The following is a 219,808-nucleotide window of genomic DNA, read 5'->3' on the forward strand; positions in this document are numbered from 1 at the left end:
GTCCATCTACAACTAAAAAATAATGTTTAGAAAAAAAAGATTGGTGCAAAGATATGGATGCACACGTGTAGGATAAATTAACTAGTACATATATTAACTCTAATAAAGAATAAATGCTTTTTCTGGAGTGAGAAATAAAAACTAGTACTGTAAGGTCCTTGCTTAGCATCTGGACAGCCATCTTAAGTGACAGCCACCATTTTAAGAAAAATTTTGCTTTCTCGCCCAAGGCCTTTCTAAGAAAGGCTCACCACTCCCTCATACCAACTCCACCCTTAACCGCCCACATTAGGACCCACAGGGCTCTAATCCCTGAGCCTGCCCCATAAAAGTCTCAGAACTCAAACCTGTATTGTTTTCTCTCCATCTAAGGAGAGATGTGCCTTTATTTGTCAGCTCGGACAAACTCTCACGTGTATCTCTGTCTGGTCTCCGCCTTTCAGTTCTCACTTGCCCATCTCCCGGTTCCTCGCTTTTCTTTCAAGTACCACTTAAAAGTGGTTGAGAAAACTTGAGAGAAGAGTTTTGTGCATTTCATACTATACATCCATATACTTCCCCACAAGTAGTAGGCACTTTATAAACATTTCCAAATTTTAGGAAGCAACTGAGAAGTACTAATCTACATTTTCCAAGTACTGACAGTGAAAAGTTGGAAACTAGACTGCAAGTTTGTTCAGGGCAGGGACCATGTCTTAGAAATCCTTGTACTTCATGTGGGGCCTGCTGCATCATAGTTGAATAATATGTGTTAACTTGGCTAGAGCTGGGGCTCAGTTGTGGAGTGCTCACCAAGTATGTGTGAGGCACTGCATTCAGTCCTCAGCACCACATAAAAATAAATAAATAAATAAAGGTATTGTATCCATCTACAACTAAAAATATATTTTAAAAAATATGTGTTAACTTGAGTTGCTATGTCAAAATTTAATATTTATACACTGACACTACTAAAGCAAAAAAATAGAATATGAAAATGTTTACTGAAGGGAGCAATGCGAATAATTATCAAGCAGATTTCTCTCAATCTAAGATATGAATTAGTGGTCTACAAAAGAAAAAAAAAAAAAAGCTTCACAAAAGTTTTTACATTTAAACTTAAAAGGCAGGCATGATGGCACACACCAGTTGACCAAAGTACTGGGGAGGCTGAGGCAGGAGGATTGTTTGAGCCCAGGAGTACAAGGTCAACCTGGAGAACACAACATCAAAACAGGAAGGAAAAAAAAAAAAACATAGTCAATAAAAAAATTCAGATGGCAAGTCAGAGCAACAGAGAAATGAATTTTTTTAAATGTCAGGTAGAAGCCGGCAGCAGTGGTGAATGCTATAATTCCAGCAATTCAGGAGGGTAAGGAAAGAGGATCTTGAGTCCAAGGCCAACTTCAGCAATTAGCAAGGCCCTAAGCAAGTCAGCAAAACCTTGCTCTAAATAAAATATTAAAAAGGGATGGGAATGTGGTGTGGTTCAATGGTTAAGCCCCCTGGATTCAATCACTGGTACCAAAAAAAAAGAAGAAGAAGAAGAAGGGGCTGGGATTGTGGCTCAGCGGTAGAGTGCTCACCTACCACAAGTGGGATCCAGGTTCGATCCTCAGCACCACATGGTGTTGTGTTCATCTACACCTAAAAAAATAAATATTAAAAAAGGAAGAAGAAAAAAGAAAAAAAAGTCAGAAACTATGTAATAGTATAAAATAATTATAATTATGTTAGAAAGTATAAAGGTGACTAAAAATACTGCCGATAACTGAATTTCGATATGAAGAATCTAGAGAGGATGACTTTGGGAACCATGATTATAACAGAAATTTGCAGCAATGTGTATTGTCTAGAGAGAGGTAAATTAAAAGAATAAGAATGACATGTAAGTCCTATGTGGACTTGTGGTACCACACTTTTCTCAGTAGTGAGATATCTGCTTCCAACATCTTCTACTATGAACCTCATTTTGTCTTAATTTTTTAATGATTAAACACAATTTAATTTTGATCTCAACTAATTAGAACAAATAAAAAATATTTTTTTAAAAATTTGAGTACATAAGCAAAGCTCTTAACTGTATCATCTTTGTATTTGATTCTTACATTTGATATTTGTTTCAAAAGAGTTTATAGAGTGCTAGGGCTGTTGCTCAATGGCAGAGCGCTTGCCTAGAATGCTCGAGCCACTGGGTTCGATTCTCAGCACCATATAAAAATACAAATAAAATAAAGGCATTCTGTCCACTTACAACACACACAAAAAAAGAGTTTATAGAGAAGACAATAATTAGCACCAAAATAATATTTTCTAGCCTTTCTTGGAGATTCAAGGTGATAGTAATTCTAGATTTCAGAACCAAAGAATTCTAGACCCTAGAAAATAAAAACAACTGTGCTTGACCTCCTTTTCACAAACTTGAAGTATATTCAATTTATTATAATTTATTAGGCAGACAATGCCTATTTAAGAATAACATAATTTATGCAGTGGAGAAACACATGATTTGAAATTACATGAATATTATTACCGGGTTCCTCCACTTATTTTCCATGTTAAGTTAAGCAAAGAGTTTAACTCTTCTGAGTTTCAGGTTTTCACACATGTGTAGGATAATACCTACCTCATAGGAAGGATCTAATGAGGTAAGATAGATGAAACTTCTTTTTTACTCTAAACTGAAATTATTTAATTTACCTGAAGTATATATGTAAGTGAAAGTAATTCTATTTTATGTTTGCCTAATCACTTAATAATCATAATAGTGTTTTCCCTTTTTTGATGTTGTTGCTGTTTAAAGTAATCTGCAAGAACTTGACATAGCACATACACATACACACACAACACTTATTTGCATAGAAATATATAAAATTTATTGAGTGTACAAAGGCCTCTGAACACAGTTTGTGGAGAGAAGCACCCAACCATCTCTGAAGAAGAACTAGAAATACATGTTCCAGAATTGATAAATCACTTTCCGAAGAAAATCTTTTGGTGGCAAATAAGGGAAAGTCACCACTCCATAGTGGAGTTCCTTTGTCTACTATTAAATTAAACCCTATGCCCAAGCACCTATCCCCTATGCCGATCTTTAAAATTTGTATGTCAAAGAACATATCAAAAGGGTTTTTTAGGGCTGGGGTTGTAGCTCAGTGGTAAAGTGCTTGTCTAGCATGTGTGAGGCACTGAATTTGATCCTCAGCACCACATGAAAATAAATAAAATAAAAGTCTATCAACAAATAAAAAAGAATTTTTTAAAATGGGCTTTTTAAAGCCAGGTGCACTGGTCCACATCTGTAATCCCACCACTCAGGAGGCTAAGGCAGGAAGATCATAAGTTCAAGTCCAGCCTCAGCAATTTAGTGAGGCTAAATTCAGCAACTTAGCAAAACCCTGTCTCAAAAATTAAAAGGACGGGGCTGGGGTTGTGGCTCAGTGGTAGCGCACTTGCCTAGCAAGGTGGGAGGCCCTGAGTTTGATCCTCAGCACCAAATAAAAATAAATAAAATAAAAGTATTGTGTCCAACTACAACTAAAAAATATAATTAAAAAAATTAAAAGGGCTAGGGATATAGGTTAGTGGTAAAAAGCCTCTGGATCCACACCCCCCCAGTACCAAAAGGAAGGTACTTTTAAAAAATATGAATGCATGCAGTGAATTCTTTTGACTTTTATAATATAATCTTAGCAATGACAATAATAGATATCAATGAAAAGTCTAATTTTGCCATTTTTTAAAATATTTAATTTAGTCATAGGTGGACACAATACCTTTATTTTGTTTATTTATTTTTATGTGATGCTGAGGATCAAACCCAGTGCCTCGCATGTGCTAGGCAAGTGCTTTACCCCTGAGCTACAATCACAGCACATAATTTCGCCATTTTCAATCCCTAGATTATCAATTTGTTTTTAAACTTGTTTTTAAATTTTTTTTTAGTTGGAGATAGCCACAATCCCTTCATCTTATTTATTTATTTTTATGTGGTGCTGAGGATTGAACCCAGGCCTCACACATGCTAGGCAAGCTCTTTACCACTGAGCCACATCCCTGGCCCTAGATTATCAATCTTTTCTGTCATTTGTCATATAAGGTTATATTTAGATTTTTTTCTGAAATTTCCTAAATGATGTTACTTTTTTTTAAATTATATTTTTGTAGTTGTGGACAGCATACCTTTATTTTATTTATTTATTTTTATGCGGTACTGAGGACTGAACCCAACTCCTCACATATGCTAGGCAAGTGCTCTACCACTGAGCCACATCCCTGGCCCTCAATTATCAATCTTTTCTGTCACTTCTCATATAAGATTATATTTAGATTTTTTTCTGAAATTTCCTAAATGATGTTACATTTTTAAAAGTATATTTTTGTAGTTGTGTATGGACAGCATACCTTTATTCTATTTGTTTATTTTTATGCGGTGCTGAGGATCGAACCCTGCGCCTCACATATGCTAGGCAAGCACTCTGCTGCCATAGTCCAGTTGAACACAATAACCGGGAGGTGACAAGCAACTTGAAGGTCGAAGCGGGAACTCTTTATTGCGGGAGAAAACTCAACAGGAACTGAGCGGGCACCCAAGGTAGTGGGAGCCGCTTTATTGCAGGACAGCAGAGGTATATATACCTAACTGATTACACACAGCTTGACTCAATTAGCATCATCTAGATACAGCAGTCAGCCAGTAAGAAATCCCACCATCTTAATGGCTCAGTGGCATTGCCTCACAAATCACTCCTCCTGGCAAACTGCCAGGCGCCATCTTGACTTGGTTGCAGCCCTCAACACTCTGCCACAAAGCTACAGCCCCATCCCTGATGTTCCATTCTTTTTTACTTTCCCAATATTTTCTTTAGTTGTAGGTAGACACAATACCTTTATTTTATTTATTTGTATGTGGTGCTGAGGATCCAATGAAGTGCCTCACATATGCTAGAAGACTACTCCCCACTGCTGAGCCACAACCCCAGCCCATGCATGATGTTCCATTGTTAAATGTATTCATTTTATGCTTTAGATTTTCTTTCTGGAATCCAAATGACTGTTACTATCACTTGAATTAATGCTTATAAATGAATTGGTCATGTGTTATTTGGATAGGTACAATATATAACTTTGATTTTTTTTAAGATGCCCAGAATCATTTCATGCTACGTTTTTTTTGTTGTTGTTGTTGTTTTGTTTTGTTTTGTTGTTGTTGTTTTGCTATTTGTTTTGGTACTGAGGATTGAACCCAGGGGCACTTTATCACTCAGCTACATTTCCAGGCCTTTTTATTTTTTATTTTGAAACAGGGTCTTACTGAGTTGCTGAGGCTGTTCTGAAATTTATAACCCTCCTGCAGTCATTATGCCCAAAAGATTTGGGGGAGTTTTAAATAAACAGAAATTACAAACCTTGTCCTCATGAACTTGTATTCTAGTTCAGCTAGATCAGATATATACATATGATACACTGAAATAATGATAATAGATAACTAAGATGAATGCTCTCCTTCATAAATTCTGAAGGCATTCAGGTGAGGCTAAGACCAACATAAGTAGGTATTTTTAGAATAGTATTGAGTAAATAAGAATTTAAGCAATGTTTCAATGGAAAAGGCTTTTTTTTTTTTTAATTTTTTTGGCACTGGGTATTGAAGCAGAGGTACTTTTGCACTGAGCTGCATGCCCAGCCCTTTTTGTTTTTATTTTCAGACAATGTCTTAGGGCCTTGCTAAATTGCTGAGGCTGTCTTTGAACTTGTGATCCTCCTATCTCAGTCTCCCAAGTCATACTCCATCATGCCCAGCCAGAAAATCCAGTAAGGGAGAACTGTGGGCCACAATACAGACTGCAACGCTAATCAAGTAAGCAAGTGGAGAAACGTGAGTATTACAAAAGATGAAGAGGGTCTCAAGACAAAAAAGACCTTCTGAAATCACAGCAGTTGGTATCAACTAATTTTGAAAACAGGTAACCCACCAGGCACAGTAGTACAGCCATTAATCCCAGCTGTTTGGGTGGCTGAGGCAAAAGGATCAAGGGTTCCAGAAGAGCCTGGGCAACTTAGCAAAACCTTGTTTCAAAATAAAAAATGGAGTGTGGATGTAGGTCAGTGGTTAGAGTGTCACTGGGTTCAATCTGGTTTTCATGACAACTTCTTGTCCCGACATTTTTTCAGCTCTGGAGGGTAAGCTTTACTCATGTAGTCTACTCAGCAGGCTCAGAGATGCTTTCAAACGCAGTTGGTGGCCTCCTTCTGGATATCTTTTCTTTCTTTTTTTTTTTTTTTTTTTTTGATGCTGGGGATTGAACCCAGGACCTTGTGTATGCAAGGCAAACCCTCTACCAAGTGAGCTACATCCCTAGCCCTGAATATCATTTTTTAATGAAGCACCTAATCAAGATTATTTTAAATATATTTTTTAAATATATTTTTTTAGTTGTAGTTGGACATTTATTTATTTATTTTTATATGGTGCTGAGGATCGAACCCAGTGCCTTGCACATGCTAGATGAGCGCTCTACTGCTGAGCCACAACCCCAGCACCAGAAGTACCTAATCAAGATTTTGACCTATTTTTGAGTAGTCTGCATTTTCATATTGACATATAGGAGTCTTTTAAATATTCTAAATGTAAATCTTTTATTGGATACTACACTATGACTTCCCTTGTCACACTTTTAGCAGTGTCTTTAAAAAAGTTTTTTTTAGTTGCAGATGGACACAATAACTTTATTTTATTTATTTCTTTTTATGTAGCACTGAGGATTGAACCCAGTGTCTCACACATGCTAGGCAAGCTCTCTACCACTGAGCTATAACCTCGGCCCTAGCAGCATCTTTTGATGAATAAAATTTTCTTATTTTATTGTAGTATAATAGTATCATCTATATTCTTTATGGTTGATTATTATGTACATTATTAAAGAAATATTTGCTTACCACAATGTCATATCTTCTTTAGTTTTCTTCTAAACCTTTATTATTTGTTCACCTTTATAGTTATTATCCATTTGGAATTAATTTTTACATTAGATAAAGATATAAAGAGGCATGGATAAAATTTTTCTTATGGTTATCTAATTGCTCTAACACATTTTATTGTATCTCTTTAAAAATAGGTTCATTAACCATATTTTAGGTCATTCTTAATTTCTCCCAGTAATGTTTTATAGTTTCTATTGTAGAGTCTTGTGTGATTTTTGTTAGACCTATTTGGATTTTTATGCTATTAAAATGATTTATTTTATTTTATATTATTTTTGATACTGGGGATTGAACCCAGGGTACTTTACCACTGAGCTATGTCCCCAGCCCTTTATATATTTTTAAATATATAAAGGGCTGGGGACTTTATATATATATATATATATTTATTTATTTATTTTTATGTGGTGCTGAAGATCAAACCCAGAGCCTCGCACATGTGAGGTGAGTGCTCTACCACTGAGCCACAACCCCAGTCCTGCCTTTAAATATACTTTTTAACATTTATTTTTTAGCTGTAGTTGGGCACAATATCTTTATTTTATTTATTTATTTTTATGTGGTGCTGAGGATCAAACCCAGGGTCTCACATGTGCTAGATGAGTGCTCTACCACTGAGCCATAACCCCAGCCCCGCCTTTATATTTTTATTTTGAGGCAGGGTTGCCCAAGCTGGCCTTAAACTTGCAATCTTCCTGCCCCAGCCTTCCAAGTAGCTGATATTGTAGGCGTGTGCCATGAGTCCAGCTATTTTATTTTTTAACGTATCTTTAACTGACACCTAAAAATTACATATATTTATGGGGTGCCATGGGATGTTTCAATGAATGTATACATGCTATTATAATATTCAAATCATCTTTTTGAAAATTTATAATTTTTGTGTTGAAAACATTCAAAATCCTTTCTTCTGGCTCTTTTGAAATATATAGTTATGTTATCTATAGTCACTCTACTGTGCAATAGAATAACAGAATTTATTTCTTCTAACTAACTAACTTAGAACCCATTATCTATCTTTCCCCCACCTTTCCCTTTCCCTCCTCTACTTTTCACATAGAGTATATATTCTCTGTCCACCATAAGTATAGAAATATAAGATCAGATTTATATTCCCAAATATCTTATTTAGAGTATTCACTGTATATATCCTCTGACAATCCACTCTGCCATTCTAGATTAAAACTCTGTATTTCTGGGCATGGTGGTACAAGCCTGTAATCCCAGCTATTACCTGAGTAGCGGAGATAGGAAGATTCCAAGTTCAATGCCAGTCTGGGCAACTTAGTGAGACCCTGGTCTCTTAAAAAAAAAAAAAAAAATTAAAAGGACTGGGAATGTAGCTCATTTGTGGAGTCCTTGCATAAAAGGAAAAAAGTCTGTGTTAACTGAATCTGCTATGCTTGCACAAGGTTATTCACTTTCACTGAAATACCAAATACTGTGCAGTGAATCTCAAACTGTAACTCACAGTTTTGTTTTGGGTTGGTTGATTTTTAAATTTTGAGCCAATATCGTATAGCATAAAAATTTTGAGCCAATATCGTGTAGCAATTTTTCACATAAAAATTGAGAATTTTGGTTTCTTGACGATTTTAACACTTTTTTTTTTTTATCTGCTGCTTTTGTGTTGACAAGGATCAAACCCAGGGCCTCATACATGCCAGGCATGTGCTCTACTACTGAGCCACATCCTCAGCCATTTTTATATTTTATTTGTTTAGAGACAGGGTTTCACGAAATTGCTTAGGGCCTTACGAAATTGCTGAGGCTGGCTTTGAACAATCCTCCTGAGTCAGCCTCCCAAGCCGCTGAGATTACAGGTGTGTGCCACCATGCCCCACTCTTTTTTTTTTTTTTTTTTTTTTTCATTTTTAAAGACAGGGATCTGCTATATTTTCCAGGCTGGTCTCAAACTCTAGGGTTCAAGCAATGCTCCTGCCTCTTTCCTACAAATTTTTGAACTACAGATATACACCATCACGCCCAGCCTGGAAATTTTTTAAATGTGACATTAGGCCCCACATTTGTGAAAAGCAATGATTAGCTAGAGCTAAGTAACAGCTCTTTTGTTTAATTAGGGGATGCTACTCTTTAGTTTGTCAGTTGCAATCATGCACATAATATATGCTGTTTTGGTACAGAGGATTGAAGAACACACTCTACCACTAAATTATACCCCTGGCCCACAATTTTTTTTTGGTACTGGAGATTGAACCCAGGGGAGGTTAAGGACTGAGCCACATCCCCAGCCCTTTCTTTTTCTTTATTCATTAATCTCTCTCTCTCTCTCTCTCTCTCTCTCTCTCTCTCTCTCTCTCTCTCTCTAACCTCCGTTCCTGGCATACCTATTTTTGTTTGTTTTCTTAGTTATTGATACAACAAGTTCCTTTGAACCCAGTTCATATTCCCAGCTCAGCCAGCTGCTGATAAGGGTCTTGCTGAGTTACTTATGGCCTCAATATGAGGCTGAGGCTGGCTTTGTACTTGCAATCCTCCTAGCTCAGCCTCCTGAGCCACCAGGATAACAGGGATGTGCCACTGTGTCTAGTTCACATTTACATTTTTTTCTAAATAGTTGGACATAATACCTTATTTTGTTTATTTATTTTTATGTGGTGCTTAGGATCGTACCCAGAGCCTGGCAAGTGCTAGATGAGGGCTCTACCGCTGAGCCACATTCCCAGCCCCACATTTACATTTTTGAATGTCTCAACACCCATATATGGAACTCAAATACATAATATGTCACTTTACTTTTGCTTTTTGAGATTTTGATGACTGTATTAGATCAATGGATCCGCTCGTGTAATCCTGGCATCGTACTCATTGTCTAGTATATGCCTATGCTTAATATGTTGAATGAATAAATGAGTAATGTGGACTAAATTCAAGGAAATGATTAGTTGTTCACAATTAAGTTTTTGTTCATTAACATACCTATTGGGTAATAATCTCTCAATTGTCACTATCCTCCTTTCAATCCTCACCTCCAGTCATGTCATTCAATTTGCCTCTCATAGGCTTTCTGCCTTTTTCAAAATCAGTTATATTCTTGGCTCTAAGTGTGCCCTTTTACTTTTCTTTTTTGATTGAAAAGAGGTCTTTAATAGCTGGTATTGGTCTCTACTTCAAATAGTCTAGTAACTCTAAACCTGAGGTTTGTGAGTTCCTTAAAAGGCAAATAGGGCTGAAATATCAAAAATCTATTTGCTGGTAGGCATTCTGGTAAATAAATTAAGAGGATAAAGTGACAAAGGGCTGGCTGTCCTTAGTTACTATAATGCTTGGCTCCTTTTTTTTTTTTTACCTGGTGAAACTGTTCCAGATCCCATCCAAGATAAAGTGTCCTGAAAGTTCTTACAATCTGGAAACTAGGAGACAGTCACACTGTAAACTATGTATCCAAGAAAGTTAGCTTCTTCAATTCTGAAGGTTATAAGGCCAACGTAATATCAAGGCACAAACTTTCTTGAGACAAATTTAGGAAGATGTTAACGCACAAAATGATTTTAACACTGAGATACAATTCCAATGAACAGAAGATAAGAATTGGAAGTACTAAATAATGAGATCCCAATAGAGTCAGAAATTTGGAATGGCCCCGCAGGTGGAAAAGACAAAAACAAAATATACTGAGCCCTGTTATGTTGCAAACATTATGTTGGGGGTTTTACATGTATTCTTTCATCTTGTAATTTAATTCTTACTACACTCATTTTACAGATCACTAGTTAAATAACTTTCTCCATATTATACAACTAATAAGTGGTGAGCCAGGTGTGACATGTCTGTAATCCCAGCTACTCAAGAGGATAAGGCACGAGGATCACAAGTTTGAGGCTATCCTCAGCAATTTAGCGAGGCCGTAAGCAACTTAGTGAGACTCTCTCTGTCAAAACAAATGGTATACTGGGAATGTAGCTCAGTGGTAAAGTGCCTCTGGCTTCAATCCCCAGTACTCAAGTACCAAAAACCAAATTTAAAAACCCTAATAAGTGGTAAAACCAGAAACTCAGTCTGGTATATGAGTCTTGCTGACACTCAATCCTGTCAAAATTAAGTATAGTTGAGTCTGGCACAATGGCACACACCTATAATCCCAGCAGTTTGGGAGGCTAAGGAGAAGGATCATGAATTTAAAGCCAGCCTCAGCAATTTAGTGAGGCTCTAAGCAACTTAGCAAGAACCTCTCTCTAAATAAATTTCTTTTTTATTTTTATTTTTATTTATTTATTTATTTATTTATTTATTTGTGGTCCTGCCAAGAGGAGCAGAATTTTTATTCTCTAAGCAAATGACAAATCTTGTGAAACAAAGAAAATGTGTGGGTAGAATTAAAGCACCTTCAGTAGGTACTCTACCAGGACCACTGGTCTTAGGAATGTTTTGCTTGGCAACCCCTAAAAGGAACTTTAAAAGACCGTGTGGCCTCTTATGCAATTTTACATCGAAAATATTCTTCATGCTATAGAAGCAAAGGTTTCAAAATTTCTTTTTTAAATATTTATTTTTTAGTTGTAATTGGACACGATACCTTTATTTTATTTATTTTTATGTGGTGCTAAGGATTGAACCCAGGGCCTCACATGTGCTAGGCGAGCGCTCTACCGCTGAGCCACAACCTCAGCCACTAAATAAAAAATTTTTTTAAAAATGGCTGGGGATATGGCTTAGTAATTGAGTGCCCATAGGTACAATCCTGGTACCAAATAAATAAATAAATACAATTTTAAAGATCAAGAACAATTGAAATAAATAAATAAATAAGAACAACTGAATAACAACAGTAATAACCTTTGGAAGGTCAAAGGCCAGAAACCCAACATTTGTATTATCAAGAATGAAGGATCACTCCTGCCCCAGGAGCTAAAGATATGTTTATTTTATAATTTATAAAACATAAAGGACCATGTAAAAATGTTATTTTAGAAAACTGAAGTATTACCTTAAATCACGGAAGCAGTTTGTGTAACTAACTAATATGTGTGTAACTAACAGACTCTGAGAGCCTCAAATTCCTAATTAAAAAAAAAATAAAGAGAATAATGCTTAACTCAAGTAGTGATGATTGAATTAGACAGTAAAGTTAATCGGCTTAGATGAATATGGTTCAATAAACATTAGAAGTTGTAATAATCATCAGCAAGGTTATTGTTGTCCCCTTAAACTTAAGAATGCAAATTTACCCTGTGACAAAAACTAAAGTCTTTATGATTCAGAAAAATACTTGGGAATGCTTTTTTAGATGGGAAGATATGCTAAACCTCTGATTTGAACGTGAGGTAAGAGGAAATTGTACATATAATCTTTGTGCTAGGTTATTTGCAAAGATGGCCACAACAATTCCATCTCACTATACATATATCTATATATAAAGAATACATATATGGGGCTGGAGTTGTGGCTCAGCGGTAGAGTGCTTGTCTAGCACGTGTGAGACCCTGGGTTCAATCCTCAGCACCACATAAAAATAAAAATAAAGGTATTTGTCCAACTACAACTAAAAAATAAAAAAATATTTTAAAAAAAGAATACATATATATGAATCTTAGGCTTTCATGTTATACCTAAGAAAGTGATATTGCAAAGGGATATATATATATATATATATATATATATATATATATATATACATACGTATATATATATGTGTGTGTGTGTGTGTGTGTATGTGTATAGATGTATAGATATATACATATGTGTGTGTTTGGAGAGAGGTGGGGGAAAACTATAGAGGTAAAAGGAAAACCAAGAGGGATGGAGATCTAGCTCAGTGGTAGAACGCTTGCATAGCATGTGTGAGGCACTGGGTTCAATCCTCAGCACCACATTAAAATAAAGGTGTTGTGTCCATCTGTAACTAGAAATATTTGGGGGAAAAAAGACCAAGAAAGTATGGTCTCCTGGAAGCAAAGAGAGGAGAGTGGAGTTAAAGACACTGAAACAAGTAATCAGTTTCAACAATAGGGAAGTTATTGGTGCCCTTATTGAAAACAGTCTAAGTGGAGTTTAGATGGCAAATCCCATAGTAAGTTGAGTGGAGAAACACTGGATGGAAAGCAAAGGTGGATGGTGAAGATGAAAACTTACTTAAAATGTCCAGTTACAATAAATTCACTGTGAAGTTTAATGATATCATGAATGTAAGGCAATCAGCATAATGTTTGGCACATATCAATAATTCAATAAATGCTAGCTATTATTATATTAACAGATACATTTCAAGGAAGAAAGACAATGCAAATTTAGGGAGGATTTTTCAGCCCCGCCCCAATATACACATACCTCTTTGCAATATGACTTTGCTGCTCAACTATCAAGCTATATTTATTTTCTCATCTCTTACATTGCAGTTGGCAATGTGAGTTGCTTTGACAGTAGAATGCAGCAGAAATGATAATGTGAAATTTGAAGTTCATGCTTCAAGAGGCCTTATAGATTCCACTAGTGCTCTCTTGGAAGCCAGACACTGTGTAAAGGAGTCTAAACTCTCCAGCTAGAAACATGTATCCCATCCAATAGCCACAACCAACCTCTGAACATGTGAGTGAGCCTAGCTAAGCCATCTTGCTACTTAATCAAGCCATCAGGTGACTGCATTCACATAAATCACTCCAAGGGAGGCTATCAATAGAACCACCCAGCTGAACCTATCCCAAGTTGCTGACTCACAGAATTATGAGTGAATAAATAGCTGTTATTTTAAGTCAGTGAGTTTGGAGTGGTTTATTACAAGGCTACAAATATCTAGTACAATTATCATGTTTGAATTGTTTTTCAAATTACTCATATTTATTAAAAGTACTATAAGTGAGGCATCAAGTCAGATGAAGAAAGTGAAGCAATACATATGAAATGTGACCAGAAAGTTTACAGTCTATATGAGGAGAAGATCAAGTGTTTAAATAACTATCACACAAGGCAATATAAGAGCCCTAGTGTAACACAACCATAATATCATGAAAATTTAAAAACAGGATAATTTTTAGCTGGGTATGGTGGTGCATACCTGTAATCCCAGCTACTAGGGAGCCTGAGGCAAGAGGATTGTAAGCTCAATGCCAGTTTGGGCAATTTAGTGAGACCCTATCTCAAAAAAATAAAAAGGACTAGGGATATAGCTCAGTTGTAGAGTGCTTACCTAGCATGTGTGAAGCACTGGGTTCAATTATCAATACCACCAAAAAAAAAAAAAAAAAAAACAGGAAGATGATAACCAAAGGATTTATCAAGAAAATAACTTCTGAAAAGGCTTGGAGGATTGGAGGATGTTGACAGCTGGGGTAGGAGAGAGCATTCTAAGGGAAAGAAAAATGACCTAAGGATTAATAGTGGTCCTGGAAAAGGGAAAAAAAAAATATCAGACACATTTGCCAATAGTCCACTTTAGTTAGATTACAGTATATGTGTAGAGATACTATTCTTCATTCAACAAATATCAAGCACCAAATTGAGTGGAAGCACTGTCTGCTACACTAGTTAATATGTATCAGATCTGGAAGCAGAGTCACTACCCCAAAATTACAGAAAGTGATAGAACAGGGATTTGAATGCAATCAGTCTACTCCAGAACCACTCAACCACTCTATTTTGGGGTGATATTATGGAAAACTTAAAAATAAAGGTCCAGCCGGGCATGGTAACACATGCCTGTAATTCCAGAAGCTCAGGAAGCTGAGGCAGGAGGATTCAGAGTTCAAAGCCAGCCTCAGCAACAGGGAGGCGCTAAGCAACTCAGTGAGACCCTGTCTCTAAATAAAATACAAAATAGGGTTGGGGTTGTGGTCAAGTTCTCCTGAGTTCAATCCCGGGTACAAAAAAAAAAGGCTATCAACAACTAAAAAAAGTTAGTTACAGGACTGGAATTAACTCAGTTGTCTATCATGAGCACTTGTGTACCATGCATAAGTACCTGGATTTGAGCCCCAGTATCTCAAAAAAAAAAAAAAAAAGCAGGGGCTGGGGATGTGGCTCAAGTGGTAGCACGCTAGCCTGGCATGCATGCAGCCCAGGTTCGATCCTCAGCACCACATACAAACAAAGGTGTTGTGTCCGCTGAAAACTAAAAAATAAACATTAAAAAATTCTCTCTCTCTCTCTCTCGCTCTAAAAAAAAAGGGGGGGGGGACAGAATTAATTACTTAAGGAAAATAGCACCAAAACAAATGTCAGTCAAAAGTTAACAGGGCTGGGGTTGTGGCTCAACAGTAGAGCACTCGTCTAGCATGTGCGAGGTCCTGGGATTGATCCTCAGCACCACACTAAAAATAAATAAATAAATAAAATAAAGGTATTGTGTCTGACTATAACTAAAAAAAATAAATATTTAGAAAATAAAAGTTGACAAATATTTAACAATTGAGCAGAAAAGCAATTCAAGAATATAAGAATTATACAGTCAAGATCAGACAAAACTGTTTCAACATATTCTTTTATGAATACATTGTGAAACTAAAATGAAAAGGGAAAGAATGATTAATAAAAAATTCAGAATAGTGGCTTCCTCCAGAGTGAGAGAAAAGAGATTGAGATTGGAGGGGCTCACAGCATGCTGCAAGCATATTCTTTTTTTTTGGTACCGAGGATTGAACTCAGGCACTCAACCACTGAGCCACCTCCTCTCTAGTCCTATTTTGTATTTTATTTAGAAACAGGGTCTCACTGAGTTGCATAGTGCCTCATTGTTGCTGAGGCTGGCGAGCATAACAGGCCTGCACCACCATTCCTGGCTTAATATTCATTTTTATTAAATTTGATGCTGTTTATTATTTTTTTGGAATTGTACATTTAAGTTGTATACATCTCATTTACATAATATATATTACATTTATATGTAATAAATTTCACACAACCACAATTACTAGAAAGTTTAAAAGAGAAACCAGGTTTATTGGAAGGAGATCAGGAACTGAAATAAGTCAGATTTGAGAGAAGAAGGCATTTCAAAATGATGAGATAAGCACAGAGATAGAAAAGAGGAAACAGTAAGAGGAAAATCTAGTATAAGTCTCTTTTGCAGCAGCCTATGATGTTTGTAGGGATCGGTGGGGTCTAATTTAGATAAAGTTGGGGCAGCATGTGGAGCTCCCCTGACCACTTGAGTGCTGGGAATCAAACCCAGGACTTCATGAATGCCAGCCAAGCACTCTGTGAAGATTGTTGAAAGTTTTCATGAGACATTTGTAAACCTCAGTCTGTAAACAATAGGAACTTTGTATTAGTTAGCATTCCTTAGAAATTAGTTAGCATTCCAAGAAACAACTGTGGCTAACTCAAGTAAAAAGAGAAAACATTTTTTTTAAGAGGGAGATAGATAAGATAGAAAAAGGGAAAGGAACAAGGGAGAGAGAAATAGAAAAAGACTGAGCAATTAATTGGCTAGGTTATGTAATCAAGTGACCAGTCCAAGAAGGACCCCAGCAGATCTGGGATTTTCAATGGGATGAAATGAGCAACCAAATTGTGGAGCTCTCATTTCCGACTACCTTCTGTTTCAGTGTGTCTCCATCCAAGATGCCATTTCCCAGGAGAATCTGATTGACCTGGGTGTATGTTTTCACCTCTGTGATCTGGATTCTGTGCCTGCAGCTCATTAGAATAGAGGAACAGCTGGGCATGGTGCTGTTACTGTTGGGATGTCCAGTAGAAGTCCAGGTACTTGGTGTCCCAAACAAAGAACTGAGTGAGACACAGGAAAGTAATAGGGTACAGATTTATTGAGGGTGAAGATAGCACTCCATTAGTTAGAATAGAGTAGGCCAATTGGGGCTCAATGCCCCAATGTTTGGAAATTAGTGTTTTATATCCTGAACGGTGGGGTGTTCTCTACCCTATATGGACTTGGTTGAAGACTTTACTCAATTTTCTCCTATTGGTTATTTTATGATACCTGATTAGAATATTTTCCAATCCCCTTCCATTGGTTGTTTTAGTAAACCTAATTAGAATACTGCCCATTTTACTTCCATTGATCAATTTAAAATTTCAATCTCTGGTGGGAGTTGTCATGGTAATGATTTATTGTAAACAGGGACAGGACTGTCTCCTTGTCCTCTAGCTGCTTCTTTTAAGTACCCTGTCTCTGCCATCTTGGTGTCCCTGTACTCCTATCCAATAGTTGCAAATGCCTGCAATACCAGTGACTCAGGAGGCTGAGGCAGGAGGATGGCAAATTCAAAGCAAATTCAGCAACTTAGCAAGGCCCTAAGCAACTTAGTGAGACTCTATAACAAAATAAAATATAAAAAGAGCCGGGGATATGGCTCAATGATTAAGTGCCCCTGGGTTCAATCCTTGGCACAAAAACAACACAACAACAACAAAAAAACGAGGAACAGAGATGATAGGTAATTCCCCCAAAAGAAAGAAAAGAACACCTATACACACAAAGAAACAGCACAGATTCCTTAGTAAAACTATGGGATGGTTATTGTACAAAACCTAAGAATTACCTTATTCAAATAATTAATTTTTCAGTTTAGATATATAAGCATGTACTAATTTAGTTAAACCTTTAGAATCATTAAACTTATCACACTGAGTTAACATTTTTCATTTTTTAATTTCTTCTTTATTTTTTCTTTCTAGTACTGGGTATTGAACCCAGGGGTGCTTTATCACTGAGCCACACCCTCAGCCCTTTTTATTTTTTGAGAGATCCTCACTAAATTGCTGAGGCTGGCTTTGAATTTGCAATCCTGCTTCCTCAGCCTCCAGAGTAGCTGCGAGTATAGGTGTTATGGAAAGCTCAGTCCTTGTCCCTCATGACAATGTAATAAGGAGAACACAGATTTGAGAAAAAGGAAAAATAATTGCTATTGCTGTGCTCAAGGACATATAACTCTGCCTAGGATGAGGAAGAAAGGTAATCCTATTTCCCCTGAGATTAGGGAGGGGGGAGAGATTAGGGAAGAGGAAGAAAAAGAAACATGTCAAAGCATAAAGTGGACCACTGTTTTGTCTCCCCACTGTCCATTTCTACATTCCATTTCTATGGAAAAAATGGGTGGCAACATCTCCAAACTGCTTCCTGCTGAAAGAGGGCAAAGTTGGGGGAAATGACCCAAAGTCCTTGTTCTCTATCATGTGGGGCATGGACAATTAAGGGTATTCAGCATCAGGGCAGTCCAGAGGTCTACAGTGGCAGATGCAGGTGACTGGATAAGGCATACATAAGGCAGAGATCATGCTTGGACAACAATAAACAAGACAGCAAAGGATTACTTTTTTGTAAACAATTAGCACAAAAGCAATCAGTATTTCAGCCAGTCTCTGAAAACAGTAATTTATAATCATACCAATAAAAAAAGCAAATCTTGGGGCTGGGGATGTGGCTCAAGCGGTAGCATGCTCGCCTGGCATGCGTGCGGCCCGGGTTCGATCCTCAGCACCATATACAAAGATGTTGTGCCCGCCGAAAACTAAAAAATAAATATTAAAAAATTAAAAAAAAATAAAAATAAAAAAAGAAAATCAAGTTTATATATATATGAGATTAGGAAGATTTGTAGTTCTATGAGACTAGGCTCAAATTGATCAGGTCAAACTTGTGACTCTGGAGTCCTTGGTGATCATTATTATTAGGCACTCCCAACTAAGAACCCTTCCTTTATAACCTCCAGTTTTATTTCCTTTTGGTAGGGCTGACACAAGTATATGTCTTAAGTTATATTTTTTTTAAAAATTGTTTTTCCTTATAAATGTCCGTGTAGAACTGTGCTTTGGCTATACTCTCCTGCCAGGTGTTTAAGACAAGTTAGTCGAAACTGACCTTGTTCCTATCTACCCTTAAAAAGCCAGCTGAAATTCTTCCAAGATCACTCTTGGAAACATGTGAGAAGCCTCTTGGCTCCTTTATCTTTCCTCTACTGGTGGTGCCAGGATGGGTCAGGGTCTTGTGGGACTATACATGACTACTCTTGGATGCATCAGGGACATTCCCTCTCTAGATTCTCCACTTTGCAGAGTGTGTAGTGGTTGACTTCCTCTTCTCTACGGTCCTCTCTGATCAGCATATCAGGTAAACTCACTGTAGTTGATGGGCTCTTAGAAGGTTCCTGTCATTCTCTGGGTCCTGGTTGAACTTAGAGGGCAATGGCTAAATATTGGCTGCTTTTTCCTTGGCCCTTTTATTTCCTTGATTTTGTTCTCCCAAGTTTTTTGGTTTTAAATATCCAGAAGGCCAGTTTCTCATCCTGACCTTAGGACTAACTCTTACCCTATGACCAGTAATTGGCTCAAATCAGCATCTGGGAGGATTTTGGGATTGGATGTACCTTTTGAAAACCTTAAACCTTACTTGTCAACTCCTAAAACAATCACATCCTGGATTGGCTCAGGACTGTTGGCTGTGCCTGTCATCAAACTCTATAGAAAACACTGCTATTCCTGTCTCTGCCCCAATAGGTGCTACTAGCAAAATGAGTCTCCATCATAAATACGAAGGTGGTCCTGCATTCCAGCTAATGACCTTAGATGCTTTTTACAACTTCCAAATTGAGAAATGGGGAAAACTAGGATAGCAGTCCTCTGGGAAAGTAGCCCCATGTTAAAGAGACAGCAAAGGGCCTTATCCTTGAGAATAGAGTCTTAGAAGTAGCAGAATCCCAAACACAAGAAACCCACAGAGGAAGATAATTCCCAGAATTGGAGCCCACCTCAGGTGGGGTATAAGATCAGGAGACATTCACATATCTTTTGGTGGTTGCTTCTTGAAAATGAACTTGAGGTCTTCAACTGGCTCACTGGTCCAAGTTTCCTCAAGAGGGGTGTAATGGTCAGGCAATGCTTGCTTCACCTTTGGCAGGTGAATCCAGTTGTTGATCTCCACTGATTTTATAGTTGTGGGTGTAGCCAGAATTCCTGATATGTACCTTTCCATTTTGGCTTCCACTGATCCTCTGAGGATCCTTCCTTCCATGTTTATATTAACATCTGTTCTCCAGGTAAACACCTGATCTTCAGGTAAAACCTGAAAGGTTTCTCCCTCTTTAGGAGTTGAAAGGACTTGGTTTCCTATGGCTTGAATATCTAGTTGGAATTTCCCAAATTGTTAGGTATTTAATGAGTTCAACAGATTCTGATCTGGCACAAATTCTTTTGATAGAAATGGCCGCCCATATGGCATCTCATAAGGGCTGATATTTAGCTGGGTCCTATATGCATTTCAAAGTCTCATGAGGGTTATGGGTAGTAAGGTCACCCTATTTCAGAGATTTCCTGACAGAGTTTAATTTAACTAAGGTCTGTTTTAGGGTCTGGTTAGTTCTTTCTACCTTCCCTATGATTGGGGTTTCCAAGCTGAATGTAGATGCTATGTAATTCCCTAGGCTTTGGCAACCCCTTGTGTGACCTGGGATACAAAGTCCACTGTTACTCTGTAAGCTTTAGGGAAGCCCAAATCTAGGAATTATTTCTGTTAGTAGGGCTTTCACTACTTCTATACCCTTTTCTGTCCTTGTGGGGTAGGCTTCAACCCACCCAGTAAAAGTGTCTACTAGGACAAGCAGATATTTAAATCGTCAGCAAGCAGGCATATGGGTAAAATCCATCTGTCAGTCTTCTCCTGGATATGTTACCCTGTGTTGTATAGGTTCAACCAGTGGGGGGAGTCCGGGCCCAGGATTATTATAGGAGCAAAAGAGCAATCCCTGAAGATGTCTGTCAGCATCTGTTTAGGCCAGCATCCAGAAAAAGTCCGATAGCCATTCCACAGGTGACCTCTCACCCTGGGTGGAAAGAGTCAAGTAACATTTTAATGGTGTTCCATTGAATTGACATGGCAGATAAAGTTTTCCATCCCTTTCCCACCATTTTCCTTCTTTAGTGACTTCTGCCCTGAGAGCAACCTATTCCTTCTCTGGAGTATAGATTGGGTGTAATTTGTCTTCCTGGAATGGGAATAAAGCCATAACCAGGGTTGGACCTACAATCATGGCTGCCTCATTGGCTATTTGATCAGCTCTTTTGTTGACTTGGGATGCTATTGATATGTCCTTTAGATGTCCCCAGAAGTGTATGACAGCCACTCTTTTGGGGAGAGTCACAGCTTCCAACAGCTGCAATATTTATTCTGTATTCTTAATGGGGGACTGTCAAGTGGCCAAGAGGCCTCTTCCTTTCCAAATGGTTGCGTGGGCACAAAACACCAAAACCACATATTTGGAGTCATGCATATATAGTGAGCATTTTATCTTGTCCTTTTATTAAGGCTCTAGTTAGGGCAATTGGCTCAGCCTTTTGAGTGAAGTCCCTGAGGGCAAGAGGTGAGCTCCTATTAATTTTTCTGTTCTTACTATTGCATATCCAGCCTTCCCTTGACCATTTCAGACAAAACTACTACCATCCATGAACCATTCTTCCTCTGGGTTAGACAGAGGTTGGTCAGATAGGTCTGGGTGACTGGCATAGGACTGGAGCATTACTTCCTCACATGAATGTTCAGCTAGGAGGTCAGTGGAAATTAGAGAGGCTGAATTGAGAGTATTATATGTTCTGATATTATCCTCAGCATTATCCAAGACAACTGTCTAATATTTTGTAAGTCTTTATCCTATTATCCATAAATGCCTTTCTGTTTCCAAGGTGGTTTTAACCTGGTGTGGGGTGAAGAACTTAAGAGGTTGCCCTAAAGTAATCTTAGTAGCCTCTATTATCAGAAGGGTTGTGGCTACCACCACTCACAAACATCCTGGTCACCTTGTAGTTACCCACCTCTAATTTCTTAGAGAAATAAGCTACTGGCCTGTGTTGGACCCCCAGGTCTTGTGTTAGTACCTTTGTAGCTATTCCCTTTCTTTCTGCCACATAAAGGGTAAACGGCTCAGTTAGGTTAGGTATTCCTAGGACTGGAACCTGGCTAAGTACCTGCTTCAATGCCCCCAAAGTCAGTTTCATTTTCTGCATTCCATTCTAGGGGCTCTGAGTCTGGCCCTTTTATGCTTTTATAGAGGAGATTTGCAATAAGGTCAAAGTTTGGGATCCAGATTCTATAGAACCCTTCCATGCCCAAAAGGAGCACAGCTGTTGTTTATTAACTGGTGGACCCAACTGACAAATGACCCTTATCATATCTGGGGAAATTTGTCTGGTCCCTGGAGTTAGTATATATTCCAAAGATTGCACCTTATTTTGAGAGATTTGGACTTTCTTTTTAGATACTTTGAATACTCCTTGTGCCAAGAAATTGAGTGTTTGTATGGTGTTTTGGTAGAGATATCCTTAGTTGGATTACATATTAGTAGGTCATCTACCTATTGAAGGATTCCTCTCCGATTGAGTTTGAGATCCCTTATGTCCCTTGCCAGGACCCAGACAAAACCCTATTCCTAAACCCCTAGGGGAGGATTGTCCATGAATGTTGTTGTCTTTCCTTATTAAAAGGATTTTCATTCAAAAGCAAAAAGATATTGGGATGAAAAATGCCATAGGATTGAGAAGAATGCATTCTTGAGATCCAGTACTGTAAACCAAGTAGTATCTCCTGGTGTTTGGGAGTGCAAGGTATAAAGGTCTGCAACTAAGGGGTATACAGCTTCATTAACAAGTCTCAGGTCTTGTACTAGCCAGTATTACCTGTTAGGTTTTAGAATGGTTAAAATTGGAGTGTTATTGGGGGATTGCAGGTTTAAGAAGTCTATATTGAACTAGCTCATGTAAAATAGGTTGTAATCCCCTTTTCCCCTTTTCTTTTAAAGGTTATTGTTTTTATTTGGGTAATGGCTAGCATCTTTTAGGGTTACATATACTGGAAAAGTATAAATAACTTTTCCTGGCCTTCCTGCTTACAAGCTAAAGTATTTACTTAAGAATTAATCTTTTGAGGTACAGGATCACAAATGGCCACGAGGAGTGTTTGGGGTTTGTATCCCCAGTGGAGGAATACCCCCAGTATGGCCATTTTATCTTATCCTAGCAGTGGAAGAGAAGAGCTGGGGATTGTTAGAAATTCATGAATAAAAAACAGATTATCAAACTGGCAAGGTATGAGATGGGTAAAGTTTTTTTTTTCTACCTTCAAGGCCTACCAAAAAAATGGACCTTGAAGAAGGCTTTCCTGTATAAGCAGTCAGAGCAGAGCAGCTCGCCCCTATATGGACAAAGAATTGGATTTCCTTACCCATAACATCCAAGATTACCTGACGTTCCTCAAGAGAGATGGTAATGTCACATAGGAGCTTCTGTGGCCACCTCCGGTATCCTCAGTCAACATTTTCTCCATCCAGGAGGGTCTGTGCTGCTATGGTCTTGACTGACCTAGTCCATCTTCTGGAATGGGGACACTCAATTCCCCAGTGCCTGGGGTCTTCTGAGGTGTTTTTACACCATTTGCAAGGACCCAGTGGTGGCCTTTGGCAATCTTTTTCCCAATGACCTGTGCTTTTACACTTAAAGCAGGAAATATTTTCTTGAGGTCCTCTTATATTTCTTCTGGACAGTTTATAGGTTTCAAGGACATTACCAATTATACTAGCCATAAGCCTGACTTGCCATCTGGCTTTGCTCTGATTCTTTCTACTTTCCTCCAAATCCCTATTGCAGAATTGGCTTCTGTTTTTCTGTGACCATATATGGAGATTTTGTAATTTTCTCCTAATGTCTGGAGCTGACTGGTAAATGAAATGTTGGCCCAATAGGGCAATGCCTTCTATAGAGGAGGGTTTATATTAGTATATTTCTGGAAGGCCTCTTCTACCTTGTAATAGAATGCTGCAGGGCTTTCATCCTTTTCTTAGGTAATACTTCTTAATTTATCATAATTTTGATTTTTGCATACCCTTTTTCATCTCTGCCTAGAAGGCTCATATCATCTGAGTTATCCTTGTCATTACTATAGGACTACTATAATCTCAGTTGGAGTCATTTGTTGGAACTGTCTCTGCCCCAGGGTGCTTTCCCTCTGGACTATGGGCAAAGATTTCACCAGCTTCCCTGTGGGTTGCCTCAGTGATTTGTTTCTTCTTCATTGGAGTGCTGCATACTATTAAGATAAACTGAATGTCTCTCCTAGACAAATCAAAGGCCATGGTTAGGGTCTGAAGCCCGCTGGCAAATTTGTCTGGGTCTTCTGAACATTTACCTAGTCTTGATTTACACTGCTGAATGTCTGTAACAGAGAAGGGGACTTGAATCCTCACGTTCCCCTGCTCCAGCCACATCTCTGAGGGGTAGCATGAGGTAGTGGGGTCATAGGGACCATAATGAATCCCACTTCTGGTATGTTGGAGGCTTAGAAGCTATGGAGAAGAGGGTGGCTTGTGGGGTTCCTTCCTGGAAGGATCATATGGAAGGTGTTGCCATAGCTGTTCCCCCTAAGAGAAAGGAGGGCAGGTTAACAATGGGTCATCTAGGGTATTGGGATTTGGGGCAGTTTCCCTGGGGTCCCTCATGGAATCTTGTCATGACATAGTAGTGGATTTTGATGTAGGACCATGAAGGCTTGGATATAGGGGACTTCTAACCACTTGCCTTGTCTCCTGCAATAATGGTCTAGTGGCAGAATGGTATTATAATTTTGGCTTCCATTCAGAGGTCATTGTTCTAAATCCCATAGCTCATATTGGGGCCAAGCATTATTACAATAAAAAAAATCAGTCATTTTTCCTCAAATTGTCAAAATGTTTCCAGTGATGGAGGATACATTCAACTGGGGAGTCCTATGAAATGGAGGTGGTCCCTACCATGTTGACTATTCTGTAAGTGAGGAGAATTTTTAGGTCCTATAACTAGGAACCTGAATTCCACCTGAGGCATCCCTCTGGGGAATTAGGGACCTTGGGATTGGATATTTCCTGGGTGTTCTCATAGAAATTTCACAATGAGCTTTCTATCCAGACATCTCTGGTCCCTATGTTGAGTGCATGCCACTTTCTTTTGAGTTCCTATGACCAAGACCATGAACTCTGTCCACTAATTTTGGGACACAATTTTCCTCTTTCCATTTTGAATATAGACTGTCCTTTTGGTCTGGCCCTTGGCCATGTAACTCTCTGGTGTTTTCTTTTGCTCCTAACAACTTGGTAACAACTCCTTCCTTTTCCTCTTCCTCTTCTTCCTCATTCTCATAGCAGTGTTTAGCCTCTCTATTCACAGACCAAAAAGAACCCATGTAGTCCTATTTATGAGCAGTTGCTAAATGGTATCCCAACTTGTCCCTATCCTACCTTATGTAATCTTAGTAAGCCCAGAAAATGGGGGGGGGGTGACCCAGTTTTATTCTGGCCTGCTTTCTTTTGACCAATGGCTAAAGATATGTGTAATAACCACAGCTAATAGGTCCCAACTTTCATAGGGAGTTTCAGGAAAATGTTTAAAGAAAAGACAACAGGTGTTTTGGAGGTGATGCCCACAATCACTTGCCTACAAGTGATTGACAGAGAAGGAGCAACTTTCCACATGAGGTAGGAAAAGGCTGGAAACTGAGCATAAGTGGAGACAGAGCCATGTTGAGCTTGATTCAGCTAATTTCCTTTTAGTGAAGCCACAGGGTTGGAGTAACAGGATTATTGTACAATGTGCCTGTGTTAGTGAGCTTTGTCTTGTGTCCAGCATAGATTAAATCTAACTGCAGCTCACTACCAGATTATCCTGTCATAGGAGTCTTCAAGTGGCAGGTGTCTAGTGGCTTTCAGCTGCCCGACCTGTGCCCACTGAGAGTGTGGCAAAGAACCAGGAGCTCTGACTTGACATTATAAGCAAGTAAAGTAGTTGAGAAGTGGAGAAAGGGTCATGAGGAGATAAAAAACACAAATAATGAAAAATCCCAACAAGCTAGGTCAAGCACATGGTGGGGACACTAAGCAGTACCTTCGAGTTTCATAAGGTCTCAGGATATCCACCCTTTCTGGCTAACAGAGTTTCCAACATTCTGAATAGAGGTAACTTCTGATCACTCTGGGGATGACCCAGATGACTGTCAGTTGCTTGTCAGTCTGAATGTGGTACTATTGGAAAGCCTGATGAAAAGAGAGTTGGATTTATGCAGGTGCAATGGGGTGCCCTTGGAAAGGGGCTCACCTTCTGGCTGGCTCATCAAAATGTTACCATTATGATATCCAATCAAATTCCATGTCTTTGGTGTCCTGAACAAAGAATTGAGTGAGACACACAGAAGTAACAGAGTATAGATTTATTGGAGGTGAAGATGGTACTCCATTAGGTAGAATGGAGTGGGCTGGAAGAGAGAGAGAAAGGTTTGGGGGGACAGAAGGAGGGGTGGAGGACTCAAAGTCCCAGTGTCTGGAAATTAGGGTTTTATATCCTCAACTATGGGGGTGTCTCTTCCTTATATGGATCTGATTGAAGACTTTACCCCATTTTTTCCCATTGGTTATCTCATGGCACCTAATCAGAATATTTACCAATTTTGTTCATTTATGAATACCCCACTAGTGAAACTCCACATCATGTACGACCATAAGAATGGGATCCTAGGGGGTGTGGTTGTGGCTCAGTGGTAGAGCGCTTGCCTAGCATGCGTGAGGCACTGGGTTGGATCCTCGGCACCACATGAAAAAATAACAAATAAAATAAAGGTATTGTTTCCATCTACAACTAAAAAATAAATTAAAAAAAGAATTGGATCCTAATTAGAATAACTTATATTCCATGTATGTATAATATGTGAAAATATACTCTACTTTCATGTATATCTAAAAAGAACAACAAAAAAGAATATTTTCCAACTTCCCCCCCATTAATTACTTTAGAAAACCTAATTAGAATACTTCCCACTTTACTTTCATTGGTCATTTTAAAATTTGAACCTGTGGTGGGAGTTGTCATGGTAATAGGATTTATTGTAAACAGGGACTGGACTGTCTCCTTATCCTCCAGCTGCTTCATTTTAATATTTTGTCTCCACCATTTTGGTGTCCCTGAACTCCTACCCAACAGTAGCAAACGCCTGGACTCAGAAGGCTGAGGCAGGAGGATGGCAAGTTGAAAGCCAGCTTTAGCAACTTAGTGAGGCCCTGAGAAACTTATAGATACCTCTCACAATAAAATATTTAAAGAGCTTAGTGGTTAAGTGACCCCTGTGTTCAATAATACAAGGAAAGAGATGAAAGGTAGTTCCCCCAAAGGAAAGGAAAGAACACAAAACACACACACATACACACACCCACACACACACACAGAGAAACAGCACAGATTCCTTAGTAAAACTATGGGATGGTTATTGTACAAAACCTAATAATTACCTTATTCAAATAATTAATTTTTCAGGTTAAGATATATAAGCATGTACTAATTTAAGTCTTTGGAATCACTGAACTTATCACATTGAGTTAACATTTTTCATTTTTTCTTTCTGGTACTGGGGATTGAATCCATGGGAGTTCTATCCATGAGCTCTATCACTGAGCTACACCCCCCAGCCCTTTTTATTTTTTGAGAGAGCCCTTTTCGGTTTTTTTTTTTTTTTTAAGTTTTATTCATTTATCGGTATAGGGGATTGAACCCAGGGGCGCCTTACCACTGAGCAACATCTCCAGCCCTTTTTATTTTATGAGAGGGCCTCGGTAAATTGCTGAGGCTGGGCCTCTGGAGTAGTTGGGAGTACAGACGTGCGCCAACTCGCCTGAGCTAACAATTTTTATATGTGGTGACCCGAAATGTGTCGGCTTTCTCTCCAGATAATTCCCAGATTGATATGCACGTCCTCTGAAATGGAACTCAGATCAACCACCCTTTGTATAAGAGTTAGGTCAACTGGTAGAAAATTACGAAAGAAAAATTGAAAACAATGACACTGTGAGCTAGGAGTCCTGCGAGCGAGTTGGGCGAGTCACCACCACAAGTCGCAAATCCTGCTTTGCGCGTGTATTACCAGGGTTCCTTATTCTCATCCCACAGCAGCAGCGAAGTTGGACAAGCCTCTGGGGCTCAAGACCAATGCGGGCGGAACTACAAGTCGTGGACTGTAGTTCCCCGGGGAAGAAGTAGAGAAGAGGAAACTACACATGCGCATAAAACCCCAGGTCAACAAAGACGGCGGCGTGAGCGCGCGCCGAAGAAAGACACTGGAGGACGTGCGCGTGCGCGGCCGCCACTAGCAGCTACTAGGAGGCAGAGGACAGAGAGAGGGAGGGGCTGGAGTCACCGACCGCTGGAAGAACAGAAGGGGTTGTGCTCCAGGCCGGGGAAGGAGAAAGGGGCGGGGCCAGCGGGCAGAGCGTGGAGGTGTCGAGCTCCTGGGACCCGCGGGTGCGCGGGGGTCCGTGGCCCTCGCTGACGCCTTGGCCGCTGCTGCCGCCGCTTGGTCGCCGTCGGTCTGCGGGAGGCGGGTTATGGCGGCCGCGGCAGTGGGCGCTGTGAATGAGTTCTCCGGGTGGACAAGGGAAGAAGAAAGGCTCCGGCGGCCCCAGCAGCCCGGTGCCTCCGAGGCCTCCGCCCTCCTGCCAGGCCCCCGCCCCTCACGCTGCCGGGCCGGCCCCTCCGCCCCGGTCGCCGCATAAGCGGAACCTGTATTACTTCTCCTACCCGCTCATCGTAGGCTTCGCGCTGCTGCGTCTGGTGGCCTTCCACCTGGGGCTCCTCTTCGTGTGGCTCTGCCAGCGCTTCTCCCGCGCCCTCATGGCCGCCAAGAGGAGCTCCCGGGCCGCGCCGACGCCAGCCTCTGCCTCGCCCCCTGCACCCGAGCCGGGTGGCGAGGCCGAGCACGTCCGGGCCTTCCACAAACAGGCCTTCGAGTACATCTCCATTGCCCTGCGCATCGATGAGGACGAGAAAGGTAACTGGGGGTTGGGGACCGTGGTCCAGGGAGGGCACACCTGCGTTCCTTTCCTGCGGGAGGGGCGGTGCATCCCCAGAATTGATCAGCTCCGGGATTCTTTGAGTCCCTGCGAATCAGTTTCACAATTCCCAATTAAATCTCTCCCCTTTTAGGGCACCTCAGCTATCGACTTTGTTGCAGACACCATCCTTCTCCCTATACTTTTTCATGACCCAAGTCCTTATAAGACACCCAGACAAGCTGGTGATAGTGACAGTTGTCCTAGAGTGACCACACGGATTCTTTCTAGCATTGTAAACCATGACTTCTCTGAGCCAGGTTTCCAAAAGTTTTTTTTTTTTTTTTTTGTACCAGAGATTGAATCAAGAGGCGCTTAACCATCGAACCACATCCTCAACCCTTTTCATTTTTATTTTTTTTGAGACAGGGTCTCACTAAGTTGCTTAGGGCCTTGCTAAGTTGCTGAGGCTGGCCTTGAACTTGGAATCCTCTCGCCTCAGCCTCCAGAGTCGCTGGGATGACAGGCGTGCGCCACCATGCCCGGCTTCCAAAACATTTTTGCTATTGGAGAAGCTGGGTCTTGTTACAGATTTTATATATTTGTTGTATATGGACACAGTGCCTTTATATATTTTTATGTGGTACTGAGGATAGAATCCAGTGCCTCACACATGCTAGGCAAGCACTCTACCACTGAGCTACAACTGCAGCCCCATTGTTACAGGTTTTTAATGAAAGCAAATACTGTAATGTCAGAATAAAAAGAACAGATGATTTAAGTTTTAAAGGAATACATAAGTGTGATTACAGCTGAATTTGCTTTCTGTTTCATGACAGTCATCAATATAGTTGTATTTTAGCATAATACTATTGCCTTGGTTGCTTTGATTTTAATTAAATCAGTATTCCAAGGTAGCCTCTAAGTTTCTAAGTTGAAATGTTAAGTGAGTGAGTTGGATAAATTAATACATATTTTACAACAAAACCAAAAGCAGAGGTTTATGTTTCTATTACGTATTGTACCAGGGATTGAACCCAGTGGTCCTTTACCTGTTAGCTACATCTCAGGTCCTTTCTAGTTTTTATTTATTTATTTATGAACCTTTATTTTTTATTTATTTATATTTGGTGCTGAGAATCTAACCCAGTGGCTCACACATGCTAGGCAAGTGTTCTACCACTGAGCCACAACCCCAGCCACTCTAGTTTTTATTTTGAGACAGAGTTTTGCTAAATTCATGAGGATGGCCTCAAACTTGTGATCCTCCTACATCAGCCTCCTCAGTTGCTGGGATTACAGGTGTGGGCCTGGAAGATTTTTGTTTCTTTTTTCCTTTTTTTGTGTGTGTGTTTACCTTTTTAAAATTTATTTTTATGTGGTGCTGAGGATCAAACCCAGGGCCTCATAGGTGCCAGGCAAGCGCTCTACCACTGAGCCACAACCCCAGCCCCAATTTATTTTATTTTTAAAATTTATTATTTGGTACTGGGAATGAACCCAGGGGTGCTTTTTCCCTCTGAGCTACACCTCAGCCTTTAAAATTTTTTTAGTTTGAGATGGGTTCTTAATAAGTTGCTGAGGTTGGCCTTGAATTTGCACAGATGTATGTTTTCTAAATGAAAGCAAGAATACTACCTTCTTCAGGTTTCATAAGTTTTTTTTTTTGTTGTTGTTTAAATTCTGTGTGTCAGGCATTATGCTGTCAACTTTGCTTGTGTTATTTAATCCTCACAATTAACCCTGTTAGGTGAAGGCAATATTGATATCAGCATTTTAGAGATGAGGGGACTGAAACTCAAAAGATTAAAGTGGGGGTACTGGGTGTACTCATTGGTAGAGCACATGTATAGCATAAGTCAGGCACTGGGTTCAATTCCTAGTAGCAGGAAAAAAAAGGCGGGGGGAGGGGCTGGGGATGTGGCTTGTTGGTTCAATCCCCAGTACCAAAAAAAAAAAAAAAAGAAAAGAAATTATCTAAATAAAATTCTGTTTATTCCTAGTCTGTTTTAAGATACACATATTTAAGACAGCAGACTTTAAAAAATTACTTGCCATAATTTAAAAATTTTGTATCCAACTTTGTGGATAAACATAAAATGTGGATAATATAAAATGCTTGTTAATATCTGTTTTCCCACGTTGAGGATAGTGAGTAGAAATCAAAGGTATCTTGGTAACTTTTACTCCTGAAAATTGCTATATATTAACCATTTTGAAAGGATTGATTTCAGACCTAATTTTCTTGGGCTTAATGATTCTGCTTTAATGTTTCCATGATTAGAATAAGGAAAGAATTAATCTAATAAGTGGAAATTGAAATGATAACATTTTTAAGAAAAAGGACTTTTTTTTTTTTTTTTTTTTTTTTGGTGGAGGGGTATTGGGGATTGAACTCAGGGGGACTCAACCACTGAGCTATATCCCAGTCCTATTTTGTATTTTTATTTAGAGACAGAGAGGGTCTCACTGAGTTGCTTAGCATCTCACTGTTGCTGAATCTGGCTTTGAACTCTCGATCCTCCTGTCCTCAGCCTCCCAAGCTGTTGGTATTACAGTCATGCGCCTTTGTGTCCTGCTGACATTACTTTTTATTAAATACATTTCACATTTCTCATCAAAAATATTTAGTAATGGGCTGGGGCTGTAGCTCAGTAGTAGAGCACTTGCCTTACAGGTGTGAGGCCCTGGGTTCTATCCTCAGCGCCACATAAAAACAAATATTGTGTTCATCTACAACTAAAAAAAATTTTTAAAAATATTTAGTAGCATTTTCACTAAAGAGAGAAAAAGCCACTCTTAGGGACTTTGTACCTTATTCTGTTTCAAGCTGTTCTTTTTTAAATTGTAGTTTATAGTTTCCTCAATGTTAAGTACAGTTAAACCTTATAAACTCATCTGGTATCTGGAGTCACAAGATTATTGTTAGTTGTCTTGATGATAATTAAGGGATAATCAGTAAATGGATATTAAGTTATTGAAGAATGGCCTTCCCTAATCCTTCCTGCATCTTTTCCACAAACTTACTCTCTCTGTTCTACCTAATAGTGGTTCGGATTTCTGGCAAAGTATAGATTATCTATTTTTCTATACTAGTTTTCTTTATTTTTGACCTATAGTAGCCCTGCCAAGCCAGTGAAGATATTAATATGCAGATGCAGCATTTTTTCCTCATTGTGAATTATTAATTACTTACACCAGCTGTAGAACAAAAAGTCTTTAAGCACAATCACATTCAGCAATTGTTCATTCTGATAAATGAGGAAACTAAAACTTCAAAATCTATAGTTTTCTTAGAGACTGTTAGATATTTTGCAGTTATATAAGTTTAGCATAGACATGCTATACTTATTCACATATTTTCTGCTCTTATATAATTTTTTGTTTTAGAAATTATGTTTTGTTTTTTGTTTTTAATGGTATTGAGTATTAAACACAGAGCCTTGGTCATGGTAGGCAAGCACTCTGCCTCTGAAATTTATTTCTAGCCCTTAACTCTTGTTGTTAAATGGACTTTGTCAGTATTCTCCAGTTAGTGATTGCCAAGATCACACCTGTGATTGAACAAGTGGGACTTGTTCAAGCCAGGGAGAACACACACCATATGGAACTGGGGTACTAGGAAGATCTATGGGATTTGGGATGGTATTAGGTGATATCAAGGAGCAATTAAAGGAAGCAAGGTTTTGCTCTGGAGTTGGTGCTGTCAGGAATTAGTAATAATTCTATACTTGAGTTTTTAAATTCTGTCTACAAGGAAAAAAGACTAATGTGAGGGCTAAAGGTGTAATTGGTTAAGAAGCAAGGGTCCCTCAGCTGTAAGAGGGACAACAAGTTCAGTATTTCATGGATTGGACAATGTTCATATTTTTAAAAAATATTTTTTTAGTTGTAGATGGACACAATACCTTCATTCTATTTGGTTTTATTTGTATGTAGTGCTGGGGACCAAACTCAGTGCCTCTTGCATACTAGGCAAGCACTCTACCACTGAGCCACAACCCCAGCCCCACCTCCCCCGACAATGTTCATATTTTGTCTGTGTTTAAGTGTTATTATAAAGTGATATAGAGTTCCATCACCATTATACAGTGGCCTTATCTGATGTTGATATTCTGTGAAATTGTTCAGTAATTACTGGCTGTAAATGGCAGATCAGTTCCTACTTTAACCAAGGCCTAGCTAATTACTAGGCCAGCTCCTGGATGTTGGAAGCTGCTTTTTATTTCTCAGCTCCAAAGTCTAATTTTACCCCTTTTCAGTTGCAGTACCTATCCAAATTGACATTTGAATCCTGACTATATAGCATTGGGCAAGTTACTGTGTGAGATAACGTTTGTAAAGTGCTTAGTGCCCATGCATAGTAGGTCCTCAGTAAATAGGAACTACTATTATTTATTCAGCAGTCCTTTTACGATTAGAGCCTCTTGAGGTTATATTAGAATATTGATTGGGCTGAGGTTGTGGCTCAATGGTAAAGCGCTCGTCTAACATGTGCGATGCCCTGGTTCGATCCTCAGCGCCACATAAAAATAAATAAATAAAGGTATTGTGTTCAACTACAACTAAAAATATAAAATAAAATATTAAAAAAAAAGAATATTGATGAATCTTGAAACTAGTTTTTCTTTTTTCTTTTTTGTACTGGATTGAACTCAGGGACAGTCAACCACTGAGCCACATCCCCAGCCCTATTTTGTATTTCATTTAAAGACGGGGTCTCACTGAGTTGCTTAGGGTCTCCCTTTTGCAGACTGGCTTTGAACTCATTTTCCTCCTACCTCAGCCTCCCAAGCTGCTGGGATTACAGGCGTGTGCCCCCATGCTTGGCTTGCAATTAGTTTCTGTTACTCTTTTTAGAATGCAATAGCAGCATAAAATGGGTTTGGAGAAGTATCTAAAGTAACAAAATACTTGTGCTATTTGTGGTCCTTAGACATTAAAAAAAAAAAAAAAAGGAATTCTTCTATCCTCACATCTCAATTAGTATCCATGTTTATGTATTATAAAAAATTAGAAGTGGATTTTTTGTGCTCATACATAAATATAAGCTCTTGGTATAGAAAATACAACTTCATTTGTGTAATGTGTCAAAATGTATTTTATTGTCATTTATAACTAACTAGAACAAATAAAAAATAAAATAAAGAATTTGGAAAATACACAGAATATTAAAATTGTCCAATACCCATAATAAATACACAGGTTGGGGGAGTGGCTTATTTGTTTTGGTTTTTATTTTTCTCTTTTTTTCCCTCTTGCTATTGGGGATTAAAACTAGAAGCATTCCCACCAGTGAGTTAAGTCCCCAGACTTTAAAATTTATTTTTACAGTATTGGGGTTAACCCACAGTGCTCTACCAGTGAACTGTATCGCAGTGCTTTTTTATTTTATTTTTTTATGGTACTGGGTATTGAACTCATGGTGCTTAATTGAGCCACATTCCCGCCCTTTTTATTTATTTACTTTTTAAAATTTTGAGACAGGTTCTCAATAAATTGCTTAGGATCTTGTTAATTTGCTGAGGCTGGCCTTGAACTTGCATTCCTCTTACCTTAGCCTCCTAAATTGCTGAGAATTCAGGTGTGTGCCTGGCTTAATTTTGCTGTTCTTGAGCTTTACAAATGAAATCATCTGGTATGTGTTCTTTTTTTTTTTTTTTTAATATTTATTTTTTTTAGTTTTCGGAGGACACAACATCTTTTGTTTGTATGTGGTGCTGAGGATCGAACCCAGTGCCTCACACATGCCAGGCCAGTGCGCTACCACTTGAGCCACATCCTCAGCCCCAGGGTATGTGTTCTTCATGTGCTGAACATTATCCTTGTCAGACTAATCAATGATGTTACATGAGGCAGTGGATCATTTTCATCGCTTTATGCCAGGGATTGGCCAACTGCCTGTGAAGGGTCATTTGCCTTTTTAAAAAAATTATTATTATAGTAGTACAATATACGTAACATAAAGTTCATCATTTTAAGTGTACATTCACTGGTATTAAGTACATTCACAGTGTTGTGCAGCTATCACCACTGTCCATTTCTACAACTTTTTCATCATCCAAACAGAAACTCTGTACCCTTTAAACAGTAATTTCCCAATAGGTGCTCCCTTTTCTCCCTTTCCCAGTTCCTGGTAACCTCTCTTCTATTTTCTGTCTCTGAATTTGCCTAGTCTGGGTATCTCATTGGTGGAGTCATACAATATTTACCATTTTGTGTCTGGTTTATTTCATATAATGTCTTTTTTTTTTTTGTGGAGCTGGGTGGAGGCTTTACCACTATGTCACATCCCTAGCCCTTTTTCATATTGGCACTGGGGATTGAACCCAGAGGTGTTCAACCACTGAACCACATTCCCAGCCCTTTTTCATATTTTTATTTAGAGGTAGGTCTCATTAAGATGCTTAGGGCCTTGCTAAGGTGCTGAGGCTGGCTTTGATCCTCTTGCCTCAGCCTCCCGAGCCACTAAGATTACAGGTGTGTGCCATCACACCCAGTTTATTTTCTATTTTGAGACAAGAGTCTTGCTAAGTTGGTTAGGGACTTGCTCAGTTGCTGAGGCTGCCTTGAACTTGTGATCCTCTTGGCTCAGCCTCCTGAGTTGCTGGGATTATAGGCATGTGTCATTTTGCCTAGCAGCATGTTTTCAAGATTTATCCTTATTGTAGCAATTATCAGATTTTCCTTCTTTTTTTTTTTTTTAAGTCTGAATAATGTTCTGTCATCTGTATATATAAACATTTTGTTTATCCATTTTTGGACATTTGGGCTGTTCCCATGTAATGAGGATAATTCTGATATGAATATCAGTATATTACCAGTGTATAAGTATTAGTTTGAGTGCCTGCTTTTAGTTTTTTGGGTGTGAAAACTAGGAGTGGGATTACTGGATCATATGGCAACTCTGTGTTAACTTTTCAAACTTTCAAATTTTTCCATAAAGGCTATACTATTTTCTCTTCCCACTGGCAGCATACAAAGGTTCCATTTTCTCCACATTTGTTATATTCTGTTTTATCAGATTTTTCTTGATTCTTGAGATTGAATCCAGGGGCACTTTACCACTGAACTATATCCCCAGTCCTTTTTATTTTTTGTTTTGATACAGGGTATTGCTAAGTTTGATTATCTCCCTAAATTGCCCAGGCTGACCTCATACTACTTGTGATCATCCTGCCTCAGCCTCCCAAATTGCTGGGATTATAGGCATGTACTACCACACTTGGCCTTTCTTTTTTTTTCTTTCTTTCTTTCTCTCTCTTTTTTTTAATAGCCACCCTACTACATAGAGTGGTATCATTTGACTTGTAGGTTGGACATCTTTTCATGTGATTAATGGCTATTTGTGTATTTCATTTTGAGAAATGTCTATTCAGGTCATGTGTGTTTGTGTGTATGTATGTATATGTTTTTCTGGTGTGGGAGATCAAATCCAGGGCTTTGTGTGTGCTAAGGAAGAGCTGCTACTGAGCCATACAGCTTTTTTTGTCCATTTTTTTAACATATTAATTTAATTTATTTATGTTTATGTGGTGCTGAGGATCGAACCCAGAGCCTTGCATGTTCGAGGCAAGCACTGTATCGCTGAGCCACAACCCCAGCCCCCTTTGTCCAACTTTAAATTTAATTGTTCTTATGTTGTTGAGCAATTAGTACATATTTTAAACAACTACTCAATTCTGCCATGTATAGAGGCGTTATGTGACTGGATTTGAAATTTGGACCATAGTTTGCTAACTCCTGCCTTAGATAATGTAGTTTATTTATACTTCATATTATTGGTTAATAATTTTAAACTACAACAAGAAGTAGTTGTAAGTTCCTGCCACCCCAATTCTTTCTTTTTCTTTTTTAAAAAATATTTTTAGTTGTAGATGGAAACAAAATTTAATTAATTAATTTATGTGGCGCTGAAGATCGAACCCAGTGCCTCACGCATGCAAGGCAAGTGCTCAACCACTGAGCAACAACCCCAGCCCTGCAATTCTTTCTTGATTTGATGTAGTTTGGTTATTTGAGTATGAGTTATTTGGCATTGTTGGGTAAGAGGGAAATGTGTATGGAAATTTAGGAACTGTTGGGAACTATATTAAAGTAACTTTGAGACCTTTGTGCACTGGAGACCATTGGAAGGTTTGATTTTCCTACCTTAAATTCACCAAAGGATGCGCAGTGGAGGTTATGGTCTGTAGTTTGCCAACCCCTAACATAAGAGACTGAAGTAATTCAATTTGAATGTGGACTTCAGTCATTTACAGGCTAGAACTAGTTCTTCACATTCAGTGATGCAGGGTCTCAACCATGTTCCTTTGCCATAACTGCTTCTCTTTAGCATCTCTGGAATTATTATTATTATTTTTTTTTTTTGTCAACTTAGTTATATGAGTTTGTGGGAAGTTCTGCTTAGTTGTTGGCCAATTCTGGTTTCAGAATTCCCGATGAGTTCAAGTAGGAAAGTAAAGTGCCCTGGGGGTGGGAATAGGAAAGATAGTAGAATGAATCAGACGTAACTTTCCTGTGTTCTTATATGAATACATGACCAATGGAACTCGACATCGTGTACAACTACAAAAATGCCAAGTTATACTCTATGTATGTATGATATATCAAAGTATATTCCCTACTGTCATATATAACTAAAAAGAACAAATTTAAAAATTCAGATCTTTTAATGGAAACATAAAAAAAAAAAAAGTGCCCAAAGTGCCATATTTGATTCTGTTGGCTTCTTTTTTCCCCCATAGTTTGGCATTTTTTAAAATGATAACCACTATAAGAATAGAATAATAGCCATTCTAATGGATGTGAAGTGGTCCCTCTTTTCCAAATTTGGTAATTTTCATTGTTTTGGGATCTCTCCCATTCTTTCTTGAAGATGTTTTTAAAACAGAGCTCTTCTAGTTTTTCTCTTCTTACGATTATAATAAAAAATTTAGTTCTGGGATCATAATCCAAGCTAATCTTTATATACAAATCTTGGAATATTGTACTTTTTAAAAAATCAGATTTATTGAGGTAGTTATGCACAGTAACATTTACCTGGTGTAAGAGTATAGTTCAGTGAGTTTTGATAAATAGTTGGGTAACCAACACCACATATTCAATATGTTGAATGTTTCATCACAGCAAAAGTTTCCTTGTATCCTTTCTAGTAATTCCCCTCAGCTCCTGGCAATCACTGATATGATCTGTCCCTATAGTTTTGGGCATCTTTTTATGAGTTTATTGGTCGTTTATGTCTGTTTTTTGGCAAATGTGTAATTCATTCTTCTGCCTATTCTTCTTTATTTATTCTTTTTTGTGGTAGTGGGGATTACCCAGGTGCGGTCTACCTCTGAGCCATGTTCTCTCCCTTTTTAAATTTTATTTTTGAGACAGGGTCTCTCCAGTAGCCCGAAATGGCCTTGAACATGTATGGATCCTTCTGCCTCAGCTTCAGGTAGCTGGGATTACAGGCATGTGCCTCCATGCCTAGGTCACTTTTGTTTTTAAAATTTTAAGCAAATATGATATTGTTACAAATATTCTCACCACTTACATTGCAAATGCTATTATACTATTTTCTCCTTTTTTTCAAATTAAGAATCCCAAAATACATGTAAACAGATATTTTCTTTATTGAAAACAGGAAGATGAGCATCCAAACGTTTTGAGTTGATTTATAACAAACTCTTAATAATTTCTTCATGTGTCATTATTGAGTATGTATTGAACACTTATTCTCTACCAGGCACAGTAAAAAATACTATTGATAGTGTAAGAAGAAATTGGAACTGAGAGAATAGCTTAGCAGTAAAGCACCTGCTAATCACGCACAAGGCCCTGGGTCCAATCCCCAGCACTGCACCCCCCCCTACCCCCCAAAAAAGAAATTACATACAAGAAACTGGTTAGTGATTTATTTTCAAGATAAAGAAATGAAGGGTTAAGATGTACACACTCATGAGACAATATTTTTTTGGTTGCTGTATGTGGTGTTTATTAAAAAAATCTTTATGTTATCAAAACACTCATGATATTTATTTTTGAATTTCAAATTATAAAGAACTACGTGGAGATGGGGTGCTTAACCACTAAACTACATCCCCAGCCCTTTTTTTGTTTGTTTTTTTATTTAGAGATAGGGTCTTGCTGAGTTGCTGAGTCTGGTTATGAACTTGTGGTCCTCCTGCTTCAGCCTCCTAAGCCATTGGGATTACAGGCTTGCACCCAGCTTTGTTTTGATTTAATGGCATCATGAGATGAGAAAAATGAAAAAGGTGGTTTTTGTTTTGTTTTGTTTTTGTACTGAGGGTTGAACTGAGGGACACTGGACCACTGAGCCACATCCCCAGCCCTATTTTGTATTTTATTTAGAGACAGGGTCTCACTGAGTTGCTTAGCGCTCGAAGTTGCTGGGGCTGGCTTTAACTCGTGATCCTTCTGCCTCAGCCTCCTGAGCTGCTGGGATTATAGGTGTGCGCCATCACGTTCAGCAAAAAGGCGGTTTTAATCAGTGATTTCTACCTTTGCTTTACTGTATTCCGTTACTAGCCACTCATGAAGCTTGCAGATTCCACAGACTAAGAAATTAATTTTCAAAATGAGATTTGCACGTAATTATTACTTTGTAGATGCATGCTAAACATACTGACTATGCTGAATTTTTAAGTTCTTTTTAGGTTTAACTTGGAACAAGAATTAATGTTTTAAATCAGTCACTTGATTCAAACAAAGTAGATTTATGCTTCTAAATAATACACTTGTAATCTTATATACCATTTTTTATGATGTAATCATATGTTAAGTAGAAATTTGCTTTAGAAAGGAGGCATCTAGGGGCTGGGGATGTGGCTCAAGCGGTAGCTCGCTCGCCTGGCATGCGTGCGGCCCGGGTTCGAGCCTCAGCACCATATACAAACAAAGATGTTGTGTCCGCTGAAAAACTGAAAAATAAATATTAAAAAAAAAAAAAGAAAGGAGGCATCTAACAATGAACACATTATGTAAGATTTGGATATAAACTGTGCTTTTTTCCCTCATTTACTGAAATCATGTTTATATTTTACAACATTATATGTTATGAACTATTTATTTAAAATAAGTTTCCCCTAAATGAAATTGATTTCACTAGTATAACCTTGCAGTGGTTATAAGCATTACTGCAATGAGACAGTAAGTAAAATGGATTCTCAGTCCTAAAATTTTGAAGAACTTGTGACTATATCATTTCCCCCCCCTTGAAGACTCACATACATATTAAGATGTCAAAAGGACTCAGAAGTAGCCAGGCACGGTGGCACACACCTGTAACCCAGCATCTCGGGAGGCCAAGACAGGAGAATTGTAAGTTTAAAGCCAGCCTCAGCAAAGTCGAGGTGCTAAGCAGCAATTTGGAGACAGGGTCTCCTGTCTCCAAATAAAGTACAAAAATAGGAAAATAGGGCTGGGAATATTGCTCAGTGGTCAAGTGCCACTGAGTTCAATCCCTGGTACCAAAAAAAAAAAAAAGACTCAGAAGTCATAGTAATGTTTTTCAAACTTATTTGATCACAACCTACTTTTCTTGTAGTGTCCGTCAATGGTATGCTTTGGGAAATAAATGGCATACTCTTCATGTTTGTGATACATACAAATAATGATTTCTATTTTGAAGCAGGACAGAAGGAGCAAGCTGTGGAATGGTATAAGAAAGGTATTGAAGAACTAGAAAAAGGAATAGCTGTTATAGTTACAGGACAAGGTAAGGTTATGTTTATATTTATTTACAGACATCCCAAATATACAGCCATCCCTTCTTATCCACCAGGCCCCTAGTGGATGCCTGAAACTGCAGACATTACCAAGCCACATATACTATGCTAATAGCCAGCATGACTTCTTAATGTGCAGTTTAGCATGTGCAGTGTGGATATGGTGAATTAAGGCATGATTCCTGTCCTGGGTGGGACAGACAGGACAGGGTGAGATTTTATCTTAGTACTCTGAACAGGGAGCAGTTTAATACTTATTACCTGTATGTTTTTGAAATTTTCTATTTAATATTTTTGGGCTGCAATTGACCACAGGTAACTGAAACTGCTGAGAACAAAACCATGGTTGGGGGCAAGGGCATATGATTTCCCTGGTTTTAAATCTATTTATCTTAATAAAGGCATTTCTAACCTTTTTGTGTGTGGTAGGGAGAAGGTCCTCGAGATTGAACCCCATTGGTACTCTACCACTGAGCTATATCCTAACCCAAAATTTTAGGATCCTCAAACTTGTGATCCTCCTGCTTTAGAATCCTGAGTTGCTGCAAATACAGGCATGCACTACTGCACCTGGCTAAATATTTTTAGATGTTAATATTAACATTGGTAGACATACAGTTTATTACCTATTCTAAAAATGAAGTTGTAACCAATATACACAAACTTGTTTACCCATAGTAGTCAGGCAACAGCTACTATATTACTTGTGTCCTTCTTGGAGTTTTCTATTGGTTATCAGACATATATTTTTGCCCTGTTTTTGAAACCCAGTCCTTTCTTTATTGTCAAGGAGAAAAGGAACAGTTAATCCACAAATGCCCTTTGCACTTGTGTGTAATGCTCCCCCAGCCCCGTACTGGGATTGACCCCAGGACCTTGCACCATGCTAGCCAAGTGCTCTACCTTTTAGCTACATCCCCCAGCCTGATAATACATCTTAACTGTATGATACTTAGTAAATGTCTTATTTTGATTTATGTTTGGCTTTTGAAAACAAAACCAGCCAGGCACAGTGGTACACACCTGTCATCTCAGCAACTTGAGAGACTGAGGCAAGAGGATCGATCTCAAGTGTGAGGCCAGCCTGGTCAATTTAATGAGACCCTGTCTCAAAACAAAAAATTTTAAAAAGGATTAGGGATATAGCTCAGTGGTAGGGTACCCTCAATATCAACAAAACAAACCCAAACCAGTTATTTCTCATCTTTTCTATTACCTCAAATTAAAATTAGAGTTCTGGCCAGGCATGGTGGCATGCACCTGTAATCCCAGCAGTTCAGGAGGCTGAAGCAGGAGGATTACAAGTTCAGAGCCAGTCTCAGGAACTTAGTGAGACTGTAAGCAACCTAGTGAGACCCTGTCTGATAAAGGGCTGCAAATATGGCTAAGTGGTTAAGTGCCCTTGGGTTCAACCCTGGTACGTACGTACGTACGTACATACATAAAATTAGAGTCTAATATCTTTAAATACATTTATTGCATACTTTACCACATGCCCAAGCATCATTTTTTAAGTGCTTCATATGTAGTATCTTTTTTTTTTTTTGGTAGTTGTAGATGGACATAATGCCTTTATTTTATGTGTTTTATTTTTATGTAGTGCTGAGGATCAAACCCAGTGTCTCATGCACGCTAGGCAAGTGTTGTGCCACTGAGCTACAGCCCCAGCCCTGTAGTATCTCTTAACTTTTCTTTACAATTCAATGCTCTGTAGCTGTTAGTATCCTTATTTTTCAGATGAATAACCTGAAGTATAGAGAAGTACATTACTTAAGGTCTCTTGGCTAGCAAGTGATAAAGTCATGATGTGAACCCAAGCAGTAATTGATAGTTATATATGTCAAAGCCTGAATTCTTAAATAACATGTAATGAGTGTAGTGTAGTATGTGAGTGACACTGTTAAATAGAGACATGTTACTTAATAGCAGGAATACATTCCAATAAATGTGTCATTACACAGTTTTCTCATTGTGTGAACATCTCTGAGCATATTTACACAAACCTGGATGATAGAGATCAATCATTCTATATGTTTTTTGATGCAATCAAAGGATAATGGTAAACATGAGTTATGTGAGATTGCTACCTGTATAGTAGTAAATTTTTTTAATATATATTTTTTAGTTGGAGATGGACACAATACCTTCATTTTATTTATTTTTATGTGGTGCTGAGAATTGAACCCAGTGCCTCATGTGCGAAGGCAAGTGCTCTGCTACTGAGCCACAATCCCAGCCTCAGTAAATTTTTTATAACTAAAAAAAGTATAATATAGAAGTGTGGTAAATAAAACAATAGCATAGTCTTTTGTTATTAACAAGTATTATTTGTACTGTATGAACTATATTTATATACTACTGATAGCAGAGTAGGTTTGTTTACACCAGCTTCTTTGGAACTTTTGTCATGTGTTTAGCTATTGTTAATCAAACTGACATTATGCAGCACATGACTGTACTTCAGTTTATCATAGCTAAAATAAATTCAGAAGCAAAAAGTATAATATTAAGTTACAAAAAAATTCAGTATTTCAGTTAAGAATCAGTAGATGTTTTTGGGTAACTAGATGACTCTACTATCTAATATTAGTTAAACTCTAGTAATTGTAATATGTCCAGTATCTACCCTGTTTTCTTCCTTTCCCTTTTATATTTTGACTACTTCTGTAGCTATTGGTCTCCTGTATAAGAGAAAGCAGAATAAAACATAAATATGGGTGTGTAGGCCTTTGAGAGACTTTAAAGAACATGACTATGAATTATGTGAAAAATATATTTGCAGCTGTCAACTACATGGAGAATATGAGAAGAAAATTAATTTGTTATAAGAAAACCAGTATTTCATCAATAAAAAATGCCTTCTGTTGCATCACAAAGAGAAAAAGCTGTTAATTGAACTATGATACAGTTTCTATTTAGGGATTAGAATTTTGATTTCAATTTTATTGAGTAGAATGTATTAGTCTTAATTTGCTATAGTAATAGTGTTGATGTCTGTGACAGATGTGTGCATGGACAGGCAATGACAAACTATGTTCTGACTGCAGCCAGGTTGATAGCATTAGTAAGTTGGCAGTGATGATAAAATGAATCCCAATTTGAAATGTGGGTAAAAAATATCATAGGTTTCATTAAAAAAAAAAAAAGTGATAGGTTTCATGAATTGTGTATGAAATACATAACCACAGTAGGTCAGAACCATGATTACATGGCTTCAATAGTATTATTTGAAAATATCAATATTTATTAGCTATTATTTGAGCACATTAATTTCTTTGTAAAGACTTTGACTCTTTTTGATTAATTGGGTTGATCTATTATCTGGAAACAATATTAGTAGAGAAAGGTAGATATTTTAATTCATCTTTTTTTTTTGTTTTCTTTCTTAGGTGAACAGTGTGAAAGAGCTAGACGCCTTCAAGCTAAAATGATGACTAATTTGGTTATGGCCAAGGATCGTTTACAACTTCTAGGTATCAGTTAATGTGTAATTGGATATGAGATGTATTTGAAATGTATGATTAATGAATGTCTTAATTGTAGATAGAAGCAGATTAGTGATTGAAATGTGGCCTAAGCTTTTTTTTTTTTTAATATGCTCAGCGTTTCCAAACATAAACTAAATCAGAAAGAAGAATATTTCTAAGTGTCCATTAGCTTTGATAATAATCAGTTCATGACCATTCTTGATTTATTCATATCAGGGGCAGGCAAACTGCAGTCATTGGACAAACCCAGCTTGCTCCCTATTATTATGATATCTTTATCAATCACACAGGCACTTCTGTTTCTTTTTCTTTTCTTTTTTTTTTTTAATGTTTATTTTTTAGTTTTCGGCAGTCACAACATCTTTGTTTGTATGTGGTGCTGAGGATCGAACTCGGGCCGCACGCATTCCAGGCAAGCGCGCTACTGCTTGAGCCACATCCCCAGCCCAACATTTCTGTTTCTTTATGTATTAGCTGTGACTTTCATGCTACAGTGTCAGAATGGAATAATCCATACAGAGATCATACAACCCTCAAAACCTAAAATATATAATACCTGGTCTTTTATAGAAAAAGTTTAATATATAGGACTACCTGCTTTGCTTTTCTTCTTGCATTTTGTGTGTTGAAACCAGGTCTTTGTCATATAGTTTTTCCTACATTCTGACTGATGTTGCATACATCTGTATGGTGTTATTTATTTATTTATTTATTTATTTAAAGAGAGAGAGAGAGAATTTTAAAGTTTATTTTTTCTGTTTTCGGCGGACACAACATCTTTGTTTGTATGTGGTGCTGAGGATCGAACCTGGGCTGCATGCCAGGCGAGCGCTCTACCGCTTGAGCCACATCCCCAGCCCTGTATGGTGTTTTTTAACATGCTTTTCTGTCTTTCCTGTAAATTGATTGTTGAATATAGAACATTGATTAGATTGAAAGTTGATTTTAATTTTTTAATGACAGGACTTCTTCATAGATGGCTATATATGTGTTCATCAGTAGTTCTTCCATCTTCTTATAAGATGAGCAGAAGTTAACTAAGGCCTGATGACGTTTTAATTCTATCATTCTATCAGCATTCATTAACTGAAATGGAAACTTTCCTTTCTATTTGATGGTATAAGGGTTTTTTGTTTGTTTGTTTGTTTTTTGTTTTTTTGGGAGGGGGTACCTGGGATTGAACCCAGAGTCATATCTGCAGCCCTTTTTTTGGGGGGGGGGTACTAGGGATTGAATTCAGGGATACTCGACCACTAAGCCACATCCCCAGCCATATTTTTTATTTTATTTTGAGACAGGGTCTCACTGAAATGCTTAGCACATCTCTGTTGCTGAGGCTGGCTTTGAATTTGCAATCCTCCTGTCAGCCTCCCAAGCTGTTGAGATTACAGGCATGCACCACCACATTTGCACCCAGCTGCAGCAGTCCTTTTTTTATATTTTATATAGAGACGGGGCCTTGCTGAATTGCTTAGGGCCTCAATGAGTTGCTGAGGCTGGGTTTGAACTGACAATCCTTCTGCCTCAGCCTCCTGAACCACTGGGATTATAGAGGTGTGCTACTATACCTGGCTTGATGGTATAAGTTTAAAATATATGTGTGTGTGTGTGTGTGTATGTACCAGCGATTGAACTTGGGGTCACTCACCACTGAGCCACATCCCCAGCCATATTTTGTATTTTATTTAGAGACAGGGTCTCCCTGAGTTGCTAAGCATATTGCCATTGCTGAGGCTGGCTTTGAACTCTCGATCCTCCTGTCTCAGCTCCTGAGCTGCTGGGATTACAGGCATGTGCCACCATGCCTGGCTTAAAAATATATTTTAAGGGGAAATCTATGCCTTAAAACAAAGTGGAACAAACATCTACCACATCTGAATCATTCTACTATACCTTGGTATGATGGAAATAGTAGATATTTATTTGGTAAGAAGGCAGACCTTATATATTTGTACCTCTGTGAGTTGGAGTAAGTTATTTAGCATATTTGAGTCTTTTTTTTAATCTAATTTTTAAATAAGGCTAATAGATAATATTTACCTCCTATTTGTGACTATTGTGTTATTGAAGGAACCTAACCTATAGTAAGTACTTTTAAAATGTTGAGGATTTTTCAGCTGTGCTGGTGATCAAACCCAGGGCCTTTCATAAGGTCAGCAAGCATTCTACCACTGAGCTAACCTCCAACCCCATAATATTGGTTTTTATTCTTTTTTTTTTTTTTTTAATCTGTCCCCCTCCCCTGCTTTAGTAGAAAAATATTTACATGTCTATTTATTTATTTACTTATTTTGTAGTTTTTTTTTTTTTTTTTCCCTGTGTAGTTAAAAAACCAACCTTCACTACAGAGGGCTAACAAGATAATGTTCCCTGACTTCTGTGGCTGAAAGGGTTTTCCTTTTTACTTCCTTTATAAAGGCTATTATATATCAAATATAATTAAAAGTTAGGGCTGGAGAATGGTACAGTGCTTGCCTAGCATGTGTGAGGCCCTGTGTTTGATCCCCTGCAATACACATATGTCATGTGTGTGTGTTTATATATAATAAAATATTATATCAAAGGTTGTTATAGTAAAATAGTTAATTGTTCTAGTAGGTAATTTATATGTGTTTTAGCTATGAAGCCTTTCAAAGTATATTTAAAGTGTTCATATATGATGCAGAATAAATATGATTATGGAACAGTTTGTAACATGTTTCAAATTTAATGAGTTGACTTTTATCTTTTATTTAAAGTTCTGATACAGTAAAATATTAAAAGTATATTGTCAATTATAGACCTCTTTTTCCCCTTCTTGTTTTGGTGGATTAAACCCAGACCTTTACATATACTAAGCAAGTTCTCTACCTCTGAGCTATATCCCCAGCCATTTTTATTTTGAGATAGTATCTTGCTAAGTTGTCCAGGTTGCTCTTGAGCTTGAGATCTTTCTGCCTCAACTTTGTGAATAACTAGTATTACAAGCATGAACCACCACACCCAGCTGTATATATGCTTATTTTTCAATGTGACTTTGTAATTTATTTACATTATTAGAAGATAGGACAAAAAGAATACAACATAAAGCTAGCTATTAAAATAATACTTTTTATGTTTTGAAATGGGTATCTGTTTTCATTCTCAAAAAAATATTTATAAAAGATATTACTTGCATATTGCAGTGTTAGGGATCAACCCCACAGCCTTATACATATTAGGTAATGAGAGAGATGTTACTTTAAAAATAGAGAGGAGATACCAGGTGTGGTGGCACGTGCCTGTAATCCCAGAAACTCTAGAGGCTGAGGCAGGAGGATCACTGTTGAAATAGCAACAGTGTTATTCAGTGTTAATCAGGAGTATCACAAGTTGGAGGACAGCCTCAGCAACTCAGCTAGACCCTGTCTCAAAATTTTAAAAATAGGCTGGGGATGTAGCTCAGTGATAAAGCACCTCTGGGTTCAAACCCCAGTACAAAAACAAAAATAACAACAACAACAAAAAAAAAAAAACCTGCAGAGGGTGGCAAAAAGCAGACATTAACATATTCCTGTCTTCCAAGAACTGACAAGGTGTGGGAGTGGTGATACAAAAGTAGTAAAATAAACAAAAAACTGTACAGTTGCGTAGTAAAGCATATTTGTGTTAAAATTTATGCTGGTTAAAAATCATTTTCCTAGAGGTGTGGTACCAGATGAATGGGGAGAATGATCCTGTGAGTTCCCCAAACAAACTGGTTTGAGAGGGAACAGCCTCTCTGATAAAGGTGGGGAGACTTTATTTATCTTGGGGTTAGTGATAATGAAAGCTAGAGTAAAGCTTAACTGCATAAAAAAGATAATTTGGCATTAGCATTTTGATATTCCTGGTGGTTACACTTCATTAAACATCAGTTTTCTTATGTCTCTCTGTTCTATGCTAGCTATAGTGCCAAGGGATATAAACTGAATTTACTTGTTAACTCAGCAAATACTTGATGATGACTATGTGGTAAGCTCTGTTTTAGGCATTTGGGATATAGACAAGGATCCAACCTCCATAGAGTTTGTATTCCATCCAAGAGAAGACAGTATATGATAACCATAAATGATAAGTTAAGCAGTATTATAGAGGAAAAGTAAAACAGGAGGAGTGGATTGGGAGGTGCTTTGAGTTTTTAGTTTTGAACAGGATAGTCAGGGTATTCTTTTTTTGTGAAGGTGATATGAGTTACCCAGAAAGATATGTAGGAGAAGAATGGTTACAAAGAAATAAGAGCCTGTGCCATTCCTTGAAGGAACATACCTGGTATGTTTGTGAAGCAGTAAAGAGACCACTGTACAAGTGTTAAAATAGATGAGGTCAGAGAACTAATGGGGGCAGAGGCTGTCATAACATATGGGGCTTGGATAGGTCACCATGAGGATTTGAACTTTTACGATCTGTGAAAAGAAGAGCAGCTATAAGGAATTGGGAGAAAGAAATGGCATAAGCTGGCATAAGACTTAAGTTTTAGGAATATTGCTCTGATTGTCAGGTTGCATGTAGACTCTGAGGGATGAACCAGGGAGATCAGGTAGGACACTGTTACGACAATCTGAGAAAAATGATGGAGGCTTGGGCCAGCATGTAGTAAGAAAAAATGGCAATAGGTAGTTGAATTATAATATTTGAAGGTTGAACAATTTACTGATAGATTGGTTGCAATTCTTCTGTTTAAGGGTCTTATAATGGGAGAAACAGACACAAAAGTCATCATCACTGTATGTAGCATGAGCATATGTACATATTTTATAGGGGTAGAAAACAGATATCTGAGAAAGCAACCTAGAAGAAGTAAAATCTAAAATGCAGATATTAAAAGATAAATAAAAATTATTAAATAACTCAAGAAAAGACATCTCTGGAAGAAACAGCAGCTTGAACAAAGTCTGAAGGGCAGGGTTGGGGATATAGCTCAGTTGGTCGAGTGCTTGCCTCACATGCACAAGGCCATGGGTTCAATCCCCAGTAACACACACACACACACACAAAGAAAAAAACTGGTTGGGCTGGAGTTGTGGCTCAGTGGCAGAGCGCTTGCCTAGCATGTGTGAAGCTATGGGTTCGATTCTCAGCACTGCATATAAATAAATAAAATAAAGGTCCATCAATGACTAAAATATATATATATATATATATATATATATATATATATATATATATATATTAAAAAAAAAGACTCAAGGGCAAGAAATAGCATGATGAGTAGGGAAATATAGGTGCTGGTAGAGCATGAGTAGAGATTACTCAGCATAGGAGATGGAGACAGATCATGGATGACCTGGATTATCATTTGAAGGAGATTGAGGTGCAGTCTGGGCATTTGGAAGTCATTAAGGGTTTTAAGAAGAAGGGTTACATGTTAATATTCTCCCTCAGAGTATATCAAATAGATTATTATATGGGGATTGGGTATGGGGAGGTCATGAATCACTGTTTTAATTAATTAATTATTTTTTAAAAATTATTTTGTGGTACTCGGGATAGAACCCAGGATTCATGCATGCTAGGCAGGCACTTCACCATTGAGCTACATCCCCAGCCCATCACTGTTTTAATTTAAATAATCAAATAGTCTATAAAACCTATTCATTCTAAAAAGAAACAGTTTTTTGGGGGACTGGGGGGTGCTGGGGATTGAACCCAGAGTCTTGCTCTGTTAAGCAAATGCTCTACCACTGGGCTACATCCCCAGTTGTTTACCTTTTTTTTTTTTAAACAGAAATGAATTGGAGTAGAATCATATTAGCAGTATACTGCTATAGTGTATGTGTATGGGTCCACACAAAAAAATATAAACTCTTTGTACAAGTTCTGTGACCTTTTGTTCCCAATTAATGTGAAAAGAAACTGTTTAATTACTGTTTACTGTTTACTGTATCATGAATGTCTGTGAACTTTTTGTTACATTTAATTGAAGTATTAACTGATAAAGATGACTTATACAGATCAGTATTTTTTTCTAATTTATGCTCTTAACACAAGTGGACTGTGTCTCATTATGGCAATTTAAAGAGTATTATTGAGAAAAATCAAATGACCTACCTGTTAGCTAAGCAAAAAAAACAAAAAAAGTCTCCGAGGTATATTGTATCAGCCAGTTCTAGAATACAAAAGGTGTGCAGTACTTTGTGCTTTGTGTAGAAAGGGTAGCTGCTATTTAACCTGTCCCAGAGGCATGTGTTGTTAAACCAAGCATGGCGCCTGCTTGTCTGACCTTAGAAATAAAAGTTTGAGTTAGTATGTATGAGCTACTCCCCTGCCCCCTTTTATATTCTGGGGATCAAATCCAGGGTTTTGTGCATGGTAGGTAAGTCCTCTATCACTGAACTAAACCTCTACCCTCTGTGCTGCAATTTTAAATGTTTTCAATGACTTGCTAGTAAAGAAAATAAACTGTTATGGGAACTTGGACTATTCAGCAAAATAAACATGATAAAAACAGCCTCTATTACAGGTGAAGCAGAGTACCTACTTTATTATGTACATTATTTAATCTTTGAGAATTCTTAGAAAACTGAGGTTAAGCATGGTCGTATCATCAGTAAGTGGTGGAGCAAAGTATGCATTAGCTATCATATTAGACTGACTGATGAGAAAGAAAGAGAGTGTAACAGTGGTGGAGAATACCAAAAATCAAACTGTTACCTTCTTGGGCTTTTGGTGCCAGATTTAGAGACTCAAGACAGTTGCAGGGTTTTTGCTGTTTGCGGTAGAGGTAGGATTGAAATAATCCTGAATTGATTTATTTAATAAGTATACCATATACCCACATGCCACAAAATTTAAAAAATTCAAGTATGAATGGCATCCATTTTGTACTCTGCCCCAGCCACCCATTCCCCCTCCTAAGAGGCAGCTGCATTACCAGTTTCTTTGGGTCCTTTTTAGAGTCAATCTTCCTATACACAACTGCACATGTATGTTTAAACAAATGATTGGGTACTAAACACAAACTTCTGCAGCATGCTCATTTCACTCTGCTTTATTGCCTTTGTTTTTTTGGCTGACTTAATGTTAGTTCATGTAACCAAATGTAGCATTTCTTACTCATTCCTTTTGTGTCATTTTAAGTGCTTTTCTCTCCTGAAATGTCCCTTCTTTTTATCTTTTCAAATCTTAGCCAACTTATTGTTGACTTCCTCTGTGACACCTTTTCAATGATGTCTTCTATACTACTTAGTCCTTTTTAAAAAATATTGTTATTTGCCAATTATATGTAGTAAGTTTATGGATGGTAGAGACCATATTCATTTTTTTATCTGATACTTTCCCAACACAGTTGATTTGAATGTATGTGATAATTCAGTAAATATTTGCTGGGAGTAATGCTGGTATGTAACTGTTCAGGTTGCCAAATCTGAATAAGTCATATTTTGAACATAACCTTTCACCTGTTGATTTCTGTTGCTATTTTCATGTCTTGAGTTTTTACTAATTACGTTTTTGAAGAGTATTTATATAAATGGAAAAACTCTTCATCATAAAACAACCTTGTAACGCCTTGAATAATATTTCATTTTCACATGCAAATTTTATTTCATTATTTTTTTCTTTTTGTTTATTTTGTCCTTTTTTAACCCCCTCTATTGCATAGAGAAGCTGCAACCAGTTTTGCAATTTTCCAAGTCACAAACGGACGTCTATAATGACAATACTAACTTGACATGCCGAAATGGACATCTTCAGTCAGGTAGGTTTAGGTTAACTAACATAAAATAATAAAAGCTTGTGTACAAACTAGAGTCTTGCTTAACCTGATAACATTGATTTGCTTTTATATTGGAAGATTGAATTGTTTTTTGTTTTCATAGGGATGTGTTGAAAACATATATATCTGTCATTGATAGTGTATTTGAACACGTAAAAATAAAATACAGCCTTTCTAAACATTTTTTGCACGTTTTGCGAATCCCAATTTTTGAGATTATAAAATGAGTATACATTCTCTTAAAATATTCTTGTTTCTATTGTCTTTTAAGTTTTTGTATTTTTTTCATGAAGAGCTATACCAATTTTTAGTGAAAGTTTAAGACAGATTTTAATTTTTCTTTATCAATTTTCATTGCATTTCAGAATTTCTGTATTTTATACATGAACATTTTAGAAAAAATTTGAAACATCACATTGAGGAGAAACATAATAATATTGTTACTATGGAGTAATCTTTTTTCCATGAACTTTTAGATATCAGTTCCTGTAGAAGATTAAATGTTTTTTTTTGTTTGGTTGGGTTTGATTGGGAGAAACTCCATTTTCTAGACACTCTAATATTTCAGCTCGGTTTTTCTTTTTCTTTTTGTTGTTTGTTTGTTTGTAGTGCTGGGGATGGAACCCAGAGCTTCATGCTTGCTAAACATGCAGTCTACCACTCAGCTACTCCCCCAGCCTTCTCAGTTAGTTATTTTGGTGACTTTTTCAGCAATAGTTTAATGTCCAGGGCTTAAATTTTACTAAAGTAAATATTACTTTGATCAAATTATAGTACAAAAAACTTAGGTTAGGCTGTAAGACAATTGCATTTTTTTTTATTTATATGTAATTAACAACTTTTAAGGTTTTAATAGAGAAGAGGTAGAATAAATGGATTTCTGTGGAGAGAAGAAATAGCTGGTCATCAGCTCTTTTTCCTTGTGACTTCACCTCTGCCTTTAAGGAGTTCTCACTGTGGTTTAGTCTTCCAGTACAGAGTCAATGACTGTATTCCTCTGCCCATTCTTTCCTTTGTCTGATTTAAAATGCCATTTCAAGAATAGATGTTAGTATTTTGTGTGTTCTCTTAGCATGGCTGTGAAGGCATGACATTTTCATAAAGAACTTTAAAACAAAGAAATGTAAGAATGTACCACATACAGACAGTTAAATTTCCAAAGTACATATTTGAGATCTTAATACTTTTATCAGGATAAACAGTAAAAATTTTCTATCCTTGAAAAACTAGTATGCTTTTCCCTTGTTATCATAATTGTCTTCTACTTCATTGAACATGTTAGATCCCATTACATTTTTATGTCATCCAAAAAAGTAAAGAAAAGGCAATATATTTTCTTCCTGGCACTCATTTTAAAAACATCAAACTTTGTCTTATTTCAAATCCCAATAATCTGTCCCATTAATTCTGTATTCTTATTGGAGGGACGTTAACTTCACAACTAATTTATATAGTGTTGCTATTTGATATGCAGTAATCCCTAGTGAATGAACTGTCTCACTGAGGCCTAATTTATTAATATCACTCACTTCTGGAATATTATATACTTGAATGATTTATTTCACCTCTTTTTGAAAGAAATCATACCTGTCTACTCAGTACTATAATGTGTTATTTATAGTATCCAATTTTCAATTCAAATTACTAGACATGTAAAGAAATCAGGAAGTGCCAGGCTTGGTGGTCCACGCTTGTAATCCCAATGACTCCTGAGTCAGAAGGATAACAAGGTCAAGGCCAGCCTGGGCAACTTAGTGAGACCCTATCTCAGAATAAAAAGGGATGGGGATGTAGCTCAGTGGTACAGCACCTCTGGGTTCAATCCCTAGCCCAGGAAAAAGGGAGGGAGGGAAGAAGAGAGACGGAAGGAAGGAACGAAGACTCTTAACTTGAAATAGATAGTTAATAGAAATTGAGTAGACTCAGATGTTGGGTTTAGCACTGTAAAGCACTTATTATCAATACAAAGAGTTAAAAGAAAATGTGACATTTAACAAGCAAGTATTCTCAGCAGATGATATAAACTAAGCAATAACAATAATGAGAAGCTGGGCATGGGGGTGCATGCCTGTAATCCCAGCAGCTTGGGAGGCTGAGGCAGGAGGATCGAGTGTTCAAAGCCAATAAAATATAAAATAGGGCTGGGGAGGTGGCTCGGGTCAAGTGCCCCTGCATTCAAATCCCAGTACAACGCCCCCCCACCAAAAAAAAAAAAAACAATATAAGAAATCTTGGGGTTGGGAGTGTAGTTGTAGGTCAGTGGTAGCAGTGGTAGAGCACTTGATTAGTATGCATGAGGCTCTGGGTTCTATCCCTGCACTGTAAGAGGAATTGAAAATAATGAATAGTCTAAAGTTGGAAAGTATGGTTACTAAAATGAAAATTGAAAATGTGCTATTTAATCCCAACAGATTGAGACTGTCTACAGAATGATTCAGTGATATTGACCCTAAGTCAACAGAAATTACTAAATCAGTTGACTCCTGTAGTGTCAGAAAGCAAATTAATGGTTGCCTTGGGCCAGCAGATAAAGTGACAGGAATAGCGTACCAGTGAACATGAGGAAATTTTCTGCTGGGATGGAAACATTTTATTTCATGATTTTTAGTGACTATTTCACTAATATATCTTAATAATATATATCTTTTTTAACTCTAAGTTGTTACTTTAATGGATGCGGTTCATTATTTGTAAACGATTATACTTCATAGTTGATTCAAAAATATTGAAAGGCTTATGCTGAAAAATAATAATCCTCTTATCTCTTTCTAGTTTTGCAGTACAAGGGATTGAACTCAGAGCCTTGCACACACTAAGCAAGCACTTAACCACAGACCTACATCCCCAACCCTTTTTTATTTTGAGATGGGGTCTCATGTAGTTATCTGGGCTGGCCTTGAACTTGTGATCCTCCTTTCTCAGCCTCCTGAGTGTCTGGCATTACATGTGTGCACCACCACACCCAGCAACTCTGTTAGTCTTTCTATCTGAAAAAAATGCCTTCATTCTTACAACACAAGTGGCTTTTCTTTTTCCCTGGACATTTTGAACATACTTATTGTCTAATGATATTTGGTATGTTTGATGAAAAGTGTGTTGTCATTCTCATAGGTGTTCCTTGAGAAACAATAATGAGAAGTCTTGGGGCCGGGGGTATAATGCTAGAGCACTTGACTAGTATGCATGAGGCTCTGGGTTTGATCCCCAGCACTGCAAGAGGAATGGAAAATAATGGATAGTCTAAAGTTGGAAAGTATGGTTACTAAAATTAAAATTAAAAATTTGCTGTTTAGCTATGAAATTTTTATTCATAGTCCAACTATGAAATTTCTATTTATAGTCCCAGGACTATATATTTTCTGTCTGAAGAAATTCTTCATTTTCCTTTTTTTCCCCCTATGAAATAAATACTGTTTAGTACTACTCCAAAGAGGTCTTGCCCTTCCCCCCCAACATCTTGGCTTTTATTTAAGTTGTTCCCTTTTCTGGAATGCTGTCCTGCTTCTTTGCAAGAGTCAATATCTAATTAGCTCCTTGAATGTACCTTTCAGAATGTTACATTTATGTACTGTAAAAACCTTTTGATAAACTTTGTTCTCAAACTCCCTAATTTTTGAGTTGTCTTATCATTTGAATATATATTTTCTGATTATTATAAATTGTCCTCTGTTTCTTTTCTGTAGATTGAATCTGTTTTTGTAGATACAAACTATATTTCCATTTTTTGTTTTTTCTACATTTAGTATACTATACTTATTGGCCATTCGATACATTTGTTCTTGTTTTTGTGGTACTGGAGATTGAACTCAGGGGCACTTTATCTCTGAGCTACATCCCCAGCTCTTTTTATTTTTAAATTTGAGACATGGTCTCATTAAGTTGCTGAGGCTAATCTCAAACTTGAGATCCTCCTGTTTCATCGCCTCCACCTCAAATTGCTTGGCTTACAGAGGTATGCCACTGTGCCCAACTACTTGTTAGTTTAATTAAATCTTGAGTTAGGAATGGTTTTACTTCTTGTGGTGACTAATATAATTCCAAAAGTCATGAACGTTTATGTCTTAGAAAAACAATTCAAGATAATAAAGTGGGTATATAATGATCCTCAGGATTTTCACAAATTTGATTATCATAATATAAATGAATGACTCAAAGTTGATGTAATATTATAATATTTGTGTACATGCTATATATATATTCTACTTGTCTTAGAGGTCCTGATTTTAGTCCTATAGTGCCAATTAAAAATTCAGTCTTAAGGTTCAGATCCTCATTTGAAGGTATCCTGAAGGTAAGGTTTTTTAAAAATTTGAATTTTATTTAGTCTTTTTGATTTTATAACAGTTTACCTGAGATAAACTACTTGGTTCTCTAAATAAATAAGCTAATTTCTGGGGTTGGGGTTATGGCTCAGTCGTAGAGCGCTCGCCTAGCAAGTACAAGGCCCTGGGTTTGATCCTCAGCACCACATAAAAATAAATAAATAAAGTAAAGGTATTGTGTCCAACTATAACTACAAAATAAATAAATAAATTTAAATAAGCTAATTCCTTATACTAGTTTAGAGTGCTTTGTTTCTTTAAACCATATTAAGGGATTTGATGACATAAAACAGGCTTTGTCTTTTCTCTTGGCCAGTCTAATTTGCTCATTGATTTAATGTTTATCTTTATAGTAAACATTGCTATTAATAAACACTGACAGTTGCTATGTAAATCTATAAAAATATTATTTAGAAGCAGTAAAATTTTAACACTATATCATAATTCATATAGGGAGTATCAAAGAACTGGTAGCCTTCTGACTTAATCAGAGGCTTTCTATAAATGTACTTCACATAAAATACTTGGTGTGTTAAAAGTCACAACTTGATACTCTTTCTTTTTTTCTTCTTTTGGGTACTGTCCATTGAACCCAGGACCACATCCCCAGCCCTTTTTTTTATATTTTATTTAGAGACAGTGTCTCACTATGTTGCATAGGGCCTGTATAAGTTACTGAGGCAGGCTTTGAACTGGCGATTCTCCTGCCTCAGCATCCTGAGCCACTGGGATTGATACTTTTTCAATATCAGTTAATTCAGAAAATTCTTATAGTGGGCACAGGCTGAACTTTCATAGTAGTTTATAGTCATGAAAGTTTAGAACCAAAATAGTGAAGTATTATTATTTTTTAGTGTATATCATATTTCTAATGACTTTACTGCACTTGTTTCTTAAGTATTTGGGAAATTTATTTGCCTGATACCCTCTTTCTTTCCTCACAAATGAAGTTTTTTTCTTCATAGAAATATATTTTCTTACATTTTTTAGTTGTTGTGGACCTTTATTGATTTATATGTGGTGTTGAGAATTGAACCCAGTGCCTCACATATGCCAGGCAAGGGCTCTACCACTGAACTACAACCCCAGCCCCTTAGAAATACATTTCTTTATATATAAAAAAAAATTAGAATATGCATCAAAAAAAGAAAAAAACTGAGTAATTATATTCCCATTCACCTACTGAAAACCAGGACACCTTGGTATACGTTCTGATTGAAATCTTATTAAATATTTCTGAATGTAAAAAACAAATATTATTAGCTTTGTTTTGCAAATATTTACTTGTCCTTATTAATTTTTTAGCCACTATTTTCTAATGATGGCAGTTTTGCTTTTTCCTTGACAGAAAGTGGAGCTGTTCCAAAAAGAAAAGATCCCCTAACACATGCTAGTAATTCACTGCCTCGTTCAAAAACTGTTCTGAAAACTGGATCCACAGGTCTTTCCGGTCACCACAGAGCACCTAGTTGCAGTGGTTTATCCATGGTTTCTGGAGCAAGACAAGGATCTGGTCCTGCAGCTGCCACTCATAAGGTATTCTAGAACAGCAACTTTAATTGCTGTGTTTTTACAAGTAGAAACTTTAATGTTATACTTGCTTAAGTTTATTATAAGTACTTACTTTACAGAAATGATGTTTCCACAAAGTTAAACATATAATTTTTTAATCTGCAAAGGTATCTCGCTATGAAAAAACAAATCTTTTTTATCTCCCCTTTTGGACCTAATTGAACATTTTTTTTTTTAATTAAGTTCACTTATCCAGCCTATTGAATGAAATTAGTGATATATATATGTGTGTGTGTGTGTGTGTGTGTGTATACACACACACATATATAAAATATGTACATTATATATATCACTTAGTTTATTTTTAAAAATTATTTTAATTTATGTACATATTAACAAGGATCAAAATTATATGACTATGTTGTCCTAGGGCCTTTTTCTTTTATAATAATTAAATCTCTTGGGATAATTTCTTTGTAAACCCCCTTCATGCCAGTTGTTATTCAGTAGTGAATATATTTTAACCTTGGGTGAAATATATAATTTGGGGGAGTTTTATATAATTTTTCCTGTTTTAAACCTTGAATCCTGTGAATTTTAAGATTAATGATAGATTGTATTTTCACATTAAATTTTTATATCCTTTAAGGGTACTCCGAAAACAAATAGAACAAATAAGCCTTCTACCCCTACAACTGCTCCTCGTAAAAAGAAAGACTTAAAGAATTTTAGGAATGTGGACAGCAACCTTGCTAACCTTATTATGAATGAAATTGTGGACAAGTAAGTTTTATTTTCTATAGTATTTCATTTTACAGTTTCTATATTAAAGTTTTATGTATAAAATGTGTCATAAATGAAATGGTAAATACCTTATGTGATTTACATACTAAATGTTTATGCTGGCTTTCATTTATAAATGTAGAAAATAATTTTTGCTAATTAATTCAACTTTAGTTTCATAGTTAACATAAAAATGTCTTCATAGGGGCCCAGGTTGTGGTTCAGTGTTAGAGTGCTTGCTTCAAATGCACAAAGCACTAGGTTTGACCCTGGCACCGCATAAAAATAAACAAAAATAATTTTGGGGAGTTTTATATCATGTCCGTCTACAACTAAAAAAAATTTTAAAAAATGTCTTCATAGAGTTTATATTTCATAATTGTAATATTTATATTTCTGTTGTGAAATTAATTGAGTTATTGTTTCTTAGTGGAACAGCTGTTAAATTTGATGATATAGCTGGTCAAGAGTTGGCAAAACAAGCCTTGCAAGAAATTGTTATTCTTCCTTCTCTGAGACCTGAGGTAAGGGCTTTATTATATTGTCATTTTCTTGTAATACCATTCATTGCTAAATCTGTTGTTGTATTACATATTTGGGCTATGCTAGTGTTTTTAAAAAGACATCATTAGCAACTGATTTGGCAAGTTATTATTATAAGAGAATGAATGTGAGTGCCTAATTCCAAATCCTCCCCGCCACCCCCTGATTTTTTTGGTATTGGGGATTGAACCCAGGGCATTTTGTCATTGAGCTACATCCCCAGTCTTGATAAGTTGCTTCAGGCCTCACTAAGTTGCTAAGACTGGCCTCAAACATGGGATCCTCCTGCCTCAACCTCCCGAATTGCTGGGATTACAGGCATGCACCACTGCACTTGGCCTAAAGCCATTTGTAACTTTTATAGAAAAATGGATAGTATGGTATAATATTTATATGAAGGTGAAAGATTTAAAATTATGGTATAAAAATCATACTAAGAGAAGAAATTAAGATAAAAAATAATTCTTTAAGTTTGAAGAACAATCTTTAAAAAAAATTTTAGAGTATTAAATCATTAAATAGATGGGGAGAGTTAGCCAATGATGTATAAGGATCTAACCTCATTAGGAAGGTGAGTTATTGCAATTGTTTTTCCATACTTGTACTGTTTGGGGTTTTTGCGGTTCATAGATTGCATATTTAGTGCTCTTCCATTGGTATTACAGAAAATAAATCTGAGGATCAATTTTTGGGATGGTTTTTCTTTTTGAGCATGCTACTGTTATGGACTCAGTAACATCTAGTGGAAATATATAGGTACATTGTGAAGGATGCAGTTTTAAATGAATGTGCAAAGGTTGTACGGCCCTGTTTTTTTTTTTGTTTGTTTGTTTTTAATTTTGAAGATAGTGTCTCACTAAATAGCTTAGGGCCTCACTAAATTTCGATCTTCCTGTCTCAGCATCCCAAGCTATGGGATTACAGGCATGTACCACCACTTCCAACTTGTAAATGACCTTTGGATATGAATTTGTTCAACCATCTCTAAGAATTATATATTGCCTATGTGTTCACTAGAGTGAAGGTAGAGAGAAGGAAGTGAGGTGGGAAAGGTTCAAGACCAAAATGGTCATATTAGAAGAAACCTCAGTGGTACATATACACAATGGAATATTACTCAGCTGTAACGAAGAATGAAATTGAGGCATTTGCTGGTAAATGGATGGAACTGGAGACTATTATACTAAGTGAAATAGCCAATCTCAAAAAACCAAAGGCCATGTTCTCTCTGATATACAGATATTGACTCACAATAAGGGGTGGGGGTTCACTGGATTGGACAGGGTGGAGTCGGGGGGAAGTTCAAGACCTGTCTCAGCAATTTAGTGAGGCCCTAAGCTATTTAGCCAGACCCTCTCTTAAACACTGAAAAGGGCTAATGGTTCTAGTATTGCTTTGTTTCATATAAGTCTGACTTCATAACCTCAATCGTCCTCAGTAGCTGAGATTGTAGGTATGCATTAGTTTAGCAGGTTTTTGTTTTGTTTTGTTTTGGTAATTTCCAAAATTTGGAAACAACCAAAATCACTGTCAGTATGCAAATGGTTTACAGACTGTGGTATATCCATATAATGAAATATTCAACAATTAAATATTATTCAAATGAGCTACCAAGCCACAAAAGACATAGAACCTTATTTAATGCATATTAGTAAATGAAAGAAGTTAATATGAAAAGGCTACATTTTGTATGATTGCATCTATTTGATACTCTGTAAAAGGCAAAACTATGATCAAGGATTCATGGAGAAGTAAGGAAGAATAAATAAGTGAACCACCAGGGATTTTATAGCAGTAAAACTATTTTGTATGATTCTTTAATGATGGTGTATGTTTGTCAAAACCATAGAATGGAACTGGGGCTGTGGCTCAGCAGTAGAGCGCTTGCCTAGCATGTGTGAGGCCCTGGGTTTGATCCTCAGCACCACATAAAAATAAAGGCATTGTGTCCATCTACAACTACAAAAAGATAAGAATTAAAAAAAAAAAAAAAAAAAAACATAGAATGTACCACATTAAGAGTGAACACTTGGCCAGGTATGGTGGTGCACACCTATAATCCCAGGTCTCAGGAGGCTGAGGCAGGAGGATCAAGAGTTCAAAGCCAGCCTCAGCAAAGGTGAGGTGCTAAGCAACTCAGAGAAACCCTGTCTCTAAATGAAATACAAAATAGGGCTGGGGATGTGTCTCAAAGTGGTTGAGTGCCCCTGAGTTCAATCCCCATTACCAAAAAATAAAAAAGTGAACCCTAATGTAAACTGTAGTCTTTAGTTAATAATAATGTATCAAAGTTGTTTCATTAGTTGTAACAAATATACCACACTAATACAAGATCTTAATGTAGGAGAAATGGGGAATAAGGGAGTGTTATGTGAGAACCTTGTATTTTCTACTAACCTAAAACTACTGAAAAACTATTTTTTAAAAAACTGAATATCAGTCATTTCTTATGATTTAACTTAAAAGTACAGTTATCTGCCTTTGTGGGTGATTCGTTCCAGATACCAAAATCTATGGATATTCAAGTCCCTTGTATAAAATTTGTACCTAACGTACACATGTCCTCCTGTATGTTTTAAATCATGTCTAGATTACTTGTAATACCTAATATAATGTATATATTATGCAATTAATATTATACTTCATTGCTTAGGGAATAATGATGATGAAAACATCTGTACATGCTCCGTACAGATCCAGGTTTTTTAAAAAAATATTTAAGCAGGGCAAAGTGGCGCATGCCTGTAATCTCAGTGGTTAGGGAAGCTGAGGCAGGAGGATCATGAGTTCAAAATCAGCCTCAGCAACTTAGGGGGACCCTAAGCAACTCGGCAAGATCCTGTCTCTAAATAAAATATCAAAAAGGGCTGGGGGGCTGGCGTTGTGGCTCAGTGGTAGCACGCTGGCCTAGCAAGCATGAGGCCCTGGGTTCGATCCTCAGCACCACATTAAAAAAAAAAAAAAAGTATTGTGTCCAACTACAACTAAAAAATAAAATATTTTTTTTAAATAAAGGGCTGGGGATGTGCTCAGTGGTTAAGGACCCTGGGTTCAATTCCCAGTACCTAAAAAATAAATATTTTAAATTCACAGTTGGTTGAATCCGTGGATGCCAACATTTCATACACTCTCAGTATGAAGTGTTTTCAGTGTAATGTTTTGCCCTTGACTCCTGCCATCCCTAGTCTGGAGATGATTGATTTTTTTTTTTTTTTTGAACTGGAGATTGAACTGATGGGTGCTTTACCACTGAGCCACATCTCCAGTCCTTTTGATCTATTATTTTGAGACAGGGTCTTGCTAAGTTGCTGAAGGTCTTGCCAGGTTGCTGGCCTCTGACTTGCAATCCTCCTGTCTCAGCCTCCCACGTCACTGGGATTATATTATACACCCTGGTTGGAGATACTTGATTTAATTTAAAACTCCTGCTTCCTTTGATTGTTGTTGGTACTTGCCTGACTACCCTTGCTAGAAAGCAGGAACATGGGTTCAATTGCTCCTCTTACTAATTTTGACTCAGTTCTTCTGGTTTTGGCCATCTATCTTCCTTCCTACTGCTTTCTGTGGTCTGATGCCTCCAATTGCTGAACTTTAGGGTTTTGTGTTCACTTCAGCTTATATCTTGTTTCTAGGTGTCCTTTCATACACCAGTATTTAGGTTTTAGCTCATTAATCTCTGCTAAATAATATACCACACTTTATCCGTTCTCAGTCTTGCAAAAATTTGTTGTCTCCTATCTTTTAGTTTTATTTATTTATTTCCTTCCTTCATTCCTTGGAACACTGTACCATTGAGCTACATTCCCAGCCCACCTCCCCTTTTAATTTTGAGACAGTCTCTCTCACTCAATTGCTGAGGTTAGCCTTGAACTTGCAATCTTCCTGCCTCAGTCTCCAGAGTAGCTGTGGTTTTAGGTGTACACCACCATGCCTGTCTTTTCTTCTTTTTTCCCACAGAGCTAGGAATTGAACCCAAATTCCCACACATACTAGGTACATGGTTTACTACTGAGCCACACCCCCAGCTCTCTTTCCTGTTTCTGTTTGGAAGATTTATGACTTACTTATTATTTATTTATTTATTATTTGGTGGAATTTCTAAGTAAAGAGACATGCCATGTTCAGTTTCTTATTTAACTAGGCTGTTTTTATTTTGGTCACTGATGACTTTTTTTTTTTTTTTTTAATTTTTTCTAGTTGTTGATAGACTTTTTATTTCATTCATTTATATGCAGTGCCAAGAATTGAACCCAGTGCCTCACACTTGCCAGGCAAGTGCACTATTGCTGAACCACAGTCCCAGCCCCTGATGATTTGGTTTTATTTATTTATTTATTTCTGTTTTAAATTATACTAACTTAATGATTTTGTGTCCCTTTAAAGCCTTGGGTATTTCTGTTTAGGATACATTTTAGATGTTGTAAAAAATTGTCTTCAGAATCACAGTTGTGAACTAATACACATTTTTAAAGTTGTTCACAGGGCTTAGAGCTCCTGCCAGAGGATTGCTACTCTTTGGTCCACCTGGAAATGGGAAGACAATGCTGGTAAGAAAAATTTTCAAAGAACTGAGTAATCTATTGAAATATTAAGGATAATATAAGTTTATTATTTCTGAGTCTGTTATGAATTGCTTTTTGCTATGATATCTTCTCTTTAAATTTTTAAACTAGTTTTCAAAGCAGAAATAAATGGAAAACTATTTTATCCTCAGTAATGTTTGTGGTATTTTAGAATAGCTTAACTTAGTGTATTAAGTATCTCTCTAACCCTTTTTTTTTTGACTGTCTAAACAACTTAAATAATCAGTATGTTTTAGTTAGTGTGATTGTTTATTTCCATTTCGTTTACCAATAGTTTTTACCAGTATCTGGATACCTCTTTCTTCTGCATCACTTTTCTAGATGGAAAAGACAAATTAGGGAAACAGTAACTTTTCCCTTAGCTATTTGTGTTTTCACCAAAGAAGAGAATAGCATCCCCCACTACCACAACCATGCTATATATTCCCTCTTAGAAAAGAAGAGTGGGAAGAGACACAGTTCTTTCCAGAGCTTTTCCTTTTAGCTGAGAAGGAAGCATTTTTATTACCATATGTTGGAAATTGTGTCATACCCTATATTTTTAGAGAATCTGTTCTAGCACTTAAATTGATCAAATGTGGCTATGTTTTTAAAGTAAGATACTGAATTAATGTATTTGTTCTTCTGATTTTTTAAAGGCTAAAGCAGTAGCTGCAGAATCTAATGCAACCTTTTTTAATATAAGTGCTGCAAGTTTAACTTCAAAATATGTGAGTGTTCTTTTGCTGGTATTGTCATGTTTGTAAGTTAACATCCAAATGTTACTGTGTTAAGTATAAATTATAATATTTTACAGAATATTTTTCTATGAATCTTTTAATTTATATATGATGAATGGTAGTCTTCAAGGTAGAAAGTTGGTATGCAATGTTAGGGTTCTTTAAAATTAGAGTTGTGTTTCAAATACTGTAGTACTTTGCTAGGGCTGCATAACAAAGTACCATTAACTGGCTGGCTTAAACATCGGAAGTGTATTGCCTTATAGATTTAGATTTAGGAGGCTGGCAGTCTAAGATCGAAGTGTGGGCAGAGGTACTTTATTCTGAGGACTATGAGGGAGAATGTGCTAACATGTCTTTCTACTAGCTTCTGGTATGTTGCTGGCTATCTTTGGCATTTCTTGGCTTGTGGATTCATTACTTTTTGGCAGGAGAGAGGGAGAGTACTGGCAGTTGAATCCAGGGATGCTCTACCACTGAGCTATATATCCAACCATTTTTATTTTATATTTTTATGTATTAAAAAATTATTTTAGTTGTTAATAGACCTTTATTTATTTATGTGCGGTGTTGAATATTAAACCCAGGGCCTTACACATGCCAGGCAAGTGCACTACCGCTGAGCCACAGCCCCAGCCCCTTCAGTTTTTATTTTGATACAGGGTCTTGCTAAGTTGCCCAGACTACCCTCAAACTTGCAATCCTCTTGCCTCAGCCTCTTGATTCACTTGGAATATAGGCATGCCCCACCATGCCTGACTAGACGCATCCCTTTCTTTATTTTCTTTCTTTGTACTCAAATTTCTACTTTCTTCTTTTATTTTTTATTTTTTTTAGTTGTAGAAGGACACAATATCTTTTTTTTTTTTTTATTAATTTTTTTGTGTGGTGCTGAGGATCAAACCCAGGGCCTCATGCATGCAAGGCAAGCACTCTACCACTGAACTGCAACCCCAGCCATAAAATTGTAGATGGATACAATATCTTTTATATATATATATATATATATATATATATATATATATATTTTTTTTTTTTTTTTTTTTTTTTTTTTTTTTAAAGTGTGATGCTGAGGATCAAACCCAGTGCCTCAGGCATGTGAGGCATGTGCCCTACCACTGAGCCACAACCCCTTAAATTTCTACTTTGTATGAGGATACAGTCATTCAGAATTTGGTTCTGTTCCTAATGACCTCAACCCAACTTGGTCATCTAGAAAGACCCTGTTTCCAAATAAGGTCAACTTTTATAGGTACTGAGGATAGGACTTCAGCATGGTTTGGGAGAACATAGTTCAACCCATAACTTATACCATCACTTTATACTTAAACTTCAAGTGACGGTGTGAGAAGAGATGGGCTAATGACCTAAACTGAGTATTTCTAGTTTTCTGATTTTGAACTAAAATGTAACACAATATTTTCAAATCATTATTGTTTTACCTTATGATTTAGATTTCTTTTTCATTTCACTTTTTTAAAAAATCTTTTTGTTGTTGCTCTTTTTAGATATACTTGACATCCATTTACTGTCCACTGATCGTATAGTGACGTTCAAAGAAGAGCTCAGTTCATTTTTGGGGAGTGCAGTCATAACTACAGGGCATAGCAAGAATAATTTTTCTCGTGTATAGAACCAGTGTATTGCAAAACTGTGAAGTAGATAGTCTATCAAATCCTATACTGCTTTGTCTTTCTCTCCCCTTCCCTTCCTTTTCTGTTTGGTACCCAGTGACATATTAGTCTCTGATCCTCATCAAAATCTTTGTGGTTGAAAGTATTTTGACAAACTTACTTAAATATAAATCTTTGATGAAAAAACATTACCTATAAGATTCTGGGGGCTGGGGATGTGGCTCAAGCGGTAGCGCACTCGCCTGGCATGTGCGGGGCGCTGGTTTGATCCTCAGCACCACATAAAAATAAAATAAGATGTTGTGTCCACTGAAAACTAAAAAACAAATATTAAAAAATTCTCTCTCTCTCTCTCTCTCTCATATCTCTGGATGTTGCCATTTGATTATTCATATTTGTTTCAAGTCTGTTTTCTTTCATCTTCATGATTTGTGAAACAATGTAAAGTCCATGATCTTATCCCCTAACCTGATAATTATTCCATGGCAAGGTTGTTTTTAGGAAGGTTGAAATGTCTAGACCATAATTTGGCCAGTTATACCCAATACATTTTTTCTTATGTCCAACTGAAATATGTATTTTCTAATTTTTGTAAAGTGGATTATAGCAGTGGCACACACCTATAATCCCAGTGGCTCAGGAGGCTGAGGCAGGAACATCATGAGTTCAAAGCCAGCCTCAGCAACTTAGTGAGATCCTAAGCAACTCAGGGAGACCCTGTCTCTAAATAAAATACCGTAAACGGGCTGGGGTTGTAACTCAGTGGCAGAGCACTTGCCTTGCACATGTAAGGCACTGGGTTCAATCCTCAGCACCACATAAAAAAATAAATAAATAAAGGCATGCTGTTCATCTACAACTACAAAAAAAAAATTAAATTAAAAATACAATTACAAAGGGCTGAGGATGTGGCTTTGTGGTTAAATGGCTCTGGGTTCAATCCCCAGTAACCCCCCCAAAAAAAATTATTAAGTGGATGTAACAAAAATCTTTTCTTTTGTGAAACAGCCTTTTATACATAAAGGAATTTAGTGTTACATCTGCTTTTTTTTCCTCTCTTAGTTATCTTCTTATGGTCTCATACCAGTTTGTCAGTATGCTTAGGGTGTAAGAAAAGCTAAATATTTTACCTCAGACAGGATCTCAGATTTCAAGACTTAGATTCATTTCTTGTTGTGCACCTTCTGTTTCTTATGATATATCTTGAGAAAACTTTTTGCAGAAACTTCCTCATAATTGTGGGCATTTATGTTATTAAACTGGATGTTTTTCTACAAAAACCAGTTACGTATGTATCTTAATATGTTAAAGTTTTATTTAACCTTGTTTATTGAATACATGTAGTTAAGTGTTTTTATACCATAAATATACAGCTCAGTGAACTGTCACAAAGTGAACACTTTCGGAATCACTATGTTGGTCAAGAAGTAGAATGCTAGAGGCTGAGGCAGGAGATCACAAGTATGAAGCTAACCTAGGCAACTTAGTGAGATTTTATCTCAAAATAAAAAATAAAAATGGCTGGGGGTGTAATTCAGTGGCAAATCACCCCTGGATTCGATTACAATACAGAAATAAATAAATAAGGAAGGAAGGTATTTAAATAGGAAGGAGAGCTTAGCAATTAGGTAAATAGTCTCTTCTAAAATTATAAGGTACAGTTCAGTTACACACACTAGTACTCCCAGTTCCTTGTACCATATCTTTAGTTGTGAGGAAGAGAAATTAAAGTACTGAGTTCTAGATTGTCGATAATGAAATTTAAAGAACTGGAATAGTGTTGCTTTTTATTTGTTTAACAATACATATGCTTTTTTTTAGGTGGGGGAAGGTGAGAAATTGGTGAGAGCTCTTTTTGCGGTGGCTCGAGAACTTCAGCCTTCTATAATTTTCATAGGTGAGAATGTTTTCCAGCTAAATTATTTGAATACTTGTGATATTCCTCTTTCCAAATATGAGAGGTATGATAGAAAAGATTATTCAGAAGCAAAAAGTTTTAAAGAACGGTGACGTTGAAGACTACGTATTGAATTCAGTAGAACACACTATATTAATAACTTAAGTATGAACTAGATTTGTAAATGATCACATATATTGGCCTTTTATTAAAGTATTCTCCTTGTATTTCCCCTAGATGAAGTTGATAGCCTTTTATGTGAAAGAAGAGAAGGGGAGCATGATGCTAGTAGACGTCTAAAAACTGAATTTCTAATAGAATTTGATGGTGTAAGTATATATCATTGTTGTTGGTAACAGAGTTTGAACCCAGGGGTGCTTAACTACTGACCCACATCCCCAGTCCTTATTTTTTATTGGGAGAGAGGATCTTGCTAAGTTGCTAAGAGCCTTGGCCTCCCGAGCTGCTGGGATTATAGGGCACCACACATGGCTATGATTTTTTTTCTTTTTGATACTGGGGACTGAACTTAGGGATACTTGACCACTGAGCCCTGTTTTGTATTTTATTTAGAGATGGGGTCTCACTGAATTGCTTAGCTAGGCTGGCTTTGAGCTTGCAATCCTCCTGACTTAGTCTGCCAAGCCACTGGGATTACAGGCATGTGCCATTGTGCCAGGCAGCTATGATATTTTTAATGTGGCAGAGTTTTTTTGTGTGTGTGTATTCCTATTAAATTATCCCAATTAGAAATATTTATGTATTTTTCTTTTTCATTACTTTATTTAAAAGTACTGAAAAATTTTTTTTTGGTGTTGTAGGTACAGTCTGCTGGAGATGACAGAGTACTTGTAATGGGTGCCACTAACAGGCCACAAGAACTTGATGAGGCTGTTCTCAGGTAGAGATATTGATGTGGAAACACATATGTTTATGACATATATTTACTCATGTGTTTATCTCATATTTCTTATTTCATTACTCTTGGTTTTAAGACTAAATTATTTTCCTTCCTATGCTACCTCCTGGCCTCTTGTTATCAATTAAATAAGGAGTTTGTGGTCATGTATGGGATAATATGAGGAGAACTAGTCTTCACTTTATGGTTTAAGCAAATTGCTTAATTCTTTTGGATGTCATTAAATTTTCTTTAAATTCCAAAACTGATTCTTGCTGGGCTTCATGATTATAGCAGGATTCATGAGAACTGTCTAGTATGTTTGAACAAATTTATTCCCCTCCTACTGGAAAGATAGTTTGACTCAGCATAAAATTCTTAGACCTGCTTTTTGTTTTCCAAATAATTTATAACATTGCTCCATTGTTTTTAGGATTGGATGTCACAGTGTAAAAATCTACATAGATTCATTTCTTTCACACTTATAGATTAACTTGATTTTTTTTTTCTTTTTACTAGATAGAATTCTCAACCATTTAAGTTTAATTGGTCTCTGTTAATTATTTGTGGGATTCATTGTTTCTTTAAATTTATAGTTTGGAACTTCCCTTTTTTGAAATTTATTTTAAATACTATATTTAACTTTTTTTTTCCTAATAATTTTTTTCTGGGTGGTTTTTTTTTTTTTTTCTGTTTTTGCATGTAAATTATGTATTATGTTGCATCTCTTTGTCCCTGTATCTGTAATTTTTTTTTTGTTCCTTTTAAACTTTGTTTTGTTCTGTTTCCCCAAGTTTGTTGCCTTTATTTCTTACTGAGTTAGTATTTATTCTCCTTCCTGCTACTACTTTTATAACTTGTTATAACCTGTTCTGTGGTGATTTCTTTTTCTTTGCATTCCTGATCTACCCTATTTTGCATTTTGTTTTTTCTTACTTCTTTGAGCCTTTGTATCCATTTCCTTAAACTCTTGTTTAAAAAAAAAAAAACAACTTTTTTTCATTAAATTATTTCATTCTATGAAAATATATTTGGTCATAATTTTAATTTGCTGTGTGACAGAATCTTATGCATGTTCTTCATTTTAACTACTTTGTTTATTGTAGGATTTCTCCTCTTCTTTTTTAAGTGAACCCTGACTTTTCCATTTTGCTTATTATTTTTCTTTGGATAAGAGGAGTTTTCTTAGAAAACTTACTTTTGTAAGGATATTGTTGGGTGAGGGCTAGAGAAGTAAGAGTTATCTTGAGCTGTCCCATGTATACTCTGAGCTAACAGGCAGTCATAGTGAAGCCCTACCTGATGATGAAGGGTATGTGTGTATAAATAAGAGAGAGAGTTGATTTATTCTTCTTCAACTGAATAATATTGATGACAACAAAACAGCTTGTCATCCAGCCAGAGTGGTTAGTGCCTTCTTACAAAGGTAATGTGTCTTTCAATTTCTTTGTACAGTCTTTCCTTACATTCTTGTGTTATCAGTTCTCATGGTCTGCAGAGGTAGGCCGAACATGCTTACTTAAATAATAGGGAGTGGTTTTATTCCCTTCACGGTATGATGTCTCTGTTTTCATTGAAAACTTGATGTTTGGGGCTGGGATTGTGGCTCAGCGGTAGAGGGCTTGCCTAGCACGGGCGGGACCTGGGTTTGACCCTCAGCACCACATAAAAAAAAATAAAGGCAGTGTGTTGTGTGCATCTACACCTAAAAAATAAATATTAAAAAAAGAAAACTTGATGTTTGGACAGTTATGTCCATTATCTGCAATAGTAGATCCTCTGTGTATCTTCCTTTGTTAGTGTAATTTTTACCACTACAGTAGCACTTCATATTTTTTAATTCCATAACTGTTAACCTAGAATGATGATGATGAAGTTTCCATTCTTCCTGTAATCTTTTTTTTGTGTGTGTGTGTTTGTTTTGGTACCTGGGATTGAACTTGGGGGCACTCGACCACTGAGCCACATCCCCAGTTGCATTTTGTATTTTATTTAGAGACAGGGTCTCACTGAGTTGCTAAGTACCTCACTGTTGTGAACTTAAAATCCTCCTGCCTCAGCTCAGCCTCCTTGCCACTGGGATTACAGGCATGTGCCACCACTCCCAGCTGTTGTTTGTTGTTATTATTATTTTGCGTTATTACTATTAAAAACATACATCTAAATGAATGGCTGACTTAGCCATTTATTTTTAAAATTTTTTTTAGTTGTAGTTGGACACAATACTTTTATTTATTTATTTTTATGTGGTGCTGAGGATCAAACCCAGCGCCTCGCACGTACTATGCCAGTACTCTACCACTGAGCCACCACTCCAGTCCCTTAGCCATTTATTGATTAAAGATTTTTAAACATTAACCAGAGAATTTTTTAGGGATTGAACCCAGAGGCAGTCTACCCTTTTTATTTTTATTCCCATCCCTTTTTATTTTTATTCCCATCCCTTTTTATTTTTGAGTCAGGATCTTTCTGAGTTGCCAAGGCCAATTCTCATTTTTCAGCCTCCCAGGTTACTTTATTTATTTATAAGGCATGTGCCATTGAGCCTGGCTAACCAGAGTGATATGGTTTTTAAAAAAATAACTAAAAATATCTTTTTATGTTGATAACTACTATTATGTGTTCAGTTACTTTCACTATTAAAGCCTTTTCCTGTCATTTTTTTCCTGAACTGAGTTACCTTTAAATTCAAAATATTTGAATTTTTTTTTTTTTTTAGGCGTTTCATCAAACGGGTATATGTGTCTTTACCAAATGAAGAGGTATGTATCCGAACTTCTTTTTATTAGTATAAACAAAAACTACCATCTTGATAATATTGAGTTTTCCAGTCCATGGTATAGCTACTTTGTAACAGTTTGGTAGTTAATTCAGTTTCCTTTCCCATTACTTTTCCTGTTCCTTTGTTCTTCCTTCCTTCCTTCCTTTCTTCCTTCCACCTACCTACCTTTTTCTTTATTTTTTGTTTATTTATTTTTAGTTGTAGTTGGACACAATACCTTTATTTTATTTATTTATTTTCATTGTGGTGTTGAGGATCGAACCCAGCACCTTGCGTGTTCTAGGCAAGAACTCTACCACTTACCTAGTATGCCTGGGTTTGATCTCCAGTACTGCCCCTTCCCCCCCAAAAAAAATACCCAAGAGAAGTGGAAACATTCACACAAAGAAATGTGAACAGGAATTATTATAGCAGCTTTGCCATGTTAATGATAGTCAAAAACTGCTCATCAGTTGTTAAATGGATAAGCAAATGTAGCGTATACACACTAACAATAAAGGGAATTAGCCATATATGCTATATACAATAATGTGAATGAAACTCAAAAACATTATGTTAAATGAAAGAAACCACGTGCGAACAATTTCATATTATATGATTCCATTTATATGACACATCCAGAAAAGTAAAATTTCTAGACACATAAAAGCAAATCAGTGATTTACTAGGACAAGGGATAGATAGGAATGGGGATTAATTACAAACAGCCATGAGTGAACTTTTTGGAGTGATAGAAATGTTCTGGACTGTGTTATTGTGATGATTGCACAACCCTGTAAATTTCTTATGTCATTGATTATGATAAAATTTATGGTATATAAATTCATACTTACATAAAACCGTTTTTAAAAGATTATGGGCATGGGGCTGGGTTTGTATCTCAGCGGTAGAATGCTTGCCTAGCATGTGTGTTGCAATGGGTTTGATCCTCAGCACCACATAAAAGTAAATAAACAAAATAAAGGTGTTGTGTCCATCTACAACTGAAAAAAAAAATTTTTTTTTAAATTACGGTTGTAGGGCTGGGAATGTGGCTCAAGCGGTAGCACGCTCGCCTGGCATGCGTGCGACCCGGGTTTGATCCTCAGCACCACATACAAACAAAGATGTTGTGTCTGCCGAAAACTAAAAAATAAATATTAAAATTCTCTCTCTCTTTCTCTCTAAAAATAAATAAATAAATTACAGTTGTATAGCTCAGATACTTGTCATTCTTAGTGCTTTATTTGAATTGTCTCAAAAGACAGGTACCTTTTCTTTAAATAACGCATTGTGGGGGCTGGGGTTGTAGCTTAGTGGTAGAGCACTTGCCTTTCATCCATGAGGCACTGGGTTCAATCCTCAGCACCACATAAAAATAAATAAATAAAAATAAAGATATTGTGCCCATCTACAGCTAAAAAAAAAATTAAAAACAAACAATGTGGCCAGTGCAGTGGCTCACACCTGTAATCCTAGCATTTTAGGAGGCTGAGGCAGAAGGATCTTGAGTTCAAAGACAGCCTCAGCAAAAGCAAGGCTGTAAGCAACTCAGTGGTTAAATGCCCCTGAGTTCAATCCCTGGTACCAAAAAAAAAAAAAAAAAAAAAAAAAAAAAAAAATCACATTGTATTTTGTTTATTAGAGCATTGTGATTATATGTAGTAGTTATATTCATTTTGACAAAATCATAATGCAAGGAATTTTATTTCTCTCCCCATCCCTGCCCCCGTTTCCTTCCATCTTCATATTTTTCCTCTGTTCTACTGGTCTTTCTTTTTGCTCCTTTAAAAATAGTTTTAAATTCCAGCCAGGTGCCTTGGCACACAGGAAGATCAGAAGTTCAAAGCCAACCTCTGCAATGACAAGGCCTAGCAACTCAGTGAGACCCTGTCACTAAATGAAATACAAAATGGGGCTGTGAGGATGTGGCTCAGTTCTTGAGTGCCCCTGAATTCAATCCCTGGTACCAAAAAATAAATAAAATAAAAAAACTTAATTTTAACTATGTTTAACCGATAAGAATAAGGTTTCAATGTGACAGGATTTGAATCTGATTCCTGGACATTATATTGTTAATTCTTAGCTTATTGAGTAAGAATTATTAATTTTGACTGTAGTGATCATTCTTTATAATTTCATTTCAGACCAGACTACTTTTACTTAAGAATCTGTTATGTAAACAAGGAAGCCCACTGACGCAAAAAGAACTAGCACAACTTGCTAGGTGAGTAATTTGATTTGGTTTATCTTATTTAATTTTTTTAAGTTTACTGTTTTCATTGTTATTTTAATTTTTTTAACCTTTATTTTATTTATTTATTTTTATATGATGCTGAGGACCAAACCAAGTGCCTCATATACACTAGGCAAATGCTCTACCACTGAGCTACAACTCCAACGCCTATTTTTTTTTAATTTTTGAGGTTAAGAATTCTCTTTCTAGCAGGCCACAGTGGCGCATGCCTGTGATCCCAGCAGCTTGGGAGGCTGAGGCAAAAGGCTCATGAGTTCAAAGCCAGCCTCAGCAACTTAGCAAAATCCTGTCTATAAATAAAACATAAAAAAGGGCTAGGGATGTGGCTCAGTGGTAAAGCTCCTCTGGGTTCAATCCCCAGTACCAAAAGAGGAAAAAAAAAAAATTCTAGGGGATGGGTTGTGGCTCAGTGGCAGAGCACCCGCCTAGCAAGTGCAAGGCCCTGGGTTCAATCCTTAGCACCACATAAAAATAAAATAAAGATATTGTGTCCAACTACAACTCAAAAATAAAATTTAAAAAAAGTTAGAAAAAAAAGAGAAATTCTCTTTCTATATATAAGCTAAAATATAAAACAAGTAATTATCAGAAAAACTTCTCATCCTGTATCTCCTTACTATCTTAGCTTTTCTTCCTCTATATGTGGTATCTAAATTTCATATATGTGTATGTGTGTGTGTAATTAATATATATATATATATACATATATATTAATATTAGTTGTAGATGGACTCAACATGTATCTTTATTTGTTTGTTTGTTTATTTATTTATTTATTTTCATGTGCTGCTGCGGATTGATCGCAGCGCCTCACACATGCTAGGCAAGTACTCAACCACTGAGCTGCAGCCCCAGCCCCTGTGTCTATGTTTTACTCGACTTGGCCTAAATATGTAATGATGATGATATTTTTTTTTTTATAAATAAAACTTATAAATGGTACTAAAGTAATTTAAAAATTTTAAACATTTTGTAACTACTCAGACCAACATAAACTATAAACTGTTCTTTTGAATTATGTAGAATACTTTTTAAAACTTATACATGTTAAAAAAATTTTTAAGATGGTAAGAAGACTTTTTTATTTAGAAAGGGATTAACATTATTAATATTTAGATAATTTACTAATCATATTAAAGGAATATGGTTCCAGCTCAACTTTTTAAATATAATCTCCTTTAAAATTAATCAGGATTTATAATTCTAATGGGAATGTTTTTAGATAGCAAAGAGTTCAAATGTTAATGTTAAATGTTAAACTCAAGTTAATATCATAAAAATTGAGTCAGATTATATTACTGGGGCTTGGGTTGTAGCTCAATAGCAAAGTGCTTGCCTAACATTTGTGACACCCTGGGTTTGATCCTAAACACCACATAAAAAAATAGACAAGTAAAATAAAGTTCTTTTTGTTGTTGTTTTTAAGAGAGAAGAGAATTTTTTTTTAATATTTTTCAGTTTTTGACGGACACAACATCTTTATTTTTTTTTAATGTGGTGCTGAGGATTGAACCCAGCGCCCCGTGCATGCCAGACGAGCCCGTTACCGCTTGAGCCACATCCCCAGCCCCAAAAATAAAGTTTTAAAAAAAGTATTTAGGTCTGGGGTTTAGCTCAATTGGTATATGCTTATCTCACATGCACAAGGCCCTGGGTTCAATCCCCAGCACCAAAAAGATAAAGGAAAAAAAATTTTTTAAAATTATATTACTGCCTGAACATCAATCCATGTATAAAAATTCCTTTGCTGATTAAGTCTGAATAATGCTAGTGCTAAAGAACTATTTTTAAGGTTTTTTTCCAATTTTTTTTTGTAGTTGTAGATGGATAGAACGCCTTTATTTTATTTGTTTATTTTTATGTGGTGCTAAGGATTGAACCCAGTGCCTCACGCATGCTAGGCAAGTGTACTGCCACTGAGCTACAGCCTCATGCCTAAAGAACTATTTTCTATAATTTACTGTGACCAACAAAGGCCAAGAAGCAAGGTAGGGAGGTCAGTAGATGGAAAATTACTAACAGGAAACATCATGAGTAAAAGGAATTCTTGCTGAAGGCAGGCCAGGCTGATTAAGTATCAAGAGTAGTCAGATACGAAGGGTAAAGTATATTTTCAGAATTCACTTAGCAAGTTTCTTGCTCAGGTTTGTATAGCAAGTCGGAGGTTGGGCCCAGTTGAGGAGAGGGCTCACAAGAGCCTGATTACATTAAGTTATATCTTAACCTTTTTTGTTTGTTTGTTTTACAGTGGACTTAAGTAGAACTGGAGATAGGAAATTCACTCATTAACTTTAGTCCCTGAAAAATATCATGAAGTAATTTTAAAATTTTAACAAATATGTGAATAGTGAGTAATTTTTGTAAGAGCTCTGAGTTCCCAGATATCTATGAGAAGAGAATAAATTAAATACTTGAGAATATAGAGGTCCTCCTTTGTCATTTCATTGAAGAATTCTACTAATAATGTTTCATCTGTTAGTTGTTTTAACATAGTACCTGATGAGTAAATACTTTTCTCCTATTTTATTTTCCTTTTTGCCTTTGTTTCTTAATTCCCTAGTTTTAATTCCCTTCAACAATCTCTTGGTTGCCCAGCATCCTTACTGTATTGTGGCATCCTTTTCAGATGTGTCTCTTTTTGCCATTGTCTTTTTCTACATTTAATGAAATGTAGGAAATGTAGGTTTCATTAAATGTAGGAAAAGAAAAAGACAATGGCAAAAAGCTTGATACACATGATACACATGGAGATAAATAAGACTAATTAACTTACAGAAAAATAATTGTGGTTATGTGTCATTTGGCCACCAGTGGTTTTTACCTTTCCAGGTGATGTGTATGAAGTTTTCCACTGGACCTCCTGGAGAGTATGCCTTAATCTAAAGGAATGGTTTTAATGTTGCGTATTAGAAGTGTTATAAGGAACCAGTAGTAAATTGTTTTTTATTTAGCAGATTGGCCTTTTTCTTCCCTTAAAATCAAATCACCTAACTGTAAGCTTGCTGAAAAAGGCAGAATCATTTATATCCTCTTATTATATGGAGATTTTTAATCTTCAGAAATGAAAATGGTTTACTCTTTCTTCCTTCCATTTTTTTCAGAATGACTGATGGATACTCAGGAAGTGATCTAACAGCTCTGGCAAAAGATGCAGCACTGGGTCCTATCCGAGGTATGTGTACAGGAGCTTGAAACTTTTGAACTATTTACTATTCCATTTTAGAGATTTAAAAAATCTCTACCCAGAGATCCTTTTTATTATCAGTGTGAAAGCAATAAAGCTGTCTCAGTGGAAAACTTCATACCGATTAGTTTTTAGACTAGAGATCAACAGAGTTTTTCAGAAAAGACTTTATAGTAAAAATTTCAGGTTTTGTGGACCACATCTGGTCTCTGTTGCATAGTCATCATAATTGTCTTTTCTCTTACAACAACCTTTTAAAAATGTAAAACCATTCTTAGCTCACAGCTAATATATGAAAATAGTCCATGAGTCAGTAGAATATTACCCCTGTTTTAGACAAGAAGTTTTACTTCTTGATAATTTGTAGAGAGTGAGAAACTCAAAGGAAAAGAAAACTTTTTATTTTGCCGTGCAGAGGATATATTCCTGGGCCTTGTGCATGCTAGGCAAATGTCCTGCCACTGAGCTACACCCCCAGCCCAAGAAAACTTTTTTAAGCAAGCAAAAAGTAATAATAAAGGGGAAAACGTTCTTGTCTGTTTTTTTTTTTCATTTTAGTAATCTAATATCATTTGAAATTAATGTGTCTGAATTTTTACGTAATATATCATTCCTTGTTCTGTTTTGATTCAAGTAAATAATTTGTTATTTCTGAATACCACAACTGATTCTTTATAGTTTAGGTTAAACTCACTATGATTACACTTGAAAGTAGATGTTCTCAGCTGCTTTTCCACAGCCAGCTAGGCACTGAGTGGATGATGTACTCAGTTATGCACTCACATTGGCTATGATGATAACCAGCACAAAGAACACGAAACTTTCAGAGAACTAGATATATCTCTAGTCTTTTTCTTTTAAGAAAGTAAAACTGAAGGAAACTGAAGGAAAAAGATGTTATCTTTAGTCAAAATGTTTTGCTTTACAATAGTTCCCCATATCTATAGTTTCACTATCTTTGGTTTCAGTTACCCACAATCACCTGTGGTTTGAAAACTCTACAGAGCACAATAAGATATTTTGAGACAGAGAGTGACCACATGCATAGAATTTATTACACTATACTGTCATAATAATTGTTCTTTTTGATTATTATTATTAAAAATTTTATTGTGTCTAATTTATAATTGAAACTTTATCACAGATATTTATGTATAAGAAAAAGCATATATAGAGTTTGATATAATCCAAGATTTAAGGCATTTATGGAGCTCATGGAATGCATCCCCCATGCATAAAGGGAAACTATAGTATTTGATACAATTAATTATAGCACATCTTTCCCAGTGAATTGGAATAATACTGATTAAGAGAGGCTATTTTAAAAATAATAAATATAACTGTGTGTCTGTATACACATATATATAACCTTATATGTATATTTTGAAACTGAGTAAACAAACTTTCTTACTACAAGAGGTATGAAATCTTGTTCAAATAGTAGACTCAGAAATAGTAGCTAATGTATAAATCATTTAAGTTTTTTAGAACACTGTAGCTGTTATTCTAAAGCAGACAAAAATTTGAGGTTTAAGAAAACAGACTAATATCTTTTTGTGAAAAACAAGTTGAATTAAGTTAATTTTCAGATTTGTGAACTCTATTGTTCACGGGCAATTTGCAAGAAATCAAATGCCTCCTTCCTATTTACTTACCTCTAAGAGGGAATATTTCTAAGCATTTATAAATTGCATATGCTCTCAATGTTAATATGTCTCTCTTAATAAAATGATTTATTAAACATACTATTAAACCATTGTACTTGGCATTGCCCTTAAGCCATTTAAACTTAAAAATCTTTTATTTTTTTTAAGTATCTAACTTTTACATTTTACAGAACTGAAACCAGAACAGGTGAAGAATATGTCTGCCAGTGAGGTATCCTATTTTATGATTACTTTTCTTTGATTTTCCTCTAAAAGTCTTACTTTATTTGTTTAGGGTTTTTTCATTTATTTGATCAGAAAAAAATTAACTTTGCTTTATTTAAAAATATGGGGCCTGTGAAATTAGTATCTTATGGTTTTGTTTTTTTTTTGTAATGGTCAAAAATATACATAGTCATTAATTTTTTTATCAAATAATGTAATGTAAATATCGAACAAAAATTATAGAAAACTTGGTGCCATACATTATGAAAAGTACTCCATGATTTTAATTAACCTCTATATTAAAATGTTCCATTTTGTTAGTTTTACAATCTTTTCATCCTTCTTTAAAAAACAATACAGTCATTATTGTGCTGGGTATGGTGGCACAGGCCTGTAATCCTAGTAGCTCAGGAGGCTAAGGCAGGAGGATCACAAGTTCAAAGCCAGCCACAGGGCTGGGGTTGTGGCTCAGTTGTGGCTTAGCACAAGTGAGGCACTGGGCTTCAATCCTCAGCACCACAACTAAAAAAGCCAGTCTCAGCAACTTAGCAAGGCCCTAAGCAACTTATTAAGATCTTGATTCAAAATAAAAAGCAGAAAAGGGCTGGTTAAATGCCGCTGGGGTCAATCCCTGGTACCAAACAAAAAAAGTACTATTGTAATTTCTTGATATGGAAGCCTACCTCATTAAGACACTAAAGCATTTCTTTGGAAACACTTGCAAGCAAAATATAACATGAGATATGCAGGATGGTTATAGTTATATGAGCAAATTATTTATAGCAGGCTTGAAATATGTTTGTAACTCTTCTGCCAGAGATTTTTTTGTTTATTGCCCAAGTTTCAACAGCTTTTGAAGGGACAGTGAAGTGTTAACATAGAGAATGAGTATATTTGAGTGCATTTTGGCAGTCTTTTTTCATCAAGCTTAAGTAAAATTGAGGTTGCCTGATTAGGCAACTTGTACATTGTCAATTTAATCAACTACATTACTCAGAAAGCCCTCACTTGTCTTGTAGCCTCTCTTTATCCCCCACCTCCACAGTGCTGGAGCTCAAACCTAGGGCATTGTGCATGTTTAAGCACAGCTGCATCCCCAGCTCTCCACAGTATTATTTTTCTACTAAAAAAGTAAAGATTGTGTATGAATTGTTTCTTTACCACACATTACTCCCGCTGGTATTGATCAGGATAGGTACTCTAGCCCCTTAGACTGAAGATGAGGAAATAGCCATTTTATGCATGATTTTGGAACTCTGTCCTTTGGAAAAACCAGCAGAATAAAGGGAATTGTCACCATCTGGCATGTACATTTAAACAGGAAGCAGTCTAGAAATTCCCAGTGTATTTAAAAGGCAAAATGCTATGAGCTCCAGATCTGGATTTTGCCTTTTTAAAAATAGATTGGGAATTTATAGACTGCTTCTTGCAGTCTTGATGTGAAGATTATTGGGAAAACTACTTTTGGAGTGGAATATTTTAATATACATTTTTTAAAATATACTTTTGTTAATGTCTTATAATAATTTCATGGAAACAGATAGGTGGCTCCTTGGGAAATAGACTGTCTCAGGAATCTGCATGATTAGTTCATGAGAACGATAGATTAATAGTGGGCTCTTTTAGCCATTAAGTGTGTTTCTTTTCCAATCCTGAAAATATACATATAACCAAACTTTGAACATTTTCTTCTTCACCGAACAAAGTCAACCTAAATAAAATTACTGTTTTATCTGAGGGGTAAAGAACACTGCAGTCTATTTTCTTGTATTTTTGCAAGTGCTGGGGATAGAACTCAGGTCTTTGTACATACTAGGCAACAATGAACTATATCCCCAGCTCCTTTTTATTTTGAGACAAGATCTCGCTAAGTTGCCCAGGCTGGCCCCAAACTTGGCAATCTTCTTGATTCAGCTTCCCCTGTAGCTGGGATTATACCTGTGTGCCACCCCACCAAGATAATTATTTTCTTTTCTTAGAAGTAACTATTATGGATTCGTGACTCTAAAACAAGGTAATTCTGTTACATGAGGTAGTTATTGCTACATAACAAATCATTCCTAAATTTAGCAGTTTAAGACAATACACATCTATTAGCACAATTTTATAGAATTAAGAATCGAGGCACAGCTTAGACAAGTCTACTTCAGGCTGTTTTTATAGGACTGTATCCAAAATGATGACCCAGTGTCTTTTACAGTGCTGTGATCAAGTTGTTAAGTCACTGCAGGGCTAGAGAAAGCTCTGCTTCCAAACCCACTGAGATGGTCATTTGCCGGATTCATTATGAGTTGTTGGACTGAGTCTCAATTTTCACTGGCACCTAGCCAGAGGCTACTTTTAGTCCCTTGCTACTTAGGCCTCTCCGACAAAGCAGTTAGCTTCATTAAGGCTAAAAAGGCAAGAGAATGCAACAGGATGGAGGTAATAGTCCATATAATCCAATACTGGCAGTGCTATCCCATCACATTTGCTGTATTTGATTCTTTAAGTCCAGTTTGCATTCAAGGGGAGAGGAGTGCACACATGCATATGTAAAAGGTGAGGGTCATTTGGAGATCCTTAGAAGCTAGCCATCATATCTGTAAAACAATTTTTTAAAATTGTTGTTGTTCAAAGGGTTACAGTTGGCCAGTGAAAATGGCTTAATTGGGGTGAGCCCTCTCCACACTTCTAGAACTTTGAAAAGATAGGGATTCTGGTTCATTTTATTAGAGAAAAATTTGTCTCTGGATATTGAAATGTATTCTGGATTTTTTTGTTTTGTTTTGTTTTTTAAATCAATACTGTTGTTAGCCTACTAATAGTAACAAGACTTATTTATTTATTTACTTACTTTGTTTTTGGTACTGGGGATTGAACCCAGGGGTGCTTATCCACTGACCCACATCCCCAGCCCTTTTTATTTTTTATTTTGAGACACAGTCTCACAAATTTACCTAGGGCCTTACTAAGTTCCTGAGGCTGGCTTTGAACTTGCAATTTTCCTGCCCCAGCCTCTCAAGTCACTGGGATTACAGGTGTGTGCCACCATACCAGCAAGACATTTTTTTAAAATGTCATGAGTTCCTCTCATTCTAATAGAGTACATCTATTTCGGAATTACTATACAACATATCTAAAAATATAATCATATTTGCCATTTTCAAAATGTCATAAAATTATATTTTACCAAAAAATTAAATAGCAAAACTAAAAATTAATGAATTATGAGAAGTAACATCAGTGGTACTTTTTGTGATCACCTTATTAACTATGTGAACCCAGGTCACATTCTTTTTTTTTTAAATATTGTTTTTCAGTTGTCAATGGACCTTTGTTTGTTTGTTTATATGCTGTTCTGACAATTGAACCCAGGGTCTCACATGTGCTAGGGAAGTTCTCTACCACTGAGCTACAACTCCAGCCCCAAGGTCACATTCTTATAATCTTTGGTTCTGCTGTATACTTTATTCTTTTGGTGGTGGTTACTAGGATTGAACTCGGGGGCATTCAACCACTGAGTCATATCCCCAGCCCTATTTTGTATTTTATTTAGAGACAGAGTCTCACTGAGTTGCTTAGCGCCTCACTGTTGCTGAAGCTGGCTTTGAACTTGCAATCCTCCTGCCTCAGCCTCCCAAAATGCTGAGATTATAGGCATATGCCATTGTACCTGGTGGTTCTGCTGTATACTTTCATCCAGATGTGTTAAATTTATTTTTAATCTAGTGATTTTGGTATTATTAATTTGTCAGTAACCTTCTGAATGATTTAACTTTCATAAAACACTTAAAATAGTCTGGAACACAGTACTACATAGGGTCTATTAAATAGTTTAAAAATATATAAATACTTAGTAGTGGTATTTGATTTCTCCTCCTCATGTTCCTCCTCCTTGATGCCAAGTATCAAACCTACGGCCTCATGCATGATAGCAAGCCCTCTATCAGTGAGCTATACTCCTGGCCTCAATAAGGGGGATTTTGAAAAGAATATAGATAAAAGTTGTTAAAGTTTTATCTAAATTTGTTTAACTTATTTTTTGTTCAAATACACAGGTGCCAATTTTTAACACAGATTATTTTGTGCCATCCTCTCTTTTGCCTTTTAAAAATACCTGGATAGGGCAGGGGGGGAATAGCTTAGTAACAGAACATGTGCTTAACATATATGAGGCCTTGAGTTCAATCCCCAGCACCAAAATAAATAAAAATACTTAGGTTAACCCGAGTGCAGTGGCCGTGCCTGTTAGCCCAGCTATTCAGGAGACTGAGGTAGGAGGACTGCTTGAGCCCAGTATTTCAAGCCAACCTGGACAAAATAGCAAGACCTCCATCTCCAAAAAAAACTTAGATACATATATTCATTAACTCAGCATATATTCATTAACTCAGCATCTGTGTTTCCAAAGGCAATGTAAAAATTGGAAAATAAGACCAAATTAAAGTAATACTAATATTAGAAAATTGCATATACAAGCATCCTATATGTTACAGTTAAAGAGCAATATTTAAATTCCCATTTGTTTCTTGTAACACCCCATTCTCCCTGAGCATAAATTTAGCTGGAGTGTAATGGTGGTAAGACTTGACAATACATAATTCCATGAAACAACATAGAAAAAAACTGAAAATCTAAGTGGTGGAATTGTGAGTGATTCCTTTTTCTGCTTGTATGTATTTTGTCAAGTCTTCTATTTTTCTTTACTTTACAGTATTGGGGATCTATCCTAGGGCCTTGCACGTGGTAGGTGACCACTCTATAATTGAGCTATATCCCCAGCCTGTGTCAAATTTTCTATAATGAGTGTGTGTTATAATGAGAAAACATTATGCTGCAAAATGTTAATACCTATGAAATTAAACACAAGTAATAAAAGATATTAGTAGTCAAGCATGGTCGTACTTTCCCATAATTCTAGTGGCTTGGGAGCCTGAGGCAGGAGGATCACAAGTTCAAGACTAGCTTGGGCAACTTAGCAAGACCTCAAAGTAAAGAATAAAAAGAGCTGGGGATGTCGCTCATTGGTAAAATTACCTAGGTTCCATTCCCAGTACTGTAAAAGGGGGGAAGTATATTTAGTGTAGCATTTTTGTCAGGTATGTTATATGTCAAACATGCTTATATATAGTAAAGAAAATATGTTAAATTGATTGGCATGATTTTCTAGGAATACATGTCTCTATAATTATAATGTTAATTAACAGCAGTGCCATTATTTTAATCCATAATTGTGTTAACTACTGTGTGTCATATGCTTTTTAAAAATCTAGATGAGAAATATTCGATTGTCTGACTTCACGGAATCCTTGAAAAAGATAAAACGCAGTGTGAGTCCTCAAACCTTAGAAGCGTACATACGGTGGAACAAGGACTTTGGAGATACCACTGTTTAAAGAAATGCATTTGTAAGCCTGCAGAACATTTTACTTACAAGAAAGAAACACATGATCTTCAGTGAACAATTATCAGTTACAGAAACTCAACCTAAGTTTACAAACTTTTCAAAGTCTTAAAATTATTTGTGCACCAAACTTGAAGATGAATGCGATAACAAAGTACACAACATAAATGGAATATTTTGTTGTTTAAGGCCTTCTTGCCTTGATGTTCATGGTTATTTCAATGGGCACTGTAAGGTAGAGCACAAGAAAAGCTGATTCTGGTCTTCTTTACCAATGTAGTTGTAATGTAAATAATAATTTGTATATTGTGTTGCAGATGAAAGTATTCTAGAGACAGTGAATGGTAGAAGACACAGAACCTTTGGTTATTTGTCTTATGTTTTTTTCTTAAAATAGTAATTTTTCCTATTTTTCTTTCCTAATGTCTTAACTACCAGTGACTGGAAGATCAAGCATTCTTAGTTTCTTTTCTTGTTTTTCCTCATTGTTCTCTTTTTTACAAATCCAGTGTGCCAAATGAAACTTTCCCTAATAGCAATAGGGAAAAGCTAGTTTGAGGCTTTTTTCCTTCATAAATCTACAAACATTAAACAGTTGTTTTATTCATTTTAATTTTTATTTTTCTATTACCTTACTGCCAAACAATTTAGAAAGCAATATCGAAACAAGGTAAAACAGAGGTTTGGGTTACTCTGTCATGTAACATGTAGATTAGTCTTCATATATCCTACAGGTTTTTTTTTTCTGAAATGTCAAAAATTTACTGTAGACTGTTACGTTATTCCAGATGGAATTTATTTTCTGATAGAATTATTCTGATATTTAAGAGAGCCAATTTTAACTGCTATAAAAGTGGCTCCAGTGAGACAGAAGGGAAATACTGGGAGCTAAGATGTTTCTAATTTATTGCTTATTACTTTCTTACTATTTACAGAATAATTATAAGCCTATAGAACTACCATCTTTTATCTTAATAATTATGAATCCCTTCAATGAACTTACAATACTGAATTTTTATACACTGCATACATTTTATAGGTTTCTTGTGCTTGCTTTATTAAAAAGTTCTAGTCTGTTGGTTAACTTTTTGTTTCCCCAAAATGTACAATAATTCTGTTTCTTGTTTGTATAAATATGCCTGGAGTTTTATTATAAAAATGTCATTGTAGGAAGTAGAGATTCATATCATGGCCTTTTAAATATTATAATAAAGGCAAATGGATGTTTGCCCTAGGTTTACTGGTTAAAAGTTTGTTTACAGAATTTTTCTTTGGTGCTTAAATGTAAAATGTCGTAGTGAAAAAGAATAATTTGTAGTAGTAATAAAGACTTTTCACTTAGGAAAAACGTTTTGAAAGAATACATTAAAATACAACAACTGCCCCTCCTGGACAAGAATTTTACAATGAAGATAATACATTCTCCTTAATTGTATTCTTGGATAGAAGGTGTATGATTTCTTAGGATCAAATGCTGTTTGTACTCATAACTTAAATCGTGTCTCTCAATCATGACTTTAGAACTCCCTGGCTGATAAAATTAGAGTTGAGATAAATACCAAAAGAAAAAACAATTAAGCCAAACTGTGCTCTTTTAGGTCATGGGTAGAGTGTATCTTTTTAAGGTCTCAAATGTTAAAGCACCAATATAAAATACTGATAATGAAAAGTAGTGATAAACATATATATGAGAAGAATTGGAAAATCTCAAAACCTTTTCAATGAAGCTCACAAAATTCTTTTTTATTTAGAAAGGGATTAACATCAATATTTAGATAACTTACCAATCATATTAAAGGACTGTGGTTCTAGCCCAAATTTTTAAATATGATCTCCTTTAAAATTATGATTTATAATTCTATTGGGAAAGTTTTTAGATAGCAAAGATTTCATAAAAGTCAAGTTAATATCATAAAATTGAGTCAATTATATTACTGTCTAAATATCTACGTACAAAAATTCCTTTGCTGATTGTGAATAATGCTAGTACTAAAGAAATATTTTCTGTGATGTACTACAACCAAGTTTTAAGTTGTGTTTCTTTTATAGAAGGGCCATGAAAGTAGAATAATTACATAGTAGGAGGTAAGGGAATGGTTTGGTCATTTTCAATAAAAATAGAAGCTGTGGATGTTTTCTGAATTAATATTAGCCATAGATTGTAACCTTTTATATTTCATGTTGAGCTGTTATATTATTTTTTAAAACTGTTATATTCAGTGCTTGAATATGAAGCATTGGTGTGCTCTTCATGTTAATATGGCAGAGTTTTGTGAACTAAATTGAAACTTATTGATGTTCTGAACTTTGAGCCAAAAGAAAAAAATCAGTACTATATTTCCAAAATGTATTGGGAGTGAAAGCTTATTCTGAAACAGTCTGCCCATTGAGGTTATTAGGTTTCTGGCTTGCATATGTATGCTTTGTGCTTGAGAAGAATTGGAGAAAAAGCAAGTAGAATTCTTATTTAAATACATATACAGCAGTCTTTGTTTATAGTGTAAAGTTCTTTATATTTTGTACAAAAACTAATTCTTTTGGTAAAATGAACCATTTACAGTTTTTTTGGACTCTTGAGTCAAAGGATTTTCCTTTAAATGCTTGTCTCAATTTTAGTCTGGTCTTTTGTACTTATTTCAGAAAAAAATGAATTAAAGGGTATAGCTGCATAAAATGGGTATTTATCCTAATGGATTGTAAATAAATGATAAACTTTATTTTGCCTTTATTTTATTTAAAATGTTTTTTAGATTTCAGAGTTTGCAGCCCCATATTGGGGCATTTTATAACTCTTTTGACAATAACATTTATAAACTCTGACCAAATATAAAAAGCAATGAGTAGAACGCCCCAATACAGCAATGAAAATCAGAGAGAAACTCTACAAAATGCTACATTAGGAGAAATTTACAATAAACAGCTTTTACCTACAGTGCAATTTATCTGGGAATAGAATTCAAGCCAAATGTGTCAGTCTTGCTGTGCTGAGTAGTCATGTGATACTTCTAGAACAGCTTGAAATTAGAAGGGATGTATTGGAAAGGCCTTAGAGAAGTAAGCCCCCAAATCCGCCTGTACGTTCCTTTCAAATTCTTATTGAATTCCAAAATTGTACCTGTGTAGGGGGATAGTCAAAGGAAGCCAGCACAAAGCAATAGTCTGAAGAACACAGCAGGAGATATCAAATGCTTGAGGATAGTTTTGAAACTCAAGTTCTAATAGGGGGTTGAGTAAAACACTTTGTGTTTATCATTTTAAATCAAAAGGAGCTGGGCTATAGGAATAATGACAATATACTAGTGGCTGTCCTTTACAACTAAGGGCAAAATAGAAAGAAATTCACTATAACAAAACTTACTTCAACAGCATCAGGGTTATCCATTAGTAGATTAAAGCCAGAACAAAACGGCATTTTTTATCCTTGTCTTGTTATCTTTGCACTCTTTGCAATTACTTTGCAGTTATTGAGCATGCAAAGAAAAGTTATATAACCCATAATTAGTATATAAAATATATAAGCTGAATGTCAGTGATGCATGCCTGTAGTCCCCACCTGCTCAGGTGGCTGAGGCAGGAGAGGATCACTTGAGTACATAAGTCCAAGGCCAGCCTAGGTAACACAGAACTTCATCTCAAAAAAAGGAACTGTTAGAGTAGACCCCTATAATAGCATCCTATTACAGAATGATTTTAAAATACGTTTCAAAGAATTTATAGGAAAAGAGAAAATGATGAACAGATTGGGATTTTTCAGCAGAGAAATAGAAATTAGCCCAATGGGAAGTCTTTTAATAAAAAGTGTGCTTTTTTTTGTGTGTGTGTGATCAGAAAAGTACAGTACCTGAAATAAAAAGTTTCATTAGATGGCCATAACTAAATTGGACAGAGAGGAATGACTGAAAGACAAGCCAATAAACTTAGCAAAGCACTGAGAAAGAAAAAAATGGAGATTTGAGACCTGTGGGACAGTACTAAAGTATCCATAATTAGGCACAGAGAGGAAAAGATTATCAAGCAATAAATATTTGAAGCAATAATAAGTGAAATTTCCCCAAAATTGTTGAAAGATTTCAATAGATTCAAGCAACGCAAGAACAGGTATGATGGTGGAATAACATTGCATAACCTCATGAGAAATGTTGAGATTCAGAAAATAATGAAATGACATTGATAAGTTACAAAATTAAGCAAAAGTTAAAATTCTGTAGTTATATTGTTCAAAATGTTAAAAGTAAACGCTTCTCCAGATAAACCTAAGCAAAACAATTTCTCACAGGTATACTGATGTAGAAAATGCTTAAGGAAATTTTTAGACTGAAAGAAAATTATCCTTAATGAGAACTTGTATCTCCAGAAAGGAACTAAAAACTTTGGAAATTATAAATAGGTTGACAAATTACTTTTTGCTGAATTTTTCTAAGTACTACCTATTTAAAACAAAAGAAATTATAGTATTGTTATTCATACTTGTAAAAGTAAAATACAGAACAAAAGCACAAAGAGCTGAAGAGAATAATAAATGGAATTTGATTTTTAAGGGTTATTTGTACACAAAGTGGTCTAGTATTAACATAAGATAGATTGTGGTAAATTGATGGTGCATACTATAATCTTTCACTGAAAAAACAGTGCAGTATATCTAAAAGCCATTAGAAAAAATAAGATAGCCTGCTAAGAATTATGATTCAAATGGAATCAAGAAAGGGGAAAAATAATAACAAGCAAATGAGGTGAATACAATGAGACAAAGTGGAAATGAAATACAACAACATTAACAAATTAAAAAGAATTGCCTTACTGACTTGCTTCCTGAACTACCGTTTTAAAGTCCTTAGGTGGTTGGACCCTCAAAAGACTATCAGAGATTTGATAATCTATTAGGAGCACTGAAGGGACTCAGCATATAATTATATTCATAACAAATGTTACAGCAAAAGGATATAAAGCAAATTTAGCAAAAAGTAGAAAGCACAAAGCCAAGCACCAGTTTCCATAACTCCTCACCCAGTGGAGTCAAAATACACTTAATTTCTTCAGCAACAGGTAACAATTTGTGTGCAATTGTAAGCCTGACTGTTGGGCATAGTGAGCCACTCTGTTAAGAGAATAAGGAGAACCCTCCAAATCCAGTTTTCCAGATGCCAGCCAAGAGCCAATCTTGCAAGCACGATTTTATAAAGATAACAGTCTCAGACCTATTTTTTTAAAAAGAGAGAGTGAGAGAGAGAATTTTTTAATATTTATTTTTTAGTTTTCGGCGGACACAACATCTTTGTATGTGGTGCTGAGGATCGAACCCGGGCCACATTGCATGCCAGGCGAGCGCGCTACCGCTTGGGCCACATCCCCAGCCTCCTAATTTTTTTTTAATAACACGTTTATTTTATTTATTTTTATGTGTGCTGAAGATCGAACCCATGGCCTCGCACAAGCTAGACACGCACTGAGCACAACCCCAGCCCTCAGGCCTAATTTTTAACTCTTGGTGGCACAGTGTTTTAGATCAAAGTTCAGTGAGGAGAGAGGTGGCTCAAATGGAATGAGGAGGTTATCTACAATGGACAACTTAATATGGGTGTCAGAGATAAAAAGGAAGGTAATCGGTGGGTAGGAGCATTCTGGAATAAGGTATATGAAAATAGAGAGGAGAGTCAATAACTGATCTTTCAATCTAAAGGGAACTTGCAATCAATCATTAGGTCTTATGGCTTGCTTATACTGAAGTTTCATTGGGTTTATATGTCTGTTTAGTATGGAATATTCCCTTATAAAAATGGTCCCTAACTTAAATGTCTTAATGATTTTTAGACTGCAATGGTGTAAAAAGCACATTCAGTAAAAAACATACTATAAATTTTTATCTTTGTGTGGGCTAGTATGTACTTTCAGATCTAAAAATACAGTCTCTTTCGACTAAGGATGTTTGCTCTACTTGTTTATAGTGTCTGGAAAAAACTTCAAAGATTTTACCCAATCAGAAGTTAAATTTCATCTCCATAGAGCTTTTGATGACCACTACTGTAAATTAACCATCCAGTTAATCTGTAATGGCACTGTCCTATTTCCTACCTGACGCTAGTTCCTACCTGACGCTAGTTAAGAATATCTTGTTTTTAAACTTTTCGCTCTCCCGCTGATTTTCTCTTATTACCATATAATTTTCAAGAAACCAGTACCTAACTCACACAGGTGCTCCATATTCAGTCTTCATCCAATATTAATGTATTTTTCAAGTTTTCTATAATTAATGTTATCTGCATAACACAATTAACTTTATAATGGTTTTAAATAATATTTTAGAGAGTCCACCACACAGTACTTGCTATTAGGCATTCCAAGTTTAACTTCTGCTACCACAGCAACCTAGACAAGTTTCTCAATCTTCCTCTTTGTACTCCTTTGTAGAACGGGAATACTATTCATTTAGTAAAAATTTAATCACACAACATAGATATAAGTGCTTCAGCAGTCAGCGACATTTTCCTCGTGTTAAAATAAACTTTAACTGCTCCTTGTCACTGGCCTAAACAGCTCAAGTCATTGGCAAGACAGGGAAGACAGCGCAAGGGACGGTCTAGCCGCCGCCTTCACCTCCACTAGATGCTCAGCAACCGGGAAGGGGCGGGACCCCGAGGCCTGGGCACGTACTTCCGCCCCCGCGTCTTTCGCAGCCAATAGGCCTCTGGTGCCCCTCCCCTTCCGCACTGGCCAAATTGAGCCCCCACAGCGTCTTCCGGCGGGAGCTGTGCAGCTCCTTATCATGGTGAGTTGGCCTAGGGGTAATGAGGGTTTCTGTCATAGGTGATTCCTGTTATCGTCTCTCGTCCGAAGCTAACTTGAAATGCCTCAGCCTCTCAGAGGAGGGGTCGTCGGAGTTGCTGTCGGGCCCCCGAGGAGAAGCGGCTGTCGCCCAAACGGTTCCCCCCACATCCCTGGTCCCTTTCTGTTCTTCACCCCGTTCCTTTGCTTCTCGGGATCCGAGTTCCGCTCCAGGCCAAGCTTTCAGCTCCTGGAGAATTTATGGCTTCCCCTGCCGAGATTTCCTCTCTATAAAAATAAAAGCCTTTTCCGGCGTCAGCGACTACATGACCAGCAAAAGATCTGAAAACAAATCCACAGCAACCACGACGATTATGTGATGCTTAGAGAAGTGACAGTAACGCCAGGGGAAACAAAGTTAGGAGGAGGGTTTTATGACAGACACCCGAGGTATGGCAGCATGTTCCGTAAGGAACAGTGATTACACAGAGCCGAGGTGTTAATAGAGCATTTTATTACTACTTTATTTCTGTTTTTGTAGAAATTAGTGAACGATCCCACTATTCGTTATAATTGTTGAGATATGATGTTTCATCACAATTTATTAGAAGAATTAGTCACTTTAGGCCTTTAAAAATCAATATGTAAGTGTTGCAATTTAATCTTGTAATGTCAGATGGCAAAGTGGTGTGTGTTTCTTGAAACAGAAAAATTTATTGACACTTATGGGTAGCCTATGTATGATAAAGGGATTACATTTCTTAACCTAAGCTGTTCTTCCTTAAGTGAATGTGGTCGAATTTCTGTAAATTTTCTAAGTCTTTGAACAGGGAAAGTGGGTTAAAGTTTACTTCTCTTTCTTTTTTCCTAATGACCAAATAGTTTCTAGTTATGCTTTACTTCAAAACATTCACTATTGGATAGCTGAAATTATATTTCTAAAATTTGACCATGTCATGTCCTTGCTTAAAGTTTTTCCTTTTTTTTTTTCTGTGCATGGTGGAACATGCCTGCCATTCTAGTTACTGGGGAGGCTGAACCAGGAGGATCACAAGTTTGAGGCCAGTCAGAGCAGCTTAGCTAGGATCCTGTCTCAAAATAAACAGGACTCGGGGTGCAGCTCAGTAGCTTGGTGGTAGAGCACTTGACTAGCATGTATGAGGCCGTGGGTTCAATCCCTAGTACTGAAGGGAAAAAAATTTTTTTCCTGTAGCCCTCAAGGCAGAGTTATTACTTTGGTTACTACAAAACCATCCATAGTCAAGCTTCTTACCTTTTTACCTTTACAGACCCTTTTATACACACACACACACACAAACACACACACACACACACACCCATCCTTATTTCAGCCACAGTGAAAAACATGGAAAGCCTACTTTGTGCCTAATTTATATGTGCTACTCCATTTCCTGCATTGTTCTCCATCCCCAGCTCTCTATCCTTACTAACCTAACCTTTAAATATCCTTAATGTTTTCATGAACCTTTCCTTTATGACCCAGTGTCCTGAGAGCAGATTTTCCTTTGTGCTCCTATAATTATAACTTATGCTTTTTTTCTGAAATGAATAAGCAGTTTTATTACATAAAGAAAACTTCACAAAATGCATATATATCTTAAAAACCTAACTTGCCTGAAACACTGATGAAGGGATTTGAGGATGAATTAAAAAGAAACTTAAAATTCAGAGGTTTTTCAGATTGTACACTTTGATTAACTTACAAATTTAAATTTGGATACCTTATGCTTTTTACCAATAGCATCTGTATCCCTTACCAGACTATATTAAAACTGTACATGTGGACTGGGTTTGTGGCTCAGTGGTAGAGCGCTTGTCTAGCATGTGTGAGGCATTGGGTTCAGTTCTCAGCACTACATATTAAAAAAAATTAAAGATCCATCGACATCTAAAAAAGTATTTTTTAAAAAAACCTGTGTACTTGATTGTTCTTACCTCAGACTGTGAGCTCATTGAGAGCAGGAACCATATGTGTCACTCTGGTATTCCCAGAACTGTGTACAGTGCCCGGTCCAGAGGAAGTTTTCAATAAATATCTGTTTTTAAGTAAACTATAGCACTAAATGTTTATGCTTGAAACTTTATTATTAGTAATACAGGAAAATAATGGCATTCAAGGTTTCTGTGTATGTGTGTACGAGAGAGAGAGTTGCTAGAGATTTAACTCAGGGCCTCTCTCGTATATATAAGGCAAGCGCTCTATCACTAAGCTACATCCCCAGTCCCTAGGTTTATCTTAAATGTTTTAGGGAAAACACTTTTATGAGTCATTCATGGATTCATAGGCTTTGTTAGAAAATATAGCCATTGTCTTTAGTGGTGTTACTAAAAATTTAACTTACAATGTACAATAACAAAATGAAAATGACCCCTTGGCTAACAATAAAAATAATAAAAGTACATAGAAAGCACTACAGTTTGGAATGAGCTAGGAAGAGTTCATGGAAGAAGTGAAACATTTGTTTCTTATTCACATACTTTTTTTCTCTTTTTTGTATCTAGGATTGAGTCTAGGAGCACTTAATCATAGAGCCACTTCCCAGTTACTATTTATTTTGAGACAGGGTCTTGCTAAGTTCTTCAGGCTGTCCTTGAACTTGTAATCCTCTTGCCTCAGTCTCCCCAGTCACTGGGATTATATGTATGCACCACCATACCCAGCCCTTATTCATATACTCTGAATCTAATATGTCTCTCATTTAGGTGAGGAAATAGGTGAACTGTGACAGGGTTAGTAGAGTTTGGATTACACAAGTCTCACCTTTTCACTTTGCAGTGATCAAGAGTAGGCCAGTTTAGCTAGAGTTGAGACTTTCTAACTGGAATAAGAAATAAGACTAGAAAGAAACAGGCTAAGTTATTGAAAACAAGTCAAGATTTCAGTTTGTGAAATTTGGAGTTTATCCTCATAGCAACGGAGAACCAATATAATTTTGGAAAGAATGATATGACTGTTAGAATTTTTGTTTCATTTTTAATGTGAGTATGGTATCAAAAGTGGACATCTGTCTTTTAAAAATCATGTTGATTTTCTTAACCTGAAACTTAAAGTAATAAGCAAAATGGATTGAAGTCAAACAGAAGATTTTCCAAGGAAAACAATATTAAGCAACATTTATTATCTTGGGACCAAAATATTCCACACATAATTCTTGCACAATGTATTTGTTAACATTAACATTTATTAACATCTCAAATGAAAATAGCATATTGTACCTATCAAACTGAATTAGCTTAGCAGGGCCTTTGATTTACAGATTCACTAGTCACTTTTTTTTTTTTTTTTTTAAATTTTGGTGGTTCTGGGGATTGAACACAGGGTCTTGTGCATGCTAGGGAAGCACTGTACCATTGAGTGACCACCACTGCCCCCACCTGTTTTTAAAATTTTGAGACAGGGTCTTATTAAGTTACTGAGGCTGGCCTTGAACTTACAATCCTCCTGCTTCAGCCTCCTAAATTGCTGGGATTATGTGCATGTGCCACTGCACCCTGCTAAATACTAGTTAATTTGGATAACAAAATTAGTAACACTTCTAGTGTTTATTTTTACTTTTCAAAATGTTTTACTTTATTATTCTACTGCTTTTTATTTTTTTAATTTTTTAAATATTTTATTCTACTTAGTTGTACATGACAGTAGGATGCATTTCAATTCATCATACACAAATCAAGTGTAACATTTCAATTCTCAGATTGTATTCTACTGCTTTTAATTATGACACATTTCAAACATACACAAAAGTAAAGAGACTGTTAATGAGCCCTATGTACCCATTGTCTTGGCATCAACAATTTTTTACTTCCTATTGATATTTTTCTTATACTACACTTTTATGCTTTGTCCATTCTCTGACAGGAAGTCTCAGCATAATGTAACTAATGCATGTCTAAGCTTTGAAGAATGGGGCACACCTTTTTTTTTTTTTAATCTACTTAGTTATACATGACAGTAGAATGCGTTTTGACACATTGTATACAAATAGAGCACAACTTCTGGCTGTACATGGTGCAGAGTCACACCAATAGTGTAATCATACATGTATATAGGGTAATAATGTCAGTCTCATTCCAAAGTCTTTCCCATCCCTGCACTCGCCCACACTCCCCTCTGCACAATCCAAAATTCCATCATTCTTCCCTACCTCTCCCCACATTATGGATCAGCATCTGCTTATCAGAGAAAACATTCGGCCTTTGGTTTTTTGGGATTGGCTTATTTCACTTAGCATGATATTTTCCAGCTCCATCCATTTACCCACAAATGCCATAATTTAAGGCAGAGTAATATTCCATTGTGTATGTACCACATTTTCTTTATCCATTCATCTGTTGAAGGGCACCTTCATAGTTTAGCTGTTGTGAATTGAGCTGCTATAAACATTGATGTGGCAGCATCACTGTAGTATGCTAATTTTAAGTCCTTTGGGTATAAACCAAGGAGTGGGATAACTGGGTCAAATGGAGATTCCATTCCAAATTTTCTGTGGAATGTACATACTGATTCCCACCAATTTGCAGTCCTACCAGCAATGAGGGGACATGCCTTCTATAACTATTGAGGTGTTTTCTTAACTATGTAAGAAAATCATTCCTGTGTTTGAATTGAATCTGAAAGTTTTTCAGTTTAAATCTGTTAATAACCCAGTTCCAGTGTTTTCTGGAGCTTAAATAGTTGAGTGAAACTGGCCAACTTAGTGAGGTTGAAGTGTCCTGTGGTTGTTAGAATGAGTGTGGCGTTTACCATCAAGGAAAGTATTTTTTTAAAAAATACAAATACTTAAGTTGTGACACATAGCAATCAAATTATTATAAATTGGGCTGTTGATATTGCTTAGTTGGTAGAGTGCTGGCCTCACATGAATAAAGCCTTGGATTCAATCCCAGCACCACACACAAAAAAATTATAAATTATGAAGGTCTTTGACTTAAAAGTAGCTGTAGAGTTTTGCTTTTGGAAACCTATGCTAGAAAAATTAACAGGGCCATGCCATATTTTCAGTATACAAAGGTTTAAGTATTTTTAATGGAATAGTTAATGATCACAGATCTTTTGGCATTATTCCCATTATTTCCATTAAATATTATAACTTCATTTAACTGTAGCACACAACTAAAATACCCCTTTTGGTCTTCCTCGGAGACATAAATTAGGTTTCTGCCTCTGTCCTATACCACATCCCCGCCTCCAAGATGATGAAATTATAATCCATATTTTCTTCAGGCATAGTTTTGTATTTTAATTTTTAAATAACAAATCAGAATAAAGAATAGTAAGGATGCAACATTTCCTTCATTGGAATACATTTATTGAATAGCTCATATTTTCTCTCACTGCTATTAGATACTGCCTTTATCATAAGTTATTTTCTCATCTGTGTTTGAACCCTCGGTATTGGAAATCAAGTGCCAGGGCACTCAACCACTGAACTATACCACCAGCCCTTTGCACTCTGTATTTTGCTAAGTTGCTGACACTGGCCTAGATTTGAAGTTCTTCTGCCTCGTCCTCCTAAATTGCTGGGATTACAGGTGTTCTCTACTATGCCTCACCTGAACGTTCCCTTAAAAGCTTTCCTGCATGGTTTCCTAAACTTGGGCCAAAAATCTCCTCAAATTGTCACTTGGTCTATCTCTCTGGTAACCCTACTGCCCACCCTTTTCAGTGCTAGCCTCATGCTGTATACTGGCAGAGATCATGGATACTAGCTAGGGTGTCAGATGCTTTTGACTGAATGCCTAAGGGGTTTTACTATAATAGCTGCCAGAACTTTCATATGTTTAGGTTTGATTAGGTTAATTGTAATATTTTCTTTCTAGTGGGGCTATTTGGAAATTTTCTTTTCCCCTTTCCTTTTCTAAGAGTGATCTAGAGCTAAAATGCCTAAATTTAAAACCCTACCAAGATACTAGCTTTGTGATTTTGGACAACTTACCAAATGTAAAAATTGTTTCTGCACACAGGATTGTTTTGAGTATTAAATTGATAAATACATGTAAAGGGTCTAGAATAAGTGCTTTGTCATGTAGAGTACTCAATAAATGTTAGTTGTTCTTATTAGTACTATAACATCACAGGAACTAGGAAGAACATTTGATGCTTAAGTGCTGATATTATTTTTGTTTGTTTTGTTTTAAAGGGGACAATTCATCTCTTTCGAAAACCGCAAAGATCTTTTTTTGGCAAGTTATTACAGGAATTTAGACTTGTAGCAGCTGACCGAAGGGTAAGTTATCTCTTAACCCCAACTTTACTGTAAAACAACATTACAACATCTAAAAATGGTAATTTTTAAGGCAAATAGAAATCACTTTTGGCCCCACCATATTGTTCTCATTTTTCCATGTTGGATAAGTATTTTTTTAATTACAGTTATTTTTTAAAATATTTTATTAGTTGTCAATGGATCTTTAATTTATTTGTTTACATGTGGTGTTGAGAATCAAACCCGGTGCCTCATATATGCTAGGCAAGCGCTCTACCACTGAGCTACGTACCCAGCCTGAGTTACATTAAAGCATTTTAAATAAATTTTGTTTTCTTTTATGGATTCCTTTTGTCTTTAATATTTTTAAAAAATTGAATGTAGTCTAAAGCCAAGTTTTCTCATTCATAACAGGAAAATTAATGAGGCAAGAAACTGTGTCATGCTTTGAGACTATAAATAAAAAGATAATTTCTCTCTTACTTGATCATATGTAGATCTTCTGGTTTTCATTCTTTTCAATATTAAATTATAAGCTCTTTGAGGGCAGTGACTATGTCTATTTTGCTCACCTTTTTATAGATACACAAACAAGCACTCAATAAATGTTAATGAGCTTTAAAGCCGGTTTCCATGGAACACAGTAATAAAGAGTACCAGGGATAGTGCCCTTGAATTGTGAACTAGACTAGAAGCTTCTTTTTTTGTTATTTATCATTATATCTCCTATTCCTAAAAATTTGAAATATAGTCAGAACTCAATAAATCTAGCATTTGGAAATATTATCATCCCCTGAATGTTAGATTTAAAGAGCCAATGATAGAGGATTTATCTGTTTGTTAGATATATATTTCATTTAGCATTATCTCTCAGAACAGATGGATGTAGCACTGTAATACTGATAGAAACCAGCTATATTATATAAGTAAAGAGACATTCTTTAACCATGCATTTTTAAAAAAAAATTTTTTTTGTAGTTGTAGATGGATAGAATGCCTTTATTTTATTTGTATATGATGCTAAGGATCGAACCCAGGGCCTCGCACATACTAGGCAAGTGCTCTGCCATTGAGCTACAGCCCCAGTCCTAACCATGCACTTTTTTGAAGTACAATAAACCATAGAACAGGTAATAGGAACAAAACCAAAAAATAATATTTCCCCCTTATATTCAGATTTAGTTGTCTGAGGTCAACTGTAAAAATATTAAATGGAAAATTCCAGAAATAAATAATCCATAAGTTTTCAATTGTGTGCCATTCTGAGTAGCATAGCAGAATCTTACACTCTCCTACTTTGTTCCTTGTGGGACATGAGTCATGGCTTTGTCCAGTTTATACTACCCACCTGTTAGTCACTTATTAGCTGCCTTGGTTATCAGATCAACTGTCACAACATTGCTATTATAATGCTTGTGTTGAAATAATGCTAAAGTAGAAGAACAGTGATGCTGGCAATTTGTATATGCCAAAGTATAGTACTTTCTTTAAATGGAAGTTGCTAACTTTCTTTAAATGGAATTTGCTAATTCTCATCTTTTTTTAAATATTTTTTTAGTTGCTGATGGACCTTTATTTTTTATTTATTCGTATGTGGTGCTAAGAATCGAACCCAGTGCCTCACGCATGCTAGGCAAGTGCGCTACTGCTGAGCCATGACCCCAGCCCTAATTCTCATCTTTTTTTTTTTTTTTTTTTTAAAGATCAGGTTGGGTCTATCATTGTAGCCGATATTTCTCTCAATTTATATTAAAGCTCTCTGATTTATTTTATTATTTTTTTTTTAAAGAGAGAGTGAAAGAGGGAGAGAGAGACAGAGAATTTTAATATTTATTTTTTAGTTATTGGCGGACACAACATCTTTGTTTTGTATGTGGTGCTGAGGATCGAACCCGGGCCGCACGCATGCCAGGCAAGTGCGCTACCGCTTGAGCCACATCCCCAGCCCATAATTCTCATCTTAATAAAGAAAAATTATATGCTGAGGCTGCTAAGATACACAGTACAATAAGATATTTTCACACTCAACATAATTTTTAGTATGGTATATTATGAAAATTGTTCATTTTAATATTATTGTTATTTTTATATTCTGCTTAATTTTTAAGTAAACTTGTAGGTATATACATATAGAACAAAACATAGTGTATAGTTTATACAGGGTTCTGTCCACAGTTTCAGTCATCTACTGGGATCTGGGAACATATCATCTACAGATAATAAGGGGACTATTACATAGGAACACTTGAACTGTACATATATTCTCTATAAAAATTTAAATCTTAAGAAATACCTTGGTTCATCTCTTCACTGCTCATAAATGTTGGTTCACGTTTTAAGATCCATCTCAGTTCCTTACCGCCTACCACTCTCTTTTGGTGGTACTAGGGATTGACCCCAAGGCCTGCACATGCTAAGCAAGTACTCTACCACTGAGCTACATATTCAGTCCTTTTTACTTTACTTTATTTTATTTTGTTCATTTTTTTCAGACACATGGACTTAAACTTTTGTTTCTTCTCTCTCAACCTCCCAAGTATCTGGAATTACAGACATGTGCCACCACATCTTGCTTCAGTTCCTTACTTCTTCATCATGAATAATCAGTCTCGCCCTTGGTCACTCCCAGGAGTCCACTGCTGTGGTCATGTAGAAACCTTATCACTCATAAAAACTGTATCCTATTGTCTCAATTTCAAGAATTTCACCCAGCAATCACCAGCACCTATCTTTCCAGTTTATTCTTATTACCCAAACTCCAGTCATTCTGCGATTTTACTATGACCTTTAATTTTGTGACTTCACCAAATCGTCACTGTTTTTCACCTCCCTTATCCTCATTCACTTCCTTATCCAGGGTATTCTGTGCTCCATCATTATCATATTCTGTGCCCCCATTCTATCATATTTCCTAGAAAATTCTAATGTGTACCTACATCTAAACTACTGAATCTAACCTGAGAGAAATGAAACTCTGCTTACTTGTGTCACTGTGAATTCGTGATCAAACAGGCTATTAGTGATGCTTATGCTAAAATTCCTTAGTTCATTCAGTTTCCCACTTTCCTAGGTGACTATTTCATACCATTTCTTTCTTTTCTAATCTGAAACTTTCAAAACCACCGTTATCTTCCTTTTGCCTGTTTATCTTGTGTTTTTTTAAATATATTTTTAGTTGTTGATGGATCTTTATTTTATTCACTTATTTATATGTGGTGCTGAGAATTGAACCCAGTCCCTCACAAACGAGAGGCAAGCGCTATACTACTGAGCCACAACTCCAGCTCCCTTGCTTCTCTTTTTTTAACTAAAGGAAAAGAAGTGATCTAGCTTGAGTGACAAACAATAAACAAATATATTAAGGTCAGATAGTGATAAGTACTAGGAAGAAAGAAAGTGCTGCGAATGGTGGCACACACCTGTAAACCAAGCCACTTAAGAGGTTGAGCAGAAAGAACACAAGTTCAAGGCCAGTCTGGGTGACTTAGAGAGACCCTGTTTCAAAAAAATAATAATAAGGGCTGGAGTTGTGGCTCAGTGGTAAAGCATTTGCCTAGCATGTGTAAGGCCCTGGATTCGATTCACAGCACCGCATATAAATAAATGAATAAAATAAAGGTCCATCAACATATAAAAATAATGCTACTAACAAAATGGGTTGGGGATGGAACTCAGTGTTAGAGTGTTAGCATGTGCAAAGACCTGGGTTCATAAAGTAGGATAAGAAGATAGTAATAGAAGATATGGAAAGATTTATCTTCCAGATAGAGTGGTCAGAAAAGACCCTTTTGGTAAACTGACATGTGGACAGAAATCTGAATAAGGCAAAGGCAATAAGCATGCAAATATCTGGAAGAGAAAATGGAAAATGCAATGCAAATATCCTGGAGCAGAAGAGGCCTGGATGAGGATAGCTAGAGCAGAGTGAGTGAGAGGGAGTCTGGAACGGCATCAAGTATGTATTTTTTTTTTTTACTGATCCATTCTTAGTTCCAAGAATAGTTGTGGCACAAAATAGATAATGAGGCCTGAGGCTGTAGCTCAGTGGCAGAGTGTTTGCCTAGCACGTGTGAGGTGCTGGGTTCAATCCTCAGCACCACATAAAAATAAATGAATAAATAAAGGCATGCTGTCCATCTTAAAAAAAAAAAAAAGATAATGAGATATTTGTTGGGTGGATAAATAGTTTGATCCAGCAACAGAGTACAGAGTGTCATTTTTCAAGGTACATTCTTTTTTAACTTTTTTTTCCCAAGACTGGGAATTGAGCTCAGGGGCATTCTACAACTAAACTACACCCCCAGCCCTTTAATTTTTTATTCGAGACAGGGTCATGCTGAGTTGTTGAGTGCCTTGCTGTGTTGCTAAGGCTGGCCTAAAACTTATTATCCTCTTCCCTTAAGTCTCCCAAGTGTCTGGAATTACAGGCATGTACCATCATGCCCAGCTTTAGTGTACATTATCCTCTTTTTCTGATTGTTCTTGAATCCCTATCTTGACTAGACTCCAGGTCTGATCATTTCATTAAAGTCTTTACTAGCTTTAGAGTCTTTTGCCTCATATCACTTCTTAAAATGCAAACATCCCTACCTCACCTGCATCCCTGCTTCTGTTCTTGGCTGTAGAAGTTACAGAATAGTGTCTACCAAAAATTCTTGCTGGGCCCAGTGTGGTATTGCACGCCTGTAATTCCAATTGCTCTGGAGGCTGAGCCAGGAAGATTGCAAGTTCAAAGCCAGCCTCAGCAAAAGTGAGGTGCTAAGCAACTCTGTGAGACCCTGAGACAAAATAGGGCTGGGGATGTGGCTCAGTAGTCAAGTGCCCCTGAGTTCAATCCCTGGTATCCCGCCTCCCCCCCAAAAAAAATTCATGCTTGTTTTTTTTTTAATTTTGTGTGTGTGTGTGTGTGTGTGTGTGCACGTGCACTTAGAATGAAACCCAGGGCCCTGCACATGCAAAGTACATGCTAAGCACATGATCTACCACTAAGCTGTACCCATAGTCATATACCTACGCAGGTAATTGTTGTTATCATCTTTGATGATTCAGTAGTGTGTTCATCAGAATAACTCTTTGGAAGATTTACTTCTGGATTTAAATTTCCAGTTCTGCTTTCCCATATCCCTTAATTTTGGAAAATTCTCTTGTATTGTATCTTTTCTAGAGATTTGTGGACTCCCAGCTCTGTGCTATTTCTTCATTCAGCCTCATAATTTCTCTGTCAGTCATCTCCTCACCTCAGAGGGATTGTTCTTTTCTAAACCTATACTTTTCCATCTGAGTTCTAAGACCATCCTGTCCCACAACACACTTGACCTTTACAGCTAAATCTCTTTAATTTCAATACCTCCAAACAAAGGGCTTTCTTTTAATTTCTTTGCCCTCTACTTGGAAATAAGCATTAGTTTCTCTTCTTTGTATGAAGTAGGGTAGGACAAAAGTTGAAAACACTTCACTTGATCTCTTCTTTCTTTACTTTTGGAATACAGTCCTCCTTCCCCTGAGTCCTGTTTTCAGGGCATAGTTCAGGGCCTCCCTGTTGTATGAACTTCTGAGCCATTGTAATTTTTCCTTTTTGCAGTCCTGTTTCACGTGAGTTATTTGGGAAATTATCAAGCATTGCCTTTTTTAAAAATTACTTCCCATTTTGCTATAATTTCCAAAGTATATAAAAGTTTCCAGATTAGTATAAGGAACGCCATTATTCCCTTTTTTTAGATTTACCAATCGTTTACATTGCCCCATTTGCTTTATCCTTGTCTGTATATATAGATTTATAGAGACAAAAATGATATACATATACATGCATAGTTTTCTCAACTATTTGAGAGTTTCTGTGCCAGAATATATTTTCTCTTAAAAAATTCCCCTTTAGGAATTATTCCTTTAGATTTGTATATGATAATAATATAACAACTTTGTTGATGATAATTTTTGTGTAGAAAATGTAACATGAACTTTTTGAAGGAAGTTATGCTTGTTCTTTTGAATATCAGAGTATGAATTACAGCAACATGAACAGACCCAGTGAAATTATTACCACTGTACAAATCAAAGATTTTCCTTTCCACAGTCCTGGAAGATACTACTCTTTGGTGCAGTTAACTTGATATGTACTGGCTTCCTGCTTATGTGGTGCAGTTCTACTAATAGTATAGGTATGTCATCGTCATTATTTTTACGGAGTTAGTTTAATTTTTATTTTTCTGATTTTAAGTAAAGGTGTATTTTCCTTTACATAGAATATGTTCTTCTGAAATGTATATAACTCAATGATTTAAATGAAAGAATACATTTTTCCTTTGTTTTTTAAAAAATTTATTTTTTAGTTTTAGGTGGACACGATATCTTTATTTTTATGTGGTGATGAGGATCAAACCTAGTGCCTCATGCATGCTAGGCGGGCACTCTACCACTGAGCCTCAACCCAACCCCAGCCCCCCCTTTTTTTTTTAATGGCTTTAAAAACAGACCTGTGAACCATAAAGTTTTGTTGACATATTAGGAAATTATATGTTTGTTTGTTTGTTTTTTATGGTACCAGGGATTGAATCCAGGAGCACTTAACCACTGAGTCACATCCCCAACTCTTTATTTTTCATTTTGAGACAGGGTCTTGCTAAATTGCTTAGGCTGGTTTTGAACTGCAATCCTCCTGCCTTAGCCTCCCAGTTGCTGGGATTACAGGCGTGCCCAACCATCCCCTGCTAGGACATTATCATTTTAAATGAGCTGTTAGTTTTAAAAACCACCTTTCAATCTGGACATTTGTGAAACAGAGTTCTTTTTAGGATAATACATTAAAACCTTACATAATTTATAAGTAAGATTTTGAGGTTTGTTGACATTTCCTTAAAAATGAAATTCTGTAATTTTTTCTTGTGTCTTGATCTCTGATGTTTTGATGCATCATTATTTTCTTCATGCTATTTTAAAAGATACATTTAAAATAGTACTGAAATGACAAAAGCAGGCAGAAAAATGGTGACGTGACTATGAGTATTTGGTGATTGATTTGTTCCAATGCAGAAATCTGGTTCTAAAATGAGCTTTTGTGCTCACCAACCTTGGTTACATGTATTAATCAGATTTACTACGTAATTTCCTATTGGAAATATATATATATATATATATATATATATATATATATATATATATATATATTTTTTTTTTTTTTTTTTAATATATGAGGGTTGCTAGTGACTCCAGGCTTTTTTTTTTTTTCATAGTAGATAATCACTGATAAACAATTTTGGTGATTTTCTGTATTTTCTTAAGCATTAATTAAATGTTAATTGGGTTTTTTTGTTGTTTTGCAGCTTTAACAGCCTATACTTACCTGACCATTTTTGATCTTTTTAGGTAAGTTTTTTAAAACATCTCCTTAATGTTTTATAGCCAAAAATTGCTGCATTGAATATATGAAGAAGTTTTCTTTGCTTAAAGGAAAGTAATTTACGAAATAAGTAAAATTATCAATGTAGACCATATGTACAAATTAATATTAAAGAATTATAACAGAAGAAAATATTTCATTGACTTACTAATTGAAAAGATAAATATCCAGGCATAAACATAAACTTACACATTCTATGTGAAGAAAACTTTAAAATGATTCTGCTTTCAAAAAAAAAAAAAGACCTGAAAAAATAAACCATATTCTTATAAAAATTCTCCCTAAATTAATTAAACCAGTCAAGCATATTCAAGTGATTATTATAGTCCCACCTTATTTATGGATTCTCTTTCTGCAGTTTCAGTTATCCATGACAACTGTAGTCCAGAAATATTAAATGGAAAATTCCAGAAATAAAAATTCATAAGTTTTAAATTGCTTATCTTTCTAGGTAGTGTGTTGAAATCTGGCACTATCCCATTGTATCCAACCCATGATATGAATCATCCCTTTCTCCAGTGTGTCCATATCTCAGCAACTTAGCAATTGAGTCATTTAGGAGTTGTCTCAGTTATCAGATCAACTATCTATTGCAGTATGCCAGTGCTGTGTTCAAGTAATACTTACATAGTAGCATAACCCTGTGTTACAATGCCTTTGTCATTCACCTCACTTTATTCATGATATAGGCATTGTATCATCTCACATCATCATCACAAGAAACAGAAGGGTACAGTACAGTAAGATATTTGCCACATTCACATAAATCTTATTATAGTACATTATTATGATTCTATTTTATTGTTATATCTCTTACTAGACTTAATTTATAAATTAAACTTTTAAAAAATAGATTTTTATTAGTTGTTGATGGACCTTTATTTTATTTCCTTATTTATATATGGTGCTGAGAATTGAACCCAGTGCTTCACACATGCTACACAGCAAGCACTCTACCACTGAGCCACAACCTCAGACCCTATAAATTAAACTTTATTATAGGTTTGTACCTATAGAAAAATCAGAGTATATGCAACACAGGGTTCAATGCTATTCACAGTTTGGGGCATGCACTAGGCATCAGATCAACTATCTATTGCAGTATGCCAGTGCTGTGTTCAAGTAATACTTACATAGTAGCATAACCCTGTGTTACAATGCCTTTGTCCCCTCTCCCCCCCTCCCTTTTTGAAATTCTAGGTAGCAAATATTACCGCAGAGAACAACCTGAGAAAATATTTCTCGGAAAAAAAACTAATGTTGCTGATATACTTAAAGGGCTTACCAGTTTAGTAGAATAAAGAAAACAAAACATTTAAACACAGAGTTCACAAAAGGAAAGAACTATAACTGGCTCTTATGAAAAGTTGCTCACTATATGGTGTATTGTACTCATTTATTTATATTTTTATAAATATTCATGGGAAGGGTAAACAAGAAACTGATACTTACTGATACCTACTAGGAGGAAGACTTAGTTGCAGAGGCACAAGTTTAGAATCTAAATAGCCAGGCATGGTGGCACATACTTCTAATTCTAGCAATTTAGCAAGATTGTATGTCAGAAAAAAAATTTTTTTTTTTTTTAGTAAGTTGCCTTTTTAAATTTTTTTTTTTTACTTGTAGATGGACACAATGGCTTTGTTTATTTATTTTTATGTGGTGCTGAGGATCGAACCCATTGCCTCACACATGCAAGGCAAGTGCTCTACCACTGAACTACAGCCCCAGCCCCCTTATGTCAAAAATTCTTAAAAGCTCTGGGAATGTAGCTCAGAGGTAGAAACACTCCTGGGTTCAATACCCAGTACCACTAAATAAATAAATAAAGCAAGCAAGCTAGGCATGGTGGCACATGCCTGTGATTGTAGTGACTTGGGAGGCTGAGGCAGGAGGATTCCTGAGTTTAAAGCCAGCCTCAGTAACTTAATGAGGTCCTAAGAAACTCAGTGAGATTCTGTCTCTAAATAAAATCTGAAAATGGGCTAGGATGTGGCTCAGTAGTTAATACCCCTAAGTTGAATCCTCAGTACAGAGATAATAAAAATAATAAAGTAAATAGAAAGGACTTGGGATGTAATCCAGCAGTAGAGTACTCTGTTAAATTCTCAGTACCACACACACACACACAAAATATATATATATATGGCTGGGGATATAGCTCAGTTGGTTGAGTGCTTGCCTAGCATATTACACAAGGCCCTGAGTTTAATCCCCAGTGCCACCAAAGGAAAAAAAAAAAAAAAAAAAAATATATATATATATAAAATAACACAGCTCAAAATATTACTTAGAATAATACTGTTACCAGGTATAGTGATAATAATAAGTAGTAAAGTCATAGTAATAAATAGTAAAATAAAATGATAACATCTCCTAACTCTTTGCATTTAATCTGTAGAGGTTTTTTTGTTGGGGGCAGTACTGGGTGTTGAACGCAGGGGCACTTTACCACTGAGCCACATCCCCAGGCTTTTTTTTTTTTCTTTTGAGACAGGGTCTCTCTTAAGTTGCTTAGGCTTTGCTAAGTTGCTGAAGCTGATCTTGAACTTGCAATCCTCCTGCCTCAGCATCCTAAATTGCAGGGATTACAGGCATGTGCCAGTGCATCCAGTGAGTTTTTTTTCTTTAGCAGTCTGTAATCTGCCATGTAATTCAATTATCAATATATAGTGTTTGAGACAAAAAGAGGTGTGATTTAGGTTTATTTAGATCTTCACAAGTCTCAGACACACACACACACACACACACACAAAAATGAATTTCTGATTTTAGAGTATTAAATGTAAATAAAAGTTATTGTTTTACATAGGAATATAGACATTTTAATGGAGCACATTAATACTATGATGATGTTATTAAACTATAGAGATTATTGAGAATTGATGTATACATATAAGTAAAATTAAACGTTGAATGATTTATCAATGAATAGGTATTGATATAGTAGATATTTATAGTAATGGGAAATAAAGTAGATCAGTATTGCTATATTTCATCAAATCTTAGATCTGAACAATTATGACACATAATTATGAGACATAATTATTTTATGTCATAATTATTTCCTTAAGAAAAAGAAAAAGGCTTCCAGTTCAACTGGGTGAGGTACCATAAATTCTAAAACTTATCCTGATTTCAGGATTATTAAAATTTTTAAATTGTTTCTTAAAATTACTGAATTATAGGAAAGGTGTCAGAGATTTTCATTCACTTTTTAAAGGTAAAATTTTCAAAAATCAATATTCAGAAACACACAATGAATTTTTTAGGTTTCTATTATTGAGGATTTTCATCTGCATTTACCAATAGCACAAAAACCATCTATCCATTCAAAATTAAACATTTTCATTATAACTTCAGTGTAAATACCAAATTCTTGTACTTAATTGAATTTGAAATGAAGTTAGCCTACTATAAAAACTTTGATGATGAATGTGAAGTACACTCGGGGAGTTAGCCAGGACCCTTTTAGTTGTAAGCATCAGATTCCCACGGAAGCTATCTCAGGAGTGTTAGAGGCATTGCATGGAATCTGAGGACAGAAGTTTTGCTGGGCTCAGAGAACAGAGGTCTGGATAATCTAACTTGTCCTCTCCATCTTTCATCTCTGGTTCTCTTTGCTGGACTCCCTTGAACTACTTTTTTCCTGTAGATCTTATTTCCCTGCTCCAAAATTCAGGAATAGAAATATAAATGTTAGCTTGGCATGGTGGCGCAAGACTGTAATCCCAGCAGCTCGGAGGCTGAGGCAGAAGTATTGTGAGTTCAAAGCCAGTCTCAGCAAAAAACAAGGCGCTAAGCAACTCAGAGAGACCCTGTCTCTAAATAAAATACAAAATTGGATTGGGGATGTGGCTCAGTGGTCGAGTGCCCCTGAGTTCAATCCAAAGTACCCCCCAAAAAAATAAAGAAAGAAAGAAATACAAATTTTGCTCCCAACTTTTACATTTGCATTTTGATTGTACAAGAAGCAGCCATATTAAGCCTAGAATGCTGCATTTCCAATTTCAGAGTTTTCTAGAGCAGGATTTTAATCGAACTTAGGTCTTTTGGAAGAGTCAGCTGTGGCCTGGGAGCAGGGTCATATAAGAACATACAAGTTCCCATTGTATGAGTGGGAAAAGAAATGAGAGACAGTTGATAACAGAGAAGTAAGGAATCATTATATTCCTTACAGAGATAGTCTGTTGACTATCTGCTTAATGAAACCTTTTATGTTTTCCGTATGAGGATTATAAAATACTTAGACATAGATGCTTTCAAGATCCATATGATAGAAGTGTTATTATGTCTTTATATTAATCAGGTAACTAAACCTGCTTAATTAGATATACAACAGATATTGGTGACCTGAATTTCACACTACAGAAAGTAGTTTTGTAGTGAATTTCCACTATACTTAGAAAAATAAATATAATTTTATTCCATCTAGATGTTATTAATATTTACTTTAAATTTTGATAAAAATTAAACAGAGCTTATCAATGTTAAAATGTATATGCTACAATGAAATATATTGTCGTTATTATTGTTGTATCTTTTTAAAATTGTTCTTGGCTTTGGAAACCATTTAGGGCAAATAACATTGTGTAAAGAAAACATGGGTTTAAGTTCTATTTAACTTAATGGTGAATTGAAACTTTATTCAGTTTTTTCACATGTTAAAACTCATCATTTAGGTATACCATGTACTAGGATTATAAATTATTAGATTATAGCAATTGTCATTACATTATAAATTATTAGAATAATTTATTATTAATTTAATCTATGCCAGAATTGATCACTTTCAGCAGCTTAGGAAAAAATTCATTTCTGTGTGTTCTCCTCCAGTGTTCTAATGCTAAATTTTGTCTTTTTATTTAGTTTAATAACATGTTTAATAAGTTACTGGGTAATGGTGAGGAAACCTAGCCCTGTCTATTCATTTGGGTAAGTTCAAATTATTCTATTTTCTGCTATAAAATAATAATGTACTAAAGAGCAAGCTCTTGTATTTATGGAAAATAAATGCTACCTATTTACTGATATGGTGACCAAATAGTGAAAGTAGATAGAAAAGTGTCCTCTAAGAGGATTCTAGGAAAGAAACATGAATATTTAAAATATAGATCTTATTAAAATAAAATGTTCATATTTAGATCTTTATATTTTATAAAAATATTAACATAAAATGATCACATTAAGTTTTCTAATAATTTGAGAATCTCTTATTTTAGAGAAAGTATGAAGGGAAAAAATGTATGAAGGATTTTAATGTAAATGTAACTTCTAGACGTTTAAGTAAATGTGATTATATATTAATATGCATTGGTGAAGATGGATTTTTATTTTATCAATCACATACTTGGAGTATTATCTGTATTTAATGACACCCTAAAATCTAGTTCTCCAGCCTTAAAACTCCCTGGAGTTGGTAGTTCTGACAGTTTCATATGGATGTCTAATTGGTGTCTTAAACTCAGCATAGAGCTGGGTGCAGTTGGGCACACCTGTATTCCCAGCAACTCGGGAGGCTGAGGCAAGAGGATCGCAAGTTCAAACCCAGCCTCAGCAACTTAGTGAGCCCCTAAGCAACTCAGCAAGACCCTGTTTCTAATAAAATATAAAAAGGGCTAAAGATGTGGCTCAGTAGTTAAGCACCCCTGGGTTGAATCCCTGGTATCAAAAAAAAAAAAGCAAAAGCAAAAAAAAAGAAAGAAACTTAGGATAGAATTCTCAGTTTCTTCCCAAAACATGCCACCAGCACTCATTTTCTCAAACAAAAACTTTTTAAGATTTTTTTCTTTCTTATTACCCACATCTGTCCCTCAGCAGATTATGTCAAGATAACCCACAAACATACCCAGAATTAACTCTCATAACCACTTCTGTGTCCACTGCTATCATCCCAGACCAAGCTACCTTCCTTTCGTTCCTTAACTAATGTCTGGCATCCTAACTGGTCCCCCATGCTTCTGAGCTTGCCTCAATAATATTTCATTCTCCATATAGCAATTAGAAGGTTTAAATCATACTCTCACTCTCCTACTTAGAACTATCTAATTCTTTTCCATCATACACAGAATTATATCTTGATTCTTTTCCCTAATTTACAAAAACCTTACATGAGCTGGCTTCTGCCTACTTCTCTTCAACTTACCATTCTGAAGCCCTGTACACCACACTGACTTACTTTGTGTTATTTGAACACAAGTAACTCATTCTTGTGTTAGACCTTGGTACAAGCTGTGGCAAGATGCTCTTTACCTAATCTTTGTAAGACTGGCTCCATCTTTTTTTTTTTTTTCTTTTGGTAGTAATGGGGATGCTGTACCTTAGCAGCCCAATGGTGCTCTACCACTGAGCTACATCCCCAGCCCTTTTTTAAAAAAATTATTTATTTATTTGTTCTAATTTGTTATACATGACAGCAGAATGCATTTCAATTCATTGTATACAAATGGTTGTACACATTTTCATTTTCTCTGGTTCTACACAAAGTAGAGTCATACCATTCGTGTCTTTTTACATCTACCTAGCGTCTTGATGTCCATGTCATTCCACCAACTTTCCTACCCCCGTGTACCCTTCCTTCCCCATCCTCTCCTTTGCCCTATCCAAAATTCCTCCATTTATTCCATGCTCTCCCCAACCCGCCATTATGGATCAGTATCCACTTATCAGAGAAAACATTCGGTGCTTGTTTTTTGGGGATTGGCTTACTTTACTTAGCATTATATTCTCCAACTCCATGCTTTACCTGCAAATGCCATGATTTTATTCTCTTTTAATGCTGAGTAATATTCCATTGTGTGTGTGTGTGTGTGTGTGTGTGTATTACAGTTTCCTTATCCATTCATCTATTGAGGGGTATCTAGGTTGCTTCCACAATTTAGCAATTTTAAATTGTGCTGCTATAAACATTGATGTGGATGCATCACTGTTATGCTGTTTTTAAGTTCTTTGGGTGTAAACTGAGGAGTGGGATAGCTGGGTCAAATGGTGGTTCCATTCCAAGTTTTCTGTGGAATCTCCATACTGCTTTCCAGATTGGTTACACTAGTTTGCAGTCCCACAAGCAATGTAAGAGTGTGCCTTTTCCCCCACATCCTTGCCAACACTTATTGTTGCTTACATTCTTTTTTTTTAATTGATTTTATTTTTTTTAAATACACGACAGTGGAATGCATTATAATTCTTATTACACATATAGAGCACAGTTTTTCATATCTTTGTATATAAAGTTTGTTCATGCCAATTCATGTCTTTATACATGTACTTTTTTTTCCATTACAATTCTTATTACACATATATACCACAATGTTTCATATCTCTGTTTGTATATAAACTAGGTTGACACCCTTATATTCTTAATAACTGCCATTCTGACTGGAGTGAGATGAAATCTTAGAGTAGTTTTGATTTGCACTTCTGTAATTGCTGGAGATGTTGAACATTTTTTCATATATTTGTTGATTGATTGTATATCTTCTGAGAAGTGTCCATTCAATTCCTTAGCCCATTTATTGATTGGGTTATATGGTTTTTTGGTATTAAGTTTTTTGATTTCTTTATAAATCTTGGAGATTTGTGCTTGATCTGATGTGCATGTGATAAAAACTTGCTCCTATTCTGTAGGCTTTCTATTCACGTTACTGATTGTTTCTTTTGCTGAGAAGAAGCTTTTCAGTTTGAATCCATCCCAAGCCCTTTTTCATTTTGATTTTGATACAGGATTGAATTTGTGATCCTCCTACCTCAGCTTCTTGAGTTGCTGAGATTACAGGGATGCACCAAAGCACAGAGAACTGTCTCCATCTTGTAATTCAGATCACAAATTATCATAAGTGATTGGATGACACAATCTCAAATAGCCACCTAGTTAGCCTTGTGTCACATCAGACTACTATAATTCTCAGTACAGAATTTATCAAATAAATTATTTGTTTTTCTTTCTCCCTCTTTAAATTATAAGTTTCATAGAAATAGGGACCCTATCTTGTTTCCTCATATCCTTGTGCACTTTGATGAATTTCAAAAAATAAATATAACTGTAAAGCTTCTATCTAAATCATTACATAAAATATTGCAAGTTCTCCCAAATTCTCTGAAAATCAGACCCTATCAAAATTATGCAAATTTTTTCTTTTTTTAACATTTTTTATTTATTCTTTTTAGTTGTACATGACAGTAGAATGTATTTTGACATATCACACATACATGGATTATAACTCCTCATTCTTATGGTTGTACATGATGTGGAGTTACCCTGAATATATTATGAACATAGGAAAGTTATGTCCAATTCATTCTGCTGTCATTCTCATTCCCATCCCCACTCACTTTCCCCCATTCCACACCCCCCAATCTGGTGAACCTCCACTCTCACCCCCATTGTGAGTCAGCATTCTCATATCAGAGAGAACATTTGGCCTTTGATTTTTTGGGATTGGCTTATCACACTTAACATGACGGCCTCCAGTTTCATCCATTTACTAGAAAATACCATAATTTCATTCGTATGCCAAAAGTATACAATTTTCTGATTTTTGTCAGTACAGATTAATTTTGCATATTGCTAAACATCATATAGATGGCATCTCACATAGTAGTAGTTCATTCTTATTCATTGCTCTAACATTTCATTGTATTAATATATGACAGGTTAACTATTGAAAGGCATTAGGATGATTTTCAGCTTTCAGCTATTATAAATAAAATTACAAACAAACATACTTGGACATTTCTTTTGGTAAACCTGTGTACTCGTTTTATGTTGAGTATGTATCTTTCAAATTAGTCAAGATTGCATATGCTCATTATTAAAAGATAATTTTCCAGAATAGTTTCACCAATTTTTACTCCCATTGGCTGTGTTTTAAGTGTTTCACTAACAGTTGTCATTTTGTTTAAGGCCACTTTGGCATATGCAATGGTATTGCATTGTGGTTTTAAATTATTTCCTGATGATAGAATATGTTTTAATATGTCTATTAATCATTCAGATTTCTTCTTCTGTGAAATGTTAGCTAAAGTCTTTTAACTGTTTTGCCTTTTTCTTATTGAACTATAAGAGTCCATCTACTTTATATATAAATATCTTCTTTTTCATAATAGTTTCTTATCATAAATGTAATTTTTTTAATCTCAATGATGAGTTCAATTTGTCGGTTTTTTTCTTTTCTTTTGTTCTTTTGTGGTTAGTACATTTCATGTACCTGTTCAGAAATCCTGACCTTCCTCAAGGTCAAAGATACTCTGCTCTGCTATCAGGTAGAGAAGTCTTATTGTTGTTGTTTTCAGTATTTTTTTTTTTTAGTTATCAATAGGCCTTCATTTTATTTACTAATATGCAGTGCTGAGAATCAAACCCAGTGCTTCACACATTGCTAGGCAAGCACTCTGCCACTAAACCACAACCCTAGCCAGAGAAGTCTTATTGTTTGACCTGTCATATTTAAGCTTATAGTCTAACTGGAGTTGATTTTTGAGTATGCTATGGGGCAGGGGTCAAGGCATGTTTGTTTTTATATAGATATTCAATTGATGCATCACTATTTAATAAAGGAAAACACCTTTACTTCTGTGTGCTTCTTTTTCATAAATCAGTTGACTGTATATGTATGGGTCTATTTCTGGATTCTCTTTCCCATACTATGTTAATTCTATAACTTTAAAGTAGGTCTTGATATGTGGTAGTATACATCTTGCAATTTTGTTCTTCAAGATTGTGTCTCTCTTGATATTAAAATGGTGATGTTAAAATTTTAAAATGCATTTCCATATGGATTTTAACATCAGCTTATCAATCTTTGCACATAACATTGTTGCATTTACTTATTTTTGTATTTTTTTATGACCTACTTTTTTCACTTTTACCTGACCATGTCAATAAATACACTTCTGAGTTTTGTTTTGTTTTGTTTTATTTTATTTTTTCTTCAGGCACTGGACATTGAACCTAGGGGAGCCTTATCACTGAGCTACATCCCAAGCCCTTTTCATTCTTTATTTTGAGACAGGGTCTCACCAAGATGCTGAGGGTCTCACTCAGTTGCTGAGGCTGGCCTCGAACTTGGGTTTCTCCTGCCTCAGCTTCATGAGTCACTGTGATTACAGGCATGTGCCACTGTGCCATGCTCTGTTATTTTTTTTTTTTTTTAAGATTTTTTTAAAAGATGGATGCAATAGGTGGCTGGGGTGTGGCTCAGCGGTAAAGCACTGGCCTCCCACGTATGAGGCACTGAGTTAGATCCCCAGGACCACGTAAAAGCAAATCAACAAAATAAAGATGCTGCGTCCATGCAACTAAAAAATATTTTTTAAAAAATGGATGCGATATCTTTATTTATTTATTTTTTTATGTGGTGCTGAGGATTGAACCCAGTGCCTCACGTGTCCAAGGCGAGCACTCTAATGCTGAGCTATAACCCCAGTCCCAAGCTCTGTTATGTTTTTAATAATGTATACTGTTATATTGTTGATTCCAACATTTTCCCCTTACAGACAGCAACATAATGAAGATCCTTAATTATATTATTCTTTTATGAACCTCCATGATTATTTCCTTACGAAATCTTAAGCATTTACTTACCACAATTATTGGGTATGATTAATCTTTGTGTTATGGAAGAATTAAGATGAATAAAACAATCACCCCTGACCTCCGATTTATAGTCCAGGGATATTATTTATATATATATATATATAAAGGATATTTATAGTGGATTATAATTATGTATAAAAATGAGAGATACTTAAAATCATGAACTCTGAAAGCAGAGTGCCTGAGTTTGAAAATCTTATTTTTCCACTTGCTAAGTATATAACTTTGAACAGTTATTTTCCCTTTTAAGTTCCAAGCTCCTATATTTTCAGGAAAAGAAGAAGGGGGTAGAGTAATTCTCATAATTACTTATAAGTTTAGGTGAAGAAATAGGTTAGACACTGATAAAGTCTAACATAAGATAGGTCAATTGAGTGTTGGCTATTATTATAATAATGGTTAATTCTAGAGAAATAAGGGCCATAAGTGGGGCCTGATAATATATGTTGTATTCTTTTTAAATTTTTATATTTAATTTTCATTGTTTGTTATCCTTCTGTTCTAACATTGTCTGACTAATAAGAGATTGCACATATGTATATTAATGAGTGAATAAATTAGTATAAATGTGTTCTACATAAACTGGTTTGTGAGTGGAAAATTTTAATTTTCTGATTTCAGGTTTGAAAGATTAGAAGTCCTTGCTGTATTTGCCTCCACAGTCTTGGCACAGTTGGGAGCCCTCTTTATTTTAAAAGAAAGGTACATTTGTATAATATGTTACTTTTTTTCCTGGTACTGAGGATTGAACCCAGGGGCACTCTACCACCAAACTGTACTCCTAGTTTTTTTATTTTTAAGACAGGATCTCACAAAGTTGTTGAGGCTGACCTTGAACTTGCAGTCCTCCTGCTTCAGCCTCTTGAGTTATTGGAATTATAAGCATGTACCACTGAGCTGGTTGTATGTTATTCTAAATCCTACCTATGTCACCTTTGAGAACATGAAAGAATCCATTGAGACACATTTAGTTTGAAGGATATGCAAATTAAGACAAGAAGTTCTAGAAGTGCTTAATACTACAATTTCTTCTTCTTTGAGACTTTTTTCCATTGTTTTTCCCTTAGTTTCTGTATTTCTTTATTGTTACTAAATTCAGTCATGGTGAGAAAGAGATTCAGTCAAACATTTCTTTTTTGAGGGGAAGGGATACTTGGGATTGAGCTCAGGGGCACTTGACCACTGAGCCACATCCCCAGCCCTATTTTTTTTTTTTTTTTTTTTAGAGATAGGGTCAGTTGCTTAGTTCCTTGCTTTTGCTGAGGGTGGCTTTGAACTCACACTCTTTCTGCCTCAGTCTTCCAAGCAACACCATGCTCAGCTAGTCAAACATTTCTTTCTTTCTTTTCTTTTTTTTTTTTTTAATGTGGTGCTGGGACCAAACTCAGTGTCTCATGAATGCTAGGCAAGCATTCTACCACTGAGCCACACCCCACCTTAGTTAAACATTTCTTGATGTTTATTACAAACCTATTGAATCAGGATTGGTAGAGAAAGATTGACATTACATATTAAGGATAATTTGTGAGTCTCTGTGCTACAACACTGCTCACAATAGTTGATGATAATGTTAAAAGATTGTGAAACTGGGCACGGTGGTGCACACCTATAATCCCCAGTCACTTGGGAGGCTGAGGCAGGAGGATTGCAAGTTCAAAGCCAGCCTCAGTAATTTAGCAAGGCCCTGAGACAAACATGATTCAAAATTTTAAAAAATGTTTTTAAAAAGGGCTGGAGATGTGGTTAAATGCCCCTAGGTACTACTACTAATACTGTTACTAATAATAATAATAATAATAAAAGATTCTGTGAACTTTAAGGTGTACTACTTATATATTCAATGTAGCTTTTTAGTTCTATAAGTTCTATAATTTATAGGACTTATTTAATAAATTTTTCTTTCTTTTAGTGCAGAACGCTTTTTGGAGCAGCCCGAGATCCACACGTGAGACTTTATTGTTTACATAATATATATAATCTACTACTAAGTTTCATTACAATGATGTATTATTCAATAACAGTTACATTATCTAGTATCAGTAGTTTAGAGTGTGACAATATACATTTTCACAGGCATTTCAAAAACAAAATCCCACGACTCTTACTTTTCACCCTTGACCTGTTCTTCCCAAGCCCTAGATGTTTTAATACTGCAGGAAGGTGTGTGTGTCTGTTTGGTTTCAAATCCTTTATTATTTACAGATTCAAGTCAGCACACTAAGCCAGTTCTCTCTAGTCTTCTGTAAGTTCAAATATGACCACCTAAATATTGTATCACCTATATAGTTGCCAACTGTATGGGCCTTACTTATTCTGATCAATTAATTCAAATGTTTGATTTGTCCATTGTATTGTAAACCAAATACCATTAGTATTTATATAAATTATAATACTTATATAAATATTAATTATATTTTAAAAATATATTGTTGGGCCAGGCATGATAGCACACGCCTGTAATTCCAGCAGCTTGGGAGGCTGAGGCAGAAGGATTGAGAGTTCAAAGCCAGCCTCAGTAACAGTGAGGTGCTAAGCAACTCAGTGAAACCCTGTCTCCAAATAAAATACAAAATAGGGCTGGTGATGGTGGCTCAGTGGTCGAGTGCCTCTGAATTCAATCCCCAGTACCAAAAAAATTTTAAAAATTAAAAAAAGATATTGTTACTTCTGATTCCTTTTATGTCCTAGGTAAGATAGTAGACAGGACATGGATTATGTAGGCATATTCAGATTTTGGCTCCAGAAATACCAAACCACTGAAGCAGACTATTCTTATCTTGCCTTCTCTTAGTCTTTCTACACTCTGAAATTGTAAATTAATATTTCCAAGAAAAATAAAGGTGAATATGTTACTGTTGTTCTTTTTAGGGGAAGATTATTAGTTGGTACTTTTGTGGCTCTTTCTTTCAACCTGTTCACCATGCTTTCTATTCGGAATAAACCATTTGCTTATGTCTCTGAAGGTATGTTTTTTATTTACTATTAATTTTAAAAATCCAAATAATTTCTCATTAAAACAGGTCTTTTCTTTGTTTCATTAACTCTTAAATCAACAAGAAAGTATATTCTGAAGAGAAGGGAGAATTACCTCAAAGGTTCTCAAGTCTTCTTCAAGGAGACAATCATCAAACAAAATCTTGGGCTGGGGTTGTGAATCAGTGGTAGAGCACTCGCCTCACATGTGTGAGGCACTGGGTTTGATTCTCAGCACCGCATATAAATAAATGAATAAAATAAAGGTCCATCAACAACTAAAAAAAAAATTAAAAAGAAAAACACAAAACCTCAGTAGCTTAAGCTTTAAAATAAAGTATATTTAAAAATAGAACTGATGTATGTATTAAATGTTATGTGATGAAAAATTACATTTACCAAATACTATGAGATTTTAGATGTGTAATCTACCTAAGAAAAATCTGTTGTATGCCTTTTTAGGAAGCATTATACTTAGAATAGTTGGTGTGCTAATTGGAAACAATTGTATTTTGTAAAGAAATAAGTTCTAAGAATTTTCCTTTGACTTATATTTCAAAGTAGCACAGAATTATTTCTTTTGAAATATTCTTTTATTTTGAAGTTTTTACAAGTTCAGATTGGTTTTTCACTTTAGTAGTGCTAATTATTGGCAATTTTCAAAATTTTGCAAGTCTTGAAATTCTACTAACCTGTAGTGTTAAACACTAAGTGATGTAGTGAGGTCAAAACAAAAACAGATATGTGGGTCTGGAGGTATAGCTCAGTGGTAGAGCACTTGTCTAACATGCACAAAATCCAGGGTTCCATGCCCAGCACGAGGGGGAAAAAAAGTGCTTTGGCATACACCTGTATGCTAGGGTCTCAGGAGGCTGAGACAGGAGGATCACAAGTTCCATGCCAGCCTCAGCAACTTTTTGAGGCCCTATGCAACTTAGTGAGACCCTGTCTCAAAATAAGAAGGTCTGGGGACCAAAAAAAAAAAAAAACCCACACTTTGAAGCATGCAGAAGTAGATATAGACAAGAGTTTTTTTAGGTCTTTCTAACTTAAACAATGGGACAATCAAGAAAAGAAAGCAGCAAGGGTTGTGGCTGTGGTAGAGCACTTGCCTAGCATGTGTGAGGCATTGAATTTGATTCTCAGTACCACATATAAATAAATTAAGCCAGATTATGCTTAGTGAAGCTAGCCAGTCCCTAAAAAACAAATACCAAATGTCTTCTTTGATATAATGAGAGCAACTAAGAACAGAGCAGGGAGGAAGAGCAGGAAGAAAAGATTAACATTAAACAGATACATGAGGTGGGAGGGAAAGGGAGAGAAAAGGGAAATTGCATGGTAATAGAGGGAGACCCTCATTGTTATACAAAATTACATATAAGAGGTTGTGAGGGGAATGGGAAAATAAACAAGGAGAGAAATGAATTACAGTAGATGGGGTAGAGAGAGAAGATGGGAGGGGAGGGGAGGGGGGATAGTAGAGGATAGGAAAGGTAGCAGAATACAACAGTTACTAATAGGGCATTATGTAAAAATGTGGATGTGTAACCGATGTGATTCTGCAATCTGTATTTGGGGTAAAATTGGGAGTTCATAACCAACTTGAATCTAATGTATGAAATATGATATGTCAAGAGCTTTGTAATGTTTTGAACAACCAATAAAAAAAAATAAATGTTAAAAAAATAATAATAAAATAAAAAAAAATTAAGCCCATTGGCAACTAAAAAAAATAATAATAAAAAACAAAGTTTTCTGAAAATGCCCATTCACGTTTAAACAGCCTCATGTTATGAAACTGTATTGTACACAATTTCATATTCAGAGATAACATCTGTTAACATTTCTATTTTATTCCTTTCACTTTTTCTCTTTGTACACATACAATTATTTTGCATACTTAGAATTGTACTCATTTGCAATATTATGCCTGGCTTTTTTATTAAAATTATATCTTAATATTGCGTAACTATGTCAGAACAGTATGTCTTCAGAATCTCATTAAATACTCTTTAAACAAGTGATTTTTGAGTACTTGCATAGTATTCTATCTCCTAATTTTCATTTTATAAATAATTCTGTAATCACCTTTCTATATCGTATTCCTGGACTGCATTTCTATTTTTTCCTTTAAGATAAATTCCCAAAGAAGTTGAACTAGATTAAAAATAAAAATTTTTTTAACAGTTCTGGAAATTGAACTCAGGGCCTTGTGCATGCCTCACAAGCACTCTATCACTAAGCTACACCCCTAGTTCATAATTTTTTTAAAAGGCTTTGATACATATAACCAAATTTACTTCTAAAAAGGTTATCTACGTTTTATTTTCACTAGGTGGAAATGCAGTTTCCCATAAATTTGGGGAGTAGGATTTTCTTTTGTAATTTTATGCAGTCACTGTTGAACTTACTTTTAAAAGGATAAAAAGTATTTCTAGAAGCAGTTTATTCTTCTATATAGATAACAAGTATTTTCTTCTTAAAGCTGCTAGTACAAGTTGGCTTCAAGAGCATGTTGCAGATCTTAGTCGAAGGTAAGATGGCATCAAGTTTCATGATATCCATAATTTTTTAAATATTCACAAGAAATGCATCTATCAGGGCTGGGGTTGTGGCTCAGTGGTAGAGTGCTTGCCTAGCATGTGTGAGGCACTAGGTTCCATCCTCAGCACGTCATAAATGTAAAATAAAGATATTGTGTCCACCTAAAACTAAAATAAATAAATAAATATATATATATATATATATATATATATATATATATATATATATATTAAAAAAAGAAATACATCTATCATGGGGACTTTATTTGTTGCTGAGATTAGAGCATGAATCTCACATATTTGATTCTTATTCTCCCTTTTCTTTTTATTTGATTATATACAAGTTTTGTTTCCAAATCCTTTGTGTTTTCTTTACGAGGTATATTATTTGAACTAAAATATAAGTTATCAATCTGGGTACAGTGGTGTATGCCTATAATCCCAGGGACTCAGGAGGGTGAGGCCAGAGGATCACAAGTTTGAGGCCAGCCTTAGCAACTTAGCAGAACCCTCAGCAACCTTGTAAAACTGTGTCTCAATAAAATAAAAAGGACTGGAGATGTAATGTAGTTCAGTGCTGAAGCACCCCAGTACCCTCCCTGAAGAAATATCATAAAATACAAGTTATTTTTTACAAGGTTTTCATCAGTATTATATGAATTTTGCTAATGAATACTCTGTTTTTTCATAGCTTGTGTGGAATTATTCCGGGACTTAGCAGTATCTTCCTTCCCCGAATGAATCCATTTGTTTTGATTGATCTTGCTGGAGCATTTGCTCTTTGTATTACATACATGCTAATTGAAATTAAGTAAGTATTTTTTTTTTATTGCCATCAAGTGTTTAGATTCCTAGGGCCTGGCATTTAAGAGCATCTGCAGGATGGATTGGAGTCAGGTTTCTAGCATTTTTGCTAATGACCTATGTAACTATGGTCAAGTCTTGTCATCAAGTGTCTTCATCTGAAAAATTAAGGGAATTGGGCTCAATAAGTATTTCTCACAACAATCTATAATGCAGACTGGAAAACGATTTAAATTCCCCACTGCTGACCTGATGAGTGAACAGAAGAGGACAGTAAGAGAGATCTAAGCTACAGCTGCTATTGCTGAGAGAGGGAGAAGAGGAAGTAGGTGTGAAGCAATTTTTTTTTAAAGCCTTTTAGGAAATAGATATTATGGCTCTTTTAACATTTTGACATAATTCTTTGATTCTTTTGCCCTTTAAATATTGGTGTTTATTAGAATCTTTCCTGAATTGTATTATTCTTGTTTTTATGCTCTCCTAAAGCTGATATACAATTACTTATTTTTATTTATTACCTCCAAGGATTTCAAGATCTTTATTTCTAGCCTCGATCACCATTGAATTCCAGTAGGCTTATCTTCCTGGCTTCTGTTCATGTCTGCCTCACTGGTTTCACCTGTTGCTGAAGCTGCTTTTTCTTTTATTTCCCACCCTCAGTGAATACTATTATCTTCTATTCCAATAGATTCTTTTTAAAAAATTGTGTTAAAAGATGCACAACATAATGCATAACAATTTTGACATATATGGTTCAGTGGCTTTAAGTACATTCATATTTTTCTGCAGTCATCACAACTGTCCATCTCCAGAACTTTTTCATCATCCCTTCACTGAAAGTGTGTCCATTAAATAATAACTTCAGTCTTCCCCTACCCACTGTCCCTGGCAACCACCATTCTAGTTTGTGTTTCTGATTTTGATTACTCTTAACTACCTCCCTCATATAGATAGAATCATTCAGTATTTGTCTTTTTGTAAATGGCATATTTTACACAGTATAATGTTTTTAAGGTTCATTCATGTTGTAGCATGTGTCAGAATTTCCTCCCTTTTAAGTCTGAATAACATTTTGATGTGCATACCACATTTTGTTTTCCTCATTCATCCATCAGTGGACATTTGGGTTATTTCTATTTTTTTTTTTTTTTTTTTTTTGGCTACTATAAATAATGCCACTATGAGCATAGGAATTCTTGGGAGTATATACTCAGAAATGGAATTGCTGGATCACATGGTATTTCTATATTTAATTTTTTCAAGGAAGTCCAATATATTGGGGGTTTTTTGTTTGTTTGTTTTATGTTTTTTTGTGGTACTAGGTGAATTCTCAGTACATCTTCTGCCCTTTTTATTTATTTATTATTTATTTTGTAAGACGGAGTCTTGCTTAATTGCCAAGGCTAACCTCAAACTTGTGATCCTCCTGCCTTAGCCTCCCAAGTAGCTGGGATTACAGGCATGTACCACTTCACCCAGTCCAATGCATTCTCAAATACCTGCTTTTCTTCCCTTCTCCCCTTTCCCTCTTCGCCAAATAAATTCTAATTGGTATCCAAGTCCTATTTAGTCTTTTCTTTATTTTTTACCATCTTCTCTTTCCTATTCCTGACCCAATTAAGGCCTTTGTCATCATTACCTTGACTTAATTAGAATACTCTTCTAAACTTCTTTTTTTTTAAATTTGTTCTTTTGAGTTATACATAACAATAGAATGTATTTTGACAAATCACACATACATGAAGTATAACTTTGCATTTTTGTGATTGTACATGATATGAAGTTACAGTCTTCTAGACTTCTAATTTTAATTCTCATCCATCACCTGTATTGTCTATTTTACTACTAACATGATTATTCAGAATTGCTAATCTAGACATAGTGTTTTTCCACCTTAAACCCCTCTCCTTTGTATATTGGTAAAAATTCAAAGTTGTTACCAGGAACAGTGCTACACACCTATAAACCCAACAACTCTGGGAATGAGGTAGGAGGATCATAAAAGCCAGCCTGGGTAACTTAGCAGAACCCTGTCTCAAAATAAAAAGAGGAAAAAGGGCTGGGGATGTAGCTCAATAGTAGAGTATGATTCCATCCCCAGCACCACCACAAGTTTTTTTTTTTTTTTTTAATTTTAAAGTTGTTAGCATGGAGTCCTATACAGGCAAGCCCCTGCCAACCTATCTAGCCACCCATCTGCCTATACCACATTGTTCGTGGTTTCATTGCTGTATCAGGGTTTTAATGCTCTTTCATATGCTGCTTTTACTGTTTTGAATGTCTTCCCCCTGCTTATTTTACTTGTCTTTGAAGACTTACCTCTTTTTTCATAATTAGACTTTCTGGATCATCCCCACCCAGTAGCTGCATCATTCACTCCTTTGAACATCCATGACACCATGTAGAAACTTTTATTTTACTACACAAAGTACTTCATGTTTTTCATATGTATATTCCTGCTCTTTCTAAGGTGGAGATGCCTTATTTGTGTTTCTAGTCCCAGCATATAGCAAAAAGTTAAAAGGACAAGACCATCTTGTAACCATTGACATTTCGTTTGTCTTCTTAATAGAATTTCAACAAAGTCTGAATTGTTCATAAGATGTTGTTCTTTATCCACAGCGTTGCTATAACAGACTCCCGAGAATTTTGAAAATTTTTTATCAAAACAATTATTATTTACAGGAAAATTAATAGAATCATTGATGAACTCCATTAGTCTCTCTGTATCAGAAATTACTAGTTGAAGTTTTTTATTTGTGTATCTCAAGCAAATATATTTGAAATCTTTCTAGTTGACAAGTAGATTGAAATATATGTAGTGAGTAAATGCTTACATTTTTTCTTATCCTTTCTCCGCATGAATTAGCACAATTATTAGTTGTTTTTCTGCTGTAATTTAACAGGAAGGGACTTTAGATAGAAACTTTTTTTCTCCTTTAAGGTGCTCCTTTGTCAGTAGGGGCCATTTGTGATAAGAAAGATCCTCTTGCCTTAAATAATTAGTGGTCAGTAGATTGAATTGTGAGATGCCTAGTGAAGCATACATTTAAGATTTGGAATTTTTTTTCTTTTTAGTAATTACTTTGCTGTGGACACCGCGTCTGCAATAGCCATTGCCCTGATGACATTCGGTACCATGTATCCCATGAGCGTGTACAGTGGAAAAGTGCTACTCCAGGTAAGGTTCTTGGAATATGCATGTTTACCCATGTTCTACCAATTGAAACTCTGGTTGCTAAAAATTTTATAGGAAAAAAATGATTTATTATGAAAATTTTATTAACTAGAGGGCTCTGTTAGCAATTAAGTCAAACAATACTTTCTGAAATCCATATAGTAAGAACCAGGTGGGATTTCATCAGTCCATAAAGTAGGCACAAATCCTCCTGTGCTTCTGTGACATGCAATCATGAACTTAAAATTATTTGCCTTGGGTAATGTTTCCTTAAAAAAAAATTGGGGGTTATCTTTTTTCCCTTCAGTAAATAGGTCTTAGCTGTTATAATCTGGTTATGATTTTTTTTCTTATTTCCTGTCTTTGGCTCATTGAGATGTAAATTTCAGATGTAAATATGATGAATTTCTACTTTTTAAAACAGTAGAAACACATTAAACAAGACCCAGACTAGAAAGGTGAACAGTTTCTTAGGGCTAGATAGGTATGTAAGCAATGCTCTTCCTTCTGTCTCTTACCTTCATGTCTTTTTCTTTTTAAATTTATGGGCAGTCACTCCATCTCTAAAAGCGGTAATAACAATAGGATAAGCCAGACACAGCTGTACTCCTAGCAAATTGAGAGCCTAGGCAAGAGGATCACAATTTTAAAGTTAAGCCAGGCATGATGGTGCACACCTGTAATATCAGTGACTCATGCAGAAAGATTTCAGGTCCAAGGCCAGCTTCAGCAACTTAACAAGGCCCTAAGCAACTTAGTGAGACACTGTCTCAAAATAAATAAAAAGGGCAGGGAATATAGATCAGTGATAAAATGCCCTTGGGTTCAATTCCCAGTGCCAAAAAAAAAAAAAAAAAAGATGAAGAAGAATTGCAGAGTCCTATATGCACTTACAAAATGTTACTTTTCAAACCATTTCTTGAAGACTTTTTATTGCTTGGTTGGTTCTTTGAGCTTTATTTGGTTCTAGCAGTAGCAGCTTCTCTTCTTTGTGAGATAACATTATGAGTATGGACCAATTAGTGATGTTGTTCTATTAGTGAGCCAGTTGAAACCTTACTTTTCTAAATCACGATAGGGCACATGTGAAAACCAAAGATGGGTTTAAAATTCATATGGAGGGGGCTGGGGCTGTAGTTCAGTGGAAGAGCGCTTGCCTAGCATGTGTGAGGCACTGGTGTTCCATCCTCAGCACCACATAAAAATAAATAAATAAAGATATCAAAATAAGATTTAAAAAAAAAGCTATGAGGTGATGGATATGCTAATTAAGTTTAAAAAAATCCATTTGGAGGGATTTCAGGACCATGGTTACAAAATTATTTTTCTCCATAGGCTATTCATATTTTATTTTTTCCCCCAGACAACACCACCCCATGTTATTGGTCAGTTGGATAAACTTATCAGAGAGGTAAGATGGAATGATAAATAAAATCATTTTAATTTATGTTAGGAATTGAAAGGGTGGGTACATACAATATTTTATTGAAACCTACCTAAATCTTACTCTAGGAGAGTTTATGTTCTTTGTAGTAACAGAGTCAGAACATAGTAGCAAAAATGGAAAATAAATTGAGGAGTTGCTCAGTATGGAAGACAAATTCACTTTAAATAAGTGTGGAAGGTAATGATCTAAAGACCACCTGATTAATTTTATAAATGCTGTGATTTTTTTCTGACTCTGTATTCAAATCTAGAATTTTGTAAACACAGAGTCTACTTTTACCTGTTAATTACTTCACCTGACATCTTGATCTAGACTTTAGACTTTTTATTGTTATAAATTTCAGCCTGCTTCCTAATAAAGACATAAGATAGGTGAATTATCTTGGTACTATTCAAACTCCTGGTTGTTGGTATCACAAAGGTCACTTCTTCCAACATAGCTGTCCACATGTCTCAGCTTGTGAAATTGACACTGGATATGCCTTCTGTGCTACTGTACTTATAAGCCACACATTTTATGTCTGGCCTTGGAATTTCCTGACAGCCCACATTCAAATAATATTTTGTGTTGTACGGAGATTTGTTATAAGGAAATCCAGGGAAGGAATGATTGAGAAGATAAAAAAAAAAACTAATACACAACTGCTAAATATAAATATGTGCCATGTAGGTATAATTAAAAGAAGCATATGCTATTGAAGTGAGGGGAGAGTAAGACTTAGTAGTCATGATTTGACTCTAGAAGGATTGGGGCAGTACTATGCAATCAAGAATGTTTATCTTGCCGGGCGAGGTGGCGTACACCTGTAATCTCAGCGGCTCCGGAGGCTGAGGCAGAAGATCGTGAGTTCAAAGCCAGCCTCAGCAAAAGTGAGATGCTAAGCAACTCAATGAAACCCTGTCTTTAAATAAAATACAAAATTGGACTGGGGATGTGGCTCAGTGGTTGGGTGCCGCTGAGTTCAATCCCCTGTACCAAAAAAAAAGAATGGTGTCTTACTGGGTACAGTGGTGCATGCCTGTGATCCCAGTAACTTGGGAGGCTAAGCAGGAGGGTTGTGAGTTCAAAGCCAGCCTCAATAACTTAGTGAGGCCCTAAGCAGCTTAGTGAGAAAATTATATTCTCAAAATCAAATATAAAAAAGAGCTTGGAATATGGCTCAGTGGTTAAGTGTCCCTGGGTTCAATTCCTGGTGCAAAAAAAAAAAAAAGTGTCTTGGGTGGCCTAGTACTTCTCTTGGCTGAGTGTCCTTGTGCAGGGCTCACCATAATATTCTAAGCTTAAATTACGTCCATAATGCGACTGAAATGTGTTTCATATGTCAAATGCAGATAACTCTCATAACCTATTTCTGTTTTTGATTAGGTTTCTACCTTGGATGGAGTTTTAGAAGTCCGAAATGAACATTTTTGGACCCTAGGATTTGGCTCATTGGTATGTTTTCTACTTATTACTTAAAATAAAATTTAAAACATAGTTTTTAATTTCTAAAACTGAAAAAGGGTTTTTTTTTAGAATTTTTGTAGGGCTTTTGATTTCCATTTCAAATCAAATTTGGATTCAGTTACCTACCTGAGATTAATTAATTAATTAATTTTTTCAAACTACTGCTGATCTTAATACTGGACTGTCCAGAAAAGACAAGTCCATAGTCAGTGTTTCCTTAATATGAGAATGTTGCAAAAGTGAAAAAGACAATTATGTCTTTTTAACCATAGTTCTAATTCTGTAGATTTTGCTGAGCATGTTAAAGAGTTGCAGTAACACAACTTGCTTCAACATAAAAGTCCATACTTCCTTTTGTCTTTTTGAACCTGGGCTCAACCCCTCAATCACTGAGCTACATCTCCAGTCACCACCCTACCCGACCCTCAACGACTTTTTTTTTTTTTTGAGACAGGATCTCAATAAGTGGTTCAGGCTGGCCTTGAACTTGGAATCTACCTGTCTCAGCCTCCCAAGTAGCTGAGATAACAGCAGGCACCACTATGCCCAGCTAAAATTCCATATTTTCTAATCCAGTTTGGACCTCAATACCAGAGAAATTTTATTATGGCATGGTTTCATTCCTGTGTCAGGATGACAAGAAAAATACAAAAACATATCCTCCCCCTAAAATTTAAATCACCCTATTATGTAGAGAAAACTGCTGTTGAAATTTTGGTGTTTATAGTTAAACTGGTTCTCCTTAGAAAATGAGACCATTCTATTTTATAATTTGCCCTTTTCACTATTTTTTTGGTAGGATTTTTATTAAGGTATCTTTAAGGGGCTGGAGTTGTGGCTCAGCAGTAGAGCACTCGCCTCACACGTGCAAGGCCCCGGGTTCAATCCTCAGCACCATATAAAATAAATAAATAAATAAAATTAAGTTATTGTGTCCAACTACAAAAAAAAATTTTTTTTAAAGGTATCTTTAAAACCCTGAAACCTGGTTATTTACATCCACAAACTTTGTGCTGCCAGCCAATATTTAGGAGATTGGGATTTAGTATTGGAGCAAAACAGCTAAAATTCTTACCCAGGCTTTTCCTTATAATGTGGGGAGACAGTAGGAGGGGGTACAGATTTCCTTCAGCCTACTTATTATATCATAAAGTTTTCTATGTCATTAAATACTCTTCTACAGTATAATTTTTAAAAAAGCAAAGTGGATTTTATTTTTCTAACATGACATAAATTCCAGAAGTGGGCAGATCAGAGCTGGTCCAACAATTCAGATTATCAACCAAATTTGAAATCTTTAGTGTCAGATTTATGCACTCAGTGGAAAAATAGCTGCGTCACCTCTGCCTCTACCCACTCTTCCCCTCTCTAGTCATTTCAGATATCTAAAACTTATTCTCTGATAAACTCTTCAGAAAGGGCTAATGAGAGCAATATTTTTAAATGTTGAAAAGTTTGTAGACACTATACTTGAAAATCAGTTGGTTGGATATAAAATCACTAGTGCAGTTTGTTTTCTTGAGTTTCTTAAATACATTACCTCATCTATCTCTGGAATAAAGCACTGCTGGACAAATCCAAATGACAGTCTTATTGTTTTTCCTTGTATAGGTAACTATCTTTTTGCCTGGATGCCCCCCAGCTTTTTTTCTTTAAAGGGTCTAGGAGTATTGCTCAGTGGTAGAGCTTGTGCTTAACATGCCTAGGTTCCATCCTCAAAACTAAAATACATAGATAGATAGATAGATAGATAGATAGATAGATAGATAGATAGATAGATAGATAGATCGATCGATCAGTAGGTAGGAAGGTAGATAGATAGATAGATCGATCTTGGTATTGCTCATTCATCAGGTATAGTGTATCCTCTGATGAATGCTATTTCAAAAATAATTTTAAACAATATTTTCTTTAAGTATAGTTCTTAATATGTGTTCTGTTTTCTTGCTTTGGTTTCCTTCTTCCAGAATTCCTGTTCTATGCTTGTTGGGGCTTTGCCTTTCTTTCATATGTTATTTTCTCCAAAATCCTTATCATATTTTAATTTTTTTTCAATTTAAAAAATTTTTCTTCTTTTTGACTTTTTTTTCTTAAGGTATACTTACTTGTTTTTTCATTTCTTCTAGTATAATCTTCATTTCTGGAGTGATTTTGTTTTTCCTTGTATTTTAGTTGTCATCTCATTTCCACATTTTTGTAATTCTGATTCATGTTCTTGTTTCATGCCTTTTGACTTATTTTTAAAAAGCAGGTAATAGTTTTTACCTCATTTATAGTTATGTATTTTATATATACACACACACACATACACACTTCATTTTATTTATTTTTCATGTTGTGCTGAGGATTGAACCCAGTGCCTCACACATACTAGGCAAGCACTCTACCACTGAGTCGCAACCCTAGCCCTCATACTTATGTCTTTCTGATCATCTTTTATAATCTCTTTTACATTTTTTTCTTATAGTAATTTTATGTGATTTTTGACCTTGATTCTTTTCTGTTGTCCATTTTTATGGGAAATTAGCTTTCCTGTGTTTTATAATTAGGACTGGTTTAAAATAGTTCATATAAAATCATGGGTTTGAGCTCCCTTTTTTGATGATTTTTATAAAGTGAACGTTTTTGTTTTGTTGAGTTTTTTCCTCCTAACTATTCTACATCTGAATCTCCTTTATCCTTTGTCTCTGCTGGGCTACTCAATTGGATTCTCTTCCCAGTTGTTTCTACTTATTGTTGGGCTTTGTCCTAGAAGGGAGCTTTGCCTGGCTACTTGAGAGCTCGCGGGGCTCAGGCTCCTACAGCTCTTCAGACTATGGCAGAGCCAGTGAACTCACCCAGGATTGAGATGTGTGAAGCCTCTCCTGGTTTCAGCTACCTTTCTCAGATTGACTGTCCTAGATTTCTGTTAAGTGCCATTTAGCTGCTTCTGGGTTTTTAGATCAGTCAGGTGTCCTGTTAGTTCCTTTTGTTCCTCCTGCACAGATTCTGATGTCTTGCAGGTTTTACCGCTTATATTTGTAACTTCATAGGAGTACCAATGTTATTAAGTTTGGTAGTTTTTTTGGTTTTGCTTTTGTTTTCTTTTTAGTTGTAAATGGACACAAACACATTTATTTATTTATTTATTTGTTTGTTTTTTATGGTGCAGAGGATCAGACTCAGTGCCTCACACATGCTAGGCAATGCTTTTACTGCCAAGCCAACCACAGCCCTTAAATTTTTGTTTATTTTTTTAAACATTTTTTTTTAGTTGTGATGGACACAATATCTTATTTATTTATTTATTTATTTAGTGGCACCGAGGATCAAACCCAGTGCCTCATGCATGCAAGGCAAGCACTCAACCACTAAGCTACAACCCTAGCTCCCAGCCCTTAAGTTGTTTTGGTCGATGTTGTTCATAGATTTTCAGTTTTGTTGTCTTAGCTTTTCTATTTTTGCAAGGATATTTGGGGATTTCAAAAACCACTGCCATCTTCCAAGAATCCCAACATAATTTTTAGTAGTTGCAGTTTTACATTATATACATATGCCATATTTTATTATATCAATCCCCAAATGGACATTTAGATGGTTTTCTATTTTTTCCTAAACAGGATGGGATGAACATTTGGTGGAATGATCTTTACACATATCTGTTATTATTCCTTAAGATTAATTTTTAGAAGTGATTTTTGTAAGAAAATAATAACTTTTTTTGTGTTTTGGTGCAAAATGCCTTCTACCAACTTATATTCCTCCAGTTCTGCAGCTCATTTTTAACCATTCTTTTAATTATACTGACCATATTAATAAATAAGTAGACAAATGTTTCTTAAGCTGGATGGCTTATGAACACAAAGAATATAGTCATCTAAACTATTCAGAATTTTATTATCTAGAAACCATACCTACCTACATAGTCCCTCAGTAAGACCCCGGAAATTAACAGGCTTTTAAGCTGCCTAAAATGTATGTAACAAAAACCTTAGATTAACACATGTAACAAACTCATAGGAAACTGTTCAAGCTCATATCCTGGAATGGTTTTTCATTTGTTTTGATTACTTTGCATTCCATGTCAAACCACAAAATGATAGTGTCAAAGAAAAGAGAGAATTAAAGATGACTTGATTTATTTATTTAATATTTATTTTTTAGTTGTAGTTGTACACAATATCTTTATTTCACTTATTTATTTTATGTGGTATTGAGGATTGAACCCAGGGTCTCGCACATGTGAGGTGAGTGCTGTACTGCTGAGCCACAACCCCAGCCCAAAGATGACTTGATTTATATACATGGCCTGTCTTACCTAAAAGTAATTAACTACAAGTCATGTTAAAGGAATATAAGGGTTTTTTTTTATGTTATGATTGACAATAGCTTTTGTATTAGTATTCTATAATTAATGTTTCAAGTCATAGATTCACACACATTGTAATTAGATGCTCATTTATGTACAGTTTATGTTTTGTAATAACTTTAAAAATTACTTTAAAGCTTACTTTATCTACAAATCAACAAAGCATGTTTGCTGGACATTTTATTTAATTTTATTCATTACATATTTTTATTTGGCAAATAATAGCTATTAGAAAACTAAAAACTTGTAACTTGTAAGTCACAAAGAATAAAAATCCTTAATAAATTTGCCATATAGAGATAATTGCTTTTCTTGATATTTTTCTGTTTGTCTGTTTTAACCAAAATAGGATCATTGTTATACCTACATTTTATTATTTACTTGAAAAATATAATGCGTAATAAACACCTTTTCAGGTTAATAAATGTAATGCCTATGGCTCTCTATCCTTCTAGTATCTAGGATAGAAACCTTGAGATCATCTCAGATGAGTCCATCTCCTTCATCTATTAGTACCAGGTGGTATCAGGTCTTCTCACTTCTACCTCTGGAGTGTGACTAATCCATCTGTTCCTCTCTGATCCCACTATTTTTGTTGTAGCTCAGCTCTCCTCATTTCAAACCTAGACTGTTGCACTCATTTCCTACCTGGTTACCAGTCGTCCATACCTGCATTTTTTCCAAACTCAGATTATTTCACTTCTATTTGAATGCTATTAAATCAGAACTTCTTTATCATTTTTAGAGCCATGTATTAGCCTAACTTTTTAATGTATTACCTACATATCTTCCCCCCTCCTTCTCTTTTCTTCTTTTCTTTTTTAAAAATGTTTTATATTTGTAGATGGACAGAATGCCTTTATCTTATTTGTTTATTTTTATGTGATGCTAAGGATTGAACCCATTGCCTCACATGCTAAACAAGTGCTCTGCCACTGAGCTGCAGCCCCAGCCCCTTCTCTTTCTTCTTATCGTTCCTTCTTCTGCCCCTCAAAATGTTTGTACTTCTTTATATATTAGTATAAATTACAATATTGCTTATTCTTAATAGGTATGCCATGTATTTTAATTGCTCTTTCCTCAGCACCAAATTCCTTTCTCCACTTTTTGAAATTCCATTTAATCATCGGTCCTAGGTCAAATGCAGTCTTCTTTCGAAGTCTTCTCCAGTTGGAATTAATACTTACCTATTGTTCCCATCTACCATGTTTTCATATACTTTATTTTTTTCTGCCATGTGTTTTAACTTATACCTATCTTTGTCTTAACTGAATTTTTTATATTTTAAATAGTCAGAAATTATTTCTTCAACTTTTACATTAATAATTATCAGTAAGTAGTCTTCCAGAAATAGCAAGACATTATGCTTTCTCTTATTTTAAAGAATTTTCTAAGAACTGACCAAATCATAAGTAAATTGTTTATTTCTAATGGAATTTTCAGTAATATAATTCTAAGTGTTCTCTTATGATTTTGCCCCTTTTAGGCTGGATCAGTGCATGTAAGAATTCGACGAGATGCAAATGAACAAATGGTTCTTGCTCATGTCACCAACAGGCTGTATACTCTTGTATCTACTCTGACTGTTCAAATTTTCAAGGATGATTGGATCAGGCCAGCCTTACTGTCTGGGCCTGTTGCAGCCAGTGTCCTAAACTTTTCAGACCATCACATAATTCCAATGCCTCTTTTAAAGAGTACTGATGATTCGAACCCTGTCACATCAACTCCAGCTAAACATAGTAGTCCACCTCCAGAATTTTCGTTTAATACCCCTGGAAAAAATGTGAGCCCTGTTATTCTTCTAAACACACAAACAAGGCCCTATGGTTTGGGTCTTAATCATGGACACACACCCTATAGCAGTATGCTTAATCAAGGACTTGGAGTTCCAGGAATGGGAGCCACCCAAGGATTCAGGACTGGTTTTACAAATATACCAAGTAGATATGGAAATAACAATAGAATTGGACAACCAAGACCATGATGTACTCTAACTTATTTTTATGAAGAATATTGACTCCTAGGCTTCCAATATATTTAGTAATTCAACTTTGCATTGACTGTTCAATCATTTACACGAAATGTTAGAGAATAGTAGGCTTGTTCACATTTCATGAAACCTATAAACTATATTTTTGTAAAATGTTTTGTGGCAGTGAGATCCTTGTAAATGTTATAGTCTTTAAATAGACTTCCTTTAGAAAGCGTGTTTCTCTAAATTTGAATTTTGCTATCCTTGGTTTTGTAGCTGACTGCAATGTGATACGACCCTACTTTTATTAAGAGAGCCACTTCATGGAGTGGATCTGTCACTTTACTAAGAAGACAATATTTTCTTTAGTGAAATTTATAAACATGCTTCTTAAATAATATACATTTTAGGAAAGGACAAAAATGCCATTTGAAAAGTAAAAGGCTCTTTTATAGCTTTTCCAAACTTACTTGCTACATTTTTTCTTTGAGGTCTTCCTGAATTATATCTTATAAAGTAAGCAAAAATTTTTATCAGAAATTTTGGGATACGTTCTACTATGTAGCACAATTTAAATTTTTGAATCCAGAGTTTTCTTAAAAGTTTTTCTCATCATTTATAAGTTTTAACACATTTGTAAATAATCCATAGTGCCCAGTGTTTTAATTGGTTCAGTGAATATCAAACCTTTGGTGAAATGCAGTGAAAGAATCACAGGTTTCTATATTATATTTAATCAAATACTGACATAATATTTATCTCTAACAAATTTTAATTGGTTAACTTTTAAATTTCTCATTTTATTAACAAAATATGTCAAACATGTTACTCCAAATATTTGGAATTCCAGACATCATATGGAATTTGATATCTTTTCAAATTTGCCTAAGGAATTTGACTATATATTATATCATTTTGTAGAAGTATAATGGAACTTCGATTATAGAATACAGTATTGTCAAGTCTGCAGTGAGCAGTTTCTGGCTTTTTTTGTTTTACTTTGTTAAAGATAGTGAATTGTTAACTGTGATGAACAGTGTGAAAATCATATAGATTATATAATTTTTTTTGGTTATTTTCCAAATGCAGATTTTAAAGACTTTCCAATGTGGCCAGTATTTCTTTCAAAAAGTATAACAAGTAGCACTCACACATTACCTGCAAGGCTTCTTTTTGTTTTGTTTTATTATGTGTTCTATAATTGTGGTTTTGAAAAAGCATTTTGAGAATAGATTAAAGTTTTTCTGGAATCCGGAGCTGGAGATTTATAACTTTCCCAGATATCAACCAGCTATATAGACAAGAATTTTGTTTTAGTAGAATTTGCAACAATTTCTTCAGTCAACTTATTCTCTTTTAAGTAAGGACAACACTTCAAAATCCTTTCTTTACAGTGGAATCGCAGACATTCAAGAAACCATCTCTGTCAAGCAGAATTGTAGTCATTTGTGGTAATAAGTCAGCATGTTCTAAATACCTTTTGCTTAGTGAAGAGTGATTCATTGTCTTTGACATCTGCAACCCTGTTTGGCCACTTGACCCAATGAAGAAAAAGATCCCAGGCTACCTTGACTACTGGAGTAAATGAAAGCTTGTAAAATGTCATGAGGCAACCTTTTCCTGTCCTTTTTCGGATGTTCTCCAACTATTTCTACGCCTATTGGTCTCCTGTTACTGGGTGATTTTTCTTCCACTGACCTCATCTAACTGTGAATTGGGGTCATAACATGAAATCTGAAGTACTGCCATGTGCTGAGTGATAATTAAGAGGTATTTGCTGGGACTTGGGGATGTAGCTCGGTAGTTGAGTGCTTGCCTAGCATGCACAGGCCCTGGGTTCGATCCCTACCACTGCAAAACAAAAAGTATGTGCTACCACCCCATACATGTCTTCTCCATCCCCATGGGATTTTAAAAAGTGTTCGGTTACCAACCACAGCTCTGTGTGAGGTTCTAGGCGTGCTTCCTCAACACTCGTTCAGAGGCAACACCTGCACAGCTATCCCATCAAAGGTGCTTTAATACCTGTACTACTTGAGAAAGGACACTCAGTGACCTGTGGGTTGTGAAGGAACTGGCCCCTCTTGCTGAAAATCAGTAATGCCAAGTGTTGCAGGTGATGTTGGCCTGTGTGTTATTAGAAGTGACGTCTTAGTTGCCAAGCTCCAAGAAACATGACCAGCTCAGGCCTGTGTAGAGCAGCCTTACTGGTAAATCCTATCACAGAACCACTGGAAGCTAGACAAAGAAGGAAAAATCATTTCAGTGCTTGGCCCATGTTTGTAATCAAGCTCAATGGAGTGTGATTAACCCTGTTTTTAAAAATCAATGTATTATGGAAAACACTAGCTAGGAGGCAAGATGCTATGTCAATAGTTTGTAACTAGGGTCAAGTTAGTCATTTAACTTCTCTGAGCTTTCTTATTTGTAAAATTAGGGAGAGCAGTGAATTTGTTTATTTGTAAAATAACACCTCAAAAACTTTATGACTAAATCTGCAGAATATGTGCCCAATTACTAAACAAATTTTGTGCCCAGAATTTCTGTCTAGTGACTACCTCAACACACAGGCCAAGTGTTGCCTACACCAACACCCAAGCCATTAATTTGAGGTGCCATGAAAACGAAAGGTGAATCACAGGCTAATACCACTTACATTTTGTTTTTCAGATTTGCCTTGACTTAAATCTGTAGATTAGAAAGATTTTTCTTAGACTTTTTTCTTTGTGGGGGAGGTAGAAAAAAATTAGGGCAGGGTATTCTTTGCTTCTGTGGGGTACAAAAGAATGAGATACATTTTTCCTTTCTTAGTTTTTGAAATCACAGTTGGAATTACATACAATGAATATACCAGTTACTGGGAGAAGACCTAATTTCAAGCCTCTGATTTAGCTGCTTGTAAATTACCAGTTTTTGTTTGACTCAAAAACGCTGCTCTTTTTTGGGAGTCTGATCTGCTTCTAAATGAGAAAGTTACATTCCACGTTGTTTGATTTATATTGTTTGAATTAAAGAGCATATATGAAGTTTTAGATAATTTTGGTTTGTTTATTTAAGAGATATTTATCGATAATTTAAATATCATATTTGGCAAAATTTGTTGAGTTTCTTACATACCCAGCACTGTACTAAATAAATATGCACACAATATATCAATTTTTGTGACCCAGTATTCCTGGGGCTGAGAGTAACCCAAATATGAACAAGATTTCTTCAAGTTGCTGATAATACCAGTTGGAGGGATGAGACACAAAACTTACATGTTACAAATTAAATTCCCTTCCACTTCCTCATCGTCTTTGGCTCCTTTTGCAAGATTTTTAAACCATCAAGCTGAAAATAAAGGATCTAAAATGCTCATTGGCTTAGGGTACCCTTTATTTAAGCAATTACTAGTTTAAAAGCACCTTTAATAACACTGACATCATCATCATCAAATTGCCATCCAATAAGCCTAGCTTCTTGCAAAAAAGTTAACTTGGATAACACATGGCTAAGTTTTCTGACTAATGCTGCATCTGGTAAAAATCCTTCAGTACTGAAGTCAAAAAATACTAATTGCTTAAGATTCTCAAATACACTCATGAAGGCAAGCCATCCATCACTGCTCACACAATTTCCTGCCAAATCCAACTGCTGGAAGTTTTTCAGAGTCGTCTTTTCAAAAAAAGCACCTGGGTAAAGAAATAAATATGTTAATTGAAAGAAACCTGATTTTTAAAAAGATATATGTGTGTATATATATATTTTTTTCTGTATACACAAAAATACATATAAGTTTTCCATTTTGAAGTGACTATGATTGTACCAGGGTTGTTATGGTTTGGATCTGGAACATCCCCCAAAGCACGTGTTAGGCAATGCAGCAGTGTTCAGAGTTGAGAAGATTGGATTGTGAGGGCTCTGACCTCACTGATGGATCAGTTCGTCTGATGAACTAATAATCTGAATGGACTACTGGGAGGGCAGGTGGAGCATGGCTGGCAGATGAAGGTCACTGGGGTATGATCTTGGGGATACCCCAAGGTATCTGTCCCTGTTGCGCTCTACTTCCCAGCTGCGCTGAGCTGCGTAACTTTTCTCGGCCACACCCTTCTGCCATGATGTTCTGTCTCACCTCAGGCTGGGAGCAATGGAGTAAGCTGACCATGCACCTCTGAAACAAGAGCCAAAATAAACTTCCTCCTCTAAGTTGTTCTTGATGTGTATTTTGGTCACAAGGACAAAAAGGTAACTAACACAGCTGTGCTTCAGAAAAAAATTAGAATTCTATAGATAGATTGTGAATATATCCCATTATATCTACAAATTTTATCTTTCCTAAAGTGTAAATGAGAATTTTTAAGTAGTAAACAAATATAAATGAATCATATATTTTTCCCTTTTCCTGACTTTTCCAGGAAATGGAACTTGGCTTATATTTTGAAGTTTGAGATTCTATTAAATATTCAGGACTTAATTTTGACACCGGAGTCAGTTAGGCAATAGTAGGTCATTTTTTCTTTGGTGAAGTAAACATCTAACTATTGTTATCTTTGGGCATGCAGTGTTCCTAATTGTAAATCTGAGTAATCATGAGCTTCCTTCATCATCTAAAGATGGGTGCTTTTATTGGTTTTTTACCTTCTCTGGCCTCTTCAGGAAATTCCTCCATTCCTTGCATAATAGGGCACCGGAAAGTACTTCCTATACTAGGAAGGAAGAAATCTTGTCCTGCTAATACATAGAGATCAGCAGGCTTTTTTAGTGTTTATGCTTTATTCCTATATTACCAGTTTAAATGCTGTCTTTCAGGTCATATTCCACCATGCAAATTGACCAACATAAAAAAACATCAGGAGTTCATAGAAACCCTTTATGAATTGTGTGCCTTAGGTCGTGTACAGTGTTACCCCTACGTCTTTCATGTCCTTTTCTGGGAGACTAAGTTCCTTCTGATGTGTAGGTTGGAAAGTCTGGCACACTGAACAAGGAAGCTCTATTCTTTGTTATGTTTATAGTCTGGACTATCAACACAAATTGCAGAAGATTTGTATGCTTGGTCTGTCAATCCACATTACTCTGCTTGTTCCAGCCTATCTTAGTTCTGTACCTCATCCTGCTTTGAGCACAGAGGTTATGTATTAAACTTACATTGCTTGAGAGGATGCATGTTATTAGATAACATTACAATCTTACAAAAATGAGTGTGCAAGGTTCAGTTTGGATTACAAATAGGAAAGGTATTTCCTGGAAAAGGATTTTTAAAACTCCCTTGCCAGGGCTGGAGTAGTGGCCCAGTGGTAGAGCACTTGCCTGGCATGGATGAGGCCCTGGGTTCAAACCTCAGCACTGCATATAAATAAAAGATCCATGGACAATTAAAAACAAAATTTAAGTCTCTTTCTATTGTCTTGGTGCCAAAGACCACTATTTCCCACAGACATATGACAAAGGAGGGTCACGGTGTTGCATAGAATCCCAATCACTTCAGAAGCTGAGGCAGGAAGGGTAGAAGTTCGGAGCCAACTTCAGCAACTTAGCAAGTTCCTGTCTAAAAATTTAAAAAAAAAAATAGAAAGGGCTGAGGATGTAGCTCAGTGGTAGAGCACCTCTGGTTTCTAACCCCAGTATGAAGAAAAAAAAAGGAAACCAAAGAGTTCAGTTAGAGAAGGAAGTGTTCAGTGATATACAGCTTATGTTAAGGTTAACAAAGACAAAGCTCTGTGCCACCAATAAGGAGAGCTTTAGGACAGGAATGGTCATTCTTGTCTGACCAGTTTATGTGAGCTGAGGTCAAGCTACGTATGTACTCTAACCCACTTTATGTACAGAAATTGACCAGACCCTTGGTGAGGAGGTCTAAGAATGTGGAGTCAGATGTCACTGTGTGGCCTTGTGTAATGTGCTTAATACAAATATAATATGTACTGTAAAGTGCTCACTCTAGACTGTCCTCAGTGTCAGCCAGTACTTTCATTACCTTCACAAGACTTTGAGTTCTGAAAGCTCTTCAGGTTCTTCTTTAAATATACCTGAAGTGAATGATCCCTGCCTGACTACCGACACCAGACGCAAAAAAGGACAGAACCAGGTAAGGGTATTTGCCACTGAAACCATCCTTGGCCCTTCCTTCTCTGCTTTTATTTCCTTGAAAAGTGAGACAGACAGACAGACTACTAGTTGTTCTCCAAAACTCTCTCTCTCTCTCTCTCTCTCTCTCTCTCTCTTTAATACCAGAAATTGAACTCAGGGCACTTGACTACTGAGCCACATCCCCAGCCCTATTTTATATTCTATTTAGAGACAGGGTCTCACTAAGTTGCTTAGTGCCTTGCCCTTGCTGAGACTGGCTTTGAACTCTCAATCCTTTCTCAGCCTCCCAAGCCACTGGGATTACAGGCATGAGCCACCACACCCAGTGCAAAACTGTGTCCTTTTTCCATAGTTGCAGAGTTTTATCTGGGTATGTGGCCATTCATATTCCAACCTCTATTTCTACTAATGGGCTAAGTTTTTGTAAAGAAATATAAGTGATGTGTGCATCTATCATGTCACTCTGGAAAAAGATGCCCTCTGCTGCCACTTTTTCCCTCTTCCACTATGTGGAAATGCTAACATGCCAACGGCCCAGCTATGATCATGAAGTCAAAGAAAAAATATCTAAGGAATGAAAGAATTTAAAAAAAAAAATTGGTTTCTGGGGTCTAAATCGGATTCATAGAGCAAAGACACACCACCTGCCTGGACTGCTCATTTCTGGACTGTCACAGGGCTGTCAGTGTCAGCCACGGTATAGTCAAGCCTCTGCTTTCTCAGTTCAGCCTGTGCCCAACCTGACTAGTACATAGGTCCTCACAATCTCCTCCTTCCTCTGCCCTTTAGGGGCACCTCTTTATTCTTTGCAGGGTGGCTGTCTCCCTGCTCTCACATATGTCTACGTCCTTTCTGCCCTGGCCTCCTTTCTCCATGTTCCTCCCAGCATGGTTGAGCTCAAGGTGTTCGTTGCCAGTTCCTGTGTCTATTAAGGCTCCACCCCCAAGGACCAGCTTCTGTTCCCCTCAAGTAGCAGAGCAGATTTCACCATGTGAAGGGAACTTAAAGAACTTAAAGCCAGCCAGGCACAGTGAAGCATGCCTGTAATCCCAGTGGCTGAGACAGGAGGATTGCAAGTTCAAAGACAGCCTCAGCAAAAGCGAGGTGCTAAGCAACTCAGTGAGACCCTGTCTCTAAATAAAATATAAAATAGATCTGGGCATGTGGCTTAGTGCTCAAGTATCCCTGAGTTCAATCCCCTGTACCCACCCCAATAAAGGAACTTAAAGCCCATTCCAACCTTGGGTAATTACTAGAATGTCTGCAAGCATAGGAACCAAGAACAAGTGACAGTTTTCATAATCCAGGGGCATGCCTCTTGCTCACTGAATTTGCAGTGCTTTTGCCATCACAAGGAGCAAATTAGATCTGAGAGAATCAGAATCACGATATTCAGAGCTATCAACTGTACGTGGGCTGTGGAGATGGCAAATGGCGCTACTAAATTTACAGGCAAAATCTCCAATGCTCTGGGTAGATTTGTGAAGGTCCCTGTGTCCTAACGATAACTAATATTACCCTGTAGTTAACCTGAGCCAGCACCTGAGCTCTCCACTCGCTGTTTATTCATTCTGCAAACACATTGCAGTGCCTGTTATGAATCACAGATTGCGCTGGGTTCTGGGGAGATGTGAAAAAGACAGACGTGGTCCCTGGCTCCCTGGGTTTACAACACAGTGTGAAGACATGCTGGAAAAGGATCAGGTGGCTGATGGGTGCTGTGATAGGTGGAGTGTCCTGAGAGCACACATGAGTCTACTTTGTTCCCAGAACATCAGCAATGGGACCTGTATGCTCCAGGAGAAAGATTCGAGGATTCTTCTCAGGAGCAACTGATCTACTTCCAAGTACAGAGAACCCCCTAGTGAGGCTGTTAGCAGTACAGCCAAAGAGCTGCCCCTCACTCACACTCAGAGCTTCCTACCAACTTGTGCCTCATTCTAAAATCGAAATAGAATATACAGGATTAGCAAACATAAGAGAATGGACTCCAAAAAAGATGCACAGGACCCTGGGTTCAATCCCCAAGGCTACAAAATTTTTTTAAAAATAATAAACAGAGGGACTCCCAAAGAAACAAGTTGTCTTAGCACAACCATGTTGTAAGGCTATAATACAATACCACAGATTGGGTAGCTTATAATGAACAGAAATGTATTAATTCATGGCTCTAGGGGCAGAGACCTACAAGACCAAGGTATTAGTTTCTGGCAAGGGCCTTTTTGAGGTGTCACCTCATGGAAGAAGGGCAAAGAGAGGGAGAGAGTAAGCAAGAGCTCAAATTTCCAGCCTCAAGCAGTTTTATAATCAGCATGAGTCCATTCCTGAGGATGGGGCACTCATGATTGAAATGCTTCCCCATCAGGGCCTCAACTCCCAACACTGTTGCTCTGAGGATTAAATTTCCAACACATGATTTTTAGGGGAACATTCAAACCACAGGCAACACAGAATATAGGAAAAAACAAACTTCAAAACTTATTTTTTTAGAGACCCTAAAAAAGTTACAGTACACACACTAACAAAAATAAGCTGCTTCCCCTCCCCCTGATACTGGGGCTTGAACTCAGGGACACTCTAACTGAGCTACATCCCCAGCCCTTTTTAGTTTTTATTTTGAGACAGGGTCTCATTAATTTGCCCAAGCTGGCCTCAAACTTGCAATCTTCCTGTCTCAGCCTCCTAAGTAGCTGGGATCATAGGCTTGTGCCATCATATCCAGATTTTTGAAGAACAAGAAAGAGACTTTGGAAAATAAGAATATTTATTGAATGTGGGGGAATGATTGGACCCAGATTTGCCCAAGAGCTGTCGAACATGAGTCAGGTGTGTGACAGCTCTCTTTTTGAGAACAGGCTGAGGAATAAAGCTCAGCCTCAGACATTTAAACAGAAAGATCCCGTTAACAAAGGGTTTTGATAAAGCAGGTGAAATAAATCCCTGAGCTAGCAGTGATTTTTTTGCTGGTAGTTCTAAATTGCTGATGAGCTACCAGCAAAATTTTGAGGAAGAAGAGCAGAGAGCCTAGGACCAAGCTCTTGAAAAGTAGGAGCATTTAGTGCCTGGGGAGAGGAAATGCTGTTGAAAAGGACGAAGTAGGAGCCAAGGTGGCATGAAGTCAAGAGTAGGTTAAACGTTTTTGAAAAGCATCCTTTGAATTAAGTCACATTGATGTGTGTTAAGAGTCAGATGGAATGAGTAGGAAGTAGCAGATGATCAGGAAGTGGAGATACACTGGCGGTACCTAAATTCTCAAAGAGCTTTTCATCTTGCAGAAGAGAGAATGATAACCATGGGAAGTAGATAGGACTCAGGGAATTTTACTTAAAATGGGAGAGGTCTGAGCAACTTTAAAAACTGATAGGATGGCTGGGCCTGGTGGTGCACACCTGTTATCCCAGCTGCTCAGGAGGCTGAGGCAGGAGGATCCTGAAATCCAAGCCAGCCTCAGCCTTTAGTGAGGACCTCAGCAACTTAGTGAGACCCTGTCTCTAAATTAAAAACAAAAAAGCCTGGGGATGTGGCTCAGTGGTTAAGCATACTTTTTGGAGAGACTGTTGAATACAGAAGCACAGTAAGTTTGCCAGAATGTTCAGAAATGTTTTTCTCTTTGTTGGCGTCAGGTGTGCAGAGCCGGACGGCTCTCTAACTCACCCATCACCCATTCCCTCTCTCATGCATCTCTTGCTCAATCTGAGATCAAGAACGCAAACCAAACTTGGCATCTGCCTCCTTCCTGACCAAAGGACGCTCTGTTCTGGTTTGGAATTTGTCATTCCTTTGTATTTTGACTTGGTCTACGGACCCAAATATTATTCCCTTCAAAACATCCTCACAGAAATAATGTTTTACCAGGTATCTGGGTGTCCTTTAGCCTGTTCAGATTGACACACAATTCAATCAACAAAATAAATAGGTCTCAGCCAGGCATGGTGGCATATGCCTATAATTCCAGTGGTTTGGGAGGCTGAGGCAGGAGGATCCTGAGTTCAAAGCCAGCCTCAGCAAAAGCAAGGCACTAAGCAACTCAGTGAGACCCTGTCTCTAAGTAAAATACAAAAAATAGGGCTGGGAATGTAGCTCAGTGATCAAGTGCCCCTGAGTTCAATCCCCAGTAACCTACCCCCCCCCAAAAAAAATAAATAAAATAAATAGGTCTCCATTTCAATTAGTGAAATCATGATACTATTTTTTCTTGATCAGTTTTGCTTTGGTTTATTTTGTTACTCTTTTTAAAGAATTGACTTTAAATATTGTGAATCTTTTCTATTGTATTTTTTCTGTTTCATGGATTTATACTCATATTTATTGTCTTGGGGTTTACTCTACTCTTTTTCTGACTTCTTAAAGGAGAAGCTTACTACTTTTCAGTTTGTTTTGTTTTGTTGACAGTACTGGGGATTGAAGCCAGAGTCTGGCACATGCTAGGCAAGCATTCTGTCACTGAGCCACATCCCAAACCTTTTTTGAAAATTTTATTTTCTTACCGTTTCTCTAAATCGCCAAAGTTGGCCTTGAAATTGCAATTCTCCTGCCTCAGGCTTCCAAGTTGATGGGATAACAGGCACGCGCCACTGTACATGGCTCCTAATTTTTTTTTTGGGGGGGGGGAGGTGGAGGTGGGGAGAGTGGTATTGGGGATTGAAGCCAGGAGTGCTTTACCACTGAGCTACATCCCCATTCCTTTTTACTTGTTATTTTAAGACAGGATCACACCGAGTTACTTAGGGCCTTGCTAAACTGCAGAAACTGGCTTTGAACTTGCAATCCTTCTACCTTAGCTTCCTCAGACACTGGGATCACAGGTGTGCAACACCATGTCCAGCTCTTATTTTAACGTAAGTATCTAAACCCACAAGAATTTCCTTCGGTTCCTGTTTTTGCTGTATGCCACAGGGTTGGCATATAGTGTTTCCTTACCATTTTGTTTTAAACATTTTTGTTGAAGTTTGCCAGTACAAACTTGTAAATTATCTATCTGCCAAATTGTGGGACTTTTTTTTCTCTCCAGCAGCTTACATGTAGGTACAGAAAAAGGATAAATTAAGGACTACTCAGGACTGGAGTTTTGCCAGGAAAGTACACCCCATCCCTTGTATTTCATTTCATATCTCCTATCTCCTATCTCACTTTCTCCTTGCGTCTCATGAGATAGTCTTTTTTTAATTAGAGACTCTCTCATTACCTCTTCATTTGATTATTGATCTAACACACGTATCCTTCTCTAATTGTCATTGCTACCTTGACTTTTGATACTGAGCCATGAGTTCCATCTGTTGGTTCAAGAGTGTTTGCAAGGATGGGTGCGGACTCTAGGTGGTGAGGAAAGTCAACATAGAAGGGTGCTGAGAGAAAGCAGCGAGGTCGAGAGACTGGAAGACCCAAGGAAGTAAGGAACTGGTGATCAGGAGGCACTGAGCAAGTACAATGGAAAGGAAGGAGATTACTGTTTAAGAATGGAATATATGGTCCGGGGACATAGCTCAGATGGTAGAGTGCTTGCTTCACATACACAAGGCCCTGGGTTCAATCCCCAACACTTCAAAAAAAAAAAAAAAGTGGAATATCTGAAGTTAATATCTTGGAGATAGAACAACTTTAAGTGTGAATTAAATGAATTATTATAATCTGGTCAGTCATGATCATCGAGCTGGATGAAGGAGAGTGGATGGGAAAGAAGGTCCAGGGTGCGGCTTCATTTGAGAAGGGAGGCCTGGTAGGGGAATGAGAGGAGCCAGGGCAAGGGTTCTGAAAGAACATGCTAAAGTCTTCGGTGAATAAGAAGAGGTGGCAAAAATTTCGTAGCAATAAAATGGGACAGAATGTGTCCCAGCCAATGGCTGAAACCTGGTGGAAGCAGGAATATTTAATGAGGTTAGAAAAGGAGTGGACTAAAGAAGTATGCAGATTTCTTAGAAAATTGGGAATGGCACCACCATTTGACCCAGGAATTCCTCTCCTCTGTCTATACCCAAAGAACTTAAAAACAGCATACTACAGAGACACAGCCACATCGATGTTTATAGCAGCACAATTCACAATAACTAAACTGTGGAACCAACCTAGAGGCCCTTCAATAGATGAATGGATAAAAAAAAATGTGGTATATATACACAATGGAATATTACTCAGCAATAAAAGAGAATAAAATCATGGCATTTGCAGGTAAATGGATGGAGTTAGAGAAGATAATGCTAAGTGAAGTTAGTCAATCCCCAAAAAACAAAATGCTGAATGTTTTCTGTGGTATAAGGAGGCTGATTCATAGTGGGTTAGGGAGAGGGGCATCTAGATGGCATCTAGATGGACTCTAGATTGGGCAGAGGAGTAGGAGGGAAAGGGAGGGGCAGAGGGTGAGAAATAATGGTGGAATGTGATGGATATTATTAGCCAAAATACATGTATGAAGACATGAATTGGTATGAATATACTTTATATGCAACCAGAGATATGAAAAAATTGTGCTCTATATGTGTAATAAGAATTGTAATACATTCCATTGTTATATATAAATTTAAAACTTAATTTTAAAAAAAGAAAAAAAAAAGGAGTGGACTAGAAGAGCAGTTGAGAACCAAGGAAAACCTAATTTGCCTTTTGGACTTCAAGAGGCTTGAAAATCAGAATGAGCTGGGCACCATGGCAATTGCCTGTAATCCAGCGACTCAGGAGGCCAAGACAGGAGGATCACAAGTTCAAGACCAGCCTCAGCAACTTAGCTAGGCCCTCAGAAACTTAGTGAAACCCTGTCTCAAAAAAAAAAAAAAAAAAAAGGCTGAGGATGGAGCTCAGGGGTAAAGCGCCCCTGGGTTAGATCCCCAGTACCAAAAAAAGAAAGAAAGGAGAGTACAAAGTGACTATTTATGAGGCCTGCAGGGAGGGCCAGGTTTCAGTTGGGACCAGGGAGTGTCTAACACCTTTGATAAGAAGGTTCTTTTTTCAAAATAACCACTGTTTTCAATTCATCTCAGCCATCCTGTTTCTCATTATGCACCACCTCCCTCCTCCTCTTACAGAGCCTGTATTTCATTAGCCTGCCCATCGCCTATAACTGACCTGCATTCATTACCCCATCGGAGGGCACATCGTGCCTCATCCATCATGCATAGCATCTCTAAATGGGGATAGGCATCCCCAAGCCAGGTCTGATCCAGGACAGGTGTTATAGACCAGAGGCAGGAAACTTAATTAAGATTAAGGCTTTCCATTTGAACAGTCAGTTGGCTGGATATTGTAAAGACATCGTGAAATCATACAAATATGTTTTAGATTTAGAGATGATTTTATATGAAGGAAAACAGCATTTACTATAGTAAAGTTCAAGGCCCTAACCCACAAATACCTGAGCTTATTCTCAGGGCAAACTGCAGAACTCTTGTAGGCTTGTTTGTTCATTCACAAAGTATGTATTTATTGAGCATCCACTAGGGGTTATACACTCAAAACCAAGTCCAACGGCATGGCCTGTTCTCAAAGAGTTCACAGCTTACTGGGGAGCTCAACGTATGAACACATTATCTAAACACATTCTTTATTTACATAGTAGGTGCTATAAAAAAGCACTGTTTTCTGTGTGGAATAAAGAAACCATTATTTTTGTGTGTGGGGTGAGGGGTACCAGAGATTGAACTCAGGGGCACTCAACCACTGAGCCACATCCCCAGCCCTATTTTGTATTTTACTTACAGACAGCATCTCACTGCCTCACTTTTTTTTTAAATGTTTTTTTTAGTTATAGATGAACATACAGTATGGTGTGGTACTGAGGTTTGAACCCAGTGCCTCACACATGGGAGGCAAGTGCTTTACCATTGAGCTACAGCCCCAGCCCAGCAGCAGTCTCACTTTTGCTGAGTCTGGCTTTGAATTTGCTATCCTCCTGTCTCAGCTTCCAGAGCTGCTGGGATTACAGGTGTGCACCACAGCGCCCAGCCAAGAAACCATTATTTTTAAAGCCAGTGTTGGATACAGGTACATTGGAAAATTGACGCTTCTACTAAACATAAAACATGTTTACCAACAATCAAAACATATTCACAGCATCTGTTTTATTCTCTTTCTTTCTTTTTTTTTTTTTGGTGGTACGTGGACATCAAACCCAAGACCTCACACACACTAAGCAAACACTCTACCACTAAGCCACATCCTCATAGAATCCCTTTTCATCTAGAATTACTCAACAGCAGAATGGGAAAATCAGTTGTGGTATAGTCACATAGAAGTTTTTGTTTGTTTGTTTTAAATTTTTTGATTGTCAATAGACCTGTTTTTAAAAAACTCATTTTTATGTGGTGCTGGGGATCGAACCCAGTGCCTCACACATGCTAGGCAAGTGCTCAACCACTAAGCTACAACTCCAGCCCCACACAGAAGATTTTATTGTAATGAGGATGAACTGCAGCTACACATAGTCACATCTCACACACATAGGAAGCAGACACAAAAGAATATATATACTGTATCATTCCGTGTATATAAGTGTAAAAACAGCCCATACTAATCTATAGAATGATGATTGCCATTCAGGAAGAGGAAGCTATGGAGCTGATCATCTTCCATCTTTTGATCTGGGTGCTGGTGTATATTCACCTTTTGAAAATTCATTTTACTATGTACTTTCATGCACTTTTCTGTGAGTATATTATGCTTCATTAAAAAAGGAAAAAACATAGGATTTGAGGGTGGCTCAGTGGTAGGACACTTGCCTAGCATGCTTGAGGCCCTGAGTTCCATCATCAGCAACACACACACACATTGACACACACACACACTGACACACACTCACACACACTCACACAGAGTACAAAACAAAATGAACCCTATCTCTGGCTTCTCCTACTGGAAGAAACCATGATTCATAAAGTGGGAAATAAATCTGTTGTCCCTGATGTTTATAGAGCCCAGCAGTAGAAGAATGGAATGAAAGGAATTCTTTTTAGAATTGCTAGAGGATTGGAAGAGATGAAGATAGAAAGAGGACAAGGCCATCGACCAGCAGCTGGAGCCTGAGTTGGCAGAAATAATCAGGCATCTTTTTGAGAGTGGAGAAGGGCCAATATTAAATGTGAGTAACTGGCTATTTAGAGCTATCCTATCACGCCACCCACAAGCATTCAGTAAATCTGCTACCCCCATGAGTATATTAGGGACTCTTATAGAATAAAGCACAAGTGGCTGTTCTCCCCATCTGGGTCACTTGGAGAAGAGGGAGGGGAACCGCTGCAGGAAGCAAGACGACCTAGATTGAGAGACACACAGGAGCAGAAACAGAGCCTGAAGTGACCACTGGAAACAGAAGCCCTGGGTCTAGGCTGGCATCTTGGGCACGGATGGATTAGGGAAGTATTTGTTTTGGTTTGTTTTTCTTTTTCTCCAAGCTGCAAGGTATTCCCTCCTTTAGAAAAGCATTAGAAAAATTTTATGGGTTGCAATTGGTCTTTTAAAAAGGAAAATAAGATAGAAAAAGAAAATAACTGTATCACATAGCAAAACACTTTTTGTAAAAATGATTATGTATATGCACACATGTTTTAGATCATGAGATAAAATGTGGTCACAGTCAAAAAGCCTGAAACATCTAGGATTCACAAAAGGGTGCAGAAGAGGAAAAAATATTTAACCATGGAGGAGATATGTAAGTTGGGTTAAAGAGAATATAGGTGAGGGACATCCATGAAGAAAAAGATGACTTGGGGAGTGCTGAGAGGACCCCAGGTGAAGCTTCATGCAGGTAGGGGATGTGGCAGAAGGTAAAGGCAGAGTGCAGGGTGGGTGAGGCTCCATCGTGGAAGGCCTCACGCTTCAAAGCTGAGCATGCTAGACTGTATTTTGCAAACAGAGAAAGCTTTTTGATTTTTAAAGAATACTAACTGTAGTATCTGTTGCCCTGGAAGTCCACAGAGGATAATGATAACAGTACCATTTATTGAGCATCTTCTGACTTTACATGCAGCAGCTCAACTACTGATTAACACATCATTGCTAATAGGGTAGGTATTATAACTGTCCTCTATTGGTAGATAAGCAAACTGGGGCTCAGAGGATTTAATCTGTTGCAGGTCACATATCCAACAAGTGGAAGGGGTGGCCAGGTGTATCTGATCCAAAATCAATGCAGCTAACCTCTTCACCAACCTAGAGCCTTAGGAGGGGCTAGACAGAGCAGTCCCAGCACCTGACTAGACCAAAGGTTGGGGACACTTGGCTCTCACTTTTCAGCATTTGGCAGACAGCAGCCTACACCTCTGGGAGATAAAGGAAATGGCTAGAGGAGAACAGTGTCAGCTCCGGCTCTCTCCTCCTCTTTTTTTTCAACTCTTCCTCTATCTCAACACTTTTTTTTGGGGGGGGGGGGTGGGGGTACTAGGGATTAAACTTAGGGGCACTTAATCACTGAGCCACATCCCCAGCCCCTTTTGATGTTTTTATTTTGAGACATAGTCTCATTAAGTTGCTTAGGGTCTCATTAAGTTGCTGAGGCTGGCTCTGAATTTGCAACCCTCCTGTCTCAGGCTCCTGAGCTACTAGAATTACAGGCATGCACCACTGCACACAGCTCAACCCTTTTTTATGTCTAAGTTTCATCTTTTTAAATTGTTCTTAGTTGTTGATGGATATTTATTTATTCATTTATTTATATGTGGTGCTGAGAATTGAACCCAGTGCCTCACACATGCCAGGCAAGGGCTCTACCACTGAGCCCCAGCCCCAGCCCCATGTCTAAGCTTCCTTATAAACCTTAAGGTATAATAATGGTTATCTTTAATGGGGTATGATGATAATTCTACAAATTCTTTTCTTAGAAAATTTGGAGAATAAATCACTATTAACTAGGTGTTAGTTTTCACTCATTCGTTTGCTTGCAGTTTACTTATTTATTATTGATTATTTGCGGAGCTGGGAATTGACCTAGGGCCTCACATGCCAGTGAAGCATTATGCCACTGGAGTCATATCCCCAGCCCTCACTTGCAGTTTTGCCCTCCCTTAGTTACAAATGGAGGCTAGAAGATACTAGAATATTAAAGCCAAATGGTACATCATTGCCTAGTTCAGTTCTTATTTCATTAAACACATCATCTCCTTCTCTGGTCTGTGGCAAGCCTTAGGAATGAGCAAAGTAGGTAGCTTCCTGCTTATAGAATTGTAAAATGCTAAAAGACCCCTACCAAAAAAATGCCTCACCACAAGTCTAGACACCCCCAAGAGCATCCCTGAAAAGACATATCCTTTCCAACTCAATGCAACTCCTTAATATGTGTGAACACTCTTTGAAAACATTTTTTTTTAAAGGAGGCAAAGGGCTGGGATTACGGGTCAGTGGTTAAGTGCATCTGGGTTCAATCCCTGGTACTTAAAAAAAAAAAAAAAAAAAGGAGTCAAATAGAATAAAGGAACAAAATAAGCCAATTAAAGAACTTTCTTTGGCCTCTTTTTTCTTGGCTCTTGCATACCCACCTAAAATTCTAATCTCTGCATCTGTGAGTCTCCAGTCTTTCAGCCCCAGTTTGACAAGCTGGGAGGCCGTCTCCAGTTGCTCCAGCAGGCTGGCCAGGCTGACTCGCACATCCCAGTCCCAGGGTAGCATCAGCACAGTGAGTTGTTCAAGGAGGTCCAGCCTGCCAACTGGAAAACAGAGCAGTTCAGGAACTAGATTATCTCAAAATCGATGAAGGATGGAGCCATGTGGGGGACTGAAGGATCTTCCAGTTGGTGGCTCTGCAGCCACTCCATCTGCAATGACAATCTACTTGTTTTGTGATTATTTTATGCAAAATATTCAAACACACATAAATATGATGTGAAACAGTGTAATGAAACTACGTACAAATAATCCAACTTTCAACAAACGGCAAATCATGGACAAGCTCATTTAATCCTGACCTGATTCCTGATTCCTTCTGCATCCTTCTTTTTTTTTTTTGGTACTGGGGATTGAATTCAGGGGCAATTTACCTCTGAGCCACCTTCCAGCCCCAGCCCTTTTTATTTTGAGACAGGGTCTTGCTAAGTGCTGAGGTTGGCCCTGAATCTGCAATCCTCCTGTCTCAGCCTCCCACTGCTAGGATTACAGACCTGTGCCACCAGGCCTGGCCTTCTCCATTATTTGAAGCAAATCTCAAACATATGCATCAGGGTTTTTTGGTTTTTTGTTTGTTTGTTTGGGTTTTTATTATTCTTGTTGTCTTGATGCTGGGGATTGAAACCAGGGCCTCACTCGTGCACTGAGCTAGGTTTACAACTCTGTATCTGTTCTTTCTTTTTTAAAATCATAACCACATATTACTACATACCTTCAAAATCTTGGGCTGGAGTTGTGGCTCAGTGGTAGAGCACTTGCTAGCACATGTGAGGCACTGAGTTTGATTCTTGGTACCACATATAAATAAATAAATAAAGGTCCATTGACAACTAAAAACTATTTTATTTTTAAAAAAAGTCTTATCACTACTTCTTTAAAACTTTATTTTCTTAGTTGTTGATATATCTTTATTTTATTTATTTATACATGGTGCTGAGAATCGAACCCAGTGCCTCACACATGCCAGGCAAGTGCGCTACCGTTGAGCCACAGTCCCAGCCCTTATCACTACTTTTTAAAGTAAATTTGTCTTGAACTTTGAAGACTACCATCCCTGAAAGAGACAATCATGTGGGAGCCTCAGATGCAATGAGCATGTGCAAACCAGTAACTCAATTTAATAAGAATTAAAGGATTTTCCTAAGGAAGGTGCATCTAGTAAGTCGCCCCTGAGTACAAGAGACCTCAGGGCCAAGGCTAGTGTTTTTCTAACTATCCAAACACATATGCAAGCATCTGACTGTGGTCAAGTTGTCATTCTTACTCAGTTTCTGTAGAGCTTCATTTCCATCCTTCCCCAGGTAATTTTCTGATAAATCAAGAATGCTCAGTTTGACCAGATTATGAAGATTCTGAGCTGAAAAACAAAATATAATAAAAAGATTTTCATATAACTATATATGCCTTTTTAAACATCCTTAGAAGAATTCTGACCCTTGCCTTCTTTGCTGATGGCAATACAAACTCTCATTTTACTTGATCAACTTAATTATCCCCAAAAGTACCTGGATAGGTACTGTAACTGCCAATTCCCAAAGCCATGACCAAGTGGGCAGATATTTCCTGGTCTTAGGTTCTGATTAATGAACTCCAGGTTACACAGAGTCAAAAGCATCATGGGACATTGTTGTTATGTCACCATGGAATAGCCACTCAATGTAAGCCTCATTTTCTGCATCTATAGAATGAGGTGGTTTAAATACACTGTGAGGTTGCTTCCAATTCCAAAATACCCTTAATCATGTGGACAAACAGAAGAAAACAAAATAGGTGAGTTTTTTTTGTGTACCTCAGCCTACCTGATTTTGTTGACATCATGGTTGTTATATTAATAATAAAAACTTAGAAAGGTTTTTGTTGTTGTTTTGTTTGTTTTTGGGACCAGGGATTGAACTCAGCAGTATTTAACCACTGAGCCACATCCCCAGACCTTTTTATATTTTATTTAGAAACAGGGTCCCACTGAGTTGCTCAGGGCCTCACTAAGTTGCTGAGGCTGGCTCTAAACTCACGTTCTTCCTGCCTAAGCCTCTCAAATTGCTGGGATTACAGGAAGGTGCCACTGTGTCCAACAAAACTTAGAAAGTCAAAAAAAAAAAAAAGGATGAGGGTAAAGAAAAAAGAAAACAAATAGGATAGAAGCAGGTGCAAATCCATCCACACTTAAGTATATTAAGTATGAATGGACTAAACACTCCAAATAAAGGGCAGAGATAATCAGAACTGAAAAAAAAAGTAAGACTAACTCTATGCTCACTATCAAATATATATCTTAATGACAAAGACAAATATGTTGAGATTAAAAAAATACAGAAAACTACTCTGCATGCAAACATTATATATCAGTATCACTGTAGCTAAGAAATGCATTCTTTTCTTTAATTCATATATTTATCATGTTTGCTTAATCTAGCTGAAGGTTTTCTTATCAAAACTACTTCGAACTACTTCCTTTTAAAAAATTAGACAATGTTTCATGAGTATATACATTTTCTCTTTTCACTTCTAAGCTGGTTGCTTCCTAGTAGCAAGTAGAGAAATAAAGGAGTATACTCATCCTTCTCAGTGTTCCCAATATTTGTCTAGCCTTTTCCAACCATGGATTTCTTTGTTTTTTCTTTTGCAGTGCTGGAGATTGAACCCAGGGCCTCACATATATTATATAAGTGCTTTACCACTGAGCGACACCCCCAGCCCCAACCATGGGTTTCTGTAGCTGTAAGCTTATATTTGTGAACAAATGGCTTTCTTGTAATCTGTCTAGACTCCTAGCAGTTTTATGGACTGATTTTAAAAGTGTTACACTACTTTTTTCCAAAATTGAAAGCTTAAAACATCTGAAGTGAACAGTTTATTCAGAAATATGGAAAGATTTCTCCATAGTTAGTATGCATACCTTGTGGGGACTCCAAAGACTTACCCATTACCCTGTTGAGATGGAATTAAGTACACAAGGCCAGAGAGGATTTAAAGAAATCCTATGTCTCTACTTTATATCATTTGTTTATCCATTCATATAAGTATTTAATGGGCAGTAGTTATATGACAGGATGTACAGTAAGTTTTAAACAAACATTTTTCAAACAATTTCCTATTTTCTTCCTTTTCACCTTCTCTCACAGTTATAACATTTTCAACTATTCTGTACTTCTCTTCTATCATCCATCAATAATTAATTTTAATTCCAATCACAGAGAAATCATTAAAAAACAGGATGGATAATACCTACGCATCTTTATCATCTTTCCCAGTTATTTTTTTAAATTAAATTTCCATTTGTAAGATTTAGTGTGCATTAGTATAAAAGTCTCACATGTTCTGTTACTCTGTTCTCATTTAGGGCATGGAGACAATAGTTACCTAGGGTTTTCACAGAATTTGCAGAAAGGCAACAGGAAACTAATTGGATTTCTTCAAGGTCACAGGGTTGGCCTGATAGAGACTTGACTATGTAATCCATTCCCTTCCCAATGTCAGACAAGTGGGTCAGACGAAACAAACACATCTTTTTCAGGTTTGTCAGACCTTCAGCTGCAAAAAAATTGAAAGGAAATACATTAAGATACCAAGTCACTTTGATTTAAACATAGATTAATGGACTGAAAAAAAGGCAAAGAAAAACAGCACAGAGACCTTTCCATGCTCTTTCTGTAGAGAGGCCTCAAGTTCCCTCAAGAGTCAGAGTTGTTTTTTTCTTTAAATCCTCAATTTTCAATTTCCCAAACCATTCAAGTCCTTTCTTTTTTTCTTTCTTTTTAAATATTTTTAGTTGTAGATGGACACAACACCTTACCTTTGTCTATTTAGTTTTTTTGTGTGTGTGGTGCTGAGGATCGAACCCAGCACCTCATGCATGCTAGGCAAAGACTCCACCACTGAGCCACAACCCCAGCCCCCATTCAAGTCTTTTCTATGGAGGTCATTCTCTCAGCAGGACTGTAGTAAAATGTGTAGTATTTTAATGCATTTCAATGTATACTCTTATAACTATTTTTAAATAATTCACAATGCCTTTATTTTTTAAATTTATTGTTAAGTGGTGCTGAGGATCAAACCCAATACCTCACATGTACTAGGCAAGTGCTCTGCCACTCAGCTACAAACCCAGTCCCAGATTTTGATTTCTTAATAACAGAATCAGACTGTCCACTTTTGTCCAAGGTCATGAGACCTTGGGCAAGTCTATAAAGCATTCTAGTTTCCAATGGATTTTTTCAGGCTCATTCCAGCTTTGATGATCTGTCCAATTCATAGGCATAGAGCAAACAGTTTAATTGGATTAATTTTCTCAGGGATCCTGTAAGGAGGTGTCAGCCATATTTGAATTATAGGAATGAATTATCTTTGTGCAAAAAGTAGAAGGAAAAAGAACACTGATGAAGGAAAAAGGGAGCATTTTCCCTGCTCAAGGAGGGAGGTGGGGAGGAAGGAGGTGGAGAGAGAGAGAGAGAAGAAGAAGAAGAAGAAAAAGGGACATTTATTTGGACAACGCTGCTTCAACAGGAATTCCCCTTATCCTTGAGGGCCTGGATCTCTGTGGACTCTGCTGTGTTCCCAAAATTTTCTTGTTCCACCTTCTTTCCTGCATCTTATTTCATTTATGAAGTTTTAGTTATGAAACCACAGTATAAATCTTTTTATATCACCTTAAATACAAAATAGTCTATCATCCAGGGAGAAGGGAGTTAAAAATGCATCCTGCAGTTTTCTCCTCTAAAAAGGTGACAGTCAGATGGTGTACAGTTTGAATAAAATAGTGCTTAAGGATTGTAATGGGAGTTTGGGAAATGCCTAGGAAACCAGTATATTCACAGTGCATGAAACAGTGCCCCATGTAGATGCATCCAGTGCCAAAGACTCTTATGCTAACTATTCATAGTATTATAGTTACATTTTAAAAATTAGGAAAAAACAATTAGGGAAAACAAAAATCTGACCTAGTTTTATAGCATCTTCCTCATTCATCTTAATGTTATCCAGTATGAGCTTCACAAGGTTCTTCAAATTATCCAAGCTGTCAATCAGACCACCTGCCAAAAATAAATAAATAAATAAAGATTGGACTATGTTCATCTGACATCAACTATTTATTATTTACTATGTCATTTATTATTACTGTCATTTCTTTCTTTTTTCATTGATACCAGGGATTGAACCCAGGGGCACTTAGCCACTGAGCTACATCCCTAGTCCTTTGTGCTTTTTTTTTGTGGGGGGTAGGGGGGCGGGGGGTGCTAGGGATCAAATTCAGGGCCTTGTGCATATGAGGCAAGCACTCTACCAACTGAGCTATATCCCCAGCTCTTTTTGCTTTTTTAAAATTTTGAGACGGGGTCTTGCTAAGTTGCTTTGTGTCTCACTAAATTGCTGAGACTGGCTTTGAACTTGCTATCATCCTGCCTCAGCCTCTCAAGCCGCTGGGATTATAGGCATGTATCACTACACCTCTCTATCACTGTCATTTCTATTACCAATCAGAATATTTTAGTTTTTACCATGGGCAAGAAATGCTCATGATATTGACACAGAAATGTGTCAGAGAGATAAGCATTGTACTTAATTATAATCATGTTTCCCAAATATAATGGAATTATACTAGACACCAGTAACAGAAAGATGCATGCTTGTAATCCCAGCTGCTTGGGAAGCTGAGACAGGAGAATCACGAGTGCTAAGCAACTCAATGAGACCCTGTCTCAAAATATAATACAAGATAGGATTGGGGATGTGGCTCAGTGGCCGAGTGCCCCTGAGTTCAATCCCCAGTACTTCCTCTTCTGTGTGTGTATTTGCTAGACAAGTACTCTACCACAGAGTTGCCTCCCCAGTCCCTATATTTTGAATAATACATAAAAAATAATAAAATCTAACAAATAATAAAAATCTTCAGCTAAATAATAATAATAAAACCTTCTGTTTAGAGGGAGGATTATAGCATTGAATGCTTCTAACTGGAAATAACAAAAGGTCTCAAGTCAACAACCTAGACTTAAGAGACTACAGAAAAGAGAGCAAAAATGGAAATAAGAGTAGATACCAATAAAATCACAAACAAAAAACATAAAGCAATCAATGAAGCTGGATCTTTAAAAAGGTCAATAATTTTTTATAAATTTCTAGCAAGACTGACAAATATAAAAGGAGACATAAATTACCAATATCAGAAATGAAAAAGGGTATATCACCTCAGACACTACAGATGTTATAGAATAATATGAGCAAACTTACACACATGAATTGGATAACATATACGAAATGGTCCAGTTCCATGAAAACCACAAACTACCAAAACTCACCTAATATGGAGGTAGTAATCTTAAGAGTCTGATAATAACTATTAAAGAATTTGTGATTTTAAATTCAAAAAGAAGAAGAAAAGAAGAAATCTGTGGCTGAGGATATAGCTCAGCAATATAGCAGATACCTTTTGGCTTCAATCATCAGCACTACAAAAAAAAAAAAAAGGAAAAGAAAGAAAGAATCTGTAGAAACAGATACTTCCACTTGCAAAGTCTACCAAACTTTCAAATAAGACATAGCACCAAGTTCACAATCAGTTCCAGAAAATAGGAAAGACTTCCGGGATCTCGTGGGGGGGAGGGTGCTAGAGCACTGAGCTATATTTCCAACCTTTTTTTTTTTTTTTTGACAGGTTATTAAAGCTAGTTTCAAATTTGGAATCCTCCTGCCTCAGCCTCTGGAGTAGCTTCCCAAATCATTTTATGAAGCCACCATTAACTTAGTATGAAACCCAGAGAAAGACAGTACAAGAAAATAAAACTTTAATATCACTCAAGAACACAGAAGCAAAAATCCTCAATGAGGGGGCTTGGATTGTAACTCAGTGGTAGAGTGCTTGCCTAGCATATGTGAAGCACTGGGTTTGATCTTCAGCACCAAATAAAAATAAATAAAATAAAGATATTATGTTCATTTACAACTAAAAATATTTTTTTAAATCCTCAATGAGGGCTGGGGATATAGCTCAGTGGCAGAGCACTTGCCTAGCATGCATGAGGCACTGGGTTTGATCCTCAGCACCACATAAAAATAAACAAATAAAATAAAGGCATTCTGTCCATCTACAACTACAACAATTTTTTTTAAAAATCCTTAATGAAATAGCAAGTGGAATTCAATCAATACATGGAAAGAATATTATTACACTACTACCAAGCAAGCTTCATACAAGGAATGCAGGGCTGGTTCAGTAGTTGCATATCAACCTGTATAATCAACTTGTATAATATTAATGGTCCATGGGAGAATAACATGATCATATAAATTGATGCAGAAAACATAACTGACAAAATTCAACATTTATTTATGATTCTAGCAATCTATAAAAGGAAACTTCCTCAACTTGAAAAAAAACATCTACAAAAAAACTACAGTTACCATTATACTTAATTGTGAAAGTCTGAATGCTTTCTCCCTAAGATCAGGAACAAGGCAGAATGTTCATTTGCTCTTACCACTGCAATTCAACATGGCACTACAAGTCCTAGTTAATGCAATAAGTCAAGAAAATGAAATAAAAGAAATGCAGATTATAATGCAAAAAAAATATGTTTTTGGAGATGAGATAATTATCTATGATGAAAATTTCAAGGAATCTACAAAAACAAACACCTTATAGAACCAATAAGTAAATTAGCAGAGGTACAAAATATAAGATGAAGATGCTAAAATTAATTGTATTTCTATATAGTAATAATCAACAATTGGAAACCAAACAAAATTTTAATGCCTTTTAAAATGGTTCCAAAAGAATGAAACAGTTGGGTATAAATCTAATAACATGTGCTGGCTCTGTATGCTGAATACTATAAAATGGTAATGAAAGAAAGCAAGCAAGATCTAAATAAATGCAAAGAGAAACCACGCTCATGGCTTAGAAGACTCAACATGGTAAAGATGCTAATTCTCCCTGAATTACTCAGTAGATTTAATATAATATCAACCAAGATCTGAGTAGAAGTTTTTGTTTTTTGTGTTTTGGTGCCAGGATCGAATCCAGAGGCACTTAACCATTGGGCCACATCCCAAGCCCTATTTATTTGTTTATTTTTATTTTGAGATAGAGTCTTACTAAGTTGCTTAGGGCCTCACTAAATTGCTGAGGCTAACCTTGAAGTAGTAATCATCCTGTCTCAGTCTCCTGATTCTCTGGAATTATAGGCATGTGCATCTGCACCTGTGTCTATTTTTTTTTTTTTTTTTTTTTTTGTATTCTTCAATGAACCATTAGATAAAGTGCCGGGGTCACTTCAGGTGAACTGGGCTAACTGGGTTGCACGAAATAACAATACAAGAGACACAAATACCTTTCTCATTGGGGTCTCTGTGACGGCTCCTCTGACCTTAAGGGTCCACAGGAAGACACAGCGAGAGCACTCGCTGACCCCTTTTCTTGAGGAGAAGCTAGTCAAATGAGGCAAGGGGTCAGGCTTCAGGGGGCTGAGTCTATCTTCATGATGTTCACTGTCAGCAGGTTGACTGACACCTGGGTAGGCCACATCCAAGGGCACAGTAAGAGAAGGGGACACACACAATCTTCCATGGAAGATTCTATCCTAATCAGGGCAAGGGATTTTATTACAAAGGAACAGGTGAGCGTAGCTTCACCCATGGGGCTGTAGCAAGACACACCCATGCACGAGACACTGACCTAAGAAGAGTGGGGAAAGCTCTGCCACATTCTGTGACTGAGCGCCTCAGCACCCAGCTGGGGAGTGTGACTCAGTCACGTGTAAGGTTGGTCTCCCACAGTAGAGTACATATTTTGGTTTGAGTTTCCATTTACAAGTACAATAGTTGAAATTTTTCTTGGAAAAAATATTGCTATTAAATAGAAATTGTAATTTTTTTTCAATGCTAGAAATCAAACAAGGTCCATGGGGCTTGTGGATATTAGACAACCATTCCAATGTTGAGCTATATCCCCAACCCTAATTTGTGAATTTTTAAGGTTTATAAATCACATGAAGTTTTAAGAAAAATGCTATTCAAGGGCAGTTCTTAAAGTTGAAAAGCAACCTTGGAAACCTTATGTAGTTCCTAGGGGGATACCTTCCTATCCTGGTAATTAGCCTTTCTTCAATCCACATCTGTTTTTGCAAAGGGACCTTGTATATTATGAATGGTGTATGCCATTTCATTCTCAAACTCGCCCTTTTGATCTAGGAATTACACACATTTAAACCTTACTGCATAAACTACAAAAAAAGGGGCAGGAAGGTAATGTTATTACAAGAAGTAGGACAGGTGGAGTCTGTACCCATGTCTTGCCCAAGGAACGCAGAAGTGGATATGTGGATTTGGCCAATTGTTCCCAAGAAGGATATGAGCGCACAGTGGCCAAATATAACAAATTTGAATATAAATAAGAAATCTCATTTCATGTGGTATCTCCAAATTTCAAAAGGCTGGTAGGTCCTCCAGGGAGGGTGGTCATGACTAGAAGACATGGGCAGGAAGGAGACTTTTCATTGTAGGTCCTTTTAAACCTTGGACCAAGTGAACATGTTACCCCCAAAATGAATTAAATTTTAAGAATTAAGAGCAAAATATCGACAAACATTTTAAAATCTAATTATACATCATATATATGTGGAAATGCCATATTGTATATCCCATAAGCACATACAATTATGTGTATATGAATTATGTGTATATGTAATATACTATGTGCTAATATATGTACATATATGTATATAAATTCTAAACACCTTATAAACCAAATTCAGCACAAAAGTGACAACTTTGCAAGACCACTGTAAAAGAATAACTGCCAAAAGAAGATGGTCATTTCCTGACACGGAAGTTCATCTGATAAAGTCTAGGTGACATCCAGAATCCTACAGAAGAGATTCCTGCATTGAGTAGGAGGTTGCAAAGATGATCTGTACAAAATAATTCTAGATTCTAAACATCATAGAGAATTCCTCTTTGGGCAGCACATGAAGTAGAACTGGACAGGAACTCACTTATGACTGAAAACAAACAGTGAAGCAGAACAAGGTTCCTGCTGGCCGCATCTCCACCCCTAGCAGCCCTGCTCTGTTAACAGGGTTGCTCTACACAGGCAGGGAAGATGCTCACCTCTCGTGTTATTTGGAATTTGAAGAAGATTCCCCTTTACCCAAAACCTTGCCCCCACTTGTATGTACCTGGTGTCTGAAATTTCTTCATGTTAGCCAGTATACACTCCTAAAATATTTCTTCTAAATAAACAATACTTGCAGTAACAATGGGGCAAGATATACTTTGCACTTTTCCAGATGAGAATCTAGTAACAAAATTAGTCATTAGTTTCTACAAGGTGACTAACTTACAGGCTGGATTTTCTCCCAGAACAGGGTGCCACTTGGCAGGGAAACAGTGGGTGTTGGGTAGAGATGGAAATGCTGATGGGGGGAAGGGTTTGCTGAAGACAAGCTTTGCCTACATTGTATATTTTACATATATTTTAAATAATAAAAATATGTATATACTTAATAATTAGTATATCTTATTATAATAATATATACTAGATAAAAATATATTTTAGAATATATAATTTTTTATGATATATATAAAACTTCTCAGCTCTGGAAATCTTCCCTGACACTCCTCCCTCTACATAGACCTCTCTCCCCAGCCGTCTCACCTCCATTCTAAGTCCTAACATCTGCTAGAAACTATTGGAAAGCTGAAAATAAAACTACATGATATCGAATATCTCCAGAGTACCCAGCCAGACTTAGTTATAGCTTAAACTGCTCATGTATGCAATACCTGGCAGCTGTTGAGTCTGCAGGTCATGAATACTCAAAGTTGTCAGGTTTGTCACAGATGTGATGTGCTGTTCGTCTTCTATGGTGAGGGGACTGGCTTCTATCATGAGGGAATGAATATTCTTGCAGGTGCTGAGAATTGAACTGAGGCTTCCAGCCACACCGGCACATCTCTTAACAGACAGTCTGAGGCTTGCTGTGGAGCTGAATATCTTTCCTAGGTATTTGATATCTTGTTTATTCAACCTGCTGAAATCCCGGAGTGTGACCTCCAGAGTCTTGAATTCCTGTTTCCAGTTGAAGAACAAAGACACAGCCCGGTTGGGAATGTAGGTTTCCGAGGACTCTTCTGTGGGGATTCTCGTTCCATCTTTTGTAGCCTTGTCCTGTGAACCTGAGGTGCCTCCATAGAAATCCAGTTTGATGAAGTCCAGAGCACTTGCACAATTAGGCAAGTGTTCGAAGAAGTCAAATAGGTAGTCAGGGATATTCTCTGAATTGATATACAAACTTTTACCACGAAAGAAAGCTTCGAATTCTTGGCTCAGGGCTGATTTAGATATACTCTCATGGAATAAATTGATGCCACACTCTGCAAAAGAATTGATGTTGATGGCCTTCAGAATTTCTTGCTCAGTGGTGTTCTTCAAACTTTGCATAGATTCCTGTCTCCAGAGAGGCCTCTTGGTGATGGAAAGCCCTATCAGGCTGCCATGTTGATACACAGCAGCAAGGTGCCTCATGACAGCTCTGGTGGCTTCAGCAGAGGACCCACATGTATACAGGAGCAGGTTGCTATACAGGGAGGTAATGTCTGAAATGGAAACCATTTTCTGCAAGTGACTCCTCCCCTTGGTGACTTCCTCTGGCTTGGGAGACATCAATAAACTGCTGAGCCTGCGTCCCGCTACGTACTCCTGGAAGGACTTATGGAAGAATTTATACTTGGGCTTGAACCTTTGAGCTGTGTATTTACAGAGGAGACCAGTTGTCAGCAGGACATCCTCATTCACGCTGGACACGTCCTCCAGCTCAAAGTCAAATTTGTGGGAGAACACCCCCTCCAGAGCCAGGTCTCCACAGTGCTCTAGGCTCCGGGTTAAATGACTTGCCGCTGCGCCTTTATGTTTGTGCCTGTTTTTATGTATCAGCAGATCATAGAAGGTACAGAACAGTGTGGTTTGTGTGTGAGAGTGGAACTCACTCTCACCCATCTGGATGGCACAAGTGATGACCACGAAGAGAGGGGTCTTCATCAGATTCCTCAAGCACCGGGATTTCTGAATTTGGAGCAGCAAGCCCTCAGCAAGCTCCTTAATCAGCACTTCCCGGATGAGAACCCGGGCACTGTCCTCTGTCATGTCCCCCACCTCGACAGTCAGGGCACCAAACTGCCTGATGTGCCTCAGGCACTCGGTGGTGGTGGTGACTATGACCATGTTCTTGAAGCGGTGGTTTTCCTTTATCAGGGCTTCTATTTCTGGGCAGTTCTCAGGCTGGAATTCATTGTAGCCATCAAGGAGAAACAGAGCCCCCTGCCTTAGCTTCAGCAGCATAGCCATGAAGGTGCGCTTCCCGATTGTGTCAGGTACATCCACCAGCTGATCACACAGGGTTTCAAACAGTCCACCCTGGGCTCTGCTTAGACGAAGAAAGAAGACAAATTTGAACTTGGTCAGGGCCCCACACTTCCCGGAGGCCCAGAGCATGGCGATTCTCTGTAGCAGGGTGGACTTGCCTTTGCCCGATTCCCCTTCAATGATGCAGGGGCTCTGCAGAGTCTCCAGCAGACCACTCAGGGTCAGCTGCTCCACACGGTGATGGTGTTGGTCCTTCCTCCAAAGGATAGGCTCTGTGAAGGTCCTTTTCAAATTAAAAATAATATCAATATCTTCACCCAGGGGATGGAAGTTCAGAAAAGAGGGGGTACGGTATAAATCTTTTAAATCCTGAGCCAAATCATCTAAGTCTCCTTCTGATAGCTGATGAAAAAGACCTGTTAGAAAAGAGGTGATGTTAGAGAGGCCACCATTCTGTGTGCCCTCAATCCCTGGAGGTGAGGAGAAGGAAGGGGGGTAAAGCTGAGTGATGTCATAGGGGGCTTTCATGTCCTTCTCCAGTTCTGAGCCTGCCCAAAGCGTTCCACATCTCCTGCTGCTTTCCCCTGGCACCTCTTCCCTCCTTCCCCCTTTTTCCTTCCATTTCTTTCTTTCTGCCACCAAACTATGCAGCTGCTGATTTGAAATGGCTGGAGCCTGTGTTTGGATTAAGGAAAGTGGAGGATTTGGCTGAGGGTGATGGTTAGGGGCAACTTCCAGTTGATTAGTCTTCACTTTGATTAAAACCTGTCATGACATAAGCTGCTCATTTAAAGGAATTAAAATTACTGTTTTATGTAAAGCAGAGTCATTCTCCCTCGGTCAGTTAGACTGTCTTTGCCATGGTGCTTAGATCATAGAGAAGGTAGTCAGCTGGGCTGCTCTTCCATAGGTAGCTCAAGGAATTTATGAGTGTATTTGTGGTCCAGTTATGCTTTGAAAAGATAATAAGTCATTTATATCCTGGCTTTTGGGTTACTTATTTGGCTTCTGTAAGCAAAATAACCAAAACAGTTTTGGCACTGTAATAAGTACCCAGGATGAGAGCAGACTTCACGGATCAGCAGTGCCTTTTATTTACCAGCGGAGTCAGGCATCAGAGGGGCTCACTTTCTGAGTAGAAAATGGCCCCTGTTTACAGAAGGGATCTGGGTTTTTACATGTTACCCTGAGAGATGACGTAATCTCTTCAACAGAATGTGTCAGTTTGGGCATTCAGGAAAGAGCTTGTAAAAATTAGAGGCTTATTTTTACTGGGCAAGAATGGAGGGTCCAGAGTTTATCTGCTTCCTCTGGGGGTCATTGTGTTGTCACTGGGAAAGAATTAATGTTTGGTTACTTCCTTTGAGGTCACTGGGAAAGAATTTATTGGGAAAGGATCAATATTTGTCCTCTTCCTCCCTCTCTCCTCCCAGGTCTCTCTGTCTTGAAGGTTGTCATGTTCCATATCCTCCAGTCTCCATATTTGGCTTCTGCATCCTCCTTATGGGGATATCCTCTACAACTGTGTCTCATGTAATCTTAAGTGATCAAATGAGAGCTTTTCTTTAGCATGAACCAGAGCTCACTGCTAGGAAATATGAAGAGGGAAGCTCTGTCGTGGGCTTAGGGATCCTCCTCATGGTCCATTCTATTTGTAGAAATAGATGCAAGCAACTGATACTTACTTTGTCCATTCAAGTCCTGATACAGAGGGTAGTTCCATTTTTCAAGACAGTTAAGAAAGAGGTTGCAGGCCTCTGAGCCCTTTTTCAAAATCATGTGAATGATCCCTCGTGCAGCATCCTGCTCCACCTTCTCACAATAAATCATGCTTACTTCTTCACTGTTCAGAACATTCCACCCAAACAGGTCATCCACAATTTGCTTGGTAACAGTTATGCCCATCCTTTGAATGAGGTCTTGACTATTTTCCTTTATAAAATTCACTGAGGAGACAAGGGGAATATACATATTAATTTATTTATATAAAATATGCATATCAGCATCTGATGTCAGAGCTCAGTACTGCTCACTCCCCACCCCCTTCCCGCTGTACACATCTTGAATTATGGAAATGTCAAGTGCCTGAATTCCAGGCCCTCAATAAATGCTGTGCAAAACTCCTTATCCCTGACTCCAGAGTCCTTGGTGAGTCCGATGGTTTTGTATTGGTGATGAAGTAAGGTGTACTTTTATATCTTGTCCCCGATATAAAAGTGACCCCAGTGGGCTGGGGTTGTCGCTCAGTGGAGAGCACTCACCTAGCATGTGTGAGGTACTGGGTTCAATCCTCAGCACCACATATGAATAAATAAATAAAATAAGGGTATTGTGTCCATCTACAATTAAAAATGTTTTTTAAAAAAGTGTCCCCAATGATGTCAGAGTGGTAAAACTGTAGGTTTTAGAGTAATGAATTAACCTAGACTCTGACAATTGCTACCATGTAAACTTGGCAAGTTGCTAAACCTCTTTGACCCTGTTAAATGATGTGTTGCTAAATGTATAACAAATTGGCTCTCTGGAGATAGAGGGTCTAATATATAGCATTTACCAAGCCCCGTAGCTGATTCAGTATTTCCACCATGGTCAATTTCAAGCTAACAACATGTCACATGCCAAAAATCCTAAAAATTCAACAATCAGAGTATAAAAACAGAACCAGCTCTAGCATACCACACTGATTCCTCATCTGTACCAAGGGGTTGAGAACAATATTTAACTTATGAAGTTGTTTTGAGAGTTCATGTACAGTATCCCAGATAAAGTAATAGCTCGAGACATGTTAGCTATAATTTTTAGTCATTATCCTGCTGTCACCAAAGAAACAGCCTTTTTTATCTCTCAGACTTTGGTCTTTTCTGAAGAGTATCACTGCAAACATTGGACTATATCCAATCTCTAGTTTCTCTTGGTTTCTGGGAAAGCTCTATCATTTTTGCACCCAGCTTTGCAAGGTCTCTCAAAGGCACTATACCACACTGTATCCATAACAGCTCTGAGAAATACTTTCCTGGTTTTTCACTCTCAGGGTCTGCTAGTTTTCTTCCTGGCCTAGGTTGCTCCTGGTTTTCAAACCCTTCTTGATTGATCAGTGAGTAAAGATGCTTCTCCTAAAACCCCTAAGTCCTCTCTGGTCTGAAATGCACTCTCGAGCTCTCCAATGCCAGGATCCCATGTCAACTTCCCTTTCTCAACATCGCAGATCTCTACAGCTAACTTCAGCTGGGATGTTGTCCAACCCTGTCTACCAGTCCTATAGAAGAGTCCTGTCCCTTTCCTCTGGAGTCTCACCTGTGCTCTTGGCTCCTGCACCCTCCTTCTGGAATAACCTCTATGACTTTGTCTCATGTGACCTTAATTTTACAGCTGAAGAACATGTAGCTTCAGAAAGTTCTGGAGATTGATGCATGTTCACAAGAGAGCCTTTCGGAGGCCATGTCTTCAACTGTAAAATGAAGACACTGATACTTTCTCAGAGTATGTTAAAGATTAGTTTTATTGAGTAAAGTCATATACATACAAATGTTTTAAAATTTAAAAAGTATACCTTACATACTATACATTATAAATATCCTGCGTATAACTGTAAGATATTCTTATTACTAATTATGGTATATCTCCATCCTATTTAACCTTTGACTATATATGTACATGATATAGTTGCCACTAGCCATGCTATATAACTGTAAGAAACATAGTTTTTGTTAACTGTCATGTAACTAAAATATACTCCTCTTATTTTAATCATGATATATCTCCATAAGTGTGGACCATCATACACTTCTTTAACAAAATAGTTAAATGAAAACAAGCTTGCTTATTCATTCATTCTTCATTTTTTTCAGAATATCTCTTTGTCTAGACCAGCACTTTACAGCAGAACTTTCTGAGATGATGACCATGTTCTCCATTTGCACTGTCTAGTATGGTAGCCATTAGGCACACTAGAAACATGGCTAAGTGACTGTCCAATTGAATTTTGACATAAAATTAAATTTTAACTTAATTTTTTTTTAGAGAGAGAGAGAACTATATTTATTTTTTAGTTTTCGGCGGACACAACATCTTTGTTTTTTGTATGTGGTGCTGAGGATCGAACCCAGGCCGCACGCATGCTAGGCGAGCGCGCTACCGCTTGAGCCACATCCCCAGCCCAAATTTTAACTTAATTAAATTCACAGTCATGTAGCCATATGTGGCTAGTGGCTCCGACATTGGATAGCATACTCTCATCAGAATGGAAAGAGTTAATTTTGAGTACCACTTGGGTCTACACTGTTTCTTCCCAATGATCTTAATGCATGTAGCTCTGCTATCTGGATGGAAGGGTAAGAGTGAATAGGTGATGACAGAGAACCAACAGTCGCTCTTTGTTCTGTCCTGTCTGTGGTTTGACCTTTTATTCACAGGCTGCCATATCCATAAATGAATGTGCCCAAACAACAGAGTTATTGTTCTTAATTTGTTAAGAATTCTACCTCTAACAAGTCAGATGAAGGCATGAATTGATCTCCACAACTATACAACTAGGCAGATGTAATTTGCAATATACTTACTTGTTCTGAATAAAAGTGTTCTACCTTTCTATATCTAGTAGAAGATATTATTTCCAAATGGACCTGTCAAAGATGATTGCAATATTGTCCTCTTCTTTCTGTAAAATTATCCTTCATTCTATAAAACAAAACAGAACCAGAAACAATCACATTGGAGGACTGGAGCAATTATCCAGCTAATGCCCCTCTTCTTAGAGATGAGATAATGATGGTCCAAGCCAAATAAAAACTTGCTCAAAGCCATTGGCTCTTTATGAGAAAAACCTAAGGAGAACCCAGGTGTCTGTACTCTTGACCTAGAGCTCTAGACTGTGTTCAAGTGGGACTCTGCCCTTCTCAAAGTTTCTTCCAGTTGATGCTGGTGAAAGCTAAGAAGGTGACTTGGAATTAAATAGCAAAAGATGGTAGGGGTAAGTGCCAAAAAGGATGGTGCTGAGGGTAAGTTCTCTCCAATTGCTCCAGGTAAGAGTGAAGCATGGGTGAAGCACTGGGTTCGATTCTCAGCACCGCATATAAATAAATAAAATAAAGATTCACTGACAACTAAAAAATAATATTAAAAAAAAAGAGTGACACGCACTAGACTCATCCAGGGAAGAAGTTTTCAGGCAGGAGACAGCACATAATCCAAGTCTTAAAGTATAGTAAGATGAGAACAGGGGGTTTGGCTGGAGGTGGCGGAAGGTAAGAAGGCTTGCATAATAGAGGAAATGAGCGACAATATGAGACAGAGAGTACGAGTGACTGAAGAAACAGAAAGAGGAGGTGTGCTGTGAGGGTACAAAGGAGAAACACCATAGAAAGACTTGTATGCCATGATGAGGCATTTGTATATTGTTCTAGGGGCAATTGGGAGCAACAGCAATACCAGAAGCATGTTCAAAGTGATATTTTAAGATAATAAACATAATTCTACTTCTTGGTGTAGTCCTGGCCTTTCATCTTTCCAAAAAGTGTAGAAATCGACTCCCTTTCTCTTTCTTGCCCCTTATACATTTTAAAATGTGTGCTGAAAAGCAGAGACCCAGACGCCTAGTGCTTTGGCCTATCGTTGCTCTCCCCATGTCCCTCCCTGAGCCAAATAAGTCAGATCACCATCTGCGCCCACCACCACTGCTGTCTATTCACACATACACACCCCGCTGCTTTAGGATGAAGACAAAGATCCTGAATTAGAAACAGCATTATTTTCCCTAACATTTACTATGAAAAATTTCAAACATAACATGAAATTTCAAAAAGCTACACAAAAGTATTTCATAACCACCACATATATCCTACAATTAATATTTGGCTATGGTTACTTTATCATATACCAATCTAATTATCCATCCCTCTATCTATTAATCAATCCTTTTTGCTTATTTTTGTTTATTCAACATAAGTTATAGACATCAATACATTCTTTATTTATTTTTTGTACTGGGGATTAAATCCAGGGGTGCTTTACCACTGAGATATATCCCAGCCCTTTTTATTTTTTAATTTTTGATACAGGGTCTCACTAAGTTGCCAAGGCTGGCCTCAAACTTGAGATCCTCCTGCCTCAGCCTCCTGGGTACCTAGCATGACACCACACCCAGCTTCGACATGAATACATTCTACATCTGTATCATTAAATAGAATTCAATACTTTTTTTTTTTAGAAAAAATATATACATTGAAGGCCTGAGGATGTAGCTTGCAGATCTTAACTGTACTCTTTAATGAGTTTTGAAAGGCTTACACTTCAAAAACCTGTCATGAGATAGAACACTGCCTTCTCCTTAAAAAGTATGTTAAACGCCTTCCCAAATTCCATCTCTACCACATCTTCAGAGGCAATCATTATTCTGATTTTTTTCATCATAAATTAGTCTAATCTCTTTTATAAATTCATATAAATTGAATAAAGACTCCCAAAATTATGACATCATGAAAGATGGAATATAGAAAACATGGTTTGATGTGCATCCTCTTACATCTTCTCAAGAGCCAAATATTTTCATTTTCATGAACTTCAGTGTCATGGTTTAGATATGAGGTGTCTCCAAAAGCTCCCGTGCTAGATAATGTGAGAGTCGTAACCTAATCAGTAGATTAATCTGCTGACAGTGATGAACGGGACAGTAACTATAAACAGGTAGGGTATGGCGAGAGGAGGTAGGTCACTAGAGGTGTGTCTTTGGGTTTTATATTTTGTCCCTGGTGAACAGAGCTCTCTCTGCCTCCAAGTTGCCATGTGCTGAGCTGCTTTCCTCTGCCACATCCTTCTGCCATCCTCAGGCCCAGAGCTGTGGCTCATATTTTCAGAACTGAACCTCTGAAATATGAGTCCAAATAAGCTTTTTCTCCTTTATATTGTTCTTGTCAGGTCTGTTGGTCACAGTGATGCAAAGCCGACTAAAACATCCAGCTTATTAATTTTTGCTTTTTTTAATTCATGATTTTTGTGTCATATTTACAAAATCATTGTTATTTAAGCCCCAAAGGTTTTTCACCCAAGTTTTTTTAGGGATCTTATGATTTTAGCTTTTACACTGGATATCATGATTCACTTACACTTAAGATTGTTGATTCATTTTGAGAAAATTTTTGTTTATGGTGTGAGATAAAAGGTTGAGGTTCCTTGGGCAAGGGGCTGTATCTCTGTTGTAGACTGCTTGCCTAGCATTACAAGGCCCTGGGTTATATCCTTAGCACTGGAAAAAAATTAAATTTTCTTGATTACTGTGTCCTCATAAGTGTTAAAATCAGGTAGTATGTGCTAGGAACAGTGGCACACACCTGCAAGCCCAGCAGCTTTGGAGGCTGAAGCAGGAAGATCATAAATTTGCAGCCAGCCCCAGCAAATTATCCAGACCCTGTCTCAATGTTTTAAAAAAAGGTCTGGGGATGTATCTCAGTGGTAAAGCACTCCTGGTTCAATCCTCAGTACCTGGACTATTCCCTGAAGACCTTAAAAGAGCGTACTACAGGGATACTGCTACATCGATGTTCATAGCAGCACAATTCACAATTGCTAGACTGTGGAACCAACCCAGATGCCCTTCAATAGATGAATGGATAAAAAAAAATGTGGCATTTATACACCATGGAGTATTACGCAGCACTAAAAAATGACAAAATCATAGAATTTGCAGGGAAATGGATGGCACTAGAGCAGATTATGCTTAGTGAAGCTAGCCAATCCCTAAAAAACAAATACCAAATGTCTTCTTTGATATAATGAGAGCAACTAAGAACAGAGCAGGGAGGAAGAGCAGGAAGAAAAGATTAACATTAAACAGATACATGAGGTGGGAGGGAAAGGGAGAGAAAAGGGAAATTGCATGGTAATGGAGGGAGACCCTCATTGTTATACAAAATTACATATAAGAGGTTGTGAGGGGAATGGGAAAATAAACAAGGAGAGAAATGAATTACAGTGGATGGGGTAGAGAGAGAAGATGGGAGGGGAGGGAGGGGGGATGGTAGAGGATAGGAAAGGTAGCAGAATACAACAGTTACTAATAGGGCATTATGTAAAAATGTGGATGTGTAACCGATGTGATTCTGCAATCTGTATTTGGGGTAAAATTGGGAGTTCATAACCAACTTGAATCTAATGTATGAAATATGATATGTCAAGAGCTTTATCATGTTTTGAACAACCAATAAAAAAAAAAAATCCTCAGTACCCCTCAGCCCTCACAAAATCAGGTAGTATAATAAATCCTACAATTTTGTTCTCCTTTGAAATCATTTATATTCCCATACAAATGTTAAAATCATTTTTACTGATTTTTTACTGATTTCTATTTTGTTTTTGTAAATTGAGATGGGGTCTTGCCTTCTTGCCCAGGCTGGCCTGAAATTCACAATCCTGTTTCAGCTTCCTGAGTAACTGGGTTTACAGATGTGCTTTGCACACAGCTGATTTCTATATATTTTTTTAAAAAGTGTTTTTTTTTTTGGTTGTCGATGGATCCTTATTTTATTTATTTATATGTGGTGCTGAGACTTGAATCCAGTGCCTCACACATGCTAGGCAAATGCTCTACCACTGAGCCACAATCCTAGCCCTGATTTTCTATATTTTTTTAATATTTAATTTTTAAAATATTTTTTAGTTGTCAATGGATCTTTATTTATTTATATGTGGTGCTGAGAATCGAACCCTGTGCTTCACACATGCCAGGCAAGTGCTCTACAACTGAGCCACATCCCCAGCCCCAATATTTATTTTTTAGTTGCAGTTGGACACAATACTTTTATTTTATTTATTTTTATGTGGTGCTGAGGATCAAACCCAGGTCCTCGAATGTACTAGGCGAGTGCTCAACCCCCGAGCCACAATTCCAGTCCCCTGATTTCTATCTTTAAGACACATTTTTAATTTTTATTCTTGGCACTGAAGTTTTTTGAACCCACGTGTGCTTTACCATTGAGCTACAACCCAGCCCTTTTTATTTTTTATTCGAGACAGGGCAATTTACTAATTTGCTGAGGATGAATTTGCGATTCTCTTGCCTCAGCCTCCTAAGCCACCTCACCAGGATACAAGACACTTTTTTGACCTCTGGCTTTCGGTCTGGCATGTAAAGAGGTAGAAATGTTACTTCAGTTTATTAAGTTAAAGCTGAATAAAGGAAAATCAACAACTGCAGGAACTGGAGAGTTGTTAATAGGAATAGTGTTTCAGTTTTGCAAGATAAATAAAATCTAGAACCACATCTGTAATCCCAGAGAGGCTGAGGCAGGAGGATTGAGAGTTCAAAACCAGCCTCAGCAACTTAGCCAGGCCCTATGCCATTTAGTGAGAGACTGTCTCAAAATAAAAAATAAAAAGGGCTGGGGATGTGGCTCAGTGGTTAAGCATCCCTGGATTCAATTCCTGCTACCAAACAAACGAACAAACAAACACAAAGATTCTACAACGTGAATACAATACTATGGAACTATACACTGAAAAATGGTGAAGATGATAAATTTTATGTTACATACGTCTTTCCACAATAAAAATTCTTCATAAATGTAAAAATGAAAAAATTCAATGCATGAATTTCTATCCATTATTAACATTCACTTCATTGCATAATTGTTTTTGAAAATAATGTTGTTATGTAAAGGATGGGGTATTCAAAATTATTTTTTCAAATGTCAAAAAAACTAAGTGCATTCTGCTAAGATACAAATAATTATGTTTTTAGGGCCAGACTTTCTTTTACTGGACAAACAAATGAGGTTAAAATACACTTTGCATTTTAGGTGGCTAGTGGATGGGGACCAAAATTTGCTTTCCTCTGAACCAAAAAACCTGGGCCCTAAGACCTCTGTTTGAGGAGTCAGAGGATTTCAGAGCTGAGAGCATCAGGAGAGTCTGTTGGAGGAAGAAAGTGTGTCTTCCAGGGCAGTTTTCCAGTGATCCGCTCATGATAATGGGTCATGATAATAAATTAAGTGGGTCACAAACACTTAAATATCTTCAAAGTATTCCATATTTATAAAAAATAATTTTCTTTTTTCCATTTCTATATTTGTGTATATTTATGCTACATATTTTCAAAACTATTTTATTTAATATTTCTATTTTTGTATTATTTTCTATTTCTATTCCATGTTTTAAAAAAAATATATGGATTAAGCTCAGCGCAGTGGTGCACCCCTGTAATCCTAGTGGCTTGGGAGGCTGAAACAGAAGGATTACAAGCTCAAAGCTAGCCTCAGCAACAGGCGAGGTGCTAGACAAGTCCGTGATACCCTGTCTCTAAAATACAAAATAGGGCTGAGGATGTGGCTCAGTGGGTGAGTGCCCCTGAGTTCAATCCCTGGTACCCCCCCACCCAAATATGGACTAGAACTAAAATGATAAGAAACACTGTATTTTCCCATGAAAATTTTATTTCAATGATTTATGTATCCTGGCACTAGGTGGTAATATAGATGTCTTTCTTGTGAGTCAAAGTCAATGAATGTTTGAAGGTCAGTTTTCCAGGGAGCTCCCTCAGAGGGATGTTTAATTCTACCTGGGTGAGGTGACTTTTTTTTTGGAAGTAGTTAAGAGTTCAGGTTTCTTAGGTCCTCATGAAGTACACTTCCAGCAGTAACATTTATTACTTGTGAATATTTAGTCACAATCAAGTGAAGTGACTTTTGAGCTGTACTTGAGGGAAACCAAAGTCTACCAGGCAGTAGTGTAGAAAGGCCATTTCCAGGCAGAGAAAGCAGCATAGGGAAGAGCTGTGGGGGACAGGGGTTGGGCAGCTTGGGGATATAAGCAAAGGCCTCTTCTAGTGCCAGCGTAGGGTCCAAATTCCAGCTGTCTTACTAACAAGCTGAGAGTCCCAGATCAAAGGGTAGGGACTAGCACACAGAAAAAACTTGATAAGTAGCAACTACTGTTAATTCTTCCTTCCTTTTCTACCTCCCCCAAAAGGGGTGGACCTGGGAGGAGTCAGACCTCTACAGATTGGGTCAGAGTTTAAGTGAGAACAGAAAAAAGAGGAAGAAGATGAGAAAGAAGCCAAGTTCCCTCTATTCACAAGTAAACAAAATCAATTAATCCCAGAGTTGGTCATCCAGTCATTTGTCAGCTGAAAGAATTGAAATTGCTGCAGGGATCATCGGGAAAGAATCTCAGCTGATTTTGAAGATGCTAAAAAATGCATCTTCATTTGGATACTGGAAGTAGTCTTCCTAGTCACAGAAAATCTGTGGCCAGAATGGGGAACCAAGTCAGAGTCAATTAATGCTCCGGAGAATAAAGTCAATTCAATAAAATTAATTTGAAGAAAACCAATGAAATCCAGCAGGCCAGGTTAACCATCCCTAAAGGTTTCCCTGCTCCTGTAGTCAATTCTGAGTTACGCTTTTGGTTGAAGAACAGTACCGGGACCAGTTTGCATCCCTAGACCTTGGCTCTGGCTCTGCTACTCCTCTCCTCCCAGAATTCTGTCCAGTGAAAAACTGAATTGGGTGGGGAAAGTCCTTTTCCTGTAGTTGTATCTTGGAAACTAATGTTTTGAACAAATTCTAAAAATAGGTATTTTCTTCCACATGGTATAACACAAGCTCCTCAGAGAACTAAAGTTCCTCAGGACTCATGACCCATGTCTTTTGGAGTCATTCCCACAATTCATGGATGAAATGAGGGAAAGAGGAAGCACATGGAAATGGAAAATGCATTTTGACTTTGGTATTGTGAGCCTGAATTCAAATCCTCGCCCTGCAGCTTGTGAGATGGGCACTCCAGAGTGTTAGTTGGCCTTTCTTGGTCTTGCTTTCTTTACTGAAATACTGACATGTGTATTACCCACCTCCTAGGACTTGTGTGGAGATTAAACATGGTAGTAGTTGGGGTAGAGATGGACAGTGTGTGTTATCTGTCTTCCTTTCTAGTAAAAGTCTCTAGAATGTTCTTATATCTTTAGACTCTAGCAATGTCACTTATTACTGTTAATGTTATATTTTGGACTGAATTATCCATTCCCTTCCAAGTCCAAATGCTGAAGCTCTAAATGTGACTGTATTTGAAGATAGGGGTTTTAAAGAATGAAGTTAAAATGAAGCTATTCAGATGAGCCTAATCCAGTCTAACTGGTATCCTTTTAAGAAGAGAAAATTTGGATACACAAAGGGGGTTCCCAGGGATGTGCTGATCTGTGATTCTAATGATAATCTCAGCAACAAGACTGGGTTTCCTTTCTGTAATGCCAAAATATGTTTTCAAGGTCTCCCTCACTTTGTCCCAAAGTTAACACAAATGTACCTCCCAGACTCCAATGTACTTTTAAACATCAACTCAGAGAAAACCAGTGAAAACCCAGCAGACCAAGTTAACCACCCCTAAAGTTTTCCCTGCAGGCAAATCCAACCAATCATGCAAAATCACATTTCTTTGGAGGAAAACCTAACAGACACGAGCTTTAAATGAATATAAACCAAAACTTTAATATTTAGCACTGAAACATACTTAAAATCCCATTCCCTCTCCCTTCGGTACCTGGCTGAATAATCCAGTTGCCCTTCTGTGGGTGGACCAAAAGCCATTTTAGAATGAAGTTTCTTTTTAACTACTTCCCATTTCATAGCAGAGCCTGGGTTTCCTCCAGATCAGACACCTTCCTGTTTTGTGAGAGGCGAGTATACAAAAAGGGGAAATGCTGAACAGCTCTTTTACTTTTTGTCAAAGCATAGTTAAGAGTGGTTGGGACACACGGACTTCAAGTTCAGAAAGGACAGATGAGTATCAGTAGAAGTAACAGGGAAGAGGTGAAATTTGAGACTTGAAGACACAAAAACTAGAAATTCACTCATCTGTTTTCTGTTTATTCACAACATAATGATCCTATTGTTTTTTATTTATCTATTCTATATCTTAAAATGAGACCCTGTGCTTTGGACATTAGATATGTATTTTTTATGATCAACAGAAAGAGAGAGAAGGAGGGAGGGAGAGAGAGGAATGGAATGTATTGATTTGGTTGAAAGCATATCACTTCAACAGTCAAGGTCATGCTCACCTCCTTACCTTGAATCACAGAAGACGTCCAGCAAATGAGTGTTCTCTGTCACCAGGATTCTGGGCAAGGTTAGCACAGGCACATGGATTACCAGTACCAATTCACACCCCCGATGATGTGTGGGGACACTCTTCTGCACTTGAACAGCCAGGGGCTCACACTGGCACACACATTCAAAATTTGTGGTCAGAGACTCCAGGAAGCCAGCTTATAGCTTATACTCAGCTCCGGGAATGGAGAAATCTCTCAATCTCTCTGCCCTTGTGAATGACATTCTTGCATACTCTTTCCTCTTTGCACAAACTAACAGAGACTTTTTTTTCATGTCATGTAACTTCTTGTTTCAAAATGAGCACTCTGAGATTCACCTTTCTGATGCAGAGGGATATGTGAGTTTTCCCCAAAGTGAATTTCTACATTCTATATTTTTTAGGGAAGTATGTTTCCCACAACTGTGAGATGGGCTTCTTGGAAGTAAGATCTGGGCCTGTACTATCAGGTGGACTTTTCAATTTTAATGAAACCTTTATGTAAATGTACATTCAAGGAAAAACCCTGCAAAGATAGGCATCAGAATAGTAATGGAATGGTATTTACCTCTGGGAAGAAAAATTATGGGGAATTTTAAGTTGTCTTATTTTGCTTCTCTGTATATTTTAATTTCCTGTACCAAATACCCATTACTTTTGTAATAACACATGACATAGGATAAAAAGGAAAAATGTAGAAATATGGTTGTAGTGGGCTGAATAATGATCATTTGAAGATATCATGTGCTAATCCCTGGCACCTGTGAAGGTCATACCTTTTCACATGAGATTAGGTTACAGATCTAAAAGTGGGTGTGAAGTTTTTGGATATTCAGGTGGGTCCTTGTAAGAGAGAAGCAGAGGGACATTTGAAACAGAAGAGGGAAGGCAGTGTCACCATGAAGTCAGAGACTGGAGTTATACGGTCATACACCAAGAATACTGATAGTCTCCTAATGCTGGAAAAGGAAAAAAAAAAAGAGTGGTGGGGGAGATTCTCCCCAAGAGCCTCCAGTGGGAGTACGGTTCTGCTGACATCTTGATTTTAGCCCTACGATACTGAGTTTTTTACAATATATTTTTAGTTGTTGATAGACCTTTATTTATTCATATGTGGTGTTGAGAATCAAACCCACTGCCTCACACATGCTTGGCAACAGCTCTACCACTGAGCTACAACTCCAGACCCTAAAATACTGATTTTTGGTGGTCATTTATTATGGCAGCCACAGGAGACTGGTGCAGTAGTATATCATGGTAAAATAAATAAATTTATGCCCATTTTCATAAGCATGTATCATTTATTTTTATTGTCAAGCAATATTACATTAATATGTAATTTTATTTATCTACTCATTAGCTAATTAACTTTGAGATTATTTCCCCCTTTTGGCTATTATGAATATGCTGCTATGAACATTAGGGTATGAGTTTCTGCACGGGCATGTTTTCATTTCTCATGGTTATATACCCAGAAGTGGAATTGCTAGTTCATATGGCACATTTGAGAAACTTCCAACTGCCAGACTGTTTTCCAAAGTAGCAGCACCACTTGACATTATAGAATAGTGTATAAGGGCTCTAGTTTCTCCACTCCTTGCCAACTGGTTATTGTAATTATTATTATTTTCCAGTACTAAGGATTGAATCCAGAAGCACTCTACCACTGAGCTACATCCCCACCCTTTTTTTATTTTGAGACAGAGTCTCACTAAGTTATCGAGGCTGGCCTTGAACTTAAAATCCTCCTGCCTTAGCCTCCTGAGTGGCTGGGAATTCAGGTGTAAACCACAGAACTCAGCCTTGTCTTTTTATACTACAGCCATTCTAAAGGATAAGTAGTATCTCACTGTGGTTTTACAATCATTTATTCTTGCCTTTATTTACTTCTTTAAAGAACAAACAGGGGCTGGGTGTGGTAGTGCATACCTGTAATCTCAGGGACTCAGGAGGCTGAACCAGGAGGATCGGAAGTTTAAGGCCAGCCTCAGCAATTGAGTAAGATCCTAAACAATGTAGTGAAACCCTGTCTCAAAATAAAACAATAAAAAGGGCTGGGGATGTAGCTCAGTGGGAAAGCACCCTTGGGTTAAATCTCCAGTATTAAAACCAAAAAACAAAGCAAAAAGACAAAAAAAAAAAAAAAAAAACAGGTGACCAAATAAATACCATAATGACATATTTGTGATAAATACTCAGAAATAACCAGGGTAGAGATGAACATGGTAGTAAAGGAAGTTAGAAAGGTGACATTTAAGCTAAGGTCTTAAGGGTGGATGGAACCAGGCCTGAAAGTGCCAAGGAAGAACTTTCCAGTCAGAGAAAAGCAAGCATAGAGGCCTTGACACGAGAAAGAACTTGGCAAATTCTAAGAACAGAATAAAGGCCAGGGTAGTTGATTACAGTGGGATGAGATGGCATGACATGAGGCTGAGAGGTTGGCAGGAGATGGGTAGGAGTTTGTATTTAAACCCAAATACAATGGGAAGCTGTTAAAAGTTCTACAGTGAGAAAGTGGCATGATGGTGTTCATATTTTAAAAGATCACTTTAGCTGCTGCACTGCAAAACCAGTTAAGCAGTGATTCCATTTGTCTAAGTGAGGTAGTAGTGGCTTTTTCTTTCCACATTTTTTATTGGTGCGTTATAGTTGTGCATAATGGTGGGAGTTGTTGTTACATATTCCTACATGCACACAATGTAACAACAACATAATTTGACCATATCTCTCTCCAGTAGTAGTGACATGAATCAGAATAGTAGCAATGAAAAGAAGTGCTTTGAAGTTCTGTTTGAGAGTTAAAAACAAACAAGACTTGATGGCCCTTGAGGGGTTAGTGAAAGGGAGAAGTCAACAATGACTTTTAATAAGTTTCTGGCCTTAGTGGCAGGAATAATGAGGGTGCCCTTTACCAAAATAAAGAACCAACCAGTTAATGATGATTTAGGAGAGACAGGCATGGTGGCAGGCACCTGAAGAGTTGGGAAGCAGAAGTGGGAGGATCACTTGAGCTCTGGAGTTTAAAGGCCAGCCTGGGCAACACAGGCAGATCCCATCTTTAAAAAAGAGGAATGCTCTTCCTTGTGTACTGACTGCATAATCTGCTGAATAAATCCTAGGAATTTTCAGTTTGGCTAGTTTTCCTTGAGTTAGTATCTTTTATAGGTACATCCATCTGGAGCTGGGGTTGTGGCTCAGCAATACAGCGTTTGCTTAACACGTGTACGAGGCCCTGGGTTCGATCCTCAGCACCACATAAAAATAAATAAATAAGGGGCTGGAGATGTGGCTCAAGCAGTAGCGCGCTCGCCTGGCATGTGTGCAGCCCAGGTTTGATCCTCAGCACCACATACAAACAAAGATGTTGTATCCGCTGAAAACTAAAAAAATAAATAAATAAATAAAATAAAATAAAATAAAGGTATTGTGTCCAACTACAACTAAAAAATAAATATTAAAAAAATAAGTACATCCATCTTATTTCTGGGTGTTTCAAGTGTTTAACATGGTATAATTTAATTGAAATCAATGAAATGAAAGTTGAAACTATAAAATATGAATCACCTATCAAATTGCATGTTGATAAAATGTGTATTCAGCTGGTCGCAGTGGTGCACACCTGTAATCCCAGTGTCTCAGGAGACTGAGGCAGGAGGATTGTAACTTCAAAGCCAGCCTCAGAAATTTTAGCATGGCCCTAAGCAACTCAGTGCAACCCTGTCTCTAAATAAAATAGAAAAAAGGGCTGGGGATGTGGCTCAGTTGTTGAGTGCCCCTGAGTTCAATCCCCAGTACCCCTTCCCCACAAAAGGAATTTGTATTCAGTATCAATAATTGAGAATGGGGGAATTGGGGCTGTAGCTCAGTGGTAAAGTGCTTGCCTCACATGTGTGAGGCACTGGGTTCGATCCTCAGCACCACATAAAAATATATAAAGATACTGTATGTTCATCTACAATTAAAAAAAGTTAAAAAAAAATTGAGTATGGGAACAGAAATGAAATACACCTATATTCAGCAAATATAGGTATAACTTGTTGTGAACACTTGGAGGACAAGTAAGCAATGTGTATTTAAAAATCATAGACATTTTCACCCTCTTGGAGCTCAGGAATTCCTTTTAAAAATTTTTATCCTAAGGAAATATACGTGAATACAAACAAAGGTAAAATAATAATGTTGTTCATTGTGGTACTATTTATAACTACAAAAACTGGAAAGAAATCTAATATCTAAAGAGTCATTTTTTATACCTTTATTTTATTTATTTATTTTATTATTATTTTTTAAAATATTTATTTTTTAGTTATAGGTGGACACAATATCTTTATTTTATTTGTATGTGGTGCTGAGGATCTAATTCAGTGCCTCACGCATGGTAGGCGAGCACTCTACCTCTGAGCCACAGCCCCAACCAACCAAAAGTTATTTTTTAAAAAAATTTTTTTGTAGTTGTAGATGGACAGAATGCCTTTATTTTATTTGTTTATTTTTATGTGGTGCTGAGGACCAAACCAGTGCCTCACACATGCTAGGCAAGCATTCTGCTGCTGAGCTATAGCCCCAGCCCTCAAGAGACACTTTTTTTTTTTTTAAAGACAGAGAGAGAGAGAGAGAGAGAGAGAGAGAGAGAGAGAGAGAGAGAAAGAGAGAATTTTTTAATATTTATTTTTTAGTTTTTGGCGGACACAATCTTTGTTTGTATGTGGTGCCGAGGATCAAACCCGGGCCGCACGCATGCCAGGCGAGGGCGCTACCGCTTGAGCCACATCCCCAGCCCCCTCAAGAGTCATTTTTAATAAAGCATTCTATAGCTGTGAAATGAAACAAAGACAACATTAAAAATCCTGAAAAGAAGCTAGTCACAGTGCACACACCTGTAATCCCAGCAACTTGGGAGGCAGAGGTAGGAGGATTGTAAATTCAAACCTAGCCTCAGCAACTTACCGAGGCCCTAAGCAACTCAGTGAGACCCTGTCTCTAAAAAAAAAAAAAAAAAAAAAAATTATATATATATATATATTTATTTATTTATAAAGGCTAGGGACATGGCTCAGTGATTAAACACCACTGGGTTCAATCCCTGTTACCAAAAAAAAAAAAAAAAACCCAGAAAAATAAACAAGTGGAGTGTGCACCCCTGTAAAACCCAGTTACCCTGGAAGCTGAGGCAAGAGGATCACAAGTTGGAGGCCAGCCTGGGCAGCTTAGCCATACCTGACTCAAAATAAAAATAAAAGCTGGGGGCTGGGGTTGTGGCTTGGTGGTAGAGCACTTGCCTAGCATGTGTGAGACCCTGCATTTGATTCTAGCACCACATAAATAAATAAATAAATAATAAATAAATAAATGTATTGTGCCATTTACAACTAAAAAAAGAAGAAAAAAAAAGCTGGGCATGATGGTATATGCCTGTAATTCCAGCAGCTCATGAGGATGAGGCAGGAGGATCAGGAGTTCAAAGCCAGTCTCAGCAACTCAGCAAGGCACTTAGCAACTCAGCAAGAACCTATCTCTAATTTAAAAAAATAAAATTATATATATAATATATTTTATATATTATATAATATAAAATATAATATAAATATATATACACACACATATATATATGGACTGAGGATGTGACTCAGTGGTTAAGCACCCCTGAGTTCAATCCCCAGTACCAAAAAAAAAAAAAAAGAAAAGAAAGAAAGAAAGCGAGAAATAAAAAGGGATGGAGATGTATCTCAGTGGTAAAGTATTTGCTCAGCATGTGCAAGGCCCTGGGTTTGATCCCCAATATGAAAGAAAGAAGGAAGACAAACAGACATATTGGTGACACTGAAAACACAAATGTTATAAGTCAGTATGCTTGGAAGAATATACTTATACATAAAATGCCTAGAAAAAGGATTATAAGGATTCTACCAAGATGTTAACAGTAGATACTCCTGTGGGCAATATAATAGGATAATTTTTCTCTTCTATTTTCTCCAATAAGTATGTATTACTTTTGAGATAAGAAAAAAGTTATAAGCATAAAAATGAAACAAGCTATGTATTTCCCACATAGGTTTGAAGTAGTTTCAATTACTATCATAGACAAAGTTGCTTAGCCTGAAGAAACTAGCCTTCTTAAACAATGTTTACAACAGGAAAGTGAGATTAACAAATTAAATAGAGCATTTGTACCACTCCTCGAAAGTCAACAAACTCATTTATTTAGAGAACCAAAAGAGGACAGAATTCCTGAAACAAGATTCCAGAAACAGGAATCGTGGTCAGTATTCTGCTTTGAGTCATATAGAACCAAATAAACAAAAACAACAAAAACTCAAAGGAAAAACCTGAATCATCAAAGCAGGATAAGAAAGTCTGGTGTATAACAAAAAAACAATGAGCTTCATGGTATTGGGTTTAGGATTCAGAAGTCAGTGCATTTAGATTTATAATTGCTTTTTTTTCTGTCCCCTGTTCTTTAATTGCAAGATGGGGGAAATAACAATACCTACTTCATGAGGCTGTTGTAAAAATTTAAAAAAAATTAATGTAAACCGACTGCCATAATGCCTGGCCATAGTAAGGGCCATCGAAGTGTTAGCTACTAAGCATTACATACATGTTCCCTATTACTGTTATATATCTAACTGGAGCGTCAAAAGGAAGGGAGAGAGAACAGAATAGGAGTAATATTCAAAGAGATAACTAAGACTTTCAAAAACTGAAGAAAGATAACAACCTTGAGGTTCAGGTTACCCAATAAATTCTAAACAGTATAAACAAAAAGAAATCCACATTACTCATTTCAGAAATCCACATTACTCATTTCAGTATGCATATTTTGCACACAAAAAGGCAAGGACATATTAGAAAGCAACTAAAGAAAACAGAGAAATCACCTTTATAGCTAGGCACAATGGTACACAAATGTAATCCCAGTGATTCTGGAAGCTGAGGCAGGAGGATGACAAGTTCCAGTCTAGCCTCAACCATTCAGCGAGACCCTGACTCAAATAAACTAAAAAGGGGCTGGGGATGTGGTTCAATGGTTAAGCACCACTGAGTTCAATACCTAGTACCCAAAATAGAAAAGAAATCATCTTAAAAGACATGAACAAGTTAATTTCTTTCTTTTTTTTTCTTGGTACTGGGGATTGAACTCAGGGGTACTCAACCATTGAGCCATATCCCCCTTGCTGTTGCTGAGGCTGGCTTTGAACTCACGATCCTTCTGCCTCAGCCTCCTGAACCTCTGGGATTACAGGCCTGCGCCACCGCACTGGTATTAATTTCTTAGTAGCGACCAGAAAACAAGACAGTTGCATATCTTCAAAGTGCTGAGAAAAAAATAACTCTTGATCCATAATGATACTCCCAGCACAAATATCTTTTTAAAACAGTAGCAAAATAAAGCCATTTGTAGATAAAACTGAGACATTTTTTTTCGCCAAGATGCCCACCCTAAATTAAACCCTTAAGGATTTATTTTAGGTAGAAGAAAGTGGAAACTTATAGATGAAAAAATAAATAAAATCTAAAATTGCTTTGAAAAAATATAATATTGACTTTACAAAATATAATGCCATTTTTAGTGGGATAAGAAAGAACCATGACCCAGAACTAAAATACATGACAAAAAAATGTAAGTCATCTAGGGACTTGCCAAAGTTAATGTTCAAGGGTTCTTGTATTGTCTGGGACTGGGTAAAAACACTATTAACTTTAGATTGTGATAAGTTAAATACGCATGTTAAAAGTTCACTGTATGTAGCTGGTAAGAAAACAGAAACAGAGGGTATAATTTCTAAACTAGCAAGAGGAAAAAATAAAATGGCAGACAATAACCAATGAAAAGAAAGAATAAAATAAAACAAAATTAAATTTAAAAGGCAAAACAAATAGAATGGACAACATCATATGAAAAAGTAAATGTACCAGTGACTACAAAGAGTGTCAACCTAGGGCTGGAGTTGTGGCTCACTGGTGGAGCCCTCGCCTAGCACACATGAGGCACTGGGTTCGATCCTCAGCACCACGTAAAAATAAAATAAAGGTATAAAATAAAAAAGAAAAAAAAGAAACTGACTTTAAAAAAGAGTGTCAACTCATAGTCAATTTAAGAGGTTAGTTTCTTTTTTAAGACTAATATTGTTACACTAGAAAAAAATAAGACACCCTGTTTACAAAAAGACATGTAGGCCAGGCATAGTGGCACACATAACTGTGACTTGGGAGGCTCAGGCACAAAGATCAAAAGTTCAAGGCCAGCCTCAACAACTTAGCAAGACCCTAAGAAATTTGTTGAGATCCTGTTTTAAAATTAAAAATGAAAAGAGGTCTAGGGTTGTAGCTCATGGTAGCACACCTGCCCAGCATGTGTGAGGCACTGGGTTCAATCCTCAGCACCACATAACAATAAATAAATAAAGGTATATAAAAAAAGAACACTAATTTTAAAAAAATGAAAAGGGTTGGGGCTGTAGCTCAGGGGTAAAAACCTTTGGGATCAACCCACACTGCCATAAAAAAAAAAGACATCTAGATTGCAAGAATACAGAAAAATTAAAATGAAAAGATGGGAAGATGGGGAAGATGACCTCCTTTTCCAGATTTCCTATTTTAAATTGCAACTCATCCTATTTCCTTTTCTGGCCAATTCTTCTTGGATTGCTTCTCAGCATACTTTACCTGGGTTATCTCATCCATACTCATTAAAGTAATTAAAACCATACACTGTTGACTACCATGCTCTATCTCCACTTCAGAATTCTACCCACAGCACTGGATCCTTATGAGCTAAAGAATAAGTCATCATAAAATACTTATGATGCTCATAACTCTCCTCTGTCACCAGTCCAGCTCCTCTTCTTCTTTTTCCACTCTTACTAACACTTATAAGCACTTAACCAAAAAGCATGAATTTATCCTAAGTTCCTTCCTATTCTGTTTTTCATTTGCAATCTCTTGTAATTGATGACAAAATCCTGTAGATGATGATGATAATATGATAATTAATATTTTTGTATTGAGGATTGAACCCAGAGGTACTTTACCACTGAGCTACTTCCCTAGCCCTTGTAATTTTTCATTATGATACAAGATCTCACTAAGTTGCTGAGGCTCTTCTCAAACTTGAGATCCTGCTGCCTCAGTCTCCTGAGTAGCTGGGATCACAGGCACGTACCACCAAGCCCAATCCTTTAGATTCTTAAACTTAAAGTCTCTTATATAAAATTTCTCTTTCCTTCCCAGAGCTGAAACCCCAAATCCAAGAATTACTTAGTATGGCTAAAAGGCTTCATACAAGTCTCTGCTCTCCAAGTCAAAATACTCCCAGTGTGGATATTTTAAGAATTCTAAAAGGTATATCTGACTATATCACTCTCATGCTCTAAATCTTGTAATGGGTCCATCATTTCCAGAAAAAAAAATCTAGCACACAAGTTATTTCATTATCTCCTTTATACCTGTCTATCAAATCTCATCTGCAGTCATTCTTTCCCATGAAACCTAAATTCCGAAGGATAGAATGACTTCCATTTGCCCGAGTTCAGTAAATTGTTTCTGGAATGCTGTGATCCAGGCTGCCAACCTCCCACACGTCTTCACTAGCAATTTTTTGTTCATATTTTAAGTTGTTACCTCTTGTGAGAACACATTCGCGAAATATCATCTAGCCCTTTAATGGGCTTGGCGCGGTGGCGCATGCCTGCAATCCCAGCAACCTGGGAGGCTGAGGCAGGAGGATGGTGAATTTAAAGCCAGCCTCAGCAATTTAAAGAGGTCCTAAGCAACTTAATAAGACCATGCCTCAAAGTTAAAAAAAAAAAAAGCTGGGAATATGGCTCAGTGTTTAAACCCGCTGGATTCAATCCCCAGTACCTAACAAAAACATGATAATGGACGTAACTGTCCATTACTCTATTTTTGACCATTGTGTATTTCTCTAAGCCTGTTTTATAATAGATCCCAATAGATCTTCCAATTGGAAGCCACGTTTATGCAGTTTGGATTTAAACATAATTTTATTTATTTCAACATTTTAAAAATGTAGGTGTGTTTGAAAACTTTGGTAAGTTTAATGAAAAGAGCACTCTCAAGACGCCAAGAAGTTAGGTATCTTCCTAACTCTATCACTACCTTTCCTTTCCTAGTCTCAGTTGCCTTCCTCAATAAAGTAATGTAGCTAGACTACAGCCACAGCCTCTGGGAGGCAATTTACAGTTTAATCCCTGTGTGTGTGTGTGTGTACTGGGGACTGAACCCAGAGGTTCAAACACGATAGGCCAGCGCTCAACCACCGCGCCTGGATCCTTATCTTTTTAATTATTATTGTTATCTGCTTTGCTTATATCACAGGTGAAGAAACTGAGGCTCTAATATATAAAATTACTTAATACCCGATACAATGAATTCACGACTAAAGGCAACTACTGAATCCAGATCGAAAACGAGGGGCTGAACTCTAGAAACCTGCCTATTCTAAAATGCTTTAACCACATACTCAAAGAAATCTGGAAAAGATTTGACCTAAATGTTACAAAAACAGCCAACAGTGGACTTCCGGGCCCTGAGTAAGCTTCCGGAATCAACAACAGGAAGACCCAATCAGAAGCTTTCTCCGGAAGCCAATAGGAGAGCACTTTACAAAGAGCCAATCCACGCGGCGCTGTCACTGTTATGGTCCTGTCAGGGCGCCGGCGTCGTGGTGCTTGGGCGGTCGCCACTGAGAGGACTTTGGTGGGGCAGTCTCGGGACAGCCCGGCGGCCCTCTGCGCTCGCCTTGGATCTGTGTCCCAGCCTCCGCTCCTCATTTCGCAGGCCGCACCGTAACGCGAGCGTGCGCGTCCGCGTCGCGGCGGCCTTGGGACCTGGGTCCAGCTGCAGCCTCCTCCACCGCAGCGGGCTCGGAGGGGCGGCGAGATGCAGCCGCCGGGCCCGCCCCCGGCGTATGCCCCCAGTAACGGGGACTTCACTTTTGTCTCCTCAGCTGACGCGGAAGGTGAGGCTGCGTCCCGTTAGGGCGAGTCCCCGGGAGGCCGCCGGGGCCGGCGCGGTGGGGTCTCTCTCTGCGCAGGCGGTTGTGGCCGGGTGGGGACGGACAGGAAGCGAACTGCTGGTGAACCCAGCCCTCCTGAGGTCCAGGCCTTCGGAGAGGTCCGAGTGGCCGAATCTGGATTCAGAGACCCGTCTCAAAAAAGTCAAGTCGCTCGGTCACCCTACCTTTACCCACACTGTTTGGTGGCAGGGTTTGGGGGCGGCTTATTCACCTCGAGCAGACCCACGGAGCCCAAGGGTTTTATTTGTGAAATTACTCTGTTACCCAGAAAAGGGACGGTTAGATCGGTCGAGGGAAATACCAAAAGAATGAGAAGAAAGTTGATCTGTGTTCTGTTATTCATCAACAGGGAACCTTTCTGCTGGGATTCGATTTGGCACTGTCAATCCAAATTTCCCTTAAGGAGTTAAGGAGTTCGTGGTTTTTTATTGAATTTGATATAGTGCTCGGGGTCCCAGTTTTCCTCCCATTTTATAGTGTTGGACCTTGGTATTCAGATAAGTGTACCCATGTACACTTGAAACTTCGTATAATCCAACTAGATTTCCCCAATAGCCTTTGCAGATTTTCTTGTAGTGTTGGAGAAAGCACTTTTTACAGTACAGAAAAATGTTTTTCTTTTTTCCTCAGTTTCGAACTCATTTCCTTGTAACGTGAATCTTCCTCTGCTAGCCATTTTCAAATTTTACTTTTATAAGTCGTTGTGTATTTTTTATTGACCAGACTTACTACCTGATAGGAAAAATAAATTAGTTTAGCTACAGAAATTTCAATCTAGAGAAGATCCTAAGTTTTCTTTAGAAATCTGATTTCTCAGTGAATATAGCTTGTTTTCTTTTTTGTTTGTTTTGTTTCCCCTGTTTTGCATTGCCTTAAAAAATAGTAATAGTTATGATTTTAAAAATAAAATTTTTGTTTGTTTGTTGGAACCCAGGGGCACTTAACCACCGAACCACATCCCCAGCACCCTCCTTTTTTCATATTTTATTTAGAGACAGGATCTTAAGTTGCTTAGGACCTCACCAAGTTGCTGAGGTTGTCTTTGAACTTTCCATCCTTCTGCCTCAGCCTTCCAAGCTGCTGGGATGACAGGCGTGTGTCACCATGCCCAACTAAAAGTAAAATAAATTTTTATCTATCATAGGGAGCACAGCTGATACATTCCTTTTAAATTAAAATGGAACAATCCATATTATTTAAATCTGTTTCATCTACATTTTGATAGCATAGTTGCTTATGGAGGAATATCTATTTTAATTTCCCAGATTTAAAAATATATATATTGATTATTAGAACCTGGTGTTTGTTCAGACTCATCTATCTGTGTGTGTGTGTGTAGATTTTTTTTTTTTCATGTCCCTCTTTAGCCAAGGAACCGTCTTTCTTAAATACATCCAAGAAATCTGACAGATAACATATCTAGGCTACTCATTGAATTCATAATTTAAGAGACCTGGACATTGTACAGTTTAAATTTACAGAATACTTTAAGCATCCTACTCTTGATTTATGTAAGAATCCTGATGAGCTTTTGATTCCTGTATTTTGTAAAGAAACTGAAACCCAGGTTTAGTAACTTCTACATGATGGCTGTGGAATTAAAAGCTAGTCTTCTGTCTCATATTTCTTTCCAATAAACCATAAGCCTCTTATATGTTTATAGATTGAATAGTAGTGTGTCTGAAGTCTAGAAGAGTCCTAAATTTGCATCCTGGCTTTACCATATCTATGCAGTTTTGACCAAGTTACTTAACCTATTTCCTCATAAGCAAATTGGGAATAATAGTAGCCAAGAGCTCAAAAATTGTACAGATATAGAGCAGTTAGTACTATATCTGGCAAAGTTACATACTCAACATATGTCAGTAATGATGCTTCTACTTAGTGTTAAGTATCCTACGACTTATTTTTTTTATTGTTTTCAAATGTAAACATTTTACTCTCCCAATTCCAAGGGTTTTCTCTGGTTCCTACATACGTCATGTAAATTCTACTTTTCCCTTTTTTATGCTATTTCTGTAATCATAAATGTTTTCAACTTATAGATGATTTCAGTGTATACCTTTCCTTCCAGATTGTGTCCAAGTCTTTCCTTTTTTTTTTGAGATGGAGTCTCACTATGTTTGCCCAGACTTGAAATCTGGGATCCAGTGATCTGACCACCTTAGTTTCTTGAGTACCATACCTAGCTAAAAGTGTCTTATTCTTAATGATACCCGTCCTTACTATTTGTCCACATTTAGCCTTTATTCTAAAACTTGCGTTGGTATTTTCTTTCCATATGTATATATATCCTGGTCTTCATACTTTAAATGCCTTTATCCTTTTTGTCCCAAAATTTAAGACTAAACTCTAATGTTCCTTCCTTGGTAAAAATCTTACTTAACGGGGCTGGGGATATGGCTCAAGCGGTAGCGCGCTTGCCTGGCATGCATGCGGCCTGGGTTCGATCCTCAGCACTACATACAAACAAAGATGTTGTGTCCGCCGAAAACTAAAAAAAATAAATATTAAAAAATTCTCTCTCTCTTTAAAAAAAAAATCTTACTTAACAATCCTTAGAAGTATGAATTTTCCTAATATTTTCTATATACTAGCACCTGCCATAGAACCAAAAATATGTCACAAAAGTATTGTTTAATTAATAAATTATTTTTGCTTTTCTTTATATGTCATTAAAAGGAATATAAAATTTAGGTTATATGGGGATGGGATTGAGGCTCAGTGGTAGAGCTCTTGCCTAGCATGTGTGAGGCACTGGGTTCAATTCTTAGCACCACATGTAAATAAGCAAATAAAATAAAGGTCCATCAACAATTAATAAAAATATTTTTAAAAACTTAGGTGATATAACTAAAATTGTAGTAGGTTTATAACTAGAGACTTCAGCAAAAATTCCAACTCTTAGGTTAGCTATATATGATAATGGAAAAGTTAGTGTTGAGTATCTATAAGCTTCCATTTTGTCCCCTATAAAATGAAAAGCACACTTATAAGCAAGCTTTTGGGTGTGTGTATGTGTGTGTGTGTGTGTTTTGAGAGAGAGAGAGATGCTAGGGATTGAACCCAGGGGTACTCTACACTGAACTACGTTCCTGCCTTTTGTTTTTTCTAGATAGTGTTTTCCTAAGTCGTTAAGGTTAGTCTCATACTTGTAATCCTTGTGTCAGCCTCTTAAGATTATAGGCATGTACCATCACACCTGACTAAAAAGTAAGATTCTTAAATACAAATTAAAAGAACATGAGTTGTTTGTGAATGAGTCAATAACTGAATGAATAAATAGGGAAATCTATACTGAATATTTAAGTCTGTGTTATAAAATACATCCAACAGCAACAATGAAAGCATGTGTAGCCTAGCATGATGGCACAAGCCTGTAATCCCAGCAACTCGGGAGGCTGAGGCAAGAGGATCGAAAGTTCAAAGCCAACTTCAGCAACTTAGTGAAGCCCTGAGGAACTTAGTGAGACCTGTCTCGAAATGAAAAATAAAAAAGGGGCTGGGGATGTGGTCAGTGGTTGAGTGCCCCTGGGTACTGGGTTTAGTGCCCAATACCAAGAAAAAAGAAATGCGTGTATATAAAAGCAAGAATGTGACAGTATCACTTGTGTGTGTGTGTGTGTGTGTGTGTGTGTGTGTGTGTGTGAAGTATATGTAGCAGTCCTTAAGGCAATCTTTTGCCTTCACTTTTTACCAGAGAAGTAACTCTGTCTGGATTATGTCTACAGATCAGCTTTGGTATTACCTGATACTTAGTAATGCAGAATCTCCCTGAATCATAATTTATATATATATATATATATATTTTTTTTTAATATTTATTTTTTAGGTGTAGATGGACACAACACAATACCTTTTATTTTTATGTGATGCTGAGGATCGAACCCGGCCCCACCTGTGCTAGGCGAGTGCTCTACCACTGAGCCACAATCCCAGCTCCATAATTTATATTTTAACAAGGTTCCTTGGTGAGTCATAAACACATTGCACTTGAAAAACATTGGTTTTGGATATCATAAAAGATCAAAAGAGGAGGAAATTATTTCTAAGTAGATGATCAGGAAAAATTTAATGGAGGTGTTATTTTGACAAACTTAAGAGGACAATTAATATTTTTTACAGGGTGGAGGAAGGACCTCCATGTGCAAGGGACCATGTATAAGGAATTTCCTGCCAGAGAGAAATGGTCTAAGAAGATATATAAAAATTTCACTGTATAAAATATACACCATAAAAAGTATGATACAAGCCAAGCATGGTGGGGCATTCCTGTAATCCCAGCAGCTTGGGAAACGGAGACAGGATTTCAAGTTCAAGGCCAGCCTTCGCAACTGAGCAAGGCTGTAATCAACTTAATGAGACCCTGTCTTAAAATTTAAAACAAAAGGGCGGGGTGACTGGGGATGTGACTCAGTGGTTAAAATGTCCCTGGGTTAAATCCCTGATATCAAAAGAAAAAAAAAAAGTATGATATAAAAGAGAAAGTGTTAACTGCATGAAATGCTCAAATGGTCAAGAAGGTTTGCAGAGACAGATGAGGCATATTTTGATAGATAAATGGGAGTTCTTTGGATTAAAAAATGGTGGAAGAGCATTCACATAAGGACTGTTTAAGGGCCAGGCATGATGGCACATGCCTGTAATCCCAGCAATTTGGAAGACTAATGTAGGAGGATCTCAAATTCAAGGCCAACATGGGCAACTTAGGGAGACCCTGTCTCAAAGTTTAAAAAAAAGGGGGGTGGTTGTGGTGCTAGGGTTGTAGTTCAGTGATAGAGTACCCCTGGATTCAATCCTTAGTACTGCCCCCCCCACCCCTGGCAAAAAAAAGCGAAGAAGACACAACTGTAGTAAATGAGGGTATCCTTGGGGTTAGATGCTGTGCTTTACTCACTGCCTAACACGAGCCTAGGTATGCATACAAACTCAGTAAATATTGAAAGAATAAATGACTATGTGATACTTTTTTTTAGTTGTTGGTGGACCTTTATTTTTGTATTTATTTATATGCAGTGCTACAAATCGAACCCAGTGCCTCACACATGCTAGGCAAGCGCTCTACCACTGAGCTACAACTCCAGCTGCTGTGATACTTTTTGATTAAGATTTTGATTAAGTGCTGTGCTACACACTGAAGACAATACTAATTCAGCAGAAATTCAACAAAGAGTTGGAGAGAATGTGAACAGAAACAAAGATATTCTATTTTTTTTTGGGTGGGGGTCACCAAGGATTGAACTCAGGGACACTTATCCCTGAGCCACATCCTCAGCCCTTTTTATTTTTCACTAGGTGTGTGCCACTGCACTCAGCTAAATATCTTTGTATCTGAACTGAAACATGCTTCTTTTCTCAAAAAGGAAATTTTTCTTCCTTTCATAGGATAAATCTTGGGCTGGGGTTGTAGCTCAGAGGTAGAATGCTTGTCTAAAATGTGGAAGGACCTAGGTTCAACCTCTAATACCACAAAACGAAAAACACAAGCCTAGAATAAACCTCTACTAAGGTGTTGATTCCCATCTTTCCTTACCTCTTTTGGGATCTTTCTTTTCTGTATTTTTCTCTTTTAACATTTTTTGTTTCCTGTTTCTTCATCTCTACCATTACTCACAGATCCTTTTCTGATTAACAAATCCTTTAATTAAATCTACTTCACCAGTTTCTTATTTTTACAGCTAAACTGTAACTATTTCCCGTTTTCTCAACATTTAATGGTCTCTACCACTCTGCTAGATTATCATTTGCTTCCTATCATATCATCTACAGAAGTATCTTTGCAATATTTCCCAGAGTGGAAATGGTTCTGTAATAACATAAATTTGGTAAATAATATATCAAACTAAGTTAAACAATGTCCTCAGTTCTTAGAGCCTTTAATATGCCATTATTGATTATGAAACCCTCAGAGTTGTATGCAGAGTTTTCCCAACTTAGTGAACATCATAAGCCATTTACGGGGAATATCTCATGGGATACAGATTCCACAGAATATGCATGAAGAAACATTTAGCCTATAAAATAAAAGGTTTGGGCTGGGGATATAGCTCAGTTGGTAGAGTGCTTGCCTTATATGTACAAGGCCCGGATTCAATCCCTAGCACCACCAAAAAAAAAAAAACAAAAAAACACACAAGTTTTATTTTGTTTTGTTTTTGTCTAACACATGCTTAAAAATTTTGTTCCTTTCTCCCACAACTTTTGGATAAAAAACTTTACAGACATTAGTTTTCCATGCCTTTGTCCCTGCCATGTCTTTTTCATGTAATGACTTCTCATTCTTTTTTGCCTCTCCAGCCATTCCTTATGGACAAATTCAGGTTTCCACCTCTACGTACCTTCCTGATCACCTGTGTAGACCTCTTTACTCTCATGGCACCTATCATCAGTCATCAGTCAATAGTACTAATTGTCGTATAGTGACAAAAGGATGTACTTGCTTTACAGTGCTAGAAGTATTTTGTATGATATCCCAGTTAGGTTTTTTTTTTTTTTTTTTTGTACTGGGGACTGAACCCAGAGCTACTGATCTACATCCAAGCCCTTTTCTTTCTTTCTTTTTTTTTTTTGAGAAGTCACCCCGACTGGGCTGGGGATGTGGCTCAAGCGGTAGCGTGCTTGCCTGGCATGGGTGCGGCCCGGGTTCGATCCTCAGCATCACATACAAACAAAGATATTGTGTCCGCTGAAAACTAAAAAAAAAATAAATATTAAAAAATTCTCCCTCTCTCTCTCTCTCTCTCTCTAAAAAAAAAAAAAAGAAGAAGAAGAAGAAGTCACCCCGACTGAGCTTAAACTTGCAATCTGTCTACCTCGGCCTTCCAAGTAGCTGGGATTACAAGTGCACACCACTGCGCTTGGCTCATTTAGATTTTTATTGAGATATGAATCACATACTATAAATTTTACCCTTTTAAAACATACAATTCCACAGGCCTTGGTGGCACACTCCTGTAATCCTAGCATTTTGGAAGGCTGAGACAGAAGGATCACAGATTCAAAGCCAGCTTCAGCACTTAGTGAAGCCTTGAGCAACTTAGTGAGACCCTGTCTCTAAATCAGAAATAAAAAGGGCTGGGGATGTGGCTTAGTGGTTAAGCACCCCTGGGTTCAATCCCTGATACCAAAAAATAAATAAAAATAAAGCACACAGGGCTGGGATTATGGCTCAGTGGTAGAGTGCTCGCCTAGCACACACAAGGCACTGAATTTGATCCTCAGCAACACATTAAAAATAAATAAAAATATTATGTTAAAAAAAATAAAAATAAAGCATGTAAATCTATGGCTTTTAGTTATTTACAGAGTTGTATAGCTATCATCATTATCTAATTCTAGAATGTTTTTTTAAATATTTTTTTAGTTGTTGGTAGACATTTATTTATTTATGTGGTACTGAAAATTGAACCCAGCGCCTCACATATGCTAGGCAAGCGCTCTACCACTGAGCTACAACCCCAGCCCTAATTCTAGAACATTTTCATTACCCTATTTGTAACTTCCTATTCCTCCTTCCTCCCAGTACCTGATATCTACTAATCTACCTTCTGTCTCTGTGGTTCTGCTCTAGAAATTTCATATAAATGAAATAATATAATATGTGGCCTTTTGTGTCTGTCTTATTTTGTTTAGTTAATGTTTTTAAGATTCATCTATGTTGGGCTGGGGTTGTGGCTCAATGGTAGAGCGCTTGCCTAGCATGTGTGAGGCACCTGGTTCAATTCTCAGCATGACATATAAATAAATAAATAAAATAAAGGTCCATCAACATCTAAAAAAAAGATTCATCTATGTTGCAACATGAATGAGTAACATACTTCTGTGGCTGAATGATATTTTATTATTTGGATATACTATCAACTAGATTTTAAACTCCTCCAACTATCTCACTGTTTTGTAATACTCTCAAGGTGTTGATAGGTTGATTCATTGATGTTAAAAATGAGGAAGGCAGGCTGGGGTTGTGGCTCAGTGGTAGAGCGCTCACCTTGCACATGCAAGATCCTGGGTTCGATCCTCAGCACCACATAAAAATAAATAAGTGAAATAAAGGTATTGTGTCCAACTACAACTAAAAAATAAATTTAAAAAATGAGGAAGGTACTAAAGTAGAAACAACGTTTGTGATGTAGGTCCCCTTGCCAAAAACCAGGAATTTGTCTTTAGTCTTTTTTTTTTTTTTTTTTGGTACCAGGGATTGAACCCAGGGGTGCTTAACCATTGAGCCATGTCCCTAGCCCTTTTATTTATTTATTTATTTTGAGACAGGGGCTCACTAAGCTGCTGGGCCTCACAAAGTTGCTGAGGCTGGCCTTGAACTTGCCTCAGTCTCCTGAGTTACTGGGATTACAGGTGTGCACCACCACACTTAGCTTCTTTCCCTCACTTTCTTATATTTAATTGGTCATAAAATGATTACAGAACAGCTCCAGAATAACTAATTCATCTATTTTTCTCTCTCTACCAATATTGCCTTACTTCAAGTCTTCCATCTTATCATTTGTAGACTTTTCTCTAGCTTCCTGACCATTCTCTTCCCTCTTAAATCAGTGCTCCATAGCATAACTAAGAGGATGTTTCCAAAATACAACTCTAATTTTATTTGTTGGCTTCATTAAAAGCCTTTAATGTCATTTCTTGATTTTAGCTCTTTGGAGCTGTTTATGCTTCCATTAATTGATTCATTCAAATCATTGTGTACATCCACAAAACTGGGGTCATAATTAGAATAAGATATATTCCTGGGCTGGGGGATGTGGCTCAAGCGGTAGCGCGCTCGCCTGCCATGTGTGCGGCCCGGGTTCGATCCTCAGCACCGCATACAAACAAAGATGTGTGTCCGCCGAAAACTAAAAAAAATAAATATTAAAATTCTCTAAAAAAAATTTTTAAAAAAGATATATTCCTGCTTATATAATTGTGCCATAATGGACTCTACTGTCATGTATAACTAAAATGAATCAATAATATTTTAACAATTTATTTGGGGCTGGGGTTTGGCTTGGTGGTAGAGTGCTTGCTTAGCACATGTGAGGTACTGGGTTTGAACCTCAGCCCCACATAAAATAAATAAAATAAAACTATTGTGTTCATCTACAACTAAATTTTTAAAAAATAATAATTTATTCAACCAGCACACACAGTTATTTGTTGCCTGCTTTGGGCCAGGCACTATTGTAAATATTTGATATATATATATAGAGAGAGAGAAAAACAAAATAACATAAATCTCTGTATGGTCTCTCCCTTCATGAAGTTTGTACACATTAATGAAATAATCACATGAGTATGTAATTATAAACAGTGATAATGCTATAAAGGAAAAGTAGGGGGAACTGAAAAGAACCTGTAGACCAAGGACAAATTCCTTAATCATATATATATCTGAGAACCAAGGAATGAGTGACAGTTTAATTATCTGAGGTTAGAAGAAATTGCCTGTTCCAAAATCCCTAAGGCAAAAGGGATCTATGATCATTTGAAGGATTGAGTCCTAGTGTGATACAGCATAGGACCTGAAGTGGGAAAGGGAACAGAAAATGGGTCTTGAAAAGTAGATGGTTGATTCAAAAAAGCGGTGGAAGGCTACTGAAAGATTTTAAATAGAAGAATGAAAATTCCACTTCAAAAAGAGACTTCCTAGTATAGTATAGTAAAGAGTGGATTGGCCTGGGTATGGTGGCATGCATCTGTAATCTGAGTGAATTAGAAGGTTGAGGCAGAAGGATTACAAGTTCAAGGCCCACCTGGGCAACTCAGCAAGGCCCTGTCTCAAGGACAGGAAAAGAAAAGGGTTGGGGATGTAGGATAGTGGTAGAGCATTTGCCTAGCATGTGCAAAAACCTAGTTTCAATTTCTTATAGTACCACAAAAAAGATTGGATAGGAAGGAAACAAGACTAACTAGGGAGAGAGAACAGGCCTACACCATTATAATGCACGAAGGAGTTAACAATTTGTACTAGGTTGTTGCTGGTAGTGGAAATGGAGAAGAGTGGACCATTTCAAAAAATATTTAGAGGTAAAACATAGTCTACATTGGGGAGTATGCAAAAAAAGGGAAATTATCGAGGATACTCAAGCTTCTAGCTTACAATGCTGGATAGACAGTAGTAGTATTACCATTCGCTAAATTAAAGTGGAAAAAGATTTGAGAGATCTCTGTTTATGAATATTGAATTTTATATGACTTTGAGGTAGCTACAAGGAAATGTTGACAATTGGCTGTATAAGTCTAGAGAAGAGGACTCCTCAGTACATTGCATTTTGAGCTCAACTGTGCCTCATTACCCCTATATAAGAATGATAATGTCTACAGCTCACAGTGTATTAGTGTGATCAGTAACTTGTAGACATGCTAATTCAATAGTTATTATCAGTACTCTTAAGTAAACAGTAATTTTCTGTTGATCTGTTATCTGGCCGTTTACTTCATACTCTTTGTTTGAAGTTCCTCCCCAGAAAGGATATCAACTCTTTTTTTTTTTTTTAGAGAGAGAGAGAGAGAAAGAATTTTTTAATATTTATTTATTTATTTATTTTTTAGTTTTCGGTGGACACAGCTTCTTCTTTTTTTTTTTTTTTAATGTGGTGCTGAGGATCGAACCCAGCGCCCCGCACATGCCAGGCAAGCACGCTACCACTTAAGCCATATCCCCAGCCCAAGGATATCAATTCTAATACAGATTACTAGTGTAGAATGAACAATCTTCAGTTTCTCTTTTAAGAAGTTTCTTGCTTTAAAAAAAAATTACATCCGGTTTTATCACAAATATTTTCTCCATGATATGCTAAGTGTGAAATATGATATACATAATAAATCCAAGAACAGCTTTTTTTCCTATTTGAAAACAAAATTATCTAGTAAGCCTTTCCTTGTGGGGGGAGTAGTTATGCCAGGTTTATTTTTTTTTTAATATTCTTTTTTTTAAGAGAGAGAGAATTTTTTTAATATTTATTTTTCAGTTTTTGGTGGACACAACATCTTTATTTTATTTTTATGTGGTGCTAAGGATCGAACCCAGCGCCCTGCGCATGCCAGGCGAACGCGTTATCACTTGAGCCACATCCCCAGCCCGCCAGGTTTACTTTTTTTAAAAAAGTAATCAATTTCTTTTTTTTTTTTTTTTATAAGTTTTAAAACAAAGTAGTACATAAATATACAAATATGATAAAATTGCACAAAACTATACATACACATAATGAGTGCATATAAAACTGGCAAAATCTGAATAAGATCTTTGGATGGTACCAGTGTCAATGTTCTATCAAATTAGGGTAATTTAAGCCGTGCGGGGTGGTGCACGTCTATAATTCCAGTGTTTAGGGAGGCTGAGGCAGGAGATTTGGATTTCAAAACCAGCCTCAGCAATTTAGTGAGATACTTAGCAAATCAGTGAGACCCCGTCTCTAAACAAAATATAAAAAAAGGGTTGAGGATGTGGCTCAGTGGTTGAGTACCCTGGGTTCAACCTCAGTAACAAAAAAAAGAAAAAATTAGGGTAATTTGATAGTTCCATGAGATGGTACCATTAGGGTAAATTGATGAAGGGTACAGATGACCTCTTTGTATTGTCTTGGCAAATTCTTATGAATCTATAATTTTTCAAACTGGAAAAGAAATCAGACTGCAATCAAATTTCTATTAATTAACTAGTTTATGCTAAAATGAGATTTAATCTTTCTATATAGTCTTAGGAGATTTAATTTAGTTAACTTTAATATTACTTACATGGAAGTGCATCAACAGCCAGGAACAGTGGTGCATGCCTATAATTCCAGTGACTTGGGAGGCTGAGGGAGGACGATTGTAACTCTGAAGACAGCATTAGCAATTTAGTGAGAGTCAAAAAACAATTAGTGAGAACTTGTCTCAAAATAAAAAGGGGTGGGGATGTAACTCAATGGTAAAGCATCCCTGGGTTCAATTCCCTAGTACCAGAAAAGAAAAAGGAAAGCATGCACCAACAATATTAAATAGTAAAACAACTAAAACCATCAGCAAAGTAGTATGAATAAAATAACCTGGATGTGGGTCAGTGATCGAGTGCCTCTGAGTTCAATTCCTGGTTCCATCCCCTGCCCAACAAAAAAAGATTCACATATTTGCCTTGGTTTATAATTTGTCCTCTTTTCTCCTAAGATCTCAGTGGTTCCATAGCATCCCCAGATGTCAAATTAAACCTTGGTGGAGATTTTATCAAAGAATCTACAGCTACTACATTTCTGAGGCAAAGAGGGTATGGCTGGCTTTTGGAAGTTGAAGATGATGATCCTGAAGATAACAAGCCACTCTTGTATGTAAAAACAATATGTATTTTTGGTTTTAAGAACTAGTCTGTGGAATGTTTACATTTTTTCATGTTATTCAAACACGATGGAAAATCTAACTCTTTTTGGTCAAAAGCAATAAGAGTTTGCAATTTTAGTAGAAATTTTAAAAATACAAACAATAATTAATCTATTGAATGTAAAAAAATTAAAAGAATAATAATCCTGCATCACATGTATGCACATATGCATGTACACAAATGTACTCTATGCTTACCACGCTAACTCAATTGCAGTCTCAAAAAATAGAATTCTTGGGCTGGTGTTGTGTTTCAATGGTAGAGTACTTGCCTAGCACTTGTGAGGCACTAGGTTCAATCCTTAGCACCACATAAAATAAGTAAATAAATATAGTGATTTTTAAAAATAATTTCTGTTGAAATTCAGGTTTAAAACAAATTAAATTTCAAAAAAAAAAAATCCAAAATCTCTCATATAGAAATTCTGAAGTTGCCACTGGGAGAACTCTAGAAACTCTTCACTTTTCTTCACTTTTCTTGAAATTTTGTGATTGTCATCTGGGGGAAAAAGTGAAGAAAGTAATAATTTTGGAAAGAAGATCTTATACCTTCGTAAAATTGAGGCATTACTAAATTATTCTTTGTATTAATTATCGATAGATTAAGAACTAAACATACTATTTTTAATATGTTACACAACATCAAATCTAAGATGCTATGGATTATAAAATGTAGTTACTTTTCACATTAATGAAAAGTACAGTGCTCAAGACAATACAAAACTGGGACATCAAAGGACTGTTTCTGGGCCAAGAACATAGATTAGCAGTGGAGCAGTTGCCTAGCATATGTGAGGTCCTTGGTTCAATCCCCAGTACCACCCAGAAAAGTTGTCTTGTTGTAAAGGTGAGTGAAAAATAACCTGTAACACAGAAAGTGACACCAAGGAAATTTGCTTCAGTTCGCACTGAGTGGAATGCTGGAAGACAAAATTTCCTCTAATAACAAACTCCATACTGGTCCTCCTGTTAGGTTTATAGTTTGAATTATCAGTATGGTCCCAAAAATCTTAAGCAGAAAAATTAAAAGTTGTCTTAAACTCCTCTAGGAGACTGACTAAAGTAAGACATATAAATGGAAGCACTTGGTTTCATTCCAGGCTAACAACAATTACCAGATAGCAGCAATTGTGAATTATATCCCAGCTGTAGAAATGATGAAATGTTGAAACATCTCTAAAATTAATTGGGATATTTCACATTAGAATCAATCAGTGAAATATAGTACTTCAAATGCAAATGTGTTGTTGACTTTTGGGTATAATACTGTCATATTTAAACTTTTCTTATATTCTTTTGCAACTTAGTATTCAAAACTGTGTGTCTTTTGTGAATTTTTATTTTGAAACTATAGGGAAGAATTGGATATCGATCTAAAGGATATTTACTACAAAATTCGATGTGTTTTGATGCCAATGCCATCACTTGGTTTTAACAGACAAGTGGTGAGAGACAATCCTGACTTTTGGGGTCCTCTGGCTGTTGTTCTTTTCTTTTCCATGATATCATTATATGGACAGTTTAGGGTAAGTATATCTTATTTTGTAATAAATTCAAAAAATTCAAAACTTAAATATAGACAAATATTAACTTAATTATTATGTTTGAGTAATGCTTTATCTTTGCCCAATATTTCTCACTGTGCATTCCTAAAGTTGTTCTATAATTAAATAAGTGTATCTTAGATTAATGCTTTCTAAATTTTTCCACATCATCATTCACACAGAAAGTATTAATATTTGTATGACTCATTGGAGTAAATGTTTGGGACTGCTCCCAGTTGACCAGAAAGGCCAGAAAGACTGCCCATATCTTTTCTTATTTCCCTGTGGCATGAAAAGTTTGAAATGTGATACACAATCATTTTTGTATCTTTTATTTACATTTTTCTGTTTTTTTAAGTGAATTAAATAATGACAAGGATTCCATCAGTATTTTTTTTCATTATTACTGGTATTTTAATCACTTTGTCTTCAATGTCTTTGTTTTGAGTACAATATAAATATATCACTCTCATTCCCAGTAGTAAGGCTTTAGAGAAGTAAAAAGTAACTCTACCACAGTGGATTGACATTGAATTGATTTCTTGCTATTGTAGCAAATTGCCACAAACTTAGTTACTTTAAACAACACAAATGTGTTCTTTTATCATCTGGAGGTCTGGAGTCCACAATATGTCTCAAAGGGCATTGATGGATCTTACATGCAGCAGTTTTGCTGTAGTATTTACTGACTAATGAATTCTTTATTTCCTTCATTCCTTCCACATTATTATTGGGAATTTTCTAAGGAACAGCTATCCCTCTTTTCTATTATGTAATTATTCAGTTATTTATGTCAGTATGAACTCATGGGTATTTATTTTTTCTCTAGTATATAATCCAGTATCATTTACTTTATTGCATAAATTGTTTCAGTTTTAGCCTTTGGAAACTCCTTCATGTTGCCCTCTGTGTTCATACTTTTTGAGCACTTCCTTTCCTGTGATCCCACAAAGTGTTCCAGGCTAATATTATATATTTCTGCAAGTAGCTTCAATGTTTGGCTTAATGGAAGCTGAATTTTAAGATCTGCTTTCTATATTCAATCTGTAATGTTACATTGTTTTCTCTGCTCCTGACCTAGAAGCACCATTTCTCTAAGGAGTCTTAGTTCCTTTAATTACAGAGTATTTAGAAACTAAGTAATCAATGAGTTTTTGTTACTACTAGGGTGTTACTTCCAGACCTCCTAGAAGACAGAGCTTTAAATGTATACATGTATCATTAAATTAAATCTGAGCAGTTAAAAGTGTCTAAAATGTCTTCCTTGTTCTACTTGGATAAATATGTAATTAATCGAAGTCTTAAGTATTTCTAGAGAAGATTGGCAACGTATTTTAGAAATGAATTTTCCTTGCAGAATACCATAAACCATGAAGTTAGGAGCGAATACTTCTTTTTTTCTTTTTTATAGTTATATTTTATCATATGTCTTAAAATGTTGAAGTTTTCTTTGGCAATTGATAATTGCTAAATTTTCAATTTGGTTATATAATTGTATTTCACATTGCATTCTTTCTAAGTTCTGACACAACCTATCTATGATCTGAAATTGGGTATGACAAACTATCTTTAATATAGTAGAGAACTGAATTCCTGAAAAATTAGCAGTTTTATGTGGTACAAAGATATTAATTATGTGAATTTTTCCCCCTTGAGGTGGTCTCATGGATTATAACCATTTGGATATTTGGTTCACTGACAATTTTCTTGCTGGCCAGAGTTCTTGGTGGAGAAGTAAGTTGTTAATTTTGAAAGTACCCTTTGTTTTTTATGGTAAGCTTTATTTTTGATACTGCAGATACCATTATAATCATTATAATTACTTTTAAGTTATATTAGTTCCTTTAAGATTTTCAATATCTGAAATGTCTTTCTTATTCTACTACTTGGATAAATATGTAATAAGAATAAGCATACTCAGTAAATGTTACAAGGAATGAAGAGAAATGGGAAGATGCCATATCACTGATCAAATAATATGTAGTTTTTTGGGGAAGAATACAATTTATTTTCTTACAGCAGTTTTCAAGTTTGTTCATAAGTTAGTTCTCAGGTTGCCACAGAGATTTCTTTATGTGTGTTATATTTATCAATATTTTCCATGTTAGAAATTAAAATAATTTTTTAAAAATTATAAAATAATTTAAAATATTTGTTTTATTTCAAGCTAACAATAAACCAACTATAAACAATACATTTTGAAGAAAATTAACTATCTTTTTCCTAAACAAAACAGTGAGAAGAGTAGCATTGCTTTAGATTTTTGCAAGTAGCTTCAATGTTTGGCTTAATGGAAGCTGAATTTTAAGATCTGCTTTCTATATTCAATCTGTAATATTACATTGTTTTGATTAAAGTATGTAGAGAAAATAAGAATTCATACAGATAAATAATTGGAAAAGAGGGCTGGGCCATAGCCCAGTGGCAGAGTGCTTGCCTAATACTTGTGAGCCCACTGGGTTTGATTATTAGCACCACATAAAAATAAACAAATAAAATAAAGGCATGCTGTTCATCTATAACTACAAAAGAAAATTAAATTTTAAAAATTGGAAAAAAATGTTTTAATAGCTTTTTCAGATAATTGTGGGTATTCTTTTCTGATACTGCACCAAAACTTAACTACTTAGTTTCTTTAAAGTTGCAGTAAGGAATCTCAAATTTTATCTATGAACTTTTCATACTGTGTTTACTTTGAATGAATCTTTATTCCCTGTGTATGATTTTGGACATAAGAGAAAAAAACATCATTAGTTCACTGAGTTTTGCAGATATTTTTAAATGTTGACCATTTAATTGGGGATTAAACTCAACTATACTTTGCCACTGAGCTATATCCCCAGTTCTTTTTATTTTTTATTTTAAAACAATATTTTGCTAAGTTACACAGGCTAATGTTGACCTTGCTATCCTTTTGCCTCTGCTTTTCAAGTACATGTGATTGTTCGTGTGTACCACTATGCCCACCCAAAGTTTTTAAAGTTCATATTTTTGCTGCAACAATTTACTGTTAAGTTTTTATTAATGCAGCAGATACACTTTATTAATTTTCAAAAGCATGTTTGCTGTAACAAGTCTGAATAACCATGGTTTCTCTGTTCTTTGAAGTAAAAATGATGTTCCATGGAATAAGGTTTTTTTGGGGGGGGGCGTGGGGAGGTATCAGGGATTGAACTCAGGGCCCTTTGACCACTGAGTCCCATCCTAAGCCCTGTTTTGTATTTTATTTAGAGACAGGGTGTCACTGAATTGCTTAGCACCTCGCCGTTGCTGAAGCTAGCTTTGAACTCGACATCCTCCTGCCTCACCTCCCAAACCACTGGGATTACAGGCATGCGCCCCTGCAACTGGCCGCAAATAATGTTTTATTATTATTATTATTTTTTAGTAAAAATTTTTAGTTGTAAATGGACACAGTATCTTTATTTATTTTTTTTATGTTGTGCTAAGGATCAAACCCAGTGCCTCACCCTAACCCTAACCCTAACCCTAACCCAACCCTAACCCTAACAAGCGTTCAACCACTGAGCTACGACCCCAGCCCTATTACTATTATTTTAAGAATTTTGATCTTATAATCTTTTAAAACAGTCTCTGAGATCCCCAAGGGTCCAGAGGCTATTTTGAGAACCTTTAGCAGTTTATTCTGCAGAAAGAGTAAAACAGAGGAGATGCCAAAGTTATAATATGACTCATCAGGCTGACTCTATGAATAGCAAATGTTAAATGCAGAAACATTAAGCTGTCTTCTTTTTTTAATATTTATTTTTTAGTTGTAGTTGGACACAATACCTTTATTTTATTTATTTTTATGTGGTGCTGAGGATCAAACCCAGGGCCTCAAGCATGCCAGATGAGTGCTCTACTGATGAGCCACAACCCCAGCCCCAAGCTCTCTTCTTATATTTGATAGTAATATAAGAAGTTTGTTACTTAGCAAGTTTGTTACTTAGCTCTAGTTGATTTGCTTTCCAACTTCCAAAATTATGTTGCTATTATCTTGTATCCTCTTCTTTTCTTGTTCATTCCTCTTATAAAAAGAAGCCTCAGGATAGGATATAGCTCAGCAGTAGAGTGTCCGCCTTGCAGTATATGAAGCCCTGGGTTTGATCCCCAAAACCTGCAAAAAAAAAAAAGTCTCTTTTTTTTCCCTTCCCATTGAATGGAGTTTCGGGAGGGAATAATATTAGATGTATAATAAGTATATAGCAACGTCTATGAAGCTTTTTCATTCTACATATGGAAATCCTAATTCTAATAACACTTAAAATGATATTTTATTATTTAAAAAATTTTTTTAGTTGTAGATGAACATAATACCTTTATCTTATTTATTTTTATGTGGTATGGAGGATTGAACCCAGTGCCTCACACATGCCAGGCAAGCACTCTACCACTGAGCTGGAACCCTAGCCCCTAAAATTATATCTTAATGTATATTTTTCTTATATCCTGGACAAATGTAGTCTATGTCTATGAAAAAATAGATATCACTAAAATTGTTTGTGTGATTTAAGAGTTAAGAAACTTTGATCTTAATTGAATTTCATCAGTTACCAGCTTTGCTTTCCCAAGTACAGTATTTGATCTAATCAAGAATCAGTTTCTGGGGCTGGGGATGTGGCTCAAGCGGTAGCGCGCTCGCCTGGCATGCGTGCAGCCCGGGTTCGATCCTCAGCACCACATAAAAACAAAGATGTTGTGTCTGCCAAAAACTAAAAAATAAATATTAAAAATTCTCTCTCTTAAAAAAAAAAAGAATCAGTTTCTTAGCCAGGTATGGTGGCGCACACTTGTAATCCTGGTGGGTGGGGAGGTGAGGCAGGAGGTTAGGGATTTCAAAGCCAGCCTCAGCAAATTCATGAGATCCTAAGCAACATAGTGAGACCCTGTCTCTAAATAAAATACAAAAAGGGCCAGGCACAGTGGCGAACGCCTGTAATCTCAGCGGTAGGGAGGCTGACGCAGGAAGATCATGCGTTCAAAGCTAGCCTCAGCAAAAAGTGAGGTGCTAAAAAACTCAGTGAGACCTTGTCTCTAAATAAAATACAAAATAGGATTGAGATGTTGTTCAGTGGTCATGTGCCCCTGAGTTCAATCCCTGGTACCAAAAAACAAAAAGGGTTGGGGATGTTGCTCAGTGGTTAAGCGCCTCTGGGTTCTCCCTGGTACCAAAAAATTTCTTCATAATGGAACAATAATGCATACTCATAGAGTTGTTTCTTAATTGGATCTTTACAGTTTGAAGGCCTCTGTCAGAACTTGGTATATAGAATTCACTAATATTTTTCTCTTCAGTCTCTCCTGGCTGCCCTCCCTCCCTTCTGGTCTGCATTTGTCACATCTAGCTTCTCTGGGCCTTGGATTTTTCATCTAACTAAGTTGTTTGTTGTGCCTTTAATCCTCCACAATTTAGGGAAAGTTAGAGACAAAGTAAAATGTAGATATATAAGGAAGGTGGTTAGATAAATAATCCTGAAACTCAAGAGAGAAGTAGGGCTATAAATATAAATTTGAGTATCATCAGCAAATGTTAATTGAAACCAAGGTGGTTGGTGCTAGGGCCTAGGAACATTGCAGAATATATGATAATTTGAAATATATTGGGTATGATACTTTTTGATTTCTTATTAATTCTCACACTTATGTAAGTACAATGAATATTTTATGATTAATAGTGATTAAAATGAGTATCTTGATTTCTATGATATTTATTTAAAATTTTGAAAATCTACAGGTTGCATATGGCCAAGTTCTTGGAGTTATAGGATATTCATTACTTCCTCTCATTGTAATAGCTCCAGTACTTTTGGTGGTTGGATCATTTGAAGTTGTGTCTACACTTATAAAAGTAAGTTATGTGGTAATGAATTACATGAAGTAGTTTATTGTTTTCTAGTAAAGCAAAAGTTTCCTAATCCTCTAAGACTGTGATAATCTAAAACTGTTTCTCAGTTTTTGTATAAATATGTCAAAATAGACTCATATTGTTATGTATAACTAAAAAGGATAAATTTTTTTAAAAAATTAAAGAATAGTAGTAATTTGGAAAAGAGAACGTCCTTTAATAATCATTGGGCATTTTGAGCCGGGTGTGTTGGCACATGTCTATAATCCCAGTGGCTCAGGAGGCTGAAACAGGAGGATCACAAGTTCAAAGCCAGCCTCAGCAATGGCAAGGCACTAAGCAACTGAGACCCTGTCTCTAAATTAAAAATACAAAATAGGGCTGGGATGTGGCTCAGTGATCGTCATTGAGTGCCCCTGAGTTTAATCCCCATTATCAAAAGAAAAAAAAAAAGGAACGTGCATTTTGGAACCAATCAGTTCTGAATTCAAATCCTGTTTCTACATGATTTTTTTACCTTCTAGTCTTCTGAAGGTATCTTAACTTTTCTTATTCTCAATTTGTTCATACTAATGGGAATCTCTTTTTTCTTTTCTTTTCTTTTTTTTTTGGTAGCGGTACTAGGGATTGGGCCTAGGGGCCCAATCTACTACTGCGCTACATCCCCAACTCTTTTTATCTCTCTCAGTTGCTGAGTAAGGCTGGCCTTGTAATGTTCCTGCCTCAGCCTCCGTGTCACTGGAATTATCGGCCTGTGTCACTGCACCTAGCAACACTGGATGTCTTAACAACTAGTTTTTAAGGATTTGTTGTGAAGATTTTAAAGTATATAGATGCAGTGGTTGGCACACAGTAGGCACTCCAAGGATAACTGTTATTACAGATATACATAAGATTATTTTGAGATCATCTTTCTATGTTCAAACTGTTTGAATACTTCAAACCAAGAAAAGCTTCGTTTCCTCTACATTCTAACCCTGAAATCTTTTTTATCTAATTGGCATTATTAGAATTTAGTTTAAAAATCTTAGGATTCAGCAGCAAGCCTCATGCTGGCATTTAGTTATTCTAGCTTTATGAACTTTACTAAGTCATTTAAGGTTACTTTATGCCATGTTTTCTTTTACTTGGTTAATCATGTTTGAATATTTCTGAAACTACTTAAAATTACTAAAAGTATTGTCACTTTTAGTCATTAGCTCTAATGAAAGTTGGTCCTTAATATTTTTTATACAACATATGAATATATCATAAAATAGAAATATCTTTTGAAAATATCATTTAAAATTTAGAATAAAATCAGGTCTCTTAAAAAATTTTTTTTTGTCAGTACTGGAGATTGATCCCCAGCCCTTTTTATTTTTTATTTTGAGACAGGGTATTGCTAAGTTGCTGAGGGCCTGGCTAACTTGCTGAGGCTGGCTTTGAACTTAAAATCCTCCTGCTTCAGCCTCCAGAGTCACTGGAATTACAGGTGTGCACCACTGCACCTAGCTCTTAAAATTGTTTTTAAACTTCAGATTTTTCTTTGCTAATTTTTTTCCCTAATCATTTAATCTTCTGTGGATATAGTGGACTATTATACACGTTTCTAATTTCAGTCCAGTTAATTCTAGGATTACAATACAGTTTAATCTACAAGCATTAATTTTAACATTTAATTCCTATAATACATTATCTAACCATTTATAACAAAAAAATCCTGATATATAAATGCAATTTGATCATAATTTTACTTTATATATTTCTTTATATCTTCCTGTTCACTTCAGTTGTTTTGTGGGTCTTTTTTTTTAATATTTAAAAAGCATGGTAGAAACTTGGACCATCCCAAGTATGTTTCAGTCAGTTTTCCAATATCTTATTATTATTATCATCATCATCATCTTTATTTATTTATTTATTTTTAAGAAAAACTGTTCTAGTTCTCAACTGAAGTCAATTTTTTCCCCCAGGGATGTTTGGAAATATCTAGAGGCATTTTTGAGTATCATAGACAGGTGGAGGTTATTGGCATGGTGTGTAGAGGGCACATGGTAGGCAGAGGGCAGGACAGCTCTGCATAACAAAGAATTATTTGGCCTAATTGTTAATATTGCATGTTTGAGACACTCTGGCTAATGCTGTCTGTTTCTATTATAGTATCCTTGATTTTTCGCCTCATTTTATGTTATAAAATGTCTAAAGTGACTAAGCCAGGCAAAGTAGACATGCCTGTAATCCTGGCTGCTTGGGAATCAGAGGCAGCAGGGTCACACATTTGAAGCCAGCCTGAGCAATATAGCAAGACCCTTTCTCAAAATGGGCTTGGGAATATATTTTTTTTAATCTGTTCTCCTGCTTTTTAACAATTTTCTACCTCTTGAGGGTAATTTTGTTTTAAGAATTTGGCCCAATAACTTTTTCAAAAATTGGCTTTATCAGGATTGGGGACTGGCTCAGTGGTAGGGCATTTGCAGTAGACACCCCAAGTGATTATTATGATATACAGGTTTCATTTTTTAAAAAGACCATCTCATGGTTAAGGAACACAGCAAGGATGAACATTCTTAATGTTTTTAATATTTTTAGTTATTGTTTACCACATTGGTGGTTGATTTTTTTTAAATATTGTAAACATTATTTTTACTCTATGATAACCAAAAAGGTATTTGATTTGCTAATGTGCTGCCTTTTGTCTTTCTTTTCTTCCTTTTTCTTTTTTTTAAGCTGTTTGGTGTGTTTTGGGCTGCCTACAGTGCTGCTTCATTGTTAGTGGGTGAAGAATTCAAGACCAAAAAGCCTCTCCTGATTTATCCAATCTTTTTATTATACATTTATTTTTTGTCTTTATATACTGGGGTGTGATCCAAGTTCAGTCATGAGTAGAAAAAGACAATGTTACATTTGTATGTAGGCTGGGAATTCTTGCTGAAGGGATTGGAAAAAAACGTTGCTGGTAAACTTTCACGTTTGAGATGAAAAGGAAGGTTTAAGATCTTTTTACAACTATTTTTTGTATGTAATTAAGCAGTTACAGTTATCTGGGATTTTTTGGTCAGAATTCTAAACTGTTTGATTCTTCATATTCCAGTGAATAAAATATGAAAGCATTGTGTTTTTAAGATTGTGTTAATATTCACCTAAAAACTTGTGCCAAAAGCACCTGACTCGGCAATTGTATTTCACTTGAAGGATAAATTTGACAGCATCCTGATAATCTAAAAGTGCAATGTTTTTTTTAACGAGTTTTCTCCTGCATCACAGATCCTGTAGATATATATTTATATTTATACATATATATTTATGAAATAATTCTTATTATTCACAAAATATATTTCTGAATAGCCTAAAAATTAAAATATGATGCTTAAACTTTTCTTCAATTGGCCATTAATCTTTTTTATTTAAAATTTAAAATTTGTTTTTTAAATTGTATGTAATTTTTAAAATAATAGCTGCTGATGTAGACTTGATTTGTGAAAGTATGCTTTTAAAAACCATTTTGAATGTCTTAAACATCTGACTTAAAGTTTCTGTTTATCTTTCTGACCAAAGGAACAAGAGCATATGGCATTCATTAAAGTTATTAATATATAGAAAAACAATGATATTTATAGCATCAGTAAATATTTTTAAGTGATACTCCTAAATCAGAGAAGTACGGGAAAAAGACATAAAATCTTGTGGTCCTGAGCAATGTTATATGAAGTAGAAAAAAATAAAATGTTTCCCAGCTGTGTGTTTTGTTTTATAACACCTTGTCCTGTATTACTTGATATTTTAACAAGTATCAGGCACGCTCTAACAAATGTACAATTTTTTTCTAAAGGAAATATTAAGAAATTTTTATTAGTGAAATTTTTGTTGTAAATAATTCATAGATTTTACATATATCTTTAATATTTGTAAATCAGATAAAATATTTTGGGCTGGGAATGTAGCTCAGTAGAGCACTTGTCTAGCATGTATTCAAGGCCTTGGGTTTGAGCCCCAGCACCACACACACACACACACACATACACATACACACACACACACACACACACACACACAATTTATTTATGTCCATAAAATAGCAAATGCCTACTAACTATCAGCAAATTATTGTATTTTCCTTTCTGCAGTTAACCTGGAAGAGTTAACTGCTGTCCTCAAAATGATAACATGGTTATCTCTTGGTATGTGTTCCTTTAGCAAACTTATTCATCAGGAAATATCCAGCAATTTGGAATCAAGCCTGCACATTAGCAAGGTATCAAGCCCATCTTTCTCCCTTTCCCCAATCCCTCCAAAAAAAAAATGTTTATTTAATTAATTTATTTAGTTTTTGGGTGCTGGGGATTGAACACAGGACCTGTACTTGCTAGGCAAGCACTCTACCATTAAGCTATACCTTCAGTCCCCAGAAAGTTTATTTTAAACTAGGAAAAATGTAGAAAAGGGGGTTTAGGAAAACAGATTAAAAACACCAGAAACGTAAAGCTTCTAGAATTTAAAACAATAAGTAGTAAGGAAAGATGTATGACTATGGAAGTAGCAATTGTAAGATAAGCATTTGTCATGCTTAGAAATTCGTGAGGTCAATCCTTTGTTACAGTGTGTTTTTTGGTGTTCATAGTGTTGACTCTTGGAATCTTCCCCCAAAAGCTTAGAGGTCAGGACCAGGTCAGGGATATTTCAGACTACCTCTATCAAAAAACAGTTTAATTTTTTAAAATTATCATTGCTTTAAGATGTGCATAGAATTGGGGGTATAGCCCAGTGGTAAAATGCTTGCATCACATGGGTAAAGCCCTGGGTTCAATCCCCAGAAACCCGAATCCACCCAAAAAAAGATTTACATAAAAAGTTCACTTGGGATGGGGTTGTGGCTCAATGATAAAATGCTCACCTAGCACGTGTGAGACCCTGGGTTCAATCCTCAGCACCACATAAAAATAAATAAAATAAAGGTATTGTGTCCTACTACAACTAAAAAATTGAATATTAAAAAAAAAGTTCACTTATGGCCTGGTGCAGTGGTACACGCCTATATTCCCAGTGGCTTGGGAGGCTGAGGCAGGAGATCTAGAGTTCAAAGCCAGCCTCAGCAAAAGTGAGATACTAAAGAACTCAGTGAGACCCTGTCTCTAAATAAAATACAAAATAGGGCTGGGGATGTGGCTCAGTGGTTGAGTGCCCCTGAGCTCAATACCCAGTACCCACCCCCAAAAAAATTCACTTATGGATCATGTTTATACCTAAAGATATAGAATAAAATTAAGTAGTCATGTTCTACAAACAGTACTTTAGGGCTGGGGATATAATTCAGTTGGTAGAGTTCCTGCCTCACATGCATGAGGCCCTGGGTTCAATTCCCAGCACTACCAAAAAAAAAAAAGTAGTTTACTAAGATCTCTAAAATTTTATGAGCCATTATAAATCCTTTATATCTAAAGGCCTACAAGACTGTTTTATATATAATAGTATGTCCATTTCTTAAAAAAAAAAAAAAATTCCCCCAAATTAATATCTTAATATGTAGTTCTAAATTAGTAAAAATTTGTATTAACGTAAAATACAAAGTAGATTTTTATTTAAGTATTGTTGAAAATGTAATCATTTTTTACTTCTTTTTTTGACAGTTCTGGGGATCGAACCCAGGGGCACTCTACCATTGGGTTATATCCCCAGCCACCTCGCACCCTTTTTCTTGTCTTATTTTGAGACAAGAGTCTATCAAATTTGCCCAAACTGGCCTTGAATTTGCTATTCTTCTATCTTAGCCCTTCTAGTTTCTGGGATGACAGGCAATGCACCCCTGTACTTTGCTTAAAATTTTTGATGTAATAAAACATTGAGCCCGGCATGGTGGTGCATGGTTGTAATTCCAGCAACTCAGAAGGCTGAGGCGGGAGGATCACAAGTCCAAGGCTAGCCTCAGCAATTTAGCAAGACCCTAAACAACTTAGTGGGACCCTCTCTCAAAATAAAAAGTAAAAAGGGCTGGGGTATACCTCAGTGATAGAGTCTTTACCTAGAATGCCCGAGGTCCTGGGTTCAATCCCTAGCACTGGGGGAAAATTTTGAATAAAATAAAAACAGTATTTTTCATATTCCACAAAACTAGTTGAGTATTTTTAAATGATAGTTATTTGGTTTTTACATTATTATTAGTGCACATTTTAGCTATTCTATGTCTTCAGGAACTTGTGACACTTTTGTTTTTAAAATAAAATCTTACTCCAAGATGCATACAGTGGTGCATGCCTGTAATCCAAGCTATTCAGGAGCCTGAGGCAGGAGGATCACAAGTTCAAGGCCAGCCTGGGCAACTTAGTGAGACTGTCTAAAAATTTTAAAAAGGCTAGTGATATAGCTTAGGGTACACTGTCACTGTGTTCAATCCTCAGTACTATTAAAACAAATATTTGGGGCTGGGGTTGTGGCTTAGCGGTAGAGCGCTCACCTCACATGTGCGAGACCCTGGGTTCGATCCTCAGCACCACATAAAAATAAATAAGTGAAATAAAGATTGTGTCCAACTACAACTAAAAAATAAATATTAAAAAAATTTAAAACTTTTTCCTATAATAGATGTTATTGAGCAATTTCTATTAAAAACAAAACAAGGAAAAAAGAAAACTTGGTGAAGCATTTACATAGATGAAGTGAAATTATACAAAGAGATGTTATTGGGAGAAATTTGTCATCTGATGATAAAGGAGAAATAAATGATTACTGCTTTCCATATAATAAGCATTATTATATGAAAGCATGTTGAATTTTGTTCTGTTGTATAATAGAGCTTTTATTTAATTAATTCTCCAGGTAAAGTATCTTAAATTATAAATATCATTTGATGAGACAACCATATATTTTATAATCCTATGCACAGTTACCTGCCATGATAATTAGTCTCTCCAGTAAAAGTATTCTTGTTTATGATGATGGTCATAGGTGGTAAATCCCTCATATTTTATCTTCCAAATGGGACTTAGCAAAATCTTAACCTAATACAAATTCATTTTCAAAGGATGTACTGATGAGGACCTGAAGAATGAAATGTTGCAGTTGGTACCTTGAGTGAAGGCACAATATATAGTCAAGTATTTATTGACTCCTTACATGTGCCAGGTAGTGAACTAGGTGAGGAATATAATAACACGCAAAGAAGAGAACACTTTAATCAGCTTATATTATTGAGGAAGACAACTAATTTATATCACAAACAAACTGTAAAACAATTGCAACAAATAAAAAAAGATTTGTGGTGGTAAGAGAATATATAATGGAGGAATTAAAAAGAAACCTTCCTTTTCTGAGACAGTGATGCTTAATCTGAAATCATGGGAATAAATAAAAGTTACCTGGACAAGGAAGGTAGGGAGGACTACTCCATTTAGAAGGATTAGCAAGTGAATGGAAGAAAATGAAAGCCACTTTGGCTAAAGTTTCATAATTAATGAAACTGAACACATATTTCAGCTTCATCTGACATTGTAGGTATATGCTTGCTTTGTCAAAGCTTTTGATTAGAAATATAGAACCAGAACTCTGTGTTTTTAATACTAAGCACCAAAATATGCAATTCTACTCTAATATACACCCAACAAAATGTCCTGAGAGACATGTAACAAGAATGTGCATAGTAAACCAGGGTGGTGGCACATAACTGTAATCCTAGAGTCTTAGAGGCTGAGGCAGAAGAACTGGCAAGTTCCATGCCAGTCTGGGCAACTTAGTAAGATCCTATCTTAAAACAAACAGGGCTGGGGATATAAGTCATAGAGTGTTTCTGGTTAAAAAAAATTTTTTTTTTTAAATTTGTCTAGCCGTGCGCGGTGGTGCATGACTATAATCCCAGTGACTCAGGAGGCCGGGGCAATAGGATCACAAGTTCAAAGCCAGCCTCAGCAACCAAGGGAGGCCCTAAGCAATTTAGTAAGACCCTATCTCTAAATAAAATATTAATAAGGGCTTGGGATGTGGCTCAGTGGTTAAGTGCCACTAGGTTCAATTCACAGAACCAAAAAAAAAAAAAAAAACATTCGCTAGAAGCCCCACTCAGTGACTTCTACCTCTGTCTTTTTGGACAAAACTGAATCACCTGACCACCTCTTGCTACAAGAGTATGGAGAGATATTTTAAGCAGTGTGCATTTCTGTCCTGAACAGAGTCAAAGTTCTGTTGGTAAGAAAGAATGGATTCATATAGTAATCGCTAGTCATATATAGATATTTGTTGAGCACTTGAAGTAAGGGTAGTGCAAATGAGGAACTAATTTCCAATTTTAAGTTTGAAGGACTATATATGGCTACTTGCTACCATATTAGATCAGTAAGTGTTCATATTGAGATGATTCATAATTGTTTACCATTCACTACCATTCATAACCAAAATTAGAAACCCAAATGGAAAAATTGTCATATTTCCTGGGCATAGTGGCACACACCTGTAATCCCAGCAGCTCAAGAAGCTGAGTCAGGAGGACCTCAAGTTCAAAGCCAGCCTTAGCAAAAGCAAGGTGCTAAGAAACTCAGTGAGACCCTGTTTTTTGTGTTTACACAGTAGGGCTGGAGATATGGCTCAGTGGCCAAGTGCCCCTGAGTTCAATCTCTGGTACAAAAATAAGAAAAATTGTTGTATATTTACATAATACATTATATAACTACACATAATAATAATTACTATAACTACACATAATAATAATTTGCTACAGTTACCTCAGAAATGTGAGATATAGCAAAAGTAGCCAGACAAAAAGAATATATAATTTTTCTATTTATGTGAAGTCCAAAACAAGATATTAGTTACCCTTGAGTGAGAAGGAAGTAACTGACAGATGGTAAAAGGATTTGGGCTTCTAGGATGTTAGTGTGTTCTGTTTCTTAATCTGGATGCTAATTAATTGGTACATTTAGTTTTGCAAAAATATATTAAATTGAACCCTTACAATATGTACACTTTTTAAAATATATATATATTTTTCAATTGTTGTTGGACACAACACCTTTATTTTTATATGGTGCTGAGAATTGAACCCAGGGCCTCACACGTGCTAGGCAAGGCTCTGCGGTTGAGCCACAATCCCAGCCACCCCCGACATGTACACCTTTCTAAATAGATGTTTCAAGTAAAAGTTGTAAGTTGGAAAATTCAGACTGAGATGTCAACAAAGTATTGATAAACTTCTTAACATCCATTTAAATGTTCTAAATGTTCATATTCTAAAACTGAAAGAATATATCAATGAATTATAGTCTAGACCATGATTTAAACCATCCTGAAACGTCTTTTTTTTTTTTTAAAGGGACCATGGCTTTTATTTTGTTTATTTACTTTTATGTGGTCCTGAGGATCAAACCCAGGGCCTCACACGTGCTAGGCGAGCACGCTACCACTGAGCCATAACCCCAGCCCCCTGAAATGTCTTGATGGTGTGAAAGAATTAAAACAAATTTTTCTAGAATGAAAAATGACTTATTCCAAGTAATATGAATATTGAGTGCTAACAGTTATCAAAAACTCAGTGTTTAAAGTGCAAAATGCACATTTCACACACATGTTCACTTAAAACTCAAAGCTGAAACAAAGATTTGTAATCATCAATGAAAAATTTAGGAGGAAATATGTATCAGCTTCAACAATAAAGAATTTGAAATGAAGATTTATAATATTTTACCTAAGAGAGTTTTGTTTCTACTGGTATTGAATCCAGAGGCCCTCTACTACTGAACCACACTCCCAGTCCTTAATTTTTTTATTTTATTTTTTTAAAATGGGGTCTTGCTGAATTGTCAAGGCTGACCTCAAAACTGTTAACATTCCAAGTCCCTGGGATTAAAAGCATATGCCAGGGCTGGGATTGTGGCTCAGCGGTGGAACTCTTGCCTAGCACGGGCGGGACCCAGGTTCTATCCTCAGCACCACATAAAAATAAAGGCATTGTGTTGTGTATATCTACACCTAAAAAATAAATATTAAAAAAAAAAGCATATGCCGCCACATTGAAACTGTGTTTCAGTTGAGCAAACAACTTTTTTGGGGGGTGAGGAGTGTACTTATGATTGAACTCAAGGGCACTCAACCACTGAGTCTCATCCCCAACCCTTTTTTGTATTTTATTTAGAGACAGGGTCTCACTGAGTTGCTTAGTGCCTTGCTTTTGCTGAGGCTGGCTTTAAACTAGAGGTCTTCCTGCTTCTGCATCCTGAATTGCCAGGATTACAGGCATGTGCCACTGTGCCTGGCAAGCAAACAATACTTTTAAAGGTTCATTTAAATAGTTAATATCACCTATCTTATTGTTAATATTAAATACAATCAAGGTTTTTCAGGCATTGAATATTTGTTAATACAGACTAAATGCAAATTAAATTTAGTCTTATTTACAAGACATCTATTTGACAAAATGTTTTAGATCATTTATATCAAAGTTACAATTGTTAACACATAAAAGTATCTTAATAATTAATTAAAAGGCAAAATATTATGATTTACAATAGATTAATTACTTTCATTGATGCTGAGAAGGTAACAATCTGGGAATAAAAATATCAGCCTTTTTATAGGTATCCACGAAAAATAATTCCACTAAGAAATATATACTATCTTTATTGGGCTCGCATGGTATTGCAGACCTATATAATTCCAGCAACTCAGAAGAGTAAGGCAGGAGGATCACAAATTTGAGGCAAGCCTCAGCAACCTGCGAGATCCTATTTCAAAAAATAGGCCTGGGGATATAGCTTAATAGTTGGGTGCACTGGGTTCAATCCTCAGTATTGTGGAAAAAAAAAAAAAAAAAATATATATATATATATATATATATATATATATATATATATTGGATTTTTAACAGATGGTTCTGAGGAGAAAATCTGGAGTTTCAACTAAGGTTTTAGAAAGATTTCTAAATGTTTTAATTTTGCCCAAAACCACGAAATTTGACTATCTCTAGATAATAACAATAAAATATGAGTGAATTATCTTCATTGTTTTCCCAGAAACTATTTACTATCATAAATTGATGATAACAATTAAAAATTTTCTCTGAGGGGCTGGGAATACAGCTCAGTTGGCAAAGTGTTTGCCTCGCATGCTCAAGGCCCTGGGTTCAGTACCCAGCACCACAAAAAAAAAAAAAAAAAAATTCTCTGAGGAAGTCATATATCTGAAGAGCTCAAAATTGTGATAATAATTAGAACTTTTGTACAGCCTGTAGTGGTAAAGCAACTTAGAAACATATCAAGCTTTGTATATTTTCTTCATTAGAAAATTTGAAGTTAAAGCAAAGATTTAGAATATGAAAATATTGTTAGAAATATTTTAGGGTACTGGGTGTCGTGGCACAATCTGTAATCCCATCTACTCAGGAGTCCAAGGCAGGAGTATGGCAAATTCTAGGCCAGACTGGACAATTTAGCAAGACCACATCTCAAAAAATAAAAGGGACTGGAGATATTGCTCAGTGATAGCATGCTCCTGAATTCAATCCCCAGTATTTTGGGAGAGAAAAAGAAAATTTTTAATGCAAAATCAATTATGAAAAGTATTTCAGGGATTAGGATGTAGTCCAGTTGCAGAGTACCTTCCTTGCAAGTACAAGGCCCTGGATTCAATTCCCAGCAAGCAATCCCCTGCAAACAAACAAAAACACAAGTTTTTTTGGTGTTAACGAAAACAGTATTTTTAAGTCTTATAAATTTATAAAAACTAAAGTGATTGAACCTATAAAACTAAAAGCATTAAAAAACAATTTAAACTGAGGAAATAGAGTATGCCATTTGAAGTAAAATATAGAGCTAAATCCGAGGGAAACTTATTTAGTAATTGTATTATATCATTTTGATATATTTCCTTTCTGTGATGAGTAATTTCATTTATAAACTTGATTGGGCCATACGTTGCGCAGATATTTGGTCTAACATTGGGTATTAGTTGTTTCTGTGAAGGTGATTTTGGATGAAATTAGCATTTAAATTGATATAGACTGAGAAAAGTAGATTGCCCTCTCCAATGTGGGTAGCCCTCATTGAATCAGTTGAAGACTTGAATAGACCAAAACAGGCTGAGTTTCCTCCACCAGAGAGAATTCCTCCTGCCTGACGACTGCCTACAAACTGGGTTTTGAACTCAAACTAAAACATCAATTCTTCCCGGATCTCTAGCCTGTCAATCTTGAGACTGGAACTCCACCATCACCTCTCCTTGGTCATCACTTGCCAGTTTACCTGAAAACCAAGAGATCTGTCAGCCTCTATAATCACTCTATAATAAATCTTTTTTTAATGTATAATATAAATCCT

The 219,808-nt window shown here is 36.6% G+C and overlaps 4 protein-coding genes across 14 annotated transcripts; 3 read left to right on the forward strand and 1 right to left on the reverse strand.

The window, feature by feature from the left end:
* The first annotated feature begins 28,036 nt into the window (after positions 1-28,036).
* Positions 28,037-86,701, forward strand: Spast (spastin). 4 transcript variants are annotated; one of them, XM_027933490.2, is made up of 17 exons: positions 28,038-28,696; positions 40,336-40,422; positions 43,822-43,905; positions 51,521-51,616; positions 57,305-57,492; positions 58,118-58,251; positions 58,682-58,775; positions 63,267-63,341; positions 64,016-64,087; positions 67,552-67,627; positions 67,865-67,956; positions 68,449-68,528; positions 71,245-71,287; positions 73,434-73,513; positions 76,645-76,715; positions 78,565-78,605; positions 83,854-86,701. In XM_027933490.2, exons 1-17 carry the CDS (start codon positions 28,282-28,284, stop codon positions 83,974-83,976), a joined length of 1,851 nt encoding a protein of 616 aa, XP_027789291.1. In that variant the 5' UTR covers positions 28,038-28,281; the 3' UTR covers positions 83,977-86,701. The 4 variants fall into 4 exon arrangements, with proteins under 4 accessions (XP_071457565.1, XP_027789291.1, XP_071457566.1 ...); XM_027933491.2 differs by having other exon boundaries at positions 28,039-28,696; positions 40,339-40,422; XM_071601464.1 differs by lacking the exon at positions 51,521-51,616 and having other exon boundaries at positions 28,037-28,696.
* A 3,990-nt stretch (positions 86,702-90,691) lies between these two features.
* On the forward strand, positions 90,692-134,643 carry Slc30a6 (solute carrier family 30 member 6). 5 transcript variants are annotated; one of them, XM_027933351.3, is made up of 14 exons: positions 90,692-90,747; positions 96,905-96,991; positions 103,044-103,128; positions 104,290-104,332; positions 109,236-109,301; positions 115,579-115,659; positions 116,867-116,902; positions 117,826-117,920; positions 120,419-120,467; positions 121,168-121,287; positions 124,359-124,461; positions 125,822-125,869; positions 127,271-127,339; positions 133,186-134,643. In XM_027933351.3, the coding sequence occupies exons 1-14, from the start codon at positions 90,745-90,747 to the stop codon at positions 133,684-133,686; spliced, it is 1,386 nt and encodes a 461-aa protein (XP_027789152.2). In that variant the 5' UTR covers positions 90,692-90,744; the 3' UTR covers positions 133,687-134,643. The 5 variants fall into 5 exon arrangements, with proteins under 5 accessions (XP_027789152.2, XP_071457567.1, XP_071457568.1 ...); XM_071601467.1 differs by lacking the exon at positions 90,692-90,747 and adding an exon at positions 90,776-91,193; XM_071601466.1 differs by lacking the exon at positions 125,822-125,869.
* Positions 134,644-137,034: 2,391 nt separating this feature from the next.
* On the reverse strand, positions 137,035-176,806 carry Nlrc4 (NLR family CARD domain containing 4). 4 transcript variants are annotated; one of them, XM_027933348.2, is made up of 9 exons: positions 176,738-176,806; positions 168,247-168,364; positions 165,373-165,633; positions 162,109-164,103; positions 156,267-156,359; positions 154,690-154,860; positions 152,594-152,686; positions 151,206-151,373; positions 137,035-137,348 (listed from the first exon to the last, which is right to left on the reverse strand). In XM_027933348.2, coding segments are annotated over exons 2-9 (3,075 nt in total). In that variant the 5' UTR covers positions 168,248-168,364; positions 176,738-176,806; the 3' UTR covers positions 137,035-137,055. The 4 variants fall into 4 exon arrangements, with proteins under 4 accessions (XP_027789149.2, XP_027789147.2, XP_027789150.2 ...); XM_027933346.2 differs by lacking the exon at positions 176,738-176,806 and adding an exon at positions 176,210-176,290; XM_027933349.2 differs by lacking the exons at positions 156,267-156,359; positions 176,738-176,806 and adding an exon at positions 176,210-176,290.
* Positions 176,807-187,416: 10,610 nt separating this feature from the next.
* Positions 187,417-211,272, forward strand: Yipf4 (Yip1 domain family member 4). Its single transcript, XM_027933519.2, has 6 exons — positions 187,417-187,739; positions 199,938-200,091; positions 201,499-201,670; positions 203,345-203,422; positions 207,426-207,539; positions 210,246-211,272. Exons 1-6 carry the CDS (start codon positions 187,661-187,663, stop codon positions 210,381-210,383), a joined length of 735 nt encoding a protein of 244 aa, XP_027789320.1. The 5' UTR covers positions 187,417-187,660; the 3' UTR covers positions 210,384-211,272.
* Positions 211,273-219,808: the final 8,536 nt, after the last annotated feature.

Source organism: Marmota flaviventris, chromosome 14, assembly GCF_047511675.1.
Source record: "Marmota flaviventris isolate mMarFla1 chromosome 14, mMarFla1.hap1, whole genome shotgun sequence".
In the NCBI taxonomy this organism is placed as follows: Eukaryota; Metazoa; Chordata; class Mammalia; order Rodentia; family Sciuridae; genus Marmota; species Marmota flaviventris.

What these genes read in the sequence shown, in the direction of transcription:
- Spast (XM_027933490.2), top strand. Translation starts at nt 28,282, where the DNA reads ATGAGTTCTCCGGGTGGACAAGGGAAGAAGAAAGGCTCCGGCGGCCCC. An exon ending in ATGAATGAAATTGTGGACAA is followed by an intron (nt 58,252 to 58,681) that starts GTAAGTTTTATT and finishes ATTGTTTCTTAG; the next exon opens with TGGAACAGCTGTTAAATTTG. An exon ending in TTCTAATAGAATTTGATGGT is followed by an intron (nt 67,957 to 68,448) that starts GTAAGTATATAT and finishes TTGGTGTTGTAG; the next exon opens with GTACAGTCTGCTGGAGATGA.
- Slc30a6 (XM_027933351.3), top strand. An exon ending in AGCCCTGTCTATTCATTTGG is followed by an intron (nt 109,302 to 115,578) that starts GTAAGTTCAAAT and finishes TTCTGATTTCAG; the next exon opens with GTTTGAAAGATTAGAAGTCC. An exon ending in TACATGCTAATTGAAATTAA is followed by an intron (nt 121,288 to 124,358) that starts GTAAGTATTTTT and finishes TTTTCTTTTTAG; the next exon opens with TAATTACTTTGCTGTGGACA.
- Nlrc4 (XM_027933348.2), bottom strand. An exon ending in GCAGACTCAACAGCTGCCAG is followed by an intron (nt 156,360 to 162,108) that starts GTATTGCATACA and finishes TATTTTTGGCAG; the next exon opens with GTGGTCTGATTGACAGCTTG. An exon ending in TGAAGCTCTACAGAAACTGA is followed by an intron (nt 151,374 to 152,593) that starts GTAAGAATGACA and finishes TCTGTTTTCCAG; the next exon opens with TTGGCAGGCTGGACCTCCTT.
- Yipf4 (XM_027933519.2), top strand. Translation starts at nt 187,661, where the DNA reads ATGCAGCCGCCGGGCCCGCCCCCGGCGTATGCCCCCAGTAACGGGGAC. An exon ending in GAAGATAACAAGCCACTCTT is followed by an intron (nt 200,092 to 201,498) that starts GTATGTAAAAAC and finishes TTGAAACTATAG; the next exon opens with GGAAGAATTGGATATCGATC. An exon ending in TTGTGTCTACACTTATAAAA is followed by an intron (nt 207,540 to 210,245) that starts GTAAGTTATGTG and finishes CTTTTTTTTAAG; the next exon opens with CTGTTTGGTGTGTTTTGGGC.